Source organism: Ovis canadensis, chromosome 3, assembly GCF_042477335.2.
Source record: "Ovis canadensis isolate MfBH-ARS-UI-01 breed Bighorn chromosome 3, ARS-UI_OviCan_v2, whole genome shotgun sequence".
Taxonomy (NCBI): domain Eukaryota; kingdom Metazoa; phylum Chordata; class Mammalia; order Artiodactyla; family Bovidae; genus Ovis; species Ovis canadensis.
The window spans coordinates 226577122-226861404 of NC_091247.1; the positions used below are offsets into that span (position 1 = coordinate 226577122).

At 53.1% G+C, this 284283-nt stretch overlaps 3 protein-coding genes and 2 long non-coding RNA genes across 12 annotated transcripts; 2 read left to right on the forward strand and 3 right to left on the reverse strand.

The window, feature by feature from the left end:
• The first annotated feature begins 1989 nt into the window (after positions 1–1989).
• PARVG (parvin gamma) lies at positions 1990–28283 on the forward strand. 5 transcript variants are annotated; one of them, XM_069581725.1, is made up of 14 exons: positions 1990–2455; positions 2616–2692; positions 4204–4298; positions 5852–5916; positions 6721–6823; positions 7379–7519; positions 9828–9943; positions 11888–11943; positions 14548–14570; positions 17374–17432; positions 17652–17720; positions 20514–20615; positions 27427–27499; positions 27962–28283. In XM_069581725.1, exons 3-14 carry the CDS (start codon positions 4220–4222, stop codon positions 28069–28071), a joined length of 996 nt encoding a protein of 331 aa, XP_069437826.1. In that variant the 5' UTR covers positions 1990–2455; positions 2616–2692; positions 4204–4219; the 3' UTR covers positions 28072–28283. The 5 variants fall into 5 exon arrangements, with proteins under 5 accessions (XP_069437826.1, XP_069437825.1, XP_069437827.1 ...); XM_069581726.1 differs by having other exon boundaries at positions 2090–2455; positions 2563–2692; XM_069581723.1 differs by lacking the exon at positions 2616–2692 and adding an exon at positions 2735–2886 and having other exon boundaries at positions 2090–2455.
• A 1681-nt stretch (positions 28284–29964) lies between these two features.
• On the reverse strand, positions 29965–32595 carry LOC138436151 (uncharacterized). Its single transcript, XR_011255357.1, has 3 exons — positions 32527–32595; positions 32102–32166; positions 29965–30051 (listed from the first exon to the last, which is right to left on the reverse strand). It is a non-coding gene; the product is annotated as an uncharacterized lncRNA (long non-coding RNA).
• Positions 32596–61037: 28442 nt separating this feature from the next.
• On the reverse strand, positions 61038–201090 carry SHISAL1 (shisa like 1). Of its 4 annotated transcripts, none has more exons than XM_069581741.1 (5): positions 200964–201090; positions 110402–110497; positions 106546–106759; positions 96279–96596; positions 61038–64339 (listed from the first exon to the last, which is right to left on the reverse strand). In XM_069581741.1, coding segments are annotated over exons 1-5 (645 nt in total). In that variant the 5' UTR covers positions 200980–201090; the 3' UTR covers positions 61038–64338. The 4 variants fall into 4 exon arrangements, with proteins under 4 accessions (XP_069437842.1, XP_069437840.1, XP_069437841.1 ...); XM_069581739.1 differs by lacking the exon at positions 200964–201090 and adding an exon at positions 140279–140641; XM_069581740.1 differs by lacking the exon at positions 200964–201090 and adding an exon at positions 139499–139662.
• A 1089-nt stretch (positions 201091–202179) lies between these two features.
• Positions 202180–210452, forward strand: LOC138436162 (uncharacterized). Its single transcript, XR_011255360.1, has 3 exons — positions 202180–202299; positions 207837–207905; positions 208820–210452. It is a non-coding gene; the product is annotated as an uncharacterized lncRNA (long non-coding RNA).
• A 45174-nt stretch (positions 210453–255626) lies between these two features.
• On the reverse strand, positions 255627–261371 carry RTL6 (retrotransposon Gag like 6). The gene is made up of 3 exons (XM_069581728.1): positions 261027–261371; positions 259733–260814; positions 255627–257532 (listed from the first exon to the last, which is right to left on the reverse strand). Exon 2 carries the CDS (start codon positions 260489–260491, stop codon positions 259772–259774), a length of 720 nt encoding a protein of 239 aa, XP_069437829.1. The 5' UTR covers positions 260492–260814; positions 261027–261371; the 3' UTR covers positions 255627–257532; positions 259733–259771.
• Between the last annotated feature and the right edge of the window lie 22912 nt (positions 261372–284283).

Sequence of the window (284283 nt, forward strand, 5' to 3'; positions counted from 1 at the left end):
TGTTCATGTTACAGAAGACTATTCCAGATTAAAAGCCTACCAAGACATGGCAGCCGAGTGCCACAAAGAGAAACCTATGATTCCAAGTGGATCGTGGAGTAAAAATAATACAAACAAAACCCCTGTAAACAACATACTAATATTTGGGGAAATTTGAGTGTGAATGAAAATATTACTATTTCAGTGTCAATTTTCTAGAGTGTCCTATGGAAGAATATGTTTGTTTCCAGGAGATAAATTCTGAAATATTTGGAGATGACATGTCACAATCCCTCCTTGGAATTTATTTGTAAGTGGTTCAGAAAAAAAGTGAAAGAAAAAGCAAAGATCTAGTAAGATGTAAAAAAAAAAAATAATAAGCAAACCTTCTTGAGATTCGGCAATGTAATTCACACCCTTTACATAGTTCATCGTTGTCATTCATTTAGAGCTAAGTCATGTCCGCCTCTCCCGACACCGTGGACTGCGACCTGCCAGTCTCCTCTGTCCATGGGATCATATAAGGAAAATTAAGCTATGATGTGTATGTATACTTAGTTGCTCAGTCGTATCCAACTCTTTGCAACCCCGTGAACCGTAGCCCCCCAGGCTCCTCTGTCCATGGGGTTTTCCAGGCAAGAATACTGGAGTGGGTTGCCATGCTGTCTTCAAGGGGATCTTCCCAACCCAGGAATCGAATCTGCGTCTCTTGCATTCCAGGTGAATTCTTTACCTGCTGAGATACCGGGGATGTCCAAGCTGTGACAGATAACTCTAATATAGTTATATGGAATAATTATATAGTTTTCTATATGAAATTCAAATTTTAAAAATCACGCTGAGTGACAGCCTCTTTCTCACCGCATTTTGTGACAAACCCCAGTCTCATACAGGTGGGGCAGAGCGGCAGACGAGGCTGTGCATGTCTGTGTCTCCCCCTGTAATGTACAGATGTGAGAGCATCTGCCTGCAAAGCTGAGTCCTAGTGAAATTGAAGCCCTGACAATTGTCCTTGCTCCGTCAGTCACTCATCGAATACTAGCATCAGCAATACCTTCTGTCACTTCCGTGACCTTTCGTGAGGAGCCCCACGTTCCTGCTCGCACGCTCCCCACGTGCTCTGCCCCCTTTTCTGCAGGATCTGTCAGCAGAGAAAGGGTGGTTAGCCTCTGGTCACCCGGCACTGTCACCTGTTGCTATGGAAACTCTCAATTTCAGCCTGGCTCGTAAAGACTCAAGCTCAAGAGATCAGCTTGAGTCCGCCCCACTGTCCTGGGATCTCGCCTTCTTGTGTTCCTCTAGTCCTTTGTACAGGCTGTTTCCCTCCACCTGGAACATTCTTACCCATCTTTCTTTCAGCTGGCAAACTCTTATTCATCCATCAAAGCCCGCATCTCCTCGGAAAAACTTCCTGATCCCCTTAGGCAACAATAGCCATCGATGTTTATCCGATGAGCCCACTTTGTGCCAGGCATTGCTCTAGGCACTAGGACTCAGGAACCTTAAGGGGCTGTGGTATGGGATCAGAAAAGGATCTGCTTCTTAGATAAGGCAGTTAGGGAAGGCTTCCTGAAGGAGGAGGCACTTAAGCTGATGATAGCAATGCAGACTCAGCCATTTTAAAAGCTGGGTAGAGGGCACAGTGAGTGTGCCCACCCTAGAGCAGGAAGGTAGGTGGCACTTTCAGGGAATAGAAGGGTTGTCCATGTGGCTGGGAGGCGTGAGGATGGAAGAGGTAAGGAGATGAGAATGGAGACAGAGCCGGCAGACCCCATTAGGACCTTGGGCTGGGCCGGGCAGACTGGATTTCATTTTAAGGGCTACTGGATACTGCTGGTGGGTTTTAAATGAGTTGAGATGTGAAGTGGGTCCTCTGGTCACTTGTGGAGAACAACTCAGGGGTAGGAGGTGGGGTTTGAGCGAGCAGTGTGTTCCCAGCTAGGAGGCTCCTGTGTGGTCCAGGCGAGAGGACAAGGTGGGCCCTGGCCAGGCCGGGGATAAGAAGCTTGAGGGACAGCCTGGAGGCAGCGCTGACAACTTGCTGATGGAGGAGCTGGGGCCTCGGGGGAAGCTGACTCCCAGCCTCTGGCTTCAGGAACTGGCTTGGTTTGCATATCAGGGAGGGGAAAGGGACAGAAAGAAGAAATGTAAGCTCTGAGCTGCCTGCGAGGTGTCTGGGGAGTGCGGAGGTGTGGCTGGGCCCATAGACCCAGGGGCAGAGCTTTCCGGAGGGAGTTTCAGTGGCATCTTTCAGAGCATCAGGTTCTAACGCCCCGCCGGGAGGAAGCGCCCTGCAGACGCAGCCTGGACGGCTTTGCAGAAGCCACAGGCCCCGGAGGAAGTGAGCCGCTTGCCCCTGCCTCCCGGGCGGCCCCTGCCGACCTAGGGCACCGGAACTGGCTTTGCTTTGGAACCCGGGGACCACTAGCGCTTGAGCTCCGTGGCCTTCGTTTCCCTGCGTGGAGGAAGCAGCCAGGTGAGTCCTCGGTTCCGAGCCTGAGCTCAAACACACAGAGGGGGAGGCTCTGGGAGGCCTCGTGGAAACGAGGCCAGGAGAACCCGGTCTTAGCGGAGGTCCCACAGGGACGATGCCGGGCGAAGCACACCCTGCGCCCAGCTGGACCCCTGCCTCCCAGGCTTGCAGGCCGCCGCTCCCCCAGCCCAGAGGCCCGGCCAGACAGAAGGGCGCCCTCGCAGCTCTCGTGTAGCCAGGGTAAGTTTCCTTCTCCAGCCTGTCATCTCCCCTTACTTTCAGCCAAGGAGACCAGCCACCCCAAGTCTTCCGATGAAGAAAGAGAGGCCCAGGTCTGGGAAGGGACAGCCCCTGGGGCTGCTGATGGCTGGAGGCAGCTCCCAGCTCCGTGGGCACTTGCTGCCTTTGGCGCCCATCAGGTTCAGCCCCTCCCGGTAAAGAAGCGTCAGGAACAGAGAGGGGAGGTTGTTTGCCCAAAGTCACACGGGAGGAGGAGCCCACCTGGAACCCAATCTCCTAACCTCCCCCCCTTCCCCAGGCCTAGTTCCCGCCTCTCCTCTGGCCCTGTCCTTTGAACAGAACCCCCTCCAAAACGAGGCTTGGGAATACGGGGGGATGGAGTCAGCCCAGTGGCTTGCTCTCCACACCCCCAAGATTTAGGGCAGGACGGAGCCGCAGACAGTGCCCCGGAGTCCCCATGCTGGCCGCCTGTGTCACAGCGTGACTACCGTCTTGTGAGTGCTTCCATCTCACGGCAGCTCTGGGCCCTGCTACTCCAGCCAGGCCTTCCCGGGCCGGAGCTGACCGCCAGCTTCTGTTGCAGGAGGCCCCCCCGCCCCAAATGTCTTGTTTGGGGCTGAAAGCGCTGCAGGAGGCCCAGGGGCCAGAGCGGAAGTTGGGGGGGCAGGGCCACACCAGGCAGGAGAGGAAGTGAGTCCAGGGGAGCAGGAAGGAGGCTCTGACTCTGCCGGGCACCCTCCCCTGCAGCGAGGATGAGGAGGGCCAGCTCTGAAAACTCTGGCCCTTCCCGCTGAGCGGAGAGACCCCTGAGCTCCCTCGACAGGCCAGGATGATAAGCCCCACTGTGGAGAAGCTCGCTCAGAACTTGGCCAGGCAGGACCAGCCCACACCCCTGAGAGCCCAGCCTGCACCCCAGTCCCACGTCCACTCACTCAGAGGCTGGGGGGCTGCTCTGTGCCCCCTGACTCAGGCTGAGGGCCCAGAAAGGACAGGCCTGTCCCCCACCCCTGCCCCGGTAGGAGCTCCTGGTCTGCAGACATCACCCATCAACGTGATCACCGCCACACTGCTGCCCCGCCCCTCCAGCAGATTTGCCCCCTGAGGTCAGCCAGAGGGTTTTCTGGATCCAAGAAGCTCTGAGCAGTGGGTTGCCCCCTTGGTCCTACTGCCTGGGGTGGGGGTAGGTGGGGTGGAGGTTCCTGTGTGTTGTCGGAGGGGCTGTGGGCTGGCTGCTCCGCACCTGACCGAGGAGGACCCCAGCTCCCCACCAAGCCTTTACACAGGCTCTGACCTCAGCCGCCGCCTGCTTCTGCAGGGCGTCCCGCAAGCACTGGCTCCTAGCGACCCTCTCAGCAGGCACCCTTTCCCCTTGCCCAGGCAGCCCGGTGACTTGTCCACCCCCCCAGCCAGCTCCCACCCTCTCCCCATGCCTCCTGGTGTCTAGAGGAAATAGCAGACCTCAAGTCTAGAGTGACTCGGAGGGTGACATCCTTGGCTCCCTGCCTCCCCAGGGCCGGCAAGGCAGCGATGGAACCGGAGTCCCTCTATAACCTGCTGCACCTCCCTGGGAAGGTGGACCCACCGGCCGAGGAAGAACTCTTACAAGGTGCTGGCCGGGTGGGGCGGAGGGGCAGGGCTGGCATCCTGAGAACCCCCCAGGCCGATTCAGGCCCTGCCTTGGCTGCCAGGTGGTCCGCTGAACACCCAGTTCTGTCCAGCCCCTGCCTCTGCCTTCTGCTATTTATACTTGACTCCCCTGCTTCTGGAACCTTCCACTGAGTCATCCCCAGATCCCGCATAACCGCACTTCTCCAGGTTAACGGGGACAGTGGTGAGGATGCTGACTGCTCTGTGGTCCCGTCTGTGCGGGGGCTGAGCTGAGCTCTTCTTAAATGCAGCGTCTCACCTGTTACTCTGAAGAGTGGTAGTCACGGGCGCTCTCACCTCCTTTTTACGGACGAGGAAGCAGGCACGGGGGGGTGGCATGGCAGAGTCGCGAGCCCGGTGCCGCGGGGCTGACTTCAGTAACTGTCTGGTGTTCTCGGGTTATAAGCGGTTTCAGGTTGTGAAGCATCAGGAGGAAAATTGCTGTTAGGGTGGCAGGGCTTCGTGATTTGGAAAAGTGTTTATTTTTGGTTTTATAGTTGGTCTGGAGATACAATTCTGGCAGGCAGAGCTGGAACATGGTGAGATTCAGAGTGGCAGGAAGGACGCTCCAGGAAGGGGCCACGGCCATTCAGGCACCGCCACCCCCGCCCCACCCCTGCCACGAGGCATTTGCTGGAGCCTGTCCTCCTGTGAGGATCACACGGGCCGGGTGGGACTCAGAGCCCTTCAGCGTGTCTGGAAGCCTCCAGCTGGGCTACGCAAACACAGAGGCAATGCGTCTTGTGGATGCGGGCGGAGCCAGCCCCGGGGTGACTGAGTTTCTCCCACATCCACTGGAACGCGATGATCTCCGGGGTCCGCCTGGGCCCTGCCATCTGTGGGTTCTGTGGTTCTTCAACTTAGGGGAGGTGCTGACCCAGGTCTTGGGGCTCAGTGGACAAGCCAGGTGCCCTCAATGCCCTGCCCACACCGGGGAGCCTGGCAGTCATGGTTGAACGCTGCCTCGGCCCCTAGGAACCCGGGGACCTGGGCTTAACTGGTCTGTGACCCCTTCTTATGTACGTGGAAAGAGGGTCAGATAAAATGCAGGATGTCCAGTTAAATGTGAATTTCAGATAGACAAGAAATAGTTTTCGAGTTTACGTATGTTCTCCAAATTTGAATATTGTGGTGTCTGAAGATGGGCTGGTGTTCACGAGAGAAGTGAGGGGGAAGAGTGTCCTGGGGGAAGCAGGAACCACTTGGTTGAAGGAAGGGGGTGCAGAGGACGAGGCATGTCTGGGAAACCCAGGTGTCTGGGGATGTTTGGTGGTCAGGGCGCGCGCGTGTGTGTGTGTGTGTGTGTGATGGCATGTGTACATATGTGTGACTATCTACGTGCGTGTGTGAATGCACTTGTGTGCCCTATGCACATGTGTGTGCCTGTGCGTGTGTGTGTGTGTGTGTGTGTGAGTGTGAAGTGGCAGGACCAATCTCCCCTCTTGGTCAAGACGCTGGCTCCAGGGCTGACCTGCAGGCCCCTATCCATGTGTCATGCTCCCCTATTTCCAGGAGAGAAGAGGAAATACCTTCCCCCCACTTCCCGGAATAACCCCAAATTTGAAGAACTGCAAAAGGTGCGGCAACCTTCTCTGACCATCTTTGTCTGGAGGAGTCTTTTTACCTTCCTGGGGTGGGGACCGTGGGCCACCCCCTCCCCAACCTCAAGCTGGTGGGTGGTGACCCGCAGGCTCCCGGGAGACCTGTTGAGTGGCTGCATGAAGGGATCCTTGTTGAGCACCGACGGTGTGCCTTTCTGTGCGTGATGCCAGCAAGGCTCCTGATGGTTGAGAGGGAGCTCACCTGTGTCTCAGGGAGCGGAGCCTCAGAGGAATGACCTGACCCGTGGGGGACACGCGGTGGCCAGTGACGACGGAGCTGGGGTTGGACCCAGGCCACAGACCCCAGCTCTCGTGCTCCTTCTCTGGCTCAGCTGCCTGGGGCAGTGGACAGCTGACCAAGCGGGTGGGAACACACGGGCACCACCCAGTTCTTCTCGGCTGTAAGCTGCGCATAGAGAAGGGGCTTCCCTTTTCCTCTGCGGTATTTCTCTAGCCTCTGTGGGGTGTTTCTGTTACCTCCTCCAGGGAGACCTCCTGACCTGCGCCACCTCTGACCGCCCCCCAGAGGATTTCAAAACCCCTGTATTATCAAAACCTAATGCAGGACAAAAAAAAAAACCCCGAAGTGCTTAGGTCCACTGGAGCCCAGAGCAGGCCCCTAACAGCCGGGGAGATCAGAGCAGGCTTCCCAGAAAAGGCGATGTTTGACCTGGCCTTGAGGGACGAGTAGGAGTTGACTGGTGGGAGGAGGGCAGAGCTGAGCCTGGCGAGAGGCCGAGTGGGGAGTGGCCCCCTATCAGCTGTCCCTCGGGGCTGCAGGTGCTGATGGACTGGATCAACGCCGAGCTCCTCCCGGAGCACATCGTGGTCCGCAGCCTGGAGGAGGACATTTTTGATGGGCTCATCCTGCACCACCTTTTCCGTAAGTCTCTGCTTTCAGCCCCAGGAAGTCCTAGGAGGCAGAGTGGGCCAGCCTGGGGCTCGCTTGGTGCCCTCTGCAGAGCCCTTGGCAGACAGCTGCAGGATAGGCCTGTCGGCCACAGCTTCCTGAGCTCTTGTGTTAACCCTCAACACAGCTGTTCTGTGATCATCCCCACTCTACAGATGAGGAAACTGAGCTCCGAAAGGCCTGGTAGCTTGTCCAAGGTCTCACCATGAAGACAGCACTGTGGGGGGCGGGGGAGGAGCCAGGGGTCTTGGCTTTAACCACTAGACCACACTGCCCTGAAGGGAGAAGGGCTGCGGGTCACTGTGTGGGAAGCTCAGGGGGTGGGGCACAGGGCCTTGGTCAAGGTGGGGTGGGCCAGGGGTGTCTCCAGAGAGCGGGGCTTGCCCAGCCATGCAACCAGCATGCCCCGTGACTGCCTGGAGGAAGTAGACGGGCTGCGCGTCCCCTGGCAGGAGCCCCATCTGTCTGCCCTCCCCCAGCCTTTCCCACCCTTTCCCTCCGTCCCACCCCTCTCTCTCTGGTCCTCAGAGAAGCTGAGCGGACTCAAGCTGGACGTGGAGGAGATCGCCTTGACCGCAGCCAGCCAGAGGCGCAAGCTCACAGCCGTCCTGGAGTCTGTGGACCAGAGCCTGCGGGTGGAAGAGCCACAGGCCAAGTGGAGCGTGGAGAGTGCGTGGGGCTGGTGTGGAGGGGGCTGGGAGCGGGCAGGCAAGGAGGCAGAATCACAGCGCCCTTACCCGGGCAGGGGCGGGGCTGCCTCGAAGCCCAGCGCAAGGATGATAAAGGCAGCCTTCTCCATAAGGCTGCCATGGCTGCCCAACCCCCAACACCACACACGCGCTCAACTGCCTTGTTGGATGGGTGCTAACTGCCTGCTTCGTTAGCTTATCTAACTTACATCGGCAGTGCCTGCTTGTAAGAAACGAGTGTGCAAAGTCCCACCCAGTTAGCCACTTGGTAGGATTTCCTGCCATTCCAACCTCTACATCCTGCCCATTTTCCAGATTAGAAAACTGAGGCTGGAAGGAGTTGAAATAGCCTCTCCAAGGTTGGGTGGTGAGGTGGTCAGTTCAGTTCAGTCACTCTGTCGTGTCCGACTCTTTGTGACCCCGTGGACTGCAGCACGCCAGCCCTCCCTGTCCATCACCAACTCCCGGAGTTTACTCAAACCCATGTCCATCGAGTCGGTGATGCCATCCAACCATCTCATCCTCTGTCGTCCCCTTCTCCTCCTGCCTTTAATCTTTGCATCAGGGTCTTTTCAAATGAGTCAGTTCTTTGCATCAGGTGGTCAAAGTATTAAAGTTTCAGCTTCAGCATGAGTCCTTCCAATGAATATTCAGGACTGATTTTCTTTAGGATGGACTGGTTGGATCTCCTTGTTCAAGGGACTCTCAAGAGTCTTCTCCGACACCACAGCTCAAAAGCATCAATTCTTCAATGCTCAGTTTCCTTATGGTCCAACTCTCACATCCATACATGACTACTGGAAAAACCATAGCCTTGACTAGATGGCCTTTTGTTGGCAAAGTAATGCCTCTGCTTTTTAATAGGCTGTCTAGGTTGGTCATAACTTTTCTTCCAAGAAGCAAGCATCTTTTAATTTCATGACTGAAGTCACCATCTGCAGTGATTTTGGAGCCCCCCAAAATAAAGTCAGCCACTGTTTCCACTGTTTCCACTGTTTCCCCATCTATTTGCCATGAAGTGATGGGACCAGATGCCATGAGCTTAGTTTTCTGAATGTTGAGTTTTAAGCCAACTTTTTCACTCTCCTCTTTCACTTTCATCAAGAAGCTCTTTAGTTCTTTGCTTTCTGCCATAAGGGTGGTGTCATCTGAATATCTGAGGTTATTGACGTTTCTCCCAGCAATCTTGATTCCAGTTTGTGCTTCATCCAGCCCAGCGCTTCTCATGGTGTACTCTGCATATAAGTTAAATGAGCAGGGTGACAATATACAGCCGTGAAGTACTCCTTTCCCGATTTGGAACCAGTCTGTTGTTCCATGTCCAGTTCTAACTGTTGCTTCCTGACCTGCATATAGGTTTCTCAAGAGGCAGGTCAGGTGTTCTGGTATTCCCATCTCTTTCAGAATTTCCCACAGTTTGTTGTGATCCACACAGTCAGAGGCTTTGGCATAGTCAGTAAAGCAGAAGTAGCTGTATGAAACAGTATGAAAAGGTGAGGAGGTAACAGTTTTCGAACCCCCTTTTTTTCCTTTTTTTTTTTTAAAGTATGGTTGGTTTATAACATTGAGTTAATTTCTGCTGTACAGAAAAGTAACTCAGTTATACATATATATATATGTGTATATATATATATATATTCTTTTTAAATGTTCTTTTCCATCATGGTTTACCATAGGACGTTGAATATAGTTCTGTGTCAGACGGTATTTGTTAGGCCCCCGTCACTATTCTCTCCACTGCATTTCAAGTCTCACATTCAATAACTGATGCTTGTAATGTTGGCCCTGAATCAGGTCATCAGGCCCACCAGGCCCCTCTGTTCATGGAATTCTCCAGGCAAGAATACTGAAGTGAGTTGCCATTCCCTTCTCCAGGGGATCTTCCTGACTCAGGGATCAAACCCAAGTGTCCTGCATGGCAGCTGGATTCTGTACTGTCTGAGTTGCCAGGAAAGCCCCTAAACCAGGTCACGTTCAGCTCAGATCTAACAGTTTGTTCAGCCAGGACCCTGCCGTAGGACATTTAGCTGTTTAAGCAGCGCTGCAGTGAACATCTGTGTGTGAAAGTTCCCTCCACGCATGGCTCGTGCCCTTGGGCTATATTTGCAGAAAGGATGACTGGAGCAGAGTGAGACTATTTTTGGTTCTGAATGTAGATTTCCTCCCCTGACGCCTGGACGCCGAGCTCCTCGGGCTGCAGAGGGTGGTTGTGACAATGAGGAGCCCACCGCGTGGCCCCAGTTTCGGTATCCCGGGAGCCCTGACTTCGTGCCCCACTCTTCTCCCAGGTATCTTCCGTAAGGACCTGCTGGCCACCCTGCACCTCCTCGTGGCCCTGGCCAAGCACTTCCAGCCCGACCTGCCCCTCCCGACCAACGTGCAGGCGGAGGTGATCATCATGGAGGTAAGGGGCAGGCCCCGGAGGACGCCTGCCTGCAGGTCGAGCATCTCGGGGCTGAGCCACCACATGCTGGACCAGGGGGTGCATGCCGCAGAGGGTGGGGGCGGAACCCAGGTGAGTTCCAGGGAGCCGGGAGAAATGCCAGATCCCACCAGCACCGTAGGGGAAGCTGGGCCAGAGCTGTGGGCAGGAGATGCAGAGTCCAGGGCGGGCCACGACCAGGTCTGTAGACTGGCCAGCCCCACTTACTCAGCAGATGACACCTGCCTGGGGTGTCCTGAAGGTCCTGGCTGATGACTACCACATGGGCTGTAAGTGACCATCTGTTCACGGCCCTCTGGAGCGTTCACACCCTGGGCCACCACCACTGCCCTCCCACTGTGATGGCCTCGTCTCCCAGTGCATGGGTGTGAGAGGGGCCCCAGGGACCTTTTTGGTTCCAGCATCTACTGAGTGCTCCCTCTCCAGCACGTGTGGACTTATGCTGTAGCTGATGGCCCAGGAGTCTGTGCCTGCCTTCTCTCTCAGACAGACCCTGAGTACCACCAACAGGGCCCCCTGCGCCTGCTCCCTGCTCTCCCCTCCCCCACCTCCTGGGCACCTGGGGAGCAGCCAGCTTCCCTTATCCCAGAAGGCAGAATACACTGAGTCCAGCCAAACTCAGGAGGATTCATTCTGACTTTTTCAAAACCGCTGTCGAATTCTATGGCTATATGTAAATTGGAGGTGACTTCATTCCTTCATGCGTTCAACTATTCATTCATTCACCCACCCCCACTCACCCATTCATTCACCCACTCATCCATCCATTCACCCCCCTACTCACCCATTCACTCACCCACCCACTCATCCATCCATTCACCCACCCACTCATCCATCCATTCACCCCCCCCTCATCCATTAACCTTTCCACTCACCCATTCATTCACCCACCCACTCATCCATTCATTCACCCACTCATCCATCCATTCACCCCCCACTCATCCATTCATTCACCCCCCCACTCACCCATTCATTCACCCACTCATCCATTCATTTACCCACTCATCCATTCATTCACCCCCCACTCACCCATTCATTCACCCACTCATCCATTCATTTACCCACTCACCCACCCACTCACTCACTCATTCATTCACCCCCCCACTCATCCATTCATTCACCCACCCACTCATCCATTAACCTTTCCACTCATCCACTCATTCACCCACTCATCTATTCATTTATCCACTCACCCACCCACTCACTCACCCATTCATTCACCCCCCCACTCATCCATCCATTCACCCACTCACCCATTCATTCACCCACTCATCCATTCATTCACCCCCCACTCATCCATCCATTCACCCACTCACCCATTCATTCACCCACTCATCCATTCATTCACCCCCCACTCATCCATTCATTTATCCACTCACCCACCCACTCACTCACCCATTCATTCACCCACCCACTCATCCATTCATTCACCCACTCATCCATTCATTTATCCACTCACCCACCCACTCACTCATCCATTCATTCACCCACCTACTCATCCATTCATCATCCACTCACCCATCCACTCATTCATTAACCTTCCCATTCACCCATTAATTCATCCATCCACCCACTCATTTATTCGCCCACCCAGTCACTTATTTGTTATCAGGTAAACACAGGTCCATTGACGCCCTGTGAGCCAGACACTGAGTGGACTTTGGGGATACCTGGGCACCAAGGCAGACATGGTCCCCCTCTTTGTAGGGCTCAGGGCCCGTGGGAAGGACAGTTAAGCTGGTCCCATAAGGGCTGCCCAGGAGGGAGGCCGCCTTGAGGAGCAGATGCGGCAGGGTGAGCTGGGTCCCTCGGGGCAGCTTTGGGCCCTCCAGTCGCCTCTGGCGGCAGTCATGGGGCCTAGAATTTTCTGTGGTTACTCCATTCCGTCCCCGTTCTCTCTCCTAGTGCACCAAGAGTGGCCTGAAGTCGGAGAAATCGGTGGAGCAGCTCACTGAGGGCGGGTGAGGCGGGGCGGGGGCGCTGGGCTTTCCCGGGAGTGGGCAGTGGGCCCGGGGCAGGGGCAGGCCTGCCTGACCTTCTGGGCGGGGCCCTCACTCTGCCAGCCCTACTAAGTGCCGCCTGGCCCTGGGGTCCTGGCCGGCAGAGCCGCCTACACCCACCTGCCCTGCACGCGCTTCATGTCAGGGTTGGAAACACAGCAGGGTCAGGGCCGTGCACGTGGGCTCTGCAACAAGGCAACCGCAGGGTCCGGGGGTCTGGGGAGAAGGGGGGCTGCTGTTTGGCGCCTCTGAACTGCAAGCCGGGTGAGGCTTTGGAGGGGTCTCAGTGGCGCGGGGCCAGCCGGCCTGTGGCCAGAACTCCCAGCAGCCTGGGTGGTAAAGGAAGCCGTGCGTGGACCCTGTGCCTCTCCCGCCAAGCCCTCCAGCACCCCCAGCTGCGTCTCTCTCCAGGGAGACCTGGCCGTTTTGCATTCCTGGACTCCCCTGTGGTGGAGATTGTAACTGACCTCAGCCAAGGGTCCCCCTGCCACCCATGGGCTCACACTTTGGGACACCTGCCCAGGTTCCAGGGATAGGAAGGGTGGGGGGCTGGCCCTGCAGCAGGCCCCTGGGTTTGGGCTGCAGATTCCACTCCGTGAATTGTAGAATCTTCACCTGATCCAGGCAGAATGTCTCTCATCCTTGCAAAGCTGCCAGAGCTGCACAGGGGCCCCGCTCCGCCTGCAGGCCCGCATTTCCCCAGACCCTGCCACAGGCCGCTGCCTGGCTTCCCCTTTTCGCCGCCCACCCCATCTGGTCCAAAGGTCTTTCTGGGTTGGCCTGAGAGTGGGTTTCTTAACAGGAAATCTGTGGATTCTCCTTTCCTGTCTAACCCTTCCCGCAGGCCTACTGTGTGCAGGGCACTGGGCTGTTTCAGCTCCCTTGACCCATTTAACTCTCAGAGGCCCAGCTGGGCAAGTTCAGTTCTCTCCTATTCGCAGACTGGGCCGCCAGCCCTGCCTGGGCTGAGATCCCAGCTCAGCCTGGTATGAGCCGTGCGTCCTCCTGCGAGTCACTCCCTCTCTCTGAGCTTCTTCATGCCTTTGATAAAGGGGGACCCCCCTTTCCTACTTGTTGGGGCTGTCGTGAGGGTTATAGATGATGCAAGTAAAGGGACCTTCCCCTCTTTTGTGCCCCCAGCCTTGAGGTCCTTTCGGGTCTACGGCTCCTGGGTGTCCACTGGGGCCAGGCTAGGGGAATGGGCTAGCTGATGGCAGGTAATGTCTGTGGCGGAGGTGTGTGGGCCGGGCATGGCCAGGGTGGAGGGGCAGACGTCTGTCGGCCCCTCCTGCCAGTGGGGCCTGGCACACCTGCCTTCCCAGTGACACCCCAGGAAGAAGGCCTGTTCCCCTCCCACTTGATGAAGCTAGATGCCCTCCCCACCATCCGTCTTGACCCGTCTATGCCGAAGCTTTAGGGTCTGAGAACGAGTTTGGGGAACTTAAGAGAGAGGGTGCAGTTAGCTGTGGTCATGGTGACCACACCCCTCCTCCCTTCGCAGCCCTGAAGCCACCCTTCTCAGCCTCTGCTGAGCTCGGACGCTTCGCTGAGGGCCCACCCCTGGCCCTGGGCTTGCGTCCCAGGCGGCACAGGGCCGTGTGCCCCTCCTGGCAGCTGCCTCCGTGCGGAGCCCTGGGCCTTCGTCTCAGGCAGCTTCCCCCATCCCTCTCGGCCCAGCTTCCTGCCAGGGTCACGGTCGGTTGGAGGGACCACCTGGCTCTCCTGGGAGAGCCCAACCTTCCCCGGGCATGAGGGGGTGGCGTTGGGGGGGGTGAGGCGGGCAGAACTGAGGTTTCAGGGTATCGGTGGGGAGGGTGTGGAGTACTTCACAACAAAGTCCAGGGTGAAACTGCTCAATGACAATGAAGAGGCGGCGAAAGAAGCCAGACACGAGGCGGGCGCACGGCTTCGCTGCAAACACAAGCAGCCCAAACGGAAACGCAGCCGGGCCTCTGAGTGGCAGTGACCTTTGTGCGGCGTGACGGGGCGGGGGCCAGCTGGGGGTGCTGGAAGGTTCTGGCACGCAGGGGTGTGGGCAAACATGCGCCGGCTCTCTAGTGAGGATTCGGGCACTTTTATTGTGTCGGGTAATACCCCCCGACCACAACTGAAACAGCCTCCCAGGTGGTGCTAAGAACCTGCCTGCGAGTGCAGGAGACGCAGGTTCGATCCCAGGGTCGGGAAGCTCCCCTGGAGGAGGGCGTGGCAACCCACTCCAGTTTCTTGCCTGGAGAATCCCATGGACAGAGGAGCCTGGGGGGTTACAGTCCATGGGGCCGCAAAGAGTCAGACACGACTGAAGCGACTTAGCAAGCATAGCACAGCTAAAACAGCAACCGCAAAAACGACACAGTCCAGGCATTTCTAGGTGTGGGAGCCTCAGGGGGAGGTTTGGACCTCTGCCATTTGCTTCCCACGAGGACCCTGCCTGCTTTCGGAGCTGCCAGGAAAAGGGAGCGCTGCCAGGCCTCGTCACACGAAGACACTACGTCTCTGAAGTTGTTTTTGTTTTTTAACCATGTGTTTGCTCTCTCCCCACCCCCACCCCCTACATTTTCTCTTTAGCCCAGACAAGGACGAGCCATCAAGTGAGTACCTTCCTAATTTAGGGAAATTTTTTCTGTTGGTTGTGTGCTGAGACAGACATGGCATTATGACTGGCTGATGATCGTGTGTGCTCGCAGTTCCTTTATGGTCCGTGACATAAGAGACGCAGGTTCGATCTCTGGGTCGGGAAGGTCCCCTGGAGGAGGGCGTGGCAACCAACTCCAGTATTCAGCTTGAAGAATCCCATGGACAGAGGAGCCTGGCAGGCTACAGTCCATCGGGTAGCGAAGGGTTGGTCACGACTGAAGCAACGTAGCACGCGTGCATGTGTATCTCCAGCCCTCTTGTCTTTCTGTCCTCCCGTCTGTCTGCCCGTGGATTTGGCTGTTCCTTCTAGTGATGCTGCTCATATGGGTAGAGAGATTTTTAATTCCCATCGGTGGTGGCAGCTATGGAGTTGTTCAGCGTGTGGGCTCTGGGGCCAGGCAACCTGGGTTCAAACACCAATTCCCCCATTTATTAGCCATGTGAACTTTGGTGAGTGACTGAACTTGTCTGTGCCTCAGGGTCCTCATCTATAAGATGGAGTTAATAATGGTACCCACCTCTTAGGCTGGTGGCAGGGGTTAAAAAGTACTTTGTGAACGTGCTTAGCGCAGAGAAAGGGCTTGGTAATGACTGTCCACCGCTTTGGCTGCTATCTTTGTGACAGAGTTCCTCACCAGGTGGCTGACTGACTCAGCTATTCCTTCTTTCATTCATTTATTCCTTAGTCAGTCCACCTGGCCAGCTGGCGGTTGGTTATCCATCTATGCATCCACCCACTCGTCCATCCATCCGTCTATGCATCCATCCACTCACCCATCCATCCATCTATGCATCCACCCACTCACCCATCCATCCATCTATGCAACCATCCACTCGTCCATCCATCCATTCATCCAACCATCCATCCATCCACCCACTCGTCCATCCATCCGTCTATGCATCCATCCACTCGTCCATCCATCCGTCTATGCATCCATCCACTCACCCATCCATCCATCTATGCATCCACCCACTCACCCATCCATCCATCTATGCAACCATCCACTCGTCCATCCATCCATTCATCCAACCATCCATCCATCCACCCACTCGTCCATCCATCCGTCTATGCATCCACCCACTCGTCCATCCATCCATCTATGCATCCACCCACTCACCCATCCATCCATCTATGCATCCATCCACTCGTCCATCCATCCATTCATCCAACCATCCATCCATCCATCCACTCACCCATCCATCCATCTATGCATCCACCCACTCACCCATCCATCCGTCTATGCATCCATCCACTCGTCCATCCATCCATCTATGCACCCACCCACTCGTCCATCCATCCATCTATGCATCCATCCACTCATCCATCCATCCATTCATCCAACCATCCATCCATCCATCTATTCACCCATCCATCCATCTATCCACCAACCCATCCATTCATCATCCATCCATCCATTTGAATATGATTTTTCCTCCCCGAACCTTCCCCGCTTGGAACAGAGTGGTATAAACAAGGGGTTCTCACCTGCAGAGGAGGCAATATGACCTGTGAGGGGCTTCTGAAAGCAAGGACTGAGAAAGGTTGAGTGGGAGAAGGGAGGTACCAGGAAGGCAGGTCCGGTGAGATGTCTGTGTGTGGGCAGGTGGAGGGGCAGCCCAAGGACCTGGGGTTTCCCAGGGAGCAGTGTTTGCACGAGGCTGGGCCACACAATGAGGGGCAGGGACACAGAGCAGGGCTTCCTAACACCGTGTCTAGAGTGTCCCTTGTGTTCTGGCCTGGGTCATTGGAGTGGCTCCTTCAGGGACACAATTTCACTGACCATAGGCCAAGAGGTCTGGGAGGGCTCAGTGGTATTTCTACCGTGTTTGTCGGTTTATGGGGCATTTTAACCTGCATAGTGCGGTCCGCTCCTTCACTAATGAGGGAACTGGAGCATGGAGAGGTGAAGTGACTTGTTCAGAGTCACACAGTGGCTGGCTGCAGAATCAAGAGGTAAATTCTACCCAGTTTGGGTATTCAGTGCCTTGAGACCGGTCTCCCCAGGGGAGGCGTGTTAGCTGCATATGGCAGGAACGCAGTTGGTGGGAAAAGGACCTTAGTCTGAGGCCTTGGCGCCTCTGAGTCTGGACCAGGAGCCTGAGCTGCTAAGATGCTCCCGTGGGCCTGACTCAGCTGCTGAGGGTGCTGGCCTTCTGTGCACCATGGGGATTTCAGCCTCTCTGCAAGGGCTGGATGCCCTTATTCTGCCACTCCACAGACACTGGGGAGGAGACCTCTGGGCCAGGAGTCAGTCTGGGGCTGGCCCCTTTTCAGCCACCCATGGCAGCTCCTGTGGACTGCTGGGTGGAGCAGGGAACTACAGGGAGGCGGGGCAAGTTCCCAGGGGATGGGGTGGTGTCCACGCTAGAAACGATGACTGTTTATTTAAGACCTATTTTGTGCCCATCTGGGCTTTCCAAGTGGTGCTAGTGGTAAAGAAATTGCCTGCCAATGCAGGAGACATAAGAGACATGGGTTTGATCCCTGGATTGGAAGATTTCCTGGAGGAGGGCATGGCCACTCACTCCAGTATTCTTGCCTGGAAAATCCCCATGGACAGAGGAGCCTGGTGGGCTACAGTCCATGGGGTCACAGAGTCAGACACGACTGAGCAACTAACACTTACTTATTTACTTGGGATAAAACTACATCTCTCTCTGGACTGTTTCTTCTGAGAAACTTTGGTGGAAAAGAAGTCCCTGTTTGGCACAAAGAAAATCGCATCGTAATGAGGTGTTTATTGGATCTGTCTGCAGAGGACGTCTTTGATGAGTTATTTAAGCTGGCTCCAGAGAAGGTGAACGCTGTCAAAGAGGTAGAGAGATCCAACCTCCAAGAGTGCCTCCTGCCGCCTGCCCACCCGCTGCCCGCCTGACCTGGGTCTGGGGGACAGGGTGGGCAAAAGGGGAGGAATCTGGCCTTCACTCTGCAGCTGCTGTGCCGGGTGCCACGCGGTGGGGGGCAGAAGCTTTCTGTGACCCTGAGTGGGAAGGTCGGGAACCTGAGCTGGGGGCCTCGGTTCTTTCCTGGACAGGCCATCGTGAAGTTTGTCAACCAGGAGCTGGACCGCCTGGGCCTGTCGGTGCAGAATCTAGACACTCAGGTAAGGATGCGGCTGCGGGGTCCGGGGTCGGGAAGGGCCACGGGGAGAGGGTTTGGCAGGGCCCACTGGGAGCCTGGCCTACCCTGTGTGACCCAGGGTGTCACCTCTCAGAAACCTGGGGTCCTCCTCTCCAATGGGGGCATTGCATGGAGGCAGCATCGCCAATCAGGGCAGGACAATGGTCCTGTGAAGTGAGGACCTCAGGGTTTGTCTGTGCTGTTAATCACTTTCATTGCGAAACAACTGCCTTGCAGCTCGTTTTTCCCCAAAACTAATCTGGACTATCCGATACGATGACTCAAAACACAGTAGAGTTCCCTGTCTAATTGCATTGACTTCCCTGGTGGCTCTACTGGTTAAGAACCTGCCTGCAAGTGCAGGAGGTATAAGAGATCTGGGTTCCACCTCTGGGTCGGAAAGATCCCCTGCAGGAGAGTATGGTCGCCCACTCCAGTATTCTTGCCTGGAGAATTCCATGGACAGAGGAGCCTGGAATCGCAGAGTCGGGCATGACAGGAGAGACTTAGCACGCACACACATATGCCTGGTGGGGTTGTAGGTGTTGACACAGCCCCGTGTCCGAGGGCTCCTGCCTCTCCTGGTCCACGGTGCTGACGACGCTGAACATTCCCTGGGCAGGAATAGAATCTTGAGTTGTCAGCCTCCTGTGGTGGACCGTGGCCTCCCACCAGAATGCTATGCCCCTGATTTCCCTTAACACAGTGGGGGGCAGAGAAGTCGATGGCCAGCCCAAGCCCTTCAGGGCAGCAGTGGAGCCTGCTGGACCCTGGGGGCATTGACTGGACATGGTGGTGCAGGATTCAGTCCACCTGGCTTCTGTTTACACAACATGGTCTGAGGGGACTGGTGGTGAGGTCACCAAATGGCTAATGGTGAGCTTAGCTGGAGCTGTTGATGTCTCAGACACAGCCTGTCATTAGCCAGTGGGGAACAGGGTTGATAGAGCCCTGTGCCTGGAACTAAATCCGATGAAGCCCTACCCTGCGCCCAGCTCTGAGCAGAGCCCTTCACATACCTCAGCTCATTGACTCCTCCCAACGACCTCCTTAGGTGGGAACGGCTACTATCCCATTTTACAGATAAGCACATTAAGCACAGAGAGGTTAATGAACTTATCCAAGGTCACACAGAGATTAAGTGGTGCTTGTCATTCAGTCGTGTCTGACTCTATGTAACCCCACGGACTGTAGCTCAGCAGGCTCCTTGGTCCACAGGATTCTCCAGGCAAGAATACTAGAGTGGGTTGCCATCCCCTTCTCCAACGGATCTTCCCAACCAGGGATCGTCCCAACCAGGGATCGAACCCGTCTCTTATGTCTCCTGCATTGGCAGGCGAGTTCTTTACCACTGGCGCCACCTGGGAAGCCCGACTAAATGGTAGACCTGGCACTTGAACCCCGGCTGCTGAGGCCAGAGTTTGTGTGCCTTCAGCACCTTGCACGGTGGCCACATGAGAAGCCCGTGTGTGACGTGGTCTGGTGACACAGCAGGGTAGAGGTGGCAGACACTGAAGCCAGGTGGGTCCACGTTACCCCTGGGCTTGAGGACGCCGCCTTCACCTTAGCTGTGTGAACTTGGACCTGGATTTCTCTTCTTTTAAAATGGGTACAAGGATTCCCACTCTCATAGAACTGTGAGTAACAAGTGAGATGGTGAACATCGGGTGTTTTGTGGATTACCTGGCATTTGGTAAAGAATCTGCCTGCAATGCAGGAGACCTGGGTTCTACCCCTGGGTTGAGAAGATCCCCTGGAGAAGGGATAGGCTACCCACTCCAGTATTCTTGGGCTTCCCTGGTGGCCCAGCTGGTAAAGAATCCACTTGCAATGTAGGAGATCAGGTTCCACCCCTGGGTTGGGAAGATCCCCTGGAGAAGGGATAGACTCCCCACTCCAGTATTCTGGCCTGGAGAATTCCATGGACTGTACAGTCCATGGGGTCACAGAGTCGGACACAACTGAGCGACTTTCGCTTCACTGATGCACTGTGGACACACAATAAAAATTGCAGTTTTGTTGTGTTTTGTGTGGGTATGAACAGATGATGTCTTGGGTTTACATTCTACCGGTTTCATCTTTATGTCTCACTTGGTAAAATAAAGGTGTTTGAAGAGTAAATGGCACATGTGAGAATATTGCATAAAGGGGGATATTAAAGTCCCTGGTATTTCAGTGGTACATTAGCGGGCAAGATTTGGGGCCAAAATAACAGCATGGAAACAGACCTATTATGAGGCAATCCCATTAAGGACTTCTAGCGGTGACTTACTTCCAATATTCAATCTTGTGTTTTGTGTCTTTGAAGAGATTGAAGAGGATTATATTAGCATATGATGCGCTGATGCCGGGGTGATGGATTTATCTCTGAACGTACAGACAGAACAGACAAATACGAACGTAGCAGCCAGCAAAATGAGCCCAGTGTGATGTTCTCTGCCTTTTCCTGATGGAATAGGTTTACACTTAACTCTGCTTTCTCCTGAGCCTCTGTAGCTCATGGAACAGTATGTGGTTTAAAAAATGATTTGAGGCTATTTCACAGAAAATGTAAAAATGGCTCGTCTTATCAAGCATGTGCTGTGTGCTAGGCAGCCAATAACTGCTTTATACCTGCTGCTGTTTACAACACCACCACAAGGTCAAGGATGTCATCCCTGTTTCTCAAAAAGGAACCCGAGGCTCAGAGAGGCTGTGTGACCTCTATCGTCACCCAGCCTGTAACAGGCAGAGTGGGATCCTCCAGGCGACCCGTCTTCAGTCCCCTCCTTTGCAGTTTGCAGATGGCGTCATCTTACTCTTGCTGATTGGACAGCTGGAAGGCTTCTTCCTGCACTTGAAGGAATTCTATCTCACTCCCAGCTCTCCTGCGGAAATGGTAAGTTTTTGCAAAGATTTTCCTTTCCACCTCTACCTCTGAGTGCTCAGATCTAGGAAACGGGCATGATCAGTCTTCATTCGCTCACTTACAGGTGAAGTAAAGGGTGAAGGAAACTTTGGTTGTCCGTATGTCTGCCCATCCACCCGCCAACCTCACCTGCAGACTCCTGCATCTAGCCATTGACTTGCTGATCCACTCATGCACCCAGTTCATCTACCCATTTATCCATCCATGCATTCATCTACCTATCCGTCCATCCACCCACCACTCATCCATCCACACATCATCCTTCCACCCATCCATCCATCCGTCTATCCACTCATCCACCCATCCATCCATTCATCCATCCGTCATCCGTCCACACATCATCCACCCACCCATCCATCCATCCATCCATCCACTCACCCATCCACCATCCATTCATCCATCCATCATCCATCCACACATCATCCTTCCACCCAGCCAGCCAGCCGGCCACTCATCCATCCACCTACCCATTCATCTATCATCCACCCACCCACTCATCCATCCACCATCCATCCATCATCCATCCACCCACCCACCCATTCATCCACCTACCCATTCATCTATCCATCCTTCCATCCAGCCATCATCCACCCAACCATCATCCATCCACCCATCCATCTATCATCCATCCACACATAATCCATCCATCCATCTATTCATTCATTCATCCATCAGTCATCCATCCATCCACACATCATCCATCCATCCATCCGCTCATCCATCCATCCAGCATCCATCCGTCTACCTGTCCACCCACCCACTCACCCATGCACCTGACCCCTCATTTTCTGAGGTCTTGCTTGGTGTCAGGCCCTACAGCCATAAAGACGATCCAGCACAGCTCCTGCTTTCAAGGGCCCCTCAGTCTGTAAACACTGCGCTCTCAGTGATGTATGGTCTTCCAGGCTGCAGTGAAATGCATTGGCTCATGGTGGGTGGGCTGGTGGGGAACCTGAATGCAAGAAAATGTGGTTAGTGCGATCTGCAGGAATCAGGAGAGGCCTTGCGAGAGAGGTGGCCCCTGAAGTTGGCTGAAGGGCTTGGCTTGCAGAGTTAAACTAGGGAGGGAACCCCCAGGGGAGGGAATAGCATCATCAAAGAGTCAGAGGTGGCAGGGGTTCTGGCCTCGTGGCCTTCAGGAGTTCCCACGTGGACCCTGGAGTCTGGGGGGCTGGTTGGGAGAGAGCTGCATTAGTCCAGGCGGGGATGGGAGGGGGTGTCTATGCCTGAGTTGGGGAAGGACAATGGCGAGATTGGTGCTGGTGGAAGGGACAGGGCATCGGCCTGACTGCTCACAGCTTCTGGACCCTCGCAGGGCTCCTCCCTCCCCCAACCCCCAGGCCTGTCATGTGGAGCCTCTGCGGTTCTTCAGCTCCTCAAGCTCTCCCACCTCTGGGCTTGTTCACAGTCTGTTCCCCTGGTGGGAACGTCCTTTCCATGCGGGACACCTCCCGGTGAAGGGAAGGGATGCTCACGAGTCTCCACAGGAGACATCCGAGGCCCCTGGGAGCAGGGTTCACTCCAGTCCTGGGCTCTGTGTCCTGGCGGGCTTGGCAGAGGGAGACAAAGCCTCTGCTCTGGCCCTCAATCCACCACCAGCTCGCAGCTGGCATCTCAGTCTTCTTGGCTAAAATGGGCTCACAGTCCCTGCCCTGCTGGCCTTTGTGCCCAGTCGCTCAAAGTGTCTGACTCTTTGCAACCCCATGGACTACAACAGCCTGCCAGGCTCCTCTGTCCATGGGATTCTCCAGGCAGGAACGCTGGGGTGGGTTGCTGCCCCTCAGACTACACAAATAACAGAAAAGAGTTTGGAGCATCAGGAAGGTGGAAGCCTCCAGGGGCCTGTGGTCCCTTGTCCCCTCATCCCGCCCAGGACCCCAGGTGGCCCTCTCTGAACTCTGTCCACAGCAGGGTCCCTCTGGCTGGATCAGCGGCAGGCACCCTAGGGCAGGAGGGCAAGAGGGCACCCCATCCTCCCTCTGTAGGCAGGGGACAGCAGGCAGGGCTGGGTGCCAGTTCCCAGTGCCAGCCTCGGGGCATTGCTGGGAAAAGGAATGATTTCTGTCCCCTTTGATGTACCTGTGGCCCTGAGATGGCTCAGATCTCAAGGCCTTCCCTGGGAGGGGTTGGGGGTGGTGGTGGGAGGGGGCCCTGGGCCCTGGGCCCTGACCCAGTTGCCCTGACCTAGTTCCAAGCTTGGTTTCTGCCTGGCTCCCATGTATCAGCAACCCTGTCTGTCCCTGCTTCTGGCTGCAAGCCTGACCCCCTCCCCCGACCAGGGTCCCTGTCGAATGTTCCAGGCCTGCCTCCCAGCCACAGCGTCCCTGCCCGCCTGTGGCCCCCACACCACCTGGGCCTCTGCCACCTCCAGGTCTTTGCCAGGGTGCCCCCAGCCCTGCCTTCCTCCGGCTTTGCTCTGGCTCCCTTAGCTGGGTGTTGGCTCTGACCACCTTCTCATCCCCTCTGAGCTCCTGGGCACCCTCTAGGCCCCTGAACCACAGCTCTTCTCATGTTCGCAGGGAGTTCTTACCTGAGTCTGGCCTCACCAGGCCCCTTACCCCTGTTTCTCTCTCACTTCATGTTCCTGGGGGGTGGAGTGCAGGGCAGGGTTGTATTTCCATTTTACAGAAGGGAAAACTGAGGCCCCAGAGGCTGTGGGACATGCCCAGGGCTACCCAGCTGGAACTGGGGCTGACCTCTTGACCCTCAGCCCCCGTTCTTCTTTTGGCCATCTTTGTGGGTGTCGTCTCCACCCTCTCAGGAGGCAGGGGTGCTCTTGACTGGAAGAGTGATTTGGGGCTCAGATTCCCCAGAGCTGGGATATTGGCTGAAGAGCAAACAGGCTGGAGCAGTGCAGTGTTTGACACTGCAGTAGAAACAGTGGTCAGCACTTACTGGATTCTCACCCTTCACTGGGCACTGTATTAGTCAGCTACTGCTGTGAAAATGCTGTGTAACAAACAACCCAAATACCCAGTGGCTTAAAACTGCAAACCTTCCTTCTTGTGGGTCTGCAGGTTGTCTGGGTTTGGCCGCTCTAGGCGTGGCCAGGCTCCACCGCTCACCTGGGATGGGCTGGGTGTCAGGCCATCTAGGCGGGGGTCACTGGGGTGGTTCAGCCCTGAGCCTCCTCCTGGGACCAGCAGTGAGCATGGCATGGTTTTCTCATGGCAGTGACAGGGGACCCAGAGATGGAGCAGGACACGCGAGGCACAGGCTCAGAGCTGGGCTGCTGTCGCTTCCTTCTCACCCTCTTGGCCAGAGAAGGCCCTGTGGCCTCGGTGCAGAGGCCCTTGCGATGTGCGCACCGAGAGGACACGTGCCTGGGGCCAGGGATGTGCTTGCCCACGGGCAGCAGGAATGACTCACCAATTCCTTCCTGCGTCGGGCCTCTGAACAGGAACCATTCCCATTCCTGTTTCTCTCCAAGGAAACTGACTTCAGACAGGGCAAGCAAGCCAGTTGGTGTTGAGGTTAGGATGACAACCAGGCCCGTCGTCTACAAAGTGGGAACTACAGCCTCAAGACCTTCCTGGGGAGCCAGGGGGAGCCCCGTGGGACACGGAGTCAGGGTGAGACCAAGAATGAGGTTCACCCAGAGTTGCAGGGTCAGAGCAAGGCTGAGACCGTGGTGCTGACTTTTATCCAGAAATCAGGGCGCCCATGTGTGATAGGTAAGGGAAGGCTAAGAGGATGGAGCCGGTGGGGTGGGTCACATGCAGATCCCCATGGAATCAGGGGCTCAGAATTGGGACCCAAAAGAGCACAGGGGTCCCCTGTTTGTCACTCAGAGGTCGGGGCTTCACCAGATGGCAAGGCTGGCAGCCAGTATTTTGCTCACCTCCTAATCCCCAGTTACCAGCTGGGGACAAATGTCCCACCTTCCAAGGCCCCCACGTGCAGCCAGCCTGCTGACTCCACTGATTTCACGTTTTGAAGATGAGCCACATTCTTCGGAGGGAAAAGAAGCAGCCTCTCAGCTCAGGCCCCAAGAATGCACTTTTATGGGCTATTGTAAGAAACCTCAGCTGCAGAAATGGGTAACAAAAATGCTGACGAGGTCATTAACTGGAAAGGGTGGAACAACGGCCCTTTCAGGAGGTGGGACACCCGAGGAATTGTTATCTCAGTCCTGTGGCTTCTGGAAATTGAATTTCTCGTTATCAGACCTTCTCTGCCAGTGGTGTCGATGTGAGGTTGCCGTTCGTTGCTGGAAGCGGAGTAGGGTTGGAGGAGCGAGGCAATCGTTGGCTCTGCAGAAATGAAAACACCAGGGCTGGGAACCTTTGCCTTCTTCCGACGTGCAATTACTTGCTCTCTCGAACGATTTGAATGCTCCCTTCTGGGTTGTGACCTTCTCTCTGCTCTGCGGAACATGGTCATTTTCCTTTCATCATCTCAAACTGTGCATGCAAGAAAACTAATGCTTTGGGTAGACCTGGTGGGGTGGAGCTGGAGCCTGGGGCAGCTACTCCTGGTCGGACTGAGCGTCGTCGAGGAGTGTGACCCATAGAAGCTTGAGCGATCGTTGTCCTAGGGTCAACAGCGGTGATACTCAGCACAAATTCCACAAGGGCAGGCAGCGGATCTGGGGTTTGCCCCAGTTGCTTGGCCAGCGCACAGCAGATGATCGGTAAATATTTTTTAGGGACTTCCCTGGAAGATCAGTGGCTAAGACTCTGTGCTCCCAGTGCAGAGGTCCTGGGTTTGATTCCTGGTCAGGGAACTAAGATCTCACATGCTGCAACTAAGAATTTGCCTGCCACAACTAAAGGTCGTACAGGCTGCAACTGAAAGAACCTGCATGCCGCAACGAAGATCTAAGATCCTGCGTGCCGCAACTAAGACAAATAAATAACAATAAATATTTAAAGTAAGTGAATGAAGCGTTTCTGAGAAACTGGTCCCATGAGCTGCTCCGTGACAAATGGATCCCCTGGTGAAATCGCTTGGGGAAACATGCATAGTCCCAAAAGCTCAGGGTACATTGTAACGCATTCAAGGCACTGAGAAGTCCTGCAGCGGAGGGTTTCCAGAGGACTTTATGGGAGCCAACGTTTCCTAAAGCCACTTGGTCCCAGACCCCTTTTCCCTTCTGTCCCCTGGACCATGCTGTGAGGATGCAGGCTTGGAGGTGAGCACAAAGGCTGGGCTGAGAGGCGGGAGAGCACAGCCCAGTGTCCTGTCTTCACTGTGATATTTACCTTCTGTGCATCTTGTGAATGGTGCTCCTGATGAGAATGAAAACAATAGCAACAGTAACAACCCACGTTTTCCAGAATTCTCCAGTCTGGGGGAAGACCTGGGGATATGGGGACAGGACGGCAGTGGAGGGCTGATTCACTCACTCCGAGGTTTGCTTCCCCTGGTCTGCACCTCCCCAGAGGTGTGACCTGCCTGTTGGGGAACGTTGGCACCTGCGCCAGCCTTGGTCTTCTTCTTGATGGGCTCTAGAGGGGCAGCCCTGCTGGGCTGGCGACCCAGCTGCCACCACCCTCTCCCTGGCATTTTGGATCCAGCTCTGTCCATTTTTTAAGAGTAATTTATTTGTGTAGGCTGACAGGTCTTAGCGGCAACATGCAGAATCTTCAGCTGCGTCATGCACTCTCAGTTGTGGCATGCGGGGTCTAGTTCCCTGATCAGGGATCCAACCCCTGCCCCCTGCATTGGGAGCACGGATTCTTAGCCACTGGGCCACCAGGGAAGCCCCTGCTCTGTCCATCTGATGCTCCTTCAACTCTCCTCCGTGGAGAAGGACCCTGCTCACTGGATCCCTGTGGTCCCCACACGGCCTCCAGGGAGCCAGCTGTCACGGAGGACTACACCCCTTGCCTGGGATGCTGCCGGAGTCCTTGGGGTGGGCTGAAGATGCTCCCCCCACCCCTGTCCTCTATCCTTGGACCAGGACTGTGGCCTGCCCCTCTCCCTCTCTGAGAGAGTCTTTCTCAGGGGCTCCTGGCCTCCCACACAGCCCACTTCTCAGCCCTCGTAGGAGCCGGGGCGGCGGAAACTTGCAGGGAGGCCTCAGCTCTGCCTTCGTTATTGCACCTTCATGTCTGGCCTCATGGTTCCAGTTCTGGGTCCACCATCACATTGGTCCACAAGGCAGCTTAGAGAGGCCGCTGGGAGATGCGCTCTTCCCCTGTACGGAGGAGGGGACAAGGCCCAGGCAGGACACGTGCCTTGTCCGACCTGTGACTTGTGACCTGTTGGAAGCTGGTGCACAGATGTCCAACCCAGATCTGCCCAGACCCACCAGGAGGGGACTGGGAGCAGGCTAGGCACCCTCAGGTGGGCTTTGCTTACCTGCCACTCTGCCAGCCGGGCCTCTGGGCCACTGGTTAGGTTGCCATGGGAACCGCCTGGCCTGGTTGAAGTGGGCTTTGGGACTGGGATGGGCTCCTCAGCCCCAGCTGCTTTGCAGGCGTCAGAGGGAGACAGACCTGACTCCAGCACTTTCTGTTGTGAGTTCAGACAGGCCCGTGGCCACTCTGAACCTGTCTCCTCATCTACACTTTACCCTCGGAGCTCAGCTGTTTATGTGGGAGTCTCTATTGCGCACAGGTTCCGGAGCTGCATCAGGAAAGACAGGATGCTTCCTTCTCTGGCTAAAGTCCCCTCACGTGGCAGGACTCACTCCCAGGTGTCACCTCCACCGGGAAGACTTCCCTGATGCCTGGGCTGGGTGCCTTCCTTGGGGACTGCCTTTCCCCCTAGAAGTGGCCTCCTGGCTGCATGATGAATCATCTCGCCAACATCTGATGGGGTCTTGTCATTGTAGCTGCACAATGTCACCCTGGCCCTGGAGCTGCTGAAGGAAGGAGGCCTCCTCAGCTACCCTGTCAACCCTGAAGGTGAGTGCAGGGCTCTCGTGGGCAGGCAGCCTCGTGCCAGGGCCCCTGAGTGGGGCGATGTGTGGGTGCAGCCTCTTGCCTGGTGTTGGCTAAGTTTTCCTATGAGGGGGCCCCGTGCCCACAGCTCCCACCCACCCTAGTGGAAGATGGTCCTAGGGGGAGGAGATGGGGGACCAAAGTCCCTGGGGATGGACTGTCCAGAGAGCCAAGTTCTGGAGGAGGTGCTGCACTGGGGGCCCCCCGAGAGGTTGCCTGGGAGGAGGCAGTGGCAGTGCCCTGTGACGGGTCCTGGGACTCAGGGCTCGCTTGACCAACTGTCCTGGTTTGCCAGGAGTTCTGCCAGGTTTAGCCCTGAGAGTTCATGTCCCAGGAAACCCCTCGGTCCGGGGCAGGCCTGGACAGATCTGGCCTGATCTTTGCCTCCTGGATCTGACCACTGCCCTGCTCTCTCCCGACCCGCAGACATCGTGAACAAGGACGCCAAGAGCACGCTGCGAGTCCTCTACAGCCTGTTTCGCAAGCACAAGCTGAAGGAGAGCACGGACGGGGTGCCCCAGAGGTCCCCAAATTAATCCTCACAGCCCCCAGAGCTCCTCCTCACGGCCTGCCTGCCAGGTGCCGCTGGAGGGCCAGGGCCGCGGAGGGCCTCCTCGCGGTGCAGCCAGCCCTGGGCCTCCCACTCTTGCTCTGCGTGTCTGTGGCATGCCCGCCCCTCCCCCGTCTCCTGTTTCCGTCTGTCTGAAAATCTTTGAACTCAATTAGGCGTGGTTTCTTTCTGAGCCAACCTCTGATCTCGCCTGGTTTATTTTAACAAATGGATCTCTGGGAGGGGTGTGGGGAGCCTGCCGCTGTCCTGGGAAGGTCCCCCTTAAATATGCATGGATATGAGCTGAGCCCCAATGCAGGCTCCCTCCGCACGGGGCAGGCGAGGGAGGGGTTCAGGAGCTTGTCTGCAGGGCCACCGCCAGGCAGCTGTGAGAGGCTCGGTGGCGCTGACCTTCAGGGGGGCTGAGGGGCTGACCCTGGAGTAGGAGGACCCTCAAGTGTCAGTGCTGACCCGATGGCGAGACCCGCCTGCCACACTCAGCTACTGGTGTCGACCTGCCTCTCACAAGGGGGTGACGGGCCCAGGATCACCCTCCAGAGGCAGGAGCCCCATGTGGCTCCAAAACCAGGCCCGTGCCCCTCAGGAAAGTCAGCTCAGTTACTTGCCAGAGGAGCCGAGGCCCAGGCCCACCCCACAGCCACGATGGTGAGTTTCACCCAGAAGTCACAGAGATGTCCTCGTGGCTGGTTAGCAGGTTGAACCGACTCCCTGTCTGTCCCCAGGGAGCTGCCGCGTTGCTCTCTCCAGGGATACTGGGCACTTGCTAGCTATGTTTCTCGAAGCAAGAGTCCCTGTAACAGGATGGAACAGGGGTTCCTGGAGCTGACAGCTGATGGGAACAAACCTGGAGGAGGCTCTGCGAGCAGAAGTGAGGGTCGGTGGGCGAGGCCAGAGGGGCTGGATCCGGCTGGCCCTGGGCCCCTGCCCTGCCCTCCCAGCTCCAAGGCTCTGTAAGGACAGAGCCCACTAGGTCTGAAGCTGTCGCTGTTTGATAGCTTTGAATCTGGGGAGGGGCTGGTGGCTCAGACGGTAAAGTGTCTGTCTGCCTACAATGCGGGAGACCTGGGTTTGATTCCTGGGTTAGCAAGATCCCCTGGAGAAGGAAATGGCAACCCACTCCAGTACTCTTGCCTGGAACATCCCATGATGGAGGAGCCTGGTAGGCTACAGTCCATGGGGTCGCAAAGAGTCGGACATGACTGAGTGACTTCACTTTCTTTCTTTGGCTTTGGGGCAGGGGGCCGGCGTGGGCCAGGCCCTCTTTGCCCGACCAGTGAGTGGAGCTCGGAGGATGTATGGAGCTCTGTATGGGGAGTGACTGACACCAAGAACCCTTGGACCAGGCGTCTGAGTGTGAGATAGTCTCAGGGTAGTCTCACTCTACCCCACCCCACCCACCTGCTCCCCTCCAACTCACAGGTAATTAGGGTGAGGGTGGGGCCCCGTGATGGGATTAGCATCCTTAGAAGACAAAGAGAGATCAGACCGGTCTCTGCCGTATGAGGACATAGCAAGAAGGTGGCCATCTGCAGACCAGGAAGAGGGGCCCTCTCCAGGTACCAAATCACCGGGGACCTCCATCTTGGACTTCCCAGGTATCAGAACTGTGATAAATAAAAAGTCTGCTTTTTGGTTGTTTTCTTTTTTAATAATTTTTTTTGTTTGGTTAGTTACTTTTGGCTGTTCTGGGTCTTTGTTGCCTTGCGTGGGCTTGCTCTCGCTGCAGCGAGCAGGGGCCACTCTCTCCTTGTGACGTGCAGGCTCCTTGACGCACTGGCATCTCTCGTTGTGGAGCACGGGCTCCAGGACGTACAGGCTTCAGCAGTAGGTGCACATGGGCTCGGCAGCTGTGGTTCCTGGGCGCAGAAGTTGTGCTTCGGTGCACGGGGCTCATTGCTCCACGGCATGCGGGATTCTCCGGAGCCAGGGACTGAACCCACGTCTCCTGCACTGGCAGACAGATTCTTATCCCCTGCACCACCAGGGAAGTCCTAACTGTCTGTTTTTAAAAGCTGCCCAGTCTATGATATTTTATTATAGCACCCAGAGCTGACTAACAGATTCTCAGTACCATTACCCGTCAGAGAAATAAAATTAAAACCACAACGAGATTCCACTACACGCCACACTGAAAACACTGACAATAGCAAGTGTTGACAAGGATGTAGTGCGATTAGAATTCTCATATGTTGCTGGTGGGATGCAAAATGGTACGTTTACTTGAGAGAACAGTTTGGCAGTTTCTTATAAAGTAACACATACACTCACCATACGACCTAGCCATTTCACTGCTAGGTATTTATCCAAGAAAAATGAGAACATATGTCTACACAAAGACTTAGACATGAATAGCAATACTATTCATAAAAACCAAAGACTGGGAAGAACCCGAATGTCCATCTCCAGCAAAAGCATAAAGGAATCAGAGTGTCTCCATACAACGGGCTTCTGCTCAGCGACATAGAGAGAAGGGTGTTGATACAAAAACAGCCTGGATGCCGTCAACAGCGCTAGGCTAAGGGAATGAAATGGGACGCCAGAGGCTACACATTTATAAGAAATTCTAGAAAAGGTGCAGCCCTGGCGATAGAATGCAGATCAGTGTTTTCCAGGCTGGCAGGAGAGGAATCTGGGGTGATGGGAGTGCTCTGTGGGGTCGTTGTGCTCACGTGACTGTCCACCTTTTTTCAAACTCATCATATCACACACTTAAAATTGGGAAAAGTTCCTTTTCGTACGTTGTTGCTGCTGTTCGGTTGCTAAGTCGTGTCTGACTCTCTGTGACCCCATGGACTGCAGCTTGCTAGGCTTCCCTGTCCTTCACCATCTCCCGGATTTGGCTCAAACTCATGTCCATTGTGTGGACAGTATTCCTCAATAAACCTACAAAAATGAAATTTTTTTCTAACTTGTTTTCAAGCTGAAAAAGAGTGAGGGCGGAGGACGCGGCGGGGAGGCCTGCGGAAGGGAGGGAGCAAAGACCCTGAGGATTTGCGGTAGGAGGGGGGTGGACTTCATGCTTTCTCTCCTTGGAGCCTGGTGAGAAACCAGCTGGTAACCTGGGGCCTCGAGGCATGTGACTGCTTATGAGTGGGGAAGCCTGAGCCTGCCTAAATGAGCCTGGGTGAATGCCCACGGGAAGGCTCTGGATGAGAAAAGATTAAACGTGAGAGGGAGCATCTTATAGGAGGGAGGCACCTGGGCTGGTGGGCAGGAGCTGGGCTCCAGGGACAAGGAGGGGTGCCTGGGATGGGAGGCTGGTGGGAAGGTGGGTATGGGAACAGAGAGAGAGACCACCCAGTGCCAACCCGCCTGCTGCTCTTCGGCGATTGTCCCAGCCTTTTGATGATCTCTTAATCCCTTATAATATCTCTCTTGCTCGGAAATCCACTTTGATTCTAATGCAGCTCCTTACAAGCTTTCTTTCAGTGTTAGCAGGGAATCTTTTCTCTTCTTTTCCTTGTAAAGGATCTGTGTCTTTATGTAAGAGAGTTTTTACGGAAAATGTTTCTGCCCACACTGAGAGGCATCTTAGCTCCCTGACCAGGGGTCAAGCCCACACCCTCTGCTTTGGAAGCATGGAGGTTCAACCACCGGACCGCCAGGGAAGTCCCCTCAAGAGGCTTTCCTATAGACCCAAATAGCTATGTCTTTTTATCTGATCTGAATGTCTCTGCATTTTAAGTGGAAGGTTGCATCCATTAAAATTCTTTTATTGTGGTAAAATACACATAATGAAATTTTCCATTTTAGGCCTTGTAACATGTGCGGTTCAGTGCATTAAGTACCCTGCGTGGCAGGGTCACCCCCATCTCAAGAACTCTGTTCATTTTGCAAGACTGAAACTCAATACCTGTTAGGCTGTAACTCGTCATCCCCACCTCTCCAGCCCCTGGCAACCACCAGGCTCCTGCCTGACCAGACCCATATTTTGAACTGCCCAGGGCCCCTTGGGGTTCCCACCCCAAACTCATCAGACTGAAGTCAGAACTTACCCCTTCTGCTGTCCTGCCTCCTGACTCCCCAGCCCTTTTTCCAGCCTCAGTGGTGAAGAATCCGCCTGCAGTGCAGGAGACACAGGAGACGTGGGTTTGATCTCTGGGTCAGGAAGATCCCCTGGAGGAGAGCATGGCCACCCACTCCAGTATTCTTGCCTGGGAAATCCCACGGACCGAAGAGCCTGGCAAGCTATAGTCCATGGGGTCACAAAGAGTCGGACATGGCTGAGGTGACTGAGCGCGCACACCAACCTCTGGGTTCCCAAGCCTGAGACCTGTGGCTCAGTCTGGACGCCGCCCCCGCCTGCCGCCCTCCCCCGCCCGTCCCTAACCCGGTCACCGTGTCCTTTCTGCCTTTTCCCCACCTCTCAGACCCAGGCCCTCCTCCCCTCCCTTCTGCCCCTGGAAGTCTAGGCGCTCACCATCCACGGAGCTTGGTACAGTGACTCCCCAGGTGGGCTCTCTGCCTCTCTCCCCTCTGACCCCAGTTCCTTAGCCGAGGCTGGCGCTTTCCTGTCCGGGAGCCCGAGCCCGTTACTGTCCTGCTGTAAAGCTCCCTGCTCCCTGATGCTCTGGGTCCTCCCGAAGCTGCTGGCTTTGTGTCTACTCACTGACTATGTCCTATCTCCTAGCCACCCCATCCTTTCCAAGCTGTCTTGAGGCCCTTCCCTGAGGGGTCCGAGATCTTCCCAGGCCCCTTGGATGGTGTCATTCCCTGCTGAGACCCTCTCCTCGGGACCAGAGGGGTGGGGGCATCTCTGGGGAGAGACTGGAGAAGGGATTAGCGATGTGACAGGGCAGACAGCTTGGGCTGGCGGGGCTTGAGGCGAGTGGAGGGGGTGATTCCTACCAAGGAGTCCGAGAAGGGGGGCTGCGGAGCCCACAGCCCTCGCCTCCCTCTCTCCTCCATCCCAAGAAATCTGACCCCGGTTGGCGTTGTTGCAGCCAGAGCTGGAAGCAGGACTATTCCCGTGGGCTGAACTGGAACCCATCCAGGGCTGGGGAAGGAGCTGGCAGTCTCGGGCTGGTGTGCAAACAGCTCTGGAGTGACGGGAAATGCCTCGAAGGCCGGGCGCCTCGGCGCTGAGAGGCTTCCCAAAATAACCCAGGGGGCAGCTGTCTCAGATTCTGAAACTGGGTCTGGCTGCCCTAGCCACAGGGAGCCCCAGGCCCCATACCAGCCTTGCTCTGGGAGCAGATGGCACTGGGAATTTTTTCTTTCTTTCTTTCACCAAAGTCAGCTGTTAAGCGAACAGCTTGTCTGCAGGAAAGCATCCCTCCCTCTCTCTTTCCGTGACAGATCGAGCTGCCACCTCCCCTCCCCCAGCCCCTGCCCACCCCGCCTCCCCAACCCTTCTTCCTTTTGAGACACGAGGCAGCTGAGTCCAAGGGTCATCACAGGTCCTCGCCCACTGGCTCAGGGAGCAGCCAGGATCCCTGGGTCTCTGGGGGCCTGGACGGAGCTGGGACAACAGATTCTGGGTGGCCCGACTGATTGTAAAGCAGACCATAGGATGTCCCAGAAATGGTGCTTTCAGAAGAGTCAGCCCAGGGACCTGTGTTGGCCAACGAACATATGCTTTTATTCATGAATCTACGATCGTTTCACATCCGTTGATACGCTTATTGCCTGTAAAGGGAATGTGCCAGTGTGCAGGGCGGGGTTTTGCATCTGCAAAGGTCATTGTGCACAGGCCACACTAAGAGGCCTTCCTGAGCACCAGCCGTGTGCAGCCCCGTCTCGGAGCTGGAGATACAGGGAGAGCTCAGAGAGCGGCTCTATCCTGGAGGTGCTCCCAGCCTGGGGTGGACAAGGCAGTGTGGTGCAGTGGTTAGAGCGCAAAGCTTGAGTCAGACTCCGAGGCATGACTATCAGGCCCGTCAGCTGCTTGCTCTGTGATGCTGAGTGAATCACTTTACTTCCCTGAGACGCCGTTTCCTTCTCTGTCAAATCAAAGCAATCAGGAATCTACTCTCTGAAGGGTTATTATCCAAGTGAAAGCAGAGGATCCTTCTAAAGAGCCTGAAACATTGCAAGACGCATAGCACTCTGTAACGTTGGGTGACATCACCGTCACCATCATTATCACCACCACCGCCACCACCATCGTCACCACCAGGCTCCTCTCTCCAGGGGATTCTCCAGGCAAGAATCCTGGAAATGGGTTGCCTGTAACGATTCCAGGGGATCTTCCCAACCCAGGGATCGAACCCATGTCTCCTGCTTGGCAGGTGGATTCTTTACCATTGAGCCATCTGGGAAGCGGTCCTTTCTACTTAATCACTGGTAGTGCTTCGAGGCTCACATTGAAAATGGGAACATCAGGAGATAATTCACGTCTGCTTCAGCAGGATTCCAAGGGTCACTCTGAGCTGCCTTCCATTAAATTGAAGTCTTCGTCGGGGATCTGTGGTCCGCAGGGCCGGTGTAAAGCCTGCACTGGGGCTGGCTGGTGGTTACGGCTTCAGGGAGATTCTTTTTTCCCCAGTGCCAAGCTTGATGTAGACTACTGTCCTTGTTTCTTCGGCCTTTTTCCTAGTAACTTATTCCAGCAGTGAAAGCATGGCCCTTGGGAGAGCCCAGCTGTCCGTGAGGTTCCCTGTCTAACTCACGCTGGGCGGCCCAGGCGTTCCTCCGCCCCAGAGCCAAGTGTGGTCACGGAAAAGGATGATCAGGTGTCTGACCTTGGCAAATGTCCCTGGGGCAGAGCCAGCCTCAGCAACTGCTCACCTCTGGGGACTTCCAATCTCACTCCTAGTTCTCTGGCCTGGGAGGCTGCTCCTTGTTCTTGCTTGTCCGGTGTGATGCATTTTAATACATGTATATATGCACGCCTATAAAAGCATGTTCATATACGTAGACCTATATATTATTTTCATTGCTTTGCTGTTGGACTATTGATCAGCGGTTAGTCTTCCACACTGTGGAAAATGCAGGCCGCTCTCTGCTTGCACAGTGTAGATTTTTAATAAGCAGCGAAGTATCTTTAAAATTCCCTCTCCATCTCTGCCCTCCCCAAGTCCCCACGTGGAGGTAGGTCTCTGCTCCCCCGCCCATTCTCTTCCATTTCCTCCTTCTTTCCATGACCCTTCCCCCACCCCAGTCTCACCTCCCCACCTGCATCCTGATCTAGCCAGATGAGGGGGGACAATCAGCGTTCACCCATAGATAAACTTCCCAATCGTATAAGCCTATGCCGCCAACCAAAGGCTTCTCAAGGGCAAAATCAGTGTGGGGTGTGCAGGGGGATGAATCTTCTTGAATGGCCAGCCCTGGCTGTTCTGGGGGACAGGACCTGCCGGGGTGTACAAGGGGGCCAAGGCGGAAGTTCTGGGGGTAAGGCTTAGCCTGAGGCTTCAGGCTGGAGGAGGAAAGAAAGATGTGCAGAGGAACCAACATCCTCAGGTGGAGATAAGGCCCCACACGTTCATCTGAAGTGGGGCAGGGACCCCCAGGTGTCGTGCCCAGGGCCCAGGAAGCAGGTTCAGTATCGGTATCAGGCAGAGCTCTCGAAAGGCAAGGCTGTGCAACAGCTGCCTAAGGGATGCATGAGCAGAGGGGGCACCCACCTGCTGGGGGTCTGCACAGGGTTCCAGCACCCTGGGGGAGAGGTGGGAATCTGTTGTTTAGTCGCTCAGTCATGTCCAACTCTTGCGACCCCATGGTCTGTAGCCCACCAGGCTCCTCTGTCCATGGATTTCCCAGGCAAGACTACTGGAGTGGATTGCCATTTCCTTCTCCAGGGGATCTTCCTGACCCAGGGATTGAACCCACATCTGCTTCTCCTAAATTGGCAGGCAAATTTTTTTACTGCTGAGCCACTAGGGAAGCTCCAAGGAGGGAAGGGGGTATGCTTAGTGGGCTGAGGGCAGCACTGTGGGCATGATGCCCTGCTCAGACCCAGAGCCCAGTGCCCTGCCTTGCCTGCCCTGGACTTAACAATCTGAGAAGTGGTGGTCAAGCATGGAGCACCAGCCGACGTCCATCCACCACTCAGGGACCCTGGGCACAGGTGGAGCATCATGCATAAGTGACTGCAATAGGAACCAGAGCCTCTGGGTTGCCTATTACACACCAGCACATTGTTCCAGTGTATTAAAAAGCAGGGACATTACTGTGCCGACGAAGGTCCATCTAGTCAAAGTTACGGTTTTCCAGTGGTCATGTACAGATGTGAGAGTTGGACTGTAAAGAAAGCTGAGCACTGAAGAATTGATGCTTTTGAACTGTGGTGTTGGAGAAGACTCTTGAGAGTCCCTTGGACAGCAAGGAGATCCAGCCAGTCCATCCTAAAGGAGATCAGTCCTGAATATTCATTGGAAGCACTGATGCTGAGGCTGAACCTTCAATACTTTGGCCACCTGATGTGAAGAACTGACTCATTGGAAAAGACCCTGATGCTGGGAAAGATTGAGGGCAGGAGGAGAAGGGGACGACAGAGTATGAGATGGTGGGATGGCATCACTGACTCAATGGACATGAGTTTGAGCAAGCTCCGGGAGCTGGTGATGGACAGGGAGGCCCGGAGTGTTGCAGTCCGTGGGGTCACAGAGTCGGACATGACCGAGCGACTGAGCTGAACTAACACTGTTCTTTCTGTTTGAACCTTACGTGCACATAACTCACTTGGGTGTCGGTGCAGACTGTGTACTGCTGACAAGCTCCGGGTGATCCCCTTGGACTCACCTGGCCCAGGACCCCGTGTAGACATCCAGAATCCCTGTTCCAGGTGCAGTGTAGACACTGGGAAGTCTAGAGCCTGCCCAGGTGATTATAACATGCAGCCAGGTTTCAGAACAGTGGCTCTAGACCACAAAGAAAAGGGGCTTCCCTGGTGGCTCAGACAGTAAATAATCTGCCTACAATGTGGGAGACCTAGGATCGATCCCTGGGTTGGGAGGATCCCCTGGAGGAAGGCATGGCCACCCATGCCAGTATTCTTGCCTGGAGAATCCCATGGACAGAGGAACCTGGCAGGCTACGGTCCATGGGGTCACAAAGTCGGACACGACTGAGCGACTGAGCACAGCACAGGCCACAGAGAGGAGGGAACTCATCATCCTCCTTGTCCATCCTCCGTTTCCACACAGAGATGGGTTTCAGGAAACATCCATCTTCTCTTTAAAAAACAACCATGCACACGCGGTGCTAGGCAGTGACTGGCCGGCCTGGGACAGGAGGCTGGCGAGATGTGGGTCACAAAAGGGACCCTTGGACCATGGACGGCCGCTGCCGGGCCTGGATGGGAAGAAGGGGACAGCCTCATTTCCGGCCAGATTCACTTCCTCATTGCACACTCCAGGCCTCCCCTATTCCTCCCTCTTCCTGATCTCTGGGTCATGGCCTTAACTTCTTGTTGCAGCCTTGACCTCACGCTGAACGTGACCTCTGGGCTTTGACCCCCTCTGTTGCACCCAAGTCCCCGCTCTGTGAGCCCCGCGTACACAGATGGGTCTCCCTCCAGCACAGGTCGGGGAAGGAAAGGGCCAGTGAGCCAGCAAGTAACAGGGACCCTGCAGAACAGGTCACAGTGTGGGCATGCCAGTCACCTTGATCCTTGATCACCACGGCTGTTACAGTTAACTGAGGGAAACCAGTGTGTTTCTGAGCATGGATAGGTGTGCCCACATGCTCACCTGGTCCTATGTCTCTGGACACAGGTTGCAAGAGAGAAATATTTTTGTGTTCCTTTTGTTGACTGTCCTCAGGCTTTGTCCTCAAGTTTTGGGCCCTGTGACAGCAAGACGCAGTGCTGCCAAGATGGGGCTACCCTGGACCAGCTGATCCTTGGGACCCCCGCCCCCCGCACCTACCCACTAGGCTTAGAACACTGGCAACTTCCCCTCAGTGGGGTCCAGTGACCCCCTTTTCTGCTCAGGCCCCTTTCCTGCCTTCCCATCGCCTGGGGGAATCCCACCCAAAACTGCCCTCTAACAAAGCAGGAACTGGACACACAAACCCTGCCCTCTATTTGCCCATGGCCTTGGGGGAGGGACCGGAGCTTGCTGAGTCAGTGTTTCCTCTTGTAACAGGGGATCTGATTAACAACAAATTCCTCCCTTCCAGTTTTTGCGGCTGCCTGGGTAACCTCCCCATTTCTTTCACTCCTGGCCTCTGCGGGTGAGGGATTTGGCTCAGTTCTGCTCCCAGTGTTGAGATCTCAGAGAAAGGCTTGGGAGGCTCTGGAGGCTGGAATCATGCAGAGGTGTCTCACTCACCCATCTGGTCTGGGCTTGGCTGGGGCTGCTGATGGACTGAATCCCGGGGCCGCTCTGTGCGCCTCGGGCTTTACTCCTCTGGCAGGAGAGCAGGGCTCTCAGCGTCCCAGGAGGAAGCTGGTGGCCTTTGGTGACCTGGACTGCAGGTTGCATGCAAGGCTCGGTGGCTGACACAGTCACACGCTGCTTGTGAACTCAGCCACTCAGAGTCTGAGAAGCGTGTGAAGCACGTGTTTATTCAAGATCAGAGCTGGGACCTCCGAGGAGGTGTTGACTCAAATAGACCACTTGGGGCCATGGGGAGGTTCTGGCTCAAGATGAACCTAGTCAGTGAGCCTGGCAGGGGAAGGCGCCTCAGGCAGGACCTGTGGGCAGCTGGGCTGTGGCAGACTGCTTCCTGGCGGGTGGACAACCCAGATCCTCTCTTGGGTGAAGATACAAAGTATTCTAAACACATCTTTCCTCCAGGGCACGGCTTCTCCCAGGCCAGCTTGGCACGTGCAGGGATGCTGGGAGGACGCTGGCTCGGAGGCCTCGGAGCTATTCATCCTCCAGACGCAGACAGACAGCCCCAGTCGTGGCAAGCGTGCAGGGGCAGGGCGTGGGGCTGGGTCCTGCTGGACTTGGTGCCAGTGACTTGTCACGCCAGCCCCACGCCGGGGTGTGTGGTCTGACAAAGGATATTCCCCTTGATTTGTGGACTCGTCTTTAGGAAAAATCTTCAACAAGCGTAAAATCCTTTAAACACACTTAACTGTGCATTCTGCAGGCTGCCTCTGTCGATAAGAATGAAATTACGCATAAGAAGCATCAGCTTAGGGCAGAAATGCCCTCCGATGGGCACATGTCATCTTGGTTGCTTGCTGTTGAGACTGCAGATGCATCGGAAGGATTGTACTTAGTGGCTGCTCCCCGAGCACCTACTGTGTGCCAGCTCCTAGGTGCATGACTTGCAAGCATTGTTTTGAATCTTCACGACAACCTGAAGCGGGAGCTGGAACGCACTGATTTAGCAGCAGCCTAGAAAGGGTGATGGCTTGCTCAGGGCCATCCAGCCGCCACGTGACTGAGCCAGGAGACGCAGCTGTGACACCCCTGGCTGGCCCGGGGTGGGGCTCCGGGGCGGGGACCTCTCTCTCTCGCTGCTACGGAGCCCCTGCATTGGTCACTAGCTTGCATCAGCCCATATTCTCTGCGTTGCTCAGCACTGGCTGGTGCCTCCTCCCTGCCTTCCTTTTGCTGTCTGTGAGGGTTCCTGTTTATCTCTCCACTGAGGGCAGGCACTCTGTGGGTCTTATTTATGCAACATGTGTCTAGAACTCAGCATGTTATAGGAATTCAAATGAGAAGTCTTAATTACAAGGGAAAAATCTAACATTCTGTACCGTCGACCAGTGGAACAAACTGCTTCGTGGTAGTGAGCTCCCCGCCACTGGTGGTATTCAAGTGGTAGTTAACGAGTACCTGTCAGGGCGTGTTAGACAAAAGCAGGAGGTGAAGCTCACACTTAAGGCAGTCATAGCTTCTGTCCGGGGCGGGGGGCGGGGGGTGGCTCTGGCCTTGCAGGGCTTCCCTCCCTGTCCCGCTACCATCTTGCTGCAAGAGGCTGGTGGACAGCCTTCCCGCCTCTGGCCCTAGTCTCTCCGCAGTACTAGAAAACCAGGGTGGCAGCATCTATTTGGTTGAACCACCCAGATGGAAAAGGAGACAGAAGGAAAGACCAATATTTATTCATTATCATATCCAGAAATTAGACCGGGAGCCACAAATAGGCGTTTCTAACGAGCACCCGTCTGGCCCTGCCTCTTGGGCCCCTGCTGCAGATCTCTCTTCATGTCACGTCTTGCCTCCCGCACTGGGGTTTGCCAGCCGTTGGGTTATTTTCTGAAGCGATTAACGGGAAGCCAGGGGCATCGGACAGCCAGCAGGATGGTCTTTTAAAAGGATACACGCCGTTCCCAACAAGAACCCATCTGAGTGTGGTTCAGAAGCTCTCGGAGTGGGTGGGCGGGGTAGGGAAGAGCTAGGGCGGGCACAGTGAGGGTGGGATGCCATCCAGCTGGAAAGACCCATCAAAGCTGAGAGTCTGCATGGGACGGTCCGCGTCTGATTCAGTCCCGTCGTGCACTTGGCCCTGGTCCACAGTGCCGCTGGGCTCAGGAACCATGCTCAGCCAGAGCTTCCCCATCAGCTCTTAGCCTCAGCATCCACACCCAGCTATTTCTCCCATCTTCCAAAAAGCCTTTCTCTCCCACTTCTTCTAGCCTCCTCTGCTGCCTCCTTCCTTCCTCCTCTCGATAGCAAAGCTTCTTGAAAGAGCAAAACTCCTCCCCATCTTTCTGCAAACCGCCCCCCAACCCTCTCTAAGCAGGCTTTTCCTGCCATGGATTCCCTGAAACTGCTCTAAATGATGAAGTCAGCAGCGCCCACCCCTCCCCACCCCATCCCACCACCATCCTGAAAATGGAAAACCGGTGTCAGCAGTCAGACCCCGGCCTCCTGAGCCAGCAGCTGCCTCTGATCGCTGGTCGGTCCCGTCCTCCCCCCGGATGCCTCTCATCGCCTGGCTCCAGCACCCGTGTGCCCCCTTGCCGGGGCCTCCTCACTCTGCAGCAGCCACTTCTCGCTGTCTCCTTGACCTTGAATATGTTCAGGGTTCAGCCCTTGGACCTTGTCTCCTTTCATTAACCGCTTGCTGCCTCAGGGATCCTGCCTGGGGTTTGAAAACAGTCGAGATGACAATGCCTTCCACATTACACCTCCAGCCTCCTCTGATCTCTAACAGCCCTTCCAACCGCCTCCATGACGGTTCCAGTTGGGCATCAAAGCCACCTCTTCGCAAATCCAACATGACCGCCGCTGATTGCCTCCTTGTCGGCTGGCGGTGGCCCTGTCCTTCAGTTGCTCAGGCCAAGAGCCTCACATTCATCCATGGCGCCCCCCCTTTCTCTCACACCCCACATCCAATCTGTCAGGAAATTATATTGGCTGTACCTCCAAACGCATCCAGAACCTGACCACTTCTCACCACCCCCACGGCTTCCATCCTGGCACAAGCCACTTGCATCCTTGGCCCCTGCGGTCTGTTCTCAGCACAGCAATCAGGAGAGCCCTTTAGAAACGTGAAGCCGGAGCAGCGCTCAACATTTGCCAAGGCTCCCAGTGCAGTTCAGTTGCTCAGTTTTGTCCGACTCTTTGTGACCCCATGTATCGCAGCACACCAGGCCTCCCCGTCCATCACCATCTCCTGGAGTTCACTCAGACTCACGTCCATCGAGTCCGTGATGCCATCCAGCCATCTCATGCTCGGCCGTCCCCTTCTCCTCCTGCCCCCAATCCCTCCCAGCATCAGAGTCTTTTCCAAAGAGTCAACTCTTCGCATGAGGTGGCCAAAGTACTGGAGCTTCAGCTTTAGCATCATTCCTTCCAAAGAAATCCCAGGGCTGATCTCCTTCAGAATGGACTGGTTGGATCTCCTTGCAGTCCAAGGGACTCTCAAGAGTCTTCTCCAACACCACACTTCAAAAGCATCAATTCTTCGGCACTCAGCTTTCTTCACAGTCCAACTCTCACATCCATACATGACCACAGGAAAAACCATAGCCTTGACTAGAAGGACCTTAGTCGGCAAAGTAATGTCTCTGCTTTTGAATATACTATCTAGGTTGGTCATAACTTTTCTTCCAAGGAGTAAGCGTCTCTTAATTTCATGGCTGCAGTCACCATCTGCAGTGATTTTGGAGCCCAAAAAAATAAAGTCTGACACTGTTTCTACTGTTTCCCCATCCATTTCCCATGAAGTGATGGGACCAGATGCTATGATCTTCGTTTTCTGAATGTTGAGCTTTAAGCCAACTTTTTCACTCTCCTCTTTAACTTTCATCAAGAGGCTTTTTTAGTTCCTCTTCACTTTCTGCCATAAGGGTGGTGTCATCTGCATATCTGAGGTTATTGATATTTCTCCCAGCAATCTTGATTCCAGCTTGTGTTTCTTCCAGTCCAGTGTTTCTCATGATGTACTCTGCATATAAGTTAAATAAGCAGGGTGACAATTTACAGCCTTGACGTACTCCTTTTCCTATTTGGAACCAGTCTGTTGTTCCATGTCCAGTTCTAACTGTTGCTTCCTGACCTGCATACAGATTTCTCAAGAGGCAGGTCAGGTGGTCTGGTATTCCCATCTCTTTCAGAATTTCCCACAGTTAATTGTGATCCACACAGTCAAAGGCTTTGGCATAGTCAATAAAGCAGAAATAGATGTTTTTCTGGAACTCTCTTGCTTTTTCCATGATCCAGCAGATGTTGGCAATTTGATCTCTGGTTCCTCTGCCTTTTCTAAAACCAGCTTGAACATCAGGGAGTTCACGGTTCATGTATTGCTGAAGCCTGGCTTGGAGAATTTTGAGCATTACTTTACTAGCATGTGAGATGAGTGCAATTGTGTGATAGTTTAAGCATTCTTTGGCATTGCCTTTCTTTGGGATTGGAATGAAAACTGACCTTTTCCAGTCCTGTGGCCACTGCTGAGTTTTCCCAATTTGCTGGCATATTGAGTGCAGCACTTTCACAGCATCATCTTTCAGGATCTGAAACAGCTCAACTGGAATTCCATCACCTCCACTAGCTTTGTTCGTAGTGATGCTTTCTAAGGCCCACTTGACTTCACTTTCCAAGATGTCTGGCTCTAGATTAGTGATCACATCATCATGATTATCTGGGTCGTGAAGATCTTTTTTGTACAGTTCTTCCGTGTATTGTTTCCACCTCTTCTTAATATCTTCTGCTTCTGTTAGGTCCATACCATTTCTGTCCTTTATCGAGCCCATCTTTGCATGAAATGTTCCCTTGGTATCTCTAATTTTCTTGAAGAGATCTCTAGTCTTTCCCATCCTGTTGTTTTCCTCTATTTCTTTGCATTGATCGCTGAAGAAGGCTTTCTTATCTCTTCTTGCTATTCTTTGGAACTCTGCATTCAGATGCTTATATCTTTCCTTTTCTCCTTTGCTTTTCACCTCTCTTCTTTTCACAGCTATTTGTAAGGCCTCCTCAGACAGCCATTTTGCTTCTTTGCATTTCTTTTCCTTGGGGATGGTCTTGATCCCTGTCTCCTGTACAATGTCATGAACCTCATTCCATAGTTCGTCAGGCACTCTATCTATCAGATCTAGCAAAGGCTCCCATGTACACCTAAAACACTGGGTGGGCCGCAAAGTTCGTTTGGGCTTTCCATGCAATAGTATGGAAAGAACCCAAATGGGCATTTGGGGCCAACTCAATACAAACCCAAACCCAATACCAACCAGACCCCTCACAGGGATCTACCAGGGCTGGTGTAATTTGACCTCCTACACCTTTCCCTGGGCTTCTCCGTCGGCTCAGCGGATAAAGAATCCCCCTGCAAAGTGCAGGAGAGGCAGGAGACACAGGATCGATCCCGGGGTCAGGAAGATCCACTGGAGGAGGAAGACGCAACCCACGCCAGGATTCTTGCCTTAAAAAATCCCATGGACAGAGGAGCCTGATGAGCTACGGTCCTGTGGGGTCACAAAGAGTCAGACACAACTGATCAAATGAGCGTGCACATCCATCCATCCCTTCTTTACTATCACCTCCTCTGCTCACTGACTCACTCCTTAGCACCCTGTCACCACGCTGTGAGGAAGCCCAAGCAGCCATGTGGAGGGGTCCATGTAGAGGAGATCGGAAGTCCACGCCTGGTATAACCAACTGAGCCGCCAGCCCGGAGCCAGCGTCACCTGCCAGCTGCGCCAGCCATGCCAGCATGCCAGCCAGGCCATGTTGAACCTCCAGCCATCCTAATGCCCCAAGCCAACCCCTCCCAAAGCAGGAGACCCACACGCTCCACCCACAGAATTGCCGTAGTAAACGATTATCGGCGTTTCAAGTTACTACCTTTTGGGGTGGTTTGTTAAACAACAATAAACAATCTAAACAACTGTCTATCGGAGAACTAGATTTAAAAACATATTTTCATGACGTGAGCACATACACGCCTGCGTTACCCACAGATGCGGAAACGTGTTAACATATGCGCGGTTTCTTTCCTGGCGTGCTTTGTGTTCTTTTTGCCTTTTTTGCTTGGCTCCCGTCTCTGCTTCCCACACTTCCCACCCGATGTCCCCAAATCCTGTTGCCTGGTTCTCCATAAACAGTCATGCAATCATTTATTAGTCTGTGCAGACACCTCTGGAGAGGTTTCTCTGATGGGCGGAGGGCCTTCTGTTACCCAAACGTGATATCACTTGCCTATATTTTGCTTTTCTTCTTGGGGAGTTCTTTGTAAAAACCCCTCCAAAACCCTTGTGGAAGTCCAGTTCGTTCTTTTAAGGAGTTGCATAAAATTCTCCCATCCTGTGGCCATTGCACACCAGTCAGCCATCCCGGAGGTGTGAGCTGGAGCCGGCTCATCCTGGCTGGTGAAAGCCTGTCGTTAACGCTTCAGGAGTTTTGTGAGCCAGTTATTAAAATGTTCAGTTCAGTCGCTCAGTCATGTCCGACTCTGCGACCCTGTGGACTGCAGCACGCCAGGCCTCCCTGTCCATCACCAACTCCCCGAGTTTGCTCAAACTCATGTCCATGGAGTCAGTGATGCCATCCAACCATCTCATCCTCTGTCGTCCCCTTCTCCTCCTGCCCTCAATCTTTCCCAGCATCAGGGTCTTTTCCAATGAGTCAGCTCTTCGAATCAGGTGGCCAAAGTATTGGAGTTTCAGCTTCAGCATCAGTCCTTCCCATGAATATTCAGGACTGATTTCCTTTAGGATGGATTGGTTGGATCTCCTTGCAGTCCAGGACTCTCAGGAGTCTTCTCCAACACCACAGTTCAAAAGCATCAATTCTTCAGCACTCAGCTTTCTTTACAGTCCAACTCTCACATCCATACATGATTACTGGAAAAACCATAGCCTTGACTAGACGGACCTTTGTTGGCAAAGTAATGTCTCTGCTTTTTAATATGGTTGGTCACAGCTTTTCTTCCAAGGAGCAAGCGTCTTTTAATTTCATGGCTGTAGTCACCATCTGCCGTGATTTTGGAGCCCCCCAAAATAGTCTCTCATCGTTTCCATTGTTTCCCCATCTATTTGCCATTAAGTGATGGGGCAGGATGAGATGATCTTAGTTTTCTGAATGCTGAGAATTGACTGTATTAAAATGTAGCCAATAAAAAAATTAAATTCTATAACTGTGTAATTAAATACATACATTATACTAGAAACTAAGGTTATACTCTAAACGAATCACTTTCTAATTATTTTACTATTCCTGAGGCTCCAGGTTATTTACATCGAGTATAAAGTACAACACGATGGCGCGCTCTGGGCACCTCTTCGTAAGTCTGCCCTCAGATGTGTCCCGTAGCTGATTTAAAGCTGGCCACGGTGAGAGCACGCACACCACAGGAAGTGGCACACATTGCGAGTCAGGGATGGGTTGACTGTTTTCCTGGCTGTCTAGACTTAAGAAATAGGTGACATTAATAATGCAGATTCGTGTCTGCAGCTGTTACACTGCTCCCAGCAGGGAGAATGTGAGGAACGGTTCTCCCAGGATTTGGAAACTGTTATTCAAGTCAATAAAGATGGTGAACAAGTGACGTTTCAACACATGTCTTGTTTGCTTCCCTGACATCTTGCTCTCTTTTATTTAAAATATTTATTTATTTGGCCACGCCCTGTCTTTGTAGCGGTTCTTCAGTTGCAGCGTGTGGGATCTAGTTCCCTGAACAGGGATCGAACCCGTGCTTCCTGCATTGGGAACGCCCAGTCTTAGCCTCTGGACCACCAGGAAGTCTCTGCTGCTGCTGCTAAGTCACTTCAGTCGTGTCCGACTCTGCGCGACCCCATAGACGGCAGCCCACCAGGCTCCCCCGTCCCTGGGATTCTCCAGGCAAGAACACTGGAGTGGGTTGCCATTTCCTTCTCTAATGCATGAACGTGAAAAGTGAAAGTGAAGTCACTCAGTCGTGTCAAACTCTTCGAGACCCCATGGACTGCAGCCCACCAGGCTCCTCCATCCATGGGATTTTCCAGGCAAGAGTACTGGAGTGGGGTGCCATTGCCTTCTCCGAGGAAGTCCCCATCATCTTCCTATTTGACAAAAATGCGCGTTCATATTGAACCAACATTTATTCCTGGGTTCCAGCTATAGGTTGTCTCCACATAGAAGAGTTTGGCAAAGATCAACAGAAACATTCTGTGAAGATCAATTGACTACATCAAGTTTATAACAAAAGGTGTTGTATATTTTATTATTATTCGTAAATGTTATGCCACACATCCTTTCCATTAACACGTTTTATAATAAATATAGATATGTACACAGATGTCTGCACCTTTTTTCCTGAAGGGTGGGTTTTTTCTCGGGCTTTCTAGGTGGTGCTAGTGGTAAAGAACCTTCCTGTGAATTCAGGAGACACAAGCCACATAGCTTTAATCCCTGGGTAGGGAAAATCCCCTGGAGAAGGGCATGGCAACCCACTCCAGTATTCTTGCCTGGATAATTCCATGGACAGAGGAGCCTGGTGGGCTACAATCCATGGAGACGCAAGAGGTGAACACAACTGAAGCAACCTAGCACGCACGCACGGGTTGTTTTTCTTTTGGCAGCACGTTACTGATTCTGTTCCCCTGCCAATAAGCATCATTTGGCTTCCATTCCAACAAGTTCCCTTCCACCCATGCTAGGTTAAAGGGTGTATGTAATGTTCATAGATATTTTAAGGTTTCTTTCAACAACTGATATAATTAATCTCATTTCTAGCATCAGAGCGTGACAGCATTTTTCCGATCCAGCTGCTAACCATGGATTTATATTTGCCAGTCTGATGTAAAGTAGTACCGTTATCTCACTTTGCTCCCCTCTCTCATACTGGTGAATACGAAGGTTTTTTCATAGGCTTGTTGCCATTTGGATTCATTTTGTGAATTGCTTTTTGGTGTCCCACCTTTTTTTTTTTTTTCCTATTGGGTTGTTCATTTCTTTCTACCAATTTCTGCACGGTCTCCATAAATCAGACGTAAGCCTTATATGTGTTCTCTGTGTTTAAATCGCTTGTCCGCATATTGACTTTGTATTATCTTTTGTTATGGAAAAAACAATTTTTGGGTCACTGTTTATTATTCCTTCTATAGCTACTGGGTATCTGGTCTTGGTGATGTTCACACAGCTCTTTAGCATTTCTGCCTGCCTTTTTATCGTCTTTAATATGAAGTTTATTTTTACATATGGCTAAAATAGGAGTCCAATTTTATTTTTTTTCTGATGGGTAGCTAGTCATGCTAGTATCATTTGGAAATATTTGTGATTTAGTGAAACAATCGTAATAGATATATATTAATTAATGATTCCCCATCATATTGAAATATTACTTTTGTTATCAAGTACGGGGCTTCCCCGGTGGCTCAGTCAGTAAAGAATCTGCCTACAATGCAGGAGATGTGGGTTCAATCCCTGGGTGGGGATGATCCCCTGGAGAAGGGAATGGCTACCCACTCCAGTATTCACGCCTGGGAAATCCCATGGACAGAGGAGCCTGGAGGGCTATAGTCCATGGGGTCGCGAATGTACTCACATATATTTCTGTATTCTAATCCATCTATTCTCAAGCCAACAGCATATTGATTTGACCCTAGAGTCTTTACAGTCTTTGGGAGATTTTAGGAAGACAACATATACAAGTTTCTGGGATGAGGTCTTTAGGAGCGCCTCTTTGTCCTGCTACGTCCCTTTCAGTGCATTCACCGCCGGGCCACTGTGTTGAACTCGTGGAGACTCAAGATGAAAGCCGCTGGGTCCCTGAGTCACTTTATGGAAGACGGTTTCTCTGCAGTGTTGCCTGTTTGCATCGTCTTTGCCTGAGGGATAAACAGCCCTTTGTTTTGAACTCAGCACAGCCTATCCTACTGGACCAATAATTAATGTTGCTGCATGTGAAAGCTAAAATGCACAGCACTGGCTTAGTGGCTGGTGGTCAGTGCCAAGGACACTGACGCCGTAGGCTGGCAATCCAGGTTGTGAATGCCAACACGTTTACTTCAATCAGCTTGCACCGATTTACAGGCAATTGAGAAAAGTGAAAAGTGATAATCGCTCAGTCGTGTCTGACTCTTTGTGACCCTGTAGCCCGCCAGGCTCCTCTGTCCATGGAATTCTCCAGGCAAGAATACTAGAGCGGGTTGCCATGCCCTTCTCCAGGGGATCTTCCTGACCCAGGGATCGAACCCTGGTCTCCTGCATTGCAGGCAGTTTCCTTACCATCTGAGTGACCAGGGAAGAAATTGAACACTAAAACAAGAGGTAAGAAAGCAGGATATTATAAGTGTGTCTTGGCTGTTGACTACCCTCAGATAGACTTTCTGTGTGTGTGAATTTAGGAAGGAAGTGGTTAGTTTGTGATCAGAAATAAAAAGAACAGAGAAATTCCAGAAATTAGGGGCTTAGCAAACTTGGAAAGCCAAAAATAACTAGATAAAGGATGGAGAAAGTCACTGAACAACAAAGGCTCAAACTACCTCAGGGCAAAAAGCAGGTTGAAAAAGAGGTCCCAAGAGACTCAAGGTAGCTGCTGTTAAATGGTGAGCGGGTGAGACTTGGGGCAAAAAGGAGGATAAGCAGCACTGAGATCAGTATCGCAAACAAAACGTTTGGGTGGAGGTGTGGAGCATGGAACTAACTGGAAACAAATAAAGTCAAAGCTTATTAGGTTTTTAAGGAAATCATGTTGTGAAAGGAACCCAAGACTTGGATTAAAATAAGGCTTTGATTGTTCTTGACTTAAAACAAGCCTTGGGAGCAAAATTGTGCCATTTGCAGAGACGTGTATAGATCTAGAGACTGAGACACAGAGTGATGTAAGTCAGAAAGAGAAAAACGCATATTGTACATTAATGCATGTATGTGGAATTTAAGAAAACAGTACAGATGACCCTATTTGCAAAGCAGAAATAGAGATGCAGACACAGAGAGCCGACATATGGGCACCAAAGGGGGAAAGGGGTGGGCGGGATGAATGGGGAGGTTGTGATTGTCATACATACACTACTATTTATAAACCAGATGACTAATAAGGACCTACTGTAGAGAACACAGAACTCTACTCAATGCTCTGCAGTGACCTAGATGGGAAGGAAGTCCAAAAAAGAGGGGATGTATGTCTGATTCATTTCGCTGTATAGCAGATACTAAAACATCATTGTAAAGCAACTATATGCCAATAGAAATTTTTAAAAACTCCCAAAACCAAAAAAAAAAAAAAAAAAAAAGCCTTGGGTTCCCAGTTGTCCATGGGCAGACAGCATCACAGCCCCCAAGGATGGCCTGGCCTCCTATGTCCGCTGTATATGTGTCCAGGGAGGTGTTGGGGAAGACAGTACAGGACCAGGGAGAATAACCAACAAGGGGCTTCTTCCCAGAGGAGCCTGATTGAGGAATCCTGGCAATGTCCACCCACAGGGCTTCCGAATTGTGATAGAGCCATGACCCTACCTCCAGCCTTCCCATTTCCATGTGCAAGTTGTCCTGACCTGCCCCATCAGTGGGCCTTGGGCCTATGTAGGAGGCAGATAATGTCTCTCTCAGTTTGTAGGTTGTCAACTGGAAAAAAAAGGCACAACCTAATAGTTTAGAATTATGTTTTATTCAGCAGACATTCGAAGGACTTTAAGCCTGGGGCACAGCATCTCAGATAACGCTGAGAAATTGTTCCAAAGAGGCAAGTGGGGGGCCAGGATACATAGGGTTGCAACAAAAGACCAGGCAGTTGGAATATCAAAGGATTACTGTTAATAAAAGAAAACTAGACATCTCAAGTTAAGGAATTTAGTGCTTTTCTGTGTATGGGAAGGTGCAAGAGTCTGGGCTCACTGGAATCATTTCTTTTTTTGAGAAACATTTTGAATTCAATTTTTATTTTATACTGAAGTATAGTTGATTTACAATGTTATATTACTTCCAGGTACTCAGTGTAGAGATTCAGTCATACATATATCCGTTCTTTTTCAGATTCTTTTCCCATATAGGTTATTACAGGATGCTGAGTTCCTTGCGTAATACCGTAAGTCCTTGTTGATCATCTATTTTATATACAGTAATGTGTATATGCTAATCCCAAACTCCTAGTTTATCCCCCCACAGCCCCGCCTTGCCCTGTTCCCTCTTTGGTAACTGTAAATTTGTTTCTGAAGTCTGTGAGTCCATTTCTGTTTGTAAATAAGTTCGGTTGTGTCCTTTTTTTTTTTTTTTTTTTAGATTTTGCATATAAACAATATCGTATTTGTCTTTGACTTACTTCACTTAGTTTGATCATCTCTAGGTCCATTCATGTTTCTGCAAAAGGCATCATTTCACTGTTTTTTTTAATGGCTGGGTAATACTCCTTTGTATATTCGTACCGCAGCTTCTTTGAAACCATTCCTTCGGTATGCACCTCAGCTACCGGGGCCAGCGTCCTGTGCTTTCTCACGCTGAGTCCCCTCGGGGCTCACTGTCAGGGCAGCTGTAATGCAATGGTTTGATGGCTGCAGCAGGTTTGCTGATGTGGCAGGTGGCATTCTAGTTCACAAGATTCCCACATCAAGATGGAATGGGTACAGAGGCCCTGGGGAGCACTGTGCAGGCCACTCACTCAGAGATCCAAGATTTCAACCTGGATTCAGGGACCCTGGCAGTTGCAGAAGGTGTGGTGTGACCTGACTATTTGGGGCCCACAGAGGATCTTACTTGTCAGTTCCCAGGTCGTTAGGTGGGACCACGTGACTGGCTCCAATCGATGGAATGTGAGTGGAAATTACGTGTTACATTAGAACCGAAGCACGGAAGGACTGATGATCTTCACTTACTTTCCATCTGTCCTTGCCACGGCAACCCTGGGGACCATGAGATGAGTTGCTGGTAGACAAGAGGGTGCCTAGATCCCTGAGCGGTGTAAGGCAAAGTAAGTCTGCTGCTGCTGCTGCTAAGTCACTTCAGTCGTGTCCGACTCTGTGCGACTCCATAGACAGCAGCCCACCAGGCTCCCCCATCCCTGGGATTCTCCAGGCAAGAGCATTGGAGTGGGTTGCCATTTCCTTCTCCAATGCCTGAAAGTGAAAAGTGAAAGTGAAGTCGCTCAGTCATATCCAACTCTTTGCAACCCCATGGACTGCAGCCTTCCAGGCTCCTCCATCCATGGGATTTTCCAGGCAAGAGTACTGGAGTGGGTTGCCATTGCCTTCTCCGAAAGTAAGTCTAATCAACCCATATTAGATTTTGCTTGAATAAGATATGCATCTTTTATGTTTGTGTGTGTGTGCTGAGTCATGTCTGATGTTTTTAACCCTGTGGACTATTGCCCGCCAGGCTCCTCTGTCTGTGGGATTTTCCAGGAAAGAATACTGGAGTGGGTTGCCATTCCCTTCTCCAGGGATCTTCCTGACCCAGGGATTAAACCAGCTTCTCTTGCGTTGGCAGGCAGGTTCTTTACCACTGCGCCACCTGGGAAGTTTTATCTTTAGCCCCTGGATCTAATTTAAATTAGATTATTCTGATTATACCTGTGCAATCATATTATATTGCAAGCCAACACTTTAATCTCCTCCTTTCCCATCTTTCCACCTTTTATTCCTTTGCCGTACAATGCTACCAGGTTTTCATAGTCAACAGTGGATTGAGATGATGATAGCAGGTATTGTGGACTTGTTCCTGATCTGAGAGGAAAGCTTTCAATATTTACAGCATTACGACCTGTAAGATGTTTTCTGTAAGTTTTCCATGAGTGTCTGTTGTCTGTTTAAAGAAAGCTCCCTTGTACTCCCAGCTTGTTTAGCATTTTCAAACAGGTATTGAATGTTATACTTTTTCTGTGTCTATGGAAGTGATCGTATATTTTCTCTTCTGCTATCCTAATGCATAATAAATACAGTGTGGATTGTTTTCATTGCTTTTGGACGTTAAGCCCACCTGAGACCCCTGGATACCCCTGATTAAGTAGCGCTGCTTTTCCTTTGCCATCGCTTGATTCAGATCTTGCATCTCTGTTGATGACTGAGGTTCGCTTGCTCAGGTTTTGGTATCAGGGTAAATCTAGCTTCATAAAATGAGTTGAGGCCATTTTATACTCTTTTATATTCATTTTATATATATTTTTCTATTCTCTAGGGAAGATCTTGTAAGAGTCTATTCTCTAGAGAAGACCTAGCATTATTTCTTCTTCAAATGTTTGGTTGAATTTGCAGGGCCTGGGTTTTTCTTACTAGAGAAGGGAATGGCAAACCACTTCAGTATTCTTGCCTTGTGGTTTTTCTTAGTGGGAAAGATTTAATTTATTTAATAATTATAGGGTTCTACAGTGTTCTATTTCTCTAGTAACAGTTTTGGGAAATTATAATTTTCAAAATAAAATCATTCATTTCTTTTCAATCTTCAGATAGTTTGGACGCAACTTTTTGTAACAGTCTCTTATCTTTTTTATGTTTTCCTGATGTATTGTGGTATCTTGTTTTTAGTAATAATTCCTGAAGTTGGGAATTTCTGTCTTCTTTTTTATTGATGAGGTTTGCTAAGAAGTTATCAGTTTTATTAATTTTTTCAAGGAACTAGCACTTGACCTTGATGATTCTGTTATGTTTATTTTCTTTTTCATTAGTTCCATGTTTATCTTCATTGTTCTTTTCCTCTTCCTTTGGCTTATTTGGCTATACCATTTTTGATTTGTGAGAAGTGTGGCTAAATCATTAGTTTTCAGGCAGTTAGTTAAACTTCTATATTAAAAAGCAAAGACATCACTTTGCCAACAAAGGTCCATATTGTCAAAACCATGGTTTTTCCAGTAGTCAGGTATGGATGTGACAGTTGAACCATAAAGAAAGCTGAGTGCTGAAGAATGGATGCTTTTCAACTGTGGTGTTAGAGAAGACTCTTGAGAGTCCCTTGGTCTATTCACTGGAAGGACTGATGGTGAAGCTGAAGCTCCAATACTTTGGTCACCTGATGTGAAGAGCCAACTCATTGGAAAAGACTCCAATGCTGGGAAAGATTGAGGGCAAGAGGAGAAGAGGGTGACAGAGGAGGAGATGGTTAGATAGCATCACCAACTCAATGGACATGAATCTGAGCAAACTCCAGGAGATAGCAAAGGACAGGGAAGCCTGGCCTGCTTCAGTCCATGGGGTGGCAAAAAGTCAGACATGACTTAGTGACTGAACAGCAAAGCTCGTAAATAAATTTGGGGAGAACCTCATCCAATCCACGAACACATTATATCTCTTCATTTATTTAGAACTCCTTTGAATTTTTTTATTTTTACCAATATATGCTCTTTAGCTTAAATTTCCCTTTAAGGACTAATTTAACTGTACCCTACAAGTTTTAAAGGGCTTCCCTGGTAGCTCAGCTGGTAAAGAATCCGCCTGCAAGGCAGGAGACCTGGATTTAATCCCTGGGTTGGGAAGATCCCTGGAGAAGGGAAAGACTACCCACTCCAGTATTCTGGCCTGGAGAATTCCATGGACTGTATAGTCCAGGGGGTCACAAAGAGTCCAGCACAACTAAGTGGCTTTCACTCACAAGTTTTAATATGTATCATTTCTTTCATGCTCAAATATTTCTAATTTCAGTTATGATTTCTTCTTTGACCTTAGGCTATTTGTTTTCCAAACAAGTAGGAATTCTCTGGTTATTACTTTTCTTCTTAGAGTCTTATCTTAATCGCATCGTGGTCAAAAAATGCCCTTTGAAGTCGGTTGACCCTTGCTTAATTATGTGATACATGGTAACTCTTTACTTTATATGTCAGTTTTGGAAGAACTGGCATCTCTACCACTTTGGGTCTTCCAATGCTTCAACAAGGTGCATTTTCTCATTTATTTAGATCTTTGATCAGCAGCATTTTATAGTTTTAGTATAAAAGTCCTGTACGTGTTTCCTTAGATTTACACTTTAATTATCGAGGGTTTTTTATAGCTGTGGATCTTTATTTGTTTATTTGGCTGTGTCAGGCCCCGGGTGCCATTGTGGTGCACGGATTCTCTAGTTGTGGCGTGTGGGCTGTGGTAGTTGTGACACAAAGGCTCTCTGGCCTGTGGACTCTGGAGCGTGCTGGCTCAGTAGTTGCAGGACTTAGACTTAGATGCCCTGATGTCACGTCGGATTTTCATTCTCCAACCAGGGATCGAACCCACGTCCCCTGCATTGCAAGGTGGGTTCTTAACCACTGGACCAGCAGGAAAGTCCCTGAAGCTTTTGTTGAATTTGTTACAATACTGCTTCTGCTCTATGTTTTGGTTTCTCGATCAGGAGGCCTGTGGGATCCTAGCTCCCTGACCAGGGATCGAACCCACACGCCCTGCCCTGAAAGGCGAAATCTTAACCACCGACCCACCAGCGAAGTCCCCACACTTCGATTTTTTAAAGAAATTGTAATTTTTTTATGACCAGCCTAGATAGCATATTAAAAAGCAGAGACATCACTTTGCTAACAAAGGTCCGTCTAGTCAAGGCTATGGTTTTTCCAGTGGTCATGTATGGATGTGAGTTGGACTCTGAAGAAAGCTGAGCGCTGAAGAATTGATGCTTTTGAAGTGTGGTGTTGGAGAAGACTCTTGAGAGTCCCTTGGATTGCAAGGAGATCCAACCAGTCCATTCTAAAGGAGATCAGTCCCGCGTGTTCTTTGGAAGGACTGATGCTAAAGCTGAAACTCCAGTATTTTGGCCACCTCATGCGAAGAGTTGACTCATTGGAAAAGACTCTGATGCTGGGAGGGATTGGGGGCAGGAGGAGAAGGGGACGACAGAGGATGAGATGGCTGGATGGTATCACTGACTCGATGGCCGTGAGTCTGAGTGAACTCCGGGAGTTGGTGATGGACAGGGAGGCCTGGCGTGCTGTGATTCATGGGGTCGCAAAGAGTCAGACACGACTGAGAGACTGAACTGAACTGGGCTGAACTGAACTGAGCTGAACTGGACTGAAGTGGTACTGTAACAATTTTATGGCTCATATGGTCATTGCAAGTACCTAGACATACAATCGGTTTTTGTATGTTCATCTGTGATCTCATAAACTCACTTATTGCTTCTAGAAGTTCCTTTTGTAGCTTCCTTGGCTTTTTTTTTTTTTTGACAGTCACATCTCTACAAATAGAGACAGTTCTAACCCTTCCGCTTTCATCCGCATGCCTTTTATTTCCGTCTCTTGCCTTTGTTGCACTGATTGGAACTTTGGGCTCCATCCTGACGAAAGTGGTGAGAGCAGACAATCTTGCCTTGTTTGTCTTTAAACCCATTTTGTCGTTGTTCAGTCGCTCAGGCGTGTCTGACTCTTTGTGACCCCATGGACTGCAGCACGCCAGGCCTCCCTGTTCTTCACCATCTCCCGGAGCTTACTCAAACTCATGTCCATCGAGTCGGTGATGCCGTCCAACCATCTCGTCCTCTGTTGCCCCCTTCTCCTCCTGCCTTCGATCTTTCCCAGCATCAGGCAGGGTCTTTCCCAATGAGCTGGCTCTTCTCATCAGGTGGCCAAGTACTGAAGCTTCAGTAAATTAAACCCATTTACTGAGATCTTAATTTGGGTAATTATACTTTTACTTCTACAATTTCTAATTGGCTCTTTTAAAAACTTCCTATATAATATTTTTATAATATAGTTATATCATACAAAATATTTACATATTTTACACATTTGGTTTTCAATTTTTAGACATAATTTTATGGGGTTTGAGTATCTTTTGTTGTTGTCTAGCCACTGAGTCAATTCTGACTCTTCGCAACCTTGTGGACTGTAGCCCACCAGGCTCCTCTGTCCACTGGATTCTCCAGGCCAGGATACTGCAGAGGGCTGTCATTTGGAGCTTATTAGGTGTGGTTGTTTTGAAGCCTCTGTGGGCCTCTCCTGTGACCTGTTTCTGCTGTTTCTTATGCACACTGCTGCACCCTGTGCCTGGCTACCTCTGAGGGTGCAGAGACTTGGTAAATGGTTTGCAGAAATGTGCTAAAGCCTGGGATGATGAGATCCCTCTGGGGGGAGATCAGTGTTTGCTGCTATCAGTTATGTGGGTGTGCTAGCAATCTGGGGTCCCCTTAAAGCGATTTCAGGATTTGGGTGTCTCTGGGCCCCCAAGGGAAGCAGAACTGAGCTGCAGCCTTTGGGGCAGCCTTTGGGGTCCCCATCAGTAACGGGGCCTGCACAACGCTCCCTCTGGAGTTCCTGGACTCCCACGCCTCCCCCCAGCCTGGCTCATCCTCTCAGCCCTTCTTTCAGAGTCAATAAGTCCCCAGGCAAAAATCAGCCCAAGCCACTTTCTCTTTCTGTGTTTGTTTTCTTCCAGGCCTCAAAGTCAAAATTCTCTGCTACCTTGTCAGCTCTCTAGTGCCCTCAGGTAGTTTTAAAAAATGCATGTGGCCTAAGGCTTCCAGCTGCTCTCACGGGCGGCAGGAGGTCGGGGCACAGTCTGATCTCTGGAGGTGTGTGGTGGGGTGTGCCTTTCAGACGGCTGAAACGAAGGCCTATTCGAACGCTAGCGGTACTGACCCAGCAGAGAGGGAAATCTGTGATACAAGATTGAAGGGAGGTGTTGTCATAGGCAACGGGGGATGGAATCTTGAGATAGGACTCAGCGTGGCCGAAGCCTGGCTGCTTCCTTTTGTGGTGGCTCGGGGCCGGGGTGGCTTGAGGGCAGTCATCCCCGGAGGACCCCTTGGCCCGCTCCCAGCATGGAGGCAGGGGCCCTACTTCCTGTAGACATTTCGCTCGGGGAGGAAGTAATGTCTGTCCAGTATGGACCACAGGCTGTGCTTCCTCGCCAAGGAAGCGCTGGTTGGCTGTGCCCAATGGCTCAGGGGCCGAGCAGGAGAGGAAGGGGGTGCAGAGAAGCAGGGTGAGAGCCAGCACTGCTCAGCTTCACCGTCGTCACTGATAGCCTCCAGCCTACGAAGTCCTGCCAGAGAGCATCCTTTCCAGGCCCAGACCCTGCTGTCCCCTAGGACAGATTGATCTTGTCTCTCCTGTGCTCTTGGCCTGACCACGGCTCCCCGCTGCCTGTCGGATCAAGTCTGAGACATTCGACTGGGCACCTGAGATCCTGAAGCCTCTGGAGCCCCACTGTCCTTTCTCATGTTGGCACCCCTGTCGGCAGTTGGAGCCGGAGCTAACCGTGATGGGGGGAAGGGACCACTGGGAGACAGAAGGCAGCTTTCCAGTGGAATCTTTATTCAAAAGGTTTTTCTGTCCCCCTCCCAGCACCAAGGCAGGGAGGTGTGTGTGTGTGAGTGTGCATGTGTGTGGGCATGAGGCCGCATCCTGGCCGGGCCCTCCTTGCCTAAAAACAGGGGCATGAAAGACCCTCCCCACAGCCTCTCCAAAGATCCTCAACGTACTCCAAGGACGTGCCTGCAGCAGCAAAACAGTGACGTCAACCCTGTCCATCCCCCAACATTTGCCTGGTCCTTTTCTCTGCACCAGCCAGGAGGCTGGGTGGGGTGCGGGGGTGGGGTAGGTTTGGGGAGGAGGAGGGTGTGCCTGACAGTCTGGACCTTGGGGTGGAGCTCAAGTCTGATGGACTGGCGGGAGGGCTTGACTGGCGGGAGGGCTTGACTAGCATCTGAGCCGGAAACTCCCAAGCTGAGCTGCACCCGGCCAGAGGGCTGTCACTGCTCTGGGCCAGTTGGGAATGATGGGGTTGAAGACTGGGGGAAAGAGGCTCCAGCATGGCCCGCCTTGGATTGGAGGCACAGAACCCTATTTGCCCAGTAAGTGTGTCTGTCCCTGCTGGAGTGCGGAGGCTGGTCCTCCGCCGCGGACCCGCCTACCTGAGGACGGCCCCAGTGTTGGGGGGCTGTCTTCCGAGTGGGGCCAGGAAACCCGCCGACCAGCAGAGCCGCCCTCTGCCTGCATCGTCCATGGGCACGGGCGGGGATGGCGCTGAGTCCCCAGCAACTGTCACTGACCCGCCCGCCACCAGCCAGTGCCCCCCTGGGTGGCCCTGTCCACTCTCCCACCTGCTTCTTGCCCTCTGCAAGGCGGTCACCATCTGCCCTCTCGATCTGCCCGTGGCTCTGGACCCTCTGAAGCTTTCTGAGAGGACTTTGTGTGACCAGCTGCCCCTAACGCCACCCCAGGCAGCTCCTCGGCTGAGAGCCCCTCCCCAGGCCCTGGGGGTCCACCCTCCCTGGTGGAGCAACAAGAGATGTGAGCGCAGCTGCCCCCCGGGGACACGGTGGAACATGAAAACAAATTTCAGGACAGGGAAGAGTTGCTGTGACACTCCTTTATTAAAACCTAGGGACATCTTTATAAAAACTACTGTATATAAAGACAAAAGCAGTGCAACCGCGGTCCGTGTAAAACACATTATTGTTATTACATTATATTATTATTATTATTATTAGGAATATTATTGGTTTTTGGTTTTCCCGGTTATCAGCTCTCAGAGAGACCCCATGCCTGCGCACGTGAAATGGGGGTTAACAGGAGAGAGACCAGTCTGTCTGTGCCCTTGTCTGGTTGGGGGCAAGGGAGTCCCACCTGGTCAGGGGGACTGGGCCCCTCACCCTCGCCGTCCCCTCTTAGTTACTGCCCATCACCTAGACTCTGACTGGGTAGCTGACCGTGACATAGCCCACTAGCTTTACCCCAGAAGAGGGGGAAGAGACAGGAAGGAACCAAGGTGAGAACCCGAGGCGAGGTTCCAAGAAGAGACTCTCTCAGGGTCCCCAGTTTGGGTCCAGTTGCGGCCACGCCGGATGCCCGCAGAGGCCACGCCTCTACAACTTTTGGTCATGTGCATGGTGACCCTCCCGGGGGTTTGCTGGGATCCTGCACATTTCAGGATCACTTTAGGGCAATTCACAGGGCAGCTCACTGCACGGACCCAGCGGTGGCTGTTCACAGCGCCGTCTATAGAAATGGCGCCCCCTGCAGGCGGGCACTGCAGCAGCCCTGAATTTCAGTCCTTCAGGGGCACGTGGGTCAGGGCTTTGATGGGAAGATAGGAGTTTTAGGTACAATGTAACCGATAGTCAAAGCTGCTGACTCACCAAGCATCTATCTAGCACCAACTGTCTGGCAGCATCTTGGACTGGAGGCTTGGGGGCGGCGGGGGAACAATGTCGCCTCCAAGGTCACTTATTCTCCCTGTGGATTTGAGCATTCCTAACCATCAGGCACAGCAAGTCATTTTGCAGGGGGTCCTGGCCTCTCCCTCGGACACGGCCGGTTCCCCCGACTTCTCCATCTGCAGCAGGAACTGTTCCCAGAGGGGTGCTGGGTAAATTTTTGTTGAACAGATGAGTGAATGCATGTATGAGCAAAATGGATTTTCTAGAATCTTCTGTCTCACCTTACTGCTTAACTCAACTTTTGCGTTTTCAGGCCACGGGCCCCAAACCTGCATGTGATCACTTGAGTACCGTCTGGCACTGCATTTATGCCCTCAGGAGGAGCTGGGGAGCTCGGAGTCGCTCACACGGTCACACGGTGTGAAGTGTGGATTTTCCAGAGGGGACAGGACATCACCCCAGCCTGGTGGTGAGTTCTGGGGCTGCAGGTGTCAGTGACCAGAGTGTCATCCAGTCACTGGGTGGGTGGCTGCCCCGCTGAACTTTCAGAAGGCCATTGAGAACAGGCAGACACTATCTGATGCTCACTAATGAGCGGTAAGATAAGAATCCCACAAAGTTGCCGCAGAGAGGGGGGCCCACCCAGACGTCTGTGTAATGACGCGGCTGCCCCTCAACACTGACAAGCAAGGCCGCCAGCATCTCTGCTTGAGGCTGTCAGGTCAACTGGGGTCACTGCCGAATCTGCAAATTCACCTCTCAGGACCACCTAGGCCAAGACTCCTCCTACTGGTGGGGGTCAATCAGCCAAACTGAAGAAGTGAAAATAAACCAATAAACAATTTTTAAAAGCCTGAGACTCTGGGAAACTTGTCTTCTTTCAGGGCAAGACCTCTAGCAGACACACTAAATGGGGTGTCAGAGGAGCCAGGAGACAGGGCTTGAGCGGGGATTGTGGTCTGGAGAGATAGCCAAGGGGTGAGACCCCCGCCTGGTGTGGGCAGGGGTCTGGGCATCTGCTGGCTACATGGGAGATGGTGCCAGGTCCAGCCACACCCATAATCTTGGTGGAATGGCCTCAGCGGAGCCAGGAAGCTTCTCTCAAGAAGACTGCCAACCCCACTCCTGGTCGTGTTTTCCCTGATTCCCCCGTCTTTTCCAGCCCAGGGGCTGAACTTGCCTGAAGGTGTTGGATGAAGAAGGGAAATGCCACCACCCCAGGAACACTAGCTGCCTGCCTGCTATCTCGCTATAAAGCATCAGGGAGACGGGCTCTACCTGCAGGTTCATGTGTGTGCATGTGTGTGCGTGCGCACGGGTGTGTGTAAGTGTTTTCAGTTAAGGCCTGTTTCCTATAGGTCCCGGTCAGCATCAGATGTCGGGCTGGCATCTGGCGGTCCCAGGCCCTCCTGTATAGCAGGCTGCTCCTTGAGCTGCAGGGGGATCTCCGAGGTTCGGGTGAGGGCAGAGAGACCCATGGGTGCTACCAGGTATTAGTTCTGCGTAGAGATTCCAAAACGCACAATTACACTGAACACAGACGAGAAGGAAAGCATAAAACTGCTCATGATAACACACAGTTCCCAGTGGGAAAAAGTCCTTACGAATACAACGGGTTAAGGACAGATTCCTCAGCGGATATATTGCCATCTTCTTTCTCTTCTTTTTTGTTTTTCTTCCCATAGTATTATTGTTGTTGTTGTTATTTTTGCAAAGGACGTGGTAATAGCCAGAAGCTCACAGTAGAAAGTAAAAGTAGGCAGCTTGAAAAAACAGGTTTGGGAGTCACTAAAAAACACTAAGTCTGTCAATCTCTACTTGAACCTGTCGCTGCCCTGAGCATCTTCTTCTCAGGGGCACTCTACTCACTGGCATGTCTATCTGCCATGGTAGAATGGGGCAGGTTTTTGCCAGGGTGGCCCTTCTCCCGGGGGCTTTGAGGACCTCTGGACACCGGGAGGGACTGAACGGCATGCCTGCCTTTCAGATGGGCATTCACACCACCCACACGGCCCCCACCGCTCGATCACTCCAGCCGCAGCCCCCACCCCACACACTGGACAGGCGAACCTCAGAGGGGTGAGGCGACTTGCCCAAGACCACCCAGCGGGGAAGGGGCAGGGCTGTCGGTCCCCACACTCTGTCCCTTGCATCCCAGGCTGCCCCACTGCTTTGCTGTCTGTGATGGGCACTGAGCTACATGGTGAGGGGCCACCTTTTTACAACAGAGTGCTCTGATCCCTTACCAGCTACGACCGTAAACACCCAAGGGGTCATCAGTCCCTCCTGGAGAGACCTCTGTGGGGCCAGGAGCAGCGTCCTGCAAGTTCTCAAGTTGACTGGCACGAATCCGGGGACTGCAGCCCTTGCTGGTCTCTGTGACAGTGAGCCTGGGCCCAGTGCTCGTGGCGGGGAGGCCAGGCCACCAGCTCCCTCTTGGCAGAGGAAGTGTCTCCGTGTGAACAGCTGCATGAGCTCCACCCAAAACCTCAGGAAGCTGGAGATGCAAGCCCCTTAAACACCTGGTCCAACCCCTTCCTTTTAGAGATGGAGCAACAGACAGTAGAGAAGGCACAGGCCTTGCCCAAGGCCACCCTGATCTTCCTACAGAGCTGATGTCAGTCTGGGCCTGTGCCCAACCCCCTCCCCCCGACTGGGGTTTCTCTGACTCCCAAGGTTCTGTGCATGGGATGCAGGTGTGGGCTGATCCAGCTGTGCCGAATGGCTGCTGAGCAACCCTCCATGGCGACAGCTGCTCCACTTGGACAAGTTCCCGCGGCAGGTCCGGGGATGACTCAGCATCCAGGGTGAAGGAAGCAGCGCTGATCCCTAAGCAAGACCCCAGGCAGAGGTTCTCCAGCTTGGCCTCCGCCAAACTGTACCCCTGGGTTCTGGCAGCACTGTTTGGAGGAGACGAGACTCAAGCTATAGGTCCGAGTCTTCCTCAGCTTGCCCTTGTGACCTTGGGCAAGTCACCTGACCCACCTGAGTCTCAGTATCCTAGTCCGTGAAATGGGAGGAGTCCCTTCTCTATGGGGTTGATGAGCCAGGCTGGATGCGGAATGCTTGATGCCCTTGAAATGGCCTTCTGCTTTATCAGAGGGTGGGTGTTATGTCTGTCCCACTTCAGGTGTTTCTCAGTGAACCACAGTGTCTGGGCTGTCACCTGTCTCTCTTCCTAGATTTCTTCTGTATCCACGCCAGCCCGACTTTCTCTTGGCTCCTTGCGATCACCGAGCCGGTTGCTGCCTCGGGGTCTTCACACTAGCTGTTCCCTCTGCCTGGAAATCTCTTCTGTCTTCAATGCCCACAGTGGCTCTTGCTTACCAATCAGGTCTGGGCTTAACTTGCTCAGAAAGGCCTTCTCAGACTAGCCAAACTTAACCCTCAGAACTCCGTTTTGATTGAATTCTTGGCTTAGGGCTCACTGCTGTTACTACCTTCCTCTTCCCTGCTTATTTCTTCCCTGTCCTCTCCCCGAGCTGGCCAGTACCACGAGTCTGCCTGCTCTCTGCCACGTGTGATGGATGGAGGGTCCATTGGAGACATTGGGTTTAGCTGAGTAAAGGTACGTGAGCAGAGGAGCAGAGACCCACCCAGCTGGGTGCTGGGGGAGATTCTGGCATCACTAACACCAGTGGAATGAGGGTGTCTACACTGCCAGTTTGGCCTTCAGGGATTTATGTGATCATTTCCCAGATCATGCCCTTCCACATGTGTGCCCTGGGGCAGCGGGGTGGATGGCGGTAGTGGTGAGCTCAGTGGAGAGATATTATGAACATCCAGGTTTGCATGGAAGTCTCACCTTAAATGGGAAGGGCTTCTAGAACCTTCCCTTCTGGGTTTCCATAGTGCTCATCATTCTGTCCAGCAAAGATCTGTGTGTCTGTTTCTTCCCTCTGGGGGCAAGGAGGAGGCCTGTCTGACTCAGCTCCTTTCCAGATCACTGCCCAGCAAGCCTGATATACAGTAGGTGCTTAAACAGAATATGCTGTAAGAGGGTCCCGGGGCAGCAGTGGTGGAAAGCTTGGGACAATGGCCCATCCACTGAGAGCCACTGGGGAGATGCTCCAGGGACTATACTGGGGGTACCCTGGGCTGGGGAGCTTTGACTTTGGGTTGTTAGACCTCTGAGGTCGAGCCGAGAACTGTCTCCTCTTGGCTGTGAGACCCAGGCCATTTCTGCAGGGAGTTCATCCTACTCACTTCCCAAGTGATGAGAGTGGGTGTGTGTGAAGATAGTCAGTGTACTGCCTGCCCCGTAGATGGCCTGAGATGTGTCTCTCATCACCGTCATTATAGGAAAAAAATTCCATAAGAACGCATCCCCACTGGCATTTCTGCATCCCAAGCACCCCTGGAGGCACAGTGGGGCTGTACCCCACACTTGCCAACTCCATCTGGCTCACAGCTGCCAGCAAGAGCTGGCCGGGACCCCCACCACAAGCAGACCCAGGCCCATCAGAGAACTTGGGGGACCCCAATAAAACCAACCAAACAAAAAGACACCCCCAATCATACACACACACGCACACTCATGCACACTCACATTCAAAATTCTGACACGGATAGGCCCACGGGCCACTACTGGAGGGAGCAAGGGCAAGGGAACCATGGATAGGATGCACAGGCCTGAATCCTTCCGCTTGACTTGGCCTGAGCAGCCGTGTCGGTCATCCTGAGTCCACAGTGGTGCCACCTCTCAGAAGCCACCAGCCCAAAGTGGGACTATTGCTCGCAGACGGGTGGCTCCGAAGCCCCTTCCTGCACCCTGGCCTCCCACCACACCACTGTTTGCTTCTAGTCTTAGAAGTCCGAGGAAGGGGGTTCGGGCACAGATAGCATTTTCTCCTCCACCACCTCCACGGCCGTCTTGGCTCTCCCTGGCGTCTTGAAGTTGTTCTTCTTGGAGGCTGAGCCAGGAGGTCTCACCTCCCCCATCCTGAGGCACGGCAAAAGGGTTTTCTAGGAAAGCAGAAGGGAACAAAATATCACATGGTGTCTCCTCCATGGGGACTTTTCTGTCTGGCCTCAGTGACAGGAGAAGCCAGGCTTTTCTCTGAACACGTGCCATCTTTGTCTCTTAGACACTGAGAGTTGTTTGACTTTAAGGCTGGAAGCAAGAAAGGCAGGTCAGCCATCACTATGTTCCCATACAGCAGCACTGCTGCCTTGGAGGGAGAGAAGTCGCTCAGTCGCGTCCGACTCTTTGCGACCCCATGGACTGTAGCCTGCCAGGCTCTTCCACCTATGGAGTTTTCCTGGCAAGGATACTGGAGTAGGTTGCCATTTCCTTCTCCAGGGCATCTTCCCCATCCAGTAGTTGAACCCAGGTCTCCCACACTTCAGGCAGACTCTTCACCATCTGAGTCACCAGGGAAGCCTCCAGCCCAAGCAGTAAGATAAGAAAAAGGCATAAAGAGTTGGGAACGAAACAGAAAAACCCTAATTACCATTATTGGCAGATCGTGTACATAGAAAACCCAAGAGAATCAACAAGCTAATTCTTAGAACACAGGGTGCAGATATAAAGATGCAACTTTCAATCTGTAAGACATCAGATCAACTTACAAAAACCAACAGTCTTTTTCTTCCTCAGTGATTACCAGGGTCATTACAATGTCTTGGCTTAAGACAGTCCCAGGTAATACTTGTAATTTTCAATACTGTTCCCCTTTTACCCTCAAAAGTACTCTACTTTGGATATTAAACCATATGGCCACCCTTGTTATAACAAACAGAAGATATTAAGAACAGACACCGATAACACCCATAATAAAAATAAAAGAAAACATTATGAGTCTTGGAGCTACACCACTGAATATGACCGTATCATACAAAGCCATGGAGAGGAAGCCAGACAATGCTGGCGCATGGAGGGGTCAACAGATCGCTGGGAGAAGATCAGGAGTGTAAACACCAGCCATGGGGGCACCTACAGCTTTGATTGGCAGAGTTGAGTTGCCACTGTCCTTTCTCTCCTGGAGATCACCTCCAAATAAGGATAACGAGGAAAAGAAACACAAACTCCATCTGTGGCAGACACAGTAAACCCCTAGTCCTATATCCATTTATGGGAGCAATGACCCAGTCACAAATATTCAGCTTCCCATACTCCCTTGCAGACAAGGGTGAACACATGACCCACCCTGGCCAATGCCGTGTAAGCTGAAGTCTACTGGGAAGGGAACATGGATCCAGAGGAAAAAGAGCACGAGAATGAAAGGCCTTCACTAATGAGGGCGGAGTGGGAAGGGAGCAGGCAGAGACCCGGTTCTGGTGACGGCCCCAGACCATCTGCCTCCACACCACTGTAGCTGGGTGTCTGCTATGTGCATCTGGTTGGACAGCAAGGAGATCGAAACAGTCATTCCTAAAGGAAATCAACCCTGAATATTCATTGGAAGGACTGATACTGCAGCTGAAGCTCTATTACTTTGGCCGCTTAATGTGAAGAGCTGCCTCACTGGAAAAGACCCCAATGCTGGGGAAGATTGAGAGCAGGTGGAGAAGAGGGTGACAGAGGATGAGATGCTTAGATAGCATCACCAACTCAATAGACATGAGTTTGAGCAAAATCCAGGAGATACTGAAGGACAGGGAAGCCTGGCGAGCTGCAGTTCATGGGGTCACAAAATGTCAGATATGACATAGCAACAGATAAACCATTTCCAATCAAGCTCTAGTGTGTGTTCCAGGGTCAAGGGTGTGGAGTTGATGGAAGGGCTCTGACTGAGCCAGTAAAGCCCATGTTTCCAGAGTGAGAGATGCTCTGAAGGGCAGAGCCAACACCTCAGTATGCATTACTGGGCTCTGGGCAAGAAAGTCTGTGGAGTTGTCTCCTCTACTTCACAAAACTGAGCCAGGTCCCCCATCACCTGCTTTATCTTTCTCCCTAGACTTATCTCAATCCAGCACACCAAATATTTTACTTACTGGCCTAGCTTACCATTTGTCTCTCCCAACTAGATAATAAGCTACATGAGGGTCATGGCATTGGTGTGCTGTGTTCATTTTTATATTATCAGGGTCTGGAACAGTAACTGGCACAGACTGTTGTTGAATGAATGAATGAAGAAAGAATTTAAGGCCCAGATAAATCAGATTTTAAATATAAAGTCAGCAGAAAAATGTTTAAAACACGTTTTTTAAATTGTAGCTCGCATAAGCCCTTCTTGCATGAGTTAATAGAGGAGACTCAAAGGATTTCACATGCTGGCAAGGTAATGCTCAAAATCCTGCAAGTTGGCTTTGATAGTATGTGACCCAAGAACTTCCAGATGTACAAGGTGTGTTTAGAAAAGGCAGAAGAACCAAAGAACAAATTACCAACATCCGTTGGATCATAGAAAAGGCAAGGGAATTACAGAAAACCATCTACTTCTGCTTCATTGACTATGCCATAGCTTTGATTATTGCCAGGAGCCAGCATGGGGAATCCCGCCCGTGGCAAAGGTCATGAGGAAAGGGGCCTGACAAAATGCAAAGGCAGGATCAGGCCTCAGGGGTCCCCCTGGATTTTCTCGAGCATCTATCCCCAAAACCAGAGTCTGCCTGCTTTACTGTGTTATGCTTTCCACCCACTCTTCTAACATTACAGGGGGGCTATCCCCGACCACCTTTCTCTAAAGAAAATTAACTTAGAGCTCTAGTTAATAAGTCTCCTGGGTGTAAAAGGAATGTCTCAGCCCAAACCCCTCTGACAGCTTTCTAGCCTGCCTGACAGGTTTATCCGGACTCTTACAGCTGCGCATGTGATTGTTTACAGCCTCCCGACCTCGAGAGGCACAGGGAGCTTAAAACACCATAGGAATGTAGGGGCTTCTGAGGAGTCAAAATCATTAGGATAGGACTGATTAAGGGTTTCATTGTTGAGCCAATACTTGCTACCAAGTTTTCATATCTTTTATTTGTAGATATAGTTGGTATGTAGAAAAAAACAGGTAGCAACCCTGGTATTAGCAACATTAGATCTTTTTTTTTTAATTTTTATTTTTATTTTATTTTACTTTACAATACTGTATTGGTTTTGCCATACATTGACATGAATCCGCAACATTAGATCTTTAAGTTAAGTACTTCCTTTGTTATAACCCACTGCACCTTTGTTCTACAGGAATGTAACTTTATTTAATACTTTGAGGGTGATACAGATTAAAGAAAAAACACTTCAAGGGAAAATGAGTTTTCTGGTTGATAGACATTTATCTAGGAAAAGAGCCATAAAAATGTTAACAGGCCTCCTGGCCATAAGATGATGTAAAACCACCTAAGACCTTTTGTATACGGGAGGGTATGCAAAAAGAAAGCCTGGTTTCAATAAGGGTCAGGACTGCTGCCCCTGCATAACTCTGCATATTCCATTATTTCTTTATGGACAACTTGGGGTGTATAAGCTGCTTTTGAAAATAAAGTTGTGGGTCTGGCACCGATGCTTGGCTCCCCCATGTCGTTCTTTTCTCCCTTTTCAGGCTGAATTCCCGTCTGGAGCACAGAGGCTCTCCGTGTCTACTTATTTGCCCTGGCTTCTAAGAACCACGCTAGAGGGAGCCCAAGGCGGGGCACCCTCCGCTATTCAAGCAGGCGCCGGTGGCCTATGTAGACAGTGCAAGCCCCTTGTCTCGGAGCTTTATTTGTCTCCTGTGTAAACCAAGGAATACAGCCTCTTTTCTCCTCTATTTTCTCCACTACACTATTCTTTCCTAATCTCTCTTTATATCTCTAAATAAATAAATCTCTCCTCGCTAACTCTGTCCCCGCTTCGAATTACCCTGGATACACTGGGGCTGGACCCTGGCAGATTATGTGGATCACAACAATCTGTGGAAAATTCTTAAAAATACGGGAATACCAGACCGCCTTACTTGCCTCCTGAGAAACCTGTAAGCGGGTCAAGAGGCAACAGTTGGAACTGAACATGGAACAACAGACTGGTTCAAAATTGGAAAGGGAGTATGTTAAGGCTGTATATTGTCCCCCTGCTTATGTAACTTCAATGCAGAGTACATCATGCAAAATGATGGGCTGGATGGAGCTCAAACTGGAATCAAGATTGCCAGGAGAAATATCATTAACTTCAAATATGCAGATGACACCACCCTAATGACAGAAAGTAAAGAGAAGCTAAAGAGCCTCTTGATAAAGGTGAAAGAGGAGAGTGAAAAAGCTGGCTTAAAACTCAACATTCCAAAAATTGAGATCATGGCATCCTGTCCCATCACTTTATGGCAAATAGATGGGGAAACAATGGCAACAGTGACAGACTTTATTTTCTTGGGCTTCAAAATCATTGTGGACGGTGACAGCAGCCACAAAATTAAAAGTTGCCTGGTCCTTGCAGGAAAAGCTATGACAAACATAGACAGCATTTTAAAAAGCAGAGACATCATTTTGCCGACAAAGGTCCATATAGTCAAAGCTATGGTTTTTCCAGCAGTCATGTAAGGATGTGAGAAAGAAAGTGAAGTCGCTCAGTCATGTCTGACTCTTTTTGACCCCATGGACTGTAACCTACCAGGCTCCTCTGTCCATGGGATTTTCCAAGCAAGAGTACTGGAGTAGGTTGCCATTTCCTTCTCCAGGGGATCTTCCTGACCCAAGGATAGAACCCGAGTCTCCCACATTGCAGGTAGATGCTTTACCATCTGCGCCACCAGGGAAGCCTGATGTGAGAGTTGGACCATAAAGAAGGCTGAGCACTGAAGAATCAATGCTTTTGAACTGTGGTGTTGGAGAAGACTCTTGAGAGTCCCTTGGACTGCAAGGAGATCCAACCAGTCCATCCTAAAGGAAATCAGCACCATATATTCACTGGAAGGACTGATGCTGAAACTGAAGCTCCAATACTTTGGCCACCAGATGCAAAGAGCCCCTGACGCTGGGAAGATTGAGGGGAGGAGGAGGAGGGAGCGACGGAGGATGAGATGGTTGGATGGTATCACCGACTCGATGGACATGAGTTTGAGCAAGCTCCAAGAGATAACGAAAGACTGGGAAGCCTTGTGTGATGCTGTCCATGGGGTTGAAGAGAGCTGGACATGACTGAGCGACTGAACAACAACGCTTAGGATCACCAAGAGTAAGTAGAGTAACTCTGGCAAGGGTACTGGCAAGGACAATCTATTTAGCTGTAGGACCATGTCTGAAACTAATGTATTGTGACTGTTATATAAAAAGAACAAAAGAGATAACACAGAACTGATATAAACTACAGGAGGGAGGGTGGAGGTCAGAGGAGGGAGGTAATATATATAAACTGTCTTCTGTGTTTATAGCTAGAAGTCCCGAAAATCGTTTAGAGATGGAAATAATATTAGAGGTACAAAGGCAAATGGAAAAACTAATATAATCAGCTAAAATCATTTGATGGACGAGGGAGGAGGAGAGCCGAAAGTAGGAATATTCTAATTTGGGCGTCACTCATAGTAGGGAGAAAATAAACATTGTCTAAAGAAACAGAGGATTAAGGGTATCATATGACAGTATAATTATGAAGATAACTATGGGATGAAAAACACAGCCTTCCAAATTGTCAGAAGACATATACACAAAAAATAAAACAAAGAAAACAGGGAGCATATGGTGAAAATTGACAACCCCCACAAAAGCTATAAAAGCAGAAAGCATATCATAAACTATGATGGCAGAAATAAGACTGAATGTAGCTGCCATATTAGTAAATGTCCATGAGCCACACACACTTGCTAAGAAAGAAAGACGGAGACTGGGTTACAAACGAAATTCCCTGCAGGTAGAATGACTCGGAAAGGCTTCCTATAATAGGATGGGTAGGTGATGAAAAAGCTTTGGAGATGGATGGTTGTGATGCTTGTACAACAATGTAAATGTGCTCAACACCTGTGAAAAGCACAGTGGTTACAATGGTAGATTTTGTTATGTGTTTTGCCATAATGACACAAAAAAGAGTGGGTAGAAATAAACGCAAACCAAGAATGACACTGGATTCCCAGGGCGTCTTTGGCCCCTCCTGCTCTCTCGCGTCCACCACCAGTGCGGCAGCAAAGCCTGCAGATGTGGCCATCGACCCCGCCCTTCCTGCTCCCTCTTCTCTCCTGCTGCGGCCTCCTCATAGCCCAGCCCTTCTGTCTTCCCTCCATTCAGCAGCCGGAGGGATCCTGTGAAAATCTATGGCATGTTGTGTCATGTCACGCCTCTGCTCGAAACCTTCACCGGCTCCCATCTCACTCGGAGTAGAAGCCAAAGACTCTCCCCTCTGTCCTCTCTGGCCCAGCCCTCCTCTCTCTCTTCTGTTCACTCTGCTGCAGTCTCGATGGCTCATTCTACGCCTCAGCCTGACTGTGCCGTGGGGGTTGTTGCTGTTGCTCAGTTGCTCTTTGGGACCCCATGGACTGCAACAAGTCAGGCTTCCCTATCCTTCACTATCTCCCAGAGCTTGCCCAAATTCATGTCCACTGAGTTGGTGATGCCATCCAACCAACTCATCCTCTGTCGCCCCCTTCTCCTCCTGCCCTCAATCTTTGCCAGCATCAGGGTCTTTTCCAATGAGTTGGCTCTTTTCATCAGGTGGCCAAAGTATTGGAGCTTCAGTTTCAGAATCAGTCCTTCCAGTGAATTTTCAGGGTTGATTTTCTTTAGGATTGACTGGCTTGAACTCCTTGCTGTCCACTGGACTCTCAAGAGTCTTCTCCAGCACCACAGTTCGAAAGTATCAGTTCTTCAGTGTTCAGCCTTCTTTTATGGTCCAACTCTCACATCCGTATAAGTGAGAAAAACCATATGGAAAACCATACTGGAAAAACCATAGCTTTGACTGGGCCATCCCATCACTTCATGGCAAATAGATGGGGAAACAGTGGAAACAGTGGCTAACTTTATTTTCTGGAGGGCTCCAAAGTCACTGCAGATGGTGATTGCAGCCATGAAATTAAAAGTCGCTTACTCCTTGGAAGGAAAGTTATGACCAACCTAGATGGCATATTAAAAAGCAGAGACATTACTTTGTCAACAAAGTTCCATCTTGTCAAGGCTGTGGTTTTTCCAGTAGTCATGTATGGATGTGAGAGTTGGACTATAGAGAAAGCTGAGCGCTGAAGAACTGATGCTTAACTGTGGTGTTGGAGAAGACTCTTGAGTCCCTTGGACTACAAGGAGGTCCAACCAGTCCATCCTAAAGGAGACCAATTCTGAATATTCATTGGAAGGACTGATGCTGAAGCTGAAACTTAAATACTTTGGCCACCTGATGCAAAGAACTGACTCATTGGAAAAGACCCTGATGCTGGGAAAGATTAAAGGCAAGAGGAGAAGGGGACGACAGAGGATGAGATGGTTGGATGGCATCACTGACTCAATGGACATGAGTTTGGATGAACTCCGGGAGTTGGTGATGGACAGGGAGGCCTGGCGTGCTGTGGTTCATGGGGCTGCAAAGAGTCGGACACAACTGAACGATGGAACTGAACTGAACTGACTGGGCCATGGGGGTGGTGCCCAGATATTTGATCAAACACGGTTCTGTGTGTGTCTGTGAAGGTGTTTCTGGATGAACTTCCCCTTTGAGCTCATAGACTGAGCCAAGTGCATCGCCCTCCCCAAGGCAGGTAAGCCTCTTCCAATCCACTGAAGGTCAGGGAATAGCCAGGGGAAGGGAGGGTTCCCTTTCTGCCTGCCCGTTTTTGAGCTGGTCATCAGTCTTTCCCTGCCATCAGACTTGGGACTGGGGTCTGCACCACTGGCTCTTGTGGTTCTCAGGCCTTGCAGACTTGGGCCACACCGGGCCATCAGCTCTGCTGGGTCTCCAGCTTGCCACCTACAGATCTTGGAACTTCTGCCTCTCCAAATCTGCAGAAGCCAATTCCTTAGAGTAAATCTCTTTATATATAGCTCTATGTAGATCTTATACATTTTATCTATATTATAGAGATATCTGTTTATATAGCGATATCTATCTATATCTAGATTTATATATAGAAACCTACATCTGCATCTTCACTCTCTCTATATCTATCCTGTTGGTTGCATTTCTCCAAGAACTTAGACCAATATAGCACCTGCACCAGCACACTGCCATCTCTTCTCCCAGATAAACACATGGCTATTGATACTTTTCCAAACTGTGGTGTTGGAAGAGACTCTTGAGAGTCCCTTGAACAGCAAGGAGATCAAACCAGTCAATCATAAGGGATATCAATCCTGAAGATTCATTGGAAGGACTGATGCTGAAGCTGAAGCTCCGGTACTTTGGCTACCTGATGCTAAGAACCGACTCAGTGGAAAAGACTCTGATGCTGGGAAAGATGGAAAGCAAAAGGAGAAGGGGTCAGCAGAGGATGAGATGGTTGGATGGCATCACCGACTCCATGAACCTGAGTTTGAGTAAACTCTGGGAGTTGGTGATGGACAGGGAGGCCTGGCGTGCTGCAGTCCGTGGGGTCACAAAGAGCTGAATGCAGCTTAGAGACTGAACAGCAATATTCCCTGATGTCCTTCAAGTCACCCATTACTGAGACCCTCTCTGGCCACCCCATCAAAAGCTGGACTCCACGATCAACTCTCTCCCTGCTCTCATGGGGTTTTTCTCCCTAGCACTTATCACCGTCTGACACTCCATGTATTTTACTGATGCATTTTAAATCGTCTTTAGGCTCCATATAAGTACAACTTTTCAGTGGTTCTGGCCCACTACCGTACCCCCAGGACCAACAACAACCCTTGGTAGAGAGCAGGTACTCCATAAAGACGGACGGGACAATTAACAAAGAAAGAGGGGGCCTACCCACTCAACTCTGTCCAAGGAAGTCAGAAAACTCTGATGAGATGGGTGAATTTCCAAGAAGATAGAAATTACCCAAAGAATCACAGAAGAAGGAATCTAAACAAACCAATTGCCAAGAAGAAAGAAAGTGTCCAATCGCAAAACCAAAGTTTAAAATGAGAGGCATGGAAATGAAAGCCGTAATGGGAAAGCATTCCAGAGCATAGACCAAAGGAAGCTTCCACGTTCCTCCACTCAAGCAAGTTCCGCAGAGATCAAAACGGTTGAGAGAGCACCGTGTGTGTGCTGGTTTGCAGGGGCGGGGAGCCTCTGCCTTCTGTGCTGGTGGGAAGGACATCAGTTCACGTCTGGAAGGCAGCTTGGTACATACCAAAGTCACAGACTCACACGCCCTCTGACCCAGTAATTCCACTCAACCATCATCCAACAAACACGCCCACAAGGGCAAAATTCTTATAAGCTCATTTACTGCAGCAGTGTGGGTAAGAGTCGAAGATTAGGATCAAAGACTTGTCCATCATTCGGGAACTGGTTCAAAAACAAGGGCTGCCCGTGCAAGGGAGACCAAAGCAGGACGATGGCGTCCGGCAGCCCCTGCTGGTGGCATCTTCTGCCAGGCCTGGGCTGGGTGCTTGGGTACAGACCCGCCGGGCATGGGCCCAGCCCTCCAGGACTTAGAGCCAGCGGGAAGCCGCACTGGGACCCCCCAGAACAAAAGCAACAGACCCACATGAGTCAGCGCTGAGAGCCTGGGGGCGTGGCCTGGACGGGGGCTGGGACTCAGGGGAAAACTCATTGCGGGAAGTGGGGGAGGGCACACCAGGAACCGGAGCTGCCTTAGCAGAAGCCAAGCAGAGGGTCACAGCCGGTGACGTGGGATCTTCCAGGCAGCGTGAGTCTAGGATCAGCTCATGTGTGACCCCAGGGCTCGGGTGTGCAGACAAGATCCTTCTTAATTCCAGGCAAGGCCAGCGTCAGGGCTGCTGTGATGGGGGATTTCTCCTGGACGGGGCACTGTGCCAGCACTTTCCACGCCTCATCTCACTTTGCTTTCCCAACAACCCTAGAAAGTGGGACTTTTACTTCCTGAGTTTACAGATGAGGAAACCGAGGCAAAGGGAGGCATCGCGATTTGCCCAGAGTCACCTATGGAGCTCTTTTTGGAGCCAGGGGTCCAGCTTGCGCTGCCACCCGCTGGGCTGCGTGGTCACTCCTCCTGGACGGGCTGGGCAGGGGGAGGCTGCGCTGGGCAGCAGGTCTGGAGAGAGAGGTGCAGCCTGGGACCTGGGTGGGGATGAGGAGAGTCTCAAGCTGGCATCTGCAAAGGTATTGGGGAGATAAGACGGAGCCCCTGGCAATTTGAATAACAATGAACATTTCCAGAAGGCTGAGACTCGGTATAATAACGGCTTCGGGTAAAAGCAGAGGAGTCAGACCAGCAAGAGGACTAATTGCCAGGAGAGCTGCAGATAAAGCGTCCTCAGCGCTGATAAGAGCTCCCCCAAGACCAGGAGCCAGGCGCCGGGGACTGGAGTGTTCAGCTCAATTGCTAAAGCATTCTCACAGTAACTTGAGAGGTTACCATACTCACACTGTTACCACGTCTCAAAGAAGAGAACAGTGCAGGACCACTGCAGGGCTAAGAAGGCAGTCCCCCAACCCCAGCCCAGCACAGTGCTCTTAGCAGCAAAAGGTGTGGTCATGGGGGGCTACATGGAAGAGGTGTGCTCGTGGAATGATGATAGAACTGAAACTCAAGCATGGAGAAAAGGCAACGTAAAACTACAGGGGGCCGCCCTCCATGCCCCTGAAATAAACGGCTAAGATGACAAAGACGTTAGGAGGTGGGGGAGGAGGAACTCTCACCCACGACCCAGAAAGGGCAAAGAGGTTTAGCTGCTTAGGGAAACTAAGAGACCACATGGGCTGAGGCTGAACATAACCCTTGTCCCATGACGCTTCATGTGCTCCTGTTGTAGGCACAGCTCAGGCTCCCAAAGAGGTCCCTGTCCTAATCCCCAGAAGCTGAGAATGTGGCTGTGTGATGGAGAGACTGGTTACCCAAGTGGGCCCAGGGTCATCCTGAGGGTCCTTGAAGAAGGAGGGTGCAGGAGGGTCAGAGTCAGAGGAGATGTGAGGATGGAAGCAGAGGTCACAGTGATGCCACCGAAGGAAGGGTCTACGAGCTGTGGACAAAGTCTGCCCCCAGGAACAGATTCTGCAGGGAGCCTCCAAGGGACAAGCTCTACCAACACCTGGACATCAGGAATTCACAAGGCTCCTTGGGAACCTCTGCCCGTCAGAACCATTAGAGGACACATTTGTGCTGTTCTAAGCCACCAAGTTTATGGTCATTGTTTACAGCAGCCATCAGACACTCCTGAGCACCCAAGAGAACTGTCGACCTGTTCACCAGAGCGTGTGGCGGGTGTTCAGAGCAGCTTTATGGATAATCACCCCAAGGTGGAAACAACCCAAACGCCCTCAGCAGGTGAAGGGATAAACAATGTGATATGCCCAGATAGTGGAGCACCCCACTCCAGTACTCTTGCCTGGAAAATCCCATGGATGGAGGAGCCTGGTGGGCTATAGTCCATGAGGTCCCTACGAGTCGGACATGACTGAGTGACTTCACTTTCACTTTTTACTTTCATGCATTGGAGAAGGAAATGGCAACCCACTGCAGTATTCTTGCTGGAGAATCCCAGGGATGGGGGAGCCTGGTGGGCTGCTGCCATCTCTGGGGTCGCACAGAGTCGGACACGACTGAAGCAACTTAGCAGCAGCAGCAGCAGGGAAGAGCAGACTCTTGATATGTGCAACATCAGGGAGGAACTCATCTCATCGAAAACAATGTCGTGTGAGAGATGCTGACCCTAGGGTCCACACCATCCAGTTCCAGCCCAGGGAGAGCCTACAGTTGGGCAAAGCGACTTAGGGGCTGAATGCCAGAGGAGTGGTACTCAGGGGTCGAGAGGAAGCCTTCCGCATGTTAGACTGCTCACCATCTCAGGCTGAAGTTCACCAAACTGTACTGTTAAGATGGGCACTTCACGTACGTTAACTGGGAAAGAGTGAACAACCTCCGGAAATGAGTTTCTGGTCTCAACTTGCACAACCCAGTAACGGGGAGCTCACTACCTAGTGAGCAGAGCAGCTCTGCTGTGAAGGAAGGCTGCCTGGAAAGAGGTTCCTCCTCTGCTGACCCCACAACCTGCTTCTGGCCTCCTCCCCTGCTGCCAGCCTGGCCTCAGGATCCTGCCCTCCAGTCCTGCAGGCACAGCGAGGCTCCACGACCCCCAGAGTGCTCAGGCTTCTCTGGGTCAGGGCTTCCTTTCATCCTTTCCCGCTTCCAGCGAGAGCTGTCAAGAGCAAGGCAGGGCCCAGGCCCCGGGGGTCCCTGCAGACCCTTGGCGAGTGTCCGTGTTCACTCCCACCACCAGCCAGCAGTCACCTGCCTCCAGGAGCTTCCGTTTACTTTTCTGCTAAGTGAGGACTTTGCCAAGGTCACAGGAGGCAGAGTGTTAAAGCGCCTCGCACACGGTGAGCGCTCAGTGCATGGCTGTCTTAAGTGGGGGAGAAAAAGTATTTCAGAAGGGGGTTTAGAGACCCTCTAGGGCATTTTTATTTTGCCTTTAGCAAGACATCTTGTTGGTCCTCTAGACAGTGAAGATGGGCAGCTCTGGGTCACCAGGTCTCCTGGAAAAATGAGAGACTATCAAACACGGGTCTTATTGGTGGACAAATTAGAATGACTTGGGGTCTTACAAGGCACTGCTTCATTTTTAAGTATCTTACGTGAAACCTCACTTCCTTCCCCAAAGGGAGAAGCCTGCTGTCATCCTGGGATCATGAGGCCTGGCGGATGGGGGTGGTGATGGCGCGTTTGGAGGAGCCCACTGACTGTATCTCTGCATCAGGCACGGGGCATCTTAGGAGCAGTGGGCAGAGGGCTGGGCCTTAGGTCCTGGCCTTTGAGGCTGGGTCCCCACAGCCCTTCCACCCGACCCTGCGCCTGCAGGATCATGCCCCTTCAGGCCTCCTGGGTCCCTTCTGCCTTGGGACTGCTCCCTCCACACTTCCTTGCTGGCGTCCCTGGTCCCTTGCCCCACACTCCAACCTCGCCCCAGGTGACCTCCCCACTCCATCCGTGACAGGCCCCTAGGCAAAATCCAAGCTGGGATTCAGCCCACATTCCCCACCCCTGCCCCCCGCCCCAAGCTCCTCGCTGACTTATCTGCAGCATCACCCCACCCCATCATCACAGGCACCTCAGCCTCCAGATGGCTGATCCCCGAAGCCAGGCCTTGGTGCCATCTCAGGAAACCCCACCAGCATCGCCCCAGTGGCTCAGGCCAGAGTCTGGGGCACGGTCTTTGGAGCCCCTCACTTCCCCACCATCCCCTCCCAAATCTGGTCCTATGGGCTGTCTGCCCCAACCTCCTCTGCTCCGGCCACAGCCCAGCCTGTGAGCCAGTGCTGGCCTCTGCTGGCCTCACTGCCAGGGGGAGCTTCTGAAAAGGCCCCGACCCTCTCCTGGAGAGCTCCCACCACCCCTGGATCAGGAAGCCTCCTCCTCACCATGACCCTGCACCTCGGGCAGGGTCCCCCACCCCTCCCCTCCGGAGTCCCCTTCTCTCTGCACACTCCTGCACCCTGACTTTGCTTCTGATGCATAAACACACTGCATCTGTCTGCCTCAGTGCTTTTGCACAGGCCATACCCAGTGCCTGGAATGTCCCCCGATTCGACCTCAATCTCCTCCGACCTCAGCAGCTCACTCCTTTCATCCTACGGGACTCAGCTGCCCAGAGAAGCAGAAGCTGGATCACAGGGGGCCGTGGAGGCTGAGCCGAGGGCCTGTTCTTATCCCGCAGGTCACAGGAGCCTCAGAAAGGCTTATGGCCGAGGAGGGCTGCCCGAGTGCCTCTGCAGATGCAGGGCTGGGGGCCACTCTGGCAGGGGGAGCAGAGGAGGGGTCTGTGGGGAGCAGTGCCTGGTTCCAGGGACATCATTGCTCACACCCTGCGCTTATCCTCTCAGCCATCATTTCGCCCTCCTGCCTTGTGGCATTTCGCAGGAAGCTCGGGGTCTTTAAACCTCTGCATCCTAAAGGTGAATTTTTAACGCTGCTTTTGTAAATATTTGATGCTGTTGCTTTCCCAGGCGCTCTGCATTCTACATTAAATGTCACAAAGTGCTCTGGAAGCGGTCCTTTTCATCCACAGCTCTGTCCACAGCTCCCCCCTCTTCCTGCCCACAAAAGGAAAGCCTCTCTCCCCAGGCTTCCTGCTATGAATTTTTCAAAGTGCTTTCCACATCTGTTCTTGTCCCTGTCTGCGTCTCCATCAGCCAGGTAGAAGGTCAGGGAGGTTTTAAGATGAAAGGCACCATGGAAGCATTCTGTCCCTTCCCTCGACTGACACGGTGAAGACAGTAAGGCTCAGGGAGGGAAGGGGCTGCCCAAGGTTAAACAGCAGTCAGCGGTGTGCTGGGGGACGAGCCGCTGTGACTCCTAGCCCAGGGCTCTGCTCCAGGCCCTGGGATCCCCAGCAGGACTCAGACTGTCCTTGCTCTTGCCCAGTCCAGTGGACACAGAGGGGACAACAGATCACGTGGTCCTGCCTGTGATGGGAGCAGGGAGCAGGGACAGAAGTCCTCCAGCGGGTGGAGGAGAGCAACCGATTAAGGTTTTGAGGGTTAAGTAGGAGCCCGTGGGGAGCTGGGAAGGGAGGCCAGGGAGGCCAGGCTTGGGTGAGGGTCTCACGGGGTCTGAGACAGGGGTCTGATTCCATAGCCTGGCCCGGGGCTCGGGGTTTGGTCCACTCTTTTGTAAATCCCTGGGAGACGAAGGTGCCTCCTGGGAGTGTTTGCACCTTATCCTAGGCTGTCCAAGCAAGGCTCCTAGCCCCGGGCCCTGGCGCCATTCACACCACTGTGCTCCCGCAGGCTGGGTGCGGACCTGTCCGTCTCTGTCTTCCTTCACCCCTAGCTGCTCAGATGCCCTGGCCCCTCCTCCATGCCCCTTGCCCATGGCTCTTGGGTCAGGACGGAAGCGGCAGGAGGGGGCAGAGGGGACAGAGATGAGTGTGCATACTACACACACATCTACACACACTACACACACACACACATGCACACACACAACACACACGTACACACAACACACAATACACACACAACACACACACCACACACATGCACACACACAACACACATGCACACACACAACACACACGTACACACAATACACACATGCACACACAACACACACACAATACACACGCATACACACACCACACACATGCACACACAACACACATGCACACACAATACACACGTGCACACACAACGCACACATGCACACACAACACACACAACGCACACAACGCACACAATACACACACCACACACATGCACACACACATGCACACACAACACATGCACACACAATACACACGTGCACACACACCACACACAACGCACACATGTACACACGATACACATGCACACACATGCACACACAACACACACATGTACTCATGATACACACACTACACATACATACACACAGCACACACACACATATGCACACACAATACACACACATCCACACACAACACACACGTATACACAACACACACACAACACACATGTACACATGATACACACACCACACACACACAACACACACAACACACACACACACACAATACACACACATGCACACCACGCCCAAACTACACCCCTGCACTCTGCATGCACACATACCCACACACACTATACGCTACGCATGCACACAGCATGCACACCCCCTGGCAGCGGGGCCCTGGGCATGGGGGCACCACGGGGCTAAGCACCGGCTCTGTGTCAGGCTCCTAGCAGGCAGCCCCTCTGTCCTCTTGGTACCACCGTTTTCACAGACAAGCAAACAGGCTTGGAGGAGTGAGTGATTTACCCAGGATCTCAGGGCCCACGGATCTTGTTGGCCGGACCCAAAGCCCTCACTCACGCACCTCGCTGAGCTGCATCCTGGGTCCAGAAACAGTGGCTCTAGTTCGCTCTGGAAGTGCATTTTCAGGGATTTTTTCCCCAAAACCCTCCCTGAGGTATATTCACCCAGAGGCTGAATACCTTGATCTTCCAGGCAAAGCAAGTGGAGGGGCAGGATCGATTTCCGGCCCAACACCGGCCAGTGTCCCCTGCAGGCAGGACTAAACCGTTTCCTCTTTCTACCCCCAGCACTCAGCGATGGCTATGACCTAGTGCCAACCTTGGACCAGCGCTGGTTGGATAAATCAGGGAGTTCAGGGTGCCTGCTGCAGGCTCGTTCAGAGAAGGAAGGGCAGATGCAACCAGAGGGTTTGCAAAGGGATGCCGAGAGGTCTCCTCGGGGGCTGAGAGCCAGATATGTGGCCAGAGGCCCGACCAGGCTCTCTGTCCCCTGGCCCCCCAACTCCCTTATTCCCTGCACCTGGAAGGACCAGGATCTGGGAAGGGTGGATGAATCTCCCCCCAGAACCACCTTGTTTCTCATCCTGGCTACTGCTGCCGGGATGTCCCTGGGAGTGCCAGGACCCTGCCTTCACCTAAGAAAACGTCTGCTTCTCCACAGTAAGGGGCACAGACCACTGGGGCAGGCAGACCCCGGAGGTGCCAGCATCTGAGCCCTTCTGTACAGCGGTGAGCTGGTAAACATTTAACGACCAGTCCTGCCAGGGAAAAGAAGCCCTGGTTTGTGGCTTTACTGCCCATTTCTATGGCGTAAACATGAACACTGCCAACATGATGTTGCTGAGTGTGGAACCCTGAGGGGGTGGGCGGTGGTCACCATCCTGCCTGTTTCCACCACACAGATAAACATCTCAAGAACATAGGAAGGAGCAGACTCAGCAAAACAATCAGGAAGTGAAGAGTTTCGATTTTCTGTCACCTTTGTGTTAAATAAGATCTACTGAACTGGAAGTTTCTATCGCTGAATTTTTACAGCGGCAGTGATTTACAACAGGTTCCAAAAATGTCTCAAGATTTAACTGCCAGTTCTACTGAACTTCCTTGGTGGCTCAGCTGGTAAATAATCCACCTGCAGTGTTGGAGACCTGGGTTCGATCCCTTGGTTGGGAAGATCCCCTGGCGAAGGGAAAGGCTCCCCACTTCAGTATTCTGGCCTGGAGAATTCCATGGACTGTATAGTCCATGGGGTTGCAGAGTCGGACACAACTGAGCGACTTTCACTTTCACTTTCTGTTGAGGTGGCCCCCCCCCAACTCTTGGATATGTTTATGGGTTTGTTTTATATGTACTAGGAAAAATGTAACTTAAAAAAAATTGAAGTATAGTTGGTTTATTGTTAGTAATGTTGTATTGATTTACTGTTAAGTTGTGTTAGCTTCTGGTGTACAGCAAAGTGTTTCAATTATACGTATATAAACAAATATAATGTTTTTCATATTCTTTCCCATTATGGTTTATTATCGGATGTTGAATATAGTTCCCTGCGCTCTGCAGTAGGACCTTATTGTTTATTTCATATATACTAGTGTGTATCTGCTAATCTCAACTTCTAATTTACCCCTCCCCATACCTTTACCTGTTGGTAACTGTAAGTTTGTTTTCTATGTCTGTGAGTCTGCTTCTGTTTTGTAAGTAAGTTCATTGTATCACATTTTAGATTCCATATATAAGTGATGAAAGTGAAAGTCACTCAGTCATGTCTGACTCTTCTCGACCCCAAGGACTGTACAGTCCATGGAATTCTCCAGGCCAGAATACTGAAGTGGGGAGCCTTTCCCTTCGCCAGGGGATCTTCCCAACCCAGGGACTGAGCCCAGGTCTCCCACATTGCAGGTGGATTCTTTACCAGCTGAGCCACAAGGGCAGCCCAAGAATACTGGAGTGGGTAGCCTATCCCTTCTCCAGTGTATCTTCCCAACCCAGGAATCAAACTGGGATCTCCTGCACTGCAGGCGGATTCTTTACCAATGGAGCTCCCAGGGAAGGGATATCGTGTGACCTTTGTCTTTGTCTGATACTTCACTTAGTATGGTAAGACCCATCTCTCGGTCCATCCACGTTGCTGCAAACGGCACTGTTTCATTCTCTTTTATGGCTAGGTAGCATTCCATGTTGGAGAAGGCAATGGCACCCCACTCCAGTACTCTTGCCTGGAAAATCCCATGGATGGAGGAGCCTGGTAGGCTGCAGTCCATGGGGTCGCTAAGAGTGGGACACAACTGAGCGACTTCACTTTCACTTTTCACTTTCATGCATTGGAGAAGGAAATGGCAACCCACTCCAGTGTTCTTGCCTGGAGAATCCCAGGGGCAGGGGAGCCTGGTGGGCTGCCGTCTCTGGGGTCGCACAGAGTCGGACGTGACTGAGGCGACTCGGCAGCAGCAGCAGCAGCAGCCTTCCCTGCACAGGTGCACCACGTTTTCTTCATCCATCCTTTGGCGGCGGCACAGGTTGTTCCCATGTCTTGACTATTGTAAACGGTGCCGTTATGAACACTGGGGCGCGTGTATCTTTCTAGATTAGAGTTTCAGTCTTTCCTGGCTATATGCCCGGGGCAGGATTGCTGGGTGGTGCGATAGCTCCACTTTCACTCTTTTAAGGAACCTATACACTGTACTCCGAAGTGGCCGCACCAATTTCCATTTCCTTCCATCGCTTAGGAGAGTTTCCTGGGAAAAAACAACTTTTATGCGAAAGATATGAGTGCTTAGGGCAAGTCTGGGCTTTCTTTTTTTAAAAAAATGGCTTGATTTAAGATCAATAAAAAATGTAGTAAGTAAATAGTACAAGGAAGAGAGGTACACACACAAGAGGAACACCCAGGAGCTGAAAGTTTAGGAAACAAATGTTGTTGATGGAAATGGCTTCAATTATTTCCTTTTTTGGGGTCATGGTAAAAACATGTGGGCACCCCCCAGGATAGGAGGCTTCCCAGGTGACGCTAGTGGTAAAGAACCCGCCTGCAGTGCAGGAGATGTAAGAGACATGGGTTCGATGCCTGGGTTGGGAAGTTCCCCTGGAGAACAGCATGGCAACCCACTCCAGTATTCTTGCCTGGAAAATCCTATGGATAGCAGAGGCTGGCAGGCTACAGTCCACAGGGTCTCAAAGAGTTGGACACGACTGAAGTGACTTAGCACACACAGACACCACAGGAGAGGAAATACAATTAATTAACAGGTGAAAGGCAAGGTGTTTGGCCCCATTAATAAAATAATTTTTAAAAAAGCAAACCCCAGGCTGGAGAGGGGGCAGCATCCTCAGAAGCTGCGGGTGGGTGATGGTCCGTTTGGGAACGAGGCTGACACTAATACAAAGGGCCATAAAGCTGTCACACCCCTGCACTCAACAATCCACTGGCCTTGAATCTGTGCAGAGGACATACTTCAAAAAAGGGAAAACCATAAACACATAAAAGTGTTTGTTGCCATTCCTAACTTGCCAGAGTAAATTCCTCCCCCTTGCAATGTTTTCATCATAGTAATATATATATATATATATATATATATATATATATATATATATATATATATATAGTTAAGTTGTGTAAATGCCTTGCTGTGGGGAAATGGCTGATTTAATGCCAGCATACGGAATCTCTACTACTGGGGAGCTGCTACAATGATATTTAGAAAAATTAAGTCAAAATCGCAGGGTAACGGCTAATTTGATGTTAGGTGAATAAAATTAGAATGCAGAACTGTGAGTACAGTCGTCCCCCATAACCATGGACGGGAGTACATCCCAAGAGCCCCGTGGGCACTTAAAGCCACAGAGAGAACCAAACCGTACGTAGACCATGTTTTCTCGCGTCCACATGTGCCTATGATAAAGTTTAATTTATAAACTAGACACAATTCAAGGTTAACGACAACGACTAATATTAAAATAGAGCAATTAGAACAATACACTGTAATAAAGTTACATAGGTGTGGCCTCTCTCTCAAAGTATCTCATCGCACAGTTAATGCCTTTCCCGTCTACAGTGAGCACTCAGGAGGCCCTGCGGCCGTTGCTTTTGCAGCCTGAGGTGCAACAGCAAACTAGCACAGGTTCCTTTTTCCTTTTCCACAATTTCCCGGGTAGAAGATTCATCCTTATCACGGATCTCAGCAAGATCTTAGCTGGTTTTTCTTTCCTTAGTGAGAACTTCCGTCCTTCACTAAAAGGAACCACTTATAGCTTCCCTGTGGCACAGCCAACCCGCAAGCATCACTGTTCTTGCCCCGAGAGCCCATTATTAAGCACGTGAGGGTCACTTGAACGCAAGCCCTGCGATGACCAAGAGGACTAAGAGACGGATGGGCGGAGCACCCCGCACGAAGGGATGTTTCACATCCAGGGCGGGACGGCATGCGATTCGATCACGCTACTCAGAATGGTATGCAATTTGAAACTTGTGAATTGTTTATTTCTGGAATTTTCCAATATTTTCAAACCAAGGTTGACTGCAGGCCACTGAAACCAGGTAAAGTGAAACTTTGGATAAGGGGGCCTCCTGGACATCACTCCTGGAGGCGTGTAAAAGCAGGCACATAAGAAAGGAGAAAATGCAAAACACCTGTGTACGTGTGTGTGTGTGCGTGCGTGTGTACGTGCGTGTGTGTGCGCATGCATGCGTGTGTGTGCACATGTGTGTGAGTGTGCATGTGTGCGTGTGTGTGAGTGTGTGTGCGTGCGTGTGGCGGGGGTGGGTTTCTGTGGCTTTTCTTCTCACTTTCGTTCTTGCACTAATAACACACCAATAATTACAGTGAGCATTTATGGAGGCTCCCGTCACAGGCCAGGTCCCGTTCTAATCCTCACAGTCACCCAGCAGTGTCAGTCTACTGGACCCATCTTACAGATGGGAGAACTGAGGCTCAGAGAATTGAAATAATTTGCCTGAGTTCCCCCACTAGCAAGTGGAGGCACAGTCTGAACCCAGCTCTGACTCCAAGACCATGCAGCTGGGCTCTCTGCAAGTTTGCTGGCTGAGGCCATGAGATTCTTGAGGCAACATTTTCTGTAAACCAGCCTGCACTTTGCTGCTGTGTAGCCAGGACCTCCTTGGATAGGGCAGCGTGCCTAGAGGAAGGAGGCAGGTGGCGAGCAGCCAGGTGGAGGTGTGGGGGCTCCTGGCTGCTCCAGCCCCTCTTTGGGTCTCCAGAAAGATTCTGAGGGCTGAAACAGACTCTCACAAATGGTGCAAGGGCAAGGAGAAAGACTCCAAAACCAAACCAAGCCAAATCAACCATGTAACCCAACCATGTGGGCATGGCGGCCTTGGCGGAGTTGGTGCAGAATCTGTGTGGTTTTCAATCGATACTGCGTCCAGGCCAGAGAGGGCTTGGTGGGCCAGTGCCTGGAGCCCCAGACCTCATACCCTTTGGGGGAACCCTTGAGGTCCTGCCCCAGGGGTGGGTAAGGCCTAACTTGCACAGGGAACCCATCATAGGGTTCGGCATGGGGCTGGGCACTTCGTGAGCGCCATCTCGGGGCGTCACTCCCACAGTGGGAGAGGTACCGGTGAGATCCCACTTCCCAGTCCAGGGAAGCCCACTGCTCATGCAAGAGCAGCGGACTTTGGAGTCAGCTAGACCTGGGCATGAATGCCGGCTCAGGCGCTGTGCAGCTCTGGGGAAACTGCTAACTCTCTCTGAGCCTCAGTTTCCTCCTCTGTGCACGGAGCCTGGGGTGGCCAAGCTAAGGACATGAACTGGCATGGTCCGCTGAAGTTGCTTAGCTCACTGGTTCCTCAATAGACAGGAGCTTCTGTTGTCAACAACAATGAGGCCATTCACTCCTTGGTCTGACATTTACCAGGTGCCTACTGTATGCCCAGCTCCAGGCAGATAAAAATGCAGTCACTTGGTTATTGAGCACCTACTTCCGGGTGCTGGGGGCATGGCTGGGCACAGGACAGACCAATCCCATCTCCCTCAGGATTCCTGACAGCAAAGGAGACAGCAGACAAGAAATCAAACTCAACAGAGGTGGTGAGCTCAACATAGAAACCAAAAGAGAGAAAGGGGGAGGAAAAGGGGGTGGTGGGTGGAGGTGGGGGGGGGCTGTTGCAATTTATAAACCTTGGCCCAGGAAGGCCTCTTGGAGCAGGTGACATCCGAGCAGGTGTCTGGTGGAAGGAAGGGAGCGAGCCCCGCAGGTGTCTGGGAGGAGAGCGTTTCAGGCAAAGGGAGCGGCGGGGTGCAAAGGCCCTGGGGTGGGGGTGGGCTTGGCCAGCTCAGGAACCAGGGAGGCCAGTGTGGCCGGGGCAACTGGGAGAGAGGAGGGCAGAGGGACTGGGGAGGGGGTCTCAGGTCAAGCTGTGTGGCCAGTGAGAGGCTACTGGATTCAGCCCCTTGTGAGAGAGGTGTTGGTGGCTGTTGAGTCATGTTTGAAGAGGATCTCCCTGCTGCTGCTGGGCGTTCGGGGTGGGTGGGAGGCAGAGGAGAGAAGCAGAGAGGTTTAGGAGGGGAGAAGACGGACTGGGACAGCTGGTCTGGGGAGAAGGGCGTGGAGGGAGGGTTCTGGGCTCGTGCGGGCATATGGTTGACGACAGGGCACGTGAGGTGGGAAAGGAGGGCACACTCCGGCTGGCTCCGAGATTCTGTCCCAAGCAGACAGTGGGAGGGGCAGGAGTCCAGGGATGCGCTTGTCCGCCGTGTCTACTGAACATCCGAGAGTCTGGAGTCAGGGGAGACGGGAGATGGGGATGGAGACAGAGCCAGGCAGGGGTCCGGTGCAGCTCGACAAGACCCGAAACATGGGCCGGGTGGGGTTCCCGGGGTGGTGAAGGTGGGGAGAAGAGGGCCCAAGAAGAGCCCTCCGGTGTCCAAGGTTGGGGAGACGAGGATGGGGCAGCAGAGTGGACTCAGGCGCAGCCACGAGAGGTGGTGCCCAGGACCTGGGGCTCCCTGCTTTTCCTCAGCATTCTCCCTCGCCTGACACACTGCCAAGCTGTTCTCTCTGCCTGTTCTCTACTTCCAGAAAACTCCTACTCATTCACCGAAACCCTTTCTTGTGTTGATTGCTCTCTGGTATTCGGCCAAGAGGGCTGTGGGCCCTGGGGACAGCTGACTGCCATCTTCAACGTCCTAGAAAGCCTGCCACACCCTGATGAGATGCGGGCAGAGCTGGAAAACATGTGCTTAGCCATTTCTATGTGTCAGGCTCTTCCATGTCTTGTTTAGCCAGACAGCACCCTAGTGAGGCTGATTTCAGCACCTGCTTTCCAGGTGAGGGCACTTTGGCTAAGTCACCTGCTGGAGGTCTTCCAGCCATCAGGAAATGCGGCAGCAAGATTCGAACCCAGATCTGTTAAGCTTCCAGGTCTGCCCCTCATCACGCTGCTTCCTGCCTATAAAGAACTAGCAGGCGGCTGGCTTCGGAGGGGTTAGCACTCCATCACCGTGTCTGGACAGGGATGAGGAGGGGGTTCTGGAAACCCTCTCATCCTGGAGGCCAAGGGAGCTGGGGCACAAGCAGAGTGATGCTCTGAGAGGGGAAGAGAAGCATCACTGGGTGGGAGGTTAGAAGCCCCCAGGTGGCCCAAGACACGGAGGCGGGTCACGGAGCGACGGACCATCGCCTCTCGAGGCATGATGAACAGAGCTATTAAAGCAGTGCTTATGGAAACTTCTCAATAATGCAGGCAGCTCTCCGTGACATGAAGCTGAACTAAAACCCCAGGACACATAGTCTCATGTGTGAAGGCAGCAACGATAAAAGTGGAACGAGGCGCTGGCGACCAGCGAGGGCCGGAGGGGAGAAGGGGCCGCGTTAGGTGGGGAGCCCGTCTGGACTACTTCTCGCCTGCTCTCCATTGAGCAGAGGCGATTTTACGATGGGAAATTTGGCACAAAAAGAAAGGAAACTCTCACGGCTACTTGGTGGAGGGCTGAGGCAGAGGAAACGGCTTAAACAGGAAAGTGATAACCAAGACCGGAAAGTGATAACCAAGACCAGAAAGAAGGGCCCTGGGCTCTGGCTCCCCGCAGCCCCGCCTCCCCAGGCCTGTCGTCACCCTCTCCCAAGGACCCTGAGCCTTGGGGCGGGGGGCGGGCAGGGAGGGGGCAAGACGTTGCAGGAACCGCCCAGGTCACAGGATTCAGGAGGGCAGCTGTGGGATTTGAACTCTGGGTTGCCTGTGGCTTTCCCTCCAAATCGCGTCATCCACCCACTTCCCTTTTGCTCCAGTATCGCAGTTGACTCGGTACGAGTGGGAAAATCCCCCAGCAGAGCCTCAGGTCTCTTTGAACGTGGCCTGCTCCTTGCTTCTGGACCCCAGGGGCTCAGGTGTCTTCAAGCATCCAGCTATTTCTTTCAAGGGCTGGGTCGGGGGTCTCTGTGGCTCTCTGTGCAGGGAAAGAGCAGAAGGAGAAGGCTCTGAGCCCCAGAAGACTGCCTGAGGGGCATTTCTGGCCTCTTGTGGAATATTGTCAGTGAAGGGGGTTTCACCACAAAAAGAACCTGATGCTCTGATTATTCTAACAGAGGGAAGAACTCTGAGATGCACTGTGTGCCCGGACAGCTGCTTCCTTTGCAGGCTCTGTGGGCCTCACCCCTCACTGCAGCCTGTGGACATTCTGCTTTTCCTACTAGAATACCCACCCTGTTGTATTTTTAAATTTTTGCCTGACTCCTACTAGTCCTTCAAGACGATTTTAGCCATCACCTCCTCTAGGAAGCTCTCCCTGATGCCCAGGATGGGAGCTCCTCTGGGCTCCCTCCAATCAGATCTGATCACTCATTGCCACTGTCCATCCTTGAGTCAGTTTCACTGTGAGTTCAGGAGCCTGGCCCAGGACAGAAGTACGGGAGGTCAGCTCCCATCCCTGGTCCCTCTCTGGACCAGAATTGGATGCCACACAACCCCTCTTTCTCCCAGTCCCCTTCCCTGCCCTTGGTCCTGCCCTGGCTGGACTCTGCCGCAAGGAGCTGGTTCCTGCCCGAGTCTTCAGGGGGATGTGGAGGACCTCAAGCTCTGTCTCCTGACTGCAGCCTGCTCCTCCCATCCAGCTACCTGGACAAAGGGACCAGGCTGGAGACCCGGCCCTGAGAGCCTGGGCTGGAGCAGATGGCCTGGGTTCAACTGCTGAGGCTGCGGGTGACCAGCGAGGTGAGCTTGGACCAATTACCTGGCCTCTCTGTGCCTTGGTTTTCTTGTCCTTAAGATGAGGATGTGTCAAATAAGTATTTGAGAGCTAGGAGTGAAGCACGGAGTCAGGCAGACAAAGCCCTCACTCACTCTTCTGTTCTCCGGGGCTGGGGCCGGACACGGGGCGCCCAACCTGAGTGCTGGAGCAGCGCCGTCTGCCCCCGGGCTCTCCATTCCACACTCACTCCCCAGCGCCAAACCCAAGTGTTCCCTCTTGGCCCCCGCCCCAGCGTTGATTTTCTCCACAGAGAAGTAAGGCTCTCTGCCCTCCCCTGGGTAAGGAGGGACAGGCCAGCTGCTGAGGGGAGAGGGGGTGCTCCCGATGAATAGCGTCCGTGCTCCCTGAGGTCCTACTGTGCGCTGAGCCCTGGGCTGGGCCCTTCCGTGTGCCCGCCTTCACCTCTCATCACCGTTGTCCAGAGCAGGTACGGAGACTCAGAGAGGGCCAGCAACGCATTCGAGGACACACAGCGAGTGAGGCCTCCGGGCTGGGCTTTCCGTCACCACCACCCCCATCCCTCAGGTACCCCCCCCACCAGTCATCAAGTCACGCTGATGAACAAATACTCTCCTGGGCTTCCACCAAAGCCGTGCGAACAAGATGGAAACTGGGAGAGCTGGCAGAGGTGGTTCCCGTGTCAACCAGCCTGGGTGCGGGGAAGGCAGGGCCCAGCCAGGACGGACGGGATCAGAGGGGACAGGGCCACAGTGCCCTGACCCAGCTGGAAGCCCCGAGCACTGAAACCCCAGGCCGACTCTGAATCCACTGCCTTCTGAATCCCAGTCACGGAGGCCTCCTTGGTGTCTGATGTGGTGCCAAGGAAAGAGGATATCTTGTCCTCTCTCTTTGTCTCCTAATTTTCTGGAATTTCTCGCCGTTGGCTGGTGTCCCTGCCAAAACCACACACCAGAGACTCTGGTCGCAGAGCCGGGAAGAAAGTGATGGCTGCGCTCTGCCCGGTGTGGGGGAGGGCTCGAGTTGGGTGAACTCCAGGGACCCCACAGGGGAGGCACGGGTGAGTTCTGCAATGAGCTGGGTGGGTTCTAGGTGAGGGAGGGGGGAGATGGAAGAGGCTCTGAGATCAACAGGGGCTGCGGCGGTTGGCTCAGGACTGGACTTTGTTCCGGGAGACTTTGGACTAGAGAGACCCTGGCTGAGGTCCGTAGACTTACTAGTGTGGCTGTGGGCAGGTCACTTAGCCTCTCTGGGCCTGTGTTTGCTCATCTGTGAAAGGGGATGAAAAAGCTGCACAGCTCAGTTCTCAAGAGGGGGAAGTTAGCAGGGAAATGATAGGGGTGGGTCTAAACAGCAAATGTCACCAAGGTTTCCCCTGCTTGACTTGCTCACTTGTGTCTTAGAGGGAAGAGGGCAAAGCCTGAGGCTTCAGAGAGACTGAGGTAGGCTGGGAAGGGTCTTGGGGGCCAGAATAGGAGCTGAAGCCCCTTACCTGGGGGGCGATGGGGAGGTGGGATGAACCAGAGGAGACCAGGCAGGGACCATGGGGCGGGGCGGGAATCCTAGAAGGCAACCAGAAGGTCAACAGGTCCCAAGACCTCACTGTGAAGTTAGGCCGTGACTGTCCCCATTTTACAGATGAGGAAAACGAGGCTCAGACAGGTCCAGAGGAGTCAAGCTGGGATTCAAAGCCAGGAGCGTCTGACCACGATCCGCAGTGACAACAACTCATGTGAATACGGCGATACAGCAGCAGGGGGGATAACACCGTGTCCTGGGGACCTCTCTCCCCACAGCTGCAGCAAGAAGCCTGGGTGGTTCCCACAGCACCCCAGACCCCCTCCTCCTTCTCCTTTAGGCCTCCCACACTCCTGGGGGGCCGGCACTGGCAAATAGGCACAAGCCTGGGGGCCAGGATGACACGGCAGGGGTGGGTAGCTCCAGCTCTGCAGCTGCGTGTCAACCAAACAGCACTTGCTGAGCACCTACTGCGCGCCCTGAACACCAGACATGCCTGCAGTGGGCGCAGGTTCCAACCCCGGGGAACCGTGGCACAGTGACAGAGACGAGGCCCACCGGGAGCTCGACCCTGAGCTGGGGCAAAAAGGTAACTGGGGGGGGGAGATGCAGGGGGAGGGCGGTGGGAAGGAGACGCAGAGCCAAGAACTGCCCTCCTGCAGCCGGTGAGCCGGCCGGTGTGTGAGGGGCGTCAAGGTGAAACGTCCCTACACGCGGAAGAAAACCAGCGTGTCAGGGGCACGAGGGAGAAGTGTGAGCCGCCAGCCGTGCCCGACTCTGTGACCCCGTGGACTGCAGCCCGCCAGGCCCCTCTGTCCATGGGATTCTCCGGGCAAGGACACTGGAGTGATTTGCCTTTTCCTTCTCCAGGGGGACGTGATGAGCAAATATTGGGGGCACCGTGCCACCAATTTTCAGAAGGAAATGAGCCAGGGGAGACGGAGCCTGCAGGGGACCTCAGCAGGAAATGCTGCGGTCTGGGGTTGTCATCGTGTAGACGAAGGGAAAGCTGGCTTATTCCTGAAACGAGCCAGAGGCAGCTGCCCTTGCTTCCCTCAGACTGTCCCCGATCCCCATCCAGACCAAAAGCTCCACGACCCAGGGGCGGAAGGGTCCCTGCTCTGGACAACAGTGATGAGAGGTGGCCTTGGTCGCCCCAAGGCCTTCCTGAGAGGTGAAATAGGCGGTGAGGACACGGCATTTCCAGTGAAGGAGATGGAGGCAGTGTGCGTCCGCCGGGACTCCGGCACGTGATGCTCAGAGATGCGGGCTCGGCCTCCGAAGCTGCTTTTCAAGGGGCAGCCTGGGGCCACTTCAGCCCACGCACTGCTGGAGGACTTTCTGATGAAGAGGCTCCTGCCCCCTCCCGTGGAAGAGGCCACCCCGCTAGAGGCTCTGCAAGCCCCCAGCAGAGAGGCCACTGGCCCTGGGCTGGGGCCCTGCTCATTCTCCCCTTCCCTGGCTGACCTGGGCAGGTCAACAAACTCCTTCTTGCCCTCCACCCCTCAGCTTCCGTATCTGAAAATGGGGCTCAACACCCCTACAGGACAAGCGGCGTGTGGCTGGCCTGTTCGGGGTGAGGACTGCTTCTGCCTCCCCGTCAGTCCTGGCAGGGCAGGACCTATACCGTGTTTATTGACCCAAATGTGAAATGACCTCAAGATTCGCCAACACCTGGGGGTCAGGCACCAGGCCGAGTCCTGTAGCAGGATCGGCCCCTTTACTTCTCAGGGTGGTTACAACCCCTGCCTGGTATTTACATGGGGACACCGAGGCACTGGCCAGCGGCATGGCCTGCCTGAGGTCGCAGAGCCCACATGTGGTGCAGGTGGGCCTTGACTCTGAGCCATCTGACTCCTGCCCCAAGAGATGAGCTGCTTCCAACAGCGCCAACAGAGACGACGATGCTAACATAACCCACTTACGAAGGATGATGGCTTTACGATTGACAGGTGCCAGCCCCACTGATGGAGCCGGTGACGGGTGTCTGGGGCACAGTGAGCACTCTCCTTCCTTCTCTCCCCTGTCTCTGATCTTGTCTCTGTGTGTGTCTCTGTGTCCCGACCACATGGAGTCGATCCCTGTTGACTGTCTGGAGGAGGGTAGGGGCAGCACCCACGGCCTCCTCCGTGGGTTTCTGAGCGTTCACTGAGCCCTGCCCCACATAGGACTTGGCTGGAGCACCGAGGGTCAACTCAGTCCACTGCTGGGTGTCCAGGCCCAGCCCTCCTCCCAGCCACTGGACCGGGCAGCAACAGCCCCCTGGGGCCTCCCCTCCGGGTGCCTATGACAAGCCTCCTGCCTCAGTCTCCCTTGGAGTTGTCCAGAGCTGGATCTTGACTCCAGAGTCCTCCGTTCCCAAATAAGGGCCAGAACGGGCGTGTGAGGCCCCCAGAAAAGGGATGCACCTTGTGATGGAGAACCCCGGGAACCAAGCAAGACTGCCTTCCTCCCCAGCCCCTGTTCCAAGAGGAAAACCCCTGGTCCTCCTCCCTGTATGGGGAGAAGCTGGGCTGCGGGCCAGGAATGGAGGTGCCTCCAGAAGCTGGAGCAGCTGGGATCGTCTGTGTAGTACAGGACTGGGATGGGGGAAGGGGGAAGAGAGAGGCCACCGAGAGTTCTGGAGGTGAAAGTCAAAAGAGAGAGGACGAGACAGGCTTAGAGAGCAGCTGACGGGCTCCGTGCTCGAGGAGACGCATCTCCGCGATGCCCCGGGGAAGCACTCACAATGGCTGGAATGTGGGTGTTTGGAAGACGCAGGTGACGATTTGGGGTACAGCGGCCCAGACTCGAGCTCTTGTTCCAGGAGAAACACTGATGACAGCACCCCGGCCCCCACTCTCCAGCCACCCCCGACCCCTGGTTTGACAGCACCGTGAGCACGCCACAGCCCTCCCCCTGCCTGCCCCCCTGCACTGCTGCCCACAAAGACAGGCTTGTTTGACCTCGGCCCGCTCAGCCCCACAGCCTGCCTGTGCTCTCAACTTCGACTTCATTCGCCCCGCTTGCGTCTGCTTCCCCAGCTCCCGCACAGAGTCAGGGAGGGGCAGGGGCTGTTTGGGGAACTTTAGCCAAACAGAACAACATAAAGGAAGACAGGTCCACACCGGGAGGGGGCAGGGATTCCTGGCAGCCCAGAGGGCGGGGAGCTGCTGTCCAGCAGCAGGAGGGCAGGGGCTGGAGCCAGACTGCTCATCTGCCCGCTCCCCCATCACGTGCTGACCCTGCTGACTGGGGACCTTGGGACTGGTGCCCATGTCGTGACCATTTAGCCCACGGGATCCTGGTGAGGACGAAAGGATGCAGACAGTGCCCAGAACACAGCAAGCCCTCAGTAGACGTTGCTGGAGCCAAGGGCGCTCACACCTTGAACCAAGCAGGCCCAGCAACACGAAGGTCTGCGCCGCTCTCAAAGTCCATCCCTTCTCCCCTCAGCTGGCAAACCAGAAGCCCAAGCAGCAGGCCCCGGTCCAAGGTCACACAGGGTGTGGAGGGCAGAACGGGAGGCAGGCAACACTCCCGGGACCCCCTACCCTCCATTAGGTCCTTGCCTGTTCCTGATGCTCACTCTGGAAGGAAGGCTCTGGAAGGAAACCCCGTTCTGAGTCTGACTATGCGACCCAAGAGGGCACGCAGTGGCCCTGAGTTCCAAAGAAACGTCTCCCCCTGCAGACAGCAGATCTTGTGGGCCGTGACCTCAGCCTTTCATTCAGTTGCCATGAACTCGAACGTCACGGACCACCCCTCAAAGCTTGCACACTCTTTCCCCTCCGTAGCCGGTTGCCTCGAACCTTATCTGGGTAGCACAGCACAGCGCCTGGCACACAGGAGGCACGTGATTGTACCATGTGGACAGGGGGAGACCTTGGAGACAGGCAAGGGTTAACAGCAAGGGAGAGACTGAGAACTGTTAGGACCAGAGGCTCTGGCTGAGACCCAGGAATTTATTTTGACAAACACCCCAGGTGTGCAGTGAGAGACCCACATTTCAGGAAACCCCACCTTTGGGGCTGAGCCAACAGCTGTTTCATGGTCTGTAGCTTTGGGTGGACTTGTGTGTCCCCTCCCCACTCCTCAAAATGAAGAGCGGCCCCTTCTCCACCCATCACCTCCACATTACTGGGAGCCCGGCTCGGGTGCCCTGCCCAGAGGACCCACCCAGTCCCCACTTGTCCAGCTGAGCTGAGCAAGCCTGCCTCTTTGTCTCCTGTGTGACAGATGGGGCAATTACTCGATCAATAAGCACAAGCTGATTTAAGTGTATCTTATTAATTATTTAAGTCATCCATTATTGAAAAGGTCACAATCTGTTAGCTACTTAAACGATCATGAACTAGCTGGGCTGCATCTCCAACAAAGAAGCATCAACAGTTCACTGGGCACCTACTATGCGCCAGGCATTTTGTTTGATCCTCAGGACACCCCTGGGGCGGCGGGAGGTGGGGATGGGCAGGGTAGGTCCTTACACTCTGCTCCTTCACAAAGATGGGCAGGTAAGGAGGGTGAAGGGGCTTGCCCCAAGTTACGGAGCTGGTAACTGGCAGAGCTGGGGCCGGGCTGCCTGTCAAGCTCATGGACTTGGCAGGGCTCACCGTGTTGTAGGTTTCTGCACCGGGATCTTGCAGGCTGACTCAGTACTGTCATGTCCTGGGATGACGTGCCCTGTGCCCTGTGTGTCCATGGCCGCAGCTCCGCCCCTGCAGAGTACCTGAACCCCACACCTGACTCTGAACTTGAGCATCTCTGCTCAGCTTGGCTCCTCCAGGGGCTGGTGCCTGTGCTTGGTGCTGGCTGGCCGCACAGTGGGGTCCTGCTCCAAAACACACAGACCCCCTCCCCTTTGCCTCCAGCCCCGCACTGCCCAGGGACCCCCAGGTTAGGTTATCCCCCATCCCCCACCAGACTGGAGACAAATAGATCTGAGGCAGGATAATGGGGGGTCTGTTGGGGCAGCCACCCTATCAGGCCAACCAAGATCCCACGTCCCCCTTGCCGACGTTCTTCCCTTCCCCTGAGCCATCACTGAGCAGTCTGACTGCATCACCCTCAGATGCCTTTCTGTGACTCAGCATACATGCACGATGGAACCCAGTAATATGCTTATTTTCAAACTTGATGCTGGAAAAAAAGCTTCTCCCTCAGCCCCTGGCAGATCAGTTTGCGTCCTCTGACCAGACTGTGAAAACTTGGAAAGCCATCCAATTTCCCTTTTTGCCTTGGGAGCCAGGAAAGCCATCATCCAATTTCCCCTTTCTGCCTTGGCACCCAGGAAACTCGCAACTCCATTTCACACACAGCACCAACAGCTCTCACACCAGAATCTGAGTAAAACAAACTTGCAAGCTTTGTTCCTAAGCTCCGTTTCAACCTTTCCATACAGGCACATGTTATTACCAGGAGCCACTTCAAACTTTTCTTGGCAAATAAGCAAATAGTCCAGTAATCGACGAGCCAGACCCAGCAGCAATAATGATTCGGCATTTTCCAAGCTCGTCAAAGACAAGCCATGGCGGCCACTCACCAGGCGGACGAGCTCTGGAAAGTCATCAGCGGCGGGGTGTGGCTGTCTCTCTGCAGCGTGTGCTCGGCCTGGGGGGCTTGCGGCAGGGGGCCTGGGGGAGGCTGGGGCTGTGGGGCCAGCTGCCCTGGCCGGGGGGCCCGGGCAGGGTTCCCCCAGCGCCGGGGGTCCTGTTTCATCCACCGTCCGTGGATGCCCCACCGCGCCAGGTAAACCTTGCAGACGTCGTAGTTCATGGCCGAGTAATACAAAAGATCCAGGACCAGCAGCATCAGCACGAAGAAGCCGTAGATCCACACTCCCAGCAAGGCGGTGTAGTTGCTGCGGGCAAACAGAGAGAGGCTGAGAGACGCCGGGACCAGCGCCCCGCGGGGGCTGCAGTTAGGCAGCGGGGTCGATTAGAAGACGTGGGTCGGAGGCTGCTTTGGGGATCTCAGAGAGGGTGCTGGGCCCCTCTGGGGGCACAGGGAATCTTGGCTCCCTTTTCTCATGCCCACCCCCCACCACTGCCCCTCCCCAACCTGCCCTGCTGGCTGCCCCCCGGATCCCACTGCCCTGGGCCCTGTCCCACCCAAGCACCCCCTCCAAGAATCCACATCCTCGGGTGGGAACCCTGGTGGGGGCCCACACTGTTAGACCCTCTGGAAGGAATCCTCAGCTGGACACCTGGGGCTCTTGTGGTGTGCTAGCCCCTACTTCCACCCTCCTTCCCTCCCCCTCCTCCGCCCAGACTGGCCAGCTGCCTCTCACCGGTGGCCCGCGCTTGCCCACCCTCCTAGCCCTTGCTGAAGCTGTTCCCACCACGGGGGAGGCTCTCAGCACCCCCTTTCTCACCCCCCCTTCCCCTCCTCTTCCAGCTCTTCCCTGTCCTTCCAAGCCCAGGGCAAATGCAGGAAGTCCATTGTCTTAGGATGCACTGACCCAAGTTCCTGCCTCGCAGTGTCCACCTGGGGCCACCGAGCACCCCGAAGTTCTGCGTGGAACGCAGCCAGGCCTCCCCACCCTGGGCCAGCTCCACCCCAGCCTGCTCCATTACACCCCCTGCTCCCCGACCTCAGAAGCCCAGGACTCAGGGCATGGGCTCAGCTGCCTTCCCATAACCCCATGCAGCAGACACCGTCCATCTGCCCCACCAGCCACGTGCCTTTCCAGCCTGCCCCACGGCCGTTCCCCCACCCAGTCCTCCCCACCAGGCACAGCCAGGGGTCTCAGGGGCCCTGACATTGGTTCTCTTATTCTTCACCCAGCACTTCCACACTGAGGTCTAGTCTGTCCTCCAGAAGCAGAGATGATGGGGGTTCTGAGCCGTAGATGCCTCTGTGAAGGAGTGCTGGTTTCCTGCCAAGGCGCCTCCACCCTTGAGGAACTTCCCAGGGTCTGTACCTTCTGCCCGGCCAACACTTTCAATGCCCCCAGTCCCTTACTTCCTCTCCTGCTTGACTCCTACCACCACCTCTTGGAGACTGCCTCCTCCCAGAAGCCTCCCGGATACACTGCTCCACCTACCCAGGCTGGGAAAGACTTCCCTCTGGCCTGAGGGCCCTTCAAACCCTCCCCCACCACCAGGGGCCATGCTAGCCGGGCCCATGTGTATCCTCCCACTCATGCCAGGGTCTGAGTCTCCCCTGAGTGCCCAGATGGTCGGAGTGCCTGCCCGGGACTGCGACTGTTTAAAGGGACCGACTTATTAATCACTCATTGCCTCCTCCATCTGCTGCCTGCTGCGGGCACCTGTGCAGGTGGGTGTGCACAGGCGGTGGCGGAGAGGAGGTGCTCCCAGGAGGCAGAGCCGGCGTCCAGCCCCGCTGCCCCACATTCCACGGGGAGAGACCCACCCTGGCTCCCAGCAGACAGTCTCCCTGGGTGTCCTGGGTCCCCACAGCAGGGCCCCCTAGATGCTGTCTGAAGCCTGGAGCCTGGAGGCCCGGCTCCGGCCTCTTCTCGGCCTGGCTTTGCTATGTGGCGTGGGAGGACACTGGTGTGTCTCTGGTTTTGGAGGAGACGGAGTGGAGCTCCTCCTGGTCTCGGCTTCCAGACTCTGGATCTTTTCCGCTTGGTTCACCCGTGCTCAACCTTGGCCTCTGAAGTGAGATGGGGGCTGCTCCCCTCTGAGTCCTCCAGCCCCCTCCCTGGGCTGGGCCCCGGGTGGAGGGTGCTGACTTTCACTCACACACACACACACACACACACACACACACACACACACATGCGAGCTCTCTGCCTGGAAGGCCTTCCCTCCCCACATGTGGGGCAGGGGTTCCTCGAGGGGAGGCTCTGGGTGTCCTGAGCACCTCACATGCAGCAGGCACTGGCAAGTGCCTGGGGCTTCCAGGCTGCTTGAGGAATGAGTAACCCCACAACTCTGCATCACAGCCCCTTGGATCCCTCCTGCAGCCCCACCTCCAGCCACCACCTCCCTGAGGCCCGCAGCTGTCCCAGGGGCTAGTTCTTGCTAAGGTGTGAATGACTAACCAGCAGTCTTCCCCACCACACCCCCCAGCTGCCTGATTTCAAGGGGAAGCCAGCTCTGCCTGGAGACATGTGGATGTGAATTCCTGCCATGGAGCAGAGGCTGGCAGTGTGGTCCGGCATGCTGAGACAGGAGTCCGCGTGGACACGGGAGGGGGAACGGACTCCAGCCCCCGGCACCCCTGTTTTCCCCAGCACCCCTCTCCACCTTCCCCTGGAGCCCCCACAGGGTTGCTCGAAGCGCCAGGCTTTTCCTGGGTGGTTCCCATGGCAGCAGCTGCGGGGGCTGGGGGAGGGGAGAAGGGAGGGAGAGGCAGGGCCAGCTGCGGGCAGAGGCTACGCTGCAGAGAGGGAGTCCACGGTGCCTGCAGGGGATGGAAGGGGGACCACGGCTAGGCCTAAACCACCAGGGCTAAGAAACGACAGCAGCAACCAAAGCGGTGGCTGGTGGGTGTCGCTCAATCACTCTACACATCCAGCCCATCCGACCCTCACAGCGTACGAGGGAGGAACCCCTGCTGCCGTCACCCTCAGCCCAGAGATGCAAACCAAGGCTCAGAGGAGTTAAAAGAGTGTCTGAGATCGCACAGCTGTGAAGCGGCAGAGCCAGGATTTAGGCCCAGCAGTCCAGCTCCAGAACACACATCCCTAACCGTCGTCCCACACTGCCTAAGGCAGGTGCCACCCATTCTCTGGGCAGACAGCTCCCTTCAGGCTTGTATCCAGGCTGCTCTCTGCCTGGAACTTGCCCCCTACCTCCTGTGCATGAAGCTGGCCCCACCTCCCTGTCTTCCTGTAGCTGTCACCTCCTTCAGGAAGCCTTCCTTGATGTCCTGTATTAAGTCCAATCCCTCTCCTTGGGCCCCCCAAAACCACTGGGTTTCCCAGAACACACTCTGCTGTCTTTGCTGTCTTGTAGGACTATTTGCATCCCGAGATCAGATCTCCTTGAGGCTAAGTCAGGGTCTAACTTATCTTTGTGTGCCCAGCGCTCAGCCTGGGGCTTGTTCAGACACTGCTTAAGCTAACACATATTGAGCACTCGTAGCAAGCTGGTGACAATGGCAGCCTTGATATTCATAACCTCTTCACTAGATTTTACCTTCTCTATACATATTCTCCACCCCAGTACTCTTGCCTGGAAAATCCCATGGACAGGGGAGCCTGCTAGGCTGCAGTCCATGGGGTCGCGAACAGTCGGACATGACTGAGTGACTTCACTTTCACTTTTCACTTTCATGCATTGGAGAAGGAAATGGCAAGCCACTCCAGTGTTCTTGCCTGGAGAATCCCTGGGACAGGGGAGCCCGGTGGGCTGCCGTCTATGGGGTCACACAGAGTCAGACACGACTGAAGACACTTAGCAGCAGCAGCAGCATACATATTCTCTGGAGAAGGCAATGGCACCCCACTCTAGTACTCTTGCCTGGAAAATCCCATGGATGGAGAAGCCTGGTGGGCTGCCGTCTCTGGGGTCGCACAGAGTCGGACACGACTGAAGCGACTTAGCAGCAGCAGCAGCAGCAGCAGCAGCCACATTCTCCAGTGTGTGCATGAGCGCCAAGTCGCTTCACTCGTGTCCATCTCTTTGAGACCCTATTGACTGTAGCCTGCCAGGCGCCCCTCTCCATGGGATTCTCCAGGTTGGCATGCTCTCCTCCAGGGGATCTTCCCAATCCAGGGCTCGAAGCCTGTCTCCGGCATCTCCTACACTGGCTAAGGCGGGTTCTTTACTACCAGCGCCACCCAGGAAGCCCATATTCTCTAGTTAGTAAAGTTGCTCAGTCGTGTCCGACTCTTTGCGACCCTGTGGACTGCAGCCCACCAGGCTTCTCTGTCCATGGGATTCTCCAGGCAAGAATACTGGGATGGGTTGCCATTCCCATACTCTCTAGTAGTCAATAGTAATGCTAGCAATCACCACGCCCTGTGTTTCTGAATCTTTGCCACAATACTGTGAGTTAGGAGTTGGTCTCCCTAATTTACAGATGAGGAAATGAGACCCAGAGAGGCAAAGTCATCGCCAAAGGCTGCACAGCTGGGGAGGGGCCGTGCTGGGATTTAGACACAGGGCCATGCGACCTCAGAGTGTGCGGAACTAGGGGGAAGTCCCAAGGTCGAGTCTAAGACTGATGTCCAGGCAGGAATTCCCTGCATCTGCTTGGCCCATGTGTCCTGGCTCACCCTCTACCGGGAACTGAGGACAGGGTCCAACCTCCCCAGCAAGAGCATCCTGCATCTCAGAGTGTCATCGCCATGTCAAGCGCAGGCTCTGCTGGGCTACAGGCCTCCGCAGCCAGCTCAGGCTAACCGGCCTGGGGGGTTGGGGTGACAGCGTGGTCTCATGGCCCTCCCTCCAGTTTAGAAGGAAAGGGGCACTGGAAGGAGGCCACCTTTGCTGACTCCTTCTTACTGCAAGGGAGGCCACCCTGGAGGTGGCAGCCGGCACAGAAACCTAGGTCTCGGACACCATCCCCAGGCAGCTCCCTGGCCTCTCCATGGGTGGCTGGCTGTGAGCATTCTGGTTTTTATAAAATTTAATTTAAAAATGCGATCTGGAAATTAATTTCATCCAGATGCAGGGGCCTTTGTTGAGCGTGTGTGTGGGTATGTGTGTGTGTGTGTGTGTGTGTGTGGGTGAGTGTTATAAAGGTCAGAAGATAAAACAGAGGCTGTTTTATGAAGCAAGATAAGAAGCCAGCCAAAACCATAGATACCAATTTTTCAGTATCTTTTGGGATATTTACTGATTCAAATTCTTTTGGTGCTTCTCAAGCAATAAACCAAGCCTTCTCTGATGGAGAAACCTCGCTGAAGACCTTCCTGGACAGGAGCAGGTATGTCAGCCGGCTGAGGCCAGGTGGTGGTCCCATCACCACCCATGGGCAGTCCTGGGTGAGGATGGAGGAGGTATGTTCCTGAGACCATCGTGTCTGTGTGGCTGGAGCACCTCTGGGTTTGGGGAAAGGAAAGCTTTTGGAGGAAAGAGGTTTCACTGCAGCCAAGGGAAAGCTGACAACCCATCACTTCCCATGGTGAGGCCTTGAGGACTCTGCTGTCTTCTGAGAATTCCTGCCCCAGGCTCCCACCTCTAGCAGCCCATTTGCCTTGTGAAGGAACACCCATGTGCTGCACAAGGACTCCAGTCCATGACCCACTGCCAGAGGGGCTACCTCTGCCCTCAGAGAGTACTGATCACCCACCGCACAGGCCCCGTCCCACCCCCCCACGCCCTGAACAGGTGCTGCTGTTGCTTGTTCAGGGCCCTGGGTGGTCACTGCTGCTAGCGTCCTGCCTGGAACCTGGCATGGGAGGGCATGCACACACTCCTGAGGACCGGGGCCCCTGCCTGAGTGGCTAGAAGTGGCATCTCCCCAAGGTGGTGGGCTTGGCGAGGTTGCTTCCCTTGCTCTGCCTGCCTTTCTGCCAAGCAGCCAGAACCAAAACAGACCGTTCTGTTCCTCCAGAAAAACACAAGTAAATAAGTCATCAGAAGCACTCTCCTTTTGCCTGCCACCAGCCCCGCCTCCCGGCTGATTCACTGGGCAGGGCGGGCGAGTGTTAGGCGGCCCTTGCATCTTCATAAAGCCCTAATGGGGGTCACAGTCGCTCTGGTCCATCTAGATGGGTATTAACCTTCATCTGGCCTCTGGGCTGAGGTCTGGCACGCTCCCCAGCACCAGACAAGCCCTGGCTTTCTAGACGCACCCAGGGGTGGCAGAGCCCGCTGGTGGAACAAGGGCCCTGGCATCCCTTGGCCTCAACGGTGGCTGCAATAGGTGACCTGACCAGCCTGGGCCCAGTCCCTTTTTCCTTGCTCTCAGAGTAGCTGTGAGGACTAACGAGACAACACAGGTGTCCTGCCCAGAGGGATCAGAGCCCCAAAGGGCAGGACGGTCCTAAAGGCAGACTTTACCTGGCTCCCCTCGCACACCTGGAGCACTCAGGACCTCTTGGCCAGGCAGGCCTGTCCCACCCCGTTCACTACTGACCTATCCTCCCACTCCCACCAGCCCGTCTTCCATTTGTCCCCTCTCTGACACAAGCTCTGACTGGTCCAGCTCCCTGGGCTCAGGCCTTCTCCCCAAGGTCCCTCAACTCCAACAGCTAAGCAGGAGGCCCTCCAGGGCCTCTTATCTGAGCTCTGATTGGCTGTCTACTGGGTGACGCCGGCCCCTCCCCTCCGCGGGGCCCCCATCTTGTCCAGGTAAACATCATAGTTTCTGCAGTGTCCTAGGTCCTTGTCCCTGCACTATCCATGAGTACAAACCCAACTTGAAGCCCTCAGGGCCCTGGGCCACCCTCAAGAGGAAGCCCAGGCACCACCTCCTCTGCCCCCAGCCCACAATGCCAGCCCCTGCTGCCTCTCTGCACTCTTCCTCCGGCGTTTCATGCTCAGGCTACCCAGAATCGCTCCTTCCTCTGTACTGTGTGACTCCCACTTTCTGCTACACTTTCGGATGTGGGAGACCAAGCACCACGCTTCCCTCGTGAGGCCCAAGAGAGCTGAACAGCCCAGCTGAGGAGTGCAGCCCAGCTCTTCTGGGTTTCTCTCCACGTCTGTGGGAAGAGAGGTGACAGGAAGCTCAGTGGAGAGTGACGATGAGGCATTCCCCCAGAGCGGTTTCCTCAACCAGGAAAGTTCCGCATCCCATGCTCAGCAAAGTCAGGAGACACGGTTGGGGGTCACAGCCCATCAGCAGGGAGGGGGTGCTCCCTGCCTCTAGTGAGTGGTGGCCAGTGTCTCACAATGCACAGAGCGACCCTCAAAAGGAGGATGAGGCCCATGTGTCCATGGGGTCGTGGTGGGGGTCCCTGCTCTGGGGCTTGCCATCGACAGAAGTCTCGCATTTATTAAAGCAACTCTAGATCCAGTTCAGCTCCAGGCTCCACCCCCACTGGCTGCCTCAGTCAGGCAAGTTATCCAGCCTCTCCACGCCTCGCCTTCCTGCATGTCAAGGGGACTAAGGGTGGGCTCCCAGGTGACTTCAGAAGGTTGACACAGAACCGGCCCCATGCTGCCTGCTCCAAAAATACTTGCTGAGGTTCCAGAATAAAAACCAAGCTAAACTTCCTCAATGTGGCCATGCCTCCCCAGGGAAGGGCTTTGTTTTGTGGTTTGACACTTTATTATCCACAGCGGGGACCCGTCGTGCTGACACGGTGCAGAATTCCACGTGCATCCTGTGTGAATGTGCAGACCACAGAAACCTGTGTGTTCAAAACGAGGATCCCAGACGCCAGTCGCCAGGGCCTTGGAGAAGTCTGGCCACCTTGCCAAGCCTCTGTCTTCTGTCTGGCTTTCAGCCGGCAACTACAACACTTTGGGGTCCTAACCTCAGTCCTGGCACCGCCCTCCTGGCTTAGGAAATTAGTCTTTGGTCTTATAAAAAGGCTTGGGTCAAGTTCCAGGCTTGATTCCAGCCCTCGTGACAGAAGAGGCTTGCTGAACTACTTCACACAGAATTATTCTAAGGTCTGAGCAGATGGCAAGATATTCAAGGGAAGCACCCATGCATCTGAGGAAGGCAGGCTGGGGAGCTGGCCTTGGTGGGAGGAGGAGAGATTTAGATGGTAGTCAAGCAGTTTGCATCTCCTGCCTGATCAGAGGGAAGAGGCAGCTTCCCCCAAGAGAGCGTGGTGTGGTGGGAAAACATCCACGCCCAACATCAGACAGAGACTGAGGCTCAGACCTTTCCCAGCACCATCGCTCCCAGCGGCGACACTGACTCCCCCACTAGTCACTCAACAAACCCACTCCTTCCAAGTAGATTTTTTTCTTACCATGAAAAAAATATATCTACCTCAGGAGTCATCCTCAGGCTTACTGGGAAAATATCTGAAGCATCCCCATTAAAGTCAGGAGGGATATCAGACTGCCTGACAATTTTAAAGATGGTCTTAGAGGTACTAGCCAACATGATTGGACAAGAAAAAGAAGTGAGGCACACAAATTGGAAAGAAGGAGATGAAATCATCATTATTTGAAAACAGCAGAATTGGACATGTAAGAGAGTCAACTGAAAAAGTATTACAAATATAAGGACTTTCAGTAAGGTGGCTGAGTTTTAAAAAATTTATATTTAGAAATCATTGGGTTTTAGCGTTTAAACAACAGTTGGTTAGAAGGTTTAGTGGAAGAAATTGAAAGTCACTCAGTTGTGTCTGACTCTTTGCAACCCCATGGACTATACAGTCCCTGGAATTCTCCAGCTCAGAATACTGGAGTGGGTAGCTGTTCCCTTCTCCAGGGGGATTGAACTCAGTTCTCCTGCATTGCAGGCAGGTTCTTTACCAGCTGAGTGATCAATAGAAAAAAAAAAAAAACCTCATTATAAAACAGCAGCATGAAAAGAAATAAATACGAATAAATGAAAAGATATGTACAATCTCTATGTGAAGAAAACTCTAAAACACTATGAAAGAAAAGCTGAGCAAATGGAAAGGCACCCTGTATTCTTGGAAAGGAATATTCAACATCATGAAAAGTCCATTCTCCTTGAATTAATCTACAAATCCAACACAATCTCCATAAAAAGTACTACCTAGATTTTTTTTTTTTTTGGCAGAGAGACTAGAAAAGCTAATTATAAAGTTTATACGACAAAAAATCTGGGGGAACAGACTAAGAAGACATTAAAACATATCAAAAGCAACAGTAGTTAACACGATGAGGTACCAGCAGACATAAACAGACCAATGAGAGCCACCACAATCTACCCAGACACTCACATTTAGTATATCAGAGTATACAGTAAGTTGGCATTTCACGTCAGTGAGGAAAAGACGGACAATTCAATCATTCCTACCGGAAGAACTGTCTACCCATTTAGGAAAAAAGCAAAGCTAGATTCCTAATAAACATCCACATGAACTACTTCCATGCAAATTAAAAAAAGAAATCTTACGTCCAAATAAATTCCTGACAGATCAAAGATCTGAAGGTGAGAAAATAAACACACAAGAAGTAAAACATGAGGGGATCTTCTCATGATCTCAGAGTAGGAAAAGCATTTCTCAGGATGATATCAACGCCACCAGCCATAACAGACGAAAATATGGGTACGATTTGACTGTATAATAATTAAAAACTAAGCACGAAGGAAAAAGCAGCAAAACTTAAAGACACACTGAGAAAGTATTTGAAATGCATCCCATTTCCTTCATATATAAAGAGTTCCTATGAGTAAATAGGAAAAAGGCCAAAAACCAAGTAGGGAAAGGCAGAGGACATAAACAGCTAGCTCACAATGGCTTTTAAAAATGTGAAATATGCTCATTCATAATCAGATAAATAAGTGGATACTGTTTTGATACCATGTGCCTTTACTTGGCATATTCTCGCTGCTTTTCTACCAGCAAACTCCTCCTCTCTCTCTACATTCAGATTCTGTCTATCAGGGCCCTGGGCTCATGTGTTCTACTCACCTTAGGGAAAGGGGCTGCATGGGAATAATTTCTGAGTCAGGAACGTCAACCAATATTTGTTGAACAAACAATGAATGAGAAAGGAACTTGGGTCCCATGGGCTCCAGGTGCAAGCACTGAAAGTCTTCCCCATCCTTGACCTCGTTTCACTTTCCCATCAGCCCTGAGAGGCAGGTATCGTGTCATGCGCCCATTTCTCAGATGAGAAGGCTAAAGTCCAGAGGACAGAGCAGCCCAGAAAACCTGTCACCTGAAGACTTTGATAAGCTCCTTCCAGGCCCACCCATCCTCACACTGATTACTCCACAGCTGGCTGGGAGGTTGGGTGTTCTGGCAGCACCCTGGCTTGACGGGGGCCCAGCGTGGTACTCACTTGTGCGTGTAGCCCTCGGAGCCGGCCGTGAGGTTCGCCTGCATCACCGCCTGGAACTCTGTCTCGTTGCAGCAGTATTTGAAAACTGTGTTGTTATGGTGGCAGCAGAGGATGAAGGTTTTGTTGTCCGAGAGCCGGGGGCAGTGGAAGCCGAAGTGGTAGCGGCCTTTGTGGTCTGTGTACGGCTCACAGACCCGGAAATGCGCGGACAAGACTGGAAAACAGTCACCGGGCTTGGTGGGGTCCCTCCCCAGGCCCAGCTGGCCCAAGACACCCGTCAGTCCGTGTGGACTGCGAGAAGAGCCTGGTTGGCCTATTTTAGAGTCTTGCTGCCTCTTCCCTCGCCAGGAGGCCTCTGTGGCCCACTGTGAGCCTCCCCTCTTCCAGGAAGCCTGCTCCTGACACCTCCTAGGCCCCCCCGGCTACCATCCTGCTTATACTGATCCCCCCGCGAGCTCCTTGCAGGCCTGGCTGATCTTAGCCTCAAGGACATCCCTTCCCAGGGTTTTGCATACTGCAGGCACCCAATTAGGGAACAACACAAACTGAGCACCTACTGTGTGCTTCAGCGGTTCTATCGGATTTAATCCACTTGGCCATCTTAAGAGGCAGGTCTGGGATCCCACTTTACAGAGGGAGAAACCGAGGCTCAGAGGCCTACAGTGACCTGTCTGAGCCAGTTAGAGGTGGTGGAGGGGGAATCCAATCCAGGCCTGCCTGGATCCGAAGTCCAGGACCCTCTCCACTCCTCCGTCACTGGGCAGACTTGGAGCTGGGCTCGCCAACAAGTCCAGGCTGGCCTGGGTGGTGAGCGACAGGGGTGCGAGAACCAGGTCTTGGTTATGGAGAAAGCAGAGTCCTCTTATGTCTTAGTATCAACTAAACTGACACCCTAGAACCAGAAGCCCCCAAGGGGCTGCCTCGGCGGCCCCAGCTCTTATCATAAATAACTCAGTCCCCTAGACCATTTAATTTAAATACAATTTCTACCTCTTCATCTTCTGACACACAAAAGACCATCAAAAACTCCATCAACAATCAGTGACAAAGCTTCCCTGGCCTCGGACCCTCATTCCCCTGACTCAAGGCCAGAGATCGGTGTTCAGCCACTGGTGACACCGTCTGAGCCCAGGACAGTATTTACTAATCATGCCGATGGTGATAAACAGGAGTGAAAGCCTGAACAAATATAACAATGGAAAAAAACCTGGAGCCCGCTGTCTCCAGCTTAATTAGTATCTTCATAAAAGGGACTGCTGTATCTAATTTGTATCGCTCAAAAGGGGCTTCTTAGGCTGAATACATTTCTCCAACCACAAAGGCTCCGGTTCTGCAGAAGCGCCTCAGTTAGTTGAAAGCTCTGTCTCTGCTGAGAGGTTATTAGACTCCAGCCCACACAGCTCCCAGCGCCCGGGGCTGGCGAGGGGATCCCAGCTGGATGGTGCTGGCCGGTGGGCGGGTGGGTCTCATGTACTGGGGTGTCAAGGCTGGCTTGGGTGGCCTCGTGAAATCCTGGGCCCCTTCCTCAAAGTACAGCACCCTCCTCTGTGGGGATGGGCAGGACCACTGCAAGAGAAGGGTCCCAGCCTTTCAGGAGTCAGGGGAGCTCTCCAGGACCCCTTCTCAGCCTTGGGAAAAAAAGAAGACCGTCTTAAGGACACAGAGGTCACTAAGAAAGCCTTCGGTGAATTCACCATCTCACTTGATCTCGTGTATTCCCGGGTACAGAGGAGAAAACTGAGGCTGAGCACTTCGGTCTCGAGGTGCGGTCCCCGACCTGCCGGGTCCTCATCCCCCAGGGACGCATCACAGATGCAGTGCTTCGAGCCCCGCATTCCGAGACAGAAACTCTGGAGTGGGAGCAGGGTGGGGGGCACAATCTGAGTCTTAGCAAGACCTGCAGGGGATGCAAAGACTTGGTTTGGGACCCACTGGCCTGAAGAAACAACCCACCAGAGGCTGGAGGCGAGGGGCAGAGGCAGGAAGTGAATCCTAGCCACTCTTCTGGGCTAGGCAGTGAAACAGCTCCATCTTCGGTGGTGGTGGGCGTGGGGGGTCGGCTCACACTCAGCTCACAGGGGCTGAGTGTGTGAGCAACTGTCGGTGGGGAGTCAGGAAGACCAGCTGGGGCCCTGAGACTGGGCTGAGAGGCTGTGGCTGCAGGACCCGGGGAGGGAAGGGGCAGAGCTGGGAAGGAGCCTTTGAGCCGGGCTTTGGAGGAGCTGGAAGTGCCGCCATGGAGGTGGGGAGGGGATGCGGACAAGTCCCTGGAAGCTCACCCTGGCCACCCTGGAGGGGCGGCGCCACCTGATTTGACCACCTGACAGAGACCAGAGGCCACTGTTGCCTCCTGAGGAGGAGTGTGAGGGAGCCGGAGGCGCCCTGGGCCCTGAGCTGGGACAGTGGTCTGACCCCTGGAACGTGCAGGACCACCTGAGCCATCAGGGCCTCTCTGCGCCTCCTTGCCCCTGGTGATGGGAGGCCAGCGGTCTCCCGGGGGCTGGAGGCCCCAAGGAGCACCCGTGAACCGCACATAGGGCCCGCTTAGGGCTGGGAGGGGGTAAGCAACAGAGGGAACGACAAAGGACCATGCTTCTGGCCTCAGGCACGGGCGCAGCAGGGCCCTGGGGCCTGACGGCAGAGGGACAGTGGTTCGGAGGCCAGTGCATCCTGAGTCACCAGGAAAAGGGGCCCAAGCTGAGAGGGAACACCAAGGGGACAGCCACTCTCTCAGGGACCATGATTCCCCCTATTTGCAAGGTTCAGGGTCTGCAGGGCCATCAGTTAACAGCCAGGTGACTGCGTTCTCTGACTGCGTGGCCTGGGACTGGTCTCTTTCCTGGCCTGAGCCTCAGCTTCCTCATCTGTAAATGGGTGAGGAGTCCCTCTCCTCCAGAGACAAGAAGAGCTAATACTCAGGAAAGCCGCCGAGGGGACGGAGTTCTGTGCACGGTGGCCACTCCCAGACCCCTGGCCTTGGCCTGGCTTGGGCTCTGTCATCCCAGGGGCCCTTCATGGCCTCCTTCTGAGCCACAACGGCCAGCAAAGGGGCAAGGGACGTGAAGCTGCAGGCTGGCACCCACAACCCTGTCACAGCAAGAGGCAAGGAGGGGTTACGTGCATGCCTGCCTGAGAAAGAGAGACAGAGACAAGGGCAAGAGGGAGAGGGGCAGGACAGAGGGAGGGGAAGGACAGAGGGAGACACCAAGAAACAGAGAGGCACGCAGACAGAGGGAGAGACACAGAGCCAGCAGGCGCCTTGCTGAGAGCAGGGCCAGCCCCAACGGCAGAGGCGGGTGCCCCTTCTCCAGGAGGCCAGCTTCACCCTGAAGCAAATGAAGGACGCGGTTTATGTTCCTCTTGGTGAAGGGGTGCGTGAGAGCCCTCCTGCTGGGATTGGGGAGGGGTGGGCCTCGGAGACTGGCGGGTGCTGGGAGCCGGGGACCTGCCATGATGCTGCCTGGATTGGAATCCAGCCCCTATACCAGCTGTGCCATCTCAGGCTGGCCAGTTCCCTCTCTAAGCCTCAGTTTCCTCCTCTGCTCAATGAGGCAACTACAACATTGCCTGACTTTGACTTGCCAGGCCCAGGAGAGAACTCACTGCACATAAGGGCTTCTCCTAGGGCTTATGGCAGCCTGCGATACTCTCACAGCATCCTTGAGAATCTTCCTGCGGAGCTCCCCGAGACAGGCACACATGGGGCCTCATCGAACATTAGCTCCTCACGAGGGTGACTCCCGTCAGCACCCATAACTCTGGCTGGGCTAGCAGTGACCCAGGGAAGGAACCGCCTGTCCCTGCCCATCCCCCGCCCCCACCGCCCACCTCCCACTGAGCATCCTGGGGGTCCTACCTGCAGAAATCAGCAACGAGAGGACGGCGAGCACGTTCAAGGGCTGCTGGCCACAACTGGTCATCGTTTGGCTTGCATCGATCCGTCGAGCGCTGCCTGTAGAATGAGAGCCGGGAGAGGCCAGCTGCGGGCCGTCCCACCTGCGGAGCGGACCGCTGGCTCTGCTGCCTGCGGCAGGGCCAGCAGGCACGGGCGGGGATGCGAGTGTGCCGGAGCAGGGGCCAGGAGGCGGATGGCAGTGCCGCCATCCAATTTCCTTTCTGGGATGGATGAGTTCCCCAACCAGTCAACTGTCACCTCCCTTTCTTTTCACGCCAAAACCAGACTTCATCAAAGGGGTGTGGATGGCTCAGGTGGTGGAAATAACCAGCAGGCTGAGGGTGGTGGGCACGGGAATGAGAACGGGGGTGAGCTCGTGCAGCTGCTGGGGGCTGGCAGGACCCAGGTCTCCTGCTATGTTCTAACGGGGACTTCCCTCCACCGCCCCTGCCCTGACCCCTCCCTGCCCCATCCCACCCCCACCGAAAGCATGCATCCAGCCAGCACCTTCCAGGCACTAGGGGCCCAGCAACGAGCCAAACACACTCGAGACGGAATGCCACAGAAGCTGCTCTTGTCCCAGCTTGCCTTCTAGCAAGCAGAGCTGACCGGGCGCAGACAAATGCATGAGGAGTCCAAAGGCTACGAGCCCCCTGGGGTCACACCCCAAACGCCAAAAACAGAGACTCAGACAGATACGTGTCCAGCCACGTCCACAGCAGCACAGTTCACAATAGTGGAAGGAAGGGACGGCCTGAGCGCCCATCGACGGGTGATGGGTAAACACCACGCGGCAGGTGCTAAGCGTGGAACGTCACTCAGCCTGAAAAAGGGAGGAGACGCTGCCACAGGCAGCAACACGGATGAGCCCCGAGGACGCTACACTCAGTGAAACAAACCAGACGCACAAAAAGACAAATACTGGGTGGTCTCAGTCATCCGAGGTCCCTAAAGGAGTCAAGTTCACAGAGACAGGAAGGAGGATGGCGGGGCGGGGGGCTGGGGAGGCGGAGAGAGTGCTCCTTGGGGAAGAGTTCCCGTTTGGGATGAGGACAGAGTTCTGGAAGCAGATGGAGGGGGTGGAGGAAGCGTTGCAGACCGAGGGGGCAGCAGGTGCCAAGGCCCTGAGGTGGGCGCAGCAGGGATCCAGGGAAGGAGGGGGAGGGGCGGGCACCTGCAAGCCCCCCCCCCCCCACCCCGCAGGGCCTCGGCCCTCCGAGGCTACTTTACATCAGGTTAAACCTCAGGATAAACCTGAAGGACAGGTTCCCTGACTTTCAGCACCCCCGCTCCCCAGGTGTTTGAGAGCTCCGGCTGGGGAGGAGTCCCAAGCGTCCCCTGTGTACTCGCGGCGTGGGCTGCTAGAGCCCCCTGGGGTTGTAGCTGCATGTGGCTGGGGATGGACTTGCTGAGCACCCACTATGTGCCAGGCTCTGGGCCAAGCGAGGTCCTGTGTGCCACCCTCTGCCCTCCCAGCTCTCCTGACCAGGGAGAGCTTGGGGACCCAAGCATGGGTCCAGGGCAGCTCTGAATCCTTAGTGGAGGCAGGAAGCTACGGGGGGGCTGTGGCGGCGGGGAGTTGGCCAGCAACTCAGAGGCTGGAAGTGTCAGACCAGGAGAGGAAGTCAGATCCACCACCAAACATGGGGCGCCCCCGGGCAGATCCCTGCCCCTGCTCTGCGGCTCCTCCCCGGGCAGCTCACTTGGAGCAAGAGAGGCAGGGAGGCACCAGCGTGTCAGGGCGGCTCTGAAGTGTGGTGAGCCAGAATAGGAAAAGAGGGTGGCAGGGCCGTGAGACGCAGCCCAAATGCCTTAACACAGTGCTTACTCACGGTGACGTCGGTGCCAGCCCCTGGGGAGGGCCCCTGCCCACCCCTCCACCCAGGCCTCTCTGCTCCCCGATCATGAGCAGCCCTGCCCCCACGGGCTTCCAGCTTCTTAATTGCTCTGAGTCTGGGCCTCCTCCCCGCCTCCCTCAGGGCACTCCTGGGAGGATGAAGGAGATTAAAGAATTTCAAGTGCTTAGGAAAGGATTTCGTACTGGGGAAACCTAAGGATCAACCCTGGAAAAGGTCCTGTGAGGGTGTGGGGAGTGACAGGTCCTGAGCCCCCATACTGCAGATGGGCAAGCTGAGGGTTCCCTGAGGCCAAGATGGGCCTCCAGACTCTGGGCTCCTCTGGCCCCTGAAGGGTGGGGCCACCCACTTTTTGAGCCGGGGCTGCAATCTGAGAGCTGGTGGGTTCACTGGACAAATGCTAGGGTGGGGGTCCGCCTCCGCCACAGGCCCAGCCCTCTCTCATGCTGTCCCTACTCCCTACAAAGCCCTGCGCATATGGAGGGGGGCTGTCACTCACACCTGGGGTGCCCTCCTCTCTTTCCTATGAGACCATATCCTGCACCGCCTTAGAAGCTGGTTTAATGCCACCTCCTCCAGGAAGCCTGCCTTGATTCTATCACTTGGAAGCAGCTTGTCCCTCCATTGAGGCTTATCATGCTCCATCTTATCTCTCATTAATGTGTTAATTCAATGATTCATTTATGTATTCTCTCAGCATCCAGTCACTGACACCCCACCCCCACCCCCACCCCCAGCCCCGCTCTGGGCCAAGGCCTGGGCTGGGTTCTAGGGCCTCAGGGTGTGCTGGGTGAGGGCACCCACCAGCTCTACCTTATAGGACTGGTCCTCACGCCCTGTTCTATCAGACCATGAAAGTTCCAGGTCAGGGCTTGGCATAGCCTGGGTGAGAGCCCCTGTCTGGCTGACTCCGGCTCTTGGCTTCTTGGGGGCACTGAAGCAACGGCGGCCTCAGGGCCTGCTGTGGGTGTGAGGGTCCCGCCCAGCACAGGTGTACCCACCACGGGGATGTGCTGTGTCTGCCGCGTCCATCCCCCCGTCCAGCGGAGCCCTCCCGTGATCTGCTCAGCCCCCTCCCCCATTCATGCCTCCAGTCCCCACCATGTCCCCCTGTGCGGCCGCCTAAGGATGAGTCAGTGGGTGACGGACGTCACAGCCCTGCTGGTGGGACAAGGGTTGGGGTGGGGGCCGCCCACCTCCCCAGGTCCCCCCGGGCCGCTCAGGTGCCAGCACTGAAGGCTGAATTTGTGGTAGAAAGAAAACCCCGCAGAGAGTCACTGGGAACTTACATAAAAATTCCATTTGTCGTGACCCGAGACAGCAAAGCTCGAAGCCAGCCAGCGACTCTGTTCCCGGCCGCGCCTGAACAGAGCGGCTTTGGATACCAGCCCCGCGGGGTTCCCACAAGAGGGCCAGCCCAGAGGTCACATCATCTGCAGCACCCACATTTGCCTCGGCCTCTCCTCGGAGCCTGCAGAGGGGGACCTGGGTGTGTCACACTGGTGACATTTGGGGGCAGCCCCCCCAGCAGAGGCAGGAGTTGGGACTGACAGAGTGAGCAGCCCCTCTCCCCGCCCCGCAGGGCTGGCCCTGCCTCTGGGGCTGCGCCTTGGGGCTAGCTCAGACCAGCCAGCTTCTCCATGGGTGCTGTGTGCTGGCTTTTCGCCATGTTTTCTCAGGTGATCCCCAACAGCCTGATCAAGCAGCCATCAAATGCCCATCTGGTAAAGGACACCAAGGCCCAGAGAGGTGAAGCGACTTGCCTGCAGTCACACAGCCGCCCACCGGCTCCATCAGGGAGCAAGCCCAGTTTCCAAGCAGGCGGTCCCTCCAGGCACTTAGGAGTTTCCAGGGCCTCCGGAACCCCCCAAACCCCAGAAGGCATATTACTACAGACAAATTCAATTTATCATGGTGGTTTGGTCACTCAATCATGTCCAACTCTTGAGATCCCATAGACTGTAGCCCACCAGGCTCCTCTATCATGGGATTTCCCAGGCAAGAATACTGCTATGGGTTGCCATTTCCTTCTCCGGAGGATCTCCTGGACTGAGGGATTGAACCCGGGTCTCCTGCACAGCAGGCGGATTCTTTACCAACTGAGCTGTGAGAGAAGCCCCAGTTGATCGTCCCGGGTTCTATTCCTCTGAGAACCAGTAAACTGCCCACCGTGGGAGCTGGTGACCGATGATAAAAGCTCGCATCGCGGGGAGAACGTTCTGGGTGAGCGGGACTCCCTGAGCTGACGGCCTCCAGAAGCACGCGTCAGGCACGCATCTCCGCATCCGCCCCTCGGGTCAGCCAGGGACTGCTGTTCCCAGATCTGAGGAGTATTTTTAAACACCGAATTTGGCAAGGCCTGAGTGGAAGGGAAGGAGGGCATGTGAAGAGAAACAGAGCCGGCGAAGATGAATAAAACCCCACCGGCAACAACAACAGATCGGTTCTCGAGTCGACCAGGCCAGGTAGGGCTGAGGATGGGGGCAGCAGTGGGAAGGGGCGCTGGGCCTTGGGCGCTGGGCAGGGGGCCGCTGCCCCAGACCCCTGCTCCCCAGGACCCCGCACGCCTGGCGGCCACTGGCCCAACACCTAGAGTTTCCTCATCCTCTCCCAGCTTCTCCCAGACCTCTGCTCAGCCTACCACGAGCTCCCCTAGGTGTGGCCAAGAGCATTAGTTCTTGCCTGGACCGGGTCAAGGGCAGTGGGGCTCAAATGACGGGCCTTGAACTTGGGCCACACTGCCTGACTCCACCTTTTGTAACCACTCCCTGTGTGTCCTGGGACAAGTCTCCTTGGCCCTAAAAGGAGGATAAAAATAGTAGCTAATTCACAGAGTCCTTGGGATGATTAAACGAAGTGACGCATCCGAGGGCTTGGAAACGGGGCTTGGAGCTCAAAAGTGTCCGTGGGGAACACCGTTCCTCACCAGCCACCAGCTGCCTCTTGCCCAGCCTCGCCCACCAGGCCGGGTCCTGCAGGCCTAGGACCAGCTTCCCAAAGTGCCCATCCGACCACCCGCCCACCTCCTCAGGTTCAAGTTCACGCCCTGGCAGCCTGGAACCAGCTTTCGAGGTTCAGCGGGGGTGCCCATCTCTCAGTGAAGCTTCCCTCCCTCTAATTCTCTCACTCCCCCGGGTGGGCTCCAAAGGCTGGCACGGTTGACAGCATGCTGCCTGCTCAGTTTGTGTCCTGACTTAAGAGCAAATGGCTTGGAGAAAAACAAGTGGCAGTCAGGGGGCTGTGGAGAACCCAGACCCCTTGTCGAGGGGGCGCCTGGCCTCTTCAGACTCGGCCACCTGAGCCCTGTATTATTTTACAGCATGGAGGACAAAGAAGGGCCCATGACTAGTTACACACCTGTCACCCAAACATGTCCCACCTTGACCCATCCTTGCAGGGCTGCAGCTCTGCGGGGTGAGGACAGGTCCCATGCCAGCCTCCTGGGCACCAGGCACAGGTGGCAGAGCACAGAAGGCAGGACCTCTGCTCAGGCTGGCCCTTCCCTGGGCATCTCTTCCCCCAGCTCAGATGTCTGCATCGGACCTACCACAAGGCCCGGCTCAAATGCCACCTGGTCCAGGAAGCTCGTGAGGCGGCTTACCCTCTCGATCCCTACTGTCCAGGGAACGGGTCCTCTTTTGCACGCTCATCAGTGAACAGGCCTCTGCTAGGGGCCAAACCCAGGGCTGGGTGGCATTGGGTTTCCCAGCCACAGACAAGAAGGACCAGGTATGGCTGCCACGGGACAAGGGGACTGTGGGGGAGAGTCAGGAAGCAAGTGATCCCATGATGAGCTAGTAACTAAGCCTGGGGGTTCTTCTTCTTACTAACAGTAGTATGAGCTCTGTGAATTAATAATGAAACAAGGGCAGAGCCCTCTGGGGCTTCAGGAACAGTCCTGTGGGCAGAACAGTTGCCCACAAGACGGGTATCGGAACTAACCCTGGAGATAGCGGCTGGGCGCCCGCCCTGGGTCAGGAGGCGAGGACTCTGACGAGCTCACCTACTTCTTGACACCCTGAGGGCTGTTCCCCTGCCCTCCCTGGGGTGCAGGTGGAGGGGCGGGCGGAGCAGAGCCAGGATTCAAAGCCCGTGCTCTGCTCCTGTGCCCAGTGCCCGTGGGCAGGTGGGTGTGTCACACTCCAGGCAGCCCACGCGTACACACACGACCACAGGCGTGCGCCCCTCCCCACCACGACCCCCACACACCAGGGACCAGCACACACAGCATTGGTGGCGAGTTTACCCCCCAGCAAGTCCTCAAGCATCCAGGCCCTTCCATAGTCCTGAGTTTGTGAACCTTTGTGTTAAGGACAACGCCCACTTCGAGGTTATGAAATCTCAGTCCAAACGTGAAGTCCAGGAATAGACGCCGGTGTGAAGCAAGATCAGAGCATGTCCTCCTGACCTTGGGGGCCTGTAGTGGGTGGGCAGGAAGCCAGGAAGTGGACGGATACGGGCCGGACAGCGACATGCTCGCGGGCAGCCAGACTCCGGGCTGCCTGGCCAGCAGTCACGGCCACGGCCTTGTGGTGGGTGCCCTTCCCCATCTTCTCAACCTCAAGCCAGCCCTGAGGGCCACGCTGCACCCACCTCGATGGCCTGCACCCTCTCCGTGAATCAGTCAAGCACACAGGGCCTCCCGGCACCCCCATGCCTGAAACTCACCCTCCCCTCAAAGTCAGAGAGCTGCATTTCAAAATGCAAATACCATTGTACCCCTGATTAAAACCTTCCAAGGGGGGACTTTCTTGGTGGTTCAGTGGTTAAGACTTTGCCTTCCCTGGTGGCTTAGCTGGTAAAGAACCACCTGCAATGCGGGAGACCTGGGTTCAGTCCCTGGGTTGGGAAGATCCCTTGGAGAAGGGAAAGGCTACCCTCTCCAGTATTCTGGCCCAGAGAATTCCATGATCTGTATAGACCACGGGGCTGCAAAGAGTTGGACACAACTGAGCGACTTTCACTTACTCCCAATGCAAGGACCAGGGTTCCATCCCTGGTCAGGGAACTAGATCCCATACGCTGCAGCTAAGACCCAGCACAGCTAAATAAAACCCACACACACAAAACACAAAAAACCTTCCGAGCGTCTCCCACAGCACTGGGGTGAAGGCCAGATTCCTGCCAGGGTCCTGACCCCTCCCTGGCCAGGAGGCCCACCCTCCAGCGACACTGGCTTTCCTGCAGCCCCTTCACCACGGCCCCCACCCCATCCTGTGCCCACCCCTCACCTGGCAGATTCAGATGAATCCCCCAGAGCCAGTGTCCTCCGAGAGGTGTCCCCCCGACCCAGGCACGAGGTCGGGAACCCTGCCGTGTGCACTCACAGCCTGTCCACCTCTCCGCATACAGATGGTGGTCTATAGTTGCATGCTGGGTACAGTGGCTCCATCTGAGCTATGTCTGTCTGCTCCCCTAGACAGCAGACTGTAAGCTGGATGAGGAAGGGCTGGGACCCAAGACCAGCGGCATCATTTGCAGGACCCAATGCAAAATGAAAAATGCAGAGAAACATCTTCATTCAAGAATCACCAAGTCTTTCTAGACAGCCAAGATAGATCATTAAACCAAGTGTGGACCCTCTGAGTACCGACTGCACACTGTGAAGCCGGGCTGGCTGACACCGCTTGGTTTTGCCACGAGGTAGCATAGAGCCTGGCACATGGCAGTGTCAGTCGCTCAGTCGTGTCCGACTCTTTGTGACCCTGTGGGCCGTAGCCCGCCAGGCTCCTCTGTCCATGGGACTCTCCAGGCAAGAATACTGGAATCGGTTCAATTCAGTTCAGTCGCTCAGTTGTGTCTGACTCTTTGCGACCCCAAATGGAATGGATTGCCATCCCCTTTTCCAGAGAATCTTTCTGATCCAGGGTTCAAACCCAGGTCTTAAACCGAGGTCTCCTGCACTGCAGGCGGATGGAAAGGACCAGAATTGCTAGCAGGGCACCCAGCACATCTAGTAAGTTAGCAAATGCTCCATTAATGGCTCACAAGTAAGCCCTTTTAAACACTTGCTGGACTGGTTGAATGATTGCAGATATTATCATTTCCATTTTTCAAATAAATTGAGCTCAGAGAGCCTAAGTGGCTTGCTCAGAATTGGAGGGTGGAGGGGCTGGGTTTCAAACTCAGGTTTGTCTGACCCCAAGCAGGGGCTCACAGTGGGTGCCAGGGGAGATGGCACAGGTTTTGGACTTGGTCTTCCCTGGCCTAGAATCTGGGTCCTGCCGCTAAGTAGCTGAGTCTTCCAGGCTTCCTCATCTGTAAGATGGGAACTGTGACCCTGCCCCTTGCTGGGGTACTGAGAGAGACGGGAAGCACCAGACTGCTAGCAGGGCGCCAAGCACATCTAATAAGTTAGCAAATGCTCTGCAAACGGCTCTGACCTGGTGGCGCTTACAGTTGTTTCTAAAGCTGACAGGTTCGGTGCCTGAGAGGTTGCTGTGTGCCCTCAAGCAAAGGAAAGCATGTTTGAATTCTTCCTTTCAAGAGTAGTGCCCTTAGTTAGCATTGACTTCCTTCCAGCTTCCCAGGTGGTGCAGCGGTAAAGAATCCATCTGCCAACGCAGGAGACGCGGGTCCAATCCCTGAGTCGGGAAGATCCCCTGGAGGAGGAAATGGCAACCCACTCCAAGGTACTTCTTGCCTGGAAAATCCCACAGACAGAGGAGCCTTGCGGGCTAACGGTCCATGCAGTCGCAAAGAGCCGGACTCGACTGAGTGACTGATCACGCGTGTGTGACTTCCTTCCGCCTTGTCTGCTTGTTAATTTCTTCCCTGTGCGGCACAAGCTCCTTGGGGGCGGGGGGGATGCATTCTGTGTCTCTCTACCCCCTGCAGAGGATGCTTTGCATACAGTAGGTGCTGAATACATGTTTGCTGCCCAAAGAGCAGGAACTCTGTCAACACTCATGGACCTGAATGCCAGGTTGGCTTTATTGCAAAAAGCGCCTTCCCATGGGAACAGGTGAGATGCAGTCCGGGGCCTGAGCATGACTCTCGCTGAGACAGGAGGGCAACTTTCACTGCCGACACCAGGGGTGACCTCAGGGGTCAGCCCTGGGTGGACGCCGCGCACCCAAGCTGAGAAACCAACTCCAGAGCCTCGGGGAGCCCAGGTGGGACAGCGGAGTCCTGGATCTACATCCCCTGACCCCACCCACCGTCCCCGTATCAGGCAGGCTTGACAGCGCCTGCTCTGCATGGCCAGTGCAGGGTCAACTCAGGAGGGGAGCGGTGAGCTCTGCAAGGTGCCCTGTGGGCTGTGGGTGCGGGCGTGACCATGGGACTGCGTGCAGGGCACCAGCAACTTGGAAACCACCTGCTCGCCAAGTCCCTCCCTCAAGAGAACATTCTAGTTGACCCTGGAAGGGCCTCCTCCCCACCCCCACCAACCCGGCTCTGGGTTCAAGTTCTAAACCTGGCTAGAACTTCTTGTGCTCTCAGCAGGCCCTCCATGCAGGCCCTTCCTTGTATGTTTGAGGCAGGCACTGCTGCTCCCCCATTTCACAGGTGGGGAAACTGAGGCCCAGGGAGGAGAGCGATCCACCTGAGGGTATGCAGCTGAGGCTGGGCTGGAAACCCGATTCCCACTGGAGGCCTGGATGCTCTGCTCCCTGCTTGGGGCCACAGCCAAAGGCATGTTGCTCCCCACCAGTTGAGGGGAGGGCTTAGCTGAGAGCTCAGGAAGCCCTCTGCCTCCATCCGTTCTGTCGAGTTATTTGGCTACACCATGGAGATGAAACAACCAACCCCTGGAAATCCCAGCGGTATTTTTTTTCCCCCAGTGGAGAAACACAAAAATATCACATGAAGAATGAATCACTTAAAAGTGTCAGGCCAGGGAGAGGAAAGACAGACCCGCAGACTCTCAGAGGGCGCCCCGATTTCTCTCCCCACTCTGGGGGCCCCTTTCCAGCTCCTTCTGTGGAAGGGGGCTCTGGCTCCAGGGACCCTTCTTCACTGAGAACAGAAGTAAGCACAGCCTCAGTTTCTCGTCTGTAAGTGGGGATAACATGCCCCCCTTGAAGGGCTGTTGGGAACGGCCACGGAGGGGGTGGAGGCCTCCATCCGCCAGCACTGGCCTAGGGACTGCAGACATGGTGGTGGGCTGAACAGACCCGTCCCGTCCCCCATGTAGCCAACCAAATTCCCATGTGCAGTGACTCGGGGCCCCTGAGCACAGAGGCAGGCCCTGACCTGGTCTGGGTCAAGGGTGTCCCCAAGAAACACAAGATCGGTGAGGTCAGCGGGCTCCTCCGGACCGGGTGAGGTGGGCCTGGCAAGGGCGCACACCATCAGGGAGCCGGGCATGTACAAAGGCCAAGGGGTGGGACCGGGCTCAGGGAGGGGGCAGCCGCAGTGGGAGCAGGAGGCAGGGCTGTGAGCACTCTTGGCACACAGTAGGTGTGATGGGACTCTGCGGGGCCTGCCCTCAAGGGTCATAAACCAGGGGTTTGGCCCTTTCAGGTGAGGAAGGGGCGGGAAGCAGAGATGAAGACTGAACCCGATGGGTGAGGGAAGGCAGGCAAGGCCTGGCCCACGCTCACATGGAAGGAGGGGCAGCCAACCATGGCCCTGGGGTCTGCCTACCCTGTCATCTGCCTGGCCATGCCAGGCTGGCCAGCCGGGCGCGAGCACAGGAAGAGACCATCAGGGAAGCTGGGTGTGAAGGACAGATGAGAAAGGGTACCAGGCCACCAGGGCAGGGCCCCAAAGGCATCCGGCTTTGGGGAGGCGCTTAAAGGGGGGCTGGGGGCTGGGGGAGGGGGCTGGAGCTGCCCTAGGTCAGAGTCTCATGCCTCTTCCCCCACTCTGAATTCCCTCCCATCCCAGCTTCCTCGCTGGTCCACAAAGCTCGAGCCTGTCTGGGCATTTGACCCTCTATTCACTCGCCAGCTGGGCTAGGCTCTTGACACGGAGACACCAAAGCGCAGGGATGGTCTGCAACTTGCCTGAGGTCACACAGCCTGCAGGCAGAAGGCCCGAGCTGGTGGCCCGGGACCAGCTTCTGTGCACCCCACGTGGAGTGCCTAGCCTCTCTGCCCAGAGCCTGCTCTCCCCACCACATCCTGCCCTACACAGCCTTCCCTGGGGCCCCTCATGTCCTTCTGGGACTGAAGGTCACTCCATGGCCTGGCCCAGCTCTTCCCCTAGGCGAGGCGCTTGTCCAGGGCGGGGACCCTGGCTCCTGGCCGGGCTCAGGGGGGTTTGCTCCAAAGGAAGTCATACCTGTACACGGCGCGGATCTGGGAACACCCAGGAACCCTGTCCGTCGCAGCCCCAGGCTTCCGGACTCACAACCACAATCAAGCCTACACCCCAATAAATGAGAGTGACTCGGTCGAGCATTATACAGGCCAAGGAGCATGGCTGCCGGCCAGTGTGGATGGGAGCTCAGCGGGTCCTTCTGGGGCGGGAGGAGGCCAGGCAGCTGGAGAGAGCCTCGGCCCTGCCTCAGTGGCGGGGGCCCAGGTCTGGCCCGGGGCCGAGGGATGCTGCCTGGAGACTGTCCCCGGGGCCAAGCTCAGGTCTCCCCGCCTTTCTGTCTTCACAACACCCCACAAAGGGTCCCATTTTACAGGTGAGCAAACCGAGGCTAGTCCGCATGAGGTCTTACGGCTCAGAAGCAGCTGAGCTGAGGCTGCAGAGGTACATCTGGGCTAACATATCATATGATGAGAGAGACTTTCAAGGTCTTGGCCAGATGCTGGCCAGTGATGTCACTTCTGGAGGCTGTCCTCCATGCTGGGCACTGCCCCGGCGAGATGCACGGGTGAATGCGTTCAGCCTACTGCGCTCTGGGAAAGGAACCCCAGACATGCAGGGCCCGTGGAGGAGGGCATGTTCACCTGACTCCACAGCTGGGCTGGCTTCTCGGCTGCCCCCTCCCACACACACCCCCACCCCCCAGCACTTCCCCAGCTGCCAGCAGGAGCTGCCTGCATCAGCTGCTGTTGGAAACACATCACGTGACCCTCTGGACATAGCCAAAGGGCCCGCGGGCCTCTACAGCCAGGTCTCCCCTGCTCCAGGCACCGTCTCCACACCCAGGGCCCTTTGTGTCTTGTCCCACTGCCCCGCCTGTAGCTGGCATTTCTGTTGCGACGGGTGCCACAGTGGCCTTTAAAGCCAGGCCAGAACGGAGGCTGGTTCCCTCTCCCTCCCTCCCATCGCAGGACCCTGCCTGTCCTGAGCAGGGCCAGAGATAAAACTTTCTTGTCCCCTGAAGTCACAAGTGCTCTGCTTACAGCAGACAGAGCGCTGGGTCTGGACGGGCCCGGGTGCCCCTCATCCAGTCACCATCCAGGTGGACAGTGGCAGCCCAGGGTGACCGGTGCTGTGAGGATGAGGCCAGGGGGCTGTGGGAGCCCAGGAGAAGTGCCCGAGCCAGCCTGGCAGGATGGGTGGTGGGTGTTAATTTAATCCTCACGATCAGGAGGTGTTGAGTTTACCCTCAGTTTATAGATGAGGAAACCGAGGCACAGAGAGTTTAAGTAACTCACCTTGGGTCACCCAGCTAGCTGGGGTGAAGCTGAGACTCAGCTCACACCAGAGCATTTGGCAGTGGGGACAGGTAAGAGAGGAGGCAGAGAAAATGACACACGCAGGAGAGAGGGTCCCTTCAGTGCAATAAACACAGGACTGGGCTGGGGGTGGCAGTCACCCCAGGAACACGACTTCCCCTGCCTCTGGTCTGAGGTGCAGCACGGCTGCGGAGAACCAGAAGGAAGGGATCCGACCTTGGGCTCTGCCGCTGCTCGGCTGTGTGACCCTGGGCCAGCACCTTGACCTCTCTGAGCTGGGCTGCCTCAGCCAGATGCTGGGCACGTACGTCATCGTATGAAAGTACGGCGGCATCATGGCATTTACCGCGGGTGACGACCCTACACAGCAGGAACTCCTTCACTCCTCTTTAAAAAAGGCTATAATCACAGCATACGCCGGTTTGCCTGGAGGGCTGGCAGGGGTCCCTGGAGGAAGCAGGACCCCACAGCAAGCTCAAGGCAGCCTCCTGCGCACGGCAGGTCCTCGGAGACCCTGTGATGTGCAGTACTAACGCCCCCACCCCAGGCTCAGCGAAGGCCCTGCTGGCCGCGGGCACGAGGTGCGAGAACCTTCTCAGCCGCCCTGTGTATGGGATGGAAACCCTGGAGACAGTCCAGCTGGAGGGACCGGAGAAGGATTGCAGGATGTCCAAACACCGAACGCCCTGCAGCCGCTCATACGAACGTCACAGGGCGTTCTAGCAACCCTGGGCTGAGGGAGGAACTTCCATCCCCAGGTCACACCCTGCACGGTCCGAAAGGCATGAAGAATGTGCTTTTGAAGAATGCCTACAGCTGTGGCAGGAGCGCAGAGGGGACTGGGGGTGATGGGGGCGGCCCCAGGGGGCGTGGGGCTCCTGCTCTAGGCATCACGCTGGCTGGCGGGGCCAAGGATGTTTATCCCCTGCTGCCGGAATGTTCCGATTCCCGTAAGGATCTGTCTCTGTGTGATCCCCACCTCCTCCCAGGGGAGTCCCAGACACTCTGCCCCTTCAGGAATTTCCTGGTTATGAATCTGGGTAACTCAGCCTCCTCATCTGTAAACTGGGGACACTGGTCATGACCGATCCTCCTATGCTCAGAAATGTGCCCCCAAACCAGGTGGGCCCATGTGATGCAGCCCGACCTCCTTGGACAGATCACCCAGCCTCTGTAAGTGGGTGTCCTGCGCCTCCCCACCCCTCCCAGGTCACCGGAAGGTGATGGGTGAAGAGGGTGCTGGGTGTGAGGCACCCTCGATCATCCACAGAATGATAGCAGGCGACTCGGGGGGTGGCAGCAGGGTCTCTGCCCCAGTGGGAAAATGACGTCAATCGGACGCTGGGAACCTGGTGCAAGCGTCGGGGAAAGGGGAGGCAGCTGAGCCCCCACGAGGTACCCCTGATGCCCCGATTTCCTGAGAGCACGCTCCCCCAATCCAAGGAAGACTGACTTTCTCACTTGCCGAGGAGTTAGGTTACTAATGGCAGACCCCAGTGTAGAGCTCAGATAGGGAACCGACCAAGCCCAGTGAGCCAGCTGGGGGCCTGGGGTACCCTGGGATATGCTGTATCTGGGGAGAGGTGTCTGGGTCAACGGCATAGCAGGTGGTGGGGAAGAGCCAGAATTTGTCAGCTCAGGACCGTGAAGAAGCCAGGGATCCCTCGGACCCTTGGTTTCCTCTTCTGTCTAATGAGGATGGTGTTCAGAGTGGGGTGAGGTGGATGGAAACTGCCGTGAGGGACCCTGGAGGTGGCTGGAGCAGTGCGGCCTGGAGTGTGAGCTTGTACTTCATTTGGGAGCTGGTTAGAAATGCTGGCTGCAGGCCCCCTGGGACCTGTTGGACTAGAACCAGGGTGGGGACAAGGAATTTGTATTTTACCAGCTTTCCGAGGGATTCTGACACACGCTGTTATGAGAACCTCTGGGCTAGGTCAGAGGGGAAATTTTTCTGTGAAGGGCCAGACAGTACATATAAGGGCTCTGTGGGTCACAATGACTCAACGCTGCCATCAGAGCAAGAAAGCACCCGTAGACAATATGAGCTGCATGGCAGAGGCTGTGTACCAATAAAACTTTATTAACAAACCGGGCAGCCCAGCTTTCACACCCCCGCGTTGAAGCCTCAGTGCCCAAAGCACAGTCCACAGCCCAGCGTGGCAGCATCTCCCGGGAGCTGGCAGGGCCCCATGGCTGCATCCCGGGCTGTCCACACACAGGGAGAAGGAGGCACGTTCCCCAGGCAGCTACAGGCCCCGCGGATTCCTTCTGGGCCTGATAAGGGGGGCTGGGAGAGGGGCTGCTGGGAGAATCTAACAAACCACGGCACCAACATGGCTAATTGGAAGCAGCTGCCGTTGCAACCAGAGACTTGTCAGCTGTGATTAAGCGAAGTTGCCTTCAGGCCAATCAACTTCAAAATTATGCAAATAGGGCCGCAGCAGCGACCACAGGGGTGGTGCGGAGCTGGCTCCCCAACCCAGCCTGGCCTGGAAGGGCCCCCCATCCACGCATCTCCCCTGAAGCGGCTCCACTTCTGGGGGTTAACGAGCCTCCCGCCCACACTCTCTGTAAATTGGCACTGAAGCTGCTGAGCAGAGCCGGAGGTGATCCTGCAGCCAGCCACCCAGAGCCAGGCCAGGCCCAGACCCCTCTCTCGAAAGCTCGGCTACCCCCACTGGCCTGGGAGGTCACCAGGTCACCAGCCTGGCCGGCCACACTGGCCCTCAGTGAGCCAGGTAGGGTCTCCCCTGGGAGGCTGCACGCCAGGAGGGCTCCCTGGTGGCAATGGCTGAGTGGAGATAAAAGAGGATGCTTCCATAGGTGGCAGGAGGTGGCTTTAGGCCACCCTCCCTACGGCTTGCTAACACTTGCTCACCCCTACCAGCTCTCCTGGGCCCTGACCTGGACTGAGAGTGGCCTCCTGCTCATCTCCACTCCTGGGACCCCCAGAACCCCACATGTGCTGTACCCCAAACTTAACTCCTCAGCCATCCCATCCCCAGAAGAACAAGCGATCAGTCACCAGACTGGGGTGGGGGCCAGGAGGGAGGGAAGACCTCGCTCAGGCACGCCCCTTCAGGTGCATTCCCTGAGTCCTCATCCTGGTCTCAGAGGGTGGCAGCGCCATGCGTCTTAGGAGACGGGAAGGGAGGCCAGCTCCTAGGCCCAAGGTCATCGTGCCCAGGTGCCGGCAGGTGTCTGGGTAGCAGCTGGCTTCTGGAAGCAGACCATACCCTCTGAGCCATTCCACTGGCCTTTATCTCTTCCTGTCTGCTCTCACACCTTCCCAGCCTGGGGGTACCTCCCCAGCAAAGCCAGGGTCAGCCAGCACGTCCGCTGTTTAAACCTGTCCTCCCCCGACTGGTGACCCATTCTGAGTTTGCACTCTGGAAACAAAAGAATCCATAATAAATGTGTCTGCAGGAGTTCAGAGTGGCCGGAGCCCCCTGACATCCGCCAGGTGGGCTCTGACCCTGGGGCCTTGACACCGAAGATGCTTAAGAAGGACCCAGAGAGCAAGGGGTGGAGCACAGACCCCAGCTGGATGAAGACCCCACGCTCAGGCTGACAGCGACCTGCCCCTCCAGGGGAGGTCCCTGCTCCACTGGGCAGAGCCTGGGGCCAGGATGAGCCTTCCTCCCAGGGATCCTCCAGGGGCTGAACACGACTCCCGGGCCCATCATGGCAGGCTTCCTCCTTTTCAAAACTGAGTGTTGCTTACAGAGCAGAAAAAAAAAAAAAGCAAAATTTTACAGCGTACGTTGACATCTAGGTAAACAGTGTTATGGAGGTCTAATTAGTGCACTGCGGTGGGGAAAATGCTGGCTCCGAAATTTCTGGGGAATGGAGAGGTAACATCAAAAAGCACTGATGAGAGAGCCGTCGACAGGAAACCGGATCAGAACTGGGGCGTGAGGGCGGGACTTCCTGGGGAGGCGGGTGCTGGGCCCACGCCTGGCAGAGGGCAGCCTGGCAGAGGGCAGCCAGGGAGAGGCTGGAGAGGTGGGATTGGGGCGGGGACACAGTTGCCCTATGACCCTGGACACGTCCCTTTGCCTCTCTGGGCCTCGCCCCATAAAGTGGGGTGCTAACCCCCAGCCTCACATGGGCAGGTGAGATTACTCAAGACAGAAAATGTGAAACCCAACCCAGCTGGGAGCTCAGGACATGGGTGCAAACAGAACCCAAACCAGAACTAAGCCAAGTCTCATGACTTGCCCTCCACACGTGGAAACGAGAGGAAGAGACGATTTTCGAGGACTTACTATGTGCTGTCCGGCCCGCGTGACGGACATTTGACAAAGATCGTCTCCTTTTAATGTTTTTTTTTAAAGGGTACTACTGCTCACTGGTGGCTCATACGGTATAAGCACCTGCCTGCAATGCGGGAGACCCGGGTTCAATTCCTGGGCCGGGGAGATCCCCTGGAGAAGGCAATGGCAATCCACTCCAGCACTCTTGCCTGGAAAATCCCATGGAGCCTGATAGGCTACAGTCCATTGGGTCGCAAACAGTGACTGAGCGACTTCACTTCACTTCATTGCTCACAGTCTGCAGATGAGAAAACTAAGACTCAGAAGTGCTGTGTCACCTGCCCAAGATCACACAGCAGCTGAGCTACTGGGACTTTCATCCAGGCTGGTCCAGTTTCCAAGTGAAAGTTCCTCCTTGACGGGCCTTTGGCTCTTGGCTTTGGTATTTGGGGAGGAAATAGGGGGTGGAGGAGGGAGTTGCGACACCCTCAAACAGAACCGGAGAAGGCAATGGCAACCCACTCCAGCACTCTTGCCTGGAAAATCCCATGGCCAGAGGAGCCTGGAAGGCTGCAGTCCATGGGTCGAGAAGAGTCAGACATGACTGAGCAACTTCACTTTCACTTTTCACTTTCATGCACTGGAGAATGAAATGGCAACCCACTCCAGTGTTCTTGCCTGGAGAATCCCACGGACGGGGGAGCCTGGTGGGTTGCCGTCTATGGGGTCGCACAGAGTCGGACACGACTGAAGCGACTTAGCAGCAGCGGCAGCAGCAAACAGAACCACTGAGAATTCCCCCCCTCTCCTAATGCCTGGGGGAAAAGAAAAGAGACCATTCTCTGGGGACTGGAATCAGCTGGTTCCATTTCCTACTGGGCTGGAGCCCTCCCCAACCCTCCACACTCAGGACTTCCCAGTGATCCAGCCCCGGTTGAAATCCCCCAGAACTCAGTGACCCACCACCTCTGGGCACAGCCTGGAAAGTGGGGAGGTGGGACCTGCCCCCTGCCTCTCTGCACAGCACCCTCTGCCCCTCCGGTCTGGCCCCACGTCGACCCGCGGGCACTTGGCCCCAGTGGTTGAAAGACCCCGTTCGGGAGTTATGTCTGCAGAAAAGGAAAGCACCCATGCTGGGGGAAACCTGCGATGTCTCAGACCTGCTCCTGGCCCCAAGGATGGCGGGGGAACATCTGGGTCTTGGGGTCACAGCTCTGGTTCCAACCCCATCTCCACCACTTACAAACACAAGACCATGAGCGGGTCACTTCATTCAAAGCCGCTGTTCCTTCCTATCTCCCTCCCTCCCTTCCATCCATCACTCAGGCAGGACGCCTGCCAGATTGCCAATCGCAGCTCTAGGCCCTGAGGATACAGGAGTGAGGAGACAGACGCAGCCGGCCCTTGGCATGGAGACGCTTTGTCTGCCTGTCCTGTGCATCCATGTGAGTCCCCTACAGGCCGCTGCCTCCCTCTCTGAGGACGGGCCCGCCAGGGAGGACGGCCCCTCTGAGACCCCTGGCTGCCCAGCCCAGCGCTGGGCACGGAGGAGGAGGCGGCGGTGGGGTGTGGGGGTAGGAGTGGGCCTGGGCAGTGGCGGAACAGGCAGCGAGGGGGTGAGAGGCCCTGGCCACGGCCTCGGACAGTCCACAAATAAACTCCGGCTCGTCGCTCTTCCCCACTGAGAGAGAAAATAGCTTTCACACTATATTTTCTGATTTTTTTTTTTCACTTCACTGCTTCTAAATCGATCCAGAACAGATTGTCCAATTGTCTGAATTTCAGGAGAAAAACCTCCTAATCTTCCCCAGACTTCTGCCAGGCTCCGACCCCCCTCCCCCGGGCCAGACCCCAGCCAGACATCCAGGAGCTGCCTGGGCTTATCTGCTAGCCTGACCTGCAGGTGACGGACAGGGGCCCCCTCAGGATAGCTGGGCGTGCACTCCCAGAAGGGTGCTTGTCCCCGGACCCCCTGGACAGAAAGACTGTTTTCGTGGGGAAGGATGGAACTTACCCTACACTGTGGGACAGTGGAGCCACATGGGAGCCTGGGGGCCTGGGGTGGAACTGGAGGCTCCTGCCTCCTCTAACCAGGAGAGGACTGGGTGCTGGATGAGCCACACACCATAAGCAGCTGTGAAGGACCGTCATGATTCCCGTTGACAGTGGCGGTAGGGCAAACAGGTGTCATCGAGCGTGCCTCAGGATCAACTGGTCAGGATTGTGGAGGTGAGGGGACTGGGCCAGAGCACATCCTGACTCCATGCTGTGATGGATTGATTAGCCATGTCTGCCCTGGGTGCAGCAGTGGCCGGTGGTGGTACTCAAGCTACACATCTGCCATCCCACGCCTACAGAGTAAAGTCCAAACTCCTTAACTAGCCAGAGTCCTTGGAGATCAAGCCACAGCCAACTTCCACGGCCTTGCCTCAACAGCTTTCCAAAAATACCACAGGATAGCCGTGCCGTCCAGACGCTTCCCAGACTTTCCCCTCTGGGCTCCGTAGGCACTGTTCCCTCTTCCTCAAGATCCCCTGGCCCCTTGCTCAGCCGCCTGGCCAGCTCACCCTCCACTTCCTTTGGTGCCACCTCCTCCGGTGAGGCCTCCTTGATGTTTGGCCCTCTTCCCCCAGGCAGAGTCGCTACCCTGCCCTCTGCTCCCACTCCCATCAGGGCCATCCCTATGCGGGACTTGGACCCAGGCAGAACAGTCTTTCTGGGGACCCGGTGTCCCAGCAGGACAAGCCCTGAGTACAGTCTTGGGAGTGAATAGCCACACGATGCACACCCAGGTAAATGCTTGCCCACTCCTGGTGGACACCCAGCCCCTTCGGAGAAGGTCCCAGGCGCAGCAGAAAGCAGACTCCAGAGGTTAAGCACCCACTGGCCTCAAGCTCCAGGCCCAGATGATGCTGAGGCAGCCCCAGTGCAGACCCTCACCAGCTCCCGCCAGGTCCCACCCGTCCCCTAGGACTTGCTCCCCCCTGTGTCTCTCTGCCAAAGAGAAGGAATGCAAATAACAGGGACAGATGGGTGGAGCTTGTGGAGGCCTCCCTCCTGGACTGCTCTGCCTCCGTGACCCTCTTTCAGACTCACTGCAAGAGGGTCTGCTGTGGACCCTGCTCTCTGCAGAGGAGGAAACTGAGGATGGAGGTGGCTAGGCAAGGCCACCCAGATGTAAGGGGGCACACAGGAGCATGGTGACCCACACCTCCAGGCCAGCACCTCTCCTGACCACAGAGGGTTCCCTGCCTTCTCTCCATCCCCCATGGGAAGATCTGAATCCTGGCTTCGCTCTTTAGCAGCTATGTGTCCCTGGGGACGCCACAGCCCTTCTCTGAGCCTCAGGTGAGAATGGTGATCCATCCTTTTTCGGGTGTATTACAAGTATTAAATCAGGTAGTATTTGCAAAGCACCCAGAACAGGGCTAGACAAAGTTGGGGGACCTCCCGGCAGGTCAGGGCTCCAGGGCCCGGGGTCTTGGTCCCAGCGCCCATTCTGTGGCCTCAGCAGATTGGCAGTGCCCTCTCCCCTCACTCTTTTCCAGAACGCATGTCTGGTGCCCTCTTTGGAAGGAATCAGATGGCCCACAGGCTGGCGGTCCACACTGCCTGCACCATGCCTCCCCCAGCTTCAGAACCTTCCTGCAACCTGCTGTCCACTACATGGAGTCCAAACACTTCCTCCGACTTGCCACGCACCTTCACAAACCACACACCACGCTCAGCGTGTGAGCTTCGTGCATCACCACGCCCCCAAAGGAAACAGCATTCCCCCATATTATGGAGGAGAAGACAGAGGTTCCGGCAAGCACCAGGACTCCCCTGCCCTAAAGAGGAGGAAGCCACAGTCTGAATACAGTTCTGTCCAGCTCCCAAACCAAACTGTCAGAGACACCAAGTAACCTGGGTCTTCAGACTCAGCCCCTCACCCCCAGTTCCTGGAAGGTGGATAAATGTTCACGCAAAGAGAAATCATGCTGCTAAGCCACTTCAGTTGTGTCCAACTCTGTGTGACCCCATAGACAGCAGTCCACCAGGATCCCCGGTCCCTGGGATTCTCCAGGCAAGAACACTGGCGTGGGTTGCCATTTCCTTCTCCAGTGCATTAAAGTGAAAAGTGAAAGTGAAGTCGCTCAGTCGTGTCCGACTCTTAGCGATCCCATGGACTGCAGCCCACCAGGCTCCTCCGCCCATGGGATTTTCCAGGCAAGAGTACTGGAGTGGGGTGCCATCGCCTTCTCCAGGAAAGAGATCATATCCAGCTATAAAACTCATTCTATCTCATCACTCACAGCCCTCAAAGACTCTGCCCCAGTCTCTAGGCCCCTTCCCGAGCTTCCCTGATTTTAGGCTTTCAATGTTTCCTGACAGCCATCACTCACTCATTCATTTATTTACCCATTCATCCATCCCCTTGTGCATCAACCTGTGCATCCATCCCCCCCCACCCACCCACCCACCCACCCATCCATCTATCCATCCACACATTCATCCATCCACCCACCCACCCGACCATCTATCCATCCATCCATATGTACATCCATCCACCCATTCATCCACTCACCTAGCAACCTGTCCATCCATCTACCCATCCATTCATCCATCCCTCTATCCATCCATCCATCCACACATTCACCCACCCTCCCACCCACCCATCCATCTATGCATCCATCCATCCATTCATCCATCCATTCATCTTTCCTGGTGGCTCAGATGGGAAAGAATCTGCCTGCAATGCTGGAGACTCGGGTTTGATTGGCTGGGAAGATCCCCTGGAGAAGGAAATGCCTACCCACTCCAGTATTCTTGCCTGGAGAATCCCATCAATAGAGGCTACCGTCCACAGGGTTCCAAAGAGTCTGACACAGTTGAGCAACTAACACATCCATCAGCAGTTCACCCCTTCGTTCACAGACCCATCCAAAGCATGCCTGAGCTAGAAGCTGGCTACACAGCAAAATCAGGAATAAGGTGGTCTCTGACCTTCGTGACAGAGAAAGGCCACTGCTTCTGTGCTCTCTGGGTGTTTCTGTTATTAAATGCAGCGGTGATGACAATGCTAACAGTATTATTCACTGAGTGCTTATTATGTGCTTGGCTCTGTACCGGACATGTTCCTTGAATCAGCTCTTTTCATTTTTGCTGCAACTCTTGCTAGGTGAGTGCTTCTCCATTTTTAGAAGAAACTGAAGCTCGGAGAGGTTTTATAACTTGCCTAAGGTCACATAGCTATTAGGGGTTGAAAGTGAAAGTGAAGTCGCTCAGTCGTGTCCAACTCTTTGCGACCCCATGGACTGTAGCCTACCAGGATCCTCAGTCCATGGGATTTTCCAGGCAAGAATACTGGAGTGGGTTGCCATTTCCTTCTCCAGGGGGATCTTCCCCACCCAGGGATCGAACCCGTGTCTCCCGCATCGTAGGCAGATGCTTTACCGTCTGAGCCACCAGGGGGTTGAAACTGGGATTCAAGTCTTGATGGCCCCTTCCATAGCTTGGGGATAATAAGTAATAGTTATCACTGTAATTGATCCAGGAGCCTGGAATGTCACAGTCCTCACCTTGAATCCTCAAAACCACCCTTGTAAGGTATTATTATGACTATCATAAACATTATCAAAGTTATTTTTAAAATGAGGACATAGGGTCAGAGAGGGAAGTAAGCAGCGCAGCACTGGCCGCCGGTGGGGGATGTGACCCCAGGCAGGGGGGCCCCAGAGCTGGCCATCTCGCCACCTGCTCTGTGGTTGCCATGGCACCGGGCAGGCACCAGAGCAGTCTAGGGGCCACCATATTCACTTCTTCACTTAATCAACAATCACAGTCTTGGAATCCCCTGCTCTGAGGGTTCCTGGATGATCAGGTTTGGGTCCCTCCCAGCTGCTTCATCAAAAGACTGGAGCAGTGTTCACAGAGTAACAGGTAATAAAGTGAGATTACAGAGAGCTGACGTGTCTTTGAATGCACACGATGGGCTAAGCTGCAAATCTGTCTTATCTGATTCATGCAACAACCCATTTCACAGATGAGGAAACTGAGGCTCACAAGTTATATAACCTGCCAGGGTCATAAAGTTAGGAACAAGCAGAGGGGAGACTGGTCCATGCTGGAGCCCCAAGTGTAGCCTCGGTGGTCCAGGCTGCTCCTGTGGGATCAGAGCCAGGAGCTTCCCTGAAGCACTGCTTGTTGCCCTGACGATGGGCCTCAGCTCAGAGGCCCTGCTTATCCCCCAAAAGCCTGAAGGTCTCAGGGATCAGATTCTGAGCAGCGACAGCCAGATGATGCCGTGTTCCCCATCTGCTCCCAGAAAAATCTAAACAACAGGGCTCTTTAGAGGCAAGTCCATGGGAGGGTGTATTGGGTTCCTCCTGAGCTGAAGGCTGGGCTCCACTGACCGGGCCTCTTTGGCCAGTCCTCTGGGGCTCAGTGATGATCCAGGCTTTCCACAAATGGGCAGGGAGAGGCTCCATCTTCCCATTTTATGGATGTAGAGACTGAGGCTCAGAGCCCATAGGTCTGGCATGGACATCCGGGGACTCCTGTCCTAAAGCCAAGCCTGGGCTGTAGCCGAGGAGGAGGAGCAGAAAGAGGATCTTGTGGACTTTGGTATTAGTAATTCTGTTATTCTTTGACCTCATGTTTAAAATTTCCATTTAGGAGGTTACGATATGTTCTGCTGGCCCCATAGAGCCCATCTAACCCAGAGCCTCAGGTTTCAGAGCTCGGACTTGCTTCCCGGCCATTTGCCTCTCCTCTCTGGCCTCTGTTCTCCTTAGGGAAAAGGAACCTAGGAAGGTGGCCCTGGGGTTGTCTGAGTGTGCGGGAATATAATGGACAAAAAAGGGCTTCGTAATGAAGGAATCTGCAAACATTAAAATCCAAAGATCCAAAGATGTCTGAGACCCATTTTAAGACTTTGTTCAGGCACTCCTCTGCCTCCTGAATGCCCTCTGCCCCCTTGTGCTGGCACACTCCTATCCACCTTTTAAGACCCAAACCAAAAGTTACCTCCACCAGGAAGCCCTCCCTGACCCCTCAGGTATAGTGGGACCTCATAGGTGTCTGGTTTTGGGGGTTTTTTTCCTGCTTTTCTGCCTCCAACAGACACACCACAAAATCCAGCAGGGCAGGGTCCTGTTTTAACTATCTCTTGTTCCCCAGGTCTGGCACTGTGTCTGGTACAGGGTAGGTGTCCCGGAAAGGTGGAATGAGCCAGAGCTTAAATGCATATTCTGTTGGTCTATAAACCCAGCTGTGCGTGGACGATTCTCCTGACAAAGATGAGGAGCCTGAAGTGAAAGCAAATCACCATCATTTCAATAACCCGCTCAGGGATCTGTGGAGGAAATTCTTGAGCTGGATTATGGAAGGAATTTGCCTTTATTTTTAATTTGTGCCGATATCTAAGAAAGCGGCACTTCTTTCCAATCCATCATGCGCCAGGGAGCTTCCAAGCTGGTGCAGGAGGCAAACTTTCCCAATTTCCTGATGCAAATCTCGCAGCCTCGGCAAAGCGGCCGTTCCGCCCTCCGCCGGGCATTTCTCAGATGCTTGCCAGCAAGGAATAATCAGATTATGTAGCTGGGTTTTAAAAGATCACGGTTTGTCTCATTTTCCAGGGAAGTGTGAACCAAAAAAAAAAAAAAATTCTTTTTTTCCTCCCAGGGCTCTGTTAAAAGCTTCCAGAACTTACTTAATTCAGTGTTAAATGGGTGTAATTTGGGAAACTCATGCATTATTTCTTAATTTCTTGAAGGCGAGTTTGCGCTCGTCTGCTGGGGTAGGTGTGCGTGTGGACATATGGGCGGTGATGGGAGTGTGTGCCCCAGACCGGGGAGGAAAGGGGGCAGCCGGTCCACAACATGCCAAGGGAACGCTCCATTCATGGCTGGTGGCTGGAAACGTGTGACAGGAGGCATCTGCATTTCATCTCACGGCTTCTGCTTCTCCGCTTGCATGGCCAGGGAGGGTGAGATTCTGAAGCCTTTCCCTGACGGGAGAGCCTCAGGGTTTGGGGGGCAAATATCACGTCTGCACCCCCTCCCCCATGCCAGGCAGTGGCCTCAGATGCCCCTGAACGATGCCGACAGGGCCGGCATCATATTGTGAACATCCTTGACCTTCCAGGATGCCCAATTCACTGTGACCTTGAGCACGCCGCCAGCCCGCCCTGGGCCCCAGGGTCCCCACTTACACGGGTAAGTGGACAAGCTTCGAGCTCCCTATCAGGCGCTAAAGCATCCCGACATCACGGTACAACACACGGGCCTCAGAGATGCTGAGGTCCCTGACTTTATCTGCCCCTCCCCCAGCTGTAGGGTGTGGAGGGTAGGGGCTCCCACACCCCAGACTCTGCCCGTGACTTTCCCCACCGCAGCCCTCATGAAGCCCGTTAGGGAGGAGCTAAGTCGCTGCACTGTTGAACAAGAAAACCCTGGCTCAGACAGCAAGAGCTTCACCAGTGAGTGGTCACATCAGAACGTCCAGAGAAGACCCTCTGGAAAATTTTCAACCTGCTCGCAGCTAAGGAAGAAAGGAAAGAGCGGCTCATCTCATGTGGGCCAAACTTGGGTACAGGGGTGGTGCACCAGCAGGTCCAGAGGTGCTGGGACGGCCACGGTCTCAGCTCAGAGAGGCATTTGTTCATATAGTCAGTCGTCAAACAGATCCTGCGCCCTGGGTCACGTCTCGGGGCAGGTGTGAGGGGGCTTGGCTGCTTCTTTACCTTCCTAGGGGGTCAGACACTGGAGAAGGGGGTCAAGGAATGTGTGTGCTGGAGGCAGGAGGGAAGGGAAGGATAAAAGAGAGAGAGAAGGAGGAGGGAGGGGGTGGGGCCTCTCCTCTGCCAGCAAGCCCTGTGTAGGCTGAGGCTGACACCAACAGAGTGGGTAGCACCTGGCACCCCCTGGAAGACTGTGGCCAGGGCGGGCAGGGCCTCTGGTCACCCTCCCCACTTTCACTGGCTCCAGATAGTCAAGACCCAGCCTGCCATAAGAGTGTTTAGGAACCAAGGACCCACAGTGCTCAGGAGTTGACTACTGCTTCAGCAACTTCTAGAAAGAGTGGCTGGGCTAGGGAAAAACCACCCTGGGAGAGCTAGAGATGGGCTCTGAGTTCATCCTAAGATTAATATGAATCTGTTGTGTGACTCAGCCAGAGAGAAGCTGAAGCAAGAGGTTGCATTAATAGAGGTAGAGCATCCCCAAGGAGGGAGGTGATAGTTTTCCTCTGCGCCTAAGACGGGCCACACTCTGCATCAGTCCAGAAGAGAGTGAGCAGGACAATGACTAGGAGGATGTGAGACTCAGCAAAGTGTCTGAAGAGCCGCCAGGGTCACCATCGGGCACAGGCTGAACTCCGGGTGGTGGAGCGTAGTGGTTAGGGTCATGAGCGTAGCTGTGGTACTTTTAACCTCCCTGAGCCCGTTTTCTCAGCAGGGCAACTGAATCAACAGCTGCTTGACTCAGGGTTGGTGCGCAGAATTAAATGGGCTCAGTGCCTGCCCCGCACAGGGCCTAGCACACAGTGGGCCTCTGGCTTTCACGGTCAAAGGCAATCCCATTGCCATTCAGGCAAATCTTTATATTTGTGACAGTGAAGTAGTCTGTCACAGACTCCAGCAGGGAGCTGCCAGATCTGGTGGCTACTTGCTACTTTCCCCTCCCAGCAGCAGCCAAGGGCCAGGCCAGGAAGAGGTCCTCTCCCACCATGTGGCCAGGAAGCAGACCCTCCTTGTTCTTCCAAACCTCCCTCTGCCCACCCCAATCACAGGCTCCACCCACAGACCAGGGACCAGTCCAAGGGCTGAACCCAACCATCCCTCCCTCCTCCCACTACCTAACCCACATCTAGGATGGGCAGCGACCTGCTCTCCTGTCCTAGCCCTGCTCTGACTGCACCAACTCCCCCTGCTCCCTAGTCCTGCAGCGCCCTCCCCTCCACGCCCCACCTCCGAGCCCTGCCCGCCTGCCCACAGGATACCTCCCTCCCAGCTGTGTGTCCACATCTGTGCCCCTGGAGGGGCTCTGCCGGGGAAACACCACTGCTCCTCTCTTCTGGCTGATTCATGCCTGCCTGCCTTTTGGACCGGGTGCCCCCTAGCCCTGAAGCCACCGCAGGGTCTCTGGGCAGATTCTCCCCACTTGCATCCCCCATACTCAGCGCCACCCCCCCCCCCCCGCCGGCTCTGGGGAAGCCCTTCATCCCCACTGGCTTCTCCGGGCGGGTTTCCCTTGGAGCAAGGGCAGAGCTGCTGTCTCCAGCAGCAGACCTGGGGGCTCGCTGAGTTTGGCTGAAGAAGAGGAGTGAGGGGGGAGGGATGGATGGGTGGCATCCTCAGCTTCCTGGGGACCTTGCTCTCTCTCTCACTCACAAAGGTCTGAGCGGCGCTGGCCCAGCCCCCACTCGGCCTGTCCAGTCCAGCTGCCCCCGATAAGCTCCAGGCTGGTAGCCTGGGAGCGGCGGGGTGGGACGCGCACACACACACACCCCCCACATGGCTCAGGGCCAGTCTCCCCCTGCCCAGCTTCCCCCGCCAGTCCAATACCTCCTAGATGCCTGAGACAGAGCGGAGAATTCAGTGTGATGATGACGGCAGGGAAGCCCCTCCCTGGGGCTTTCAGCTTGAGCCTCGAGGGGTGGGGGCTGCCTGGCCATAGCGAACTTTCCAGCTACCTCCTGCCCCACACTCAGCCCCCAGCCTGGACAGGCACAGACCGCAGCCTCTCTGGGGGAGGCGGATTCGTGCTCAGGGACGTGTTCCGCCCTGAGCGGACACCGGTCTAGGGGGTGGTGGGGGACGGATCCCAATCCCGGGCAACACTGACCAGCATGGTTACGCTCCTGGCTGACCCCAAGGACCCAGGCTGGGCTGCCAGCTTCCCTGCCACCTTCAGCCCACCTGGCAGGTGAGGGAACAGGGGGTGATGGAGGAGCTCCCTTTAGCCTGATCTGAACGCAACTTGCTGGCTCAACCCTATTTCCATAGCAGCCCAGAGTGAAATTCGCGGGACACCAGTGACTAAAGACACACTGGGGTCCAGGCCCTCATTCCACACTAGGAAAGAGGCCCAGAGCAGGACAGGCACCTGCCTAGGGTCACACAGTCAGAACTCACAGAGCTTTCTCGGTGTGACCTCGCAGCAACCTTCAGAGGTGGGCATGGAGCCCGTGCTACTTTACAAGATGGGGAAACAGGGGCTCAGAGGGGCCAAGCGCCTTGTTCAAGGTCACACAGCGGCGGGGAGAGGTGGGTGGAGGCATCCGGCTGTGATTCCTGGGGCAAGGCACTTTTCCCTCTTCCCATCCCTGCCTGGGCTTGCCGGGGCAGGAGGAGCAGTCGCTAAGACAAGGGATCAGAGAGGTCAGGAGAGGCAGAGTAGACACAAGGCATGCTGGCAGATTATGTAAGTCGTCTTCCCAGCCCCACTGCCCCAGGGGTGCCGGCTGGGGAAGCCGCACAGGGCACCAGACCCGGGAGGTCGGGCCTGGCCCACCAGCCCGCCTCGGCTCTCTCTAAGAGATGACAGTTGCAGGCGCCAGGACACACTGGCTTTTCCTCCTCCTTTCTGGCTTCCTCTGGCTGAGTAACAAATACTAACAATGATAATGATAATAATAATTAGAATAAATATAACCTGAAGACGCTCGGGGTCTCGTTGCCATGGCAACCGTTGGCGCTAAGGCGCTTCGGAGGCCGCCGCCAGGCCACCCGGCCCCCGGGCGCGGAATCAATATTGATTCGGCCCCAGGAGGCGGCGGCGGCTCCTCCACTGGGACCACGCGGCGGGTGGCGAGCGAGGGACACGCACTTGGAGAGGCCTTCGTGATTGCCCGCGCCGCCCAGCCCGGACCCTCGGAACCGGTCGGGTCCCCAGTCTGGCTCCGGAACCCTGCCCGGCGCGCACGGGGCTCGGGGTTCGCCCAATTTCCGCACTGGTCCTCGGACGCCGGTCCCCGCCTCGGACGCGAATGCCGGTCCCAGCGGCCGCGTCCCTGCCCGGTGCGCCCTGAACTGCTCCTCGGACCCGGCCCAGGTCCTCTCCAAGGTTTAGCGACCCCGACCTTGGTGAGCCCTGGCGCGGACCCCAATGCCAAGGCGCCGGCTGTCCGACGCGTCTCCCACCCCCAGACTCTTCCCTGGGTGTCCCCGGCCCCCTTTCCACAGCACCCCGGGTCCCTCGATGCTCCGAACTTGCCTCTCCCAGGGCGCCCACCTCTCCCCGCCCGCCTCGGGCGCCCGCACCCCCTTCTCGGGGAGCCAGGGAGCCGAAGATCCGCGCCCCCCACCTCACAACTCGCCGGGACCCTCCTCCTCCAGGAGCTCCACTCCGACCCCTCTCGCCAGCTGCGCTCGGACCCCCGGCCCAGCGCGCCCCTCCCCCGCGCGGCCCCAGCCCGGCCCGCCCCCGGGGCGCCGCTCACCTCCTGCCCGCCGCCCGCTCGCTCTTCGCTGCGCCGCGGGGAGTCGGCGCCCGCGGGGCTGAGCCGCCTGCCGGGGCGCCGGGCCGCCCACGCCCCCGCGGTGCCCCCGCCGCCGCCGCAACAGTTGTCCCGGCTCCGGGGGGCTCCGGGGCCAGCGCCAGGAAGGCGGCTGCTCCTAGGAGCGCGGAGCGCGGCGCGCGGGGCGCGGGCGCGGGCTCAGGCTGGGGCTCCGGCTCGCGGACCGGCCGCCGGCCGCATGCCCCGCCGCGCGCCCGCCCGCCCGCCGGCTACTGGGCGGCCCGCGCCGCCCGCCCGCCCGCCGGCCCAGAGCCCCGCGCCGCGCCCGCCGCCGCCGCCGCCGCCGCGCTCATGCTCGCCGGCCCTGCGCTCGCCGCCGCCGCCGCCGCCGTGCCCACTTCACTCTTTGCCGCTTGCCGCTCGCCCTCTGCTGCCCCCTCTCCCGGCTCGCGGCGCCCCGCGCTCCCGCCCAGCGCCCGCGGCTCCCTTCTCTCTCTCTCTCCCCCCGTTTCTCCTTTCGCAATCTCTCTTCCTCCCCGAGCTCGCCCTCGCCCCGGTCGTGTATCTCTGCGTCTCTTCCCTTTCGCGACCTCCTCTTTCTTTTCTGCTCCCCCCTTTCTCACTGTTTCCTCCCCTCCTCCCCCCTTCCTGTCTGCTGTCCCCTTACCGCTCTGCTCCCGCTTTCTTTCCCTTCTGTTCCTTTCCTTTCTTCCTTCCTCCTCCGGCACCCCATCGCCGTCTCCCCAGCTCCGCCACACTCACCTGCCTCCTTCCTGGCCGCTCCCCAGCCCTCGGGCCGGCGCAGCTGTTGTAGGGGGGCGGGCGAGGGGCGCACCAGCCCCGCTCCGGCCACCTGGCTGCTGGCCGGGCGGCCCCTCCAGCCTCCCCTCCTCCGGCGGCCGGCCGCTGGAGGGCCCCACCTGCCGCGCGCCTCCCGCTGCGGGTGCTGAGCCAGACATCCCCTCCAGGCGGCCCCTCCTCCGGAGGTGGTCAGGGCCGGGGTCAGGCTGAGGTGGCCCCTGGCACGGTCAGACTTGGGCCGGAGACTCCTTCGCAGCAGACCAGATCTGGCCAGTTTCCAATGAGAAAACCCCGACTTCCTCGGGCCTCCGTGAGGACGGCGTGGGCTCCCCGCCCCTGTTCCAATCCGCCCTTCTCTCCACTTCTCCTCCCCAGCAGCCGCCCCGTCCCCCCCCCCGCCCCCCCGTTTCACCCCACACCTGCAGGACCGCCCGGGGCCAGACTGAGCCAACCTCACTAAGCCTCAGTTTCCCCACCTGGCCCCGGCCCAGTGACCTCTGGGGGTAAAGCTGGTCATATAGGGGCCACTACAGCCTCTTCCACGGCCCGGCAGAGAGTCTGGCAGTGAGGATGGCTCCCTGATCCGTGGATCAGGGAGGGACAGTGGCTCTGAGTGCCCAGGGTGCCGTGGACCTCACCCCTGCAAAGCCCACGTCCACAGTGTCCCCGGCTCTGGCCCCATTTTTACAGACATTGATTGCACCTCTCCAGAAACAGGCGGAGCCCGTCACACACCTTGTTTGACTTATTCCTCACCACAGTGCTGGGTCTTGGCTTCCCCATTTTACAAGTGAGGCAGTTGAGGCTCAGAGAGGTTAGAGCAACTGCCCTGAGCCACACAGCTGCAAAAAGACAGGACCAGGGCTCGAGCCCAGATTCCAGCCCCCACCCCCACCACCACACCTTTGACAGCTTTCTTCTCTAAACAGGTCACAGCATCATCTCCTTCTCGAAACGTTTTAAAGATTAGATGAGGCGGGATATTTGACACACTTTGCCCAGCTTCTGTAAACCCTCCCAAGGAGGAGGACCATGATTACCCCATGGGATGATGGAAACAAAGGAGCAAAGAGGTTATGAAACTGGCTGAGGGCCGGGTGCTGGGCTGGTGGCGAGGTGACTTAGGTTGAGAGGTGGCTGTTCCCTGTGCTGGGCTGGGCTGCCCTTGGTGTGCACCCAGGGCCCTGTACCTTCCTTTCCCTACAGGTCAGGCTCCCTAACAAAGCCACTTCACCTCCCTGAGCCTCAGTTTCCTCACCTAGAAATGGGAATCATTCTACCTCCGTAATGAGTCATCATGGGAGTAAATGAGAGGCTACATCAAATAGTCCTGTTGATTATCCCAAATAAGTGAGTGCCGTCATCTATATCAGTGGCCCTTCTGTCCTTCCAGAAAATGGCAGAGTGGGCAGAAAAATGCGTGGGTTTTGGAACCAGTCAGACTTGGAGTTGACTCTCAGCTTGACCATTTACCAACTGTGTGCGCACAGGCAAGGTCACTTCTCCCAAGTCCTGGGCACTGGTCTCCTGAGGCTGTGATAACTAACATCCATGAACCTTGTGGCTTAAAACAGCATAGCTTTATACTCTCTTACAGTTCTGGAGGCCGGAAATCTCCAAATCAGTGTCACTGGCTGAAAGTGTGGGCTGGCCCCCTGGGAGGTTCTCCGGGAGAGTTCCACTTCCTAGTGGCTGCCGGCACCCTTGGCTTGTGGCCCCGTCAAGCCAAGCATCTTCCCACCTGTCTGCCCCGTCTCCATGTGGCTGCTCCTCTATGTGTGTCTGAGCCCCCCACCCCTGCTCCTCTGTGATTGCATTTAGGGCCCACAGATAATCCAGGATAAGCTCCCATCTCAAGATCCTGACCTTAATCGCACCTCTGAAGCCCCTTTCTTCCCGTCCTATATACGGTAAGGTCCTCAGGCTCCAGGGATTCTTCGGAGGCTATCTTTGGGGGATGGGGGAGCATTTTCAGCCTCTCACACGCTGTGCATGGAAGCAGGGCAGGGCAGACCCCGGGACCTCTGGAGGAATCAGGTGAGACCCTAGAAATACTGGCCTGTATGGACCCATTCAACAAATATTTGTGTGTTTCCACTCAGGGCAGGGCTGGGGGAGAAATGAAAGGGGCTGGGCCCCGACCCCGCTACCCACCTTTCTGAGCACCTACTGTGAGTCGAGTTAGGCGGGTGCTCCACTCCTCGCCTGCCTTTAATCCCGGCCCTATTTACTATTTCTCTGTCTTCGGGAGGCCTGCTCCCCCGCAAACGCTGCTCACCCGGGCGGGCGGCCTGGCGGATGACTCACGCTCCTCGCTCTCCACCGAGAGAGCAGCCTTTTCAAAGGGCTGGCTGGGGAGGGAGCTAAATTTAAAGCCAGGCTTCCCGAGAAGATCACCTGCCACGTCAAAATTGCTGCTGTTTAATTAGAAGTGGGGCGGGGAGGGGGGAGGGCGGCCGAGGTCCAGGCCCGGTGAGCCCCTCTGGGAAGGGGGGAGGGAGGCACGCGGAGGCTGAGCCCCTGGGGTGGGCGGGGGAGGAGCCGCGACCAGCCGGCAAGCCAGCTCTGCCGTCATTCCGCACCTCCCTAGGAAGCAGCCCCCGGCCGTCCCAAGGACCCCAGAGTCCTTCCGCCTCCCACCTCCTCAGGCTCCGACTCAAGATCTTAGGCTTCTAAGCCCCCACTTCCCAAATTCCAGAAGTAAGGAACTGGGGCTCCCCATGACCAAGTCATCCAGCCAAGGTGGGGTCCGAACTGCGGGCCTGGCTTGGGGGCCACTTGGTCCCTCAAGGAAGTGGATGGAGGTGGTGGGCAAGGTGCTCAGCTCTTTGAGCCTGTTTCCTTCTCAATCCAAGGAGGCTGAAGCCCCTAGGCCGGGGCCTGCCTACCGCAGGAAGGCACTAACTACAGCCTGTAAGCCTGCCCTCCGGCACTCTCCTGCCACCCCGCCCTGCCCCTTGGAGGCACCAGGTGTCCCTGCCTTCTTTATGCCCTTGCTGCTCCCACTCTCCCAGCTGGCTCTGGGAGTCACGAGGGGGTGGCAAAGTCCCAGTCTTGTGACCCGATAGATTGCAGCACGCCAGGCTTCCCTGTCCTTTACTATCTCCAAGAGCTTGCTCAACTCATCCATGGAGCCGGTGATGCCATCCAACCATCTCATCCTCTGTTGCCCAGTTCTCCTCCGGCCCTCAGTCTTTCCCAGCATCAGCGTCTTTTCCAAGACCCCACCATAACTGCCACAGCTGAGTGTTCTTCTCGAGACTTGTGAGAACACTCAGTCATCTGGTTCAGAGGCCTTCCTAAGGCCAGACACGCTGTACTGATGCCAAGTTGTGCCAGACGAGGGGGTATAAACTTGCCAGGGCCTCCCCACTGCCTCCTCCTGGGCCACAGGGTGTGATACAGTTTCTCCTCTGGCGCTGGCAGGAGGTCTGGCAGAACCATTCACAGCCGTCCTAGCCAAGAGGAAACAGGGCTTCTGTTTGCTTTGAAAAGGCACTTGGCAGACCCAGTTCCAAGAGGGCCTCATCGCCTTCCCCCGGGTGTTACTCCGCTATGGCCAAAGGGGATTTGCAGATGTAATTAATATTATTAATCAGCTGATTAAGAAGATCAGGAGATAAGGAGATTGTCTGGTGTGCCTAAGCCAGTCACAGGAGCTCTTTAAAAGTAGAGCGCTTTAAAGAGTCGAGTTTTCTCTGCTGTCAGCAGAAGAGGATATAAAAGAGGGGGAGACAGTGAGATGCTGAGATGGAGGGGTCTTGGCAGGGAGGTGAGAGCAGCCCCCAGCCAACACCCAGGATGAAACAGGGGCCTGAGTCCTGCAATCGCCAGGAGCTGCACTCTGCCAGCACCCTGAAGGAGCCTGGAGTCTCCCCAGACCCTCCCCGAAGAGCCCAGCTAGGCCGAGGCCTCGATTTCCAGCTCTTGAGACCTAAGCAGAGAACTCCCTGACTCTGCGCGCACAGAACTGTGAGATAATACAGGGGCGCAGTTTTAAGCTGCTAAATTTTTTACAGAGAAGCCAATTGACCCAGCAGCCACTTGTACCAAAATTCCTTAATTTCTAGGGGGTAAATCTGACCTGCCTCTTGAGAAACCTATATGCAGGTCAGGAAGCAACAGTTAGAACTGGGCATGGAACAACAGACTGGTTCCAAATAGGAAAAGGAGTACTTCAAGGCTGTATATTGTCACCCTGCTTATTTAACTTCTATGCAGAGTACATCATGAGAAATCCTGGGCTGGAAGAAGCACAAGCTGGAATCAAGATTGCCCGGAGAAATATCAATAGCCTCAGATATGCAGATGACACCACCGTTATGGCAGAAAGTGAAGAGGAACTCAAAAGCCTTTTGATGAAAGTGAAAGAGGAGAGTGAAAGTTGGCTTAAAGCTCAACATTCAGAAAACTAGGATCATGGCATCTGGTCCCATCACTACATGGGAAATGGATGTGGAAACAGTGGAAGCAGTGGCAGACTTTATTTTGGGGGGCTCCAAAATCACTGTAGATGGTGACTGCAGCCATAAAATTAAAAGACGCTTACTCCTTGGAAGAAAAGTTATGACCAACCTAGACAGAATATTCAAAAGCAGAGACATTACTTTGCCAGCAAAGGTCCATCTAGTCAAGGCTATGGTTTTTCCAGTAGTCATGTATGGATGTGAGAGTTGGACTGTGAAGAAAGCTGAGCGCCGAAGAACTGATGCTTTTGAACTGTGGTTTTGGAGAAGACTCTTGAGAGTCCCTTGGACTGAAAGGAGATCCAACCAGTCCATCCTAAAGGAGATCAGTCCTGGGTTTTCTTTGGAGGGACTGATGCTGAAGATGAAACTTCAATACTTTGGCCACCTCATGCGAAGAGTTGACTCATTGGAAAAGACCCTGATGCTAGGAGGGATTGGGGGCAGGAGGAGAAGGGGACGACAGAGGATGAGATGGCTCGATGGCATCACTGACTCGATGGACATGAATTTGAGTGAGCTCCGGGGGTTGGTGATGGACAGGGAGGCCTGGCATGCTGCGATTCATGGGGTCGCAAAGAGTCGGACACGACTGAGCAACCAAACTGAACTGAAAAGATCTTTACCTTCTTGATTAACAGGTAAAGAGGTAAAGACTCCCACCCAAACCCTCAGGGCCCTCACCCCCACCCCACCGGTACCCTTGGAGGCATCAGCTTGTGTGAACAAGACAGAATCCATCCGTGCATCTGTCCTGGGTTCAGCTCTGCTGCAGCTGGCGGCTCCCGTGGCCCCACTGCATCTCACCAGCCTCTCAGACCCAGTGTGCACATGATGAGAATTAATGTGATGCAAATCGGTAGGTTAAGCTGAGCACCGAACTGGAAGCCCAGTTCCTGCACAGCCCAGCCCTCCCCATGGGCAGCCCCTGAATTATAATAACAACAACAATGATAATCAAGATAATTGGCGTATGCAGGGTCTCTCAGTCCCGTTTCCTCCACATTCATTTATACCTCAAAAAACCGCAGGAGTGGGACAGGGAGCACCCTCATCTTGGAGAGGTAGGGAGGGGGCCCAGGGAGGTTGTGTAATAGACCTGAGGTCACACAGCTTGTGAGAGGCTGGCCTGGGACAGAAATCTGAGGTCTCCAGCTCTTGCTACTGCCCTGGCAGCCCATTCTCAGAAGTCTCTGTCTAGAGGGTGGGATGGGGGCTTTGTTCTAAAGATTCACTTCAGTTCAGCTCAGTTGCTCAGTTGTGTCCGAGTCTTTGCAACCCCATGGACTGTAGCACTCCAGGTCCTCCCTGTCCAGCACCAACTCCTGGAGTTTACTCAAACTCAGGTCCATTGAGTTGGTGATGCCATCCAACCATCTCATCCTCTGTTGTCCCCTTCTCCTCCTGCCTTGAATCTTTCCCAGCATCAGGGTCTCTTCAAATGAGTCAGTTCTTCGCATCAGGTGGCCAAAGTATTGGAGTTTCAGCATCAGTCTTTCCAATTAACACCCAGGACTGGTCTCCTTTAGGATGGACTGGTTGGATCTCCTTGCAGTCCAAGGGACTCTCAAGAGTCTTCTTCAACACCACAGTTCAAAAGCATCAAATCTTCGGCACTCAGCTTTCTTCACAGTCCAACTCTCACATCCATATATGACCACTGGAAAAACCATAGCTATGACTAGACAGATCTTTGTTGACAAAGTAATGTCTCTGCTTTTTAATATGAGGTCTAGGTTGGTCATAACTTTTCTTCCAAGGAGCAAAGATGAGTCATTTTAAATCCCCCAGGGCAGGACAAGGCAGCTTAAACCATGATAGATTTTGTAGCAGTAAAGCCGTGGGCGAGTCACCTAACCTCACTGGAACGAGGATCTACCTTCTCCCCCACTTTCTGGGTGCTCTGTGGGCCCCGCTGTCACTCGGGTAGTCTCCCTGAATCCACATGACCGCCTCAGGACTTGCTTCTAGTCATCCCTTTTGACAGGTAGGCCCAGGGAGGTTAAGGAAACAGCATAGCTGGGATTTGAGCCTGGGTCTTTCCCTGCCCTGTCCCTGCCATGACCTCGATGCAAGGAGGAGCAGAGTAGAGGGCCCTGGACTGGGAGCACGCCCTGGCTCTGCTTCCCCAGGCCTCAGTTTCCCCACCTGCTCTGTTCTTGCTGCCGGTCAGGCCTCTCGGGCTCAGGGAGGGTGAGGCCCTGGCTGGTCAGCCCAGGGCTGGCTTCTTGCACTTGAGTACAGCTGTTGGGAGGCAGGTTGTCCGGGGTTTGACAGCTCAGGCCCCGCAGCCAGGCTCGGAATTTCAAACTTCTTTGATTATTTTGAGCAGCCTCTCCCGATGTTGTAAATGATCTGGCCCCACCTCACAGAGGGACCTTTGTTATTGCAAAATCTCGTGTTTCCACAGAGCCCAGGGAAAAAAGCCTTTGGTGGTGGGTTCCAGCATCTGTCTGCACTCTGTTCTGGTGAGGATCCTGGCCATGGGGACACTGGCCCCAGCTTGGCTGCAGAGCCGGGCCCATGGCCCTGGCCAGGTAGCCCCCTGCCTGTCTGGCCACCTGCCAGCCATGGCCTGTTCACCGATCAACATCTGTGATGAATCAGAACCTCTGAACAGCTACTCGGGGGCTTGGTGGGGAGTATGAAGGTTGGGGGCGGTGCCTTCAGCCACAGACTGGGGCAGCCCACAGCCCCTGTCCAAGGGCTCCCCGAGCTGACCCTGGCTCTTTTGGAAGAGGGGAAAGGACAGGAGACTCCAGCTTTCAGAGTCTGGATTCATGCACCTTATGCCAGGCCTGGGGCTTTGCAAACATTTTCTCATGCATCCCACCAGCACCCCGCAAAGCAAGGCACTATTATTTTTGCCTTATTTCAACTGAGGGTAGGGAGGATTAGAGAGGTTAAGTACCTTGCCCAGGGTCACACAGCAGGTGAGTGGCAGCTGCTGCCTGCCCTGTGTTAGATTACTAAGTTCAAAATGCTTTATACTATTTGCATCACTTTCTTGATCAGAGAAAATGTGGCCCCATCTTGATGTCCAGGAGATAGATGCCTTTGTCTCAGCCCTCCTAGACCCAGAGCACGTGAAGGGCCAGGCCCTCTGCAGTCAGCCTTGCTCACATATTGCTCTAAAACCTTCTCAGAGCACCATGCCTGGTTTTGGAGCCCAGCCAAAGAGGATATGGGCTGCTTTCCACCCCCAGAGCATCATGGGAATATCCTGGGGTGCTGCCAGCAGAGATGGAACCTCAGAACAATGGCTTGCTGGAGCAAGCTTCCAAGGTCAGCAGCATGAGCCCAAATTGCAGATAAGGAAACTGAGGCTCAGAAAGACCCAGTGACTTGCTCAAGGTCCCCTGGCATATGAAGCCTTCTTACTGCCTTAGCATCCTATTTTAGTGTGAAAATTACAAAATAAGCTCCCAGCTTTGGAGTCAGGCTCTTGGGTCTGCCTTGCATCAGAAGTCACTTTCCCTCTCTGAGCCTCAGTATCCTCATCTTTGAAATGGGGACAACAATTCCTACCTTTCAGGGACTCTAATAAATGGTCTGCTAAGGCCAAATTAGTAGGTGTCTGGCACACAGTAGGGCCTCTACTTGGCTCTCCTCACCTCTACCCCACTAGTAGCTAATACCTATAGTCTGGTATTTACTGATTATTATAATAGACACAAGGCCTTAAGCACCTATTTTGTGTTGCTCATGACACTGGGGGCTTTGGGTCTTCAGCATTGTAAAAATAAGCACAACCAGTGGCTTCGAGCCTTGGGCTGGGTCCTGTTCTGTGCATCTGACAAGCCTCATATGGCCTAATGTGATGCGGACTAAAATCATGCCCATCTCACAGACCCATAAACTAAAGTCGGAATTAACTCACCCAAGATTCCTGAAACCCAGGTCTGCGTGATCCCAGAGCCCAGCTCTCAAACCCAGGCCAGAATCTCTGGTCAGAGAAGCTGAGGTCTCCTCCTCCACCCAAAAAAGATGAAGGGATCCCCGAGCAGGCTAGGGGAGGAAAGAGGACACGGGGTCCTCATCAGATGCAGCAGGGAGCAGGGCTGGATGTGGGTGGGCAACAGCTGCAGCTTGCAGCCTCCTGGAACCTCCCCAGAGGTGGAGTCCACAGGGCTGATGCTCCTCACACATGCTTGGCCGAGGCCCCACCTGGGACCCGGAACCTGGCAGTCAGAGCAGGATGTGGGCAGTGCTGTGGACACAGGGACCCATCTGTGTGGGCACTCTGCCCTTGACCACGCCTTTGCCAGTCACCAGGCATTTTGGCTTCATCAGGCAGGGCCCCAAGAACCCTCCACTTCCAGCCACTGAGGCTGGAAGAGTGCCTGGACCCTCAACAAGCACCCACCAATCATCACCTGCTAACCCACCTAGCCACACATCTATCCCTCATCCATCCATCATTCTCTCATCCATCTATCCATCAACCCCCCCTTCGTTCATTTCTCCATGAAGCTCTCCATCTAGCCAAACATCTTCCTTGCTGCTGTTCACTGGAGCTGCCAGCCCCAGCCTCTGTGCCTCCTGCCTGGACAGGACTACAGTGTGCAGGAGCCAGCACTCGCCCTTACTCAGTTCCCCCACCTAGTGGGCTGTCCCCCAGTGGGAGCCAAAGAGACCCACGTGGAACTCAGGCCCAACAGCAGCACCCTCCTGCTCAAGCCCTTTGCTGGCTTCCCCCTTCCTTCTGGATGAAGTCTGCCTTCGAGCTCCACCTCCTGCCTCATGGCCACCTGGGCTTGCTCAGCCCTCGTCTTTTCCTGACTTGATGGTGCTCTCAGGCCTCCAGATCCCAGCTCTCTCTGCTTCCTCTTCCTGGACTGTCCCTCTTGGCTTCTTTTCATCTTGAGGAACCAGGTCATCTGTCTGCTCTTCCCGGAAGCCTCCTCTGAGCCAGGTGGATCCCTCCGTCCATCACAGCTCTGGCCACGCTGAGCCTCTGTCTGCACTTCTGTCACTGCCGGGAGCTCCCCAAGGGCTGGCCTGCGTCTGACCTGCTCCAGGACACCCACACTGTCCACCACTGGGCCCGGCCTGGAAGTTGCATAAGCGGTTCTCATAGGCCCAGCCCAGGAGCCGGGAGCGGCTGACACCCCTCCCAGCACCCGCCGGGACACTCGGTGCACAAGCTGGCCTCGTCGGCAACTTGGCACCAGTATTTTATTAATAAGCACATTTGGCGCTTGCCTTGTACATTTCCTCCTCAGCTCCCTGAGCTCCTCCCCAACTTTAATTAATTCTCCCCACACCCCAAATAGGCTGCTCTTCCCACGGCAGATAATGATGTGTGAAGCTCCTTTCCGTAAGTGATTCATTCCAGGGTGTAATTAGAACTCTCTTCCCTGTCTCCTGAGCGCTTCCCAGTTCTGCTCCTCCCTCCCTGGGGCCGGCAGGTGGACTCAAAACCTTCAGGATGGAGCGCTTATTGATTACTGTTATGATAAAGCCACACAAGAGCTTGCTGTCTCCACAGCTTAGGTGTGTCGTAAGCGAAAAATGACAAGATAACTTTTGCAGAGGTGAGAGGCACCCAGAGGGGCGGTGGGTGGAGCGGAGCACACTGGAGCCTGATTTGTGCAAGCTGGCTGGTGAGCTAGTATTGGGGAGGGTCCTGAGAAATCAGTTCAGAAGGCAGCTCTCCTTCCTCCAGGAAGACTCCCCTGATAAGTCCACACAGATTGGCCTTTTCTGCATCACTGTGGCCTTTAGAACAAAGACTCATGTTTCGGTAGGTGCTTGTTCTGTGTGGGCTTGCCCTTCCCGATGACACTGAGAGTCCTTGTGGAGGGTTCATGGTTCCATGTCTTCACACCCTGAGAAATGAACAGAGGACTGGGCATTCAGTGCCGAGAATGTGGGAATGGGTGAAAAGCTGGATGGATGAATGGAGAGATCGATAGATGCGTATATAATGAGTAGGTAGGTGGATGGGTGGATCGATGATGGATGGATGGATGGATGGGTGAGGAGGTGGGTGGATGATGGGTGAATAGGCTCATGGAAAGATGAAGGTGCTGGAAGATGTTTGGCTAGATGGAGAGCTTCATGGAGAAATGAATGAAGTGGGGGTTGATGGACAGATGGATGAGAGAATGATGGGTGGATGAGGGATAGATGTGTGGCTAGATGGGTTAGCAGGTGATGATGGGTGGGCACTTGTTGAGGGTCCAGGCACTCTTCCAAGCATCTGTTCCAAGTATATTCGTTAAGTAATTTGATGTTGGTAACCGTCATTAGAGGAGATTGCATGCTGGATTGGGAGATGAGGGATGCCTGAGCGTGTGTTTTGGTGGGCACATAGATGGGCAGGTGCCTGGCCGGTGTGTGTGATGGAGAGCTGGACAGGTGCTTGGTCAAGTGGGTGGGGTGCTGGCTGGGCAGGAAGATGAGGCGGAGGGAGTAGTGGATGAGAGATCAAGGTTAAGGGGAAGAGCCTGGAGACTTCGTTTGTTTCCACCCCATTCCCTCCACACCCGCCTCTGGAACCTGGCATCATCCTTGGCCACCGTCTCACCCCTCACCCCACCAACTCTTGGCGCTCCGGCTGTTTACACTCCTGACAGCCCTGGCTGGATTTGGTCCTGAGTCCCCTTAGCTGTCCTGGGCCCTCCTGTGTCCCCTCCATGTGCAGCCAAGATGATCTCACCAAAACACAGCCCCAAGTTCTCCTCTGGCCCCCAGTGCCCGTGGACACCCAGCCTTTCACTGTGAGCGCCGGCAGACTCGCTGAAGGGCCCTGGTTTCCTCCCCACAGGTGCCTTCAGGCTCCTGGGCCCATTGCTCATGCGGTGCTCTTTCTGGAAGGCCAGACCCCACTGTCCACCTCGGAGCCCAGGGAAATCTCTTTTCTCCAGGGTCTCCCATCCCTGCCCGCCCATCTTTAAGTCAGCACAGAGGTCCCTGTGGGAGGTGACCCCCAGCTTCACCAGGGCCGGCCTCTTCGTGCGTAAGATCAGGATTCTCTCCTGTGTGGCTGTCACCAGGATTGATGAGGTGTGGCTGTGCTTAATATGCCAAGCTGACCGAACTGTGCTCACAATCAGCTACAGTTAGTATTAATAAAGTATCTGCCTTCCCCCACCAGACAGTACATATTTCTCAAAAATAAGATTGGGGATGGTGCACGGACTAGTCAGCTCATTCAACAAATATTGCCGGAGCTTCTCCCATGTGCCAGGCACTGTCTGGGTGCTAAGATGACACCACCGTAGTTGGTGGCTACGGGCATCCCAGGCCTTGGGGCCTTGGCACCAGCTGGGGAGTGATGACCAGTGACAGAATTGTGTGCCCACTAAATGAGAGAGAACAGGACCAGCAAAAGGGCCTCGTGGCCGGGTTCCCACCTGGCCACTCGCCCTGGCCTGTTCTTGGGACCAGAAGCGGCCCTCGCCTTCCGGAGCAGGGCAGGCCCTCTGTCTGCGTGTCTAAATCTGAGTCACTTCTCTCTCGGGGACAACAGGGTGACCTTGCTTGTGGGCCCCGAGCAGCCAAGAATAGCCTGGAAACCCAAGCAGCCTGCTGCCCTCCCACTCCGTGTGTGTGCGGGGCGGGGGGCCACATCCTGTCTCCCCCATGGTGAGGCCAGCTGCTGCTGGTATCCTTGGGGCATGGCTGAGCCCAGCCAGCTGTTTGGGAGGAGAGGAGAGAGAGGGAGGAGGCAGTTGCCATCTTCGAAAGTGCCAAGCCAGCACACGGCTGCAGTCCGGTGGGGGGGGTCCACCTGGAGCCTGGGAAGGTGTTTGAATCCTGGCCTGGACACTTACTCATGGGTGACCTTCAGCACCTGTCCTCTGGTCTGTTTCCCAGGTGAGGATACTGTCATGCCTCGCTTCAGGGTGTGGAGCTGCCTCGGGTCCTGACCCCGATCCTGCCCCTGTGGGTGGACTTGGAGGACGGAGGCCCTGGTCCCAGGCTCCACCCCCACCGTCCAGCTTTGCTGAGAGCACACTCCTGCTTTGGCTTCCCCTGAGTCCATGTGAATAGTCAGGAGAATCCCATGGACGGAGAAGCCTAGGTTACAGTCCACGGGGTCACAAAGAGTCGGACATGACTGAGCAACTTCACCTCACCTCACCTCCAGCAGCTCAAAGCCTTGCTCTGGAGCCCAGTAGCCTGCGGCAAACCCCAGCCACTCACAGGCTGTGTGACTTCAGACCGCTCACCTGACCTCTCCCAGCCCATTTTCCCCACCATAAGATGGGGGTAATGGGCCATCTCACCTGCCCATCTGTCTACCTACCAGAACGCACATTCAGACACCCCTCATCTCCCAATCCAGCTTGCAATCTCCTTTAATGATACAAGCACTAAGTTGGTGTGTTCACGTGTGTGTGTGTGTGTGCGCGCGCGCGTGCAGTCATTTCAGTCATGTCCAACTCTTTGTGATCCTGTGGACTGCAGCCCGCCAGACTCCTCTGTCCATGGGATTCTCCAGGCAAGAGTACTGGAGTGTGTTGCCATGCCTTTACATTAGTTAATAAATATACTTGGAACAAATGCTTGGAAGAGTGCCTGGAACCTCAATAAAAATTAGCTCTGGGTAGAATATAATGACTCTTGCTATTGTCCAGCCGAAGACTCACCCACCCATCATCACATGCCACAGTGCTGTGGAGGCGGATATGCCCGCAAAATGACACACAGTAGGGACTTCTGAAGCGCATAGTAGGTGCGTGGTGTTGGTGCCGTGCTTCTTTGTGGGACGAGCTGGGTGTGGTGACTGGCACAGGAAGTGACCTCTGGAGACCAAGCTGGGAAGGAGGCGAAGTGGACGCCCTGTTTGTGTTTCTGGCAGTGATGGGAGGGGAGGGAGTGATGCCTGGGGCTGGCAGGGAGACCATTCGAGCAGGTTTGGATAGAGGAACAGCCTCAACTCTCAGAGATGAAAGAGAGAGAATAGGCTGTCCCCTCAAGTAGAGAGTTCCCCATTCTGAGAGGCAATCAAGTATAGTCTGGTTCCCAGAAATGTTGCAACAGCGACTCACACATACGTGGACAGTATCTATGCTGGGGTTCCATGACACGGGGATGTATCTGGGTCTGGGGCCGGTAGAGACAGACTGTGTAGCCTGGGAGGGAAGGTGCTGCTGTCCCGCAGGTCCCAGTGGTGGTTCTCCAGGCTACCCACCTCCCAGCCCTGGTGCTGTGCCATCCTGAGCTGCCACAGATGCGCAGGCGGCTTCCTCCTCCCATGGGCACGCCGGAGGTGAGGGCACAGGTGTCTTCCCGCCCCCCCCCCCCCCCGTGTCCTCGCCCTGCAGCTCAGGGCGTTTTCCCAAAGCCCTGACCTGTGCGCTCCTCAGCCTCCTCCAGATAGCAAGATGCCCAGCGGCCTCAGGGGCATTTCACACAATCAGTATAGGGGGAGCCAGTTTCTGCATCAGGGTCTCAGCTTAAAACCCTCCCACCGTGGCCTGGAGTGATCATTCATTCATTCCCCAGGGGTACCGTGCTGACTGCCGCAAAGCAGGGACTGCTCCACCTGGAGAGGAGATGTCAGGGAGGCGGCAATTCTTGGTTATATTTGTAACTGGGCCACTTCCTCCTTCTCTTGTCCCTCTGTGGGTCGTCAAGTCCCAGGTCTGGGCCTAAATCTCTCCTGAGCGCCAAACCCCCGTCAGCAGGCGCTCAGGCCCTGGTCTGCAGGCAGGCCCGAGGTGGAACTCTGTCCTGCTGCCCCAAACCCACCCGCTTCTGTGACCCTGGGCTGCCTCCAGCCCTCCAATCGGATGCCCCTCCCAGGCTCTGTGGATCCCACCTCTGAACCATTGGTGGAGTCTGTCCACTTCTGGCCACAACAACCTCACTAAAATGCCACTGTCCCTCTCACCTGGACAATTGACAAGTGCAGCAGCTGCCTGGGGTCAGCCTCTCCCCATCACCACCGCCCCATCGCCTAATGTCACAGACTGGTGTCCATCGGCACTTGCGATGCACAAATAAAGCTGAAGTTCTCAGCAGCGTGTCAACGGGGTTATCAGTGAGGTGGTTCCCCAGGCATAGAAAATGAGCAGGGACCCTTCAGCTCTTGGGCTCCCCGGTCTGACCAGAGCAGAGGGAGACTGGAAGGACAAGTAGCTCCTGTCCTACTTCAAGTCCCCATGGGGAGAGGCTGCTGCCCCCCTCTCCAGCCTGGGGGACCAGTGGGAGGGTCTGTCCTGTGCTATTGGAGCCTCGGTGCCTGGGGGGTCCCCTCCAGGAGAGACCAGGAGAGCGAGAGGGGATGGACATGGTGGTGCCCCCGTGGCTGTGCTGGCGAAGGTGCCTGTCCTGAGTCCCGTGGACCAGGCCTGGGGTCCAGTGGACCAGGCCTGGGGTCCAGAGCCTGCCTAGGAGAACAAGGGGCCCCAGCAGAGAGTCTTCTAGGCGTGGACGTCAGAGAAGCAGGAGCTGGAGGGGGAGCAGCTGCAACCCAGAGCCGGCGATTGCATTTGGGAAGCCTCCGCGGCGGAGGTGCCTCGCTGGTGTACAGAGGACCGAGGCGGGGAGGCAGGTGGCAGCTGGGGTGGCGTCACGTTAGGGGCCCAACAAGCCAGCAGTTCAGCTGACTTACTTCCTCACTCCAGGAGAAACGCCCAGAGCTCTGACTGTCTGGGGCTCCCTGTCCCTCTCATCCACAGATGGAGTGACCCCGGTTTCTGGCCCAGACAGTGAAGCCGTGTAGCCAGGCTGGTGGGGCTCGCTGCCCTGCCCATAGAGGTGGGATGTGTGGGGCCCTGGACTTTCTCCTGCCTGGGCCTGAGTCTCAGGGGACCCGGAGGTGCCTGTGTTGACCTACAGACATGTGAACTGACTGTGGAAGTTTCTAGGTGGTGGGCAGGGCTGGGGCAGCATCCCTTTCCAGCCTGGAGTCTGGCCCCCGGTGTCTCAGGCACGGGATTGAGTGAGGCAGAGCGGGAGGAGGATTTGAGCCTCTGAAAGCATCCCTTGCTTATAGCGAGATCCCTGTTCGTGGCGACCAGGTGGCCCCCACCCTGACACCCTCTGCCTCCCAACAGGTGTGCAGCAGGTGCGAGTCTACCTGTCCCTCGAGAACTCGGCAGAGCCAGTCATGATAACCACAATCAGACTCACACCCTCCGCAGCCCCATGGCGCCCAGAGCAAAGCTGGCTCACGGAACCTTCCCCGCTGGGCACTGGTCCTGAGACCACACAGCAACGCTTCTCTTCAAATCCTTCCTGAAATGTCAGCTCTCCAGTAAGGCCTCAGGGGTCTCACTGCCTGTGCCCCCCTTAAGATTCCCTTTCTCAGTCTGCTTTCTGTTTTCTCTCCCCCTCCCATGGCCGAAGCGCCTCCTGATTGTCTGTGTGCTTTGCATCTTTGCTCTGTTGTTACACATGCCCCTTTGATCTGGCGGTTCCACTGCCCAGGAGCTGGGCTCACTATCTGCTCACCTTCCACTGTTCCCTCCAGGGCCCAGCACACAGTAGGCCCTCAGCAAAAGTCTGCCGAACGAACGAACCAACCAGGATTCTGTGGAGACATCCGGCAGAACACGGGCGGGTATCTGGGCCGGCTGCTCTCAACCACGCAAGTGTTTTTAAAATATTTTTGTTTCATTTATCAGAAAATCAAGGTGGTGTCAAGCGCGGTAATACATCTAAATTGGTTGATTAAAGCGCAAGGAAGAAAATGGTACTTTGTGGCAATTAAACAGAAGCCATGGGAAGATTTCGAAATATTGTGATCCCTGGTGAGGTTTTTGCAAATGGGGTTTCTATTCATAGCGAGGCCGTCATCATCTTACTTCATTATTTCTGGGGGCTTTCTTCACTGCTCTTCCCCTGGGTTTCTTGATATTGTTATATAAAGTGATTTCAGTCATGGGAATCATGCACTGTTTGTTCCTGCTGGTTTGGGAGGCAGGCCTGTTGCGCAGAGAGAGCTGGCCTGGGGGTCTCGATGCAGATGTTGCAGCTCCTCATGCAACAGGTGGGGGTCAGAGGCTGAGTCCCGGGCCAGGGGCACACAAGGTAACCAACTCGCCTCTGAGGCTCCCTCCCCTACCCTTCCCTACTCCAGCAAGCCCCCTCCTGCCTCAGGGCCTTTGCACTGGCCTGTCCCGCTTCCTGGACATTTCTGCTGTCCCCAGGTATCCCCGAGGCTGGCTTCCTCCTTCCTGCCTGCCTTGGTGGAAATGTCAGTTTTGAGAGGAGGCCTCTCTGAAGCACCCCTCACCTCCTGAAACTTCCCACTTGCCTTCTCAGCTTCTTTTTCCCTGGGACATTTATTGCCATCTGCTATGTGATACATGCGCTCGCTTAACTGTAAGCAGTAAACAGACTCAAGTGTTCTTTAGGTGGGTGGGGGCTCAGATCTGGGGACTGAGGGAGAGGGAGGGGCAGAGACCGCCCCAGGTTTCTGGGTTGAGGAGCGGGATTGGGGATGGATGGGGAACCAGGGCCACACTTACCTGAGCAGCGGCCGGTGTCTTGGGCACACTGGTGGCTGCAGAGCCCCCATGTGGCCCCTCCACTGACTGGCCTGTCCCCAGGACCTACCTGGCACTCAGCCTGGCCTCCCTAACCCTGTGACTGGCCCTGATTACCCATAACAACCTTTAGCTGCCCTTGGATTGCTGTTAACTCATTGAACTGTTGTTGATGTATTCTGGTCGCTAAGTTGTGTCTGACTCTCTGCGACCCCATGAACTGCAGCACGCCAGGCTTCCCTGTCCTCCACCATCTCCCCGAATTTGCTCAGACTCATGCCTACTCAGTCAATGATGCCATCCAACCATCTCATTCTCTGTCGCCCCTTTCTCCTCCTGCCCTCAGTCTTTCCCAGCACCAGGGTCTTTTCAGTACATTGAACTGAAGTGAAAGTGAAAGTCACTCAGTCGTGTCCGACTCTTTGAGACCCCATGCACTATACAGTCCATAGAATTTTCCAGGCCAGAACACTGGAGTAGATAGCCTTTCCCTTCTCCAGGGGACCTTCCCAACCCATGGATCGAACCCAGGACTCCTGTATTGCAGGCGGACTCTTTACCAGCTGAGCCACCAGGGGAGCCCACTTTGAACTGTGTCCCTCCAAGATTTACATGTTGACATCCCAACCCTCAGTGCCTAGACCTCGGCACTTTTTTTTGGAAATAGGATTGTTGTAGATATAAGTTCAGATGAGGTCACACTGGAGTCAGGTGAGCCCTTGTCCAGTGTGATCGATGCCTTTAAAGAAAGGGGACATTTGGAGACAGACACGTGGGGAGAAGGCCACGTGAGGATGGGGACGGACATGGGAGGCTGCGGCTACAAGCCAGCAAACACCAAAGACGGCCAGGAACCCACAGAAGCTGGGAGGGGGCTCGGCACAGATCACTCCTCAGAGCCTCGGAGGCAGCCGGCCCTGCCCACACCCCGAGCTCTGATTCTGGCCTCCAGACTGTGAGAGAGTGAATGTCCATTGCTTTGAGTTCCCGATCTGCGGTGCTTCGCTACAGCTGCCCCAGGATGCCAGGGGCACTGCCAAGCTCGAACTGTCTGTTCCCTGAGCCTCACTCGGCAGCCCCTTTGCAGCCCCACCTCGTCTGGAGCTGTCTGTCTGGGAGCGACGCCCTCGCTCATCAAGCAAAGAGGCAGCTCTCAGGCCCTCGTTCTGCCTTTGAAAAATTAGGATAATAATACCCACCTCCCACAGCTGTCACGAGCATTCAGAAAAACACAGCGGCAACACACCTGGTTCGTAGTAAGGTTCAGTCCTTGGTGGCGGCCGTGCCACGGTTATGTTTATTATTGGTGTTATTAATAGTATGATTGTCATTGGCTGTCAGCTGTAGGATCTGAGCTAGTGTGAGGTGGGATCGGAGAGCCGGGCAGTGGGGCCTCTGCCCACCACCCTGTGAGGGAGAGTAGGCCGCCGGTAGGACACAGCTGATGAGCGTTCATGCATTCAGCCCTTGTTGCAGGCTCTGTGTCCAGATGCGTCTACACCTCCCGGGAGGGAGGGGCATCAGTGGTGGATGAAATGTAGCAGGGCCTGGGCTCTGATGATAGGATCCAGACAGGCTGCGGGGGCCCAAGGGGCACCTGATCCAGCCTGGACAGGGTGGTAGATGCAGGGAAGGCTTCACAGTGTAAGTGACTAAGGGCATCAGAGAAAGGGAATCTGCGTATCCAGGCTCCCAGCTCCCACACCTGTGTGCTGTGTGACCTCGGGCTGGCTCCTCTCCTTCTCTGGGCCTCCATCTCCCTGCATGAAGAGCAAGCTCCCGTCCCCTAGAAGAGCTGGGAGTAGTCACGCCTGCAGAGTCTCCTGGTTGCTGGTGTTGTTTAGTTGCTCAGTTGTGTCCAACTCTTTTGATCCCATGGACTGTGGCCCACCCGGCTCCTCTGTCCATGGGGTTCTCCAGGCAAGAACACTGGAGTGGGTTCCATTTCCTTCTCCAAGGGATCTTCCTGACCCAGGGATGGAACCCACGTCTCCTGCTTGGCAGGAGGCTTCTTTACCACTGAGCCACTTAGGGAAGCCCTGAGTCTCGTGGAACCCAGGCCCTGCTCTCCAAAGCCTCCCCAGTTAAGGACCCATACATGTCTCCCTGGAGGCGCTTGAGCCCAGCAGGCTCACGGCTGACATTTTGGCCAGTTCTGAGAGCCGTGTGCCTGCGGATAAGAAAAGAAACCTCTGGACAAACATCTAAAGCATTTCAGGACCCCCTGCCCCGCTGTTCCAGTTGAGGAGAAAACAAATAGCCGAATCTATCTTGCTGAAGACCCGCACCCCGCTGGGCTGAGCGTGAACCATCCAGTAAGTTCCCGGTTCTTTTATTCCATTTCAGCTCTGCGGCTGGCCACCTGCCTGTCCTTTTGAGCACTGAAATAGAGCGATAAACGGGAAAGCCGGAGCTGGGCAGATGTCACTGTTTCTGAGAGTCGCCCCTCGCCTGCCGCCTGGGATTTTGTTTTCCCTGTAGGAAGAAGGTACCCTTAGCGATGCGGACTCTTTCTCTGCAGGCAGATTTAAGGCATCTTGTAAACGGGAGCCAGACATGGAGAAAGGAACTCCAGTTTGCTGAGCACCTGTTCCACTCAGAGAGCTGCCTTCTGCCCTCTGCGTGTGATTTCTCTTCTCCCCATCCTGATTTTACAGATGTGAACTTCGGGGCTGGGCACTGAAAGAGGAGCCTGCCTGCGAGGGGAGCCAGTAGGGAAAGTCAGGGGCTCTGACTGTCAAGCTTGCTGGGGAACAAGACCCAGAGTAAGATTTCGGGACTGAGCAACTTCAGGAGGACGGCCGGGCTCGGGGTAAGGGTGGAGGTGGCAGGGAGGAGGGGCCTAGGGGCGTGTGATCAAGAGAAAAATTGCACTGGTCGCTGGCTAAAAACGGCAAGGAAGCCTTTATCCAAGGTTGCTGCGATAGGGGAGCGAGATTGAGCTCAATTTGTGGATCCAGCAAGGATAGCTGGGGCGGATTTAGAGCCAAGGAGCGAAGTGAGGGGGTCAGGGGTCAGAAAATTACCAAGAAGAACTTACTAGATCTCAAGGGTAGGGGAATTCTTGCTAAATTGTTCCAAAAGGATGGTGCCTAAAGGTCAAGGACTCAGATACCAAGGGGCAGGAGAACAAGGCTATGAGGGGTGGGTATCCTTCCTGAAGCGGCTTAGCAGACTTCTCAGCTGAAACTGGGCTTGTCAGCTCAAGGTCAAGGAGAAGAGAGCTCAGGAAGCCTGACGGAAGTTTGGTTCAGAAAGGAGTCTGACATGTGGAAGTGGGGGAGATCCTTAGGAGAAGGAGGTTGAGTGTGACTATCCAGGCCTCCCTGGGGACTTGGCAGGGCTTGGAGACGCCCCAGGATGTGGCAACGGGATGGCCAATGTCCGGGGCCAGGAGGAAGGCGGCTGGGGCTGTGCTTTGACCCTCTGACTCAGTCCTCCGTCTACCAGGTGGGGCTCCTGGTGCGTCCTGAGAGCACCCAGGGGCAGCAGCTGCTCGTGAAAGGGGCCTGACAACTGTGAACCCTCCTCTGGATCCGGCGCCCTAGAGCCTGGGGTTTGCACACTGAGTTGCCACCCAGAGGCCCACCGCCTCCAGTGCGATTTGGGGCGAAGATTCCAACTGGGACAAAGACACATGCTCTTTACTACTGCAGCTCCTGGGCCCGCGGGGCCCCCTTGTTAGGCTGTTTACAGCTGGCTGCTGGCTGGGACCATAAGTGGTGAGGAATTTGGGGCTGGGGCCAGCAGGGCTTGTCATTCTGCAGGGATGTGCACTCTCTGGGTATTTCTGGGGGCTGCAGTGATGGGCTGAGCCCCTGGCACCGATGGGGGCACAGGCAATAGCACGTGGGGGCCAGATCACCCCCGAGGAGCCCTGCCAACCACCCGCATGACTCAGCTCCGGGACAGCTGACGGCTTCGGGATTAACTTGAGCTCTGCCAGCAGACGCACCGAGGTCAGCTTCATCGCTCGGAGCGATAGTGGGCCCCAAACAGGAGGGGAGAAGCGGCCAGCTCTTGGCTGCATGTCCCCGTGTATGGCGACGTGTGCTGGCTCGCTGCCCGCTCACAGAAAGAGTGCGTTCCTCCCAGGCAGTGACCACGCCCTCGGATCAGTCAGACAATCCCCAAGCAGCTGCGGAGCCAGGCAGGGGTGGGGCACTGCGGTGCCAAGATAAGTAGGTCCCGAGTTCTGTGTCCTCGAGCTCCTTCCAGGAGTGGGCCCCTGGCTGGCACGGGCGACCTGATATAAAGGAGTTGGCCATGTCACCGTCCCTGAAGGCAGCTTATGGGGAGTCCAGAACCTTCCGTGACCGTTTTAAAGGCTGTTGTAGCACGTGGAAAGCTGATGGGCTCTGGAAGGAGCCAGGCCCGAACCCACCTTCTGCTCAGCCTCCGGCTGGCTGTGTGACCGTGGACAAGTCACAGTCTCTCCAGCCTCGGTCTCCCCATTGGAGGCAGAAGTCTTGCTGTTGCTGAGGGGGTAGGCGTTGCTGTTTTTACAGGAGTCACTGGGGTCATGGTCCATAAATTCTAGAATGATGATGAATCACCCATGCTATGGACTGAATGGTGTCCCCTCTCAAATGCGTGTGTTTAAGTCCTAACCCCCTGTACTTCAAGGAGTGACTGTATTTGGAGACAGGGCCTTTGAAGAGGGGATTAAGCTAACATGAGGTCTTTAGGGTGGCTCCCTTCCCACAGGACTGGGGTCCTTATAAGGAGACGAGTGGACGCATGCAGAGCAACGACCATGTGGAGACACGGGGAGAGAGAGAAGGTCGAAAGGAACCTACTCTGAAACCTCGAACTTCAGGCCTCCAGGACTGAGGGGAGATAAGAGTCTGTCGTTTAGGCCACCAGGACTGTGGTGGCCTCAGCAAATGATTACAGCCAACACTGGTGTCAGAAGGGAGAAATGAGGACCAGAGCCTCTCGGGCTTGAATCCACCCGCGTCCTGCCGCTACCTGCGTGGGACGTCGGTGGAGCCCTGGGTCCCTCGGGACTGACCTGAGCTGGTCCTTACAGCTCTCACTCAGAGCGCCCCAGACGCTTTTCTCAAAGGAAACACCTTCCACCGTTCCCGATGGGGGCAAAGCCAGAGGTGGTCACAACCAGGCCCCGGCTTCCGCCTCCGGGGACCATCTGTGGGGAAGCCCTGGGTACAGAGAGGCTTGCTGGGGTTATCATGGTAGCAGATGGTTCAGAGAAACAAAGTGAGCCTTGTGGGTCTGCTCAGTAGAGTCTAAAATCACTTGAACTCAGCCTGTCTGAAAATTATGGAGGGAAACAAGAAGAGGGAGCTGATGGGTTTCGAACGGCTGTCTGATTATCTGGTCTATTTTTCTTATCATCCTAAGTAAGATAGATGTTTTTTAATCAGGCTAGAAAGCATGCCCAGGGCCACGTGCCACCGGGAGTGGAGGGCGGGTTTTAAAAGGAGCAGAGCAAGTGGGGCCAGCCTGCAACGGAGGCAGGAGGGGGCGCACCCTGGGGGTGCAGGGTTGGGGACAGGGGTCAAAGAGGAGGGCTTCTCTCTCACACTCGACTTCTACGCGCCTGTTCTATTTGCCACAAAAGGGAAACAAAAGTCTGATCGCCGGGTCCTGGTCCACAGCCCCTCCCGGGGGCGCCCCGCCCCCCAGCCCCTGGCACCTGCTGGCGTCTGGCAGGTAGACACTGTGCCTCTCTCTGTCCTTCCCGGCACCTGGCCCAGGCTCTGCCAGGCAGTTGACCGTGACAGAAGACACGCTCTGCGCCCCCACCTCGCATCCAGAACCTGCAGCAAGCACTGTGATCCAGCCCATTTCACAGATGGAGAGACTGAGGCCCAGGGAGGCTGAGTGACTTGCCCGAGATAAACACCTGGAGGTGGACACCAGGACTCACCCTCAGCACTTTGGCCCCCGTGGTGGGGTGTGTGATCGCTGGGCCACATTGCCCCTCAGCACACGTGTTGAGTGACCTGGTAGAAGGGGGCCCAGGGGCCTGGGGCCCATCCCTTTGCCTGGCCCGGCTCCCTTCCTCGGTTGTAAAACAGGCCCCCTCCCCACCATGAGGCTCCTGGGCGGCTGCAGGAGAGGCAGGGGAGGGCCAGCCTGAACTGGTCAGTCCTGGGCCCTGTTTCTAGGTGTGTGGACCTCTGGGAGCTCAGGGAGGGCTCCACCCTGGAGGCTGGCTCAGAGTGGGCATCCCGTGAGCAGCTGTTGAGTGACGCACAGAACCGAATCCCAGATCGGCCTCTCTCCCTGGGCCTCCTGGCCCTCCTTGGCCCCGGGCAGTTGCCTTACGGAGCCTCCGGTCCGCATGTCAGTGAGCCCAGGGCTTGGAGAAGGAGTGGGCACAGGCCAGCATCCAGGATCTGAGGCCCCTCCGCCCAGCACAGCCCTCTGGAAGGGCCGGCCCGCAGGATCGGGATGCAGCCCAGCGGTAATGAGGGTTCCCTGCAGAGTGGGTTGGCAGCAGCGTCTGGACGCCACCTAGCATCCTCCCAGGGGGTCCTGGGATGCCGCTCAGCCCTGCGTCTGACTCTGGTTGAGTCAGTGCTCACCCCTGCCGCCGGCTCTGGGCCAGCCCACTGATGGAGGATCGGAGGAGGAACGGTGGAGTGTGTTGGGGGGCCCTGGCCCAGAAGCCTCCTTGGTTAGATGGGCCTGACTCACTGCCCCCTTTCACAGATGTGGAGACTGAGGCCCAGAGAAGGATGGCTGTGCTCCTGCAGGCCCTGCCCCCACCCTGGCCACATCTCCAGCAGCTGCTCCCCTTGTTCGAGATCACAGAGGTGGGGCCACTCGCACCCCACCTCCTGCGTGGGGACGGGCCTAGTGTAAGGAAAGAGGAATTGGGTGGGACCCCTGGGTCTTGGGTGTGGGGTCAGAGGGTCATGTGACTCCTCCCTAGGCAGCAGGGCAGGGCGGGGGGAGCTTCCCATGGGGAACCAATCTCCCAAGGTGCAGCGGCTGCCCCCCTGACCCCCGGAGGTTCTGGCTTCCTGGTGCCCAGGATGGAGGGGCCCCGTTTCATGGAGAGCTGGCTCCCCACCAGTCCACTCACTCAGTTGACACTTGGGGAGCCCTTTCCTGTCCGGGAAGCAGTGTCTGCCTTCAAGACCTTGCATGAGAGTGGTGGTCAATGCTGAGATGGCGGAGCATGGGGTGTCAAGAGAGCCTGGAGTGGAGGCATTGGAGTGGGTGCGGCTGGTCCCGCCCTGGGCATAGGTCCCAAAGGCAGCCACCACTTTGTGAACAGGGTTGAACTCCAAGCATGCCACAGAGTCAGCCTGGAGGAAGGGGTCTGGCTGTAATTTGCACAGAAGCACTGATGTGTGCCAGTAGTTGCTGGAGGAACATGGGTGGAAGAAGCAAACAAACTACCCTCCAGGGGTCTGCCCAGTGTCCCCTGGAGTCCTCTGGGGATATAGGTTTGCAGACAAGAGGCAGCTGGACGTGAGCCAGGAGCGGGGCTGTGCTAGGAGCTGTGGGACGAAGGGGCTCATTCTTGGAGCCAAATTAGACCTTGAAGAAAGGTGCATCCTGGAAGCTGAGGCAGAGGACAGGCATTGCCCAAGGAACCACAAGCTCTGGGGCCCTTGGGGAGGGTCCCTGAAGATGGCTGCGCCCGTCTGGAGACTCTCTCTGCCCTGCTTCTGGCCCTGTTGGAGCCCGGTCACTGAGGGGTAAGAAACACATCCAGCAATGGGGGAAGTGGGGGGACAGAGGAGAAAGTGACCACGTCCCAGCCCCTGAAACCGTGTTGAGCTGGGCTGGGCCAGGTGGAAGTTTTAAATTCCATGAGACCCTGAACTTTTAATGTTGGACTTGCCTGGACTTTGTATTACCCCAAAGTGCCTGGAAAAACCCCAGGAAATACCCTTAGTGTTCATGCCAGGATGGAAAGAGTCTGCCAGGTAGGAGTGAGGAGCTGGAGGAAGAATGAAGCTTGTCCCACCCCCAGGTTCCCAACCCATGCCGAGTCCATCATGGGCATATCTATTGCCGAGGGGTGAAGAGCCACCAGCCAGTTGAGTGGGGCTTGGGAGGCAGACCCTCGGGAAGGGGACGGATTTCCCCTGGGAGGGGGGTCAAGCAGGAATAGAGTCCTGTGCAGGGGGCACGTGGGCTCGTGGGCAGAACCTGGAGAAAGGCTGCAGTCACCAAAGACCCAGCCCCCTGAGAGGGGCCCCGTCTACGCACTTGTTACCAAATTGATGAGTCTGTGGTCCTAGCTGGTCCGTGTCAGGGCTGGGACTCCAACCAGCCATCACCTCGGACTGCATACCAAGTGAGTCTTTCCCAGGATCACTTGCACCAGAATTAATGCCATTCCCCTCCCGCACTGACAGAGAGAAAGACCTGGCTCCACTGGACCCATGGGCCACAGCCAGCCCCCAGGGCTCCTCCCCTGCAGCTGAGAATGATCCGCAGCTGGGGTGGGAGGGCAGAGCCCCTCTAGGCCAGGGCAGTTGTCAATAAGGGCCCAGCCTGCCACTGTTCCTTGGGCTGGTAGTTGGAGATAATTGGATGCAGGCTGGGGTGCCTCCAGGATGGATGGCACAGTGTGGGGGTGGCTTGGGCCGCATCCGCCCAGAGGAGGGAGATGGGGTGGCTTGTGCAACGGGTCTGGGCCTTTTCAGCCCATGCGTACGTTTGTCAGCTGCTTCCAGCTTGATTAATTCCTCCTTGCCTTGGAGGGGCCTGGAGGCCCAGAGAGCAGCTGGGGCCCTTCTCAATCTGTCTGGGTGGAGTGTGCAAGGCGGGCAAGCCTCAGGAAAGGGGACGTGCGTGTGTGCACACGTGTGTGTGTGCACAGGGGCACAGGGAATGCTGGGCGCAGGGACAATCTCCTTCCTCCTCTTCAGGAGGAGCTTTGGGAACCAGTCGGCTGAGATGAAAGTCTAGCTCGGGCTGCCTTGCACAGATCTGCTTGCAGTTCCTCCCCAGGCAGAGCTCCGATGTCCACTGCGCTGGGGGCAGTGGCCAGCAGGGCATTCAGGCCTCCTGAGGGCTCAGCCAGCCCCGGGAAGCAGTTCATCGTGGAGGGCGCCCAGCAGCCTCTGCTGGCCTCATCCTCAGTGCCTTGTCCGAGATCACATAAAATGTTAAGGGGCACAGAGAGGCTGGAGCCCAGATTCAAGTCTGCCAAGGCCAGAGGTCCCTCACATAGTCATTCAACAAACACTCATGGAGCACCAAACACATGTCGAGTGCAGGGCTGGTCAGACGGATACAGTAGTGAACCAGCTTTTTGGGGGAGCTTGCAGTCCCTCAAGGGGACACAATAGTGTGTGACTGCAAACTGAGGAGTGGGGAGTCCCACCTGAGTACAGGACATTCAAGCTGAGACCCTCAAGGGCGTGGAGGAATCAACTGGCCACATGGAAGGTGGGGAAGAGCCTTCTCAGCCTGGGAAACAGTTTGTGCAAAGGCCCTGAGGCAGGACCTTGGGATGTAGCTGAGGCAATGAAGGACTCTCGGGGTGGCCCAAGCCTAGAGGCGGGGTGCTGGTGGTCATGGGTTGGGCCAGAACCTGTGGGACCTTATTGGCCATGCTAAGATGGTTGGTCTCTACCTGAGGACAAGCAGAGAGCTTGAAGCTTTTATGTACAGTGATGTCAGTAGGCCTGAGGGCTCTCCAGCTGGACACTGGGGACTCTCCAGCCACCAGCCCTGCTCTCCTGGTAGCCCAGGCTCCGTTGGCATGAGAGCGCTCCGGGCCTTTCTCCTGCAGTATCCAAACCAGACGCGTCAGGCACAGGTTGTTTCTGACCCGCTGATGCCTCGGATGTTGGGGACCAACTTGCCACTGTTCGATGGCTAGAAACTGACCGCAAAGGCCCTAGTGAGGGCGGCAGCATGCCCGTGGCCTCGCAGGACGGCCCTGGGGAGGCGGCCGGCTGCCCCACGGGTGGATCTGCCTGTGTTCTCGGCCGCCAGGCAGCTGCTGGCCCCTCTTCTGGATGGGCTCCGGTCTCTGATTCTGAGAAGCCCCAGATATGCTTCCTGGAAAATATCTCCCCTGCCTGTAAACAAGCCCTCGATGGTCACCCCTTCCTGTGACCTCTGCCCTCTCACAGGGGGGACAGAGGCCCTGACGTGACCTATTGGGAAAGTGACCCATCAGTTAAGGGAAGTGGCTGAGCCTCAGAGAAGCAAGGAACTGGGAGCTGGGGCCACAGAGGGGGGATGGGTGAGGCAGACTGTCCTCATGGTGCCCACATCTGGGCAGTGGCTGGGGAGACTGATGCCCACCCAGCATGAAGTCAGATCAGGGAGGCATCCTAGAGAAAGTGACTCCTTTCTGGGAGGGGTGGGGAGGCTCAGGAAGGCTCCCCAGAGGAAGCAGCCTTGCAGTTTTGAGAGGTGAATAGGAGTCAGGTGGCCAGGGTTTGGAGGAGGCAGTGGGCAGTGGTTAGGAGTTTACCCTGGAGCCAGAAACTGCTGGAGTTTCTGGAAAGAATGAGAATACAGCCCCTGAGACCCCAGCCCACTTCCTTCAGGCTGTATGACCTGGTGTACCCCCTCCTCTGACTTCACCTTCCAACTCTGCCCCCACGCCTGTCCACAGCGCCTCAGAAAGTCTCCATCTGAGACCAAAAGGAGTTTCCTGTAGCTGTGCCTGCCTGGCCAGCTCTTCCGTCAGCATCCTCTCTCCTGTGGCCCCCACCCTGCGGGGACTTCGGCTCCACTGCCCAGAGGAGGCCCGGATGGTCAGAGGTGAGTGGTAATTTGCTGCGCCAGCTCTTCCCTGTGTGATCAGGAGAGAGAAGGAGTGGGCCATCGGGGAGGGCCTGGCGAGGTGGGAGCACGAGTGTGGGGTGCATGTACCAGGTATCAGGTTGTTGGTCTAAATCCGGCCTGGAAGGAGAGGCCAAGGGAAGCCAAGTCGTAACAGGTGGTGGTGTTTTCATCTCTTTCCTTCCTCCAGGCTGCTGCAAGCATGCCCTCCCCGGGTCCTCCCATCGCCAGGGAGAGGCCTGCCTCTGGTACACACCCCCTCTGACCTGATAAAGGGATGGGGGTGCTGAGAATGTGGCCTGGACAAGAGTGGGTAAAGGCTGGGCACAGCTGGCAGCCCAGGGATTGCCTTGAGAATTGCCTTAGGACTCATCCAGTGACCCAGTTAGAGCGGGGTCCAGGCATGCCAGCTGCCGGGGAAGCAGGTGGGTTGGGGCCTGGGGGACCTCGGAAGGTTCAGCCTCGCCATGCTGCACTCCCACCGGGGCCAGAGCAGTCGGCTCCAGGTGCGCTTGGACCCAGGAGACGCTCATCTCACCGCAGGTCATTGTTAGACAAATTCACATTTCTTTAATGAATTCATTCCCTCGGTGCCTGCAATCATCTCAGTCCTGGACAAGGCTGGGGACATAGAGCTCCCAGCTGGTGAAGGAAGTGGTTGTTATTTAGTCACTTCAGTCGTGTCCAACTGTGTGCGACCCCATGGACTGTAGCCCACCAGGCTCCTCTGTCCATGGGATTTTCCAGGCACGAATACTGGAGTGGGTTGCCATTTCCTTCTCCAGGGGATCTTCCTGACCCAGGGACTGAACCTGTGTCTCCTCCATTGCAGGCAATTGCTTTACTACTGAGCCATCAGGGAAACCTGAGGGAGGTGGACAAGGACATAAGCGATGTCCATGGCGGGGTCAGGACTATAACAGAGGATACGCAGGGAAGAGACTGAGGCACCCAGAGAGGAGCCTGCGGGAACCTAGTGTTGGTGAGTGTGAGCCTGGCATCTCAGAGGAACAAACAATCTGCATTCATTATGGGCGCCTCCTCCCCCGCCCCCACCCCTGATAAATCACAATGACCTCCTCTGTCTCAATCCATCTTCTGCCGTCTCCACTGCCTCCAGCTGAGTTGAGGCCAACATTGCCTCTTGCCTACCCTCCTTCCTGATCTCCCAGGAAACGGCAAAGTGAGATAAAATGCCCAGAGCGTCAGCTTAAAGGCATGAGAGAGCTACAGAGGCAACCAGGACCAAAGAGGCCAAATCCAGAGAGGAGGGAAACTCATTAACGCAAAGCTCAGAGTTCACTCTGATTTTCCCCAGAGACATTTTCCAATTTGTAGGCAGCTGCTCTGAGGGGCCGAGGGGCCAAGAAGCCAAGCTTTAAAAAAAAAAAAAAAGACAAAAAGTGGCAGCTCATCAGAGTTCTTAGAACTCTCTAGGGGCTGGAGAGATGAAACTTGGAGTTAAGGGCTTTCAGGGCACCCAGAACCTGACGATCTAAATTCCAGGAGAGGAGAAGCACAGAGAAAGGAGTCCAGAACTCTCTCCATCTACTCTTCCAAAAAGGTACTGTATCCTAAGCAGAATGAGCCTGGCAGAAAGCAGCTGCTAAGAGACTAAAAATCTAAGCAGAACTTTCAGAAGACTTATGATCATGAGAAGGAAACAAACACTGGAGTTCAGCGCCCACCAAGGAGGAGTGTCAGTTGGACTGCTGAAGGCGGCTGTGTCCCGGGAATAAGGATGTGTGCATGCGTGCTCAGTTTAGCTGCTTCAGTCCTGCCTGACTCTGTGCAACCCTATGGATTATAGCCCACCAGGCTCCTCTGCCCCTGGAACTCTCCAGGTCAGCATACTGGAATGGGTTGCCATGCCCTCCTCCAGGGGATCTTCCTGACCCAGGAATCAAACACGTCTCCTGCACTGCAGGTGGAGTCTTTACTGCTGAGCCACCAGGGAAGCCCAGAAATAAGGGTAAGTCAGAGGTAAAGATGGCCTGAGAAAGCCTAAGACCCAGCAGAGAATCAGCTCTGCTTGGCTTAATGTTTTCTCCTTATAATCTGAATGCCTCCAGAAGCTAAAGTCAACCCTCTCAGGAGGATTATAACATTATACAGAGGCTCTACAAATTTGTACACAGTGTTCAACATTCATTTAATAGTTTCTGGGTATACCAGTAGCAGAAACAAGAGAGAGGAGAAAAATAAAACAAACAGACAAAATACTGACCCCCTGGTGATGCAAATTCTGGCGTTATCAGATACGGATATGAATATTATTGTAATTAGTTAGTTCAAGAAAATTGGTGACAAGATGGAGAATTTCAGCCAAAAACCAGGATGTACCAAAAAAAAAAAAAGGCAAAGGGAAACTCTAGATCAGAAAAACATAATAACTGAAAATAAGAACTCTGTCAATAGAGTTGAGAGCACAGTGGACTAGGCAGAATAGAGAATTAATAACTGGAAAATGAATGAGCGAGAAAAATCTGTATTATATACAGTTCAGAGTGGCAAAAGAAGGACCAATACAAAAAAAGATGATGAAAGACACAAGAATCAGCTAAAAGATCTGAAAAAGAAATGTGTTAGTTGCTTAGTTATGTCCAACTCCTTGTGACCTTATGGACTGTAGCCTGCCAGGCTTCTCTGCCCGTGGAATTCTCCAGGCAAGAATACTGGGGCGGGTTGCCATTTCTTATTCCAGGGGATCTTCCTGATCCAGGGAATGAACCCAGGTCTCCTGCATTGCAGGCAGATTCTTTATCATCTGAACCACCAGGGAAGCCCATGAAAGATCGGACATACATATAATTGGAATCCCAGAAGAGGGAAGAAGAAATGGGTTAGAAACAATGCTTGACAAGATAATTTTCAAAAACTTTCTAAATCTGATGAATAGCCTCAAGCCAAGATTCAAGATGTTTAAAGGGCCCCTGCTTCCGCTGCTGCTGCTAAGTCGCCTCAGTCATGTCCAACTCTGTGCGACCCCATACACGGCAGCCCACCAGGCTCCCCGGTCCCTGGGATTCTCCAGGCAAGAACACTGGAATGGGTTGCCATTTCCTTCTCCAATGCATGAAAGTGAAAAGTGAAAGTGAAGTTGCTTAGTTATGTCCGATTCTTCATGACCCCATGGACTGCAGCCTACCAGGCTCCTCTGCCCATGGGATTTTCCAGGCAAGAGTACTGGAGTGGGTTGCCATTGCCTTCTCTGAAAGGGTCCCTAAATCACCCCTAATACACTATCACAGAACCAAAGACAAGGAGAAAGTCTCACAAGCAGGCAGAGAGAAGACACATGACCTTTAACGACGAGAAGACCGACAGATGACTTCTCAACCAAATGATGCAATCCAGGGGATGATGGAACAGTGTTTTAATTAAAGTGCTGAAAGGAAGGAAATGCCAAACGAGAAGTACACACCTTATGAAAATACCTTTCAAAAATGAAAGAAAAATAGGGACTTCCCTGGTGGTCCAGTGGTTTAAAATCCACCTTCCAATGCAGGGGACCCTGATTTAAATTCTGGTCAAGGATCTAAGATCCCACACCAAGACTACTGAGCCCACACACCTCAACTAGACAGCCTGCATGCTGCAGCTGAAGAGAAGCCCGAGTGCCCCAGCTAAGGCCTGGCACAGCCAAAAATGAATGAATGAATGAATGATTGAATGAATATTTTTAAAATGTATACAGTGGAAACAAATAATATTCATTAAAAAATAAAACTGAAATAAAGATCCTTTCAGATCTTTATTTCAGATCAGCTCAGAGAATTTATTCCCAGTAGACTTTTGAGAAAAGAAATACTATAAAAGAAGTTTTTCAGCGAGAGGAAAATTGCTCTCAGGCAGACACATATAGGCAGAAATGAGCTAATGAAGTGTAAATGAAGTGTAATGAACAATAAGAAAAATATACAGAAGGAGCAAATACAGTTAAAACGCTCCAAGGTCCTTGCCTTTTTGCATTTTCTACGAAGTGGTAAATAGAGTCACTAAAATTCGTTTATAACAAGTCAAAGATGCATGGTATAGTCTCTAGAGTAATCAAGACAAGAACCCAGAAAGGGTAACTAACAAGCTAATGGAAAGGATAAAATTAAATAATAAAACAACTTTTGATGTTTCTAAGACAAAGTCAGTGAAGGGACATGGAACAGGTGGGACAAATAGAAATTAAAACCTTTTCGTATAAGATAAAGATCATCTCAATTAAATTGGCTTAATTTTAATCCAAACATATGCTGCTTGGAAAAGATATCTTAATTAAAAGGACTTGTTTGATAGGCTGAAAGCAAAGAAGTAGAAAGACTCTAGCTAGAAGTGAGTGGGTTTTGCTATAGTACATGGCTGCATGCTAAGTCGCTTCAGTCGCTTCCAGCTCTTTGCAACTCTGTGGACTGTAGCCAGTCAGGCTCCTCTGTCCATGGGATTCTCCAGGCAAGAATACTGGAGTGGGTTGCTGTGCCCTACTCCAGGGGATCTTCCTGACCCAGGAATTGAACCCACGCCTCTTAGGTCTTCTGTGCTGGCAGGCAGGTTCTTTATCACTAGCATCACTTGCTATAGTAACATCAGACAAAGTAGACTTAAAGACAAAAATCATAAATAGAGGTAAAGATGAACAATCAACCAAGAAGACAAACACTGTTCTAAATGTGTATGCACTTCATAATAGAAGCTCAAAATAAATAAAGCGAAAAATGGACAGACCTAAAACAGGAGGAGCAGCAGTCACATGGGAGAGCAATTCATTTTTCTCAGTAAGTGACAGAACGAGCAGACAAAAGCTTACTCACGATGCAGAAAATTTAGAGAAGACAATCAGCACTCCTGATTGAGCCGACATAGCGAGAATTCTGTAAGCATTTACGCCTGCAGCACAATTCATATTTTCATCAAGTGCACCAGGTAGATTTACCGTAATAGCTTACATGTCAGACCATAAAGCAGGTTTCAGTAAATCTCAGTTAATTAAAATCCTGTGTTCCTTGACCACAGTGGAATTTTACTGAAATCAAACACAAAAAGGCACCTAGAATATCCCCACCATTTATCGTTAAACATACTTCTAAATTCAGTGAGTTGGACAAGAAATCACAATGAAACTGATAAAATAGTTTGAAATGGACAATAACTAAAATTAATCATCAAAATAAGGGATATCTCTATAGCAGTGCTTAGAGGAAAACTGATAGTCCCAAAACATGTATTTCAGGGGGGAAAAGGCTGAAAAGAAGTTGTTTAAATAAATATCTCAAGAGGCAGGAAAAACAACAGCAACAAAGTGAACTCATAAAAATCAGAGGGAAAGAAATAAAAGAAAGGGCTCTTAAATAATAAAATGGAAAATAAGTATAATAGTAAAAATCCACAAAGTATTAAATTTGTTTTCTAAATGCATAATAAAAATGCTAAATCCCTAATATGACTGATCAAAAACACAGAAAGAAGTATCAAGGATAAAAAGCTGATATCTCTACAGGGCTTACCAGCTCTAAAAAAAAAAAAAAAAATGTATTGTGAACACCTCTTTTGAGCAGTAAATTTAAAATTTCAATTGAGATGGATAAACTCCTGGAAAAAAATAAAACCAAGCAGGAAAAATAAAAATTTTGAATAATCCTATATCTATTAAAGACTTTGATCTATGATCTAAAGCTTTCCCACAAGGAAATCTCCAGGACCACATGGCTTCAGCGATGAAAGCTTCCAAACAAGTAAGGAAGAACTAACATCAATCACATACACACTAGGCACAGAATTTAAAAAGTGGGAATGTTTCGCTACTTATTTTAGAGACAAAGCAGGGCTTTCATACTTAAAACTGAGAAGAAGTTTATAAGAAAGGGGGAAGAATGTATTTTGTAAAGGCAGACATACCGAGATGTTTGCCCTGTCTTACGGCGAGACTGACCCTCTTCTCACTCCCTCCGCACCTGGAAGGAGTCTGGTGACCTCCTTGGCCAAAGGAAGGCTGCAGGAGGTCAGTTAGCTGAGGTCGCAGGCTAGGTCTATGAAGGATGAAAGAGCAGAGCGTAGGCCCCTCTGCTCCTCTCCCTTCCTCTCTCCCTCTCCCCTTCTTGGAACATTTGTTCCTCAGGCCACCATGTTGTAAGGGAGCCCAATCCAGCACCTCATCACCAGTCAGCATGTAACTGATTGAAACTTTGTATGGATTCCTGTGCCCAGCCTCCAAAGCTTCCAGCTGAGGCCCCAGACGCTGCAGAGAAGAGACCAGCTATCCCTGCTACGCCCTCGACTGGGAGACCAGCTATCCCTGCTACGCCCTCGACTGAATTCCTGACCCACAGAATCCATTCGAGACAAGATTAGTGTTTTAACCGGTATTTGGCGGCGGGGCGGGGGGGGGGGGGTGTGTGTGTGCAAGTTTTTATGCAACAATATGTAACTAACACAAAAGAAAAGACTCAATGTCCAGAAAAATGAAGGATGCAAAAATCTTAAATAAAATATTAGCAAAATAGAGTCTGACTATAGACACAAAGAACAATATGTTATAACCAAGTTGAGTTTACAGCAGGTTTAAAAAGTGACTTGATTTTGACAATCTGTAAAATTCATCACATTAGAAGAATAGAAGACATAACCGTATGTTTATTTCAATGAATGTAGGGGACTTCCCTGGTGGCCCAGTGGTTAAGAATTCACCAGCGAGTGCAGGGGACACGGGTGCCAGCCCTGGTCTGGGAAGATCCCGCATGCTGAGGAGCAACTAAGCGCCTGCACCGTAACCACTGAGCCTGCGCCCTAGAGCCCATGCTCTGCAACAAGAGAGACCTCCACACACCGTGACTAGAGTGGCCCCCTGCTTGCTGCAACTGGAGAAAGCTCGCACACAGCAATGAGACCCAGTGCAGCCAAAAATAAAGAAATACATAATCAGTAGTTGTAGAGACAGAATGTGATACAATTCAACAACTATTCATGATTTTTAAAAATATTTAGCACTCTAGGAAGAGAAGGAAATGTCTTTAATCTGATAGAAGATATCTATAGATACCTTCAGCAAATAACAGTCTTAATGATCAGAGATTAAAAACATCCCCCACTGAGGTCAGGAATAAGTACAAGGCTACCCATTGTCACTATATGTGTTTGACATTAGGCTAGTACAATAAGACAATAAAAAGTATAAGAACTGGGAAAAGGCTGTCAGTATATACTGATGATGTTATTGGTTATGACAGAGAACCCCAAAAAATGTACAGATAATCTATTAGAACTAATAAATTTTGTAAGCTCACTGTCTATAAGGTCAATATGCCCAAATCAATTGTATTTCTCTATAACATTCACAAATAACTAGAAAATGACATTTTAAATCTAACGAAAGAAGTGTAAGACATTCGCAAGGGAAAATCAGAACATTATTGAGCAAAATCAAATAAGACCTTTAGAAAGGTGGAGAAATAAAACCTTTGGAAAGGTGGAGATAAGCCGTGTTCATGGATAAGAAGATTCAATATTGTAACAAGTTGAAATTGACCCAAATTCATCTGTACGTTGAATGCTACCCCAATCCAAATCCCACAGGCTTGTATGTGTGTTTGGGGGTGGAGATTGATAAGTTGAGCCTAATATTTATACAGAAAACAAAAGGATCAATAATATTCAAAATAATCTCAAGAAAGAAGAACAAAATTGGAACTCATAGAACTGGATTTAAGACCTACTATCAAGCTAGACACAAACATGCATGTGACCCCAGTGTACAAAAGCAAGGAGGCACGTAAGGCATGAAAAGGGGTGTCTCGTGGGGGTAGGAGTGTCAGGGCGACTCCCTGTGAGAGGCTCGGAAAGTGACAGGGGCGGGGCAGGTCAGGGTAGAATGGAAGGAGGACCCGCTGTTTGCCAGGCACGTGACTGAACTCTGCAAAGTCTCTCTCTGAATTCGCAGTGCAGCTCTGCAAAGCATCTGTTACTACCCCATTTTGCAGATAAATAAACTGAGGCTCAGAGAAGAAACCTGCTGCCCCCAAATCACACAGGACTGTGATTCAAACATAGACCCAACTTGATAACCTGTGCTTCCAGTAACAGAAACTTGCCTGGGCCGGAGAAGAGAAACCTCTAGAGTGAGGAGGGGTAGGGCACAGGCTGCTGCGTGTCCCAGCAAAGCAGGACCCCCCAGCACGGCATCTCCAGGGCAGGGCCGTCCCTGTCTTCCTCTTCCTGGCAGGCCTACGGCTGGATTACGCACAGCCCAGATGTTCTCTGCTTCCAAACAACGCTGCTTCTGGGGTGGCCTGGGAGGGGAGGGGGCAGGGCCTTGATGGCACAGCCCCATCTTAAGAGCTGACGAGTGGATCGACTCTGTACTCGAAGCTGAAACCTGGCCGGTGCTCAAAGATGCAAAATAAAAATTATTCTCAGCAAATCGGGTACATGCTTTACTCATCCAGTCAAATCCAATCATGCCAGGAGAAAGCGGACCCAAATGTCGGCTCCAAACAACTTTCTCTCCTTCTGTGCCCAGGGTCACACAGGGCCCTGCGAGGAACGCTGCCAGAGAGGCTTGGGAGTAAAAAGAGCGGCTGCTGGTCTGGGAACGAGGGAAGGCTTAACTCCGGAACCCCAGCCTGCGCTGGGAACTGGAGGCAGCAGCTGGATGGCTGGGTCGACCCCACCCTTACTCTTCAGGCCTTACTTTTCCTCTTCTGTGAAATGGGACCATCACTCACCTCACAGGACTATAGATCAGGAAGGCAGAAGAAGGCTCCAGGTGTCTAGCACAGAGCAGGCATGCAGGAAATAGAGACCTGGCCCTCGAAGCTGATGGGACTGAAGGGGCCGCGGACCAGAAGCCGTTTGCTCGAGGCGCATGTGGGACCCTGAATCCTCCTGTGCCCTCGGACCCATTCACTGCTGGACTCAGGGGTACAAGCCAGGGACCTCTGAACCTTGAAAATACTCGGGGATCAAAGGGGTCCCAGCATCGCACAGGCCCTGAGGAGAGCCTCTGGGCCCTTTTAGTAAACGTCTGGCCTGGTGACAGCATGGGGCTTGGGGTGTTCTGCTCTGCAGAGGAAAGGAGTTGGCGTCGGGAGCAGGAGCGCAGTAATCTGTATGTCCCAGACCCCAGGAGTAGACCCAGCTCTGGGGGAGGGCCACACTCCTCCCCAGAGTCAGAGGCCCCCTCAGGAAATAAAGGGCCTCTGGCTTCCTGATCCCAAGCAAGCAAGAGCAACTCTCCCTGGTCCCCACACCTAGGAAGCTGTGTGGCCTTGGGCAAGTATCTCAACCCATCTGATCCTCAGGGTCCTCAGCAGTGACATAGAATCAATCCCGTGTGTTCTGCATAGAATAGGGAGAGGATTCCAGGAGGTGATATGTGTGAGCTGCTTCAAACAAGGCCTGGTGCCCGCAAACATGTCAGCTGCTGTCATTATTGTGGTTGTCATTATTGTTGTCATTGTGATTTCCTGGCAAAGAGCGTAGGGAGGAGGTGTGGGCCGGGGGCAAGGACTCAGGGGAGTGGGGCTTTGGGACAGAGGGATCAAGCTGCCAGGTGGCCCTGTGTGTCTCTCCTCAAGCCTCTTGGACAGGTGAGCAGGGGCCTAGGATGATTTCAGTGCAGGAGAAACACAGGGACGGCTGGGCTGCAGGGGACACGTGGCTCTTATCCATCCACTCGGTCCCCCGGGGCCTCCTGGGCCAGGCAGGGAGGGACGCCAGAGTGGGCAGCACAGACACAAAGATGAGGAGAGGCTACAGTCAGCTGTGACATCCTGCACCCACGTGGTGGGTAGTTAGAGCCGCTGGATCATCTGACGGACTGTGGAAAATGGTGGTGAGCTCCCCGTCACCAGAGGTGTGGAAGTCTCGGCGCTGGAGGCAGGGCTGAGACTCCCGGGTCAGGAATCCCTTGCTCCTGAGAGGTGAGGTTGGTGGTTGGTACTAAGGATGAGCCCACAGGCACCCCGAGAACAGCGGCCCCCCTTCCTGCAGAGGGACAGCGTTCGCTCCTGGTTGCGGAGCCCCGGGCAGGGTGCTGGCATGGAGGGACACCAGGCGGGATCACCATCACACACGCCTGAGGGCCATTGTGGACGGCTCAGAGCTCACAGCCAGGGAGCTCTGTCTCCGTCGTGGGGGCTGGGAGTGGGGAGTGGAGGACGCTGTCTCAGCCGCATTAAGTCTTGTTCTCCGGATCTCAATTAGGATCTCAATTATCGTTTCTAGACCACAGGGTGGCTTTATGGAGTGGAAAAAATCCATTAAGGTTTTTTAAAGCAAAGCTCAAGACATAATCACCTCATTGTCAGGGGCCCTAGTGGCAACAGTCCCGCTCCTTCCCTCCCCCATCAGCCCACTGTCTGGCTCAGGTGGGGGCTGTCAGGGCAGTGGAGGGTGCAGGGAGGTGGCAGGTGAGGCCTGGCCACACTCCACACAGTGACTTCCTGGGCTGCCCTTTCCCCAGCTTTCAGCCACAGTCTGGTCTGGTCGCTCCCGGTTCATCCATCCCCCCTTACATAGTAACCTTTTAAAAAAGTCCAAACCTAACTTATTCTTCGCCTACAGTCTGCGATGGTACTCACTGCCCTCCCAGTACTGTCTGGACCTTCCTTGACGTGGATCAGATACCCCCCTGGCCAGAGTCTACCTGTAGTCTGTTGTAGCCACACGTTCTGGGAAACAAACTCACTCAGAAGGACGATGCAGATAGCAGAGTGCAGTTTATTACACGGGCGGCCCAAGGCAGAGTCTCCTCTTAGCCAAGGACCTGGACCAGTTTTTGTGAAAAACTTATGTATCCTAAGTGTTTGTGCCCAAACCTACCTCCCCAAATTCCCTGAAACTAGTCTGAACAAAGGAAAAGAAAGATACAATCAAAGTTAATCCATGATTCATACGCCTTAAGCCCAGGTAGTTAACAGTGGACAATTATCAATAGGCCTGTGGTCATACCCCAATAAGCATAATAGGATGTATGATTCTATTCAGTTACGCAGATAATTAAGGTTTTCTTTTAGGCAACTGAGAGTCTAGGTATGAGCCCTGGGGCTCTTCCATCCGGGGGGGTCTGGTTTTCCAGTTGGTAAGTCGTTTCCATAGTTACTGGGCCTATAGCTCAGTGTCCACAGTCCGGCCCAAGCTGGAGTCCTGCTTTCAAGAGGGAGCCTGTTCTGTCTGGTTCCTCCTTCACCGCGGCCCTCACTGGGGCAGCCTTCCCTAACCCTAGCTTTGGGTTGCTGTTCCCAGCAGGTCACCTAACCTCCCAGAACTCCAGGGCTCTCTTCTGTAAACACTATAAAGTAACAGCTGCCCAGAGGGGGTTGCTGAGAAAATCATCAAATACCGCAGAGGAAGAGCCCAGTTCAGTTCCAGGTACAAGCTGGACACCAGTGATGGCTCACACACCTCCTGCTGCCCCCAGCCCTCAACCCCCGGTACTCCTGCAGCTCAGCCCCGCGGTGCCGTGGTCACTGTGTCTCCTTCCCGGCCTGCCTGGCTTACAAGGTTCCGTTCAGGGTGCGCCCTTTTCTAGGAAGTCCTCCTTGATTACCCAGAGTTAGCCCTGGGTTTCCCCACCACAGAATGGACAGAGCTCGTGACAGTGAACAGAGGAGGGGCCCCTCAAGGGCAAGGCCTAGACCTGGGTCCCCAGCACTCGACACAGGCCTGCACACAAAAGGGTGTCCCTGGAGGCTTGTTGATCTGGAATGGCTTCTGGAAGCTCCGACTCAGCTCTGAACACATCTGAGCCCTCCAGGCGCTGGGCCCCTCTCTCTTGCCTCAGGCTTCTCCCCTCTCCCTGCCCTTTGGCCTGCAAGACGTTCTCTCTGGGCTTCAGCTCAGTCGCTCAGCCGTGTCTGACTCTTTGCGACCCCATGGACTGCAGCACTCCAGGCCTCCCTGTCTATCACCAACTCCCGAAGCTTGCTCAAACTCATGTCCATCAAGTCGGTGATGCCATCCAACCATCTCATCCTCTGTCATCCCCTTCTCCTCCTGTCTTCAATCTTTCCCAACATCAGGGTATTTTCCAATGAGTCAGCTCTTCGTATCAGGTGACCAAAATGTTAGAGTCTCAGCTTCAAAATCAGTCCTTCCAGTGAGTATTCAGGACTGATTTCCTTTAGGATGGACTGGTTGGATCTCCTTGCAGTCCAAGGGACTCTCAAGAGTCTTCTCCAACACCACAGTTCAAAAGAATCAATTCTTTGGCACTCAGCTTTCTTTATGGTTCAACTCTCACATCCATACATGACTACTGGAAAAATCATAGCTTTGACTGCATGGCCTTTTCTTGGCAAAGTAATGTCTCTGCTTTTTAATATGCTGTCTGGGTTTACAGGCTGAAGCCGCCTCCTCCATGAAGCCTCCCAGGCTTCCCCTGTGTTCAGAGTTACCCTTCCTTCTCTTGCCCCCTGGCTCAGCCCAGAGCAAGCGTGTCTGTGCACGGGGTAGCTGGTGGGGGAGTATTGTCCTGGAGGAAGGGAGCTGAAAGCCGGGACACCCCGCACAGCCCACCTGAGGACCCTCGGGGTGTCGCTGGCAGACTCAGAGGCAAGGACTGGCTCAAGGTCACGCAGGGAGATACCAGGGAGCTGGGATCTGCCCTTGGCCCAGCCCACCCTGCCAGCTTCTCCCACCGCCCGTCCTCCCAGACCACTGCCCTCTCCAGTCTCTTGCACTGGGCACACTGGGGCAGAGCAGCCCTGTGCCCGCCCTCGGGAGAGATAAAGAGCAGCTGCCTTGAATTAATGGAGAGGGAACCCGCTTCCACGCTAATCACCCTAATTCCAGTGTTTACAAACTGCCGGTTTCCCCAGGCTCCAGTCTGACTCGCAGGGAAGAGTGTTAAATCCCTGGTTTCCAGTAGGTTCCCTGTGGGGCGGCTTCTCTGCGGGGTTGGTGTGAAGTGGGCGCAAGGGTGAGGACTCTCCACCGTGTGGACAGCCCGGGAGGAGCCATCCAGGAGCTTCCGGACGCCTGGAGCAGGCAGAGAGCTGCACGTGAGGAAGAGCCAGGGGGTCAGAGTGGTTGGACCCCGGCTGGGGGTGGGGTGGGGCTCTGGATTGGGGAGGGCTCCTGAGGTGAAGAGAGGGTCCCAGGGGGACATGGCCCAGACCCAGGTGGCCTCAGTGTTTATCCCGAGTGCGCTGGCGGACCTCAGAGCTGCTCTGGAGAAGGGCCGTGATGCCAACAGTATTTTACAAAGAGTCTGTGGGCTTCCTGGTGGCTCAGACAGTAAGGAATTTGCCTGCAATGCAGGAGACCTGGGTTCAATTCCTGGGTCAGGAAGCTCCCCCGGAGAAGGGAATGGCAGTCCCCTTCAGTATTGTTGCCTGGAGAATCCCCATGGACCAAGGAGCCTAGCGGGCTACAGTCCATGGGGTCGCAAAGAGTCGGACACGACTGAGCAACCGATGCTTTGACTTCACCAAATGGGCCGTGTGAGAAGCCCTGGGGGAGGGTCCACAGGGAGCTGACTAAGGAGGGGGGACACAGGAAGCAGGGGACAGGTGAGTGGCCGCAGAGAGCGACTTGGCCAGAGCGGCAGGCCCCTCGGGATCTGTCTTGAAGGTAGGGCTGGAGGACGTTTCATGGCTCGGATGCTGGGGGTCGAGGCTCCCGAGAAGATGGGGGAGGGGCGATCAGGGAACAGCTGACTGTTCAGCGTGACACCTGCCAGGGAGACCCCTCAGCTGAGCCTGCGGGGGATGCCGAGGAAGTCAGATGTCAGACCTGCATTCCTGGGAAAGGCCTGCCCACCTCCTGGATCTCAGAGCCCCCGGGACCCCTCCCAGCTGCCCGGCCATGGGGCAGCTGACGAGGGGTCTCCCTCCAGCACTTCACACGTAACTGGAGCTCAGCCAACCGTCCTCTCAGAATCTTGCCCGGACGTTTGGGGGGCTCAACATCCCCCCATTTCTTAGATGAGGGCTCTGGGGACCAGCAGGAGATGGGACCTGCCCAAGTGCCAGAGTTGTGAGTGTCAGTGACCCGGTCACGCCTCTGCATCCTATTTCCTGATCTAAGGGGTTGGGGTGCTTGCCCCCACCCACCTTTGCCCCAGACCTATGGAGGTTAGCCAAAGCCCTCCAAAGGTCCAGACCCCGAGCCCTGCAGCCCCCTCCCCTGTCTGTGTCCATGCTTCCCTTTGGCCAGCTCCCACCCTGGCTTTACCCCCGCTGTGCGCAGCGGGCGCCACCAGCACGAGGCCCCTCTGAGGTCTCCCTGAGCTCCAGACCCACTCTCCCAGCTGCCGCCCCATCTTGACAGCAGCCTTGATGGCCAACGTGTGCACCTTTGCATCCACAGAAACACCGGGATGGGGGCCCTGCCCACCGGGGGAGCCTCTCCCCCATCCTCTGGCACCCTGAGCCAGACATCCCCTCGCGACATCCTCCACAGAGAGAAGAGCTGCTTTCCTTATGTCTCACAGCCAGCAGGTGGCAAAGCCGGGTCTCAAAGCAGCATCCCATCTGCCAGGCCAGGGCCTCTCAGGACACCCTGGCGTGCTGGCCGGGCGCCTGGGGTCTGCGTTCAGCCCACTCCTGCGCACCAGCAGGTAAGGGCTCTCCCCGCCCTGGTCTCCCCGTCTGCCGAGGGACATGTGGTCTTTGTCTCCGTAACTCACACCTGCACGTGTGAGGATCCGAGGGGCGTGTGCATACACGTGTGTGGTCTGTCATGGACCGAACACTTGCAAGACTGGGGTTTCTCGTGGCTCCTCCGTCCCGGGGCTCAGACGCAGAGCAGCGGGGACACGGCTGAACGGAGCTCCCTGCCGACGCCCCAGGAGTGTCTGGGCGGGTCTGGCCTTGTGCAGCTCTGCATGTGCGCTTCCTCCTTGTGGTGCCTGCCATTGTCTGGGCCACGGGATGACACCCCCATTTGTCTGGAGTCTGGGCTGGGCAGGTGGTAACGATGATGTAGCGATTCCTGGGTGATGTCACCCACCTTCTGAGGACAGGACCTCGGCCGGCCTGGGAGGGAAGCAGGCTGCGAGGAGTCCGGGGCAGGGCCTCCTTCCAGCTTAGCTGAAGGCTCTGTGACCTTGCTATGACCTATCTGACCCGTCCTGTGACCGTGCAGAGTCGCACCATGCAGATGTTGGCATCCTGGTGCCAGAGGGTGGACTCCTTGACCTGAGCGTCACTGGGACTCCTGGGTTCAGGCGGCTCCTGGCACTCAAGTCCCCCAGGCGGCCAACCTACTCTCAGTATTGGCGGGGGCGGGGAGCAGAGGCGAATGGGGACGGGACTCTGGTCTTGTGTACACGGTGGCATTGAGTTTAATCCCAACTAAGCCTCAGTTGCTCAGCGAAGGGGACGTCTCCAGCCGGTGCCACTCAGCTGGTCCACACGGAGAGCCTTCCCTGGGGAGAAATGTGGACGGAAAGCCGCAGGCCGCGGAGGGGGTGCAGACCCCATGCGCGCTGGAAAGCGACGTGCCCTGAGGGCTCCAAGGGCAGGCGTGTGTGTGCACAGGGGATGTGTGTGGTACGTGTGCATGGACACACGGGGGAGTGTGTATGGCGGGCCTGGGGAGGCAGACGTGGTTGCGGCTTCCCTCCCAGGCCAGCCGGGGTCCTGTCCCCAGGGGAGGCGAGGGGGCTGACAGCGCCCAGGAGTGGCTACATCATCCTATTACCTGCCTCGCCCAGACTCCAGACAAATGAGGGTGTCACTCAGTGGCCCCGACAACAGCAGCTGTGTTCTCATCACAGGGAGGCTGGGCAGGAGGTGCATGTTGAAAGGTGAGTAGGGGTTGCCCAGAGGAACTAGGGAGGGAAAAGCGCAGATAAGGCCTGAGGGGGACCGCAGGACGTCTGGGCATGCTGAGGGGAGAGGGCGTGGGGGAAGAAGGTCAGACAGGCCCACACAGGAGGGTGAGCTTTAGCCCTGGGGTGACAGGAGCCAGGGAAGGGTTTCCAGCAGGACAGAAGGACCTGCGCCCATCTGGGTCTTGGGGAGTTCCATCCAGCCCGGTCAGGAGGCCTGGACTCCGGCAGGTGGCTGGTAGTTTTATCAGAGAGCTAGACCAGCCTTTCCAAGAAGGACAGAGAGAGATGGAGACAGGAGGGGGAGAGATCCAGAGGATGTTCAGAAAGCGGCTGGGAAAAAATGCAGGCCCGCTTGTCCTGGTTTCCTGCCTGCAGCACCAGGAAGGGCCAGTGTGGTTACAAGAAAGCCGGCCTCTCCCAAACAAGGCATTTGAAAGTATTCCTCATGGAGATCAGGACTGAAAAATGAGGAATTCAAACATAGTCAATCCCTCCGTTTGCTGGGATTAGCTGCCAGGAGTGTAATGATTTTCATTAATACCATCAGCTTTCCTCAAACTTGATTATAATTACCCTCCAGCCCACATTCCCCTCCGAGGAGTGATGCTGAGTGGAATGTACATTAATCAAATCAACTGATCACATCCGAACGCTGATGGCCTGAACTCGGAGCCCACGGCCAATGGGAGAGGCCAGGAGGGGCTGGCCGGGCACTCTCTCTCCCTGGGGCGGAACATCCATATGGATGGCAGAATTAATGAATGCTAATGTGGCCGTGATGAGCTGCCTCCCTGCAGCCAAGGGCCTCCCGTTCTCAGGCTCTGTTCTCATTTATCACCTGTGGGGCCCGGCACAACAGCTAGCTCCTGGCAGCAGAAATAATTTGCATTTTCAGACAAGAAAGAGCTGTGGCTCAGAGAAGTCAAGTGACTTCCTGAAGGTCACACAGCATGTTGAGTCAGTTTTGAACCAGAGTCTAGTGAGCCTTAGCCCCCCTTTTCCCTCTATAGCCTGATTGTTCCCTGGGGCTTCCCAGGTGGCACTGCTGGTAAAGAACCCGTCTGCCAAAGCAGGAGACGTAAGAGACCTGGGTTCAATCCCTGGGTTGGGAAGATCCCCTGAAGGAGGGCTTGGCAACCCATTCTAATATTCTGGCCTGGAGAATCCCAGCCCTGGCAGGCTGCAGTCCATGAGGTCACAGATAGTCAGACACGACTGAGCAACTGAGCCCACACATACAGTACCCAGCCCGCACCGCGCCCCCCAGCCCAGCTCCTCTGGAGCTGCCAGAGAGCGGGTGAACTACGAGTGCCTGAGAGATGCCTGGGTAACAGAGGACTGGGTCCCCGATTAAGCCAGGGAGAGAAGCAATGCCTTAATATTTACTTTAGAGGAAAGAAACAGAAACATCGTAAATTCACTTGGCAGGAAAAATAGCCAAGACCCCCTGTTAGGGCAGCACACTGGGCCCTGGGGCTCTGCCCTCCCCACCCAGGGCTGTGCAGGCAGGAGACATGCAGGGCAAGGGCTCCCCTGGCTGGCCCCTGGTTGGCAGTCCTCACTCACTGCAAGGGGCTAGGGTTCAATCCCTGGTCAGGGACCTGGGATCCTGCATGGCAAGATACTTAAAAAAAAAAAGAAACTGTGCAGGGATAAGGATGACCACCTCATGGGGGAAGGGACCCGCAGTTGGCCCCCCTGAGGGCTGGATGGCATAGACTGGAGAGGCCAGAGGAGAGTCAACCTCAGCCAGAGGGGAGAGGAAGCCTGGGTCTCCCCGGCAGAGAACTGGCCAGAGGGTGGTAGACAGGGGACCCAGGGGGGATGAGGGGTGCCCTTCTGGTCTCTCCTCTCTGACTGGAGTTGCTGATGACCATGACCTCTGACGCCACGGCCCCAACCCAGGGCCAGAGTCTCGGGACCGGTTCTGCATGGGTGCTGAGCAATGAGAGGGAAGAAAGGCAGGAGAGAGCCGTGGTTTGCTCAGAGCCCTGGAGATCACTTAATCAGAACAGGCTAGCAGCTGGGTTAAGGACTGCACAGCCTCCGCGGGAGATTGAGCTGGCGTTCTGGAAGAACCTTCAGCAAAGTAACCTCCAAACACAGGACAAAACGACGGAAGAGACGGAGGTGAGAAAGGGAGATGGGCATCTGATGGGCAGCTTCATGAGCGTCGAGAGCAGCTCCCGGGAGAGGGCAGGGGTGAGGAATGGAAAGCGGAGTTTAAGAAATAATGATGCGAGACCCACGTTTCCAGGTCAAATGTGCTGATGAGAGCAGAGCCGGTAGAAAAATACACCTGGTGCGAATCAGAAGGGCAACAAGAGAAAAAACCCTGCAAGGGCCCTCTGGGAGAAAGCAGCCCAGCCTCGGGGTGAGAGCCAGCCCCAGGTCAGAGTTCTCCCCATCGACCAGAAAAGCGGAGGGACAGCAGAGTCAGAGCCGCAGTCCGGAAGGCAGAGGTTTAGAACAGAGCCCTGCGCCATCTGAACCGTCCGCAGGATGGAGGCGGACCAGAGACTTCCGTGGATGAGGAGCAGGCCTCTGGGGCCGCCCTGCACGGCTCGCACACCTGAGGCGGGGATATGTGCACACACACGTCCAGGCGAGCAGGCAGTGTGGATGGGGGCTGGGGCTGCCCAGGCCGCAGGAGCTGCAGAGAAGCTGAGCAGGGCACCAGGTCCTGTGGCGCTCGGCGCCTGGCAGGCTCTCCTCCCAGGGGTGCATTTTCAAGAGTTGGAATCACACCTGCAAGTCTGCAGGTCCAATCACACTTCACGGCTCCTTGGGGGATAGCATTTACATCGTGCTAACTTCATAAACCTTCTTTATTAATTCCCGATTCTAGGCTTGGTCCACTGACAAAGCACAGATGGACGGTTACTGTTTGTTCTATCATCCCCGGCCAGCGGAAAGGATAGGGGCCAGACAGGAAATGCTGGACACAGGAGAAAAATGAGGGGGTGGCAAAGAACTGCCCGGGGTCATTGGGTAGAGAGCATCTCAGGGGGGATCCCAGAATGGACTTGCAGGGGGCACTGGGCGGGGGGCACTTAAAGCTCGGAGTGGGTGGCAAGAGGGAACCAGCAGGGGGACCCGCTTTCTGCCCAGGGAGCAGCCGGTGCAGGGCTGGAACTGAGGAACTGCGAGGGGCCAGGGATGCTGGGCTGGGGGGTCACGGAGGGTGGGGAGAGAGACATGGACGGGGAGAGACCCCAGAGCCAGGTCACATAGCTCGAGTCTGGGCTTGTCTGTAGGTGCAGCTGTGTGGGTCGGGAGCTTTAAGCAGGAGAGAGTCCTAACCCAACAAGCTCCCCAGCTGCTGGCTGGATGGGGATGAAACAGACGAGGAGGCCGGAGGCCGGAGGCAAAGAGGGGTGTCGGATAGAGTCTGCAGTCCACGTGGTCAATCCCAGAGTCAATGGAGACGGTTCTGAGAGGCAACCCTCCCCCCCATTAGAGGCGGGGAGGCAGGAGCGGGGAGCGTGGGCGAAGGAGGCTGCAATTCTGAGCAGAAGCCACAGCAGATATTGTGCGAAGTCGATCAGAAAGAGGTGGAAGTGTATTATTTAAAGTTACGAAGGGAAGCGGAGAACAGCCGTTGGCTCACGGGAGAGGGTCTGCTCGGGGCGGGGGATGGGAGTGGAGGCGGCTCTTCCTCTTCCTTCTACCCGTTCCCATAAGGTCTGCACATGTATTAGCCACGATCATGGGCATATGTAACTTTTTTAACTAAAAAGGCGGGGGGTGGCGAGGAGAAAGGAAGACAGGGCGGGCCCTGCTTCCAGAGTGAGAGGCCAATGTAACATCAGGGGAGGAGACAGCAGTCAGGTGGGAGGCTGTGCCGAGAAGCGTGATGGGGGGCCAGGGAGCCCCCCCTGGAGGTGGCACTGAGGCTGAGACTGAAGATGGAGGAGGGGAGTGGGCAGCCCTGGGCGGTGGGCTTCCCTGATAGCTCAGCTGGTAAAGAATCTGCCTGCAATGTGGGAGACCTGGGTTGGATTCCTGGCTTGGATTCCTGGCTTGGGAAGATGCCCTGGAGCAGGGATAGGCTACCCACTCCAGGATTCTGCCCTGGAGAATCCCGTGGACTCTATAGGTCACGGGGCTACAGAGAGTCTAACGCGACTTTCTCGTTCACTCTTTCACCTGGGCGGGGAGGGGTGGCCAGTCAGGGAAAGGCGCAGGGGAAGAGTGCCCTTCCCAGCAAGGGCGAGCACCGAGGCCGGACAGGACCAGGGACGTGGTGGTCCAGTGGGTAGCAGGCGTGAGGCCGTGGAGGCCGTGGGCGGGCCAGTGAAGCGGTTGTACCCGGGGCTGCAACTTCTCCGTGGGCTCTCTGACGGCAATGAGTTACTTTCAGAGTAACATCCCAACAACAGCTCACGCCGCCGGTGGACACTGGGTGGGTGCCATGCCCCGAGAGGAGCATTCCAGATGGACTATTTCATTCACTCCCCACCAAAAAGAAAAAAAGCCCTGCATAATTTCACCCATTTTACAGATGAGAAAACTGAGGCTCAGAGAGGTGACTTAGCTCACCTAGAGTTGGAGAGCTGGTGAACAGCTGAGCTGGGATTTGAACCCAGGGAGCCCAAGTACCAGTTCTCCACTACTGCACCTTGTCGGGGCAGGCCCATCCCCTGTGGCTCCCTGACAGCACAGGCAGCAGGTGAAGGCCGAGAGGCAAGTTCTGCTCCTGCAACGAGGCCCTCTGATCCTGGACCGTGCGTCCGGGAGCTCCCCCAGCGTCTGAAATTCAGTTCGATTATGAACGCATTAAAAAATCATCAGAACCCAGAAGCCTTCTGGCTGCAGGAAGGCGGCATCAGGGAGCTAGGCAGAAATCGAGTCTATCGGCCCCGGCGGGGCTGCCTGCAGCTCTTTGAGGAAATGGTTCCGAAGTGCTCACTCAGGCAGAACGGCTCCAGCTTGTCGGGAAATAATGGACGCTAAACACTGGGTTCTTATGATGGCCCAGGGCCGCCCCTGGCCGAGCAAGGGCAGTCAGGCACTTGTCGCCTGAAGCGGGTGAGGCTTCCACCCTTCCAAGAGCAGAAAACCAAATATTTGCTGGCTTCACATGCAGGGCGTGCCTTGGGTGGAAATCGCACAGGACAGAGTCCACAACCCTCTGCTGTGTGATCTTTGGCAAGTAACTCTGTCTGCCCCAGCCTCAACTCCTCAAATGTATGATGGGATGACACAGGATACACGCTTCCCAGGGCTCTCAGGCCCCGCCTACTGGGGAATCCTGGCCCAGCAGGTGAGCTGAGACCTTCCCACCCGCAGGTCTCTGCCCCTGCGGCTCCCTCTCCCAGGGATGCTGTTCGCGGACTTCCCCGGCCCTCTCCAGCAGGACTCAGCAAGGGTGCTCCGGGCCTCCCGTCCCATGAGGTCATTGCCCTCCCCTGGTCTCCATGCACGTCTGGCCAGGCCCTGTGGCCGTGGGGACCTGGGAGGGCCAAGCCCCCACACCCGGCAGCCCTAACCTAGAAGTGGAAGAAAGTGCGGAGGTCACACGAGGAGGGTCAGTTCCTACTGCTGGCTGTGCCTTGAGGAAGGAGTAGGATTTTAACAGAGGCCAAGGAGGAGGGAACAGCCTGGCCCAACAGAGAGGTGTCTGAATATACAGAGAACTCCAGGGCCAGGTTATAGCCTGGCATGACTGGCAGCTTGGGGAGGATGATAACGCCTGAGCAGGGCTACAGACAAACCTGGGGGGAGTGGGGCCCGGAAGGAATCCCACGGTGGTGCACCTTCTGAAGAGCTCACAGTCAGATGGGAGTAAGCGGGGAGATGGGGGCGCCTCCGGGGTCTGCTCCTTTGGGGTCCAGCTCCCGCCTGGGACTGTCACCCCAATCATCTGGGACTCGATGCCAGTCACCCACAGGTCCTCAGCCCAGGAACTGCACTCTGCCCTCGTTGCTGGTCCATGCTGCCGGGTGAGTCTGTAGGCTCGGAAGTGTCAGGAGCAAAATTTTCCAGCCCAAGATGTGTCTCTTTGGCAAGAGGATTGATTCGGGCTGATAGTTTTTAAGATACAGAAGGCGCAAGGAAGATTTTCTTTTGACCTCCTCTCAGCTGCCTAAAGAATTTAGAGAAAGGACCAGTTCCCAGAATAGAGCTTCCCCAGGGTGTCTTCAAAGAACCCCAGACAGATGTGGTGGGGGACACACCAGGGTGGGGCTTAGACATCAGAGTCCACCCGGGGCCCATTGTCTCTGCAAGGCCCTCAGACATTTGTTTTCCAAACATTTGCTTTTCCATCTTCATGTGCACTGCTGTCCTCCCCTTTGAAGTCCCAAACCACTCCCACCGACATTCTTTTTTGTCTTTAGCTGTGGATGGCATTTAAGGTAAGAGTTTCAACCATTTGGGAAAGGGTGGGTCTCTCCCATGTACTGTGTGCCTGAGAGCTCAGTCATTTCAGTCATTGTCTAACTCTTTGCAACCCTGTGGACTGTAGCCCGCTAGGCTCCTCTCTCTGTGGGATTCTCCAGGCAAGAATATTGGAGTGGGTTGCCATGCCCTCCTCCAGGAGATCTTCCCAATGCAGGGATCGAACCAGTGTCTCCTTCATTTCAGATGGATTCTTTACCGCTGAGCCACTGGGGAAGACCCTCTCCCATGTATACATGTTATTAAACTGTTTGATTTTCTCCTGTTGATCTGTCTCATGTTGGTTTAATTCTTAGACCAGCCAGAAGTAAAGAAGAATTGAAGTCGCTCAGTCATGTCCGATTCTTTGCAACCCCATGAACTGTAGCCTACAACGCTCCTCTATCCATGGGATTTTCCAGGCAAGAGTACTGGAGTGGGTTGCCATTTCCTTCTCCAGAGGATCTTCCCAATCCAAACCGGGGTCTCCCGCATTGTAGGCAGACACTTTACCATCTGAGCCACCAGAGAAGTCCTAGACCAGCCTGAAGAACCTAGAATGGGAGCAGGAAGCTTCTTCCTTCCCAGCAGAAGGGAGGCAGGCTTGAGTCCTAGTCCCTCCCTGGCATTTACGGGTTCCAGGGTTTTGGCAAGCTGCTTGGCCACTAAGCGTCTGTCTCCTCAGCTTCTGGTGGATGCAATGACATTAGTTAACTGAGGAGACAGCAAGTGTGAATGAGCCCAGGTAGGGGCTCTGGGGGGTGGGCATTGAGGGTCCAGAGCGGAGAACAGCAGGTGCAAAGGCTCAGTGCCGTGGTTTTGTCTCGCCGGAGGGCGGCAGACCTTGCCAGGGCTGGAGCTGCTGGGCAGGACAGGTCAGAAGGGGTTGGGCTGTATCTGAAGGGGCTGGGGAGGGTCATGGGAAGCTGATCAGCTGGAGAGCAAATGACCAGAGGTCCCTTCCAGAGAGAAGATACTGGCTGAAATGCAGGGGGTGGGCTAGAGGGGCTATGAGTCTTAAACTTGGCAATGGAGGCCAAAGGCACCAAGAAAACGCATAGTGTCTCAGAATGATGGCCATCACAGCACATCTTTCAGGCACTTGCTAAGAACCAGGGTCTGTACATGAAGCCAAATGTGACAGCTTTACCATGTTACAGCTGAGACACAGAGAGGTTAAGTAACTCACACAAGATCACACAGCCGGGGTGGTACACACTCGCGTGCATCCTCCCAACCACCAGCCATCCATCCAGGAGAGCCCGCTGAACCATCAGACACCAGCGCAAGCATATCTTAGCCCCAGAGCCACCCTAGGCTCCAGAGATCACTGTTAGCGACTGTCATGATATTGGCCTTTTGATACTGTCCATGGGGTTCTCCAGGCAAGAATCCCTTGGACTGTGAGGAAGTCAAACCAGTCAATCCTAGAGGAAATTAATTCTGAGTATTCATTGGAAGGACTGATGCTGGAGCTAAAGCTCCAATACTTTAGCCACCTAAAGTGAAGAGCCGACTCATTGGGAAAGCCCGTGATGCTGGGAAAGATTGAAGGCGGGAGGAGAGAGGGGTGACAGAAGAGGAAATGGTCAGATAGCATCACTGACTCAATAGGCATGAAAGTCTGAAGATGAAAGTGAAAGTGAAGTCATGTCCGACTCTTTGCAACCCCACGGACTGTAGCCCGTGAATCTGAGCAAGTTCTGGGAGAGAGTGAAGGACAGAGGAGCCTGGTGAGCTGCAGTCCCTGGGGTCACAGTTGGACAGGCCTGAGCGACTGAACATCAGCGACATGATATTCGCACAGCACGTGCTTTACAGCTTGCATGCATCCTCACCTGTGTGAGTTCATAGGGCCCATAGAGTAGCCCTGCGCAACCATGTCAGTTCTAGTTTTCAGATGTCAGGAGACTGGCCCCAGCTCACACAGTGAGCAAGAGTCACATCTGGGCCTCCCTCCTGGCCAGGTTGGCGGACCCCACCTGGCAGCAGCGTGGCCCCTCTTCACATCATCACTGTTCACCGAGCCTCTGCTATACAGAGGCCCCTTCTGCTACCTTTTCCTCCCACGCAGGCACCCGTCCCAGCCACTCCAGGGCACGGGCATTCTGGACCTGGCTTCACAGATGATGCTCCGAGGGCTGGAGTCCCTTGCCTAGGGCCCCACAGCTCGCCAGTGGAGACATTGGCTTGATGGAGTCAGGCTGCAAAGTGTGAACTCTAGCCTCTTCACCCCGCCAAGCCAGGGCCCATAAATCGACCAATGCCCGGGCTGACGCTTTTGCGGCCACCCCTGCCTCCCCCCAGCACTTCCCACCCGGTTTCTTGATTCTGGATGTCAGGGCCTGGGGAAGCGTGTCTTAAAAGGGCAGAGAGTCTCCCACTGAAGCAGCCAGATGACATCCACGCTCTTCTCGGGAGCAGGACTGCATTAGCGAGGAGGCCCGAGGAGCCCTGATTGTCTTCTAGTCTTTCATCATTTATGAGCTGCTTTCTCTGCAGACCGCGGCGGAAGCTAATTGGCAGGCGGGTGCGGGAGTCTGGGAGGAGCAGAGCGTCCCGTCAGGTGACTCATCTTCGAGAGATCACATGGCTTGGGAGCTGCATTTAGAGGACAGTTTGGCTCCTGGACGCAGACCTCCCAGCTCCTGCAGCAAGACGAGGGCTATGGCAGGAAGGGATTTCTGGGACACTCCTAACTGGGAAACAAGCAGGGTTCAACCTGGGGGTTGTTGGCCTGGTCTGGAGGACTATGGGTGTTCACCCCAACAGGGACATTTAAGGTTCAGTACAGGCTGGGATGCATTGGGACAGCAGGACTCCTGGTTTTTCACAACACAATGTAACCCAAATGGATCCCACGGCCCCACGTGGCCCAGTCTCAGTGCAGAATCACGTGCATGCTAAGTTGCTTCAGTCGTGTCCGACTCGGTAGCCCACCAGACTCCTCTGTCCATGGGGATTCTCCAGGCAACAATACTGGAGTGGGTTGCCATGCCCTCCTCCAGGGAATCTTCCAGACCCAGGGATCGAACTGGTGTCTCTTAAATGTCTCCTGCATTGGCAGGCGGGTTCCGTGCCACCTGCGAAGCCCCAGGGAAGACTCACGCTCTTCCCCAAATCCCCCTTCTTTTGCCACCCTTGCAGCTCTTCTGTGCCTGCTCCCACCTGGGCCCCCGGTTCACTGTTCTGCTTCCTGCCTCAGCCTGTCTCACCGTTTTCTCTTTACCTGCCCGTGATCAGAATCCTCTAGAACGCAGGAAAGCACAGGAACTGCCTGGTGGTCAAGTTCTTCCCTCTTTATCTTTCTCAATTTACCCCAGTCCTATAGCTTAGAGACCCAGAAGCAGCTGGTTCCTCTAGACTCTCACCTGGGAGCTGAGAGGTGGAGCACGTGAGTGGAGACAGACGGCCTTCTCTCTAGCTGGGCGGATGAGGCGCAAATTTCCCCACATCACGGCAGCATGGCTGTGTTGAGGCAGTAATGCTCCTTCAGCCACTGTCCCCTCCTCAAGGACTTCTATCTCGTGGCACAGAAAGTCAGGCATCCTCTAAGGGGGGCACTGTCCCCAGTGCCTTCCTGGAAGTCTGCACAGGTCCAGTGGGGAAGAGGGAGGAAGTCAGGATGGCTTCATGGAGGAGGTGATGTTTGGATTGGGAGTAGATATTTACCAAGAAGACAAGTGCCTTTGGCACAAAGGGAATAGCACGGGCACAAACTGGTGGTGCCAGGTGCCAACGGGCAGTGGGGGGATGGTACAGTGGCATTTAGTGACAGCCTAATGCCATCCTAGGATGGAAGAGGAGGGCAGAGTGTTCCTGGCGGAGGGAACAGCATGTGCAAAAACCCTGGAGCGGGAAAGGGCCTGATGTGCTTGGGTCCCTGGGGACCCATGTGCCAGCGGGGCCTGGCACTCCAGCTGACATCCCCAAGGGATGGGCAGAGCGGGCTGCTTCTGTTTCACAGCTAAAGATGTGATGGCTTGGCCATAGCCCCTGTGGTCAGGGGATCTGGTGGGGTCCATGCCCACAGGGCCTGCCAGCCTCGTGTCTCCAAGCCCCCTCGCAGCCCCCAGCACCTCAGGAGAGCTGTCCGTCTGGTGGCACAGGCTCACCCAGCCCTGGACCGCCCTGTGCGCTTAGCAAATGCTAGGCAGCCTCTCGTGCAAGCTCTGCTCCAGGCCTGCCACCCGCCGAGAAACCTGGGCAGGCCCTTCCCCGGCTCTGGGCCTCCTCTGCCACGTGGGGATGACCAAATGGAAGATTCTGGGAGCAAGCGCCCGGCCAGGGCCTGACCTGCGCAGTGACCGCACCTGCTGGAGGAGTCCTGAGTGAGGACGCTCTCGACCAGCCTGCCTCCAACACTCCCCTGTGCAGACGTTCAAGCCCCGCGTCTGTTACTCACTGCATTTGATTTTGGCCGTGTCCCCTGACCCTTTAGAGCCTAGACTGTCGCCTAGAGCAACAAGATCTCAAAAGTGCCTGATGGGAGGATGGGACTTGGGAGAGGCCAAGGCCGCCAGACCCTGCTGAGGCCTCAGGGACCCAGACGTGCAGACTCCAGGCACTAAGAGCCCCCTGTCAAGCTGATCCGGCTAGTGTGAATGAGGACAGGACCCCCGGCCTCTGTAAGGAGGGCGGCAGGAGAAAAGAATCAACTCAATTTGCTGGCTCTTGATTTTGAGACAAAGAGAAAATACCCAACTCGTGCTAGAAAACATTTAATATATTTGAATTGCTAAAGAGGACACTTTAGCTTCATTTCAGGCCACTCCGGGCTGAGAGAAGGAAGAAGGGGGAGGGAAACACAGGATCTGGAGAGAGAAAAAGATGAGGGGGACTCGGGACTGACCCACACAGGGGCAGGGCAGGGAGGCTGCGGGCCCCAAGGTGCCCCGGAGACCCCAGGGAGCCTGGTGTGGGCCCCCCGGCTGACAGCCCCGAGAATCCAGCTCTATACCCGGGGGGCTTGGTGGGAGCAGGCCCAGAGCAGGTTAAGGTGTGCTCCTTGGGAGGATGGGAGACAGAGGAAAGCAGGGCCTGAGCCCACTGGGCCCCTCCTCAAGCTGCGAGGCCAGGATTGGGGATTGGAGGGAGGGAGGACCAGGAGCCTCCAGGTCCAGGTCTGGGTGGGTTTCTAGAGCTGCTGGCCCTGCCAGGGGTGGGGGGCCAGGGGGAGCTGGCTATCTGTGTCCCCCCTGTGAGCAGGAGTCTCCAGAGGTGGGGGCCCCCTCCCAAGTTCCCCTTCCATCTCTGCAATCAGAAGAAGCCCTAGAAAAGATTTCATATGAAAATCTGCCCAAAGATGACTCAAAGCTACAAGGCTACAGGCCCACCACCCCCCCTGCCCCTGCCCTCCAGGTTGTCCTGAATACGGGGCAAGGTCACCCACGATTGGAGGAGGTCTGCTAAGAGTGTGCCTGGGAAGAATGCCAGCACTTCCTGGGGAGCCCGCAGGTGCCCGGCACTGTGCTAGGAGCTTCAAGCAAATTAACTCATGCCATCTCCCGAGGACCCCATTTGCAGGCTGGAAAACTGAGGCTCACAGCAGTGACGCCCTCTCCGGGGTCTCGTGACTAACAGGTGGCAGGGCTGGGGTCTGAGCTCTGATCTCTGGCTCAGAAACCCCAGGTAAAGTGCCCGGGCACACAGGAGGCTCCCAGTGACCGACCGCCCTTTCTGAAGCAGAGCAAGGAGGAGGGTGGAGGAAACGAAACATGTTCCTGCCACCTTCTTGCCAAGAGGGGAATGACGGTTAATTACTGTCTTCCCCAAACTGGCTTCCATATTACTCCTCTTATGTGTTCAATCATGCATTTTTCAAAATGTGGACTCAAGTCTCTCTTCTGAGTCAGAGATGACGGTGAACTGGGCTGGGATGCCCTGGTGGGCGAGCGTGGGGCCCCCCTCACTTCCCAGGGGCCAAGAGGGCCTCTAGGGACCGCACCTCCACCGTTTGCTCCTATAGGAGAGCAGGTGGGCCCTTCTCTGCAGCGGACACCTGTCGTCACTGGGTCTCTATTTCCCTCCAGAGTCTCAGCCATAGGCCACAGCTGACCAACCTCCCCACCAGTGCTCCCTAGGACCCTTTGGTCCCTTCATCCCGGTGCACCCCCACCCCCAGACACCCCTCCTCTGGGCACATTTTCACAGCCATCTTCGCCCTTGGTTCTCCCTGCCCTCCTGGAAGATTGGCCCAAGCAAGAATCATCAGCCCATTTTACAGATGGATAAATGGAAGCTCTTGGCACCTAAGAATTGATGCTTTCAAACTGTGCTGCTGGAGGCGACTCTCGAGAGTCCCTTGGACAGCAAGGAGACCAAACCAGTCAGTCCTAAAGAAAACCAACCCTGAATAATCATTGGAAGGATTGATGCTGAAGCTGAAGCTGAAGCTCCAATACTTTGGCCACCTGATGCGAAGAGCTGACTCATTGGAAAAGACTGTGATCCTGGGAAAGATTGAAGGCAGGAGGAGAAGGGGATGACAGAGGATGAGATGGTTGGACGGCATCACCGACTAGACGGACATAAGTTTGAGTGAGCTCCGGGAGATGGTGAAGGGCGGGGGAGCCTGATATGCTGCAGTCCACGGGGTCACAAAGAGTTGGAAACAGCTTAGCGACTGAACGACAACTCCCAGCGCACCCAGGCAACACAGCTACAGCACCGGAACTGCCCTTAAATCTGGGCCCTGTGTCTCCTGGTCCACTCTGCCTGGGAGGGCAGGGAAGAGACGCCTCAAACACACGCCTCCTGTCTAAGATTCATTTCCTTCAGGCTTCTCTCGCTGCCTGGGATCTGGATATCTTCGACGAAAAGGGCGTATTTAACTTGGAAAAATAAGCTCTCTCCCCTTGGGTGTTTCGAACTGCTGGTATATAAATGCCTTCATAGCCTCAGGGCACTGGGATTGTGTATTCTATCTTTTGCAAACGAATGTGAACTGGAGTGTTTGTGAGTGACCTTTAAGCCAGGGTCCTCCTCACTCCGCCTGCCTGCCTGCCTGCCGGGTAATCCTCCGGAGCCCCCGAGTGCCCAGGCTCTGCCACCGTGGACGACTCAAGAGCAGGACAATTATAACCCAAGTGATGAGACCACAGGTTCCCGGCTCCTGTGTAACTTAGAGCCGGTGCCCAGGAGCTTAAGCAAGTTCTCAGGAAGGATCTCAGAAGCGGCAGAGTTGCCTCTGAAGGGGCCCTGGGGCAGCACCCTCTTCGGAGTCAAGGCCTGGAGGGGCTCAGAAGCGGCTGCAGGGCCAGCCGGACTCTGCCTCCTGCTCTCCTGGCCCTCAGGCCGTGGCCCGGGCAGTGCCCCCTCCCCAGATGCTCTCCACCCCCAACTCTGCCTGCCGAGATCCCTTCACGGGACCTCCTCCTCTTGTGAACACTTTGCTCTCCCCTCAGTGACCAGTGACTCATGAATGCTCCCCGTGTCTGCTCCGTTCCTCTTTCTGGACAACTCCCCTGGCTGGAAGCAATGGTTTGAACCTGGGTGTTGATTCCCCGACTTGACCCTGCACTTGACCTTGTCTCAGTGATATTTGCATCATCAGGGACTTGCGGTCCAGGGAGAAGCAGTCACGGCCGACCTCAGGAAGCACCCAGGCTGGGATGGCGCGGTGTGTGAATAAAGCAGACAGAGGGTGGGAGGTGCATGTGGGTGCTGGGACGGGGCCCCTTATCCCCCATCACTACCCCCCTCCACCCTGGGACTTTGTGGTGCCTGGGTGAAGAGTAGGTGGAGTCCACGCCCTCACCCTACCGACCTAGGGGCTCTGGGAGATGAATGATGGCCACGTGCTGTGAGCAGGGACCTTCCCTGAGCCGAGGGGGTTTGGCCTCCTGCTCTTTCACCACAGCCCAGGGGAGACCAGGCCTCAGACTGAGAGCGTGGAACAGACGTAAAATGAGTACAGCCTGGAGCCAAGTCCAGCCTAGCCAGACCCAGCCGAGGACAGCCAAGCCGCAGACCCAGGGCAAGAAAAACGCACGTGGGTGCTGTAAGCCACTGAGATCTGGGGACTCTTTGTCACAGAGCATCATCGCAGTGGGAGCTGGCCGACACAGCAGAGACGGGCCCGTGTCTGGAGTGGGGGAAACACCAAGACTGACGCAGCCGTGAGGGGCAGCTTTAGTCGGGATGAAATGGCGAAGGACGCCCCTCAGGCCGATTTTGCCATTGGCATAGAAGCTGGAGGGCGGCTGAGCAGAGGCGGGCACCAACCAGGAGCTCGGTGCCTGGGTGTGTGAGCCGAGATCTGGCACCCGCGGCCGGCAAGCTTGTCAGTGTGGCCGGCAGGCGCCTTGGGTCAGGCCCGCCTCCCTCTCTGTGTTAAAATGCACACACAGTGCCACTGTTTACTGAGTTTCGTCTCTTTCCAAAGTTCTATTCTTTGCAGTAAAGCCGAGTGGTTGGATGGGTAAGACAGTGTCTGTGAGGCACACGGCCCCAGCCTGGCATTTGGTCCCTGACACAGGCGGTCGCTGTCACTGAAGCAGGAACACGCTTGGTTTCAGGCCTTCGCTATGACCCTCCCCACGACCTTGCCACGGGTCTGCAGACAGCCACCCCCTCCCATGCCCCAAGCCTCCCAGGCATCACAGAGGCAGCTCTGGGGGACAGGCCAGCTTCAGAGGTTCTCGCGGGCAGAGGCTGGGCATCCGATGCACACGCAGTGTGCCTGCTAAGTTGCTTCGGTCGTGTCCGACTCTCTGTGACTCTATGGACTGTAGACCACCAAGCTCTTCTGTCTGTGGGATTCTCCCAGGCGAGAATACTGGAGTGGGTTGCCATTTCCTTCCGGACCCAGGGATCAAACTTGCATCTTTTATGTCTCTTGCACTGGGAGGTGGACTCTTTACAACTAGCACCACCGAGACGGAAGCTAAATGAGCCAGAACTCGGGACTGAGGTGCGGTTCCCACGCGAGGTTCCCGCCTTAACCGCTGACTCCAGGGCCTCGCATGTCCCCGCAGCTGCGCCCACCCCTCTGGAAGGTGGACCCAAGTGCCCGGGGGCCGGAACCCTGCAGGGCTGGGCAGCACCGGGTGGTGAGGGGACAAAGGGGCACGCACAGGAGCTGGCGCCATGGCCCTAGCCAGACTGGGCTGGTGTGAGCGTCAGAGCCAGGGGGTGCTTTTGTGCGCACGTGTGCTCGTGTGTGTGTGAAACTGACAAGCACGGATGCACACCCACTGTGTGCAGGCTCTGTGCTGGTGAGTGCTGGCCCTTGGGGCACAGGGTCTAATGCAGAAGAAGATCCTGGTGTCAGAGCCTTCCCCTGCCCCTGAAGGCTGCCCCAGGCTCTGGGTCACACTTCCGGCCCCAGGGCTCTGCGGCTCCTCCAACAGCCCCCCAGCACAGGCAGCGTCTCCCCCTTCGATGGGGGAGAAGACGAAGGTTTAGGGGGCCGAGCTTTGCCAAAGTTCATACCTACAGGGAGCAGCAGCGTCAGCAAGCCCAAGTCAGAGTCCCAGCCCAATGGTGACAAGATCCAATTGCTGGTCCCAGTGACTCAGGCTGCACGGGAGGCCTGGCAGTAGTGCAGAGGCTGGGGGAGACGTGATGGGTTCACTGGGTAGGTGAGAGGGCAACGGCCCCTGAGCAGGGCCAGGATGAGGGGCCCGAGCTCCTGGGAGTGGCCGTGCAGGCGGGGAGGACCGCAAGTGGGTGGGCGCGGACTCTGGGCATGGAGGGTCCTCGGGTATCTGCAGGAAGGCTGTGCTCAGTCCGAAACCTGGAGGCCGCCCAGCGTTTCTCCACTGATCAGCACAGAGCACCTCCCTCTGCAGGCAGCCTGACCCTCCTTCCTGAAGCCACACACCTGGGCCACTCACCCACCAGCCCCCTGCGCTCCAGCCGAGCCAGCGCGGCTGTAGGTGTTGGCCGTGACAGGAGCCAGCTCACTCTCAGGCCACGAAAAGTCATCGCGATGAGCCCCGCTCCCCAGGTGAGTTCCCGCAGTGTGCCCAGGAAAGGCCCTGGCAGCCCTCGCCAGGGTCTGGCTTGTCCCCCCAGGCCCCCAGCACCTGTCTTCCTCTGATGGGCTGGGTGGACAAGACAGTCAGCATGATGCCCCCACCCCAGTCCGTCTCCCTGCTGTCTCCATCCCAAGCCTGTTAGGAGGTCGCATTAGCACTGATTGCCTCGCCTTTAGGTGAATATCCTGCCCCGCGATTAGGCATAGAAACCCATCTAAGCAGAAAGGCAGGTTTGCCAGCCTCTCCGAGACCCGGGGACAGAAGTGCAGCGCTCAGGACCCATCCAGTCCAGCTCAAGGCCCAAAGCAGCGCCTTCTACTGAAAGGTCTGTTTCTGTAAACCGTGAAGAATTGCACAGAATCAGGGATGCCCCGGGGAAGTGTGTGTCCCTGGGACGTCTCCCCATCCTCCTAGAGAACCCTCCCCGGTGTTTTCAGAAGGCCAGCTGCCTTCCCATCAGCAGCAGGACTGCAGTCCTCTGTCCTTGCGCCCACCCCCCCAGGGCAGGAAGGGGAGCCTTTCTTCTCCAAAGCTTCCAGTCCCATTGGCAACCCTGCACAGCGCCTGCCTTCAAAACTTTTCAGCCTGTGCTTCTGCAAACCCATTAACCTGCAGCCAGCTTCTAATTAAACCCCCCAGGACTCTGACATATCCTCGCTGACAGGGTGCGTTCAGAGCTGCAAAGGGCAGGCTGCTGCCCACCCGGCTGAGGGTGTGGAAGGGGAAGGGAAACTGACGCTGTGTCAGGGGTCCGGGGAGCTGAGGACAGACACAAAGCCTCCCGCTTGCCCCCCCCCCCCCTCAAATCCCCTTCTACTCTCCCACCCGCAGCTCACCTCCTCCAGGCCTGAGAAGACATTCCCTTACCTGTGCGGAGACTCATCACTCTGTAGCAAGTAGACGGTACCTCTGGGCGTCCTGGGCGCCCGCCTCCAGCCCCTTCCTGGGGAGAAGCCCCGGGCCCCACTCCCTGGCGAACGTCCCAGGTTGGGGCATGTGTTGTGTGCGGGCGGGGGGCGGGAGGTGCCTCCAGGAGCCGGGCTGGAATATTCCTGGCTTCCACCTGCCACCGGCCAGTCCTGAGGGGCCAGCTGCCAGAGCGGAGATGCTCCGGCCAGGCCGGGCCCACCGTCATCTGCCAGGAGCGCCAGGCGTCAGCTTTCACTCACCAGGCGCCCGCCGGCTGCTCCCAGGCTGAGGCGAGTGGTTTATTTTTAGAGCCCGGCCCTTCCCCAGACACCAGGATCCCAGCTGAGATTTCCAGCGGCTCAAACTAGCCTGTTCTGGGCTGCGTTGTGGCTGACTGGGAAGGTTCTGGAAGAGAGAGATGGAGGCTTTCAAGGATGCGGTCCTCAGTGTTCTCATCTGAGAAAGGCAGAGCTGGACTGGAGGTCCCTGAAACCCTCAGGCGAGGATGATGGCGCCCACTCAGGGGCCAGGCTGGGATTCAGCTTCCCTCTTGGGGCTTCCTCGGTTTCTCCTTCCAGAAGATGCGAGCGGAGAGGGCATTCCTGTCCGGAGCAGGGCCAGGACCAGGGGATGGGCTGGAATGGGGGGCAGCCACCACCTGTTCTGCACGTCTCCCGAGCGTACTGAGGTCACCAGAGGGTGGGGACCTGTCTTCTTCTCCGTCATAACCCTACGTGTCTGCTCCAGAGTTGGTGCACGTAGTAGGTGCTCATGAAACATGTAGTGAGGAAGGGAACACCAGCCCACGCCCGACAGCACCGCTAGGCTCCCAAACACCTACAGGGTCTCGGGAGTCAGTGTGCTCGGGAGGCATGCAGCCCCAGGCCTAGTTGGGCAAGGAGCCGGGCAAGGAGCTGGCCTCAGTCCCCTGCCCGGAGGTGGCAGTGCCGGCTCCCTGGGGGCCGGGTGGGTAGCTCAAGCCTGAGTCACTTCCCGTCCCACCTGCAACCCTGGATCTCTCCCCTTGGCCAGGCTGACAGGGGCCTCGCACGCTGCCCCCCGACCAAGCACCGTAAACCTCATTCCCTTCACGACCCAGAACCGCCCCCCCCCCAGGAGTTGTAGGACCCAGAGTGGGGCCGCGCTGCCTTCTGAATCTGTCCATTGCCCCAAGGGAGGACTCAGCCGGTTCTGGACATCTCTACTCCGCAGAAGGCCTCTGCACAGCTCTTGACCTGTAGGAGCCTGGCTCTCCCCTCCGTCAAGCCAGGCAGCGATGCCATTCCTGGAGCAGGTGGGGCTGCAGGGGTGAAGGGGAAGGTGCTGGGCACCCAGAGGCCCATCAGCATCTGCCCGTCCGCTTTGCTTCAGCTTGTCGGGAAAGGATGTCCTGATCTCTGTGTGTGTCTGTGTGTGCATATGTATGTGTGTGTGTGTGCGTGTGTGTGTGTGTTGGCTGAATGTGCTTGAGCCCCAGTGCAGAGCGTGTGAGCCAGCTGCCCCTCACCCCCCAGGAACAGCCCCTTACAGACATGTGAACCCGGGTGTCCTGCCCACACCTCCACCACCCTGTTCCTCGGGTGTCCCTGCAGCCCCCCAGGCCAACGCCTCCTCTTCAGTACAGAGGAGCCTGGCTGGCCAGTCTCCCGGGGCCCTGAGAAGGTTGGAGACTGGGAATGCCCAGCCCCCTGCTCCTACCCAGGTTGCATGGAGACTGGGGTGCAGCTGCAGTCTTTGGGGTCCCCTCCCCAGAAGATAGACGGAAGCCCACCCAGGGCCCCTTCCAGGCCCCAGTGTTGCTTGCAAGCAGGAGACGGTCTTAGCATCTTAACTGGGACTGTCGATCCCTAGTGGGGCTGACCAGGCCCAGGCTGTGGCCCCTTCGAGGACTCAGCCTGCGCTCTGTAGCAGCTGACGCGCCCCTGTGAGGCCGGTCACCCCAGTTCTCTTCAGTTCCTACTCACTGGTCAAATGAACAAATCCCCCAAAAGAAGAGCTCGGTGAACGGGGGCCATCTGTGAGATGTCACACTATATAGTCATTTCAAAATGTTCTCTGAATCATATTTAACATTCTGGGCAATGTTCTCCGTGTAAGCAAAGTGACTACAGTAGATTTCGAACCGTCACCTTGAAGATGCCCAGTGATGGACACGGTCCATCCATGCAGGCACAGGGCAGCCCCCTCCCAGCCCAGCCCTTCACCTGTGCGCCCTGCTCCCTCGCCTCCTGTGGCGGCTCAGCTGACACTTGGGGGCGGTGATGACCATTTGGTGACAGGGTGGACGGGTTCCTTCACCCAGCCAACCAATACTGCAGGGCAGCCACTGTGTGCAGACTGCCTTCTGGGTGCTGGGGTCCCAGGGAGAGTCAGACAGGTGAGGGTCCCACTCTGCGGGGCTTGCATCAGACAGTGTGTGAACCAGGTGACTCCAGTACTGAGAAGCAGAGTACAGGAGAGCAACACGGACGCTGAGACGAGAAGGCGGGCTGGGCCCCCTTGCCTGCTTGTCTGCGGCCCGCAGGCTCCCAGCCTGACCTGCTTTGCCCTCTCCACATGCCGGCAGCCTCTCTACCACTCCCCGTGGCCCAAGGTCCTGCCCCTGCTCACAGGACTTGGGCTGAGCCTGGGAGCTCTGTGCTCTGGTCCAAGCATCGGAGGGCCTGGGGGACGATTGCCCTCCGGGGACAGAGCCCTGAGCACCCACCTGCCCTCGTGAGTCCTGCTGCCCTGCGTCTGGGCACCCGATGGGTCCCTGGGTGCTCTCCAGTGCCCCCCACCCCAGCCAGGACACCCCACCTGTCTGTGATCTGATGGCCGCCACGCTCCAATCCAGGTCTAGCCCAGGGCTTCTTTTATTGGGTCCCCCTTTCTTCAGGGACTGTAAACATTGCCCCCCAACACTGCTCCAGCAGAGAGGAAAGAGAGGGTGGCAATTGACCTCCCAGCTGCAGGTCTATTCCAGCCCATCTTGCTCCCCTGTCCCCATGGGAAGTGGGGAGGGGTGGGAGACAGAGACAAGTTGAGACAAGGTGAGCAATACATGGAGAGAAACCTGGAGTTAGGAAGAGAGGGGGCTGGAGAGGGGCAACGATGCCCAGAAAGCGATGGCAGAGGACAGCCTGCGTGCCCGCCCACCTGACCTCAGACTATTATGAGTTGAGAAGGTTTTTTGGTTCAGGTCCATGTGGTGGTCCATTTTACAGATGAGAAAACCAAGGTCAGACAGGTCAGAGTTAGAAGCCTGTGCCCCCCAGTCACCACACTGATAGCCTCTCTCTATTCCTTTGTGGCACTCATGTGCCTTTGGCAGCCTTCCTGGTGGTGGTGGATGCTTGCATACCTCCAGCAATGGGGAGCTCACTATCCAGCACCCAGCTCCTCCATGGACACAGCACACACTCTCAAGCTGTGCCCCCTGCCCCTTCCCAGTTCAGCAGCTCAGGGAGCAGAGGCTTTGCCCCAGCCTTGGGCGCTCTGGTTCACCCCGTGCCTTACGTCCACGTACCTGGGCTTTTGAAACTTTCAGTAGAACCCACTCTTGTGCCTTTAAACCACTTCTCCTGAGTCAGAATGGCTAGCACCCCCAACGTGTGTTCTAAAGCCTGCATGTTACTTGCAAGCACTGGTCCCCACCATGAGCAGTTAGTCTGTTTACTTATGAAGTGCAGGTGGCCCCCATTCTGGAAGGTCAGGCCAAGCGAGCAGGGCCCCGTCTGTCTCGTTCACCTCTATGTGGTCAGTCCTGACCACTGCTTGGCACATACCAAGCGATCAGTGGACATTTGCTGCCAGCTGGGTGATCTGGAGGAAGAGGGAAGACACACCTCCCCGGGGCCCAGACGGAGACCCCTTCTCTTGGCTCCCTGCCCTCCTGGCCTCCTCCACACAGGAGGCTCCCCCGAGGTTCTGTCTCCCCTGCCCTGAGCCCACCCCGGCTCAGTCAGGGTCATCTAGCCCAGAGATGGGGCTGGAGGCAGCCAACAATGCCTCATCAGCAGGAGCCCAGGGACCAGCCTGGGGCCCAGTTCAGAACAGGTGCGCCATTTACAGAGGGGACTATACTTTCTCTACCTTTTATTTTTCTTCATTTAAACAACTCTCTATTCTTAAGTATGGGTAATTTTTCACTGGTCTGTGTTCGGGGCCTTGTATCTTTTCCCATCATCTCTATCAGTGCACTGTGATGCCCAGGTAGTGATTTCTTCGTATCAGTTGTACGCTTTACTTCTAGAGTTTGCATTTTTACTAGTTTTTATTCTGGTGAGTTTTCCTATCTGTTCACTCATTAATATCATATTCTTTAATTTCTTAGAGACACCTTTCCGTTGATTCTTTGAATGTATTTGTAATAGCTACTTTAAAGTCTTTGTCCACTAAGCCCAACGTTGGAGCCATCTCAAGCTTGATTTCTATCGTCCACTTTTTTTCCTTAACTGTCAACCTCACATTCCTGTACTTTGCGTGTCTAGTGACTTTTCAGTTGAATTCTGGGCATTGTGAACCATGTATTGTGGAGCTCTTAGAGTCTGCTGCCATCCTGTAAAGAACGGTTCTTGTTTTAGCAGGCAGTTAATCTACCAGCTGACTCAGCTTACGCTTTGTTCGTGTGAATATGGAAAAAGCCAACTTGTTTCCTCAGTTCCTCTTGCATGCGTGCACGCTCAGTTGCTTAGTCGTGTCCGATTCTTTGTGACCACATGGACTGTAGCCCACCAGGCTCCTCTGTCCATGGAATTCTCCAGGCAAAAACACTGCAGTGGGTTCCATGTCCTTCTCTAGAGGATCTTCCTGACCCAGGGATCAAACTGGCATCTGCTGCGGCTCCTGCAGGCAGATTCTTTCTGCAGGGGACGCGGATTCCCCTTAATTGGCAAGAATTGCCTCTGAACCCTGTTTCCTTGCAGATCTTCTGGGGACTTGGTTTTAGGCTTTATTCGTCAGACACAACTTAGCAATTGAACAACAGAGGAGGGGTCCAGTGTAGCTCGTCCCCTACTGCGTGGTTCCCACTCTTAAGACAAAGCCTCTCTGGGGTCGCAGCTGCATATTGAGAGTATTAACAGAGTGTTAAGATTTCTCCACTCTGGCCAAGCTGAAAGGGCAGTATTCCCTTTTCTGCCCCCAGTTTAACTCACACCTCCAGTGTTTCTAGCTTTCTCGCAGTTCCACCAGGTCCACTCTCTGAAAGTCTTGGGTGGTCTTGCTCTGAGCATCTACAGAACATCCTCCGGCCATGGACTCAACGGGAGACCCCACATTGAGTTCTGGGCCCTCTACCTGCAGAGCCCCCTCCTCTCTGATGTCTAACTCTGCTGGTCCCAGCTGCCCTGACTTCTGACCACTGTCTTCTCAGCTCACTGCGGCCACCAAGCTCGGCTTAGATCCCTGGGAAACTATCCCCTGGAGGAGAACTGGTGACTGTGGGCGCTCCGTGAGTTTTCCTTCTCTCAAGGAGAGTGGTCTCGCATTGCCTATTGCCTACTGCCTGCCAGGAGTTGCCTCTTGTTTATTCCCAGGTGGTGCTAGTGATAAAGATTCTACCTGCTGATTCAGGAGGTAGGGGTTCGATCCCTGCAGGAGGAAATGGCAACCCACTCCAGTATTCTTGCCTGGAGAATCCCATGGGCAGAGGAGCCTGGTGGGCTCCAGTCCAGGGGGTTGCAAAAGAGTCAGACATGACTGAACAACTGAGCACCATTCATAGTGGTGTACACATTATGGAGGGCATGGCCGGGTGCCAGTTATTCCATCTTGGCCAAATGCAAGTGGCTTCATTCCCTGGCCTCTGATGCTACTTAGAAAGGAACTCGGGTTCTTTATTTGGTCTTTGAGGCTCTGCAATCCCTACCCTGCTCTCAGATTTCACTCTCATGCTCTGCAGTCCCTTAATCTCCAGGCACAGAGACCTTTCTTTAGATCTTCATGTACGTCGAGCTCTTTGCTGCCTTGGAGACTTGGCATCTGTTCCTTCTGCCAAGTGTTCTGAGCCCGGCTGTCTGCATGACAGTCAATTCAGGCCTCAGTTCCGAACCACCTCTTCAGAGAACCTTTCCCAGAACAGACTTTGCAACAGAACCCAACGGCCCTCTCCATCTCCCCGTTGTTTCTCATCTTTCTTCCTTCTGTTTCTGCTGCTGTGGCTGCTTTCAGTTCTTTTATTTAATTTTGGCTGCCCAGGGTCTCTGTGTGGCACACGGGCTTTCTCTTGTTGTTGCAGGGGCTCTAGAGCGGGCAGGCTCAGTAGCTGCAGTGTGAGGGCTTAGTTGCCCCCGTGGCATATGGCATCTCAGTTCCCCAGTTCAGTTCAGTCGCTCAGTCGTGTCCAACTCTTTGCAACACCATGGACTGCAGCATGCCAGGCTTCCCTGTCCATCACCAACTCCCAGAGTTTACTCAAACTCATGTCCATTGAGTTGGTGATGCCACCTAACCATCTTATCCGCTGTCATCCTCTTCTCTTGCCTTCAATCTTTCCCAGCATCAGGGTCTTTTTCAATGAGTCAGGTGGCCAAAGTATTGGAGTTTCAGCTTCAGCATCAGTCCTTCCCATGAATATTCAGGACTGATTTCCTTTAGGATGGACTGGTTAGATTGCCTTGCAGTCCAAGGGACTCTTAAGGGTCTTCTCCAACACCACAGTTCAAAAGCATCAATTCTTCAGTTCCCCAAGCAGGGATCAAAGCTGCATCCCCTGCACTGGAAGGCGGATTCTTAACCACTGGACCGCCAGGGAAGTCCCTGCTTATTTATTTTGTTACACTGATTGACACCTGAAATGACTGTGCTTGTTAACAGGTTTATTTGTTTATTCTCTGTCTCTCCAAACAGAACGTGTGTCCCAAGGAGCAGGGGTGGATTTGTCTTCTTCCCCGTCGTGTCTGGCACTCTCGGCTCCTTGTAAGGATTTTAATTGGCCGTTCCACTTTCCCTGACACCCGATTGGCACCCTCATTTCCTGAATAAAGAGTTGTTTCCTTGAAAGCAAAGGTAGAAATCTGTCCCGCATCTCATGCCTTTCAGCCGCCTTCCAACATCTGCGGAGCTGCCTCCTGCCATCAGCAAAGGGCCCCCTCCCTCCACACTGTCCCTCTTTTTACTCCAGATGGAATGAAACAAAATCCTTCCTGATTGGGCTGGGTCTATCAAAAGCCTTAATAATGTTCCCACTCTTGTGTCCAAGACCTAGGAAGCAGTTAGACCTAAAACAGGGGACACAGAGCAGGATTCTAAGGAGCAGGCTCAGAGCTGGGTTCAGAGTCTCTGGTCCCAGGGGTGGGTGACTGATGGAAATGGACTCATGAGGTCAGAAAGCCAAGACAGCATGTTACACCCTATGGCCCATCGAGCGGGGGTAGGGGGGTGCAGCCCAGGGGACTCCCATGCGACTTCTGGAGACCAGAAGGTTCTCTCTGGGCGGGCGGGCAGGCCTGCAGGCGTGTTCCTCACTGCGGGCTTAATTAACTGTTTGTGAATTCTGAATCAAGACCGACATCTTTTTTTTCCGACCGACAATTCTGCCCATAATTGATATTTGTTTTCCTGCTGTTCCCAGAGGCAGTCAGGAAATAACAAATCTCACTTGCTGTTAAGCCTGATCTCAGCCTGAGAGCCTATGGTGGTAGTAAGGGCGGGGAGGTGTGGGGTGTGGGGCTGAACTCACAGCCCTCCCCCCCATCCTGCCCTTTATCCTTTGCTGTGTCCCCTGGAGAAGGGAGGGTAGACACAGGAGCCCACGACTGGCTGCAGAACCCTTTAAGTTCGGCCCATCTTCAAAAATACGAAAATACCTGCTCTTTCTTTCTTTCTTCTAGGTGGTGCCTCGTGGTTTGAGGGATCTTAGTTCCCTGACTAGGAATTGAACCTGGATCCTTGGCAGAGAGAGCATGGAATGCTAACCACTGGACCTCCAGAGAGTTCCCACTAGCTCTTTCTTAAAGATGAGACGGTGTCCCCTAAGACCACTGAGTGTTCTAGAGCCAACTCCTGCAGGGACACCTCCAGGGCCATTGTCTGGGAGGAATGAGACTGTGGGTGGTACCGAGGCTGTGGAGGAGAGGCTGGCCGCCCGGGGTTCAGATCCCACCTGTGCAGCAGACCCCGTGTCCTCCCGCCGGGCGGTGAGGACCACGTGAGATTTCATCTTGCAGCGTGTGCTGGGGACGGAGGACAGTGTGTGGAGGGGCTTCCCGATGCCGGGCACACGCTTATAGTCATGGCTGTGGGGGTGACTCCTGTCTTGGAAAGGCGGCTTGGAGCCTCAGCTGCTCTAGAACAAGAGGGGAGCCCACCCCGAGGAAGCGCACCCCCTCCCTGCAATGGGGCGTTTCTAGGGTGTGAGTCAAGCGCTCAGCCACACCAATTCACCCTCACACCCCACATCCTTGCCCCCTGCAGCAGCAGGAACTTCGGGCTAATTATAGAAGTGAGCTAATTACCAGGGGCAGCCGACTCCACACAGTATGATCTGTGAAACACGAATTGGCACACTGCGGGCCCCTCCCCGGGCGCTGGGGAAGCTCCAGGCTGCGGGATGATCCCTGGGGGACCTGACCACTCTGGAAGCGCCCCCCCATTCTCATCTCCTCCCACCTCTTGACTCAGCTGGTGAAGCTACAGAGAGGCTGAGGGAGGCTTGACCCTGGGGAGGCCATTCAAGCTTTTCTGAGCATGATGTGGGGTCTTGGGTGTCCCGGCTAGTCCCTAGCCCAGCCTGGGAAGTGCCTGGTCTCTCCTGTCCTCTGCCGATGATCGTGGGGACAGGGCCAGAGAGCTTGCCCTGAATCCCAACTGGGCCACAGAACCCTTCCCAACACGTTCCTGGCAGCTGCTGCTGATCCATTAGGGTTGGCATTTGAGATGAAAGCGATTTGCCAGCCCTGCCTGAAGTCTTCCAACTCTGAAAGAATCCAAGAAAAATGTTAGCTCTGGTGTGAAGCACTCTGTAGCTGTATAGAGCAGACCCCTTGGCAGTACACGGGGGCCCCCTTCTTTGGAGAAGGCCAAAGCCCTGAGCAGGGGAAGAACAGGAAGGATGCTGAGAAAGACGTATAACAGCAGCATCTCCCCCGAGACTCCCGGCCGGCAGCCTGGGCTCCCTGCCTCCTCCAACCCCCCATTCCACCCCCCGTCGGACCCCCGATCCCCTGCCCCGAGTCGAGGTGCCCTCAGAGCGGAATGAGCACAGCAGAGGCTACGGTGGCCCAGGTCAAGCCCCAGCTCTGCCACCTAAGTACCTCAGGCAGTTCCTGAATGTCTCTGATCCTCAGTTTTCTCATTTGTAGAATGAGGCAAACATTTTCTGCCTTGAAGTTATACTGTGAAGAATAGATGTGTTATGTTGGTAACATTTCATTGAGTCTAGGATTCATCTTTTCGTGTCACCATTACATTGCCAGTGTTTTAAAAATTCTTAGTGGTATGTAAAATACAAAGGTCTTGCAATCGGCAGCATCTTCGATTTATTGGAGTACGGTGTGTGCAGCATTAGAACAGCACTTGGCCGGTAGTTAACTGCCAATAAGCATGAACTGTTATTTTTCCATGTAAATCAGATAAAGCCCAGATCTTGTTCTGTTGCCTTCTCCCTATCCTCGGTTCAAATAAGGCAAATAAAAATCACCGAAAACAGAAAGCCCTGTTCTAGGGCTTCCAGGAGTGTGTGCAGGGGAAGTGTTTGCATGCTGGCACCTCAGGTGGCAGGGGTGACATCTCTGTCAGTTCCCTTTCTGTCCCCTCCTCTGTTGGGGTCATCGGCTCAGGGTCTTGCTTATTTTTCTCGCAGCAATAGTATTTTTCCGCAAGATGAATTTTCTTAGTTGCAGTCTTCTGTCCTACAAACAGTCCTTTTCCTAACAAGCCCTTACAGGTGGCAAATAGGGTTGTTTCTATTTTTCCACTTTATACAGAATTGCCTCATGTCACCCATGAGTCCCCAGGATAAAGTCCTTACAGGCAGTTGCCAGAGAGGAATGATCAGATGTTTCAAGCAGATCTTTGCTCTTTATAATCGACTTGTGATTTAGCAATATTATCTCACTTTATGAACAAGGAAGACACCGTAGCATATTTTGTCCAATCAAGGTCACCTAGAAGGCTAGCAGCAGACCAGGACTCACCCCACTCTCCGGAAAAGACTTGCTACCATGCTTGGTTTGAAACACCTGTCTCCAGGCCTCCAGGAAGTCTGAGAAATCTCAAGGAAACCTTACAAGATTTTCTCTGGTCGGACTTCTCAGGGTCTCTATGCCAGCGTGCATTAAGAAGGTCAAAGCCTCGGAGGCCACATTTCCGACAGGCGGGATTTGCAGGTGTTTATTCTGGTCTGAGAGCAGCGGCAGGTCTGGGCGGCCATGGGATCTCATTTCCAGTGGTGACTGCGTGTCTCTGCTTTTCTCTAGAGCTTTCTCTCCCAGCCAAGCGGCTGACCCGGTCGCCGGGCCGTGAATTAATTACACGCAGGCACACAGTTCTGTCAAAGAACGCAGAAAAGCAATTTTAGAAGAGAAACCCCCTTTTCTCGCTTGCTGGCTTTCATTATGGGAGAAAGGGACAATCACGAATGGCATCAGAGCTCTTCTGGAACAGCGGGCGGGGCGGTCTGGAGGAGGCTGGCGTCAGCTCTCTAAGGACCAGGCCAGGGGGCGTGTCGTCTCCCCAGTCTCACTCCCGTTTCCCCCAGGAGCCAGGAGAGCTGCTCAAGACTGAGTGTGGATGATCCTGGTGAACGGCGTCAGATGGCAGGAGGCCAGAAGACCCTCACCAGCATCTAACACACTTCTTTCAGACAGCAGGAGCCTTCCCCCTCCTCCGGCCCCCGAGAAGGGGAAGGGACTTGCCCACATTTTCACAGCCAGATAAGTGAGGGCCTTCTGAGGGCCCCTCAGGCCCAGAAGTTTGGAGGAGGGCTAGCATCTGGGGCTGGAGTCCCTGGAGGCTGAATCGGGACTCGAGCACACACGGCCCGAGGGGCAGGGGAGTGAAGGGCAGAAAGTGCTCTCGGTAGACGCTTGGGGTGGTTTGGATGGTGGCCCAAAGGCATGTCCACAGCCTCCGCCCGGAACCTCTGGCTGTGACTTTACAGGTCAAAGAGGTTTCTGCAGTTGGGATCAAGTTAAGGAACTTCAGATGGACTTCTGAATTATCATGGAGGGCCCAAAATTCAGTGACAAGTGGTATTTGTTTGTTTTTGGCTGTGCTCCACAGTTTGCAAGATCTTAGTTCCCCAGCCAGGGACTGAAGCTGCAACCTTGGCGGTGAAATCGTGGTGTTCCAACCTCTGGACTGCCAGGGAATTCCCAATGGCAAATGTGTTGATGGGTTTTTTTGGTTTGCTTGTTTGTTGCTTTTTCCCTGCTGCACGTGTTCAGGGTCTTAGTTCCCTGACCAGGGATTGAACCCACGGCCTTAGCCGTGAAAGTGTGGAGTCTTAACCTCTGGGCCACCAGGAATTCTCAATGACAAGTGCTCTTACGAGAAGCAGAAGAGGAGAGGACACAGGCAGAGAGGGGAAGGCCATATGGTCTGAGAGGCAGACGACTGGAGTGATGTGATCACAGCCAAGGGGAACTGAGGTGCTGGCAGCCCCCAGAAGGCGGAGGAGGCAAGAAGGAGTCTCCCCTGGGGTGCGTTCAGGGAGCGCAGCCCTTCAGACCCTTCACTTTCAGACCACTGGCCTGCGGAACTATGAGAGAATACTTTCTATTCTTTTAAGCCACGAACTTATTGGTGTGCTGGGTGTGGCCGCCCCTGGACACAGCACACCCTGTCTCCATCGGGAGTGACTGGGGCTGAGCAGGGAGAAGAGCCAGTCCCACAGAGGCTACAGGCGCTCTGGGGCGAAGGGCACCTTCAGAGGGGTCGCAGCCTGGGGCATCAGCTGTTGTCATCGGGACGCCTGCTGCGAGGTGGGGTGAGCCCCGGAGAGGCCAGTTCTCTGTGGCAACAGCAGGGATGCACGCGCCAGCCCCGAGGAGCATCTGGGCAGCACGCGACAGCTCCCCCACCACAGACAGGCTGGCAAAATTGTCTGCATAAAAGTAGAAACTCCTATACTGCAGATGAATGGAAGCAAAGTGAAAAAGACATATGCCAAAGGGAGAGAAGGCTCTTGCAACATGTATAACAAAAACTTAATAGCCTCCTTCTGCAGGAGGTGTGCTAGAAAGCGTAAGAAAAACAAACAACAGGAAAAGCAGCAAAATAGGAGTGAAAAGTAAAGAAACACGCTCACATTCACCAGTGATCAAGGAACTGAAAGTTAAAACGATGCCGTGTTAGTTCTCACCCACGAGAACGCCAACAAAGAAAGGGTTCTGATGGCAGGGGCGCTGGTGTGCTCAACGTTCTGGCTCAGGGAGGCAACAGCGTCTGCTTTCGTGAAAGGTCAGCGGCATAAAAATCGTGATCGCATGCACCGCCTTGAGTGAGACAGTCCACTAGTTAGAGCCGCTCCTGTGAAGTAGTCATCAGGTGCCCAGAGGTAGCTGCGCCACTTGTTACAGCATCACTACTCACAGAGAGAAGCCAACACCTGTTCAAAGGAGCCACACGGCCATCGCCCCCTTGGCACGTGTGCAGAGACGGCGGGTCTGTTTATCCTAAGGATGCTGTGAGCAGTTACAGGAAGACAATCCAGAAAGTGTACTTCCAGGAGGAACTTGTGCAGGAGGGAAGCGCCAGCTCTGTACATGCGTGTGGGAGTGAGAACACGTGTTGGAAACACACCCCCCCACACCCCTCCACTCTGCAAAAGGCCTGCTTCACACCTTCCCTCCTTCATCCCACGCTCAGCCAGTGACCTCGCTTCATTCTTCACTGAGGAATCAGACGCAACCAGGTCAGGCTGCTGACCCACGTGCCCACTCTCCGCGTGGGTCTGTAAGAGGCACTCATGTCCCCACGCGGACACAGATGGAGCTCTCCCCTCCCCACAGCAGACCTCCCCTCTCCCCGCCTCCCTGAGCCTCATCCAACCTCCCTCCTTTCCTGGATCAATCCATCAGCACAGAGGCACCCTGTACTTCCTGGCCCCCGGAGGAAAGGGCCCCCTTTTCCAGCCCGGTGTCCTTCACAGTGAAGGTTCTGGAATGCTGTCCCCAACCAGTGCCCCTTCGCCCCAGCTCTCAGCCACCTGGTGGCCATCCTATTACCCCCATCACTCCGTGGAGATGCTCTCATCAAGGCCCTCCATTCCCTCCTGGCACCTGAGCTGTGCCCACTCCTCTGTCTTGCCTGCCTGTGACTCTCAGCAGCACGGCTGCTGTCCACCTCCCAGCGGTGCCAGCCGCCCTTGGCCCCCAGGAGTCAACCCTTGCCTGGTCCTTGCCTGGCCTCCCCATCTCCCCAACACCTGAACCTCGGTGGTCCCCAGCTTGGTTGTTGGATTTCCTCCCTATGAATTAATGCACTCCCTGTTCACCTCATCCAATCCGGAGGCTCCCAAGGGTGCACCCCTTCCCGTGGCCTTCTCCCCGTCCTGACTCATCCAACCTCCTGCTCAACCTGTCCACCTGGATGTTCAACCGGCCTCTAGATGCTCAACGTCCCAGACAGCCCTGTACCACGACCCCGCCCCCTCTTTCCCCATTGGTGGATGGCTCTCCCCGCTCCTCCCACATTCAAACTAGGGAGGTGGCTGCTAGAAGCGTCTCCACTCCTGACCCCAGTTCACAAGTCCTGGTCCCCTCTGACTGCGGGCGCCCATGTGCTCCGGGCCCTGCCCCCGTTGTGCCTCCAGCATGAACTCAACAGGCCAGTTCTGCTGTGTGTAGCACTGGGCACCACCTGCCACTTGGCTGGTTTGCTTTGTTTATTGAGAGGCAGAGGAGGGTCTGTTTTAGCTCTGCCAAGGACTCGCTGGGAGACCTTTAAGTCTCTTCTGGCTGGTAGGCCTCAGTTTCCCCATCTGTAAAGTGGGGCTGGACCCATAATGCCTGTGGGCATTCCCCCCTTGACAGTTCAGGATCTGTCCACGCCAAGGAGGTGGTTTGCTGTCATCCCTGGGTTTGCACTTGACCCACCTGACACCTTCTTGCCTCCTTTGCTGCCTGGATGTCTGACCCTGGGCAGCCTGTCCCCTCTCCTGGGGTCGGAGATCTGCCATCCTCTGCCTGGGCCTCCCGGACCATGTGACAGCGTGAGTGTCCTCTTCCTCTTGTTATTCACAGATGGTTCAAAGTCAGACCCGAGCTCCAGGCCTGGGTCTCCTCCACCTTTGGGCAAAATTCAGCTAATGAAGGGCCTTGGGAGACGCAAAGGCTGGAGCCCCCCACCTTGGTCCCGAATGGACTGGCTTCAGCGACACGTCTATGCCAAACAGGAGACTTTCTGACCCAGCTCACAGGCTGCCAGCCACGTCCCAGTGGGCTGGGGAGGTGGTCTTTGTCAGCCCATTGTCCCCACAGCCTCTTGGGGGGGTGCTGTCAGAGACCCCCCAGGCTTCTGCTGGTAACTGGAGCAGAATGGCTAATTGGGAGGAGGGGTTTCTGCTGAGCTAGGGAGCAAACCTAGGGAGCAAAGCATAGGTGGGCAGTGACGCCAGGACCCCACCCCCAGGTGAGGGGATGTCTGCTGAGCTCTGGACACGGTGGGCAGCTGGCAGGGCCCCGCACCCTGGACTGTGTCAGGGGTCGCTCCGGGGCTCACCGTGGTCAGGGAACCTGGGGGCAGGCTGGGGTGGGGGTGTGCAGGCAGCGTGGGGTCCCCTCTGCCCATGGGTGCAGCAAACCACACTCTTGGCTCCAGTGAAGCCCTCCTTCAGAGTCCGACTCCGCACCCCTTCTCACAGGGAGAGACTGAGGCTTGGACAACGGCCCGACTGGGACTTGCCCAGCATGCTGGACTTGGGGGCCACCCCCCCTTCCTGCCCCATGGTTCCTGTACCCCACTGTGCTCCAGCCAACAGCAGCTCCTGGCGTGGGCTGCCTGAGACTCATTTGTTCCTTGCCTCCAGCTTTTGTGTGTTTTTGACCATTTTTTTCTGAATTACGATATACTCATTGAAAAGTTTACAAAACATTAGCGTCCAGTTCAATGAAGTTTTCCAAAGCGAGGACCCCCATGTGGACCACCCTTAGACTGAGGAACAGAACTGTCTGAACGTCTCCACGGGTCACACACATGGTAGACCATGTCAGAGCCCCCTTCCTTTTTAAGGCTGAATAATATTCCATTTTGTTCTTGACACAAACCCTGATGGGCCCTGGAGAATATACCAGAGGCCACAAAAAACGTAGAAACCTGTAGAAGCAGGCCTATGCTGCCCACAAACTGGGGGCCAGAATGGACGCTTTGCCATGGCATGAAGGGAGGGACAGGTTTGTACAGGTCAGCCCCGAGCAGGGCAGCACTCAGCACACACTCAGCTCAGTTCAGATCAGTTGCTCAGTCATGTCCAACTCTTTGTGACCCCATGAATCACAGCACGCCAGGCCTCCCTGTCCATTACCATCTCCCGGAGTTCACTCAGATTCACGTTCAATGAGTCAGTGATGCCATCCAGCCATCTCATCCTCTGTCGTCCCCTTCTCCTCCTGCCCCCAATCCCTCCCAGCATCAGAGTCTTTTCCAATGAGTCAACTCTTCGCATGAGGTGGCCAAAGTACTGGAGCTTCAGCTTTAGCATCATTCCTTCCAAAGAAATGTCAGGGTTGATCTCCTTCAGAATGGACTGGTTGGATCTCCTTTCAGTCCAAGGGACTCTCAAGAGTCTTCTCCAACACCACAGTTCAAAAGCATCAATTCTTCGGCGCTCAGCCTTCTTCCAGTCCAACTCTCACAGGAAAAACCATAGCCTTGACTAGACGGACCTTAGTCGGCAAAGTAATGTCTCTGCTTTTGAATATGTTTTCTAGGTTGGTTATAACTTTTCTTCCAAGGAGTAAGTGTCTTTTAATTTCATGGCTGCAATCACCATCTGCAGTGATTTTGGAGCCCAAAAAAATAAAGTCTGCCACTGTTTCCACTGTTTCCCCATCTATTTCCCATGAAGTGATGGGACCGGATGCCATTATCTTCGTTTTCTGAATGTTGAGCTTTAAGCCAACTTTTTCACTCTCCTCTTTCACTTTCATCAAGAGGCTTTTTAGTTCCTCTTCACTTTCTGCCATAAGGGTGGTATCATCTGCATATCTGAGGTGACTGATATTTCTCCCGGCAATCTTGATTCCAGCTTGTGCTTCATCCAACCCAGCGTTTCTCACGATGTACTCTGCATAGAAGTTAAATAAGCAGGGTGACAATATACAGCCTTGACGTACTCCTTTTCCTATTTGGAACCAGTCTGTTGTTCCATGTCCAGTTCTAACTGTTGCTTCCTGACCTGCATATACGTTTCTCAAGAGGCAGGTCAGGTGGTCTGGTATTCCCATCTCTTTCAGAATTTTCCACAGTTGATTGTGATCCACACAGTCAAAGGCTTTGGCATAGTCAATAAACCAGAAATAGATGTTTTTCTGGAGCTCTCTTGCTTTTTCCATGATCCAGCGGAATTTGGCAATTTGATCTCTGGTTCCTCTGCCTTTTCTAAAACCAGCTTGAACATCTGGAAGTTCATGGTCCACATATTGCTGAAGCCTGGCTTGGAGAATTTTGAGCATTACTTTATTAGCGTGTGAGATGAGTGCAATTGTGCGGTAGTTTGAGCATTCTTTGGCATTGCCTTTCTTTGGGATTGGAATGAAAACTGACATTTTCCAGGCCTGTGGCCACTGCTGAGTTTTCCAAATTTGCACTTTCACAGCATCATCTTTCAGGATTTAAAATAGCTCCACTGGATTTTCATCACCTCCACTAGCTTTGTTCATAGTGATGCTTTCTAAGGCACACTTGACTTCACATTCCAGGATGTCTCGCTCTAGGTGAGTGATCACACCATCGTGATTATCTGGGTCATGAAGATCTTTTTTGTACAGTTCTTCTTGTATTCTTGCCACCTCTTCTCAATATCTTCTGCTTCTGTTAGGTCCATACCATTTCTGTCCTTTATGGAGCCCATCTTTGCATGAAATGTTCCCTTGGTATCTCTAATTTTCTTGAAGAGATCTCTAGTCTTTCCCATTCTGTTGTTTGCACAGCGCACACTCAGTAGTATCCATATTACCTGTGTTTGCTGTGAGCTCCGGCAGGACACCTGGGGGCCAGCCCACGCCTGCACAGAGCGGATGCTCCATTAACCCTGCCGTGAGCAGCATGAGGGTGACCTGGCAGAAATCAGCCAAGGGAGGGCCTCACTCTTGGCCCCTGATTAACTACACCACCTCTGCAGGAGAGACTCTCCAAGCCCATTTGACAGATGAGAACACTGAGGCAGGGGAAATGAGCCACTAGGGGTCTCATGTGCAGGCCTGGCTCTTCCGAGTCCTGTTCCAGCGTCCTGTCCCCGTGTCCCCACCCAGAAGCAGCCAGAGTTGTAGAGGTGTAAGGCTCACAGAAGCGGGGGACGCAAGTGGCAAGGACTCCCTCCCCCTGACACACGCCTTGCTGCCACCCCCACCACCTATATCAGAAGCTGGGATTCAAGGGTGTGGGTACTGCTCCAAGGTTCAGAGGCCCAGACTTTCCTTCCAAAAGTTTCTAATCCTTGCCCAGGACTTTGGCTGGCCCAGGAGAGCTCAGTAGAAACTTGCCTAGCCAAGGGGGATAGGAGGCAGTCTCTGAGCAAGGGGAGGGGCTTAGAGTATTCCAGGAACCAGAGTCTGGAGTCTCCCAGGACACAGAGGCCCCTGAGGAGCTTCAGGAGCACCGGGCAGGGCCGGGGCCCGTCCTGGCTTCACGTGTCAGGGTTGCGTGAGCTGGGAGGTCTGGAGTGCCCGTCAGGGGCAGCTCCCTGCCGCCTGAGAGCTGGGCCTCCTGGTGCAGCTGCAGTGGAGGGAGTGGAGACCCAGGGAGGGGGCCTGGCTGGGGGGCAGGGGTCCTGGCGCCCTAGCCTCTTGGGATCCACACCTGGAGGAGACGGGAGCCACGTTCCAGGGCCCAGCCAGCGGACGCCCATGGTAGAAGAACAGAAGGAATCTGGCAGGCAGCCGTGGGGCAGGCTGGCTGCTGCGTTACCTGGGATCTCGCTAAACTGGAAGTGACAAGCCACAGAGTAAGGGCGCAGATGGCGATTTATCTGCTCCTCTGGATGGGAAATTTATCAGTGAGCGCCGCGCTCCCCCACCGCTGAGGCTCTCGCGCTTCATGGGCATAAATAAGAACCGTCCACGTTCTTCTGCTATGTCCCTGGGGCCCGGGGACCAAGAACTAGGGCAGAGCGGAGGTGGAGGGGGCTACACAGGGTGGGCGGTGGGGGCAGAAAGAGTGTCCCCTGTGAAAGGTGAGGGGAGGGGAAGGCTGGCCTTGAACCCGCAGACTAGTCGGGGTTACATCCCATTCTCCCACCTGCGCTGAGGGGGCCCTGTGCCGGGCGCCAGCATCGGGAGTCAGTGACAATGGCATGGTTGATAATACTGGGGCCTCTCCCGGTGGACAGTGTGAGGCTCTGGGAGGGAGTTATGGGATTCCCCAGCGGGGAGAGAGTGCCTGGTGGGGCCCTGGGGTTCTGCCGACCCAGGCTTTGGTGTGAGGGAGGGGCTAAAACCACCCAAAGTCCCTGGTGTCTCAGACAATAAAGAATCTGCCCGCAACGCAGAAGACCCGGGTTTGATCTCTGATCAGGAAGATCCCCTGGAGAAGGGAAGGCAATCCACTCCAGTATTCTTGCCTGGAGAAAAACATGGACAGAGGAGCCTGGCGGGCTATACTTCATGGGGTCGCAAAGAGTCAGACATGACTGAGCGGCTAACACTTTCACTTCAAAGTCACCAAAGCTCAGTGCGTCCCCAGGGAAAGTTTTGCTCCCAGAGCTGTGACCTGTCCCCACCCCTCCACCACCACGCCACCCCCTGCTTAAACCTCCCAACGGCTTCCTAGGATGCTGTGAATAAAGGCTGACTCTAGGTGGGCCGGCACCCCCATCACAGGCTCCTGTCTGTGCCCCCCACCTTGTACAAGGCCCCAGGCTTGCTCACCACCATCAACCACCCCTCCCCACCATGGGAAGGCCTTCCCCACAGCCCCTCCCATTGGTCCCCCTTGTCAGGCCCTCTCCGAAAAGCATCACCTCTCCAACCAAAAGGCTGCACCCATCAATCACCGCATCTCAGGTCCTTCATCATTGATCCCTCTGTCCCTCTACTGATTTGCTCATTTGTCATCTGGGTGCCCCCTGCCCCCAAGTTCCAGCGCAGAAATTCCCTGGGGGCCAGGGAGAGAGCCTGGGAGTGTGGGGACTGGGGGGCCCAGGCTCTCCCACCACGTCAGTGTAGGGGCCCCACACCAGCAGTCAGACCCTGCGGGCCCCTGGTGTGCTGTGTGACTTTGGGCAGGGGACCTCCCTCTCTGAGCCGCCTCTCCAGGACTGGAGCAGATGAGCCAGGGGGTACTTCAGCAGCGGGGCGGCATCTCTGCTTCCTCAGACCATTTCCCGGGAGAGCTCGCCACCAGGAACAGGGAAATGAATCCACGTGCTGCCTGTCCGTCCATCTGTTCATCAGTGTCAGCCACAGACGTCAGTGCCTGCCTCCGTGGATGAAGGCCCGGTGTCTGGGGAGGGAGACACACGGACAGGGCAGCCTTCCCCCGCTGGCTGTTCACCAGAGACCCCGCCGCTTGCTGGCCCGGCCACTCCGGGGGCTCAGGGACCTTCCGGCCTGTGTGTCGCAGTCACCGTGTGAGTCAACACAGGAAGAGGCCCCAGGGGCCCGAGGCCACACATTCCGCGAGGGCCCTGGATCGGGGTGCATGCCCCACCTCCAGCCCCACCGTCCAAGGGACGAACCTTCCCAGAGCCTCATTTCCTCATCTGTAAGATCGGAATGACCATCCCTGCTTTGCCTGCCTCCTTAGGATGTTGGGAAGACTGAGCGTGATTGAGAAAGCGCTGGCAAACTCTAGAGGGCTGTGGCCAGCAAGGCCCGGAGAGCTGAGCTTCAGAGCTTCGGTGGCAGGGGCCAATTTCGGGGGAGTCTTGTGTCTGACACTTGCTGAGTGGGGTGCACACCTGCTTGCTTGCACCCTGGGCCTCCCTTCCAGGAGGACCTTCAAGTTCAAGCACGGTCAAGCCTGGGGGTGAACGAGGCCAGTGGGAGTGGCTGAGCCCACCAAGACCCTTGCAGCCAGAGCTGACGTTGTTTCCAGCCAGGGTTTTTGTGCCAAGAAGCTTGCCTAAGACAGAGCCCTAAAAATTCAGGATTGGAGTGCTGGAAGAAGCTAGGACAGGCCTGGGGGGACCCAAGAGTCCCCTGTTCCAAGCATGTAGGCCCTGGAGTGCGCTTGCAGGACAAGAGGCTGCTGAGGAACCCGGAGGGAATTTCTTTTTCTAGAGCAGATGAATCCCGGCCCCAAGTCCCATCTCCCCACACCTGGTGCTTCGTAGTGTTTCCCTCCTGTCTCTGGCAGCTCCAGGGTCCCAGAGTCCCTCCTTCCTGCCCCCAGCTGTGGGAGACGGGCTAGAGGGTCCCTGGGTGGCCCAGAGGGCCCCCTCAGCTTCACCGTGCGGCCACAGGCTGGGCCCCGGGGTTTCTCTCTGCCTCCCCGGGAGGACTGTACTCCAAAGGGCAAAACCAAGCACAGTCAGCCCTGGACTAGGTCCTCCCCACCTCACCTACCTGCCATCCTGCCCGCCCCAGCTTTGAGGGGGGTGGGCATGAAAGCCTAGGTTCCTGGTTTCTATGGCAACTGCAACAGCATGAGGGCCCCAGAGTCAGACTCCTAGAGGGCAAGGGCTGCCCCCTGGAGCCCAGCAGATGAGCTGTCCTCTCTAACCCTCTGGAACCCTGTCGCCCGGCCCCCCAGCTCCACGCTCCTGCTCGGCACTCTGCTATGGGGACGCCAGGGACCCTGACCTTGGGGGCAGGCACAGTGGGTCCCACCAGGGTGAATCCCTCAGACTCTTGGTCCAGACCTTGAGCCCCTGTCCTCTGTCTACCCTGCAAGCAGCAGGGGCCTTGTGGGGCCTGAATACACGCAAGCCCTGGAGCACTGCCGAGGGTAGGGATCTCAAAGAATGAGCCCCTGGGGCCAGGGCAGCCCCCAGGCCACCTCCCCACCCCCACCTTCTACCTTGGACTTGGCAGACTTGACAGTCTGCTGTCTGGGTGGCAGGTGACACGGCCCTGCTTTGCAGGCGCAGATGGAGGGGCTCAAGGGCCTGCCGTGACTCCAGGGTTCCCAGGCCCCCACAGATTCTGCACTGCCCTCAGTTCTCAGAGGGCACAGCTGGGGCTCTGGGGTTAGCATTCTTCAGGCCTGATGGGCAAATGCTCTTGAGAGGCAAGGGGACCGGACTCCCCAGGATTTCAGGGGTCGCTGCATCACTGTGACCTTGGTCACAGGGACCGGGGTGAGGGACAGGAGCAAAGCCCACCCTGAGCAGGGAGGTCATGTGGAAGCAATGTGGCTGTCGAGTATAGACGGCATTCCCAGAGGGCTGCCTGGAAGAGGCGGGAGAGAGACACTAGAGGGGTCCCTGGGGCGGGGGGTTTCCTGAGCACAGCTGTGTGAGGAGGGGACAGAGCGGGGACGTGAGGGAGGAGCTCCTCCCTCCTTCATTCCCCCGCCAGCCCTGGCATCCGGCGCTCTCCAGCCTCCTGTCCCCCGGGTCCCAGGGGACCCTCCCAGGAACTCTCTCTGATCCGCTGTCAGCTCTGCTCTCTGGCATCCATGGTCCAGCGCATCCGCGTCCCCAGGGAGCTTCCACCGTGACGGAAAGAGGCTGTTTGTGCACGAGGTTGATGTTGGGGAGACGGAAGCTGCTGGATTCAGCCCTATTTGTTCTTAAATTACAGAGAAGAGAAAACAGAGCCTTTTCGGGAAACGGTGGGGGAAGCCTGACTGTCCCGGGGTACTGCACCCTCTAAGGGTGATGGCCGGGGTCCCAGCTCCAGCCCGAAGGGCCCACGGGCCAGCAGCGGCCTTCTCCAGTCCCCCTGGCCACCAGCCCCCCGCCTTTCAACGCTTCTCAACGCTCTCCCCAGCCCTCTCCCCAGGTGCCACACGGAGGAGTAATTTTTCTAATAACCTTCGGCGTCTGTGACATTTTATCATCCAGCAGCGGCTTTCAGGATTTACTTGGATTTCTCCCGACATGGTTTGACAGTTTCTTTGAGGAACTGGACAGTTTAGCAGCAGAACTCAATTTATCTGCGAGCGGCATGTTCTGGTCCCCCGGCCACCAAGGCACCTCTGCGTGCCAGCTCTTGGGGACGAGCCACATGCCAGCTCAGCTGTTGACAGGCTAAGTGGGCCCCCCTGGAGTGTGGAGCTGGCTGGGGGCGGCCGCGCCACCATCAGAGACTCTCCAAGGACAGCTGGGAAGCACGTAGACTGTAATGGTGTTCTCGTAACTAGGGTTTGCGGAAGAGCAATTCTGGAGCCAACTCAGAGAAATGGAGATAATTTCTCCAAGAGATGAGCCGTGGCCTCGCATCGTGTGGAATCTCTGGGGGGAGGCTTTCCCACTGTCAAGGGCAGACACAGCTGTCTTTGGAATGCGGAGGGTGGAGGAGGGTGAGGCTGGATTATGAAGGATGAGGCTGGAGCTCCTGTCCCAATATTAAGATCGCCAGCTCCCCACCCCCAACCCCGCTCGCTCTCGCCAGCTCTGCGCCCCTTACATCACAGCTCACGCATCCTTCACCCGACGCTTGCCTCTCTTGGTCCACGGGGCTCCCTCCCCCTGGGGCACAGGTCCTTACCCTGCTTCCGCAGCCCAGGAAGCCCCCTTCCGTGCCAGGCTCCACTCCCAGGGGGACTCTGCGTGAGCACCCTCCTTTTTCCCTCTTCCGGGTTCTCAGCCTTTGTGTAGAAGAGACAGGCATGGGGAGCACACGGCGTATGGGCGTTCCACTCCAGACACCCCAGTCTCCAACACTGAGAACAAACACGAAGAAGACGTGTGCCCAGCATCTGCTCTGGAGCCCCTGTGTGTTGAAAATGTCAGTTGATCAGTCGTATCCAACTCTTTGTGACCCCGTGGACTGTAGCCCGCCAGGCTCCTCTGTGCTTGGACTTCTCCAGGCAAGACTACCAGAGTGGGTAGCCATGCCTTCCTCCAGGAGGATCTTCCTGACCCAGGGACTGAAACCCCCAGGTCTCCTGCATTGCAGGAAGATTCTTCTGAGCCACCAGGAGATCCCCTACCACATGCCAAATGCCTCTAAGAGCTGGGGCTGCACCACAGCAAGACAGACTTGTTAGGCACTCCCTCTCTGAATATTCCTCCCAGAACCCAGAGTAGATGAGCAATGTGGCCGAGGTCAGCACTGTCTTGAGGCAGGTAACAGGCCCTGGGAGGGCAGGCAGGTGAGGCAGCCTCCCCTGCCCGGCCCCATCCATGTTAGCTCCCAGCCATTGCTTCAGGGACTGGGAAGGAGAGGGACATGGAGGGTCATCCGTTACGGGGATTGCCACATGGGTGAGATCAGGGAAGGTTTCCTGGAGGAGGTGATACTCGAGCTGAGATCTGAAAATCGAACAGGAATGAGCCAGGTTCAGCAGAGAGAGAACCTAGCCATTCTACTCACATTACTCACTCTTTTCGGCCCATCCTGCTTCCTCCAGGAAGTCTTCCTTGCTCTCTCTCCCAGGCTGGGCTCCCAGATTGTAGCTGTATATCTCTCTCTGAGCCTGAGCCCCCTCCAGACTGGTAGCTTCCCCAGGGCAGGGCCAGGGCTGGCTCCTCTGTTTCTGCAGTGTCACCCACCTGGGCAGAGGAATCACAGAGGGGCTGGGGGACAGCAGGTAGTGGGGGCTGGGGCCAGGGGGAGACGCAGCTGAGGGCCTCTTTGTCTCAGGGTGCCAGCCGCATCAGGCAAGATGCTCACAGGCATTCTGGGGACCCAGGGTGCTCCGGAGAACTTTTGACCAGTGACTCACCTGCCCTTGACTAGTCCCTAAAGTTATGAGTCCGGGGCTCAGCATCTCGGCTGGTGAGCACCCCCCTCGGCCCCAGGAAAGTTTGGAAGGAATACCTCTCCAGGCAAAGCTTACAGATGTGTGTGTTGGAGGAATCAGAGGGACAGCCATGTGTCCATTTCCGAAGAGACCTTATTTCCCTGTGTCGCTTCTGTCTTTAACTTGCACCCAGAACAGCACCGTGTCTGTTGGCTGGACAGGCAGAGGCTGCCTGGCTGCCAACACGAAGCAGCATTTGCTTGAGGAATTCTTACTAATTCAGGGGAGGCCAGCATGAGTCACCACTCATCGCCGCAACAGGGGACAAGCCTGCTCCATCAGGGAGTCTGGGCTTCGGCCGGAGGGGACAGCTGTGCAGGAGACTCAGGTCCCTGATGTCCCTGGTGCCAGAACAGTGACGTAATACCTGCAGAAGCTGACTGAAGCCACAAAGGCGCCAAGCAAGGCTGAGAGTCCAGAGTGCTCACGTGTCTCACGAGCCTGCCACCAGCTGGCTGAGGTGACCTGCGATGAGCCTCAGGAATCCACGGTGGCAGGAAATGAATCTGACTGGTGCCCTCATACATTATACCCCGCAAGCCAGCCCTCAACTGGGCCTGCAGGGCCAATTCCCACCTCTGGCCCTATCTGCACAAACCCCTGGCTGAGAGTTTAGGTTAAAATAGCGTTCTCCAGACGTCTCACAAACAAATGCAAATCCCCCTCTGGAGGAATCCACCTGGAAGCCAGACGTGAAGGTGGAAAACAGAACCACCAGCATCTTACAGAGAAAAGCCACTGAACACACAAGGAATCAGGGCACCATGAGAACCAGCGGCAACCACACCTAGCTGAATCGACCCACATCATCCTTGGATAACGCATTATTAGAGGAGTGTAAACTAAGTTTGCTCAGTATGAGTCAAGAAATAAAAAAGAGAGAATTGGAAATATGGGTTAAAAGCAAGAGATCCTAAAAATGACTTGAGCAGGTTGGTTTCTGGAAACGAATAAAACAGTAATTGTGTAACTTGGTGCAATCGCTCTGGAAAGCAGTTTGGCCTTATTTCTTGAGCGTGAAGGTGAGCAGACCCAGTCATTTCACTTTCATGGTTTTTAGAAAATCTCTTGCCCCTGGGGACCAGGAGATGACGCCAGAATGTTTCTGGGAGCAAAACAAAGGGCAAAACCAGGAAGAAGGGAAGGAAGGAAGGGAGGGAGGACTTTTTGACCGGCAGAGATGTCCAGTTTGGAGAGGCTGGCTGGTGAGGTAGTGAGCTCCCTGTCACTTGCAGGAAGCGGGACTGAGGCTGATGACTCCCTGTGAGGATGCTGTGCTCTGAGGTCTCATTTTGCTCTAAGGTTCTAGCAGCTCCCTGGTCACAGGGCCCCTGTCTGGTTTCTCTCCCAAGATCCAAGCTTTGAGCAACACAGAGCCGCTGTTCAGTGGACATCTCAATGAATAAAGGCAGTAAGGAGCGAACAAAAGAAGTGACTGCAGTCACCTTACTTCCCTGCTGTGCAGATGGCCGGGCCACTCCTGACAGCTCGCTCCGGGACTTCAAGGTGCAGCTGATCGCGCTCAGATGCTCTGACCTCTGAGAGACGCGGGAAGAAAAGCTGCCACCTGTGGAGCCCCGAGCCTGGGTTTCTGGCATGATTTCAGAGGAGAGGCTGGTGTCCGGGGCTATGCACTGGGTCAGTGTATGTGGGTTCAAATCCCAGCCCCACCCTGAGCTGCATGATTCGGGCCAAGCTTCTGAGTCTCCTGCCCAAGAGCATGGAGCGTATCCTCATCCACCCACCTCTTGCCTGAGAACGTGGAGCGTTTCCCTATCCATCCACCTGGCCGAAACAAAATCAGTGCCAACAGGATTGACACCTGGTGTCCAGGGGCCATCAGAGTGCCTGGGGGTCTGCGCTCCTGGAATTGGCCAGGAGCCGAAGATGGTCTGAGCAGCCTGGGCCTGGAGCAGACCTGAGCCCACGGAGTCACCCAGGAGCTGGCCTGGGTCAACCAACAGGTGGACCAGGAATCGAGAACCCTTGCTTGTCGTGATGCCACCAGCTTTGGGGTGTCTGCTAAACCGGCTCATTAACAAAACAGTTGACTGACTCCTTCTCTGCTCTTTGGATTCTTTATCTGTGAAATAGAGATAAGGCCACCCACATGGCCGGGGTCCTGGAGAATGAGAGGACACCTCTGGGCCTGCTTTAGATCCCGAGAGTCCCCTGCAGGAGCCCACTGCTAACGCACATCTTCAGCATCTGGGCAGCCTGTCTCCCCTACAACCAGGACGTCCTCAGGGCAGGGCTGGCTGGACCCTATAAACAGAGGCTGTAGGGAAAGGAAGGGGAAAGAGTCTATTTGAAGGCTCTCCATCCACCAGGAAGGCGGGAAAGAGACACAGAGCCCGAGGTTCCAAGGGGACCACGGGTTCTCCCCAGGTCTGCCTCAGTTACGCCTGACAAAGCCGCAGGGATGGGGAGATCACACGGTATATCTGAAAACCTCAGCTCAGCCACTGACAGAGCAGACGGGACATGGGGTGCACCAGGTTGGGGCCCCCAGCTCACCCTCAATGGAATCCCCCAAGGCCGGCCGGTACTGTCCTGCCCAGTCCAGAAGCCAGACACGTTCTGAGGACGGAGCTAGGACATGGACCACAGTGAGTCAGCCACAGCCACCGGCCTCAGTGAGGAGACAGCCTCTGTGTGACCTGTCCCTGTGGCGGGGACAGATGGGCTGAAACGCTGCCCCACCCCTGGGACGCCAACACGCAGCAGCAATTACTCTGTGTCTGGGAGCTATGCGAATGCTGGGTGAGTCCAGCCTGGATGCCGCTTAGAATTCCATCCAGGAACGTGGCCGCCAAACCAGCCGCTGACTCAAAGGCGGAAGTGAAACTCCGCGGGATGAATTAAACTAGAGAAATATCTAGTGTATCTGTTACGTGCCGGACACAGCTATGGATGCTACAATTTAAACATAGCCTTGTGAGACACGGTTTATTACATCCTTTGTAAGGATGAGGAAACTGAGTCCCAAAGAGGCGAAATAATGCCTAGGATCAGGTAAGAGTAAGCGAAAGCCGCTCTCCGTCCCGTTCGTTCATTTATGCATGCATTCACTCATCCGATATTTTTATTTATTTTCTTATTTTTGGCTGCTCTGGGTCTTTGTTGCTGCGCTGGCCTTTCTTGAGTCACGGCGAGCAGGGACTACTCTAGTTCTTTCCCAAAGGAGAGGCGGAAGAGAGCATTTACTCATCGCGTTTACTCCACATTCAGTGAAACCCAGCCATGAGCTGAAGTACAGAGTATGTATCAGTGACCAGGCTTCCCTGTCTGACCTTAAGGAGTTTACATTCCAGAGGTCCACTGGGCACTGGACCCGAGACCACAGCCATGCACGGCGCTCCATACGTGGTGCACGTGGGTTCCTGCTAGAAGGGTTTAGGGACAGCCTTTCTGATCAGCGGACAGTTAAGATGGAATCTTAGGGATTTGCTGGACAACGGCAGGAGGGAGATGAGAGGGGAGACAGGATGGTGTCTTGGAATATTAATGAAGTACGTGCGTGTGCATCCTGTGTGTGAATACACGTGTGTGTCCTGCGTCAGTGTTCACTCATGCGTGCGTTTGTGTGTGCGCAGCATCTTCCTCTACCGCTGTCCTCTCCGGCTGCACCCGGAGCGGGGCCCTGGGGGAATCGGCTCTGGCTGGGCCTGTCTCAGGGTCTGAGCCTGTGTCAGGGCTGAGCAACACCCCCACCCCAGCCCTGTTGCCGGGTCGAGACATCTGCCCCTCTCAGGTCTCAGGTGACCCCTGGGGATTTGGCTTCTAAAGATGCCGAGGGCCAGGGGCGAAAGCCCAGGGTTCCTTCTGAGTCGTGGCCTGAAATTTGGACGTCCGCCTGGAGATCTCAGTCTCCTAGCAACCACCCTCCCCAGCTGGCTGCCTCCAGGCCTGGGTTATCTGCCAGCCGGGCTGCACGCCCCAGGCCGGGCTGTACCTGGGGGCGGTGATTGGCCTCCCCAGGTTTCAGATTCACTTGTGTCGGCCCAGCCAGGTGTGCAGAGCAGAGACACCAGGAGGGCCCCCGGCACCCCTCACCCACTGCACCCCCTACCTCCCGCCTCTGCTCACAGGAACCCCAGCTTTGAGCAGAGAATTTGGCTTTTGCTGCCTTGCCGAGCATCTCATTACCGGACTTGAGGCCCCAGGCAGACAGGGCTCCTTTGACCAAAGCTGGACTTTCTTCCCCGTTTCCAGGCTGGCCTCTGCTGGAGCTTTATTGGCACTGGAAGGAGTACCCACGTCTTCCCACATCCAGACATTTCTCCACCAACCCCACAAAGGCTCCAGCTTCTGCGAGATGCCAGGAGACGGTGCAGCCAGAGCTTTGCTCCCTTGGGACCAGGGCTGGTGGCCCCAGAGAAGCCCCCAACGCCAGCATCTGACCCTGACCTGCCTGCTGCCCACAAAGGGCTGCATGCCCTGAAACCTGCAGCTTCCGGATCTGTTTTCACATCATCAAACAGAACCTTCTGCAAATAGGGCGATCAGGGGCTGCCCTGGTTCAGAAAACGGTCAAGTGCTCTGGCTCCAGCGCGGCGACCCCTCCAGGGGCCCGGATGACAGCAGTCTTCTCTCGTTTCCTCTCTTTGCCTCCTCCCTGGTGCCTTGGTGTTGGCGCTGCAGACTTCATCACCCATGACTAGGAAGCTGGTCCAGCTGAGCCTCACCCAGGAAGCCAGAGAAGGTCCCAGAGAAGACACTGATTGGCCAGTTTGGGTCACATGCCCACCCCTGAAGTCATCTCTGCGGCCAGCTCCAGGCAGACACCTGTGGTTGAGTCCCTTGGTTTATGGTGTTCCCAGGAGCACCACCCGGGTCAGGCTATTTTCTAGTCCTGCTAGATACCTCTCCCAGGTCCTTTCTCAGCTATTACAGGTAGGCTTGTTCAATTATTTTCTCTCTGCCCATCTTTCCGTCCACTGCACCTAGCTCTCCAGTCAAACCGACCCAGGCTTCTTTCCCAGTCCACTGGCTCTGCTCCCCTATGCCCATGTCTGCCCATCTTCACCCTACAAATCCTCCCAGGCCAGGTTCATAAGCCACCTCCTCCAGGAAGCCTTCCCCAACACCCATTTAGAGCTCTCCCTTCACAGAGACCTCTTTCCTCCTAGTGTCTCTCCACCCTCCCGAGAGGTTCTGCACCTAAAAAATACAGCCACACACTTGCCTGGATTCCAGACATCTGAGCAGAGCTCATTCCCTGTCTGGACCTGGACTGATCTTGAATGTAGGCACCCCTCTGTGCCTTTATTTCAGCTTGATCCTAAAGAGACCATATGAGAAGCATAAAAGTTAAAGAAAACTAAAAACTCTCTTGATTCCCCCAGACAAAGGCAACTACTGCGAAGATTTTGTGTATACCGCTGCATTATAATTGTGTGTGGAATTATATAGCTGCTTTCAGTGGATATTCTCATTATAACACAGCGGATGGACAGGCAGGTCTGGCGTGCTGCAGTCCATGGAGTCTCAAAGAGTCAGACCTGACTGAGTGACTGAACTGAACATATTTTTTCCTAATTATTTGTCTATCTATAACAATTTGTCTATCTATTTCTACACATACGCAATGTATAATAGTGAGAATTAGCTAATATTTAAAGGTCTAGAAATGGGAGATTTATTAATAGACTGTAGAAAAAATCATCCAAGGGAATATTATGCAGTCATTGAAAATGTTTATGGTATTGTAGGAGAAATATTTCATAATTAGGAGGATGTTGAGCTTCCCTGGTGGCTCAGAGGGTAAAGCATTTGCTTGCAATGCGGCAGGCCTGGGTTCGATCCCTGGATTGGGAAGATCCTCTGGAGAAGGAAATGGCAACCCACTCCAGTACTCTTGCCTGGAAAATCCCATGGACAGAGAAGCCTGGTAGGCTACAGTCCATGGGGTCGCAGAGTTGGACACGACTGGGCAACTTGACTTCACTTGACTTCACTTCCTATTATTAAGTGCTATATTATCAAATAAAAAATCTCTTTGCAAAAAAGAGAGACCATAGGAGAGAAGGGAAGCCTGGGTGAGTGAGACAAGACATGGACCCTCGTCCCTGACCTCTTCCTCATTGGCTTGTTACTGAGCAGCGCCTATACGTCTGTAACACTTCGGGGCTCTGAGAATAGAGTCCTCAACAAAACAGTCTCTGTCTTCATGGAGCTTATGTTCTCATTTGAGAAGGTGGACATAGCTCAGTGCTATGGAGAAGGGGCTTAGACAAGGTGGGGGAACAGGGGGTGGGCATCCAGTGATCTGCTCACCCATCCATCCCCCCGTTCATCCTCCCATCTACCCATTCATCTGTCCATTCGTCCACTCACCTACCCATTCATGCACTCATCTATGAATCGACTCAATGACTCATTAACCCACCCATTCAGCCAGCCAGCCACTCATCCACCCACCCATCCATCCATGAATCCATTCAGTGGCTCACTGACTCATCCCTCTACCCATCAAATCCACCCATCTTCCCATCCCTCCAACAGTGACTTATCAAGCTCCATGTCAAGCCTTGGGCTGGGTGCTTTAATTCAGACATGGTCTGAATATTAATGCATATTCTGGTGAGGGACACTGTCATGGGTATAATTCACTGTGGTACATTATGCTGAGTTCTTCAACTCACCTGGTTCAACAAAAGTGCCACAGGAATGAGGGAAGCTGCCTGGAGGGCAGGTCTTCAGAGGAGTCTGCAGGGCTCTCAAGGGATGTGTAAGGGCTCACCACCAGGGGCAAGGGAACGGCATTTCGGGAAGAGGGAAGAGCAAAGGTGCAGAAGCCTGGAACCCATCCCTTGCCCAGCTAATGGAGCATCATCTGAAATGCTTGCAGTGCTGGCTAAGACAGGATGGGAGGCAGGCAGGGCCCAGATAGTAAAGGGTCTTGTGGTCCATACCAAGGGTGGTGGGCTTCACCAGAAGGGTAGCTGGGAAGCACTGAAGGGTTTTGAGCGAAGGAGGAAGGAGAAGATTTTCTAGGTCATCTGTCAGCATGCAGAGCAAAGCTGGATGGGGTGGAGGAGGGAGCTACGCCGGGAGGAGCCTGCAGGGTCCAGGCAGAAGACGATGGCAGGGGAGTGGAGAGGAAGGAGGAGAGAGAAGAGCTTCAGAAGGGAGGGTGGGTGCAGGAGGAGCCCACACATGGGAGTGGGTGACGATGCCAGTCACTGAGATGGTGAACAGAGAGGGAGGACGGGGCCGCAGTGCAGAGGATGAATTCCACTCACTGGCTGCTGAGGACGACTCTCCTACCATGATGCAGGAAGAGATGCCAGGGGGCTGAAAAGATAGAGGATGCTTGGCCTCTGCCATACCCTGCCCTCCAAACTCTTCTCCTGCCTCCCCTCACACTCTGGAGGGCCCTCCTTCCACAATCTGCCCCTCGCTAATGCCAACATCCCAGCCTTTTTCTGGGCCCCTTCTCCTCACCCCTGGAGGCCTCAACCATTACAAACAAAGCCCTCCAGCCCACCAAGTGCTGCTGACTCCCAGACTGCCGTCTCCAGCCAGACCTCTGGCCTGAACTCCAGACAGACGGTTCATACTGCTGAAGCAGTTAGCGTTGCATGTGACAGAGACCTGAACCCAGCTGAACAAGTGAAGGGCTTGTTTTGTCTCATGGAAAAGTCTGGAGGTGAGGTTCAGCTGCTTCCATCCAAAAATGTCATCAATGGCCAGGGTCCTCTGTCCTTCTACCCCATCCTCCTCAGCCTGTGACTGTGATCCTCGTGGTCACACAGTGGCTGCTGAGATCAAGCCACTCCCTCTGCATTCTGAGCAGGAGGAAGCACACAAAGACCCAAGCAGTGGAAACAATAGCCAACGCTGGTACTTGCACAGAGCTTTCCCCAGAAGCTATCCCCAGTGACCGTCACTCACACCTTTTTAGCCAGAATGGTGCCACCGTGCCATCACTGACCACAAGGGAGGCTGGGAGAGCAAATTGGTTTAAACCGGCATTTTGCAGCTCTGACCGAAATTAGGGTGAGTGGCTATTAGCTAAGCAGCCAGCGGCATCAACTACCACCTCTTAGCTTTCACTCTAGCTTTGATTACCTCAAAGACGGGAAGGGCCCGGGGGAGTGGCTTATTGCCCCCAGGGTGGGCAGACAGCAGCTGGGATGTGGAGAATGGTCAGTAGAAACCCCAGGCTTGGACTCCAAATCTCCAAATCTCTGGCAATTTCACAGACACACCAGGACACTCAGACGCTTACCAAAAGTGCCTGATGCCAGCCATCAAAAGGGATGCATTCATTTGAAACACGTGTCTGGGTACCAATGCTTCTTTACACAGAGTCATCAGGATTGTCTCCAAGACAAATCACTGCCTGGACCACATAACAGCTTTTCCGTTATCTCTCAGTAACCGGCCTCCATGGGGTGATAAACAGCCTGGATTGAAACGTTGCTTCTGCAAATTGAACTCTGTGGGGCTGGAGGACTACCATTACGTTAATTGTATGCCAAAATTTTCCATTTATCTCCCGCCTGCCACTCCAGACCCCAAGCGGATGTGTTTGTGCGTGTTTCTGAATACATGACTATGGCTCAGCTCGCGGCTTCCTCTTGGAGAGGCTCTCGCTGGCTATCTCTGGGGCCCCTGCCCTCGCCCTCTCTTGCTTGAAGGATGGCTTTGTCCAGGTGCAAAAGCTTCGCTTTAGATACGGGTGGGTTTGACTGATGTGAGGTCCTGATCTGGGGATCTGGAGTCCAAAGGCGGGGTGCGCACTCTGGCCTCGGAGGCAATTACCATCTTACACAAACCCTGACGTTAACGTATCACCTGCATAATGGCTGGTCTATTTTTGAGCCACCAAAGGGACCAAGCACAGCCTGAAGTTCTCCAGCTGCAGCACACTCTTTGATCTGGGGCTCTTCCTACAGAAGGGATTTCTTTGCACGGATGGGAAGACAGGGCTGGAAGACCAATGTGTGGGCCACCCCAGCCCTGGGTCCCTGGGGTGTACGGTTCATCCAGCACCCGTGAGAGCTGGCAGGGCCACGAGGCTGGTCCCAGGAGTCCAGGGCAGTGAGCCAGCATTTTCAGCTCAGCACCGAAATGCAGTCATGCTCCCTCTCCTTCAGGTCTGGAGGCAGACAGAGCCTCTCCAAGATGCTCCGAGAGCTCAGGCTGGGTGGTTGTTGTTCAGTAGCTCAGTCGTGTCCGACTCTCTGCTGCCCCATGAATTGCAGCACGCCAGGCTTCCCTGTCCTTCACCATCTCCTGGAGTTTCTCAAACTCATGTCCATTTAGTTGGTGATGCCATCCAACCATCTCAGCCTCTGCTGTCCCCCTCTCCTCCTGCCCTCAATCTTTCCCAGCATCAGGGTCTTTTCCAATGAGCCGGCTGTTCACCAACTTCAGGCCAGGAGGGGACATCAATTCAGATCCTGTGCAGCTGCCCACACGCTAAAACCCAGCAACAGCCCCAGCAGGAAGTCATATAAATGCAAATACCCTTCCACCCAGAAGGTCGACTTCTGGGGATTTATGCTGAGCACGTAAGCCAGGGCGCATAGCAGAGCCAAGTGCCCCCACGCTGCTCACAATGGCAAAAATGCATCCAGGAGCTGAATGGTTGACACTGAAACTGGTGGTGCCCAGCAACACAGCAGTGTTCATTCACAGAATAATCCGCTCAACACACAGGGCTAGGTCTTCAGTGGAGGTTGCAAAAGAGTGGTGATAAACATGGCCTCGTTTCTGTCAAAAATAATTATAGCCTGGACTTTCCTGGTGGTCCAGTGGTTAAGAATCTGCCTGCCAGTGCCAAGGACACAGGTTCAATTCTGGTCTGAGAAGATTCCACTGGGGCAGCTAAGCCTGTGAACTACAACTACAGAGCCCACACGCCTAGAGCCCATGCTCCGCAGCAAGAACAGCCTCCACAATGAGCAGGCCGTGCACTGCAGCAAGAGCAGTCCCCACCCACTGCAACTAGAGAAAGCCTGCACGCAGCAGTGGAGGCCCCGAGTAGCCAAAAGTTAGTTAATTAATTACTTTAAAAAATTATATCCACTCATACACACACATGCGCCCCTCCCCACTCAACTGAATGATGGTTTCTTAGATAATGACACCGAAAGCACAAAGAGAAAATAAACTGGACTTCACTGAGATTAAAAACTTTTGTGCTTCAAAGGATCTCACCAAGAAAGGGAAAAGACAACTCACAGAATGGGAGACAAGTTTTTGCAAATCTTATATCTGAAAGGAGACTTGAATCTAGATCATATAAAGAACTCTTACATTTCAATAACAAGAGGACAGCTCATTAAAAAAGCAAGGGGGTGGGGGGGACAGGGCAAAGTTTATGAAGACGTTTCTCCAAAGAAGATATACAAAGCTGATTAGCGAATAGGAAAGATGCTCAGCTTCATCTGCTATCAGGGAGACACAAATCAAAACGTAGTGAGATCTGGCTCCGGGACTGTTGTAATCAAAGAGGCAGATGAAAGCAAGAGTGATCAAGAATGTGGAAACTCAGGAACCCACATACCCTTCAGGAATGTGAAATGGTTCAGCCACTTTGGAAAACAGTCTGGCAGTTCCTCCAAAGGTTCAACATAGAGTTACCACATCAGCAATTCCACCCTGACCTAATAGAAACAAAACATGCCCATACAAGAACCTGTACACAGAGGTTCACAGCAGTGTTATTAACAAAAGCCAAAAAGTGAAAACAACCCAGAAGTCCATCAGCTGATAAGTAAATGAAATGTGGCTGATACACACCATGGAATGTATGAGCCTCTATCAGACATGGTCTGCTCAGTCACTCAGTCGCATGGGGTCCCCATGGACTGTAGCCCACCAGGCTCCTCTGTCCATGGGATTCTTCTCCAGGCAAGAATGCTGGAGTGGGTTGCCACGCTCTTCTCCAGGCGATCTTCTCAACTCAGGGATCAAACCTAGGTCTCCCGTAATGCAGGAAGATTCTTTACCATCTGAGCCGCCAGGGAAGCCCAAGAATACTAGAGTTGGTGGCATATCCCTTCTCCAGGGGATCTTCCAGACGCGAGAATCAAACTGGGGTCTCCTGCGTTGCAGGCAGATTCTTTACCAGCTGAGCCACCAGGGAAGCCCACAATCAGGCATAAGATTTGCAAAATGTTTCTCCATTTTGTGGCTTGTTTTTCTCTATTTTGTGGCTCGTCTTTTCTCCGTTTTGCGGCTTGTCTTTTCTCTTCGCTGATGGTGTTGTCAAGGGTGTGGGGAGCGGGGCAAAGCATGAGACCTGTGAGTTCAGCTTCGGTTGGGGACTTATTGAGGGCTATAGCCTGGGAGGCAGCCTCTCAGATAGCTCTGAGGCCCTGCTCTGAAGAGGTGGGGGGAAGAGTCAGTGAGTGTAAGACTGGTGGAGGGGGCACGTCCAATCGAGCACGCGTCTCAGGGGAAAGTTTCTGCTAGTCCCGAGAAGCAGGTGTCTGTTCATGCCTGTAGTGCTTTCCTAGGTATGAGAAGATGTAAGAAGCTGGGTTAATCAAATCTCCTCCTGAAAGTACCTAACTATTTGGAGGCCTGTTCTGCCAGGTTTTCCCAGAGCCAGAAGGCCTCATTCCTGATCTTCACTCTGAATCCCAGATGACCTGACCCTTATAGAGCTGGACGGTGAGTGACATTCTTTAGCTGACAAAGCCCTTTGAAGCACAAAAGTTTTAATCTTGATGAAGTTTCGGATTACCTGTTTTTCCCTTGATTGCCCATATGGGAAATATCTAAGAAATCATTGCTCCAAGCCAAGATCATGAAGATTTAGCCCACTGTTTTCATCTAAGAGTGTTATAATTTTTGCTCTTACATTTAAGTCTTGGATTCATTTTGAGCTAATTTCTTAGAGCTTGAGATAGGCGTCCAATTTCATTTGCATGTGGCTATCCAGTTGTTCCAGCACTGTTTGTTGAAAAGTCTATCCTTTCCCCATTTAATGGATTTTGCACCCTTGCCAAAATCAATTGGCTGTAATTGTGAAGGTTCATTTCTAGACACTTAATTCAACCCCATTAATATAAAGGACTATACTTGGGCCAGTATTGCACTATTTTGATCCCTGTAGCCTTGTAGTAGGTCTTGAAACCAGGAATGTGAATCCTCCAAATTTGTTCTTCATCTGCAAGATTGTTTTAGATATGATTCTGAGTTCCTTGTGTGTGTGGATTTTGGATTAGACAGTCAATTTATACCCTGGTTCGATTCTGAATCAGGAAGACCCACTGGAAAAGGGATAGGCTATCCACTCCAGTATTGTTGGGCTTCCATGTGGCTCAGATGGTAAAGAATCCACCTGCAATGCGGGAGACCTGGGCTCGATCCCTGGGTTGGGAAGTTACCCTTGAGAAGGGAAAGGCTACCCACTCCAGTGTTCTGGCCTGGAGAATTCCATGAACTATCCATGGGGTCGCAAAGAGCTGGACATGGCTGAGTGACTATCATCTATACAAAGAAGCCAGCGAGAATTCTAATAGGGATCACATTGGATCTATAGGTCTGTTTGGGAATTACCGCCCTGGTAACAATATTATTCTAATCCATGAACGTAATATGTTTTCCATTTAATTTTTCTACTCTAATTTCTTTCAACAATGTATTGAAATTTTCAGAGTATACTATTTTGCACTTTCTTTATCAAATGTATTCTGATGCGTTTTATTCTTTTTGATGTTATTGTAAAAGAATTCTTTTAATTTTATTTTCAGATTATTCACTGCTAGTGTATAGAAATATAATTGATTTCTGTATGTTGATCTTGTGTCTCGAAACCTGGTGAACTCATTTAGTAGTTCTAATAAGTAATTTAATTAATAATGTAGTTCAGTGAATAGTAGATTACTTAGGATCTTCTACAAAGAAGGCTATGTCATCTGTAAATAGAGTTAATATTGCTCCTTCCTTTTCAATATGGGTACCTGTTTTTCTTGCCCAATTGCCCTGGCTAGAGACCCCTGTAAAATGTGGAATAGAAGTCATGAGGATGGGCATCCTTGTTTTGCTCCTGATCTCAGGGGAAAGCATCCTAACTTCCACCACTAAATGCGGCATTTTGTTGTTCGGTCGCTCAGTCGTGTCCGCCTTTTTGCAGTCCCGTGAGCGGCAGCACACCAGGATCCCCTGTCCTTCGCTATCTTGCATTATTGGGATAAATCCTACTCAGTCATGGAGGATGGTCCTTTTCATATGTCACCGGATTTGGTTTGCTAGTGATTACTGGAGGATTTTCACATGGATACTCATGCGATATTGGTCTGCAGTTTTCTTGTGGTAGGTTTGTCTGGTTTTTGGTATCAGAGTATTACTGGGCTGCAATCCAACCAGTCCGCCCTAAAGGATCCAACCAGTCCATCCTAAAGGAAATCAGCCCTGAATATTCATTAGAAGGGCTGATGCTGAAGCTGAAACTGCAATACTTTGGCCACCTGATGCGAAGAAGTGATTCATTGGAAAAGACCCTGATGCTAGGAAAGGTTGAAGGCAGGAAGAGAAGGGGACGACACAGGATGAGATGGCTGGATGGCATCACTGACGCGATGGACATGAGTTTGAGTGAGCTCCGGGAGTTGGTGATGGACAGGGAGGCCAGGTGTGCTGCAGCCCATGGGCTCGCAAAGAGTCGGACACGACTGAGCGACTGAACTGAACTGGACTGATTACTGGCCTCAGAATGTGTTGTGTAATGTTCCCTTCTCTTTGATATTTTTTGGGGGGGAGGTAAAGAATTTATAAAGAATAGGCATTAATTCTTTAAATGTTTGTTATTCCACCAGTGAAGCCATCTGGAACTGGGCTTTCCTTGTGGGAAGTTTTTATACTACTAATATCAAGTGCTTATATCTATTTAGCTTTCCTATTTCTTCTATGGTCAGTCTTGATAGCTTGTATCTTCCTATGAATTTCTCCATTTCATCTAAGATGCCTAATTTTATCAGCATACACTTTTTCATAGTATTTAAATGTTATCATTAAACTTTTCATTTTCTGTTCATTGCTGATTATAGAAATCCAACTTACTTTTGTATATTGACTTGTAACCCTCTCTTATTCAATTGTCTAATAATTTACCTATAACATCTCTGTAAGTTGAGACATATACAATTCCATTTTATGTAGATAAAGACAAATCTGTTGCTGCATTTCCAAACCCTGTGATTTCCTTAATTTTATTGCCTTATTACGTTGGCTAGGACCCCCAGTCCAATGTTGAACAGAAGTAAAGATAGCAAGCATCTTTGTCTAGCTGCCAGTCCTAAAAGAAACTCTTTTAGCATTTCACAAATAAATATGAAACTTCTGCAGATTTTTTGATGGATACCTTTCAAAATATTAAGGAATTTCTTTATATTCTTAGTTTTCTTCGAGTTCATGAGTGGGTATTGGACTTTACCAAGTGCTTTTTCTACATTCATTAAAATAATCATATTTTTCTCCCCTAAACTGTTAATTTACCAAATGATGTTTCAGTTTATAATATTAAATCTACCTTGCAGTTTGGTTATTTTTTTCATATTTCATCTAGAATTTTTGCATCTATGTTCATGAGTGAGATTTGCCTATAATTTTTCTTTCTTATATTATCCTTTTCCCTTTTTTTGTATCAAGTTAAACTGGTTTTGCAAAGCAAGCTGGGCCATCTTCCCTTTTTTCTCTCTCTGGAAGGCTTTGTGTAAGGATAGCATTGTTTTTCCTTAAATGTGAGCTATAATTCTCTGGTGAAGCCATCTGGTCCTGGAGTCTTCTTTGTGGGTAAGTTTTCAGTTACAGATTCAGATTTTTTCCTTTCTTTTTGTGCCAGTTTTGGAGCATTGTCTTCTTTCTATAAATTTATCCATTTCACGTAAAATTTCACATTAAATTGTCACAGTTGTTTCCATAGTAGCCTCTATTTAGTTTCCCATAGGTTCCCTGGTGGCCCAGGGGCAAAGAATTCACCTCTCAATGCAGGAGACGCGGGTTCGATCCCTGGGTCAGGAAGATCCCCTGGAGAAGAAAATGGCAACCCCCTCCAGTATTCTTGCCTGGGGAATCCCATGAACAGAGGAGCTTGGCGGGCTGCAGTCCCTGGGGTCGCAAAAGAGTTAGACACGACAGAGCGACTAAGCAATGCAACAAAGCTTCTGTAACAACTTATCACAGACTGCGGGCATCAAATCAGTACAAATTTACTCTTGTACAGTCTGGAGGCCAGAAGACCAAAGTGGGGGTTACGCTGGGCTTAAGTCAAGGTGTCAGCAGGGCACGCTCCCGCCAGGCCTTGTAACAGCAAGTCCTGTGCCAGCGTGTTGCATCTGGCATCTTCATCTACCACCATGCTTCTCATACGTCCCGACACGTGGAGACAGCAGGATCAAGATCCAAGGTGGTCTCCACTGGGCTCAGGAGGAGGGGAAAGGGGAGAAAGAGACACGTCAGCTGGAACAGTTAAGCGCTATGCTACGCTGAGTTGTTCGGTCGTGTCTGACTCTCTGTGATCCCGTGGACTGTAGCACACCAGGCTCCTCTGTCCATGGGATTCTCCAGGCCAGAATTCTGGGGTGGGTTGCCATGTCCTTCTCCAGGGGATCTTCCCAACCCAGGGCTCGAACCCAGGTCTCCCGTATTGAAGGCAGATTCTTTACTGACGGAGCCACCAGGAAGCCCCAATTAAGCAATAGGGGAGCATTTTCCAGTGTGAATTCTGAGACATCGTAAGCCTAAAAGAAGTTCAGAGGGAAGAAGAGGATTCCATATTCTAATGAATCAGTCTGGGAGAATGGAAACTGACCGTCCTCTGACGTTCTTAATGAACACTGGCACTCTGAGGGTTTTGAAAAGAATTTTGGGGGTGAGGGAGGAGGAGGCAGGGGAGAGGAGTGAACTGTACCTACTCCACTGTTTCCTGGACTTAATTGCTTCAGAAGCCTGTTCCCTCCCGACACCTGTCTACAGCCCAGGAAACTTAAATTTTTTTAGTGTGCAGACTGGAAAGTGGATTCTTTCTCCCTTATTAGGAAGTGCTGGAGTTGGAGAAAGGAAGTGATAAAAATATAGGCAGAAATCCATGAATATGAAACAAGAAAACGATATGTTAAGTCAATAGCTGGTTCTTTAAAAATGAATAATACAGTAGTCCATCTCTGACCAATCTAATCATTCCAAAAAGGAGAACAGATTAAAAAGAAGAAAAAGGACGTTAAGTTACAGAGAGGATTTTCAAAGCCTGAGAATGCCAGCACAGGTTTATGCTGGTAAATCTGAAAATCTCCATGAAATGGACAATTTTCTGTTGAAGTCCCTAAAAAGGGTTTAAGTAGAAGTAAGCTGATCTGGAATTAAAATGTCATTTATCATCTCTGTTACCTAATACCAGGAATTCCAGCCAATTAGGTTTAACGAGAAAATAAATCAGTAGGTGATGTTCTCAGTGAAGAGACAGAGCTTCTCATCAGTCCAGGGGATACCAATTTTACTGGAACCCCAGAAGCAAGAAACTACTAGAATCATGAATAATTGAGAGTTGTTGCCTCTAAGTAGAAAAAGAGGGTAAAATTCAGTAAGACTCAGATAGAGAATGGAAGGTGAACGCAATGCAGTTAAGCCAAGCAATGACGAGAAAGGCATAAGACCCAGGCGAAGGGAAACCCAAGGGACTTCCCTGCTGGTCCAGTGGTTCAGACCCTTTCATTGGGTTCAAGCCCTGGTTGGGGAATGAAGACCCCACATGCCACATGGTGCGGCCTAAGGGGTGAAAAGACCTCAGTATAAAAAATAAAGGGAAGCCCAAATCCTCACCATGGAGCTTGGCTGGGCTCAATGTGAGCAGCGAGGTGCAGGGTGTTGGGGATGCCCTCATTCCCAGGTGACCTTGTGCTCCGTAGGGCCCCGAGACGTAGCTGCCTTAGATATGAACTTAGCTGGTGTGAACTTACTTATCGTGTATGGGTTTATGTAGCAAAACATCTGAAAGGGACACATAAAATTCAAACAGTGCATAGAAGCCTTGGTGTCATGGTTTAGTCACTAAGTCGTGTCCGACTCTTGTGACCCCATGGACTATAGCCCTCCAGGCTCCTCTGTCCATGGGATTCTTCAGGCAAGAATACTAGAGTGGGTTGCCATTTCCTTCTCCAGGGGATCTTCCCAACCCAGGAATTGAACCCAGGTCTCTTGCAGGCAGACTCTTTTTTTTTTTTTTTTTCGGTTTTTCAAAATATTTATTTCAGGTAGAAACTAGGAAGACAATCACATGTAAAATAGCTCCATAAAAAACTTTGACAAATACACTCATCTGGTCATTAAAAAATAAAAACCTGAAAATAATATTACATTAAGTACTTCCATTGAGAACAGTGTTTTGTTATTTAAGTAAAAAGCCCAAAGCAGTCCCCGACTGAGCCCTCATAGAAGGCTTCAGTTCGGTTCAGTCGCTCAGTCGTGTCCGACTCTTTGTGACCCCATGAACCACAGCACACCAGGCCTCCCAGTCTATCACAACCTCCCAGAGTTCACCCAAACTCATGTCCATTGAGTCGGTGATGCCATCCAACCATCTCATCCTCTGTCATCCCCTTCTCCTGCCCTCAATCTCTCCCAGCATCAAGGTCTTTTCAAATGAGTCAGTTCTTCGCATCAGGTGGCCAAAGTATTGGAGTTTCAGCTTCAACATCAGTCCTTCCAATGAACACCCAGGACTGATCTCCTTTAGGATGGACTGGTTGGATCTCCTTGCAGCCCAAGGGACTCTCAAGAGTCTTCTCCAACACCACAGTTCAAAAGCATCAGTTCTTCAGTGCTCAGCTTTCTTCACAGTCCAACTCTCACATCCATACATGACCACAGGAAAAACCATAGCCTTGACTAGATGGTCCTTTGCTGGCGAAGTAATGTCTCTGCTTTTTAATGTGCTGTCTAGATTGGTCATAACTTTCCTTCCAAGGAGTAAGCGTCTTTTAATTTCAAGGCTGCAATCACCATCTGCAGTGATTTTGAAGCCCCCCAAAATAAAGTCAGCCACTGTTTCCCCATCCATTTGCCATGAAGTGATGGGACCGGATGCCATGATCTTATAGACGGCTTACCTTGTGTTTTACCCTGTATAGTTTGCAATGTTTAATTTTTTATATGTATACATTATTTTGTACTTAATTTTATTTAAAACTGATCTCTTTCATTTTATTGTTTCCTTTATACTCTACTTACACTCTATACTCTATTTTCTAATTTTCTACAATGATCATGTATTATTTTTATAAAATGGAACAAACCAATAAACATTATGGAAAGTTAAGTTTGTGAGAAATAAAGAGTGGGCATGAGGGTCTTCCCTGGTGGGCCAGTGGTTAAGAATGCACCTTGCAATGCAGGAGATGCACGTTCAATCCCTGGTGGGTGAACTAAGATCCCACATGCAGTGGAACAACAAAGCCTGGGCACCCCAACCAAGCTCCAAGGCAGCCAAGTAAATAAATATCTAGAAAAAAAATTTTTAAGTGGATATCAATACATTTTTTGAAAAGTTACATTGGTGAGGGAAAATGCACTCTATCAACAACTTTAAATCAAAAACATACGAATTGTGAGCAAAAGAAGCTATTTTCCTTTCTCTTCCTGTTTTTAAAAAGCCAAGTCAGTCCAATGTCTAAGAGTTAAATATATGAAAGCCCTAGGGAGTGTCTCTTGGACTCCTCAGGAAACAACCACCTCTCCTCTCCTCTGTCCCCTAGCTTCTGTGTGCCTGCTCGGTCGTGTCCAACTCTTTGTGGCCCCACGGACTGTAGCCCACTGGACAGGGTCCTCTGTGTGGAATTCTCCCAAGAGAGAATACTGCAGTGGGTTGGCATTTCCTCCTCCAGGGGATCTTTCTGACCCAGGGACTGAACACGCATCTCCTGCGTCTTCTCCGTTAGCAGGTGGACTCTTGACCGTTATGCCACCTGGGAAGAACCCCAGAGCTTTTACCAAACACTCATGCCTACTACTCACCTCTTTTATCCTATTTTGTTCTTCTGCTGGTCAGAGACTATCTTCTCATTCAACTAAATTTTCTTCTAACATTTCCTGCTTATGTATTCTCTAACAGAATTTTAAAATATTCTGTATTCTAAAGGGAAAAAGAGGAAGCGACTGGGCCACTAGTAAGGGTGAGGTTTACAGAGTGTTCACTTTTTTAACTCAATGTTTTCAGTACAGGTGAATTCATAACGTGTTCTTTAATCCAACGTAACTGATTCTTGATTGACTAATGGCAAAGCGTGGGAGCAGGGAACTTGCATCCAAGTAGAAATAAAAACGAATTTATGTTTTCCTATAATCTTCTGGGGAAAAAACAATTAAAATGTTTTATGAGCTGAATATATGTTCAATATAATAGAAAATATAACTTAAAAAAAAAAAAGCCAAGTAGGTTCAGGGTGTAGAAAACAGCAAGAGAACACCATACTCAACCTAACGATGAGGAAAAGCTGATAATCTCCAAAATCACAATCTTTCCTGAGCCCATGAGAGAGCTCAGATCATAAGGAAACAAAAGAATGGGAATTCTATACAGTGGCAACCTCTCTGTGCAGAGATGGGGACATCAGTTTCTCCACCTTCTGCGAAGCATGGAGGAAAGGGTATCACAAAGACAAGTCAGGAGAGGGACTTTCCCAGTGGTCCAGGGGCTGAAGACGGTGCACTCCCAGTTCAAGGGGGCCTGGGTTTGATCCCTGATCAGGGAACCAGATCCCACCTGCTGCAACTAAAAATCCTGTATGCCACAACTAAGACCCAGAGCAGCCAAATAAATAAATTTTTAAAAGACAGTTCAGGAGGAAAGAGCTGACACTTTAATAAATTCTCAAATTCTCAGGAGCTAGTGTGACCACTTAGAAGGACCGGGGGCCCTACATGCTGTGGACGCCCCATTCACAGCTCTTTCCCATGGACCCTGACTTGGTGCCCACGACAGACAGTGGGGGCAGGACAGGAGGCCGGAGAAAGCTGTGCTCCGTTTGATTCACAAACCTTCAAGACCACTCTCGCCTCCTGTACCAAAGTAGGAAGTTCTCCCTACAGTACCACCTAGGGAAGACCCACTGCTTCTGGAGAAGCAAAAGGCATCTTCCACTTACAAACTGTGAAAAGGAAGAGTGAATGCAACCCAGAGGAAACAGATGGCAGGGAATATCAAGATAAAAGCAGGTGGTGATGGCGTGAGGAAAAGGGGACCCTCCTGCTCTGTTGGTGGCAGTGTTAGCTGGTACAGCCACTACAGAGAAAGAACGGAGGGTCCTCAGAAAACTAAAATACCATATGCTCCAGCAGTCCCACTCCTGGGCATTTGTCTGGACAAAACTATAATTCAAAAAGATACACGCACACCTATATTCATAGCAGCACTATGTGCAATAGGCAAGACATGGGGAAAAAAACAGACATCCATCAACAGACAAATGGATAAAGAAGCGTACACACTTCCTTGGCATATATAAACAGTGGAATATTACTCAGCCATAAAAAGAACAAAACAATGCATTTGCAGTAACGTGGATAGACCTAGAGATTAACATACTGAGTGAAGTAAGTCAGAAAGAGAAAGGCAATACTATCAGTTCAGTTCAGTTCAGTCGCTCAGTCGTGTCCAACTCTTTGATACCCCATGAATCGCAGCACGCCAGGCCTCCCTGTGCATCACCAACTCCTGGAGTTCACGCAGACTCACGTCCATCGAGTCAGTGATGCCATCCAGCCATCTCATCCTGGGTCGTCCTCTTCTCCTCCTGCCCCCAATCCCTCCCAGCATCAGAGTCTTTTCCAATGAGTCAACTCTTCGCACAAGGTGGCCAAAGTCCTGGAGTTTCAGCTTTAGCATCATTCCTTCCAAAGAAATCCCAGGGTTGATCTCCTTCAGAATGGACTGGTTGCATCTCCTTGCAGTCCAAGGGACTCTCAAGAGTCTTCTCCAACACCACAGTTCAAAAGCATCAATTCTTTGGCGCTCAGCCTTCTTCACAGTCCAACTCTCACATCCATACATGACCACAGGAAAAACCATAGCCTTGACTAGACGGACCTTTGTTGGCAAAGTCATGTCTCTGCTTTTGAATATGCTATCTAGGTTGCTCATAACTTTTCTCCCAAGGAGTAAGTGGCAATACTATATGGTATCATCTATTTGTAGAATCTGAAATATGATACAAACGTACCTACAGAATCTGGGATATAAAGAATAGACTGGTGGTTGCCAAGGAGGGAGGGGAGTGGAGGAGGGATGGATGGGGAGTTCAGTATTAGCAGATACAAACTGTTACATATAGAATGGAGAAACAGCAAGGCTCTGTTGCTCAGAAACTATATTCAGTATCCTGTGATAAACTATAATGGAAAAGAATATGAAAAAGAATATGTGTGTGTGTGTGTGTGTGTGTGTGTGTGTGTACCTGAGTCACTTTGCTATAGAGCAGAAATTAACACTGCACTGTAGATCAACTGTACTTCAATTAAAAAAAAAAAGAAAACCAAGAGCAGAAATCAATGATATGGAAAGCAGAAATGTGGAGTAAATCAATGAAATAAGAAATGGTAGTTTGCAAAGATCAGTAAAATTGATAAACATCTAATCAGGATGTTTTTTTTAAAAAAAGACACAATATTAAGCAATAGAAGAGGGGAAAACACTCGAGATGCTATAGATTTCAATAAGGAATATTATCAACAACGTTATGCAAGTAAATTTGCTCACTTGGATAAAATAGATACATTCCCAAAAAAGACACACACTACAAAGTTCACTCAAGATGAAACAGATGACTGACCAGTCCCATCGAATTGCTAAAGAAACTGAACTCACTAACAAACACTTGATCGTTGTTCAGTCATTAAATTGTGTCAGACTCCTTGCGACCCCAGGGACTGCAGCACACCAGGCTTCCCTGTTCTTCACCAACACCTGGAGTTTGCTCAGATTCATGTCCATTGAGTTGGTGATGCTATCTAACTATCTAATCCTCTGCCACCCACTTCTTCTTTTGCCCTCAATCTTCCCAGCATCAGGGTCTTTTCCAATGAGCTCTTCACATCAGGTGGCCAAAGTATTGGAGATTCAGCTTCAGCATCAGTCCATCCAATGAGTATTCAGGACTGATCTCCTTTAGGATGGACTGGTTGGATCTCCCTGCAGTCCAAGGGACTCTCAAGAGTCTTCTCCAACACCATAGTTCAAAAGCATCAATTCTTTGCTGCTCAGCCATTTTTATGGTAAACTCCAGATCCACGTGGTATTACTTCACTAAACAATTGAGGAAGAAATAATCTAATCTTACATAAACTCTTTCAGAAAACAGAGAAGAAGAGCTCCTAATCTTTCATGAGGTGAGCATAAACCCTAATAACAGAAATGTTGCAGAAAGAAAATGACAGCCCAATATCCGTATTAATAACAAACACAAAAGGTACTTTAAAATATGAGCAAAGCAAATGCACCATTTTATAAAAAGGATAATACTGGATTACCACGTTGTGTTTATCCTGAGAATGCGGGGTTGGTTTCGCTCCTAAAAATCAGTCAGTTTAATTCACCATGTTAACAGCATGAAAGAGAAAAAATATGATTGTTTAAACTGCAGAAAAATCACTGAATGGAATTCAACATCTATTCATGATTTTTTTAAAAAAGAACTCTCACAAAGGAGGGATGGATGAAAAGCTCATGTATCTGTTAAAAAGTATGTATAAGAAACCTACTACTTAGCATTACAGCTAATATGAAATATCCTCAATGTTCCTAAGGGTCAGGAATAAGGCAAGACTATCCAATCCATGACTTCTGTCTAACACTGTATTAGAAAGCCCTGCTGCTGCTGCTAAGTCGCTTCAGTCATGTCCAACTCTGTGCGACCCCATAAACGGCAGCCCACCAGGCTCCCCCATCCCTGGGATTCTCCAGGCAAGAACCCTGGAGTGGGTTGCCATTTCCTTCTCCAATGCAGGAAAGTGAAAAGTGAAAGTGAAGTCGCTCAGTCGTGTCCAACCCTCAGCGACCCCATGGACTGCAGCCTACCAGGCTCCTCCATCCTTGGGGTTTGCCAGGCAAGAGTACTGGAGTGGGGTGCCACTGCCTTCTCCGATTAGAAAGCCCTAGACAGTGTGAAAGGTGAGAAAAAAATAAAAGACATCCAGAATGAAAAGCCAGACATAAACTCTCTTTATTCACAGACAATATGATCGTGAGTGTAGAAAATCCTGAAAAGGTTGGGGATGACTCCAGAACTAACGCATGAATTTAGCAAAGTCACAGAATAAAAGCACATATAAAAATGAGTTTGGGTTTTATACATTAGCAACAAACAATTACAAAATTAATTTTATGTAATTCCACTTAAGTATTACCAAGAATCATAAAATCCTTAGGAGTAAGTTCACAAAAGACGTATAAGGACATTAACTGCAAAACTGCTGAGAAAAATTAAAGAAATTCTAAACAAAGTGAGCAATAAACCATATTCATGTATTGGAAGCCTTGACATTATTAAAACGTCAGTTTCCAAGCACTTAAATCTGTAGATTCAATTCCTTTCCAATCAGAGCCCCAGCGGGTTTCCTTAATAGAAATTGATGAAATGATTATAAAATTTATATAGAATTGCAAGGGACCTAAAATAGAACTATGATAATGGAAAGGCTCTCCTGAGCATTTAAAATGTGGTTATTGTATCCAAGGAACTAAATCTTTCGTTTTACTTAATTTTAATAAATTGAAATAGCCGCATGTGTCTAGTGACTTACTAACTGGAGCGCACAGACGTAGGCTTCCCACAGGGATCTTGCAAAGGGAGAACATCAGTGCAGCATTTACACACCCTGAGTTCGAAGCTTACTACAAAGTCACAGTAATCAAGATGGCACGGTGCCGGCATGGGCGTAGACAAATAGATTTATGAAAAAGGAGTCCAGAAGTAGACAAACTCTATTTGGTCTTTTGACTTAAACAGTCACCAGAGCAATCCAATGGACAGATAGAGTCTTTCAACAAATTATTTTAAAGCAATTAAATATCCCTATGGTGGGGGAAAAAATTTCAACCCCATCTCATATCGCTGAAAAAATATTTATTTGAGATGAATCAGAACCTACATGTAAAAGTTAAAACTGGAAAAGAATCTTAAAAAATAGATATATACATAGATATGGATAACTGTATCACTTTGCTATACACCTGAAATACACACAGCATTGTAAATCAACTGTATTTCAATAAAAAATTTTAAGTTAAAATCATAATTGTTTGAAAGGAATTACAGGACACTTTGTGTCTTGTGGACTGACAAAAATTCTTAAGACTGGGGAGGAGCACCAGGGAATTTTCTGGGTGGTGATGTGCTATACATTGACAGCGGCTTGGATAACAGTGACCCATTGGATGGCTGGATGGTGGATGCATTTTTCAAAACTCCTCAGATGGCATTCTTAAAACTGATGGTTTCAGGACTTCCCTGGTGGGTCCAGTGGTTAAGATTCCATGCTTCCAAGGCAGGGGCCGAGAGTTCAATCGCTTGACAGGGAACCAAGATCTCAGCGGCACTCAGAGTGTCAAAAAAAAAAAAAAATTAATGATGATTTCACTATAGGTGAATTAATCCTCCTCCCACAGATTAAAAAATTAACTGTAACAAATATTGAAGTCTAGTGTGTGATCTGCATGCTAAGTGTTTAGGAGTGAAGTATATTAGCATTTTTCACTTACTTTGCTATGCATTAAAAGTAAGATATTGAGGATGGATGGAAGAATGGATGGACATGTAATGAAGAAAATTTAGCATACTGTTCATTGTAGAATGTAACTGATGGATATTTGGATGTTTATGGTATATTTTTTTCAACTTTTTTGTATGTTTGATATCTTTCATAAAACATCAGGAGGGAAACTACATTCACGGCTAGCAAAGATAGGCTCAGAATCATTTGAATTCAGGTAAACGTAAAGAAAAATTGTTATGGGATACTCTTACCCACCAACCAGAATAGCTGAAATTAAAATGACTGAAAACAGCAAGTGAAGAGAGGAAGCCAGACCAATGAGAACTCACACACACAAATGTAAAATGGGGCAACCATCCTGGAGGCAGTTTGGCAGTTTCTTATAAAGTGATACAGCGTGCCTATGAGCCAGCAGTTCAGCTCCTGATATTCACCCAAGAGAAATGCAAACAAGTACACAGGAAGGCTTATCTAGGGATGTTCATAGCAACTTTATTTGTATTTGCCCAACCCGGAAATAGCCTAGCTGTCCATTAACAGATGAATGGTGAAACAGCTCGGGTCTATCTACAGAGTGAAGTGGACTGTTAATCAGCAAGAATAAGTAACGAACAACCAATACCTGCACCACCATTGGGATGTTGGAGAAGGCTCTTGACGGTCCCTTGGACAGCAAGGGGATCAAACCAGTCAATCCTAAAGGAAACCGTTCCTGAATGTCCCTTAGAAGGACTGATGCTGAAGCTGAAGTGCCATTCCTTTGGCCACCTGATGTAAAGAGCCGACTCATTAGAAAGGACCCTGATGCTGGGAAAGATTAAAGGCAAAAGGAAGAAGGGGATGACAGAGGATGGGACGACTGGATGACATCACTGACTCAGTTCAGTTCAGTTCAGCTCAGTTCAGTCGCTCAGTCGTGTCCGACTCTTTGCGACCCCATGAATCGCAGCACGCCAGGCCTCCCTGTCCATCACCAACTCCCGGAGTTCACTCAGACTTGCGTCCATCGAGTCAGTGATGCCATTCAGACATCTCATCCTCTGTCATCCCCTTCTTCTCCTGCCCTCAATCCCTCCCAGCATCAAAGTCCAGTGGATACAAATTTGAGCAAACTCTGGGAGACAGTGAAGGTCAGGGGAGCCTGGTGTGCTGTAGTACATGGGGTCACAAAGAGTCAGACAAAACAGCAACTGAACAAAAATAAGTACCAACATGGATGGATGTTAAAACACTCTAATAACAAGAGACGCTTAAAATACAAGGGAGTGCATGCTTCATGAATCCATTGATAGGAAATTCCAGAACAGTCAAAGCGAATCTATGGGCACAGATATTAAAACAGTGGTTGCCCGGCTGGCGTGGGGAGAGATTGACTGGCAGACGGCACCAGGGAACTTTCTGGAGTGATGGATATGTTCCACATCTTTGGCATAAGCACACACGTTTGTCAAAACACACCCAAGTATGCACTTAAATTCTGCTCACTTCACTGTATGTAAATTAGATCTTACCTTTTTTTTTTTTTCAATGGAGCCAGTCTGGGAAGAACAGCTACACAAATTATACACCTCCATGTGAGGAAATATTATGAAGTGGTTAGTTTGTTTTCAAATAACTTTTGTAACAGTGTGATAAAATGTGTATTGTATTAAGTCAACTTTATGGAGAATGCAGAAGCGTTATTCAGTGTAATTTGAAGTTGGAAAAAAAAATAGTTCCTTGAGTCTAAGACACGATTGATTTTAAGACTACACAGAGATTTGCATAGTAACTCCTCCTCTTCAGCACCACGGTCAGGCTTGAGTTCAAGCCCCCTTCTCTCTTCCTTGTGGCTCTGCTGAGTCTCAAGCCCTTGTAGAGACCACCTTGGATCCCATCTGCCCCCTCCCTCGTATGAGGTACACATGGGTTTGTTGTTCTCGTCGCCCCCAGCAAGGAGGAGGACTCCACAGGGGCCAATGTGTCCTCTGTCTTGCTCACCCTTGCATCTTCAGCTTCTAGCACCGTCTCTAGCAGACAGCAGGTACACAGCAGTGTGTTATCTGGTCCTTTGCTCATTCACATTCCAAAGGTTCTTCTAAACCCTTCCTGGCAGCTGGCGTGCAAAGGGCGGAGACACTCTGACACACTGATTATCATGCCCTAAAGCTCCTGTAGGGTCGAGAATACCAGAGTTTTCTCTGCTTTTCCCATTTTGTTATTTCATAGTTTTGTGGGATTTTCATCCTTTTAGTGAATTAACTGGAATTGGTTTATTGAGGCATCTCAACTCATTGGGAATAGAAATAGCAACAATTTTATTTCTTCCAAACTCCAGTCCAGAGGGATCTATCAAACCCCTTCCCACGAGGCGTGAGGTTCCTGAATGATATCTTGGCCACATTCCAAGGGGTTTTTTTTGTCATTTTTGTCTGTAGAACGGGTGCTTGTTAAAACTAAGCCATCTGCCTGTGTGTGTGCGACTAAGTCGTTCAGTCGTGTCCGACTTTTGCGATCCCATGGACTGTAGCCCCCCAGGCCCCTCTGTCTGTGGGATTCTCCAGGCAAGAATACTGGAGTGGGTTGCCATTTCCTCCTCCATAGGATTGTCCCAACCTAGGAATCGAGCCTGCATCTCCTGCGACTCCCTCATTTCAGGCGGATTCTTCACCACTAACACCACCTGGGAAGTACTTCTGGGAAGTATTCAGCTCAAATACAATTCTGGGTGTGTCTCGTCCCCTCTCCCAAGAGTTAGCCAGAGCTCTCCGTGACCCCAGAGGCTTTGGAGGGACTAAGCTGGTCTCTTGGCTTCACCCTTCGCCTCCCCAGGCCACACTGGCCCCTGTGCAGGGCCGCTCAGGCGAGGAGGACTCAGGGCTCCCGGGGACACTGCGGCCTCTCCGTGGCCCCCACCCGGCGCTGAGTGGCTGGGGGTGCTCACCCCTCCTCTGACCACCCGCCCCACTCCCCGCCCCCACCCGCCACCGCTGGGCGACCACCACCCAGTCACACTCCGGGCCCCAGTCCTGCAGCCTGGTGGGCCCCTGGCAGCACTCCCTCAAACTGCGGCTGGGAGCCTCTGTCCTGCGGGCCTGCCCCCCTCACCAAGTGTTTTCCAAGGTCGCCTTGACCCTCAGCAGGGATCCAAGGATTGAAGGAGGGAGAACACAGACCAGCCCTCCCGCCGGCATTTCTGCACGTCACTGAGCCCCGCTGGGCTGGAGAGGAGGCTGGGGAGCGTGGTCTGGCTTTCTGCCCAGTGAGTGAGTGAGTGAAAGTCGCTCAGTCGTGTCTGACTCTACTGTCCATGGAATTCTCCAGGCCAGAATACTGGAGTGGGGAGCCTCTCCCTTCTCCAGGGGATCTTCCCAACCCAGGGATCGAACCCAGATCTCCCGCGTTGCAGGCGGATCCTTCACCAGCTAAGCCACCAGGGAAGAAAAGAAAACTTGGCAAAGAAGCCACCAGCCTACCAGCGCTCTGTGTTTAGGGCTGGTAGGGTGACCCAGCTAGGCCGTCCACACAGGTATGGGGCTGATGGCTTGTCAGCCGCTCTCTAAGTTCAGAACACGGGCTTTCCCTCTCATGTGTGGTCTTGGCTCCACCAGGGAGAGCCCAGCTCGACGCCCCTGGACAGTGCATGCCTAGGGGTGACCGTCATGTTTCTTGACAGCAAGAGGCTTCAGCGAGGCTGGGAGCCTGAGGCGGCCGCTGGAAACTCACCAGCTGATCACAGAGGCCTCCTGTCTTTGAGACTGCTCAGATAAGATCTGAGAGAGTCGGTAGGCTCTCTCTGCTGGTTTAAATGTGCTGCTTGAAGTGTGACCGGCAGGTTTCTGGGGACACAATACCATTTGGGGGCGGGGGCTTCCCTGGTGGCTCAGAGGTTAAAGTGTCTGCTTGTGATGCGGGAGACCCAGGTTCGATCCCTGGGTCAGGAAGGTCCCCTGGAGAAGGAAATAGCAACCCACTCCAGTATTCTTGCCTGGAGAATCCCATGGATGGAGGAGCCTGGTGGGCTATAGTCCGCCTAAGAGTTGGACATGACTGAGCGACTTCACTTTCACTTTCAATACCATTTGGAGTCCAAAACACTTCCCAGCTACCTCCAGAGGTTCCGGAACCCAGGGAAGGTCCACAGAAACAGGCAGGCTGGCCCTTGTAAACCTCTCAGGACCAGCCATCCGGGGCCAGCCAGCGCTCCAGATACTTCCAAACAGAAGATGCTTCAGCACACAGCAGGCTAGCCATTTGGGCATAAATTTTTATCCCAACCCCAAACCAGCCACCAGTCGGAGAGGAATGTTGGTTGAAATGCCCTGGGCAGGGCCTTCCGTGGGCAGAAAGAGCAGAGGCCACCCACCCCCCATGGCGCTGGCCTGTATGGGACTGGGCAGCCCCGCGCCTGCCCTGGAGGTGGAGCAAAATTTAGAATTCATTTTTAATGTTCATGTGGTGATAACAGCCAAGAAAACCAGAAGGGGCAAATCCCCCATTAGAGGGGAGCACAAAGTATAACCCCGAAATCATTTTTAGGTTTTGCTTAATTCTGGCTGGGCTGGATACCCCCTGCTGCGTGGACTTTTCTCTAGTCGTGGCCCGTGAGGGCTCCTCTGCGACGCCGTGCACAGGCTTGTCTCGCCGCAGTGGCTCCGGCTGCTGCAGAACACGAGCTCCAGGGTGCACGGGCTGCTTGGCTGTGACTCCCAGGCTCGAGCACAAGCTCAGTGGTCGTGGTACACGGGCTTTACCTGCTCTGCGGCAGGGGGGATCTTCCCAGGCCACGTGGCCAACGCGTGTCTCCTGCATTGGCAGGTGGGTTCTTAACCACTGAGCCACCTGGGAAGCCCCGAAATCATTTTTTAAAAGGAGGTTCTGGGGGAAGAAAATGGATCATCAGATATTGGGAAAGTTGGCCCTCTGATAGGTAAGGTTTTCAGATGGGATGAAGAAACACATGAATGAAGGAGAGAATGAAGTTAAAATAGATGAGAATAGATGAGCTCAGGTTATTGGTTTAAACACCGAGAAGTCAAGCCAGATCTTCACCTCACACTACAAACCAAACTAATTCCAGAAATGTCTGTATTAATTCTAGAGGGAAACAAAGACCTTAAGTTTAAAGCAGCGAAGGAAACCACAAAGAAGAGATGGAGGTGTTTGCAGGACAAACTGTTCTGCCTCTTCTTGGACCAGAGGTTCTCAAAGTGGGCAGGACCTCTTCCAGGCCTGGGAGGCATTCCTGTTTTCATAAAGTTACCAAAACATCTGGGCCTTGTCCACTCCTGCTGTCTCCTGAGTGTACAGTGGAATTTTCCAGATGACATGATAGGTGTTCTTGCAAAAGATGAAGAGCAGGGGCAGGTCTGAGGCCCCAGCTGTCTTCTCTTAAGCCAGACATGAAAGAAATTTGAAAACCATGAAAGAATTTAGTGAGAACTTCCCCGCTCCACCCCCCCCTCCCCGCTTTTTAAAAATATGCTGTTTATGTGGTCAGGTAACGAGTTTATCTTCTAAATAGCATTTAGAAACATTTTCCATCTTAACTTGCGATATGGTAAATACTGATAAACAAAACCTATATTAGAAGTTCTCTGGGGTCCTAAAGGATTTTGCGTGGTGTGAAGGGATTCTGGGGCCAAAAGGCCTGTGAGCAGTCCTGGGTCTGTAAGTGCTTCGGTGGGGTCGCAGCACTCAGCACATCCATCCATGTAACAGTCCCACAGACGTTTATGGCGTACCTACTGTGTGTCCTGACACACTGCTACAGGTGCAATGCAACAGCCATGACCAAAAGGGACAAATGCAAGCGCCTGCATTGTGCTAGTTCGGGGGGCACAGGGCCCAGTGAAGGGACAGACTGGCTATGTGTCAGGTTAAAATCAGTAATAAAAAGCTGGAAACACGTGCAGCGAGTACGGCACACAACGGGTTAATATCTTTAATATGCAACGAGCTTATACAAACTCATCAAACGCCAGTAGGTAAGAGCAGAGGACACGACAACGCACAAAAGAAATACAACCGCTTAACGTGAATGATGTTCTAGTTTGCCAGAAATTAAAAAAAAAAAAAGAAATGCAAACTAAAATACAATGCTATTTTTCCATGACCAGATTAGCAAATATTTAACCAGATGCGAACACTCAGTGCTGGCAAGATGGGCACATTTATCCTTGCTGGTGGCCGTGTAAATGGACACAAACATTTCTGGAAACTGTTTGTCAACATGTAATCAGAGCCTCGAAGGTCCTCATATTCTTTAATTCCATCATCCCACCTCTGAGGACCTATCCGAAGGAAATAACTTGAATTGGGGAAAGCTTTACGCACAAAGATAGTCATCGATTTCCAATGGTGAAAAATCAGTAAGAGCATTGGTGAGCAACCAATGGCACTGCCTGACGGCGGATTACGCAGCCATTTCAAAATGAACTGAGAAAGATGCCCGTGATGTGAGAACAGCTACACAGTACCGTGCTACAGAAGGTAGCATCCCAATGGTAAACAAAAGGCAGAGGAACCATGACTGGGGTGAGGGAGACTGGAAGGAGAAACACCAAAACGTTAAGATTGTACATCTTTCTACTCCTCTATTTTCCAAAACTTCTATAATGTGTAGGTTGCCTTTGATAATGAAACGAACTAGTACGTGGTTACTTATGAAAAGGAGTTAGTGGTGCTGCAGCGAGGGGCCAGCAGTGAGTACCCCCCCCCCATCTACTGCGTCTGTGCTGCGCCCGCCACACTCAACACGGGGGCCCCACAACTACACCAGAGTCATCAGCTCTGTCCACCCACGGTCAGCAATGGATTTTCCTAAACCCCAACCCTCTCCCCGCACGGCCAAGCTTTCGTTGCCTTCTCTAGAGTCCAGCTGTGTCTCCATCTCTAAGCCCCTAACCTGAGGCTTCTCAAGCAGAGGAGGTCCACGCTTCCTGCTCTGGCTGCAAGACGGACAGGACCTCTGCTAAGTTCTCTCTTCCTACCCAAACTCCAGCCCTGGAAGCTGGCTGGGGTGTGTGTGTTCTTACACACTCACAGGGCTGCTCCCTTAAAGTAATCTAAGTACCTGCCCAGCTCTCCCCACACCTGTTCATTCTCCTAAAGACCAGAATCATGGTCCAGCAGGTGGTTCTGTCCCTCTTGACAACAGCAGCTTACACATCAGAAAAGCCTTACCTGCACTTCACACGGCACTTCTGGGCTCTGTGTCACAACTTACTCATTACATACTCACCTGGGACCAGGGACACGTGTCTCGGTTTTTTCCCAGAAGTCACCGAAATGCTCTGGGACATTGTTAATCCCAAGGTCGCACAACACAGCAGGCCAGAGGTCACCCCTCCTAACTGATCTCAAATGGTGCCCTGCTACACTATGAATCTTCCTTACCAGATGGGGCAATGTGGAGACCAAGGAACACTCACAAGGTAGTCCAAGTACTGTGAACACCATGAAAACATTAAACCTTCCCTCACATGCACGGTTAACACTACTAACTGCCTGGCCCTTTTATAAATCAACACCTGTTCTCTTCAATTTAGAGAAAGTATAACCCCCAAATATGTACAGAGCAGCTCTCCTCCGCCACTGCCTTCTCCAACTTGAGCCTCTCAGCCACGTGTTCTTGCTCCGGGCTGCATGGAGCGTGGTTGTCCTCTCCAGCTGGGGACGAGGGTGTCTTCCACTAGAGCCACAGGGGGCTCCCACCACGGGGCTTCTTCCAAATCCAACCCCAAGCCTCACATCCACTCCGGTTTCCAAGGTCGCAGGAGGCAATCAAGAAGGTCACAGACGTCCAACAGCACCAGTCCCCAACCTGTAACCGTGAGCACCAATGGCTTGCCACATCACCAAGCCAAGCGAAGCCGGGGCAGCAGCCAGGGCTGGGCACAAGGACCCACATGCAGAGGGCGGGCCTCAGCCTAGCGAGGTGCAGCGGCTGAAACAAGGCACGGCTGCAAACATGGTAGGACTTCTGAGTGCCACCTGGGCAGACCCCAAGGTTGGCAAACAGTTCCTGCCCTGCTCCTGGGCTGGGTCTCCTGCCTTGGCTGGGCTGGGCCATGTGGAAACCTTCAAGGTACCAGCCAGCCCTGCAGAGCCCCTCTCCTGTGGGGGCCACCATACCCCTTCAGCTGTGGGCACCTCGACTTGGCAGGCAGGCAGAAGAGAGCAAGAAGTGCAAGTGGTCTGAGCACCCCCCTCACCGGAGAGCCCATGCCCCCCTGAAGGGTGGCCCCCTGTGTCTCCCCCACTTCATGCTTAATGAGCACCATGGTCCCGCCTGAACAGTCTGGCTGGCATCTAGCGGGGTCTGAAGCCTATGTTCAGGCAGTGGTTCAGCAGGGCAATTAGGCTAACAGAGTTTACGATGAGGGGTGGCAGTGGTCCGTGAACTCCAGCAGCCACGGAACCACCTTGACCTTGCAGCCAGTGGACTTTCAGGAACACAGTCACTCTCCCTAGCATCATCAAATTGCTCAGGAGGGCGTGGGTCCTAGGAGACAACCTCTGGAGGCCCCAAGATGCAGGCTTGTAGCGGGGAGCAGAGGTTATCCTCCTGCAGTCAGGCCGGGATAAACCTAGGGAAGGATGGCCCATTTCCCCACAGCCTGGGGGCAGGGCGTTGTTGGTACTGAATAAGGCAGGAGCAACCCAGGTCAAAGGGCCTGGTCAAGCCTCGTTTAGAAAGTGACTCTGGGCGTCCCCGGGAGAAAGCACAAGGCCACCCACCACTCGGAGGCACGGCTCTGTCTCTCGGAATCAGGACCCGAGCGCCAGCCCTGCACTGTCCCCACCTTAGGACCTGGGCAGCCCGCTACTCTTTTCCTTCGCAAATGCCAGCACCGCCCCGGCTGGGGTCAGACAGGCAGACACCCCTCGCCCTAAGGGCTCCATGATGTGTCCGGGGAGCTGGGGCTCCCAGCCCTGAGTCCAGGTTTTCTGGGACAGAGGCTAGACATCTGATGGACGGCCCAGGCCTGGGGAGGGCATGCTACCGAGGCTTTGGAGACCTACAGACCGTGTGTGTGGTTCCAGGAGCTGAGGTGAAGGCCGCATGCCCCTATGTGGAGAAGGGAACAGGTCTCAAGCCAGACAGGCCCACCGCCACGTGTGGGGGCCAGAGAGAAGAGGGGGCTACACACCACCACTGACTCCCATGGGGGACCAGGGCAGCGGTGTAAGCGTCTCAAGTCCACCCCTCAGCCTGCCAGGGTAACTCAGGCACAGATGGACACGTACGTGGAACTGCCCAGTGATTCCAGTCACACTGACCTTCTGAGCAGGCGAGTTCCAGATTCCCCCCAACCCCGGTGCTATCAAAACACTGGCAGCTAAAGCCAGGCACTGATGCGGGGGTGTGTGGCCTCTGGGGGCACACCCCTAAGGCTGCACTATCCGTCTTTCCAGGAGCAGCAATGGGGCACGGTGACTGCCTACTCCTGTGCAGAGTGAAGCTGGCCCCCCGAGAACTCTGGAAACTCACTCCCGGCCGTGATCACTCGGACACTGACAGCAGAGATGAGGCCCCTACCTGCTACGCTGGGCCCTAGAGGGGCTGGCAGGACTCCAGACTCCCCTCTCCAGGTCAAGCCACCTGCCTGGCCAAAGAGGCTTCTTTTTGGCACCAGCAAGCTCATCACTGAGAACAGGGCGATCAGGTGGGGAACTGCCCCAGGGCCTGCAGAGGGTGGGGGAGCTGCATCGGTGAACCTGGTCAGGCTGGGGAAAACGTCAGCCCAAATGGTCCCAAGTGCATTGTGAGTGAGACTGACCAAGCAGCAGAGCTGAGGCCACTAGAAGAGCTGGAATTGCAAGCAAGAGAAAGGAAACATGCAGTGGAGGTCCCAAGCGAGCACGTGATGCCAGGAAGCAGGGTGGGTCACAGGGCGCCCCAGAGTGATGACGGGAGATGTCCTCATGGAGCAGGTCTGCAGAGGCAGGAAGGGACGTCCTCAAACAAAGTGATGCCGTGGGATGGACATTTCTTCTATGCAGCAAAGTGGGTATGCTACCTGGATGGCTGCAGATGCGACCAGGATGGTGGCCGACTCCTAAAGGTTCCGAGCGCGGGTGGGCAGGGCCGGGGTTGGACTGGTCCCATTGGAGGCTGGGTGCACCGGGCAGGGCGCTGTGCCGGTGGCGGCCAGCTGGCGGCAGAGGGTCTGCCGTTCCCGCATGGCTCGATTGGAGGCCGAAGTTTTTCTGATCTGCGCCCGCCGGGCGTGCCGCAGCGGAGACTTGTAGGTTCTCCGCAACTCGGCCAGGAATCCCTGATAGTTGTTTCGTAAGGGGCTGTCGGGTTGCATGTGGGGGATCGCCCACTTCTCGGCCTCCCCGGTGAGCCGGGACACCAGGAACGCCACTCGTTCGGCCTCCCCGGGGAAGCGGGAGGCCTGGAAGATCATGAATCTGTCCATCTGCATTAAGAAGCCCGCCAGCTGGCCGGGGTCTCCGGAAAAGGGCTCGGGCAGCGAGGTCGGGGGCGTGGTCATCGGCCGGGTCCCATTGGAGGTAATGGCCGAGATGGGGGGGGTGATCTGCAGCGCCCCGGGAATCCGAGCCCGGGTGCGCAACAGGGTCAGCTCAGCCATCACGCTCTCCAGCATGTTGGTGAGGTTGGCCTTCTCTGCGCGAAGGGTCGAGGCCTCGCGCCTGAGCGCCGAGTTGGTGAGGCGCAGCGAGGTCAGGGTGTCGATGACGTCGTCCATGGGGGCGCTAGCAGAAGCTGTAGAGGCTGGGGTTCCAGCTTTTGAGGTCTGGGGCTGGACCATGCTGGCCAGAGGTCAGTCAAAGGCTGAGACTGACGGAAGTGGAGGAAGGTGGTGGTGACGGGGGCGCTGGGGTTGGGTTTGGATAATCCAGAACCTGAGCACCTGTGATGCTAAAATTGGGTAGACCCAGAGGCAACAGGGTTAAGGGTGGGGGTTCAAGACCCAAGCGTGGCAGAGAAGACCCAACAAGAGGGCAGGACAGACGGACCCAGAGATGCGCACAGCCCCGGGCCAGGTTGGGGGTGCAGGCCCTCGCGGATCCCGAGCTCCGGATGTCGCTCCTGAATCGCCGCGCTCACAAGGCCACAGTGGGCTGCAGGGCCCTGAAGGATGAAAACACGGTTTTAAAGAGAAAAAGGTTTCGACTGCGGAAAGGGGGTTCGAAGGGAGGGAGGCGGCGTGGGAGAGGCAAAGGGCGGGCGGCGAGGCGAGCGCCCCCCAGCCAGAGGACCGGCGCCCACATGGGGCAGAACAAAGGGAAGAAGCTCTCGCGGCGGCGGTGCCGGAGGGCCGAGGGCGGGCGGCGGGCGCCTACCTGGGTCTCCGCGGCTTCCTCCGCGGCTCCGTCTGCCCGGGCCGGCCGCCACTAAGATGGCCCGATCGCCGGGATGCGGGCTGGCCGATGAGTCACGGCGGCGGCGGCCCGCCGGAACTGCTTCCCGGTCAGGTCAGGTGGAGGCGGCGGCGGGAGGCGGGCGAGGGCAGCTTCTGGCGGGAGCACGAGCCAGGCTGGGACCGAGGCCCAGGTCGTGGCCCAGGGCGGGTGGCGGCGCGGGCGGCGAGCGGGTACCGCGGAGGTGTGGGCTGCAGGCGGGGCTAGCGCGGTCCCCACTGGTTGCCATGGAGACCATCAGCTCCCGCGCGGCCGAGGCCCCGCCCCGGAAGTGACGTAGCACCATGCCTTTCCTCAGCAGCCAATCAGTGATGAGTGTGGCTACCGACGTTTTGTTATTAGAAGCGGTGTCTTCCTTTCTTTGAAATTCTACCTGAGACTGCTAGTAAAGCTGTGTGTGCATGCTGCTGCTGCTAAGTCGCTTCAGTCGTGTCCGACTCTGTGCAACCCCATAGACGGCAGCCCAACAGGCTCCCTCGTCCCTGGGAGCAGAGGTTGTATTTACTCTTTTAAATGAAGCTTGCTTTCCATATATATATATTCTTTTAATTAAGCCGAGAGTTTTGATGAATTTATTGTTCCTAACGTGTAGCCAGGTAAAAAGTAAATGATATACACCAATGAAGTACATTGTCCTGTTGATTTTTATATAAAAGAGTGGCTGCTACTTTTGGAGTGATGAAAGAGCACTGTTGGACAAATTTGTCCTTGCCTTTCGTTCTGTACTAACTGCAAGCAAATTCAGTGTAGTATAGATCCATTGTAGAAAATTTTGATATCAAAGAAGTCTTTTGAAAAAGTTTATATCTCTCTGAGTCCCTCCACCTGAGATAAGAAATAGTAATATTTTTGTAGTTCCATCGAATCATTTTCTAAGACGTAGTATATTATAAAATATTAGTAATTATTGTATCTTTTGAACTGTTTTGTGACCTTAATAGCACACTGAATTTTGAACACTTCATTGAAAAGCATAGTTTTCAACTACTGCCTATGTTCCAATGAAACCACCTACCCAGTTTATTTAATAGACCCCTTTTTGAGAGTTCTCTCTTATTTTCCATGTGGAAGTTTTATAAACCACGCTTGTATGTGAACCCCAGCCATTTTCTCTGCCAGCTTCACCAGGGTAATTGTCAAGGAAAGACAGTACTGGGCCAAAGTGGATGAGCTATTTGACTCACTTCACTGGATGCCTTTGGGGCTTCCGCATGGCACAAGGGGTAAAGAACATGCCTACCAATGCAGGAGACATAGGAGATGCGGATTCCATCTGTTGAGTCGGGAAGATCCCCTGGAGGAGTGCGTGGCAGTATTCTTACCTGGAGAATCCTATGAACAGAGGAGCCTGACAGGTTACAGTCAATGGGGTCAAAAAGAGTCAGACACGACTGAAGCAACTTGGCACACACGGCGTATGCTTTTCCTACTCGACCTTACTGTTCTTCAGTCACTCAGTTGTGCCCCACTCTTTGCGACCCCATGGACAACAGCATGCTAGGCTTCCCTGTCCTTCACCACCTCCTGGAGTTTGCTCAAGCTTATGTCCATTGAGTCAGGGATGCCATCCAACCATCTCATCCTCTGTCGTCCCCTTCTCCTCCTGCCTTCAATCTTTCCCAGCGAGTCGGCTCTTCCCATCAGGCTGCTGAAGTATTGGAGCTTCAGCTTCAGCATCAGTCCTTCCAATGAATATTCAGGACTGATTTCCTTTAGAATTGACTGGTTTGATCTCCTTGCAGTCCAAGGGACTCTCAAGAGTCTTTTCCAACACCACAGTTCAAAAGCATCATTTCTTTGGTCCTCAGCCTTTTTTATGGTCCAACTCTCACATCCATACATGACTACTGGAAAAACCATAGCTTTGACTAGAGGGACTTTTGTTGGCAAAGTAATGTCTCTGCTTTTGAATATGCTGTCTAGGTTGTTCATGGCTTTTCTTCCAAGAATCAAGCGTCTTTTAACTTCATGGCTGGAGTCACCATCTGCAGTGATTTTGGAGACCAAGAAAATAAAGTCTGTCACTGTTTCCGTTGTTTCCCCATCTATTTGCTGTGAAGTGATGGGACCAGATGCCTTGGTCTTAGTTTTTTGAATCTTGAGTACTGAGCTGATTCTAAACGGTCAGTTCAAGGCTGGAGCATGGATGGAGAGAAAAGACACCCACCATGCCAGCCTTTCAAAGACACCGTCTTCAAGGAGGCTAAAAACTGGCAGCCACTTGCACACTTTGGCAGACCTGGGGCAAAGTCAGCTTCACTCATATCTTTACAGTTTATGCTTCTATAAAATGGGAATTGGGACATGATGGTGTCCATACTCAGTAAGGATAGTCTAGCTGTGCCCACAACTGTGTACCCCAGGGTGGCAAAAGGTACGTTTTTGTGACCAGCTGAAAGTGTCTAGGACATAAAGTAAAGGGAGAAAGAAAGGACACAGTGTCTCCTTAAACTGCTTCTGTGAGCTCTCCCACATCACATGGAGGCAGGAGCTGTGCTCATCCTGACTGAGGTCAGTGATTTCAAATGCAGAAATTATCCTGTGCCCCTTTACCACCCCCTACTTTTTCCAAACACACAGAGGAATCCACTCCTGTGAGTGGATTCACCCCACCAGTTTTTCTGCCCTCAGTGCTTGGGTTGCACCTCCCCAGGTTACAGGATGCTGTGCATATGAGTGAAGTGTCGGCTATATTTCCAGGTGTGGCTGACACCATCCATCTTACATTCTCAGGTGTACTGAAAATAAGGTGCACCCTGATTTGAGAAATGACCACACGTGAACTCTAAGGAATATATCATTTATTTGTATTCATCTGTTTAAAATAGGACATAAAGTGGCATTGCATAAATAGAGCTAAATAAAATGAAAATAAATATTAAAATAAGACAAACAAGCAGAGCATTTGACTTCAGATCCAGATAATACTATGATTCATGCTCTGAGATGCTGCTCTCTATCACAAACACAGAATGACAATAAACTATACAATAAAAGTATTGAGAGGATCTAGATGGCCTCAAAACCAATCTAAACTCCACCATAGTCCAGAAACACAAACTGCTGAGAATTGACAAAGCCGTGGGCCAGCTGGGCTCTGAATCCCAAGGCATAATGGGGACACAAAGCTGGTAACAGAGCCAATGTTACTATTTGAATCAAGGGGAGAGAGGGATCACCCCTCTGTCAAAGGGGAGTCTGAAATATCTGCTTCAGCCATTTCACAGGGCAACACCTTCTATGAAAGTATGGCCCTGGAGCTAGGGAGAACAGCCAATATCATTACTTTCATTGATTGACAAGTAGACCCCAGAGGGGCAGGAGTTGTGAACCACCAATATAAAACACATTTCTGTACTGCAGACCAGGTATCATTGGAGTGGCCCCAAACTGCTTGACCAGGGAGACAGGGGGGTCCTCAGAAGGAAAAGGGTTGAGTACACAAAGAGGGAATGAAAATGAAAGATACCCTTTGACCCAAAATTAAGCCTTAAAGTCAAAACTCTGAAGTCCATGAAGACATCTAATGCAAAGAATAATGGCCACCAAGAATCAATAATCATAATATGAATTGACTCCAGAGGAATTTAAAATAATAGAACACTCTGGGGAAAAAAAAAAGACTTTAAATAAGCATATTTAGGATCTTCAATGAGAATAACGAAGGAATAACATTTGTGAAAAGAACAGACATTGAGAGGTGGGGAAGGTAGAAATGTAACAAGATGAGGTGGATATGATAAAGTACCTTTAAAAAAGAAATATAGTTAATTTCCATTTCTGGGAAGATGGAGTTCATTCACCCTTCTTTATTCTTTCAGCAAAGCACAACTAAAAACAGTTTTTTAAAAAAGAAGTCAAAAAGGTGGAGAGAAAAAGGCAGATTTGCTCTGTTGCTCAGGACCCAAGAAATGACACAATGGTGGACTCTTTGAGTATTCTATTGTATCATATATCTCAGATTTACAATTAAAGAAGCTAGCAATCTGGACGTGCCAGACCAAGCACAAAAACAAAAAAAGGAAGTTCCTCCAAAAAGCCTGCTCTCTCAAGCCTAAGGATGAGGAAACAGACAGCCTATGAAGACGGAATACTTTAAGACAATAACCACTCTATGCCAGCCAAATGCTCCAGAAAAAACAGTGGCCCCACTGCACCACTCATGCCAGCAAAGGCTAAGTGAGGGACCTAGACTTACCCTTGCAAAGCGAAAATTAGGTTCCTCACTCCACACCCTGGCAAGGATAGTATCAGAATTTGATGGCGTACATTAATCTGCACACCCAAGAAGCTCAACAAAGTCCAAGTAGGGTACATACAACCACCGAGACACATCGTCATCACACTCCTGAAAGTTAAAGAGAGAACTCCAAACGCAGCAAGAGAGAACAAAGTGACTCTATATAAGGTGTCATCAATAAATTTCACTTCAGGAATCATGGGAACCAGAAGGCAATGGGAAGAGAGATTCAAAGTGCTGAAAGAAAAAGTCTATCAGCAAAGAATCCTATACCCAATGAAACTACCTTTCAAAACTTTAGGGAAATTAAGACATTCTCAGGGAAATAAAACTAAAGAGAATTCATCACTAGCAGACCTGTCCTACAGAAATAATAAAGACAGACCCTTCAGACTAAATCAAAAGGGCATTAGACAGAAACTGAAATTCACATGAAAGATAACAAACCCAAGTAAATATACCAACATAGGTAAATAAAGAAGACTATGAGTTTATTTTTGTTTGTAATTCTTTTTTTTCTCCTGTATTATTTGAAAGACAACTGCATAAAGCAACAATTATAAATAATGTTAATCAGCATACAATATAGTAAAAATGTAATTTGCATAAGATCATGGCATCTGGTCCCATCACTTCATGGGAACTAGATGGGGAAACAGTGTCAGACTTTATTTTGGGGGGCTCCAAAATCACTGCAGACGGTGATTGCAGCCATGAAATTAAAAGACGCTTACTCCTTGGAAGTAAAGTTATGACCAACCTAGATAGCATATGAAAAAGCAGAGGCACTACTTTACCAACAAAGGTCCATCAGTCAAGGCTATGGTTTTTCCTGTGGTCATGTATGGATGTAAGAGTTGGACTGTGAATAAAGCTGAATGCTGAAGAACTGATACTTTTGAACTGTGGTGTTGGAGAAGACTCTTGAGAGTCCCTTGGACTGCAAGGAGATCCAACCAGTCCCTTCTAAAGGAGATCAGTCCTGGGATTTCTTTGGAAGGAATGACGCTAAAGCTGAAACTCCAGTACTTTGGCCACCTCATAAGAAGAGTTGACTCGTTGGAAAAAACTCTGATGCTGAGAGGGATTAGGGGCAGGAGGAGAAGGGGACGACAGAGGATGAGATGGCTGGATGGCATCACGGACTAGATGGACATGAGTCTGAGTGAACTCCAGGAGTTGGTGATGGACAGGGAGGCCTGGCATGCTGCGATTCATGGGGTCGCAAAGAGTCGGACACGACTGAGCAACTGAACTGAACTGAATAGCACAAAGGAGGTCAGGAGGAGAAAGAGCTACTTAGGAGCAATGTTTTCAAAACTATTTAAATTAAGTTGGTACTAATCCAAACTAGATTTTGATAAATTAGGATATTAATTGTAATCCTCAAGGCAAACATTAAGAATTCAAAAAATATGTGAAAGAGACGACAAGGGAATTAGCATAATAGAAAATATCTATTTTATATGAAAGGGGGATAATGGAGAAATAGAGAAACAAAAGATAGGGCATATAGAAAAAAAAACCAACAAAATGACAGGTATAAATTCTATGTTATCAGTGATACATTAAATGTAAATGGATTAAGTATTCCAATAAAAGGTCAAGATTGGCAAAGTGGATTGTTTTAAATGATCTAATTTATTATTATCCACAAGAGATACACTTCAGATTCAAGGACACAAACAAGTTGAATAAAAGAATGAAAACTTATATGCCATTCATAGTAACCAAAAGAGAACTGGAATGGCTATACAAACATCAGACAAAACAAATATTAAGACAAAAAATTATTACTAGAGAAAAAGGATATCTGGTAATGATAAAAGGATCTATTCCTTAAGACAACAATTATAAACATATATGCACCTAACCACAGAGCCTTCAAAAATCGATATTTATCTATAAAACTATAGTAATCAAGATTGAATGATCTGGCATAGTTCAAATGAACAGAACTGAAAGATCAGAAAGAAATCCTAACATTTACAGTCAATTTATTATGTATCAAAGAAGGTGCTAAAACAAATTAATGACCAAAGAATAGTGTTTTGTGAGACTGTGTATTTATAGCAAAGAATTAATTTAGACCTCTTACCTCACAACTTATACAAAAATTAACCCAGATGGATCAAAGACCTAAATGTAAGAGCTAAAACTGTAAAGCTCTTAGAGGAAAACTTGGGAGTGTTCTTTCTGAGCATAGGTTGAGAAGTTTCTTAGATACGACACCAAAGTAGAAGTTGACAGAAGGAAAAAAGTAGATAAACTGAACTTTACCAAAGCTTGAAACTTTTGTGTTTCAATGGACACTAGCAAAAAAGTGAAAAGATGGCCCATAGAAGGGGAGGAAATATTTGCAAATCATATATCTGATAAAGGTCTAATAATCCAGAATATATAATGAATTCTCCTAACTCAATAATAAGAAAGACAACCCGGTTTTTTTGTTTGTTTGTTTTTTAATGGAAAAAGTATTTGAATAGCTCTTTCATGGATCACAGCCTTGTAGGGGCGATAGGGCTTGCATAACTCAATGAAGCTATGAGCCATGTCCTGCAGGACCACCCAAGACAGACAGGTCATAGTGGAGCGTTCTGACAAAATATGACCCACTGGTGGAGGGAATGGCAAACCACTCCAGTATTCTTGCTGTGAGAACCTGAAAAAGGCTGAGTGCCAGAGAATTGGTGCTTTCAAATGTGGTGCTGGAGAAGACTCTTGAGAGTCCCTTGAACTGTAAGGAGATTAAACCAGTCAATCCTAAAGGAGATCAACCCTGAATATTCATTGGAAGGACTGAAGCTGAAGCTCCAATACTTTGGCCACCTGACATGAAGAGCCAACTCACTGGAAAAAAACCCTGATGCTGGGAAAGATTGAAGGCGGGAGGAGAAGGGGGCAACAGAGGATAAGATGGTTAGATAGTATCAGTGACCAATGGACGTAAATTTGAGCAAACTCCAGGAGATAGTGAAGAACAGGTAAGCCTAGTGTGCTGTAGCACATAGGATCACAAAGAGTCAGACACAACTTAGCAACTGAACAATAACAGGAACAACAAATTTAAGTAGATATTTCTCTAAAGAATGGGGAAGGAAATGGCAACCCACTCCAGTACTCTTGTCTGGAAAATCCCATGGATGGAGAAGCATGGTAGGCTACAGTCCATGGGGTCGCAAAGAGTCGGACACGACTGAGCGACTTCACTTTCTCTTTCCCTTTCTTTCTCTAAAGAAAGGGCCCATAAACCCATGAAAAAATACTAAATGTTATTAACTTTTTAAAAAAATCATTAGCCTTTAAAAAACATTATTCTTTAAGAAAATGCAAATCAGAAGCACAATGAGATATCACTCTACACACCTGAGTATTGCTGTAATCTAAAAGACAGACGGTAACAAATGTTGGTGAAGATGCAGAAAAAGTGGAACTCTCATGCATTGCTGGTGGGAATGTAAAATGGTGCAGCTACTATGAAACAGTCTAACAGGGTCTCAGAGCGTTAAACATGGAGTTTCTATATAACTCATCAATTATGCGTAATGCCCAAGACAATTGTCAACATGTGTCTCCAGGAACACTTGTACATGAATGTTCACAGAAGCATTATTCAGAAAAGAGAAAAAAAAGAACCAACCCACATGTTCACCAATTAATGAGTGGATCAGCAAATATGGTATCACAGTACAGTGATCCATCAGTCATAAAATGGAGAGAAAAAACTCTTGTCCCTCAGTGCCATGAGAGGTTGGTTCCAGGACCCATTGATACCAAAAATCTGTGGGTGCTCAAGTCCCTTAAATAAAATGGCATAGTATTTGTACATAACTTATGCACATCCTCCTATATACTTTAAATCATCTCTGCTGCTGCTGCTAAGTTGCTTCAGTCGTGTCCGACTCTGTGCGACCTCATAGACAGCAGCCCACCAGGCTCATCCGTCCCTGGGATTCTCCAGGCAAGAACACTGGAGTGGGTTGCCATTTCCTTCTTCAAGGCAATGGCGCCCCACTCCAGTACTTTTGCTTGGAAAATCTCATGGATGGAGGAGCCTGGTAGTCTGTAGTCCATGAGGTCGCTAGAGTCGGACACGACTGAGCGACTTCACTTTCACTTTTCACTTTCCTGCATTGGAGAAGGAAATGGCAACCCACTCCAGTGTTCTTGCCTGGAGAATCCCAGGGATGGGGAAGCCTGGTGGGCTGCCGTCTATGGGGTCACACAGAGTCAGACACGACTGAAGCGACTTAGCAGCAGAGTCTTATGATACCTAATACCATATAAATGTATATAACTAGTCATGGATACAATGTAAACACTATCTAAATAGCTACCATACACAGAATTAAAGATTTGCTTTGGGAAATTTTATGAAATTATTTTTCAAATAGTTTTGATCCACAGTTGGTTGAATCGACAAACACAGAACCCTTGGACACAGAGGTCTGGTTCTGCTGATACGTGCCACCATATTGATGAACCTTGAAAGCATTATGAGAAGCGGAAGAAGTGAGACCGAAGGGCTATATATTGTGTGATTTCATTTATATGAAATGTCCTCAGTACACAAACCCAGAGAGACACGGGAGAGTCCTGGTTTCCAGGCTCTGGGGAGAAGGAAAATAGCAGTGACTGATGGTGGGGACAGAATTTCTTTTGTGGGGTGATGAAAATGCTCTGGAGTCAGTGTTGATGATTGCACAACCTTGTGAGTATACTAAAACCCACTAAATGATATACTTTTTAAAGGAGTTTTTTGTTTGGTTTTAAATTTTTATTTATTTGACTGCGTTGGGTCTTAGTTGGGATCTTTGTTTCATCATGCGGGATCTTTTTCATGCTATGCACGAGTCATTTGTTGCATGGGCTCCAGAGCACATGTAGGTGTAACACACGGGCTTGGTTGCTCCACAGCATGAGGGATCTTGTTTCCCCAACCAGGGATCAAACCCACGTCCCCTGCACTGCAAGACATACTCTTTATCATTGGACCACCAGGGAAGTCCTCTGGAAGGGAATTTTATAGTGTGTGAATTATATCTATTAAAAAAAAGAACCAACTGACATTCATGATCAAAACTCAAAGAAAAATGAACACAGAGGGGAACTTCCTCAACTTGATAGAGAATTTCTACAAAAACTCAATAGCTAATTTTAGACTTAATGTTCAAGACTGAGAGCTTTTCCCTCAAGAATGGGAACAGAGCCAGGATGTTCCCTCTCACTATTTTTATTCAACAAAGTGCTGGGAGTTCAAGCTGGAGAAATGAGGAGAGGGAAAAAAGAAAATAAAAGACATTCAGATTGGAAAGGAAGAAATAAAACTGTCTTTACTTGCAGTTGGCGTGATTGTCTACATAGAAAATGCTAAAGCATTTAACAAAAACAACAATAACCACCTCTTAGAAAAACAAGTGAATTCAGCAAGGTCACAAGATACAAAGTGAATATACAAAAATCAATTGTATTTTATATGAGCAATGGACACAAGGACAGTAAAATAAAATACAATACTACATACAATCACAAAAAATATGCGGATGTATGTCTAACAGGATAAGTACAGGTTTTGTTTGCGGAAAGGAACAAAACAGTGATAAAAGAACATTTTAAAGATATAAACAGAGAAAGAGACACACTATGAAATGATTTAGAAAAATCAACGCAGTAAAGATGTTGAGTCTCCCCAGTTGATTTGCAGGTTTAACACAGTATTTATCAAAGCCCAAGGAAGATTTTTTTGTAGATATATAGGTTATTTTAAAATATATATGGAAAGGCAAAGGAACTCACTAAAGGAAATAGCTAAAACAATTTTGAAAAATAATAAACTGAAAGATATCAGTCTACCTGATTTTAAGACATAATGTAACTACAGTAATTAAGACTGTATTATCGTGGTGGAGGAGTAGACACATAGATCAATGGAATAGAACTGAGAATCCGGAAACAGACTCTTAAAAATATGTCCAAATGATTTTTGACAAAGATGCAGAAGCAACCCAATGGAGGAAAGATAGCCTTTTCAACAAATAGTGATAGAGTAATTGAACATTCATTGTAACCAGAAGGAAAAACACCAGTACAGTATACTAACGCATATAAATGGAATTTAGAAAGATGGTAACGATAACCCTGTATGCAAGACAGCAAAAGAGACACAGATGTATAGATCAGTATTTTGGACTCTGTGGGAGAGGGAGAGGGTGGGACGATTTGGGAGAATGGCATTGGAACATGTATAATATCATATATGAAACGAATCACCAGTCCAGGTTCGATGCATGATGCTGGATGCTTGGGGCTGGTGCACTGAGACGACCCAGAGGGATGGTACGGGGAGGGAGGAGGGAGGGGGGTTCAGGATGGGGAACACGTGTATACCTGTGGTGGATTCATGTTGATGTATGGCAAAACCAATACAATATTGTAAAGTAATTAACCTCCAATTACAATAAATTTATATTTAAAAATGAATAAATAAAAAGAAAGAAACTTAATCTAAGTCTCACATCTTCAACACAAATTATCTTGAAATGGAATACAGACAAATTAAAATATAAAACTATAAAACTTTAAATAGATGAAGTCTTTATAGTGTAGGGTAAGGCAAAGAAATCTTAGATTTGACAACAAAAGCTTGGTTCATAAAAGGACAAATTGATAAACTGGGCCTCATTAAAATTTAAAATTATGCTCTGTGAAAGACTCTGTTAAGAATATGAAAATATAAGCTAGAAATTGGGAGAAGATGGTTTACAAAAGACTAGTATCTAAAATATATAAAGACCTCTCAAAACCCAACAGTAAAACAACAAACAACCTAATTAGAAAATGAGCTAAATTGGATGAAGAGGCATCTCACCCAAGAGGCTATACAGATGGCAAATAAACCCGTGAAAAAATATTTACCATCATTAGCCACTAGGGAAATGAAAATTAAAACCACAAAGAGATTCCACTACACACATATGTGTATGGCTAAAATAAAAAATAATGACAACACCAAATGCCAGTGAGGATGCAGGGAAACTGGGTACATTCCTGATGGGAATGCAAAGTGGTCCAGCCACACTGGAAATCAGTGTGACAGTTTCTTTTCAAAACTGAGAGTTCAACGACTGTACAACCCAGAGGCTGCATGGCAGACATTCATCTCAGGAAAGTAAATTTGTAAGGAGGCATTGGGGTGGAAGGGAAGTGGGGGTGCCCATCTTCTGTATCTTGACTCTCTCAAGGTCAGTGTCCTGATTGTGATGTCACATCGTGGGTTTGCAAGTTGCTACTCTTGGGGGAGCAGAGTAAAGGATGCGTGCGTCTGTCTCTATTATTTATTATAAATGTGTGTGAAGGGGTTTTGCTGGGGAGGACATCACTGAGAGTTGAGGGGACCTTTTCTGTACCTTCTAGTAGAATGTCCAGCTGGCCCTGAATGTGATCTTGGAGTTCCTGGGGAAAGGTCTCTCGGAAAGTTATTTACAGAGAGTGTTTAAGACTAGGAAGAGAGTGTAAACAAAAATGAGCAAAGGGTCAAAGGCTGTGCAGGGCATGATTTACAGGTGCAAGAAATGAGAAGGACCTGCTGGAGTGGCCAGAAGGGAAGAATGAAGCCCTGGAACTCAGAAGCCAGGAACTGGCTTCAGAGAGCAGGAGGTGAGGCCACCATGTCAAAGTCTGCTCATGGGCAGGATCACCATTCAAACTGGGATGCTCTTGAGAGCTAAACAATTTGATGAAGATCCTTAAACGAATGCACTTTCTGAAACACTACTTATGGCCCAATGTTTATTATACAGTCTCTAACTATGGCCACATCACTGATGTTTTTCTGAAGAGGCTCCTTTTTGTCCCCCAATATGGTCTTATCATTCTTTGTTTTGTGATAAAGTTGCTTGCAATCTTACTCAAAGTTGCATTTTGTAATGATAAATTTAAATCTGTTGACATTTTCAAGTTGCTTCTTTGCTGTTGATGTCCAGTCATTAAGTCATGTCCGAGTCTTTGTGACCCCATGGACTGCAGCATGCCAGGCTCCTCCGTCCTCCTCTATCTCCCATAGTTTGCTCAGATTTGTGTCCATTGAGTTGGTGATTCCATCTAACCATCTCACCCTCTGCTGCCCCCTCCTCCTTTTTTTGCCTTCAATCTTTCCCGGCATCAGAGTCTTTTCCTTCTTTGTAGACTAGATTTTAATGGAGAAAATCATCTTCCTGTAGGTGCGAATGTACGACGTAGGCTCAGAAAAACTCTCGTAAATGGAGGATATTCTCAATTCTATTTTTTAACTGGAATGTATAAATATTCCAGCTCAAATACCTCCATGGGTTGTCATTTTGACTCAGTTTTGACAGAACAGGCTGCCATTTTGTGACAAATATTTTCATAAGCCAAAACCTGTCCCCCTCAAAATTTGTTTATAATCCTTTTGAGTAGTTCATCAAATTTAAAGGCTACAAAATTGTAGGCCTTCTTGAGTTTCTCCCATTCCAGTACAGACTATAAATTTATCCAATTAAAACTAGGAATCTCACCAAATGATTCTTCCCACATGTTGAGATATTCCAAAAACAATCATGGGATGTGAAAATCTAAACTTGAACACCGTTGGAACACTCAGCACCAAATTCCTTCAGCTCCTCCCTTGCTTTTGTAGAGCTGAATTGCAGCATTTTCCCATTGGCAAGTGTTGATTGTAATAATTACAATTTGCTAAAGCTTCAAAGCTCAAAGATTCTTGGCACGCATTTAATGAATACTTTGATTAAAGATCTCCAACAGATTTTGAACACAGTGTAACAAAAAATTAGAAAACTCGTTTACAGAAAGTTCAATCCCTTTCTAAGGCCCTAGGATGATGTACAAATTGGGTTTTCTATGTTGATGTTGAGGTGAGCTTTATGTTCAGGCGTGTTTGACTCTTTGGGACCCCATGGACTGTAGCCCACCTAGCTCTTCTATCCATGGGATTTTTCAGGCAAGAATACTGGAGTGGGTTGCCATTTCCTTCTCCAGGGGATCTTCCAGACCCAGGGATTGAACCAGCGTTTCCTGCATTAGCAGGCAGATTCTTTACCCCTGAACATTTAAAGGGTCAGATTACTGACTGCAGAAAACTCAGAAAGGAAACCCCAGGAGTCTGAAGGCTCTTTTTCTATTTAGTACTAACTTTGTCACCAAAAAACGTATAGCCCAATTTCTCTGATGGTGCATATAAAAATATTTCTCAGGGTTGACAGCTACAACCTCTATCTGATGGATAAAATATCAGGATCATTTGGATGTAACTAAGAAGAATGCATTCACTGCAACAAATCCCAAGTACCTCTATGCTCCACTGGCTTTTTCATTTAATGAAAACATGCCTTTTCCTCAGGACACTGTTATAAATCTCCATTATCAAACTCTCCTCATTTACCTGGAATGAGTGTGTCTTTTGTTTTCTGCTTAGATTCAGGCTGATACCAGTCCCTTCAGGAAACAATTTAGCATGAATCCGGAAAGGCGAAAATGGACAAGCTAAAGCCCTGCCTTCAAATTTCACGGACAGTTCAGTTCAGTTCAGTCGCTCAGTCGTGTCCGACTCTTTGAGACCCCATGAATCGCAGCACACCAGGCCTCCCTGTTCATCACCAACTCCCGCAGTTCACTCAGACTCACGTCCATCGAGTCCGTGATGCCATCCAGCCATCTCATCCTCTGTCGTCCCCTTCTCCTCCTGCCCCCAATCCCTCCCAGCATCACAGTCTTTTCCAATGAGTCAACTCTTCACATGAGGTGGCCAAAGTACTGGAGCTTCAGCTTTAGCATCATTCCCTCCAAAGAAATCCCAGGGCTGATCTCCTTCAGAATGGACTGGTTGGATCTCCTTGCAGTCCAAGGGACTCTCAAGAGTCTTCTCCAACACCACAGTTCAAAAGCATCAATTCTTCGGTGCTCAGCCTTCTTCAGAGTCCAACTCTCACATCCATCCTAGACCACAGGAAAAACCATAGCCTTGACTAGACCGACCTTAGTCGGCAAAGTAATGTCTCTGCTTTTGAATATGCTGTCTAGGTTGGTCATAACTTTTCTTCCAAGGAGTAAGCGTCTTTTAATTTCACGGCTGTAGTCACCATCTGCAGTGATTTTGGAGCCCAAAACAATAAAGTCTGCCACTGTTTCCACTGTTTCCCCATCTATTTGCCATGAAGTGATGGGACCGGATGCCATGATCTTCGTTTTCTGAATGTTGAGCTTTAAGCCAACTTTTTCACTCTCCTCTTTCACTTTCATCAAGAGGCTTTTTAGTTCCTCTTCATTTTCTGCCATAAGGGTGATGTCATCTGCATATCTGAGGTGATTGATATTTCTCCCGGCAATCTTGATTCCAGCTTGTGTTTCTTCCAGTCCAGCGTTTCTCATAATGTACTCTGCATAGAAGTTAAATAAGCAGGGTGACAATATACAGCCTTGACGAACTCCTTTTCTTATTTGGAACCAGTCTGTTGTTCCATGTCCAGTTCTAACTGTTGCTTCCGGACCTGCATACAGATTTCTCAAGAGGCAGGTTAGGTGGTCTGGTATTCCCATCTCTTTCAGAATTTTCCATAGTTTATTGTGATCCACACAGTCAAAGGCTTTGGCATAGTCAATAAACCAGAAATAGATGTTTTTCTGGAACTCTCTCGCTTTTTCCATGATCCAGCAGATGTTGGCAATTTGATCTCTGGTTCCTCTGCCTTTTCTAAAACCAGCTTGAACATCAGGGAGTTCACGGTTCATGTATTGCTGAAGCCTGGCTTGGAGAATTTTGAGCATTACTTTACTAGCATGTGAGATGAGTGCAACTGTGTGGTAGTTTGAGCATTCTTTGGCATTGCCTTTCTTTGGAGTTGGAATGAAAACTGACCTTTTCCAGTCCTGGAGCCACTGCTGAGTTTTCCCAATTTGCTGGCATATTGAGTGCAGCACTTTCACAGCATCATCTCTCAGGATTTGAAACAGCTCAACTGGACTTCCATCACCTCCACTAGCTTTGTTCGTAGTGATGCTTTCTAAGGCCCACTTGACTTCACATTCCAAGATGTCTGGCTCTAGATGAGTGATCACATCATCATGATTATCTGGGTTGTGAAGATCTCTTTTGTACAGTTCTTCTGTGTATTCTTGCCACCTCGTCTTAATATCTTCTGCTTCTGTTAGGTCCATACCATTTCTGTCCTTTATCGAGCCCATCTTTGCGTGAAATGTTCCCTTGGTATCTCTAATTTTCTTGAAGAGATCTCTAGTCTTTCCCATTCTGTTGTTTTCCTCTATTTGCATTGATCACTGAAGAAGGCTTTCTTATCTCTTCTTGCTCTTCTTTGGAACTCTGCATTCAGATGCTTATATCTTTCCTTTTCTCCTTTGCTTTTCACCTCTCTTCTTTTCACAGCTATTTGTAAGGCCTCCCCAGACAGCCATTTTGCTTTTTTGCATTTCTTTTCCATGGGGATGGTCTTGATCCCTGTCTCCTGTACAATGTCCCGAACCTCATTCCAGAGTTCATCAGGCACTCTATCTATCAGATCTAGGCCCTTAAATCTATTTCTCACTTCCACTGTATAATCATAAGGGATTTGATTTTGGTCATACCTGAATGGTCTAGTGGTTTTCCCTACTTTCTTCAATTTGAGTCTGAATTTGGTAATAAGGAGTTCCTGATCTGAGCCACAGTCAGCTCCTGGTCTCATTTTTGTTGACTGTATAGAGCTTCTCCATTTTTGGCTGCAAAGAATATAATCAATCTGATTTTGGTATTGACCATCTGGTGATGTCCATGTGTAGAGTCTTCTCTTATGTTGTTGGAAGAGGGTGTTTGCTATGACCAGTGCATTTTCTTGGCAAAACTCTATTAGCCTTTGCCCTGCTTCATTCTGCATTCCAAGGCCAAATTTGCCTGTTACCCCAAGTGTTTCTTGACTTCCTCCTTTTGCATTCCAGTCCCCTATAATGAAAAGGACATCTTTTTTGGGTGTTCGTTCTAAAAGGACAAGTGCTATTTATTCAAACTTGAAGGTATTCTGATCAGAGGCAGATCCGGTTTGTGGCCTGTTTTCATAAATGCCCATGTGTGTTTGAAAGAACTTGACTTTGACAGTTGTCTGGTGTTGGAATACACAAACACATGTCCTTTTTAGATTAAGTTTCAGTCAGTCAGTTCAGTCGCTCAGTCATGTCTGACTCTGTGACCCAATGGACTGCAGCACGCCAGGCCTCCCTGTCCATCACCAACTCTCAGAGCTTGCCCAGACTCATATCCATTGAGTCAGTGATGCCATCCAACCATCTCATCCTCTGTCATCCCCTTCTCCTCCTGCCTTCAATCTTTCCCAGAATCAGCATCTTTTATAAAGGGTCAGTTCTTCACATCAGGTGGCCCAAGTACTGGAGCTTCAGCTTCAGCATCATTCCTTCCAAAGAGTATTCAGGACTGATTTCCTTTAGGATGGCCTGATTTGATCTCCTTGCTGTCAAAGGGACTCTCAAGAATCTTCTCCAACACCACAGTTCAAAAGCATCCATTCTTTGGCACTCAGCTTTCTTTATGGTCCAACTCTCACATCCATACATGACCACTGGAAAAACCATAGCTTTGGCTAGATGGACCTTTGCCAGCAAAGTAATGTGAGAATTTTGGAGTTCTCGCAGGAGAAGATGAGCACACGTCCTCTACTCTGCCATCTCTCCAGATAAGCAGATTGTTCAGTGATTTTATTATTTAGCTATTCTCTATTTTCCCTCAATTTTCCTCTGCTTAATCTAACAATTGCTGAGACGAGTCTCCTAAAATTCCCCAGATGGGTGGATTTGTCTCTTTGTAGTCCTGTCAATTGTCACTTTTATATGTTGAGTTGCTCTACTATTAGGTACATACAAAATTTTCATTCTTACATATTCCTAGTTAATTGAGTTGTTTATCATTATGAGCAGCACCTTTAACTTCAGGCAAAATGTTTTACATTGAAATAAATTGGTCTGGTGTCAACATAATTAAAGCTTTCTTTTATGAGTGGTATTCCATTTTTTAATGCCCTTACATCTTAGGTATGCGTGCGTGCATGCTCAATTGTGTCTGACCCTTTTGTGACCCCGTGGATTGTAGCCCACCAGGCTCCTCTGTCCATGGAATTCTGCAGACAAGAATATTGAAGTGGGTTGCATTTCCTCCAGGAGATCTTCCCTACCCAGGGATCAAACCCTAATGCTTTCCAGTTGTCTCACCAATTCTGCGTGTTTCTATCTTTCCTTCATTTCTCTTAGATTAAGTCCTTTTTCCTCTTTCCATTTTCTCCCTCTATTAATATGGAAGTAATATTCCTTTTTTTCTTCCTTCAGTCACTACCCTAGTAATTTTAATAAGGAATTTTGAGATTTATCACAATCTTTACTCTTTTTCTAAACTGCACAAGAAACTAAACCATTTTAACTGTGATCAATCATTCCTCTCCTGATCTATATTATTGAGGGATAATATAAACCTGTACAAAATTTGCAACCCCATGAAATGCTATTTTTCTGTATAATCAGTTTTGTTTAGATTTGCCCAAATATTCCACACCATCTTGGCTCATCATTCTTTCTTATTCATATCGCCTTCCATTGAAAAGCACTTTCTTCAACTTGAATTCTCTCTAGTGAAGCTCCAGGGGGTGCTAATCCTTGCAGTTTTTTAAATGTTCAAAGATGTCTTTATTTTGCCTTTATTCATAAGAGGCATTTTTGCTGGAGAGAGAGAGTCCCTTTCCTCCTTCATGATGGAGGTATTCCCCCACTGTCTTCAGACCACGATTTGTGCTCCTGAGAACCAGCCTTTCTTCTCATCGACCCTGCTCCCTCCCTGCTTCTCCCCCTCCCTGCTGTGTTCCCACTTGGCCTGAGAATTTCCCTTATCCCTTCTGTTTGGAATTGACCGGGTTTCCTGATTTCAAGGATTGATGTCTCACATTAGTTCTGCAAACCTGTCAATAAACATCTCAAAGACTGCTCAGCCAGACAGACTACTCTTCTGGAACACAGCGCTCAGGCTGTTACTCCTTCCCATCTGTGATTTTGGTCCATTATCTGCGTGTCTCAGGCTCCTTCGCATTTGCCTCACTCTTCCCTACTGCACCATGTTCAGGACAATTTTTTCAGGTTCCCTTCCAGTTGATTAACTTTTTCTACTTTTCTCTGCTGTATTGAAGGCTGTGGCATATTTATTTCTAGACAATGTGCAAAAATCAATTGTATATAGACTAAAAGATCTAAAAGGGAGTAGCAAAGTTCTGAAAGCTTTAGAAGAAAATGTAGAAGTACATCATTTTGGCCATTTAGGGAGTTTCTGCTAAATGAGGCACTACAACTCAAGTTACTGGGAAGTGATTGATAAATTCAGTTCATTGAAATGTTACACTCTTTCACACTCACAGACACACACACCACATTCACACACACACACAACATGAAGTCGAGAGAGAGTGAAGATGAGACAAGATAATTGCTTAAGTTATAACCAGGAAAGATTAGTATCCAGAATGTATGGAGAATACCCACCACTCAATAAGAAAAAGAAAATCGTTCAACAGAAAAATGAGGAAAGATGGTAAAGAGGCAGTCTCTAAACGGAGAAAACCAAAAGTGCCAGCAAATAAAGAAATGTTCAACTTCACTAATGTCAACAAAAAATTAGTCAGTCGATCTAAGGAAGAAATGAAAATATTATTCAAGCCAAATCGAGGATGATAACCCAGGAACAACATCTCAGAAAACTCTGAGACCTGCTCTGACCTTACGAGTCCAGACAGAGTCATGCAGGGTTTAAGACGGAGACTACATTAGTTGACGCGTGATTGACAGTTGACACGACCCGGATCTACACGTCATCGTGGCCCCTTTCAAGATCGAGAAAGAATGTTGTCTTTAAGGGGTTATGTTGACATTGGGAGAATGTTGCTCTTCACAGTGGAGCAGGTATTTCCGTCCGTGGGAGGTTTCAAGGTGCTCACTAGTGAACAGACCCTACAGCAAGGGAAGTGAAGTCACTCAGTCAGGTCCAACTCTTTGTGACGCCATGGACTGTCGCCTACCAGGCTCCTCAGTCCGTGGAATTTTCCAGGAAAGAGCACTGCAGTGGGTTGCCACTCCCTTCTCCAGGGGATCTTCCCGACCCAGGGACTGAACCCGGGTCTCCCCCACTGCAGGCAGACGTTTTGCCCTCTGAGCCACCAGGGACGCCTTGTGGGAGGGTTTGGTTGGTGCCTAACGCAGGTTCACGGTGCAAGTAAGGGGGTGAGAGAAGGCCAAAGACCAGAGACATTTTTTGCATTTAAATTGTTCTTGTCTTGCCATACAATATGAATTTTATACTAGCAGTCCAGAAAACAGAAGCTCAGTCCACAGTGGATGACAATATTCTCGCACCATCTCTGAGTGTTCCTGCGCGGTCCTCTGCTCAATGCTTTTGTTTTTATCTAAGCTTTACCTGAACATAGATTCGAGAATCAAGTCTTTGTGCAATGATTTCTTCCTCGACACAACAATCCTTGCCAGACACCCGATTCCCACTTCCCCAAGATGTGGACTCCTGCCTCATTCCTTTACATTTGCCTTTAAATCTATAAATGACACCGTTTGATCATTATTGATGACAGTACTTAGCTTTAGGCATTATCTATCAACTTCCCATCCTGGAAGATGGTGATGAAGTGTCCTGTCACGGAGGCACACCCCAGGCAATCTCCTCTCTCCCTCTCCCCACCTCCCTCCCCACCTCACACACACATGCATGGTGCGCACACATATACACATATGCATTGCACGCACACACATACACGCACACACACACATACACGCACACATGCACACACATGCATATATACACGCTTGCACACGCATACACACATGTACGCAGATACACATAGACACACACGCACACACACACACGTAACACAAGCTCTGTCTGCTCCTCTCCTTCATGTTGTGATTGTGATGAGATCGATATGCATGCGTCCGTTTTCCTTCCTGCCTCCCAGATCTTATTTCCGTCATTTCTTCTCCCTTTCTCTTTGTCCTCCTGAATTAATACCTCTTCAAATCCACATTTTTCATTGCCACGCTAGCGGGTTTGAAGGAGGGTAAGAAAGGGAGTGGTGTTTCACAGACCACCTCCAGCGTCTTCATCTCCACCCTCATGTCTTCATCTGCTTTTGTCTTGTTTACAGTAAGCACAATGCTTCTATCACCCTGACACAGGAAATCTTTCAAAGTGTGAGTGTTTCTGAAATGAGTGAATTCTTCCTATAACCGGTGTCAACGATCTGCCCCACCCCCAGGCTTAGGGTGGGGCATAGGGTGACCACCGCCTCACTTTCTCCAGGACTCCGGGGTCCTGGGGTGCAGGACTCTCCATGTTAAAACCCGATGATTCCAGAGGTGAGCTGGTTGCAGAGGTGTGACCCCAACCCATCCTTGTCACCTAGTTGGTCTGTGGACATTGGTAGCACCACAAGCATTTAACTTTGAACCTAAATATGCACAGTTGACTTCTCTTTAATTTAAAAAGATACTGTTTTTGGCTGCACCTTGTGTCACGTGGGATCTTAGTTCCTTGACCAGTGATGGAACCCACACCCCCTGCCGTGGAAGGTGAGGTCTAACCACTGGACTGCGGGAGGTCACTCTCTTTTTCTTTTTTTGATGAATGAAAGTAAAAACGTTCTGTTTTTCTTCTCAGCATTCTACTAAGGGAAACTTTGCTTCCTTGATACCCCGGCCTCCAGATGTGTGGGTTTTTTTTCTCCACACCAAGCGGTTTTCCAGTTCTCTGTTGACACTGGCTGGGTGCACCAGAATTTACCCAGTTCTGACACTGAGAAGGGAATGGCTACCCACTCCAGTGTTCTTGCCTGGAGAATCCCACGGACAGAGAAGCCTGGCGGGCTACAGTCCTTGGGGTCACAAAGAGTCAGACACAACCGAGCAACTAACACTTTTGCTTTCTGACACTCTCTACCCAGAATCATCAAGACCCCACATGTTAAGGGCTCAGTCCCACAAGACTGCCCCTGCCCTCGAGACGCTTAGTCCCGTGTCTCAGGCTGTCACCTATGCCTCTGACTCGATTTAAGTCAGAGGTTCCCATGGCTCCTTCCTCAATTCAGTTCAGTTCAGTCGCTCAGTCGTGGTTTGCAACCCCGTGGACTGGCGCATGCCATCCATCCCTGTCCCTCACCAACTCCCGGAGCTTGCTCAAATTCCCATCCATTGAGTCGGTGATACCATCCAACCATCTCATCCTCTGTCATCCCCTTCTCCTCCTGCCTTCAATCTTTCCCACCATCAGGGTCTTTTCAAACCAGTCAGTTCTTTCACATCAGGTGGCCAAATTATTGGAGCTTCAGCTTCAGGATCAGTCCTTCCACTGAATACTCAGGACTGATTTCCTTTAGGATGGACTGGTTGGATCTCCTTGCAGTCCGAGGGACTCTCAAGAATCTTCAACACCACAATTCAAAAGCATCAATTCTTCGGCGCTCAGCTTTATTTATAGTCCAACTCTCACATCTATAACACGACTACTGGAAAAACCATAGCCTTGACTCGATGGACCTTTGTTGGCAAAGTAACGTCTCTGCTTTTTAATATGCTGTCTAGGTTGGTCATAGCTTTTCTTCCAAGGAACAAGCGTCTTTTAATTTCATGGCTACAGTCACCATCTGCAGCAATTTTGGAGCCCCCCAAAATAAAGTCTGTCACTGTTTCCATTGTTTTCCCATCTATTTGCCATGAAATGCCGGGACCGGATGCCGTGATCTTCGTTTTCTGAATGTTGAGTTGTAAGGCAATTCTTTCACTCTCCTCTTTCACTTTCGTCAAGAGGCTCTTTAGTTCTTCTTCGCTTTCTGCCATAAGGGTGGAACTCCTTCCTCAGGCGCAGTCATTTGTTGGAAGGGCTCACAGGACTCAGAAAGCAGTTTACTTCCTAGATCGCTGCTGCTGCTACTGCTACGTCACTTCAGTCATGTCCGACTCTGTGCGACCCCATAGACAGCAGCCTAGATCACCAGTTTACTATAAAGGACACACCTCAGGAGCAGACAGACAGCAGAGATGCACAGGCCAAGGTGGATGAAGGGACACAGAACACCTATGCCCTCTCAGGATGTTGCAGGAGGAAGCCAGTTCTGACTCCATGTTGGAAACTGTTTCTTTGACTTGCTTTTCACTGCTTTTATTATTATAATCATACTCGGTGGTGTCCCTGGAGGACCCTGCCTGTCTCAGTCCAGTTCAGTTTAGTCGCTCAGTTGTGTCCGACTCTTTGCAACCCCACGGACTGCAGAACGCCAGGCCTCCCTGTCCATCAGCAACTCCTGGAGTTTACTCAAACTCATGTCCATTGAGTCAGTGATGCCATCCAACCATCTCATCCTCTGTCGTCCCCTTCTCCTCCTGCCTTCAATCTTTCCTAGCATCAGGGTCTGCCCCTCTGCTTGACTGTAAACTAAAGTGCCTTTGTTCAGCTCCTGGAGAGATCATTTGTCCCTGCCCATCTGTGAATAGACGAGATTAACACGCATCTTCCAAAGGCTGGCCATCCCCTTGGAGATGCTTTGCAAGACTGAAGGCCCTTTCACTTTGCTTCCGCACTGCCCCTCCCTCTCTGCTCTGCCTTGTGACTTTAGCTCCTCGCTGCTTCTTTCCCTCTGATCTATAAAAGAACCTGGCATCCAGGCCCCAATAAGATGGTTATTTTGAGGCGCTAGCCTGCCATCTTCTCAGTCTGCCGGCTCCCCGATTGAAGTCTTTTTTGCCTCAACACCCCCTCTCGGATTCACTGGCCTGTCATGCAGTGAGCAGGGCAAGCTTGGAACTGGTAACAAGGACACCACCCTCCCAACGCCTCCACGTGTTCAGCCACCTGGAAGTTCTCAGAAG

Bases quoted from the DNA above. Each gene is read 5' to 3' on its own strand.
- PARVG (XM_069581723.1), top strand. From the start codon at position 2,765: ATGAAGAAAGAGAGGCCCAGGTCTGGGAAGGGACAGCCCCTGGGGCTG. The intron at 9,944-11,887 runs GTAAGGGGCAGG...TCTCTCTCCTAG, and splicing joins CGGAGGTGATCATCATGGAG to TGCACCAAGAGTGGCCTGAA. The intron at 17,721-20,513 runs GTAAGGATGCGG...CCTCCTTTGCAG, and splicing joins TGCAGAATCTAGACACTCAG to TTTGCAGATGGCGTCATCTT.
- SHISAL1 (XM_069581741.1), bottom strand. The intron at 106,760-110,401 runs GTAGGACCCCCA...ACTGTTTTCCAG, and splicing joins CTCGTTGCTGATTTCTGCAG to TCTTGTCCGCGCATTTCCGG. The intron at 96,597-106,545 runs GTGAGTACCACG...GTTTGCCCGCAG, and splicing joins TCCGAGGGCTACACGCACAA to CAACTACACCGCCTTGCTGG.
- RTL6 (XM_069581728.1), bottom strand. From the start codon at position 260,491: ATGGTCCAGCCCCAGACCTCAAAAGCTGGAACCCCAGCCTCTACAGCT.